Raw genomic sequence first — 288358 nt, forward strand, 5'->3', positions numbered from 1 at the left:
ACCAGACTTCCTGCTCCCGCAGCCTGCTCTGCTGTTCAGTGGGTCACCTTGCTGCTTTACTTATCGAGTTACGATAACTTTATAGTACTGTATTAAAAACCCCAACTAATGTCTAACACTTTCTTCTGTCCAAGTGATGCACAGCATTTTGGTTGCATGGTGGGGAAACAGCAATTGAGAATCATCTGGCTTGAAACCTCCAGCTGCCATTTTATGGATTACTTAGGATGTGTCTTCACTGCAGTTAGCCAGGGCTCCTAGCTGGGTGTTGATACTAGCCCTCTTCTCATGAGTTTGATGCTGCTTTCAATCTGGGCTGGTTGTCCAGGCTGGGGGTGTGGTTTAGAGCTCAGGTCCCACTCCCACCCAGGCTAGTAACCCACCCACTTTGCAGTTAGGATACAGACTCAATCACTTGAGTGCTGATAGTCCTCCAAATGCCTGCCCAGAAGGACAGATGGATTCTCCCACAATTCACTGGGAAAGAATCCTAGCAGCAGAACCATGGGATGTGCCCCCAGAGTCCAAGCATGGGGTGGCTGCAGCAAAACTTAGGTGGGGCTTTGCAGTGGCTGCTCACACCTGGGTGGAGCTAGGCTAACCTGGGTGCTGATCACCAAGACTAAAAGCAGGAAAGGTGCTTTTCACCTTAAAGGTGAATCGTTGCAAGGCATTGTACCCAAGATATACTGGCAAACTTTGCCCTCATTTCCACAGTATTCCCAAACGTGTTTGCTTCTCTTTATTTCAGCCAACCCCTCTTCCCCGGAGGGAGGGACAAACCATACCTTGAGATACTCAACAAACCACCACCATCCATCTAGCATCTCGTTAAAGTACTGTCCCCTCCTATGCCTCTGTCAAGGAAGAGGGTGGATTGATGTCAGATGGCGCATGTCGGAGTTATTCCGGGGTGGAGTATCGGGGTAGCGGTGTTCGGGGTGGAGTAGGGCTACATAGGATCTGGATCCACCCCAACTGCAGAGCTATCATTTTAATAGTAACCAGCCCTACTGGCCCACAGATCAGCCCTGCTGAGCTGAAAATGTTTGCTCTGCCCAGGCAGGCTCATGTGGGGCATCCAGGAAGCACAGAGCCTGGATCCCAGGGAGATTCGGGTAGATGGTTACTTCTGTCCCTTACCACACAGCTTCTTCCTTCTTTTGAGCCATCCTTTAGAAATCAGGTGCTGCCCTTGAATACAAAATGGTGTACAAATGGGTATTGGCAAAACCACTTCTAAGGGGGAGAGCGAAGTTCTGGAAGATGCTGCGGCCTGAGTGAGAACTTAATTAAAAACGGGAGTACTTGTGGCACCTTAGAGACTCACAAATTTATTTGAGCATAAGCTTTCGTGGGCTACAGCCCACTTCTTCGGATGCATAGAATGGAACATATATTGAGGAGATATATTTATACACATACAGAGAGCATGAAAAGGTGGGAGTTGTCTTACCAACTCTGAGAGGCCAAGTAAGGAAAAAAAAACTTCTGAAGTGATAATCAAGATAGCCCAGTACAGACAGTTTGATAAGAAGTGTGAGAATACTTACATGGGGAGATAGATTCAATGTTTGTAATGGCTCAGCCATTCCCAGTCTCTATTCAAGCCTAAGTTGATTGTATCTAGTTTGCATATCAACTAGATATACTTAATTGGTTCTATGCATCCGAAGAAGTGGGCTGTAGCCCACGAAAGCTTATGCTCAAATAAATTTGTTAGTCTCTAAGGTGCCACAAGTACTCCTGTTCTTTTTGCGGATACAGACTAACACGGCTGCTACTCTGAAACCTTAATTAAAAACGGTAGGAATTGCTCTAAAGGACACGAACAAGATTAATGGCCCGAAATGTGATGCCATCAGCCCAGTACCTAAGTATCAGGGGGTAGCCGTGTTAGTCTGTATCTACAAAAACAACAAGGAGTCTGGTGGCACCTTAAAGACTAACAGCATAAATGCCCAAATAAATCTGTTAGTCTTTAAGGTGCCACCAGTACCTAAGGCCACTTATCTCTAGAGAAAGAGAAGCCCCCCCTGCAGTAGAAGGAGAAGATTGTTTACTAAGGCCTCATCTGCACTTAAAATCTATATTGACTTCGCTACATCATTAAAAAGGGGATAGAGAATAAGACTGAGAATATAGTATTGCCCTTATATAAATCGATGGTACGCCCTCATCTCGAATACTGCGTACAGATGTGGTCTCCTCATCTCAAAAAAGATATACTGGCACTAGAAAAGGTTCAGAAAAGAGCAACTAAAATGATTAAGGGTTTGGAACGGGTCCCATATGAGGAGAGATTAAAGAGACTAGGACTCTTCAGCTTAGAAAAGAGGAGACTAAGGGGGGATATGATAGAGGTATATAAAATCATGAGTGATGTGGAGAAAGTGGATAAGGAAAAGTTATTTACTTATTCCCATAATACAAGAACTAGGGGTCATCAAATGAAATTAATAGGCAGCAGGTTTAAAAGAAATAAAAGGAAGTTCTTCTTCACGCAGCGCACAGTCAACTTGTGGAACTCCTTACCTGAAAAGGTAGTGAAGGCTAGGACTATAACAGAGTTTAAAAGAGAACTGGATAAATTCATGGTGGTTAAGTCCATTAATGGCTATTAGCCAGGACGGGTAAGGAATGGTGTCCTTAGCCTCTGTCTGTCAGAGGGTGGAGATGGATGGCAGGAGAGAGATCACTTGATCATTGCCTGTTAGGTTCACTCCCTCTGGGGCACCTGGCATTGGCCACTGTCGGTAGACAGGATACTGGGCTAGATGGACCTTTGGTCTGACCCGGTATGGCCTTTCTTATGTTCTTATCCCTCAGGGGTGTGAAAAGTTCACCACGGTGGTTAAGCCAATCTAGCCCCCGTGTAGACATGGCTAGGTCAATGGAAGAATTCTAGCTACCAACGCTTGGGGAGGTGGGTTACCTACACCGACAGAAAAACCTTTTCCATTGATTGTAAGGAGTGTCTATGCTAGAGGGGCGCGACTCCAACAGTACAGCGGTAGCGCCCGTAGTGTGGACGTGCCCTAAGGCAGCAGACTTGTTTTTAAAGCTTTCATGGGGTTACAGTCCCCAGACTTCACATAAGATGTTAAACTGAAGAAGAAAGTTGCTACACAACAAGGTTTGGGAGCTGAACAATCTTAGCCCCTGCCTCCTGCTAACACACGCTCACGAACACGCGCTGGCATAATAGATTGAGCCGGGTACCCCTCCCTGCCTTCAATATTTTAACATTTTTTCTGTCAGTCTGTAGTGTTTGACCTCCGGTAAGGTGTCTGAGGTGTATAGCCATCCCATCCAATCTCCCACACTGCACAGCAGGAGACTGGGGCAGGTCTTGGATGAGACCCGGCAGAAGGACAACAGCGGGCTGGCAATGCAGAAGACGAGTCAGTACTGGATTTGTGACCCTGTAGAGGAGCAGTGCTGCTGGAGCTCCTGATGATTCGTAACTGAAGATCCAGTAAGTGACACTCTTCATGAGAATAGGGGTATGGCCGGTGTTCTACAGGAGGGCAGACTAGATGATCACAATGGTCCCTTCTGGCCTTAGAATCTGAATCTATGTTCTGGCCAAATTCAGCAACTGAATTTTCTCTGCCGATGTTCCCACCTGCAGCTTCAGTTGGAAAAAGTACGCTTCCCTTTCTTGCCCGTGCGGTTCATTGTGGCTTCATGCTGCTAAACCCCTGATAAAGGAGGCTCCAATGTAAAAGGTACATTGGGTTCCTATAGCAGAGCCTAATGATGAGTTGGTAGGTCCTGTTCGGCTTGACAAGCCCAGAGGCAACTGGTGGGCCAGTGTGTAGGAGGGCCATTGTAAGTGTCACTAGCTCGCTGCTTCCTTTGCAACCGCTTATTTAGGCACCTGATTTCTGAGCACCCATTTTTCAAAATCTTGACACCTTTTTGTTTCAGTAGCTGCCGCCCTCGTCTCTTGCTTTTTAGATGCCCTGCTTTGCATAGAAGTTTCTTTAGCCACAACGAAGGTGGGAACTTACCATATTCACCTCTAGGAGGGGGGGGAACATCCAAGTCTAGGTGGTAGGAAATATCATGCAGAGGTAACTTGCATCTTCTCTTTCTAAACTTCCAGTCCGACAAGCTAAAGCTTTGGCTGAATGAAAATGGCATCTAAGAATGGAGATGCTTGCCAGTGTAGTGACAGCTGTTTCTGTTATTCCAGTGCTGCTATGTTAACGTGGGGACCTTCGAAGGAGAGCGCTAGTTCATTCCTTATCCATAAAGGCACATGAATGTGATGGAAACCAAGACAGTGGCTTCAATTTCATACCTCAGTTGAGTCTAAAAATGAATGTTTTCTGCTGCTGTTGAAAGGGGTGAATGAACTCGTTCTTCTGAAGGAAAGAGTCAAATAATCCGAACTGCGGCTGCTAATTGCAAAACTGTGTAGGTGCGTTATGTGTCGAGGACTCTGTCTAGTGGGAGCACTTCAGCATCTGGTTTTACATCTTGGGGAGGGCATAGAGGATCTTTGTGCTTCTTGAGCGTTTTGCAGAAGAGGCCAGAGGGCAGCATGTTTTGTGACAACCGGCCTCCCTATAAGGGGAGGAAAGGGAAATTGCGATGGCGATTCAAAAGCCCTTTTGGAAAACAGATATTGTCAAATACTCTTTAACCTGCCATCATTATCAGCATTAAGTCTGTGTTTGAGCTGAGGTCAGGGTTCAGTGTAAACACGGATGCCGGCACACCTGTGAAAACAGAGGAATACTGGAAAGGGGGAGGATCTATTTCCAGCCATCCTGCAATGAGCAGAATTTACCAAACAAAGAGGGCATTAGAGGTCTGAGGGGGGGTTGTCCTGTAACGCTTTGAGTGACACCCAAGTGTGTTTTGGCATCCCGGGTCTGACTGTGAATTAAAGCCCTAATACCATTATTCCACTAAAAGACCTAGATTGCACTGGGCCTCCGCTTTGCACAGGACCAGTCCCCAGTTGAGCTTTTGCCTCTACACGAGAGCTTCCAGCTTCTCTCTTCTAATCTCCTCCACCTGTTATTTTATCAATCCTTTGTTTTCTTTTCAAGGCCCAGGTTTCTATTCATGACTTTCCTCATCCCTTTAGATTTTTTTTTTAAATTCCCTTTAAGCTTTGGTAGATGACTTTGCTGCTCAAACAGAGGTGTTTAGTTATCCATAATCCTAGTTTGTTTTTCATCCAGCGGGATCATTTTCTATTCTCTAGCTTGGCACCTGTTTAGATGTATCGTGTTAGCACTGATAGCAGAGACCGGTTTGGGAGGAAATGTGCAGCACGTTATTGTGCGGGGTCAGGAATGGCAGAACACTGACCCCCAGAAGACCACACTAAGTAAAGAGAGCCTGAAATTACTTGGGGAGGTTGTGTCTGCTGCACGAGCAATCAAAGTTGTTGGGTGTGGAGCAAAAGTCATTAAGAAGCTGGAAGCAAATTAGGATCCTTCAAGTTGGAGAGAAAAGACATTTTTGGCTTAATCCCTGTCAGGGATGGTCTAGTTTTACTTGGTCCTGCCTCAGCTCGGGGGACTGGACATGATAGCTTCTTGAGGTCCCTTCCAGCCTTTCATTTCTATGATGCCAGGAAACTGGATGATTTTAGGATAGGAGAGGTGGATTGTGCCAGGAGCACTAGTTGGGAGCTGGGGAAGGGTTTTGCTAGGGAGAAGATTGGGTGGAGTAGGTCTGGGCCGACCTGTCTGGAGGAGCGTCCCAACCTGCCATACCTCTAGGGTGGCCAGGTGCCCGTTTTTTTACCAGAAAGACCAGTCGCAAAGGGGACCTGGCAGTGTCCAGTCAGATCTACTGACCAGACCCCCAAAGTCCGGTTACTGCGGGCGGGGGAGGCGCCAGGTCATTAACCTGCCTTGGGCAGCTGAAGCTCCTGGCTCCACAGGCGAGTCCCTCCCGACCCAGATGAGGAGAGTCAGGGGGAAGAAGAGCAAATGGGGGGCGAGACCTCAGGGGGAAGAGGCGGGGCAGGGACAGGGCCTCGAGGGGAAGAGGAGGGGCGGGGGGAAGTTCCAGCACTCCTGCAGGAGTGTCCAGTTTTTAAATATTACAAAGTTGGCAACCCTACATACCTCCCATCTGCTACACATGCTGTCCAATTATCTGGTATAGACATTTTGTGTGTTTGTGTTTTGTTTGTATGTTTGCTTGTTTAACAGTAAATTAGGTTTTTGAGCAAAGAATTTTTCAGAAAAACTCTCTGCTTTCTGTGCAAAATTTCAAATTTTCATTTAAAAAAGGTTCAAAACCCAAAATATTTTGACTGAAAATTGACACATTTTGATTCAGATATGCTGCCACGGTGCTTTGTGGGAGTTGTAGTTCAGTTTCCTCACGTCCACATTGTTGTCTAGAGGTTGGATTCTGCAGCCAGACTATAGATTCCATGATGCAACTACTGCCCCTCACCATGAGAAAAAACCATGGTGCATCATGGGAGTTACAGTCCAACTAGGGACTTTAGCCTGCAGAGGAGAATGGCAGCATGAGACACCCCGGCAACATTTCTGACTCAAGATATTTTGATTGAAAAGTCAAACTTTTCTATTGAAACTTTGACCAAACACGCCCCCCGCATATTCTCCCCCCCCCCCATTTTCATTTAAATATTCCATTGGGGGAAAGCCCATTTTCTGACCAAGTTCTCTTTCCCACTCAGCTCTCCAAGTCTTCCTTGCTCTCCCACCTGTATTCCCCACTTGATCTTTGTCTCCAGCATAGTTCTTGGCCTGTTACTATTCTGCACATAATTGATTCCTGTCCTCTTAAGTTTCTTCAGCTATTTGTAGATTGCTATATTCCCTCTGGTGCTTTTTGCTCTATAAACTAGCGAGTGCCTCATGTAGACCCAAATTTGTCCCTCCCACCCAAACCTTGGTGTTGTCTGTCTATTATTCTGAATTGTGAAACTGAGGTGCTAGATCAAGTAACCTGTGTTCATTTGCATTTTCAAGCTTCCTGCTCTATCGCCCATTTTAAAGGTCAATGTCAGCTGATGGGCTTCCAGTGTTCTGCATGCTATAAAGTCCCAAAGAGAACTGATGAATCTTCAGTTTGTTTTTTGCTCCGCAAGCTGGTCTAGCACCTCCCTATGTATTTGCATTTGCTCAACCAGTGCCTTTAAAGTTAATGCAAACGCCTGTCAATCAGTAGTAGATTCCCTGGTGCTGTGGCATCGATGTCTCACTGTGCTTACTCTGCCTGTCACATCTGTGTCACTGAGAATTGGACAGTCAGCATTTGGATACAACCGATCACACAGCATGGAGAATGAGCCTTAAATGGTGCAAATGAGTTTGCCAAAACTGTGTTTGCTCCAGGAAGCAGAGCTACTCCCAGTGCACTGGGTTCTCTGATCACCTTGGTGGCCCATTGCCGTTGGAGCCCCGTTGGTAACTAAACTCATTGGGCCTTTTGTTTTAAGAAAAGAAAACAATGGAGAGGGTGAGAAGAGGTAACTTCATGAGGAAGGGGCAAGAGTGGTCTCTCCTACAGGTGATTCTTGAAAGTCCTCTGAAAAATAGGTCAGGGGCTCTGCTGTGAAGGGTTTCTGCTATAATAATCACTTTGCATGCTGGGTGTGTTAGTTGTTGTGTTGTACCAGAGACTTGTATCTGTTCTGGTCCAATTCACTGACTGTGCTGTATGACATCAAGTAAACTCAGAGTGCTATGAACATCATAGTAGGTAGCAGAACCACGATTGTAACAGGCTTATCCCATGGAAAGCTCCTAGGTCCCATGCTCCTTTCCAAAGCCTATGGCGTTGTAATGGGGCAAATGCTGTCCCTCTCTGTTGTGATGCAGTAGTGTAAGACTGGTTGCAACAGAGCATGACCAGCACAACGTTCTTCATTGCTTTTAAAGAAAATCTTTGGGCAAGGTGCGGCCTCCTAGATTCCGGATGGTTGGATGTGTGACTCCATAGCGATCGATGAGTAGGGTTGTGCTCTAGCCTCTCTTGGTCTAGGGTTTTCTCCTTCAGTGAAGGAGCTACAACCCTCCTCTTTACCTAAAAGGAAATCCTGTATTTCCCACAATGCCTTTCTTCATTCTGTATAGGTTCTTATACCATGCTCATCACCATAGTATATGAGTGCCTTCCACTGACGCTTTAAGTAGAGTGCTGCTCTACTCAGCAGGGGTGAGTTCTTACCTGGAGTACTGTGACTGTTTTTGGCTCCACTCTTTAAGAAAGATGAGGCTAAATTAGAGAGACCAGAAGAGAGTGACACACATAAGAGGTTTAGAAAATAAGAGCTTTAAGGAAAGGTTTGGTCTAGAAAAATGAAGGGGAGATGTACCGTATATACTCGTTCACTGGCTCGTTCATTTATAAGCCGACCCCCCAAGATGGTTAGGTAAAAATAGCAACAACTGTATGACCCTTTCATAAGCCGACCCTATATTTCAGGGATTGGCAAACTTTGGCTCCCGGCCTGTTAGAGTAAGCCTCTAGCGGGCCTGGACGTTTTGTTTACCTGGAGCGTTCACAGGCATGGAGTCCCTCAGCTCCCTATGGCCGCAATTAGCCGCCACTTCCCGCAGCTCCCATTGGCTGGGAATGGTGAACTGCCGCCACAGGGAGCTGTGGGGTTCCATGCCTGCAAACGCTCCAGGTAAACAAAATGACAATGTATTAGATATTGAATTCAATTATTCCATAGAGTTTAAAATCATCAAATTTTGGTGTAGACCCGTTTATAAGCCAATCCCCGCTCTTTGATGTCACTTTTTTACCAAAAATATTCAGCTTATGAACAAGTATATACGGTATTTTATCAAATACGTAAAAGGTGGTTATAAAGAGGGCCCTGATCACTTGTTCTCCACTGAGAGTAGGAGAAGAAGCCATCCGCTTAATTTGCAGCAAGGGTGATTTGAGCTAAATATTAGGGGAAATTTTACAGCTGTAAAGATAGTTAAGTGCTGGCACATGTTACCTACGGAGGTTGTGGAATCCCTGTCCTAGGAGGTTTTTGAGAAGAGGTTAGACAAACACCTCTCAGGGATAGTCTACGTATACTTAATCCTGCCTCAGTGTGGGGGAGATGGACTGGATGATCTCAAGGCTTCTTCCAGCCCTACATTTCTATGACTAAGCAGTGTAACTAACAGCTGTTAGGTGGTGTTTGGTCTTTTGTCCTCTCCCTAGAGACAGCAATGTGTGCAGTGAAATGTCTTGTTAGGGATAGAGTGTTTTTTTTTTGTTTGCTTGTTTTTAAATATGCATGTTTATATGTATTTATTAAAGAAGGCAGGCCAAAGCACTGGGCCACGCAGTTGGAGCAGAAGGGGGTGAGGTTTGTGAATCTGGGGGGAGGGATAGCTCAGTGGTTTGAGCATTGGCCTGCTAAACCTAGGGTTGTGAGTTCAATCTTTGAGGGGGCCACTTAGGGATCTAGGGCAAAAATCAGTACTTGGTCCTGCTAGTGATGGCAGAGGGCTGGACTCAATGACCTTTCAAGGTCCCTTCCAGTTCTAGGAGATGGGATATCTCCATTAATAATTATTATTTTTAATCTCAGGGATTCCTTTTTTTTTTAATTTAAATTCCTAAGATGTCCCTGCTCTCCCCTGACCCCAAAACCATTTTTGCAAAGCCCTTGAGTTGGCAGGACGGTCCTGGTTTAACTCTCTTCCCCCGCCCACTGTCCTGCTTGAAATAAACATTTTCTGCATGCAGGGCTGCCCAGTGGGGCAAGGGGCAGATTTCAAACACAGGACCCAAGGCAAAGGCCTGAGGGTCATAGGACCAGTCAGCTTTGGTTTGGCCAGGTCTTTATCTTCATCTATGGGCAGGTCAACCCTGTGTGGTGCTGCATCCTGCTTTGATCACTTGAAACGGGGGTGGGAGGGATAGGTCTCTGAATAGAGGTGCCCCTGCCTCAATTTCCCAAACTGCATTCCCCATGATGCATTAGTTCTAAAGTACATTTCCCATCATGCCTCACCAGGCTGCGACTACATTTCCCATGAGGCCTTGCTCCCCGCCCGCTAAAACTACATTTCCCATCATGCCTCTCGTCTGGGGGAAAAAACTCCATCCCCCAGCATGCCCCGCGGGGGCTGCGGTTGGCCGCGTCCAATAGCAGCGCCGGCGAGGCGAGGGGCCGGACCCGGCGGCGGAGGAGGCCGTTTAAAGTGGTGGCGCTTGCGGGGCGTGAGGGGAATGGCGGAGCCGGCGGAGTATCCCCCTTTCCAGCTGGGGAAGCCCCGCTTCGAGCAGGTACGGCCGCCATTTTGCGCGCGTGAGGGGCGGGGGGCGGGGCCGTGTCGGGGTGTCCCGAGCCGAGGCGGGTGGGGGGAAGGGTTGTCAGGGGCGCCCCGTGCCGGGACGGGGAGCTGCCGGCGGGAACGGCCGCCTCCCTCTGCCGGCTTCACCCCGTCCCGCGCGCTGATTGGTGGGTGACCTCCACTCCTATTGGCTCTCCGCGCTGTCACTGCCTCTGCGCCCCGCCCCCTCGTGGCTCGGTAGCGGGGTTTGTGGCTGCGGCGCGTGCGGGGGTTCGAGCCCCCGGGTGGGCTGGGGGGACACGCGGACGGGGCTGCGTGGCCATGTACGCCCCGGGGCGGTTGCTGGAAGAGGTGCGTGGGAAGCAGAATCGCCACCTGCCTCTCCGCGACGCTGGGGCAGGGGACTAGCTGCCTGCAGAGATAACAGGCGCCCCGTGTTCCGGAGTGCGTGGGGCAGCACGTTCACACCCCCTTGGCACTGGGTGTGGGTGCCAACACGGGCTTGTCAGGGGCCAGAGGAGAATCAGGCTCTCCCCTGGGCCATGCTCTGCATACCTGTGCGTTTCTCCTCCAGTGAAATCCGGCAGTGGCTGCCCCCGGGTGTGTGAGGTTTGCCCTACTGAGCCCCGCTGCCCTGGGGCTGCTCATAATTTCATTATCCACAAAGGAGCTTTTGAGTCCCATATAGGGGAGAACAACTTTGAGATGTATCCGACGTCTCTTTTGCATCAGAGACAAGAATCAGGTTATTTTGAAAGGTGGAAACACATTTCATAGCTTAGCGTACTTTTTCTTTTTTTTTAAATATGGAGGAAGTTCAGAAAAGTAAATATGGGATGTAATAAAAATCCGCTTTTGCACAAATCTCTATATAAGGCCGTTAATTACACAATAGTGAGGCTTTTCCTTTAAGGTGCGGATTATTATAGAATGCGATTAGGTTTTATTTCTCCCACATGAGTTTAAAACACACTCCTTTGCTAGAATGTTTGCCAGTGTTTCCGTGTGATCGGTCCGTTGATTTCTTTATTTTTATATTGCATGGGTTGAAGTTCAACACAGCTGTGCAATGGGCTGTGTATGCAGAGGGAGGTTAGTTGGGAAATCGCCAGCCAGTGCGCTAGCACTGACCCAGCTGCAGTGGTGGGAGCAGTAGGGTCGATAGATAGGGCACAGGCATCTTCATCATCATGTCCGCTATCTCTGCCCAGAGCAGGTCTAGAAAACGTGATAAAATTGCTGACAACTTGTCTGCACTAGCTGTTCCACCTGCAGCTGCATCAGCATAAAAGAGAGGAAACTTCCTTAGGGAGCCTAGTGAAGGCAAGTCCTGATAGGATGAACATTCTGCAGAGTTTTCTGGATTCTCTCCAGGAAGGGTAGGGAAGAATTTTGCTCTCACCTAAAATAACTACTTGTAACTGCTCTGAAGTAGCTTCTCTTGTCCATTGACTCAAATGGCCATTTAACAGTCTAATTACTTACTTGCATGATCCCTGTTATGGTTTGTCAAATAAAGGATTTATGTCTAAAAATGCTTTCTTTCCGCATGTGTGTGATATTGTAACTGCTCCAGAGACTACACGAGTTAGGTAAATACTGGTAGTTAGGAAACTTGTAGATGTGCACAGTAGACTTTGGTTTGGTCAACATGCCCTTCCTTTTGAAATGTTCATATCTAAGCAGAGAGAGTGAGTTAGGTCTAATGCTGACAGAGATCGTGGCCTGAAATGAAATGTAGAGTCATGAAAACCGAGTGCAAGTTTTGGAGCTGTTAGGCCCCCAATTCCGTTCTAACTTGTGGCTGCTCCTGCATTAAGAGATTGTGGGGATTTTGTTGCTTGGACCATTCTTGGCCATGGCTTGGCCCACAAAGACCTTGCCCAAATCTTGTCCAGTGAAATATAACCACATACTCTAGTTCTTTGGGATGGTGGCAGTTTATGTAATCTGGTTTCTTTCACTAAGTGAACGTGAGAGCACTGGACCGAGATGACAGAACTGGTTTTCAATTCATGTGCTTCTAGCTAACAATCAAAAAGTTAATCACAAGAGTTTGCTTGTTAATGTGATTCCTCCATCCCTCCTCCCTTCCCACACCAGATTATTGGGAATTTGTCATAAAGGCCATAAGGCTTCCAAGGAGACGTTTTCACTATCCTGCTGAGATCTGGACAGGATCATAGTGTGACAGCAAAGTTGCCAGCCAGTTGACTTGCTAATTGTAGATGGCAGCTTCCCTGGAACTAAGGCAGCCTATCTGCTTTTGGAGTAGCAGCCGTGTTAGTCTGTATCCGCAAAAAGAAGAACAGGAGTACTTGATGCATCCGAAGAAGTGGGCTGTAGTCCACGAAAGCTTATGCTCTAATAAATTTGTTAGTCTCTAAGGTGCCACAAGTACTCCTGTTCTTCTATCTGCTTTTGGGGACTCAGAGACATAATGTAAAGTTAAGTTGTTTGGTGCCAAAATTTGGGAAGCAAACCTACCTTACTACTTACCTGTCTATCTACTGAAGGAAGAGTGGGCTTGTGGTTAAGGCACTGGACAGGGAGTCAGGAGACTTGGGGAGGTACAGTGAGAAATAATGTGCAGCGAGGGGCTATTTCATTGTGCTAATAACCTGCCTGTCTCAATAAATCAAGGGATGTTCAAATTGACCAGATAGAGCTTTTTAGCTGGACAGAAGGAGGAGACACTATACAGTCAACACAGATGATATTAGCCAGTCTTGGCAGGGCTTCAGGCACAGATCCAGGAGCACTTTGTTCATTATGGAGTGATCATCATTTGTAACAATGTTTAACGAAAGGACATAAATCTGGAATGGGTAGGGCAGGACGTTAACAATCACATACACATTTTAACATGTCTGTCCAGGTTGTGGGTCTCATCCATGTCCCAGTGGACAAGCTATTATATCAGCAAAAGTTCTGTGACAACTAGACAGAGACCAAGCTTTGAATAGGAATGTAGACTTCTCTCATTGCTAAGTGACTAGACCTTTTCCCCAGTATTTTCTATTCATGTTGCTAACCAGTGGAGTTCCATGGATTGGAACAACAGTAAGAGCACGAATGCAGACCAGATGCTATTGCTTTAACCACCATGTTGAATAATCCTGCTTAGAGTGGATCTAGATAGATGACATGAAGGTTAAAAATGCTGGCAGCATGTCTACATTAGTGCTTCCATTGCATCAGCAAGGGGAAATTCTAGGGGGAAAGGAAAGGTCTAGTATAGACAAGGCCTGTGTTGGAGTTCCCTCCAGTTCAGCATCAGCTGGTGGGGCTGCTGCTGCTCATGTTATCCCCTGTTGTGAAGTTAAAGGACTAAAACTGAAGTTGACCTAGCTACTTTGTTCAGGGGTGTAGTTAAGCTGACCTAAGCCCCAGTGTAGACAACACTAGGTTGACGGAAGAATTCTTCCGTCAACCTAGCAACCACCTCTTGGGGGGTGGATTTACTATAGCAACGGAAAAACCCCTTCTGTCGCTGTAGCAAGTGTCTACACTATAGTGGCAAAGCTGCAGTGCTGCCACTGTGTGCTTGTAGTGTAGACATACTCTGCGTTTCCAGGGCAATCATTCTGGCACTTTTCACCAGGACTAAATTAACATGATAACGTAGGGGGGGAAAGTAATGTATCTTAAAAAGCAAACAATCTTTTTATATCAACTGTTCAATGAAATCCCCTCTCCTTCCCCCTGCTTTCCCCTCAGCCCCCTGGTACTTGACCAAAGGAGTGTGTGTTCTCAAATTCTTTGTTTATTGTCATCCACTGCTGTGTTACATTTGGACTGGTCTAGAAGATCCTTGGTATAGGGATCTGATTGATAAGGCACTTTTATCTTTACTTGTTTTATAACACACCAGGGAGACTTATGGTGCTATCTAAATTCTAATAATAATACTTTCGGATCACATTGTTTTGTTTCTTCACGGAAATGATGGCTAGAAACAATCCTGTGGCCCTTTAAGAGGAGATCTGAGTCAAACAAGGGCTGTGAAAAATTCAGTCGCGCTATATTAAGAATCTTTGTCCTTGAGGAGAAAAGCAAGGAAAAGCTGCCTGCTAGGAACAAAACCTTGGAGAGAAAAACTTGCATTTCGTGGGGATTGGTTTATGCAAAGTAAGATGGTTTCACTCTCCCCGTTGTTTCCCAGAACCTGGAGAAAGTGATTTAACACAACATTTAGAACTTCTTATTGAAAATATCCGTGCCCACTGGTACAATTATAAATGATGAAATCTGTCCCATTTCCCCTGAATCACTTACTGTACACTTCAGCTGCTTTCCTCAGGATCGTGAATGTTTCTCAGCCGAGTCTCTCACTGGGATGGTTTCCGGGGTACCCAGGACTTGAATCACCTTGTTACCCCTCTGCATTCAAAATGAAGGAGACTTGCTTGTTCTTAACTGGTTATCAGCTCCCCCACGCCTCCAACCTGTTAGCCGAGAGCAGAGTGCTTGGGTGGCTATGCCAGCCCTTACCTTGCTTTGCAGGGTAAAAATAATGCACCTGAGTCCCCTTGAAGCGTTCCCCTGTAGCGTCCAGCCCCTTCGGTCCGCTCACGCCAAGGGAACAGTGCACACGTCGGTTTGTATGATTCAACACAGGATCAGCTCCTTGCTTAATACCACAGCGTGGAGATGTATTTATAGTGAAAACAATAAGAAGTTCATTGTCAAAGATTCAAGAGATAATGAGTAAGTGTAATGGAAACAAAAGGTTACATATAAAACAGAATCATACTATGCTTTCTAGAGACTAAACTTAACTATTAGGTTAACTTCCTGTCTAATGAAGTGTCTCACCCAAAGCCTTTGCCAGCATTTTCAGCCCAGGCTGGATGAGATCCCGTTTTCATGAATGTAAATGCACTGCCCATTTACTTCCTAGATGCAAGAGGAAGGGGTGTCTTCTTTGTTCCCCAAATAGAGTCCAGCAAACCTTTGAAGTGTATCTCCTGAGAAGTGTATCTCTTTCCACGCTGTGGAGGTCATCTAGTCCAACCCCCTGCTCAAAGCAGGACCAATCCCCAACTAAATCATCCCAGCCAGGGCTTTGTCAAGCCTGACCTTAAAAACCTCTAAGGAAGGAGATTCCACCACCTCCCTTGTGTTAGTTTACAGTGCTTAATTTATATTGCGACAGAGAGGCTGGTGAATAAACAACTTTTATCTGTCATGATGTCTGTTTGTCCACCTCTGCTGGAATACAGAATCTAAGAACATACATAACTCCTTACATAGTATCTGTACATACCTTTCACCACAATATTAATGACCAGTGTGAGCCCGGCTTTCGTCTGAAACTCCACGTGACGTTCTTTGGTGAACCGGAATGTACATACCAGGATCAGGATATTCTTGTAACCCCTTGCGAGATGGCATTGAAAGCGTCTGGGGTTACACACACATTTTTGCTTTCTTAGTTGCCTTCAAACCAAGGTTATTTGGCCTCTTTGGCAAAAGAAGCCCCTTTTTAAGATAAATGAAGCAATACAGAAGTTACAGAATCTTGAGAGGAAGAGACTCTCTGCATGATCTAGAATCATCTCCTAAGTTGTTAGGGAAACCCACAATGAATTGAAGCCACATCCGGGCTTCCCCGGTGCTAGAGATTTCCCCTTTCTCTTTGCAGGATTGAAGCACAGTAAGTGATAGACCTGAAACATTAGGGGCAGACAAGCTTATCCTGATTTTACATGGTTTCTCAGTTGCTGATCTTTGCAAAGTGAATTAATTAGCCCCTATCAAAACAGATGTGGCGACGTGCTTGGCAAGATTTTAGATAAGGCGTAGAACTTTCGCCAAGCAGAAGTAACTGGGGGCTGTCAAACACATTATGTGAAAGGTCAGTTCCTATTCAGGCTGCCTAAATTAACACTTTCCATTTTGAAAGTGTTCAGCGAATGAGGACCTTCTGCCTCCTCTAGGGCTCCTTAAGAGCCATTGAGGGAAGAGGTCTTCATCAAGGACCACCTTGACTTGTTTTAAAAGCCTCTGCTATGAAATGTGTTTGGCTGTCAAACTGCTTTGCTTTGTGTGCACCTGAGGCCCCATCTTCACTGGCCAAAGGACCACGCTTAAAACCATGTTTAAACACAGTTCAAACCTGAGTGGAGCAAAATCGGTATCTGAGTAGCTGCTGCGTGTGTGTGTGTACAGGGCCAAAGGATGTTAATCCCATGTTTAAAACCTACTAACTTGGGCTGGATTTATACCAGGGAGCAAGAGATGAAAGGCTATCTGGCCTTGTCTTACACCATTTTAGTTAAATTAGTTCAGCTTCCCACATGGACACTCTTATTTTGGGTTGATGGCATAATTTGTTTTATCTCAAACTTCTTCCTAATCTATTTAAACTAAACTGAAATAAGTCTTGCTGAAACCAGAATAAACATGTCCACTCAGCCTTCTGCACTGTTTTAATTAAATCACTTTAAAATGATACCTTACGTTAAACTGGTACAACTCTGCAGGTAGGCAAGCCCTGTCTTCCATTACCAGTCCTCCGAGCTGTCCAGTTCCCCACAAGTCCGTTTACAGTGTATATAGTTTAAGAAATGTCAGTCTTCACTTTCATTTAAATTTAAGGTGACAGTCAAATGTTACAGTTGCCTGTTAACCTCCTTTCCTCTTCCTGAATTTCCTGAGCCTGTAATAAGTATTTTCATTCTTGTACTTATCTTGAAGTCAGCTGGATCTCGCATGGCCTACAGCACAGTGATTTAATTGAAATGGAGCTATAATGTACTCTCTTGCTCCCTAGGAACTGCTGTGCTATATAGAGGACTTAATATTCCTAGCCACTTTTCAGAACTAAACCCTGCTTTCAGGCTGGTGAGAACTGGTACCAAAATAGCCTCGATTAATCACAGCAAATTTGTGTTGTTCAGTTTTCTTCCAGTGAACTGTTTACTACAACAGCTGTTAAAAGACTCAGATGGGAAACAGAGGCTGTATGCCCACTTTTATGGTACCTGATGCCAGCTGAAGGTCAAGTAAATTTCTAAGTGTCTTGCTTTTTAAACTCTACTCCTTATGTAGAAATATGGGAGAAATATCTAGGCAGTCATTTCCTAAGGAATCTGCCAGCCAGAACTTTAGGCCCGTGGAAATAATCCTATTAATAAAAGAAACCTCTTGTATTTTTGGTTAAAGATATTTTCTAGCAGACTGTGGAGTGTTCGGGAGAGCAGTCAGAATGGAGAAGGACACCAAACCCCTATCATTCTGTTGCAGCAGACTCCATTAGATAAAATGTCTAATTCTGCACTATCCCTCCCTCCCTCCCTGCAGAATATGCAGATGGACTCTGCAAGATTGGCAGAGGAGGTTCACGCCTGTGCTTCCACAGGCAGTTCATCCCTAGCAGAGCTGGCAGGAACAGAGTGAAACAGACAAGGATTGTCCTCATCAGTTTCACTCTGCTCCTTTGAGGTGCCACTGGGGGTGTCTCCTATCTGCAGGTGGTGCAATATACTCCAGACCTCTTGAGCTTCAGGAGTTGCTCTGTAGGAATTGGGAAAAACATAAAATACAAGGGGAAGTTGTCTCTATTGTCTAGTCAGCACATCAGAGTTCAAACTTGAGCCTGCACTTTCATCTGAGTTTTGAGATGTTGGGATTGCAGCAGAAAGAGGCTAGAAGTACCATGCATCCTCATTTCTGGTTGACTGTAGGCACAACATCTTATCACCCAAATGCAACCCCTGGAGGATCGGAGAAGTAGGGGAGAGAATCTTGAATTAAAAGGGGGGAAGAGAGAGTAAAAAATAGGGAGACGTGGAGGAAGCAATAAATGCACACGATCTAGCGGTGAAGAGGTGAAAAAGTAGAGTCAAGCGGAGGACACAGTGGAGCTGTGAATAGTGTATGGTTAATGGGGAGATTCCGTTAATGAGTTTTCATAACTAGAGTTAATTGGATGGGTATCTGAAAGAAACACAAAAATCAAACCACCTCTTATAAGTTTTGGAATCTGTCAAAATAGTGAGGAAGAGAGTGTGTTTGCAGAGAGCCGGTGGAGAGGCAATAATGAGTGAGGCCCGAATAACACTGTTGCACAAGCAATGTCTCCTGCTTAGAACATGTAGGGTCTGAGGCCATGTCTACACTACAGAGCCTATGCCGACAGAGCCCTCTAGTGTAGAAGCAATATAAACCCCCAAGAGTCATTCTGCTGGAAAACATCTCCTCCCCAAAGGACACTAGCTATGCCAGCAAAAGCACTCTTCTGTTGACATAATTGCGTCTACACTGGGGGTTTTGAAGGCACAGCTATGTTTGCTGGGGGAGGTGATTTTTTCCCCTACCACACTCCTGACCTACGTAGCTAGGCTGTCATAATTTTGTAGCATAGATCAGGCCTGAGGCTTCTCTCTCCTTTAATGTGGCAGCAGGAGCCCCTTATTTTGGGCCATGTTGTGTGCTAGCATTTTCACACTGTATAACTTTAAAAGTGTTGTTAGGATTTGCTCTTGGCTTTTCCTGCTGTTCCTTGGTTGCCACGAGGGCAGTTGCATATTTCCATAAGGGGCCTTTCACTTTCCCAAGGACTCTGCGTCGAAGCTACGAGAGTAACTGTTTAGCTCATTAGCAACACTGATTAATCAACAACCCCCATTATTATTATAATTATAATTATTTTATTATTTATATATTATTTCATCAAAGTTCCCAGAGGCCTAGTCTTCTTACTGGTAAAAATGGTGTCACAGCTTGAATGACCAATCCCAAATTACTAGTAGGTTTTTAGTTAATGTGGCAGGAAGAATAAGGGAAATCTTGTTGAAAAATATGTCTGTGCTTTTGTCTCAAGTAAATGTGTTAAAAAGATTTGCTTTATTTATGTCAATGTTTGAAGAGTCTGATAGGAAGATTAAGAGGAACAGTATTAGATTGTTTACATACTTTAGGCTCAAACTGAAAAACTGATCACAATAAAACCAGCAATATATTTTAAAAGTACTGTTGTTGGAACTAATTTGACCATTGAACCTATTTACAGATACAAAACTAAACAGATACAACAACCAATTGTGGCCTATGTCTATGGGTCCGATCAAATTAATACCACACTTGCCATCTGAATGCAGCCAAAAGTCTCTTTGACTTAAGCGGGAGCTTTGGCTGCTCAAAAGCTGCAGCATTGAGGCCTTAATAAATGACTGAAAAAAGGCATTGTTTTCTTTATGAGATGCAGTGTCTTGTTTAATTGTGAATAAAAGTGATGGCAAAGTGTTGCATCATTCAGTGAACGCTGTATGGCAAGTAAGCAGTGTTAAATGTCAATGTATAATTAAAAGTAAAGGTGTTTAGGAACTCTTTGGTTGGAATCTTCATAACTCTGTTAGAAATTGTGGCTCGGAACCTTTTCTATTTCCAAAAATGCCTGAGACTCTCTTTGACTACCACAGATCAACAAAACTGGTTTTTAATCTTCGAAATGCCCTACAACTTCTCGGCTACTTATCCCTTAGCTTTTCATGCAGTGTTCCAGGGGCCATGGAAGGGAGCTCAGGGCAATAGGGGGAAGGAAGTAGTGGGGCCTGTGGGCATGATGGGAAGATTAGGGGAATGGGTGGAGGCATCAGGGGGCGGGGGGGGGGGGATTTGTGGAGGACGGGGGAGGCAGCAGGGCCGGGGCACAACATACAACTGTACATTATTTTTATTGGTTTCAGAGTAGCAGCCGTGTTAGTCTCTATCCGCAAAAAGAACAGGAGTCCTTGTGGCACCTTAGAGACTGTGGCCAGGTCTACACTAACCCCCTAATTCGAACTAAGGTACGGAACTTCAGCTACGTGAATAACGTAGCTGAAGTTCGAAGTACCTTAGTTCGAACTTACCTTGGTCCACACTCGGCAGGCAGGCTCCCCCGTCGACTCCGCGGTACTCCTCGCGGCGAGCTGGAGTACCGCAGTCGACGGCGAGCACTTCCGGGTTCGACTTATCGCGTCCAGACTAGACGTGATAAGTCGAACCCAGAAGTTCGATTGCCAGCCGCCGAACTAGCGGGTAAGTGTAGCCAAGGCCTAACAAATTTATTTGAGCATAAGCTTTCGTGGACTACAGCCCACTTCTTCCGATGCATATTTTTATTTTTATTATTGACTCTGCAAAAACCCTCTACATAAATCAATTACAATGATTTGGACATGTATATGTGCATATTTATTTGTTTTTCCTAAAGTCAGTTAAGTATTGTAGGAAAATATGTCAGAGTGGCCACCAGCAAGAATTGGTGGCCGCATTCTGAGGCCACCAAAATTTTTGTTGTGAGAACCCCTGGTTTAAAGTGTGGGGGCACTTTAAGTGCTGTCATAGCAAAGTTGCTGCTCCCAGATTGATAGACCTCTGACTTTTTTTCAGACCACTGTCAGCACTGTGTAGCAACACCATCCATACGGTTTTCCAATATAACTGAATTAAGCCTCAGAACGGTCTGTGTAGTAGAAAAGGACTATCTTCATATTAAACATGGGGAAACTGAGGCATGGAGAAATAAAGTGATTTTTCCCAAAGCCTTTGGCCATAGAACTTGGGCCTAGGAGTTTGAATTCCTGTCCTCTAACCTGACCAACACCATGCTTCTTCTCATGTTGCTTCTCTGTCCAAAGCCAAGTTTTATTTTTATGAAAAAAATATAATTTTTTGAAGCATTTTGGTGGTTTGTGAGAGAGCCAAGCTCGCGTGTGTGTGAGAGGGAGAGAATCAGGAGAGAGGAGGAAGTGTTTTTCACCAATTACAATTTTTTTTTTTTCAGATGCCTGATTAACAAAGCTGCTCTTTAAAAACTTGGCCTGGACGTGGGAGTGAATGAGGTTTAGTGCTGTTGTCTTGTTTGAAGAAATGTGGTTTAGAGACAGCAGAGTGAAATGTTTGCTAATAACATAGCTTGTACTTGCAGTACATGACTATCCCTAGCTTTAACAAGGCATTGACGTGGGATGTGATTGAAATTAACGTCTGTGTGCAAACCAGGCAGTAGCCATAGATCCCATGTTACTTTATTAGGAAAGATTAATTGCCACAAAACTGTGGCTGATCCTATTTGTTGGAAACCCACCTCCTCAAATAATAGGAAATTCATGAGAATTAGGGCTTGTCTACATGATGGGTTACGTCGGTATTACCGATGTCGCTCAGGGGTGTGAATAAGCCACCCTCTGGAATGACGTAAGTTACACCGATTTAAGCGCCGGTGTGGACAGCGCTGTGTTGGTAGGAGAGCTGCTCCTGCCGACATAGCTACTGCCTCTCGTGGAGGTGGTTTTATTATGCCGCCGGGAGAGCTCTCTCCATCGGCATAGAGTGTCTTCACCAGAGGCATTAGAGCTGTGCCACTGTAGCGTTTCCGGTGTAGGCTAACCTTAGTCACCGTTTCGGGCCTTAGCCCAGGACAGCAGAGCCGTTGCCCTCTCATTGCCTTTGGTCAGGGGAGACATGGACTGGATTATCCCCCTCAGATCGTTCAGAAGAGGGAATGAAAGGCACAGGAAAAACCACTCAAATGACCAGCCATCTGTCAGAGGGAGAGCATCTGATTTCAGGAAGCGTGCGCGCATTTTGGGGGTGGGGCTCTACGTAGCCTCATCCCCTGGCAAGCCCCGAGGCAATGCCTCCAGGAATCAATGATGTTTGTGTCAGCATTAATTCTAACTGGTTCCCAGTCCAGACCTTTCGAGTCTCTTCAGGATTGTGGGTGTGTGTGGCACAGGAGCAGGTCGGAAGGCAGGGGCAGCCTGACTCTGGAGAGGCAGGAAGAGCAGCAGACTTTCCCTATAGATCTTGGGAATTTCATGAAGTTGGAGAGCCTCCCTCCCCTCCCCCCTTCAAGGGCTGCAGAAATTTCTGCTTAACGTTGGCTCCCCAGCCCCCCTCCTCTCTAAATAATGTAGGAAGGCACAATTCTTTAACACTTAGTACAATAGAAGGGATTGCCTGCAGCTCTGCTCTGATGCATTTTCATTCCTTATTTTAAATATAGATTAGGAATCATTCAGGTTGGGATACTCTGACCGGAATTAGCTACAAACAGATGGGCCTAAAGCCTCCAGAATCTGAGGATTTGACCATTAGGATGTTTGCTGCTTACATGAACGAAATGGAGATGATGACCCCAGGCCAATGGGTCCATTTTGGAGCAAGGGAAACAAATCTACCAGAGACTATTCTGTCCTCTTTCTGTAGACACAGGATTTTTGTCTCTTGTAGTTTATTATACAATAAAACCATATGTTTCACAACAATGCTCAGTATAGGATGATACAAATGTTAACCAACAATCACGGAAGGGCTTGATTCTCCCCTGTCTTGCAGGTTGTATCCTCGTTACAACTTCACAACGTGGGTGTAAAACACTACCAGTCTGATCTGATAGCATTTCACTTCACACTTACTTTGCACAGGTGTAAATAACAACACAAACTGCAAGGCGAAGGAGAGGTCAGGTCCAGATACCTCCCCTGTTCGTGTTTGAATCTTGAGGCTCTTCTGAATGTCTCCATTGCTTGTTAAAGTTTTGTTTGACAAAACCAAAAGGAGGAGCAGTGGGGAAAAACTAGGAGACAGAGTGAGATCCTTCAGGGTAAGATCATGTGTGTGAGATAGAGAGCCACATGATAGATGTTAGTCGTGTTAGTTAATCCACTAATTCAAAGCACTCATACTATGGTGATGAAAGTGTCTAAGAACCTATATAGACTTTAAAATAAAGTTAACGTTGTAAAGTCTAAGCACTCTACAATTAGGAAATGCTAGAATTAATGTTGCCTCTGCAACCTTAATATGCCCCTCTCGTGCGTATGTCTTACAATACTCTTTAATTACATGATCATAATCTATTTTTCCACAGTACTCTGGCCTCATTCAGTGCACAGGATGGGTGGTGCTTCCTTAACAAGCAGCTATTCAATATTGTGTTTTATCCTAAATGGTCAGTGTGTGGCCCCAGGCCTTATCTATTCAAACTGCACACTATTCAAACCCTGCTCTGAAAATAGAAATATTAACTTCATCATGGGCTCTTATATGGTGCTCATCATGGTAGCCTCCAAGTGCTTCATAAACAATGAATTTATCTTCAAACCACCCTTCTGAGGTGAGGTGGCATTATTATTTGTTTTACAGATGGGGAACTGAGGCACAGAGAGATTAAGGTCAAACGTGCCCATTAATTTTGGGTGCCCAATTTGTGATATCTATGACCTGATTTTTTTTCCCCCTAGAGAGTTTAGCATTTTGTAGCAATTTGTGTTAAGAGCACAGCTCTCCTTGACTTAGGTAGGGTATTAAGAGCACAGAAGAGACAGCTTCCCTGCTTTCCGTTTTTGTGCTTAGCACTACAGCAGCCCATAGCCGATGGGGCGTGCAATTACATGAGAAAGTCTTAGTCAGCCCTTGTGGCCCCGGGCTGGAGCAGGCCCAGGGCAGATGGACTGTTTGGAGACTTTATCTGTCAATTTGTAACAACTTTCTACTGAGTATGGGTGAACTGCGATTTTGAGAGGCTTATAGCTTGGCTACATGTGGCAGACTTTCATGGGGTTGTCAAAAAGCACATCCCTGCCATCAGGGCAAGCTCCCTGCCATATTTCAAGACCCTGCTCCAAAGCCTGGCGGTGCTAGAGCTTCTCATCGAAACCGCTGTAAGAATTTTTTAACATGGAATAAACAACCTGTTTTTCCCCTAACCTCATTCTGAAAAAACTGCTGAATTGTTCATCAGTCTGAGGCATACCCCTGCCATGGAAAACGTCCATCCAAATGGTTAAAGGTTGGCAAAGTTATGAACAACTGAACACGGGGTTTTACAATAAAGTGTCAGGTAATCTGAGCTATAGGCAACAGCACTAACAGCCCTGCCTCAAATAGAATAGAAAGTGGAGACCAAGCTCAGGAGCCAACTTAGCCCTTATCCTTCTTTTTCCTCTTTCTTTGGATTCCTTGACTAAGAGCAGGGGGTGGGGTGGACGGCTGGGAGTTGTCAGTCTGTCTGTCTGCCTGGGGTGAACTTTGGTGAGTAGTTGACTATCTCCTTTAAAGCAAAGGATGTTTCACAGCATACAAACAGAGAAGTGAGATAAAACATAAAATACTCTTGCTAGAAAGTTGCAACATGACACTACTTTATTTCTTAGAATAACACACAAGAACCCAAAACAGAGAGAGAGAGAATGCACTCTGCTCCCTGAACAGAGAGGTACAACTCATCCCCCTTATACTTAGGGTTGTCAACCCCCCCAGATTGGCAGGGAGTCTCCCGGAATTGGCTTCAATCTCCCGGTGACTGTTAAAGGCAATCCAGGAGATTTTAATAGGCCAAAGTCCGGTTGGTGGCACAGCAGGGCTAAGGCAGGCTCCCTACCTGCCCTGGGTCTGCGCGGCTCCTGGAAGTGACCAGCACGTCTCTCTGGCTCCTAGGCACAGGGACAGGGCAAGGGTGTTTGGGTTTGTGTGATTAGTCAGTTGGCAACCCTATTTACACTAGGCTGTCTGTCTGCAAACTGCTGAAGACACAAATTGCACACTTCCCTACAGAACTCCCTACCCTGCAAGCAGGACCAGACAACCCCTTAGGGCAGGGGTCTCAAACTCAATTTACATTAGGGCCAGTGCCAGTCCTCAAATTCTCCCAGCGGGCCAATGTCACTCATACTGCCCAGAACCTGCCCCCCAAAAACTCTGCCCTCCAAAAAACTCCACCCCCCACCTGCCTAAGGCTCTGGGATAGAGTTTGGGTCTGGGAGGAGGTCTGGGGTAGGGGATTGGGGTGTAGGCTCTGGGAGGGCGTTTGGGTGCAGAAGGGGTGAGAAGTTGGGCTCTGGGAGGGAGTTTGGGTGTGGGAGGGGGTTTGGGGTGCAGGCTCTGGGATGGAGTTTGGGGGCTGGGGTGTCTGTGGGGAGGGGGTGCAGGCTCTGGGAGGGAGTTTGGGGGCTGGGGTGGGTGTGGGGAGGGGCTGCAGGCTCTGGGAGGGGGGTTGGGGTGTGGGGAGGGGCTGCAGGCTCTGGGAGGGATTTTAGGGGCTGGGGGTGTGGGGTTGGGGTGCAGGCTCAGGGAGGGAGTTTGGGGGCGGGAGGGGGTGTGGGGACCTGGGGCAGGCTCTGGGAGGGAGTTTGGGGATGGGAGGGGGATGTGGGGGAAGGGGGTGCAGGCTCTGGGAGGGAGTTTGTGGGTGGGAGGGGGTATGTGGGGATGGGGTGGGGGTGCAGGCTCTGGGAGGGGGGAGGGGGTGCGGCGCTTACCTGGGGCTCCAAGGTGGGGCGGGCCGGGGGGCCTCCACGCGCTTCTGCCCCCAGGCACCATCCCCGCATGTCCCATTGGCCGCAGGGGCGCTCGGGACGGGGGCAGCGCGTGGAGGCACAGCCCCGCCCCACCCTGCCCTGCCCTGCTCTGCCCCTGGGCTACAGGGAGGGGCCGGCAGCCACTGGAGCGAGCAGGCAGACGCCGCTCAGCTCCACTGCGCTGCCGGGGCCCCTGAGGGGGGAGCACCCGGGGCCAGCAGGTGGGAGAGACCCGGCCCCAAAACTGCTGGAGCCCCACGGGCCACCTTGGGGAGGCTCGTGGGCTGCAGATGGCCCGCCGGTCAGGAGTTTGAGACCCCTACCTTAGGGTTTAAAGTGACAGCTCATAATTTTAATGCAGTTTTCAATATACCATAATCATGACAACTACCAGCATCAGGAGCTGCTGAATCATTCAACAAGTGCTGTGTCCTTTGGATACAAGTGCTTCTCAGTGTACTCCTGGGGAATACTGTGCCCCACATATTTCTTTGTGTCCCTACAGAAAAATAGCTTTCTGATGGGGAAGCAAAGGGAAGCCACAAGAGCGGTCATATGACCCTCCCCAGCAGTTTGTTTCGGGTGCCCAGGGTAGCCAGCAGAGAGGTAAATCACTGTGGGGCAGGAGGTGAGACTGGGGAAGATGCAGCTGGTGACTCCTACCATGTGATGGGCTCAGCTGCTAGTCCCAGCTGGTCTGAGGAGGACAGGACTTCTTCTTCCCCTACATGGCATCCTGGGGTGGGTGAGACCCACCCCCAGGTTTCTCCCCGAACTGCAGGAAGCTCTGCAAACAACCCCCCAACTTCCTGCACCCATCGCTCCTTCAGCTTCAGAGGGAGGGATCCCTGTACAGGGAGCTGCTCCTGCATCCGCCCAACCCGCAGGCATCCAGACCCCCTCATATCGAGACCCTTCACTGAGCCTCAAGAATTTTGCAAAAATTTTAATTTTGGGGTGTAGAATGCCCTCAGGAGTATCAGTGACACCTGCTGCAGAGTGCAAGTGACTAGTAATGAGTGTTCAAAGTCCAATTCACTCTGTAATCTGTGCCCCTGGAAAATAGGTTTATTTTTCTGCAGAGGCGAGCAGAATTAGTGGAGTTCCTCCGCACTGGAGTGAGTCAGAAGAGATGCAGAGGGAATTCCAATATATGTAATCACCAAAGCTGTGCCAATTCTTCACCATCTTCATTTGTTTGAATGTTGTATCCACATTCTTGAGATTTTTCTGTTTGTCATTTAGATTATAAATGCTTTGTGTTTGTGTAGCACAAGGGCCTCTAATCCTGATTGGGGCCTTTGAGTACTACCGTAATATAAATATTTACTGCTAATAATTCATGGTCCAGGAGTGTGTGATAATGAAAAATGTAAGTTAATGGCCAGTTAAAACTTGCCTGCAGTCATCTAAAATAGCACGGTACCAAAATGGCAATTGGTTAGGAAAAGCTTTTACATCCTGACCTTCATTAATCAAGTTTAGAGACCTGAAAAAACATTTCAGTCCTTGCATGTACTGATCAGGCTCTTTGAATTAGCAAAATCACTATAGACTGCTTCATACAGCATAAGATCTCCCAGGCAAGGGCCGTGTGTGTGTTCTGTAAAGCACCCAGTACTATTAGGTTAAAACTTATTTTAGAAAAAACAACAAGAAGCCCTTAACTCTGTTTCTGATTCACCTGAGATTACTAAAAATTAGAGAATTTAATTTAATTTACACCTGGCAGCTTGGATGATGAAAATGGGCACAATCATTTCACTTCCAGGTTCTCATGTGCTAGCACAGGGGTCGGCAACCTTTCAGAAGTGCTGTGCCGAGTCTTCATTTATTCACTCTAATTTAAGGTTTCGCGTGCCGGTAATACATTTTAACGTTTTTAGAAGGTCTCTTTCTATAAGTCTATAATATATAACTAAAGTATTGTTTTATGTAAAGTAAATAAGGTTTTTAAAATGTTGAAGAAGCTTCATTTAAAATTAAATTAAAATGCAGAGCCCCCCGGACCGGTGGCCAGGACCCAGGCAGTGTGAGTGCCACTGAAAATCAGCTTGCGTGCCGCATTCGGCACACGTGCCATAGGTTACCTACCCCTGTGCTAGCATGACTCTTCAGTATGCTAGGCCCCGATCTTGCAAAGGACTCTGCAGGTGCAGCAGTGGCAGTGCCCCCACATCTGGTCCTTTGCAGGATTGGGAGCTCTGGTTGCAAACTTTAGGGGGATGTTTAAAAATATCTTTTCCTCCTTAAATTGTGAAAAATATTTCTGTTGTTCGGTTGTGGAAATAAACTGCATTTTGATGACAGTGTCCTTTAATCTGGCGTCCATGTACTGGTTCAGAGTCTCAAAGCTTAGATTGGATGATCTCCTTGTCCACTATAGAGAGCTTATAAAGAAGAGACATCTTGTCAGCTTTTTAGTAAATAGCGTTCCTAGTTACTAACTAGTTCTCCAGAGGAAATAACAATAAAATGCCTTTCTGCTTTACAAAGGAACGTCTTGTCTACCTCTCTTTCTTTCTGTCCTCCAGACTTCGTTTTATGGCCGATTCAGGCACTTCTTGGACATCGTTGACCCCCGCACTCTCTTTGTTACAGAGGTAATGTATTTACATTGTTTAATCTCTGAGATACTGCTTATTTGATAGATTTGATTTAAAAGAGAGAAGGAGAGAGAAATGCTTAAGTGTAAGAGAGTCCACTGATATAACATTAGCATTGTTTTGAGGGGCCAATTCTGTCAAGTGCAAAGCATGCTCAGTTCTTTTTGACTTCAATGAGAGTTGAAGATGCTTTCTACCATTCAGGGTGAGGCTGTAATTGCACAAAAAACATGAAATTCAGAGCCAATTTCCTTTGTCCTTTCAGTTAAAGTAGAAGAGCTCACAATAAACATCTCCAAGACCTCCCAGAGATTCTTTAGCAAAAAAAGACCAGACTTGATATTCCTTGTATTTCTAAGTGGAACAACTCCCTCAAACTAACAAAAAACCTTTTCAAGCCTTTACACATCAGAGGAGCAGTAAAGGGCACAAGTCCAAATTAAAAAAATAATAAAATAAAATCTGTTAGAGGTCATTTTCAAGGTTGCTGTGGAAACCTAAAAGTGTGTCTGTACTCTGAGAAGTGACCCTTGAACAAATGGCACTATGAAGTTCCTTGTTGATCATCTCTGTGTATTCAGATGACACTTATTTAGTTTACAGGTAAAAACCTTTTCCTATTTTGTAACTGACAGTTCCACAAATTCATCCAGGATCTGAAAGTCAACCTGGGTCTTTCCTAGCTTGTGCAGTTTCACCTGAAATAAAGATTCTGCAATTGGAGGTTAGTTAACAGTTCTACTGATGCAGCAAGAGCCAGAATAGAAATAGCTCACTCCCCACTGTACCAGCAGTGTTTGGCTTGTGATGCTCACCGGAGTCATAAAATGTTGTAAAAAGATATTATGCTGTTAAAGTTAGAAGATAGAATTCTGATGCCTGGTCTACACTGGAGGGGTGGGGGGAGGGGGGAGAGAGATCAATCTAAGTTACGCAACTTCAGCTACGTGAGTAACATAGCTGAAGTCTCAGAGGGGTAGCCGTGTTAGTCTGAATCTGTAAAAAGCAACAGAGGGTCCTGTGGCACCTTTGAGACTAACAGAAGTATTGGGAGCATAAGCTTTTGTGGATAAGAAGCTCACTTCTTCAGATGCAAGTAATGGAAATCTCCAGAGGCAGGTATAAATCAGTGTGGAGATAACGAGGTTAGTTCAATCAGGGAGGGTGAGGTGCTCTGCTAGCAGTTGAGGTGTGAATACCAAGGGAGGAGAAACTGCTTCTGTAGTTGGATAGCCATTCACAGTCTATATTATGTTATATATGCCAGCAATGCCCCTCTGCTATGTACATTGGCCAAACTGGACAGTCACTACGCAAGAGGATAAATGGACACAAGTCAGATATCAGGAATGGCAATATACAAAAACCTGTAGGAGAACACTTCAACCTCCCTGGCCACACAATAGCAGATGTAAAGGTAGCCATCTTACAGCAAAAAAACTTCAGGACCAGACTCCAAAGAGAAACTGCTGAGCTTCAGTTCATTTGCAAATTTGACACCATCAGATCAGGATTAAACAAAGACTGTGAATGGCTATCCAACTACAGAAGCAGTTTCTCCTCCCTTGGTATTCACACCTCAACTGCTAGCAGAGCACCTCACCCTCCCTGATTGAACTAACCTCGTTATCTCCACACTGATTTATACCTGCCTCTGGAGATTTCCATTACTTGCATCTGAAGAAGTGAGGTTCTTACCCACGAAAGCTTATGCTCCCAATACTTCTGTTAGTCTCAAAGGTGCCACAGGATCCTCTGTTGCTTTATAGCTGAAGTCGACATACTTAGATAGAGTTACCGTGGTGTCTTCACGGTGAGTCAACTGCTGCCGCTCCCCCGTCAACTCCGCCTGCACCTCTCACAGTGGTGGAGTACAGGAGTTGACGGGAGAGCGCTCAGGGATTGATTTATCGCGTCTAGACTAGATGCGATAAATCGACCCCCGCTGGATCAATTGCTGCCCGCCGATCCGGCGGGTAGAGTAGACATACCCTGGGTAAGCACAGGGCAGCAAGCACATCTTCTGAGTAAGAAGTTGGCATTTTTACATAGTAACTTTCCTGGTTATAAAAACACTCTAATTTTCCTGATTTATGTGCATTAAATTTTTCATTGAGATTGACATTAAAATTTTTTTGCATTTAATATTTAATAGAATTATTGACCTTAAAGATTATTTTCCCCAAAAGATATATTTCAGTTGGTGGATCTTAAACAATGCTGCATACTCCTGTCTAGGGGTGACACGATAGAAAATTCACACTTTTTGTGTGGCAAATGCAGCCATGGATGTAAATTGAATTTCAGCGCATTATGCAGAGCACTGGCAGCTGAACTGTCCGTTAAAGTCAGTGGCAGTCTGGATCCAGTTCTTTGCACACCATACTGAAAACGTGCCCAGCAGCGTTTTAAATGTCTGTCTTTTTTCCAGAATCGATCAGTTTCATTCAAAGACGTAAAGCTATTGGATAGTTCACCTGTGTTCTCTTTAGATTCCTGTCCAAGAGAACCGCAGAGAATAAAACTGCTGTTCTCATGCCATAAAATCGAAGTTTATAGCTTCACTTATAAAAACACAAGTTTGGATGAAATATGAAATCCAATTTTCAAAAGGCAGTGTCCTTGATGTGGAACACAGTCTGGAGAAATAACCTACTAGCAAGAGAGAGGTTTACAGTCTCATGAGGATGCCTGTGAGCCAGCAAACTGGCAAGATAAAGCAGGTTGAAAGAGATGCTGTTACTTGTGAATTCAATGGCTTTCACTAACACTTAAATTGGTATATAAAGAGAACATGACCATGCATCTGGAAATAGAAAAATTACTACAAATTAAGGCTTGATGCTGTTGTTATTTAACATTAAATTCACTGTTGATAAATGTGAAGTAATGCATACTGGGGGGAAATAAATTTCCACTGTGCATTACTGTGTATTCTCTGCAACACTCAAATTGGGAGTGACTCGATTGAACTAAACGGAGTGACACAAACGTGAATCAATTTTTTATAAGATCAGAACTGGGCCCAAGAGGTGCAGCAAAAAAGTTTTTTTTTTTCAACTGTACAGAGAAATTTCATAGTTTAATTTCCTTTATGTTATCAACCTTATGCAGAAGTTCTTAGTAGGAACTTTTTTCTTTGTTAGTAGGGATGTGAGAAAACAAAGACTCTCAGTAGAAACCCACCCTGTCCTCCCCATCATTAAGGTTTCCTCCTACCTCCTCAGGATTAGAGATGGGCTTGAACCCTGAAGCACCAAAGCTCTCTTTTAAAGCATTAACTGTTATAAATCTGGATAGTCTTATCTATAGAAATATCCAATCCCCCTTTGAATCAGTCTAAGTTCTTGGCCTCACTGACATCCTGTGGCAGTGAGTTCCACTGTGTAAATATGCTCTATCTGAAAAAAATATTTTATTTTATCATTTGTGAGTTTATTGCCTAGCATTTTTTTAATGTCCCTTTGTTCTTGCGTCATGAGACTGTGGAAGCAGAATCTGTGCTACCTTCTTAAGACCCTTCATTATTTTGTATATTTTATTGAGTCTTCTGTTGTTCTTCTCTTTTCTAAGATAATCCATCCCAATCTATTTTTAAAATCTTCATTTGAGAGCTTTTCCATGCCTCTAATAATTCTCATTACATATTTCTGAAACCCCTCTAATTCTGCAAAGTCCTTTTTTGAGATATGGTGAGCAATACTGCACACAGTGTGGAAGTGCATCACTGATTTATATAATGGCATTAGAATAGTCTCTGTATTATTCTCCACCCCATTCCTTATCCATCCTAACATCTTTCTGGCTTTTTTTTGACTGCAGCTGTGCATTGAGCAGAGGTCATCACTGACCTGTACATAACGACACCTAAGTCCTTTTCCAACGTGGATACTATTAATTTAGAATCCTGGAAGGTGTATGAGGAGCTCAGATTTTTCCTTCCAATGTGATTACTTTTCATGTGTCAAGATTGAATTTCATCTGCCATCTTGTTGCCCAGTCACCTGGCTTGGTGAAGGCCCTTTGAAGTTTCTTAGGGCATATTTACGGGTACCACGCTGCAGCGGCGCAGTTTGTCTGGTAAAGATGCTCTATGCCGACAGGAGAGCGCTCTCCTGTTGACTTAGCGCTAGGCACATGAGCACGTATATCGGTGTAACTTATGTTGCTCAGGGGGGTGGTTTATTCATACCCCTGAGCGACGTAAGTTATGCCAACATAGGCTGTAGTGTAGACATAGCCTTAGTCTTCTCTGTACTTGACTAACATAGTAGTTGTGTCAGCTACCAAGTTTTTTTTTTCCCCTTGCTACTCTCCCCTTTTTTCCAGATTGTTTATAAATATATTGAACATTGGACTTAATATGGAACCATTAACCTTCTGCGCCCCCCCCCCCCGAGGGGGGGGGGCTGCTAACCTTTTTTCATGATTAAAATTAACCATTCATTCCTTCTCTTTGTTTTCTGCTGTCTAGCCAGCTTTGCTCCATGATAAACTTGACCCATCCCACCCCACCCCATGATTACTTACCTTCTTTAGTAGACTCTTATGAGGGACCTTGTCAAAGGCCTTTAGGAACTTTAAATAAATTATGTCAACTGGTTCTCCTTTATCCACCACATTACTGACACCTTCAAAGAATTCCAATAAGTTAATAAGACATTATTTCTCACTGCAGAAACCATGCTAGTTAAACCTTATCATATCATGATGATCTCTCAGGGATAGTTTAGCAGATTCCCAGAAAGTGAAACTGATCATCACTCTTGTTTTGTGGATGGAATTACTGGAGTATACTGAAGCTCCCACAAACCCTCTGCAGCACATCATAGAGCAACATTAACTCTTTTCTCTTGGTTAATCTCTTTCTCAGTAAAACAGATATTAATATCTAGGATCACGTAAAGAACCCCGAAGCATGTACAATCTGCTTTGTTTGTCTACGCAGTTGCTGCACTATTGGTGTCTGACTCACTGCTCTGAAATATTTAGAGTGTAAATATAAAAAGCCATTCTGTTCTGTTTTATACTCTAAATGGGGAATGAAATCTAGAAATGGCTGGAAAAGTAAAAGATAGAACACAGCCATATGTAGAAAGCCCTTTCCTGCTGACAGATGGCTACACCTTTCGGGCCTGGAGTTCTTCTCAAGGAACAAAAGGATTGTTGTTTGTCTTGGAGGAGCCCAGTATCAGAGGAAAGAAATGGACAAATGAGTTTTCTAATGAGAACGGCAAAGATTATTATTAATTCCACAGCAGTTTCAGATGGATATTTTCCATTTTCTTTTCTAAACTGTATCGTATTGCTCGGCAGTTGCAGCATTCCCTCCCAGAGGTGGCTGTATTTTGATGTTCAGCAAAGTGATTCCTCTGCATGGGAAAGCCAAATGGAATTTGCTTCGTGGATGAGCTTAACCTATAGTTTTGTATAGTCCATTGGTAAAGTTTATGAAGAGTTTGGGGCTTTGTTAAAATGAAAGGTGCTAAGAAGATGATTATTGCAGCGTTGACACTTATGCATTACAAAATTATGAGATTAAATCTGACTCTGCTGATGTAGGTTCTTAATATTTATTGAGTACCTTGCATTTTTGAGGGCCTCAAATATTTACCTACCTCACGGTGAGGATGAGTTATCGGTATTGCGTTATGATATAATTACTTTTAAAATGAGTAAACTGTGATGGAAAGCAAGTGGCAGAACTGGGATTAGAACTCAGGATTTCCACACTCTGCATGTCTCTGTTCAAGTCCACTAGGCCATGCTGCCTTGTGGTGATCTATCCAAAATCTACTAATTTTACATACTTTTAATGCATCTGTCACACTGAAATCTAGGCTTCAACCCTTAGTTAACATTGCACATAAGCCTTAAAGACAAAGGAATTCTTATGTACTAATCCATGTGACTTCTGACTTTCTGACAAAATAATTTTCCCGGCAACAAATTTCAAACTTTCCTAATAAGCAGAAAACATTGCACTGCTGAGGTCGGGCCCAGCTATTCTTGTAGTTGAGACTATGCGAAACCTCTTGGTAGGCGACATGCCTATTTTCTGAAAAGTGTGAGATTAAAATGATTGGAATAATACTTTAAATTGCTATGTAATTAAGCCCCATCAGAGGAAGCAATGGGGATCGGCAGATATTTTTATAAGCCTAATTTATTCCATGTGACATTTACCTAGACAGACTGTTAACACACTGCAGGAGAGGCCCTTCATTTAAGAAAGCTTATAATAAAGCAAAAGTTAAATAAGAATTAAGAGTCAAGTTGCATTCAGAAGGACCATGTTTTATCTGTCTTCCCTTATGCTCTGTCTGAACAAAGAAGTTCTGTCTCTCTCTACATCAGTATTAAGGGTTCAACCCTCCATGATTCTGAGTATCTTCAGCCCCCATACTTAGGTCCAAAGTGGGATCATGATCACATATATGAACGATACCTTCTTACTCAGCAGATCTGCTGTCTGTGATTATTCACTGTCACGTCTGCTGGTTTTACGCTGACAAAAAGTTTCTTGTTCCTGTTATCTCTCACTGGAGATTGAATACAGTAGCGTAGGCTGGATTCTAGTCTGCCCTGCGTATCATCAGCAGAATCGTCAGTTATAATAATTTCTGTTTTTTATCAGTGATTGCATAAGTGGCAGAAAGAGGATCTGGAAATCCAGCTCTGCTAGGTTGAGTTTGTGGTGCTGTCAGCTAGAAGAACCACCTTTTTGTACTCTTAGCAGATCGGATCTGAACCCTGCTGTGCAGTGTGTCAGCACAGGACGCATGCTCCACTTCAGATCAGGGATTGTGCTGTTGAAGTGGGATGTAAGTGGTGCCTGCTGCTTGTGTTGGTTCTCTGCACAGAGGTGAAATTCACCGACTCTTCATTAGAAATGCTGCAGCGGCACAGTTCCAGTTGCGCCACTGTAGCGCTTCAGTGTAGACGCTCGCTACTGCGATGGGAGGGGTTCTCCTGTTGCTGTAGTTATGATTTGCCTTTCTGAGAGGCAGTAGCTAGGTCAACGGAGGAATTCTTCAGTCAGTCTAATGCTGGCTACAATGATTGGCTTAACTACGTCACTCAGGGCTAGAGTTTGCCCATCCCATGGGCTGTAGTTTGCCCACCCCTGATTTATATATGGACTGTAGTTGCAATTTAAATATGCCTGCATGGTTTTCTGGAGGGGAACGCATACAGGGCAGCACCTTACTACAGTGTCCTCTTTCTATATCCTTGGATGGATAAATAAGGGAATCTTGAGTAGGAGTAGAGAGGTTATTTTACCTCTGTATTTGGCACTGGTGCCATTGCTGCTGGAACAATGTTTCCAGTTCTGGTGCCCACAATTTAAGAAGAATGTTGATAAATTGGAGAGGGTTGAGAGAAGAATCACGAGACTGATTAAAGGATTAGAAACACGCCGGATCGTGATAGAGTCAAGGAGCTCAATTGATGTAGTTTAACAAAGAGAAGGTTAAGGGACGACTTGATTACAGGCTATAAGTACCTACGTAGGGAACAAATATTTAATAATGGGCTTTTCAGTCTAGCAGAGAAAGATAAAAAATGCTCCAGTAGCAGGAAGTTGAAGCTCAACAAATTTGGACTGGAAATAAAGCGTGCATTTTTAACAGTGAGGGTAATTAACCATTGGAACAATTTACCAAAGATTGTGGTGGATTCTCCATCACTGACAATTTTTAAATCAAGATTGGATGTTTCTCACTCTAAAAGATCTGCTCCAGGAATTATTTTGGGGAAGTTCTATGGCCTGTATTATACAGGAGGTCAGACTAGGTGATCAGAATGGTCCTTTCTGTCCTTGGAATCTATGACCCATAAAACTGGGCCCCTGATCACCTTCAAAAATCCCATGATAAATTCTGCTGTCAGTTACACCCGTGTAAACCTGGAGTTGCTCCACTGACCTATAAGTGCCTTCCAAAGGCATTTTTAAAAGAGCAACTTCAAAAGAAGACATTCTTAGTCATGATCCATCGCTCTTCACTAGGGCAGGAGAACCCTCTGCATCCTGTAGGGCCAAATCCTATTGCAAAACTCCGATGGGCTTCAGTGGATCAGGAGGTGGCCCACAAGTGTCTTTATGTAATAATATTCAGCATGATGCAAAAACTGAGCAGCTGTTCAGAGGTGTTTGCCTCATAAAAAGCTAAGAAAAAGGCTGTTGAGCCTCTGACAACTGAATTCTCTGTGAATGTTTTTTCAGGATTTTAATCCTTCGCTGGTCCATTGACTTGCCACTAAGTTAACATGAGCAAATGATTCATGAACATGCTTTCTATAAAGTCAGCATGAAGTTCAGTGAAGCAAACTTCTTTTTGTGAGGTCAAAACCATTGCTCGCTCAGGAAGAACATGACCTATGAGGGAAGATTGAAAAAATTGGGTTTGTTTAGTCTGGAAAAGAGAGAACTGAGAGGGCACACAACAGTTTTCAAGTACATAAAAGGTTGTTACAAGGAGGAGTGAGAAAAATTATTCTCCTTAACCTCTGAGGATAGGACAAGAAGTATTGGGTTTAAATTGCAGCAAGGGCGGTTTAGGTTGGACATTAGGAAAAACTTAAGCACTGGAATAAATTGCTCAAGGATGTTGTGGAATGTCCATCATTGGAGATTTTTAAGAGCAGGTTAGACAAACTCCTGTCAGAGATGGTCTAGATAATCCTTAGTCCTGCCATGAGTGAAGGGGACTGCACTAGGTGATGTCTCGAGGTCCCTTCCAGTCCTATGATTCTATGACTCTTGAGTCTAATTAGCTCTGTCATTAAATGCTGGAGAGACATAGGTCAAAAAGCATCTAGAACCCTTTAAGCAGAGTCCACACCCTTCCAATCCTATGATTCAATGAAAAGGTACCAGTCTGATAATCCTGCCGTTTTCTGAGTATCCTCAGAATAGATATCTCACAGACAGTGCCAATGCACTTGGTCCCTGGCATACCCCACTGCCACTGTTTCTCAACCTGGATCTGGTGGTACCACCTCTAGTTCAGATTCCATGACCCGTTGAGCCCTCAACCTTTCTGCTGAGACAGACATCAAGAAAGTCCATTTATAAGGTGGACATTTGCCAGCTAGGAATTGGATTAAGACTGCCAAATAGCCTTCAGTCACTATTGGACTGTAGTGAATCTGAACCAGGCATCTGAAGGCTTCATATCCCATGATCAATCCCCTGAGCTGTTCAATCCCCAGTGAATCATTCTAGTGGTGCAGTAGCCCCACTATAGTTACAGATGAGACTAGCTTAATGTTTAATACCTGATTTTTCCAAGTTATATAAAATCCACATTTGATTGGATTGTCATGAAAATTGCAGTGCCTTCTGGACATCCATGGTAGACTTACTGGTCCAAATTTGAGGTCACTTGAACAAGGAGCTCTCTAGATATGGCCCCTTCCCTTCCAAATAATATAAGAATCATATCGTTTTGATATTACAACTTTTTTTGGTTTTTTTTGCACACAACTGAGGATCAATTTAGGGACTGATCCTCCCCAAACTGATATAACCTACTCAAGATTGATCTCAGCACCTACTGCCCCTCGGAGGAAGCAATATTTTAAAAGTTATTCGGGTTAAAAGTTGTCTCTACACCGTGGCTCAATCCAAGTTGACGAGCCAGAGAAAGTAAATGTGCGTATTTGCAGCAGGTCTGGGGCTCTGTTACAAGCCAGTGTTTTCAGGCAGACAAATAATTGGATAGCTCAAGGTGCTACGCTGTGGCTATTGAACGTGAGCAGCGGCCATATGCTGAGAGTTAAGAGTCCTGATTTCCACAGCTTTCTGAGAATTTGTGTGGTGCACATTGGGTGCTCTCTGTCTCCATTCCGTGGGGGCTGCTTCTGGAAGTTTTGCTCTGAGAGCACAGGTTCTGGTTTAAAGAACAGGCGCACTCAGCATTCTGGAATTACATGAGGCATTGCTGGTTAATCTTAACTCTGTATTAGAAAAGTTTTGGGGCAGTTAATATTTTATTAAAACAATCTGAACAGTTCTAGACCAAGTGCCTTTCATATTCTTAGTATGATCACTGTGTTTTACATTATTGTTTGTTATAGGACACTCATAAATTCTTTTTAAGCCTTTTGTAATCGTTCACAACCCTCACCTATTTTGTTTGGAGGCTCTTTCCTTTCATAAAGCCTTATTTATTTTTTGCCTGCTGAGCCAAAAGGAGACTTTTAAGGAGACTGCAAGTTTAAAAGCAAAACTTGGGCTTTTTTGTTTCTGTTTGTTGCTGTACTAAACAAGATGAGATCCAGCCAGGGTTGTTATAGTAACTACTAAGATTTCCTCAAGAGAAGAGGAAAAAAATAGAACACAGATCCATTCATTTAGTTACTTTAGACTTTCATTCAAAGTTACACGCTGTTCTGTGTAGATAATTTGCAAGGCACACAGTGTAGGTAATTTCAGTGGAAAACCCTGCCCCCCAAACCCGGTACTAATAATGAGCATGAATGTTCTCCCATATATTGAGCTGGCAATACTGGTTTATTGTGGAGCTTTGTAGGGAAAATTGGTTATTTTCCCTGGGTCCTTTACTTATTATTCATTCAGTTGTCTTTGACTTTTCACCTCTGGATCCAGCATTGCCTTATCAGATTCTCCTATTCTTTAGTTTCATTTTAATATTCCTTTCCTTTATGAGTATCAGAATTGTGTTGCCTGGGGTGGGGATGAATTGGAAAAAAATCAATTTTTGTCATGACAAAAAATGCAAAAGTCATAATTTTATCTCAGTTGCTCTCTCCCCACTTCGTTCCCAAAAGGGGCTGCATATGTTTTCATATACATGAGGTACCTTTTTATCTTAAAAAAAAAAAAAAAAAAAATCAAACTCATTCAGGTAGGATAAACCCTTACTATGCACATGATATTGATAAAATTCTTATACTTGGTGGTGTTTTGATAGAGTTTGTTATAATTCCTAAATTATAGGGTTTTATATCTTTCCTGTCATTTCTAAGCACTTTATCTAAAAGGAGGAATGCTCTACAGAAGCACTGTCTACTCTACTGGAAGGATTAGGAAGATGGCACTTCCCTTTAGGAAGATTATGCTGAGAACCATAAGGGCTAAAAAGCTCACTTTTCTTGTTGTTTATTTAAGCGAAAGTACAAATAATTTCGCACAGTCCTTTTTTTATTTGTAAAAAATTGTGGGATCTGTGACTGGCATTGACCACAGGACATATGACTAGCCGTACTCGTAAGCATTTAAGGTGCCCATCGTTGTCATATCTAGACACTATTATGTATATTTTGTAAAGTAAATCAGTGCCTGCTAGGAAAGGACCCAAACTCTCCTCCCCTCGCTCACACATCAAAGCTGCTTGACTGTGAAAAGTTAAATCTCTGGATGATTAATTCCAGGAGGATCGTTTCATTATTTTTTAAATACCTTGTGGTGTGTTCCAGTTGTGTGTCTGCAGTTTTCCAGAGCCTGGATACTGACGTAATCCCTAGTCTTTGGAGCAGGGTGTGGTGTTTCTCTCCAGTACTTCTGCCTGTCCCAAAGCATCCCAGTCCCACCCAATGAACGGAGTGAACACACTGCTAGTTTAGGGTGACTTCATATTGCTGGAGTCTATCTTCATTAAGTCAGCAAACTAAACCAAGATCAAATATAAGTCCAGAGTGATTCTAGAACCTCCCAGAGAAAGTGGGCGGGGGGCAAGGAGGTTTCAGATGAGGCTAGTGCTTTCTGAAAAGAGACTTGAGTTTACCAGGTAATGTGACTGATAAAACTTGCCTTAAATGAATATATATGGATAACAAAACATTTGAGTGACAGTGGAGGACACGAAGGCTGCTCTGTATTAACTTACAAATGCCCTGAATGCTCTGTGATTGTCCGACTGCTGTAAGGGCTGTGATCTGCCTCCTGGAGCTGAGTCAAAAGGGACTGTTCCATAAAACAAAGACTAGAAATAAAATATCTCTAGGGCAAATACTTCAAGGGCCATTGCAAGAACAATGGCTGGGCTAATAATTAGGAAGGGACTTCCTGCTGTGGCTCCAGCAAATTTGAAAGGCTTATTCTGCCAGGGCTGGGGGGCTTAAGATCAAAAGGATACTAAATAGAGACCTCTCTTGAGAGAAAGCAGGGTCAGTTGATGGGGGCTATTCAAGGAACAGGCTGAGACAGAGACAGTCTCTGTGGCAGGAGTCTGAAGAAGTTGGGGTACCTGGCTAACACTGTGGGGGGAGGGATACAGGAGTGGTAAGTGCTATGTAGATATGCCTGTGTTTAAGCTATTTAATTGTTTTCAAATCCTTGCTGTCTCGTGCTGTTTGGTGTTCCGACTGTTAAGAATAAACAATACTTTGTTTTGACAAGGCTGCGTGGTCACTGTCACAATTCCCGAGGGGCAAAACTGCAGGTGCCTATCTGAAGTCCGACCTGCTGAGGTAATCCTGGTGAGCACAGGAGTCTGCAACCCAGGCTCTGGTCTAAGAGTTGGAGAATCGGGTGATTCCACCCCACGAGAAGCAGCTTGTCACCGGTGGAGATGCTCTCAGGCAAATCCAGAGCAGGGACAGCAGTGCAGGTAGCCCGGTAACCGTGACTGACCTCCACGGCAGAGCTTAAAGAGAAGAAGCTTGATCTAGGGTTCACATTTCCTGAATTCTTTCTTTCTTCATGTCTCCTGAAATTAAACCTCATTAGGTGTCTTTGCAAAGACTACTCACTTTTACACTTGTGTTGAATCACTGCTGATAAATGTAAGCCAATGCGAAATGTAATACCAAGGCCAAAAATATGTGGCTATATATGGAATTAGGTTAGTGTATGCAAAAATGGGCATTAATCCATCCACAACACATTTGCTCTGTAGAATGCTGGGATTGCCACTTTTTCATTAATGCATTTATGTACTGAACGCTTGAAAAGCACTAGTCATTCATTTATTGCCCGTTTCGGGTTGGCCTAGCTGCTGGCATTTCCAAGAAAACAACAAAGTATTCTTTGATGTTTGCAACAAAAAGGCACTAATAATCTGCCAGCAATTAGCCCAGCCTATAGAAGAACAAGATTTGCTGTAATGATACTTGCCTAATTTTTGGAAGGACAAGCTTATTAATGTTTGTGAGGATCTATGATACAATGGGAAGGGCCATAAGTACCTAGGTAGGTTATAATCAGATTTCATCATGTTCAAAAAAAATCTTTATTTATAAAGCATCCCTATCTAGAAATAATCATTGTAACAGCTAGTGCAGGGATGTTCAACTAAACAAGCCTGACAGTAACATTTAAAAACATGAAGGTTCCTGCAGGGAATCCATCATCCAGGCAAATAATATGAATTGTCTTTGTTTTTAAATAAATGAGAAATATTTCCCTAGTCCGTTGACATTTTCTGCAGCCTCACTGCAGGTTTGGCAGGGCACTGGAAAAGCAGTGGCCTCCGCTGAAGCCAGCCTTTACAGCCTGACTTGTTGTTCTGCATTTTGGATTAATTGAGTGGATATTACTTTCCCCTTTTTATTACCAGACATCAAAAGAATTGGCCTGTGAGTCAGTCCAGTGCTTAATTGCAAGCTCATCCTTCCCCTTTAAATATGGGTATATATTCTGGAACCAATGGGACTTTTTGATTCAGCAATACATGAATATCAATACTTGTGATAATTTGAGTGCATGAGATATTTAAAAACTGCCTTTTAGTGCAACATGAGGAAGTTGCTTATTTCTGTATGTGTTTATGTGTGCATAATGGGTGGGATTTTCAAAAGGCCTCGGCTCTTGCCTAATTCTGATCTCGTTAACTTCAGCAATCAATCTCTCATTAACTTCAGTGGAAGCAGAAAGATGCCAACACTGATTCTGAAAATCTGGCCCAAATATATATATAGACAATATAGTGGTCATCATTAAAATACCAACATTTGCCAACAGCTACCACATGTTGGTACCCAAGATAGCACAGTTAAATCAGTTCTGAAGTATATGAAAATATTATTGTATCTCAGATATATGGGGCCTGATTCTGATCTCCTTTATGTTGGTGTCAAGCAGGATAACTGCCTTGATTTCAGTGAAGGTACACCCATTTGAGAGCAGAAACAGCATTGACTTCAGTGGAGTTATCCTGCTGCACACTGATGTAGCTGAGATCAGAATCAAACGTGCTGTTTAATAATTGTTGGTAGATGTTGAATTTTTAAGGGTGACCACTCTGTGTGTGTGTGTGTGTGTGTGTGTATATATATATATATATATATATGTGTGTGTGTGTGTGTGTTTTGTTTTAATAATACAGATTAATTATATGGGCTAGTGTCTCTTACTGCAGTTCTTGAGGGCTTGAATTTACTTTACCATATTTTTCAGTCCTTTAGTCCTTATGTAGGCAAAACTCCTTTTCACTTCAGTGGGTGTTTTGAAGGTGTCTGGAGTTCAGAGTTTGGTGCAAGGTATGAATTGATTCCTCATAAATGCACTGTCCATTGCACCTGAGTAGGTCATTTTATCTTCAAAAAAGTATTTCCCTAGCTGCATCATAAATCCAGCCTCCTTCATGAGATGTAAATCGGATTTATCACGCTAATTAAGAAGACTTCAGCTGAACAGACTTTCTGATACCGTTTGTGCCAGCATTCCTTGTTCTTTTGTGTATCCCACATAATTATTAGACACTTGTACAAACAAAGAGGAAAATGCAGTCCCTGTCTCAAGAAGCTGATAATATTAATCAGATACAGATACATGTGCTAAATGTGTATGTGTATATATAAAAAATACACCTATCCTGAGGCTTGCATAAAGAAGTGTGTTTTAAGACTTGCACGTGGTCCTGTAACCTAGATTCAGAGCCTTCAGTCTAACGTGGTCAGTGCAGAACAAATGTTACTGATCATGCTTTATTGTTTTATGTATTTGCAGAGTCGTCTTAAAGAAGCTGTGCAGTTGCTGGAGGATTATAAACATGGGACTTTACCCCCTGGAGTCACCAACAAAGAGGTAATACATCTGAGCAGTTGTTTACTGGGTTCCTACTTGTGCATGGACAACTACTTTACTGAAGGAAAAACAAATTTCATGTATGTCTTTGTAGCCAATCACCAGTTTGGTACTTTCCTGGGTTTGTACTGTCATGATTACCACAAGTTATCATCTGTTGCTGATCTGTTTTTAGTAAGTGTTACTTTTTTTTAAATAAGTCCTTAATGATGGTACAGCTGATGACTGTCGCAGTGCTGGGATCTCATCTGGCATTAGTTGTAATGCCAGTATATGCTACTTCTGGAAGGAACTGGATGTCTTACATTAGCTATTCCATGTTCTTTTTGGCATTGGGCATCGTAACTTGGTGTGTGTCACATTAATACTAATAATTTAATAGAAATCATAGAAATGTAGGACTGGAAGGGACCTTGAGAGGTCATCTGGGCCTTTCCCCCACACTGAGGCAGGACCAAGAATACCTAGACCATCCCTGGCAGGTGGGTTTTTTTTTTTAGGCATTTTAAAAAGTTTTGCTGAGCAAAATTTCACAAGGGGTGGTTTAAGAACCTGTAAACATGTTAAATAAAAATTGTTATTAAAAGTAAGCATAACATTTGAGTTTAAAGAATTGTGTCGATTAAGAATAACATTCACCACCAGCACCATCAATACCCTTCCCAGCTCTCACAAAATGTGTATTTTGCTAGTTCTAGAGCCTAAAAAATATGTTGCTTTCTTCACTAAGCTGAAGTGTCTCACCAGGCACATCACTATGTCCATGTATTGGCAGCCAGAGTTGTCTATAAACCCTGCTTCTCTGAGGGGTCACATTAATTGCTGATGTAGCCTCACTGAAATAAATGCACTTACATTGTACGGCTCCTCCACCTATCTTGTCCTGGTTTATGATCTCACTGGGGCTTAGGTATGAGGTAGGTGTCTGGACACCTAAGTGAGGCTGCAGTGTGTGTGGTTTTCTTCTTTGACATGGTTACTGGCCTAGTAGAAGGGGGATGCACTTTTGTCTTTTGACACAGTCCCAAATGACATTCTCATAAGTAAACTAGGGATGTGAGGTCTAGATGAAATTCTAGACGGTGGGTGCAAAACTGGTTGAAAGAGTAGATATCTCTGGCTTGCTGAAGTCCTACAAGATAAACTAATACTTCTGTGAAACCCTTATCAGCTGTTCAAACGTCCCAGCAAAAACCTACTATCAAGTCTTAGTCCAGAAAACATCTTGTTTTGAGGGAGCCGTTAAATTAATATCCCACCTGACTTTTTCTAGCTAGTGTTCAGTTTTGTGTTACGCTAACCCTGCCAGTATCCAAAACTGCCTTCTTTCCATTCAGTGGCTATTGCCAAGGATTCCCCGGCTGCAGCCAAAGGCATAATAACTGTGCTTAGTTTGTTTTCATTGCTTGGTGAAACAATTCCAGTACACGAAAAATGTAAGTGTAAAAGACAATCAGAAACTCTGTAACATCAAATATTTTCTCAATACATTTATTACCTCTTGGCAGGGCTTTTAAAGAGAGATTTCTCCTTCTACGTAGATTCAGCCTTCTGAAATGGAACAGTCATGGACTGTTCCATCCAGAACTGACTTTCCTTAGCCCCTTACCTGCACTCTGCCCCTGCTTGCCATGACCCTCCTTACGAGGCAGATGCTGGAGTAAACACTCTTCATGCCCAGTTATCCTCAGGGGAAAGGTTCACAGCCTTGCAGCACAGCCTTTGTTGGGTTCAGAAGAAATTATTTTAGAAAGCTCAGCTGTTGCTCAATAGCATGAAACCAGGGTAATCTTAATCTAGAAATCCTCTAGAAAATGCAAGAAAACCAGCCAGAATTTTGCACAAAATCAGCCCTCTTACAGGCAGAGCAAATAGCCAGAGCTGATCCAGGAACAAAATAAGAAATGCTCAGGTGTTGTTTGTTTTTGTTTTTTTATGTAGAACAATCTGTGTAAAAAATATTACAGCTGCAAATTGAAGTGCTCAAAAGCTGGTGAAATGCCACAGTTCCAGTCCATGTCCAGCCTTAACTCTGCCTCTGGGCATATACATTATGATACAGTCTTTGGTTCCATTATTTATTCTATTGCTCTTGTCTGCATTAGCTGAGCATGTGCTCCTGTCAACCCCATAGGCTGCTCTTTCCTAACCATGTTCTGCCACTACTCCCTCTTCGCTCTCTTGATACCTGTCTTTTGTGTTGTCATCCCTTCCTCCCACCGCTTCCCTTCCCCACTCCTCAGTTGCATCCACCATCTCCATGCTTCTCCCTTTTTGTTCTCCCCTTCCCTTTGCCCATTCCTCACCCCCTCTCACCACCACAAATTCCACCTCCACTTCCTCCTCTGTGCAATATTTGACCCAGCCTCCATCCCCTCCAGTCCCATTTCCTGCACCCTGTCCCATCACCACCTCCAGCCCTTCCCTTTCAAGCCTTCTCCCTGTCCTCCTCTTCTCTTGCTCCCTCTGAAATACCCAGTGGTTGCACACACTGCATCTCAAAGATCACCATCATCCATGTTTTTTTGGTCTCCTTCTCCTTCTATCTCCTGGCACTTACAGGGACCTTGGATCCCCTCTCCTGACACTGTCGCTGCAGCTGCACTCTCACAGTGACCTCTTCTCCTCTCACATGCTCCACCTCAAGTAGTCCGCAAAGGAGTGAGGTGAGGCGTAGAGCTTCTCTTCTGCTGCTTCCAACCCTTACCACTCTTTCTTTCTCTTCAAACAACACTCCGCCTGCCTCTTATCTCCACTCCCCCTCCATGTAGCCACCGCTTACTGCCCCTGAGTCCTCCCCATCCATCTTCCTCTCTGACTCCTTTGCGCTCCCTTTTTCCTCACAGCACAACCTCATCCTCGTTGTCTTCAACTTCACGTTGACTTCACTTACTCCTCCTACCCTCTTTGTTTGATCCAGAACGATAGATCTGCTCACCAAAATGATCATTAATTTAAGATTGTAACCTTTCCCCAGGGGCTTCCTGGGGAAAATGGACACACTCAAACAGGGGAAAAATGCATCTCATCTCCTAGTAGCTGCTAGTAACCTCTCATGGGAAAAGAAAAACAGCCAAAAATTAGAGGAATGGTTCCAAAACATATGGGAGATTGTTGTTATGGAAAAACTCAATGCATCAATTAGGTACCCAGCAAAATTGACAGAGGACAGATAGATACTTAGATATTTAGGTACTGTTTATTCAGTACTAAAAGTACTTTGATACTGCCAACCCCCCATTCCCCCAGCACACCTGTCCAATTATTTTGAATGTTAACATTCGACAGGCATGCAAGGTTTGATAAATATGAGTAGAGTCAGTCGTTTCACTCAGTTTAATCCCCAGAAATAACTCAGCTTGGGTGGCAGAAAGAGGCTCACTCTGTAATATGATAATACTCTGTTAAACAGAGAGATCTGATGATTATATTACTGCATAATGTTTCTCTAAGCAAAAAGATCAGCTCAATGTTGTAATGATTAACACTTTAGATATTTACATCGCAATGATTTGTAAACCTGTTAAAACTTCCTAAATAATTACATTACAAAAATTTATCTTTTTCTTTCTGGGGAAAAAAAATTTAGTGGGTGGTTTGGGGTTTGCCTGGTATGTTGTTGTTGGGGTTTGTTTGTTTTTTTGAACTCTGCCGTGAAGTAGATACATGAACATAATATATCTGAAAATGTTTTGATGCAAGAGGCATCAATTTGGGAATGAAAACTGTATTCTGAAAAGTTAAAAAGGGAAGCAATTAGAGAATCAGACTTCCTGACGTGTCTCTTAGGCCTGTTAGGAATGAACAGTAGAGAGTTATAGACCTGTCTAGTAGCTTAGAGAGACAGTGGTGTGATCCTTGCTGATGGGACATCTGTTCCATCTTTCTCTGTGTACAGAGATACCTTTGTGTCTCTGAGAGCCCTACCAGATTTTTGTCCCACCTGAGTGTTCCTTGGCACCTGTCAGCTTTTCCTCAGCTCCTAGTTTAAACAGTCCCATTCGTGAGTTGGCAAAATCTTTTTCATTTGCATTCATTTCAAGCTTCTATGCAGTGAGAGAGAGGCAACATGTTACATGTAAAGTGCCCAATCCTGTGAACTCTTTGTTTGCAGATTTCCCCCTGGCTTCTTGGAGGGCCACTGGTGGGATCGGGATTTTAGCATGAAACTCTGGTGGCTAGTGATATTTGAAAGGCAATCGATGAAAATGACACACACACTTGCACTCGGAGCCAATTTGCAGCAGAAGGTACAGACCGTAACGCATCCAATTTTAAACAGAGCGGCCATTCCCAGACTGCCTCCTGTGGGGAGCCTCCATTGGAACAAAAGCATTTTCGTTTGAAGGAATAAATACTTCTCTGAAGAAGAACGGCCGTCACAAAAATATTGGTGGACTGAATAAAGCTGCATACTACTTAAAAGTGGCTTTTTCTGCAGCCCATGAACATTGCTGCTCAGACATCCTCAAACCAAAAAGCTTCACCAATTGCAGACATTATGATGTGGCTTTTGTCCTTTTTTCCCAGGCTTCTTTGCATCATTTGTCTTATTTGTAGAACTGCATCTGTGTCCTCTATTTGCAAGAGTCCCTTTTCCAACCTGACCAACCGACCAGCACAGATTGGAAGAACAGATTGATGCTGGCATGTCAGCAGTGGTAAAAGTTGAAAGAAGCCATACTTGATGGCTACCAGCTACACAGGAGAGATTTAAAGAATCCTTGTTTGACAACACAGCTGCTTTACTATTTTTATTATTGTGCTCCGTGCCGCACAAAAATGCAATGCAGGAAAAACAAGTGCTTGTCCCAAGGAACTTACAGTGTTTACTGGACATGGACAGTATTGCTCAGGCACTGTAAAACGTAGGGTGAAGGTCTCCTGTTGAAGGACTAAATTAGGGAATCAATGCTGTGAATGCTTTTTCGCAAATTAATTTAAAGAACTGCAGCATTCTTTCAACCCACCTCCCCATGATGCTAGACTTTATGTTACTGAAATGGCCCATGTCTTCATCTTTCTGTGCTAAAAGCTATCAAACTGTAACAACAAACCAGTAGAATCACTTCCCCCAAACAACCTACCTGGTATGTTCATCAAAACACATCCATCCCATTGCGCCTTTTTGTCCTGGTGTCCCTTTCCTTTGAATAAATCTCTGTGAGAATGTCTGCATGCTCTGGCATCAGCCAGGAACGTAAATTATTGCTATTTAATATTTGTATGACAGCCACATCCAGAGGTCCCAGTCAGGATCAATGCAGCGCCCAGCACAACAAACACCTAGTTACAGACTAAATAACAAGACAGACAGAAAACAGACCATGAAAGTATTTGCAGCAATTTTATATTCCTCCTGAACATCCTTCCTCTCACTCTTGCCCTCAGTCGGTGTGCCACAGCTTCTACTTGTGGTCTCTCCACTAGGAGAGAACAAAGAGCCACAGTGTTAGTGTAAGTTACGGTGCTGTACGACAGTTGTACATGGCTCACCGTGCATCACACAAGGACCTGCAAGATAAAGGCCGAAATACACCTTAATTTTGCAAAGTTTTTTTGGTACCAAGTTATGTTGGTGCAACCTCCTAGTATGGATGCGTTATACTGGCATAAAAAGATGCTTATGTTGCTTAACTTATTTCCATAAATTCACCTCCATGCTTGGCATTGCACCAATTTAACTATATTGGTTTCTGAACTGAGTTAAGTAAACCAGTACAAAAAATGGTGTGTAGACCTGCCCTAAGTGACTTTTCCAAGATCACAGAGGGTGTCTGTGGTCGAGCAGTGCAATAAACCCAGGTTTCCAAAGTCCCAGGCCAGTGCCCTTATCACTGGACCATCTTTCTTCTCAAATTAAGCATGTGTGTGTCTGTGGAAACAGAACCCTAGATTGGGAGCTTGGTGCTCCCATAAAAAAGAGAAAAATCGTTCTCTCTTGCCACAGAGGGTAGGACAAGAAGCAATGGGTTCAAACTACAGCATAGCAGATTTAGATTAAATCTCAGGACAAACTTCCTACCTGTAAGAACAGAAGGACAATGGAACTGACTGCCTAAGGAAGTTGTGGAAGCTCCTTCACTGGAGGTTTTCAAATAGAGGCTGGATAGCCATCTGTCTTGGATGGTTTAGACACAACACATCCTGCATCTTGGCAGGGGGTTAGACTAAACGACCCTTGTGGTCCCTTCTAACTCTATGGTTCTATGATTCTAGGTTCTGTGTTTTCTATATGTTTGTAGGAAACTGAGCACACTGTGGGAGCTCTGGCAATATAAATTGAAAAGAAATGTCTATGTATTTCTCATGCACCCATCATTGCAGTGTCTTGACATTGAGATAACAAAGAAACAGCCTTTCCCCTCACCTTTTTATTTTATTTTTTTTATTTTTCATTCCACCACCCTCCGGACATCGAACCGGAAATCTTCACCCCTTTAAACAAGCGTGTCACTGAAAGAAATTGAATGCGCCCCAGCAAGAGAGAAATGTGAGCTTTTGAAATGCATCCTCCTGGGTCTGGGAGAGAGACACCGTCCCGTGATCATTGGCTGAGCATGCACTCTGGCCTGTCCCTTGTCGCGTCTCACGCCTGAGCCTTTCCAAATGCAGTTTTGGCAACTTGTTGTTTTGAAACTGTTTCATTCCTTCCCTATTAGGCTCAGTGAGGTGAAAAGAGACTCACCAGTATAATGGGCATGTATTTATTACTGTGCTCTTCCTTCAATCATGCTAGCAGCAGGCAGAGCCGCTCATGCTGTCCCAGACACAGCAGAGAACAATGACTCTATTGAAGGCTAAACCGCATCCCTTTTGGAGAATAATAACTTTTCTTACCACTGTGGATGAAGAGCGAAGAGGTCCATTTGCAGTAAACTGTACTCTTCCCCACTCCAATCCGCTATTTCTGACCTACATTTTATCAGAAGGCTGTATACTGGGTCTCCCATTGCTTCCCTTTCTTTTTGAGGGATGTTTTCTAACGGTCTGAGGACAGAACTGGGAGCGCCTCTCTCCTGCATTTTAATCTTAACTATGACACTCTGGCCCTGTCCGTACTGGGTGGCGAACAGAACCTGGAAGCAATGCCTAAAATCAGTTCCACCAAAACAGGATCCCAGACAGGAAAATTAGTTCCCAACAGCCACCGTTCTATGTGTGTAAACACCCCACTCCCAACCCCGATGCTCCATGTGTGACTCTTCCCTCTAATGGAGAAGGGGCACAGCTCCTTCTGGGCATCTTCCGCCATCCAGAGCAAGTGTGGCTTCCTTGATGGGGGAGGGGGCAAAGACTGAGCAGGCTTGGGAGAGGAATGGGCAGGCTGCCGTCTTTCACATGTGCGCACACACCCAGCTTCATCACACGTAGGCAGGAAAGATAACACAGTCCCCAAGACGGTATTATGTCTTCTGCAGAGAATCACTGGCTGGCAGGAGTTTCTGGGGGCAGGGTCAGAGCAGGGCTGGGTAGCACTTCCTCCCCACCCCACCTTCCTGCGGGGCTGTCCCGGGCCATGCTGCACCCCTCTGAACGTTCCTCTGCACCCCCCTAGGTGTTGTGCCCCACAGTTTGGGGACCAGTCTCGTAGACTCTCTGGTGTGCAGTCAGTGTTCCCTAGTGCACTTTCACCTAGTACTGTTTTAAAGAACACTACGTTAAAGCACACTGGGGAACTTTTAGTTCACATCAGCAGGGTCTACATGGACCAGTTAGTGCGCAACACCGTAGTGCACATTAGAAATCACACCCCTAGTGCACATTACCCCACTGGGTAGATAAGTCCTGAGAGACAAGTACTGACACATGGAAAGTAGTACTCCCTCTGCCTTTCTAAGATGGGGTTTGTTGCTTTGATGCACATGAAAGCACCTGAAAACATACAGCCCTGTAGGAACCACTGCTCCATTGGCTAGTGGGAAGGGAAAGGACTATAAGGCTGTCCAGTCCATATCTCCCTTTTTGATTTAAGACCGAGAAAAAAAATTCAGGAGCATGGTGAACCAGTTGTGACGTGGTAACAAAATAGAGGTTGTGACAGAATACGCCCCATATTCACACCCTGCACACTATTGTAATAATCTTTGTACAAGGTATGCTTTGTAAGGTATCATTGGAAAACTCATAATTTGCTGGTCAGTATTGTCCTGATAAGATACATGTGGCAACATTGTATGTGAAATTATAAGATTCCCCTGTAAAATGTTATTAACAGATGTTCCAAACCCCACAGCCCTGCCTATTCAGAAGACAGGTCTGTCCTAAACGAAGAAATGTGTGCTTGCCTTAATGTGCATTTAAGGAGTAAACCGAGTAATCAAACAGGAAGGGAAAACCAAGGAAGTTCAAACAGGTGGAAAAAAACAGCAAGGAATTCCACATAGACTCTCAGTCTTCTGGTTCTCAGCTGAGAATGTTTTTCAAGAGGGGGACTGAAACTATAAAAAGGAGGGACAAACACCCCAAAGCACGCGTCTCTCTCTCTCTCTCTCCTTGCTCATCACATTCTCTGTACCTGAGAAGCCAAAAGGAAACAGCCATTGGACTTTGGGGGAAGGGGTCCTGACCTGAAGATTTTGGTCAGTAATCTTACTGGAAGTATTTGGTGGGAAATTTTGCTTGAATCTAATATAGTTTGTTAAATTAGGCACTAGTAAGCGTTTGATCTTTATTTTTCTTATAACCATTTCTAACTTCTATGCATCTTTACTTATACTCACTTAATATCTCTCTCTATATAGTTAATAAACTTGCTTTGCTATTTTATCTAATCCAGTGTGTTTAAGTTGAAGAATCTGGGAAACTGTTTAAGGTAATAAGCTGTCATATTATTCCTTTAAAGGAATAACGAACTTAATATATTTGTCCAGGAGAGGGCTGGGCAGTACAGGACAGACATTTCTGGAGGAAGATCCAGGACTGGGATTGTGTTCGGATCACCCTACTGCATAACCAAGACTGGTAAGAGCCAGGGTGTAGCTGGCAGGGTGCGGTTACACACAGACACTCAGTGTGTGGCTTTGCTGCTGGAAAGCTGTTTGTGAGCGGCCCAGGTGGGAGCTACTGCAGCAAGGCATTGTAAGGAACCAGAGGTTGCAGGGTGAGGGTGACACAGCCCCCCACTGATCTGGATTGTGCCCTGTTATGTCACACAGATGCCCCTTGAAAATTGAAGTCCACCTTTGACAGCTGCTGACTGCCACCGACAATAATGACCATAACCAAAGCTTTCCATTCCTGCGTTACCTTCCATTTGAGGATGTCTATAACAGCTTTATAAAAGATCATCCGTGAAGCCTGTCGCAATCCCCAGAAGGGCCATTTTATAAATGGATAACTCAAGAGCAAAGAGCTTAAGGCCCAAATTTTCAAACTTGGGTGCTATGACACTTAGGCCCAGATCCACAAAGCTATTTAGCACCTAACTCCCATTGACTTCAGTGGGAGCTGGACACCAAAATACCTTAGGAATCTTTGAAAATCCCAGCCTAAGTAAGTCAGGCACCCAACTCCCATGAATTTCCTTGTAATTCGGTGGGTCCTAAGCACTTGCAACCCACATGGAAGTCCATGGGAGTTGCAGGTGCTAACCATCTCTGGGTATTAAGCCCTACATCTCTCAAGTTGGGCACCCCCTTGCCCCATTTTGAATGTTTGGGCCATAGTGACTCTCTAGCAGAGCTGGGGCACCTTTTGACCCCTTGACTCTAGCCACTTGACAACACTGATGTCCTGTTTGATTCGTTAATGTATGTACTAGCACTAAACAGAACCACTTCTTAGCAGGTCCTTGCTGTCGGCTTGAAATATTTCTCAGTGAACTTTCAAAGCAAAGTGAGCAGCACCCTGTAGGGACAATATTTCTCCTGCTGGGAGTTAAACAGTTTTTTTAAGGGGTTGGGAAAAAGAACAATGACAGGAGATGCTCTTGTACATAAAGCAAGCCCTGATGTATCACACATTCCAGTCGCTGTGCTGAAACACTCGGAATTCAGTGTGGGATAGATAATCTGAGCTTTGCTTTAGTAAATCTTTTGCAGTTTCCAGAGTGAGAAACAACTGGCACTTGCTGACTGGGTGCAAACTCCAGACTGCTATCTCGTTAGCATCGAAGTTTTGTGGGTGCAGGCAGGATCTTGCGAAAGGATGAGAAAACCTCCTGTTAGAGCAAGAAAGAGGGTAGCAGGGTTCCAAATGAGACTTTTATGTCATTGTCCAGAGAAGCAGAGACAATTACTTAAAAATTATTCACTTCTTTCTAGTGATTCACTCTTAAGCCTTGTCTATACTAGGGACATTTTTGCAAAAAATTATCACTGTTGCCAATTCCAGTGTAGATGGACTGCTTGCAGCATTTAAAGCATGTATCCTCTGAGCCTACGTAGGGTGGGTCTTTCCTTGCTTATGCAGGCTGGCAGTTCATCTACAGTCGGTCTCCAGTGTTACTAACTCTGATTTGAGCAACAATGAGAAATTTTTGCCGAAGTTTCCTATAGTAGACAAGTCTTCAGCATGTGAACAGAAAATAATCCACTCTCAGATCCATGGACTCTACATGTTACTGCAGTTAGTGAAAGGAGAATTATTCCCTTCAAATTGCACAATTAACACTCATATTTTTACAATCAGATCTGTTAACAGATAGGTTTGGGGTTGAAGCATCCTTTATATTTTTTAATTGAAGAATTACTTTCAAGTGTTCTCTTATACAGTGGAACTTGTATTAATTTAGGTGGAATATATGGGCTAAAGATATAAACATAATTCAGTTACTGTCCCACATTAAACAATGTTAAACAAGGTTTGGGGTTTGGTATAGAGACTTCAGCTTGCTTAGTGCCATGGTAAATACACCATTCAAACTCCTTTTAACTTTTTTTTTTATTAAAGATAAAGAAAGGAAAGAAAAACAGTTAAAAAGAAAAAAAATGGAAAGTATTGAGGCTTTCATTTTTTGAACAGCATCCCTTGTTCCCTTTCCCTTTAGCCGGAGAGAATTTTAGAAGGAACCCCTCTCCCACCCCCCTTTGTCAGACAGTCTCTTAGATGGTATCAAAGACGGTAATAATGGTCCTGCCGGGGAAGAGAGAAGAAGTGAGTTGAGATGGGCTGGAGCTACTGTTTTTAAAGTCGGATCCTGTTTCATCCCAGGTGGTGGTTGGGATTCAGCTGGAGCTGGTAGAGGTGGTGATGTCATCTGGGACCCTCTCTCTGTCCCAGTCTGGTCAGGACATGTCTCAGGATCAGGATGACGAAGGCCTGGGGTCCCAGGAGGTGATGGGGGTGGCAACCATGATGGTGAAGCTTGCTCTAGTAGTCAATTTTTCTCCTTAAAGTCTCTTACTTTAAGGTCTCGCAAAGGGAATGGTGGGTGGAATAGCCCATCCCCTCGTTATTTTGTCCACCAATTAGGCCATTTCTGATACATGAATTTTGGTTCGCTGATTTTTTTTCTTCCCACTTTTTTTGTTTATCAAGCATGATTTTTAACACAGTCCATTAGTTACTTTAGTTAGTAGGCCTTTATGTTTGGACTAATTTTAATTATTTTGTCTCCTTTTCATACCTTTGCCCATCAGCATTTGTCGTTCTAGGTTATTGTGACATTTTGTGAACTTTTATGTACTTTACCCAGTTGGGCTCACAATTAGGGCAAATGTGTCGGCCCAATTATTACAACGAACCCCAAGTGAGTTATGCTCCTGTTTAACCAAAGATCAGTTACCATTCCCCTGGGGTTACTTGGGTTTGCGTCTCCTCACTGTGCTCTGGGTCTTCCAAGCCTGTGATAAAGCCTTGCTGCCAGAGACATCCAGCCTTAAGGAAGTCAGTAGGCAGGAGAGCTGCGTGGTTGCACTCCGGGGTTCGTGGAGCTTTGTGGCACTGCTAGAGAGGATGCATCCAGCCGGCTTCGTTATCTGCTACTAAGCTCTGTAGGACCACAGCTGCAGAGCAGCTCTCTGCAACTTCAGATCCTTTTCTCCAAGTCTCCAGGGAGCCCAATTATCTGATGGGTTTGGATGTTATCCCCTCCAACTTTTGAATAATCATAGTAGAAACTCCTGGGGATGTCTTACGTTCACATGTTCCTGTTCTTAACACAAATCGCTGGTGCGTCCGTCACAAAGTAGTAGGGTCCCTGCTCTTGGAACTGAAGGGAAAATAGAAACTTGGAAATCATGGATTAAAAAGTACTAATTTGTCATCAACTGGTTGGCGAGCGATTCGACTATAATCTTGGAGCACTTGCAAATGGCCCCTGGAGCCAGTTCCTTCGCAGCGGTGAAGCGTGTGTCAGTGAAACAGGAGGCAGACCTGTCATCCTAAAAAGTTGCAATGGCCATAGGTTGAGCTCCTTGTCTGCCACTGCCCGTTTGGGTTGCTGCACAGAAAGTGAAGTCTTTTAAAACCGGTTGGGTTTGCTCTGGTTTTGTTTTGTTTCTTACTTGATGTTTCTTTTGTGTAAATCCAAGTTTGAGCAAATTTGCTACTAATACCAAAACTGGAGGGGTAGCAAACACTTGGAGGGGACACAAACTGCAAAGTGGCTAGTGTGACAGGTATGGCAATTTCCTGCAATATTCTGGGTAAACCTGAATGGATTAAGTTTAAGTACTTTGGGAGTACATTGTATTAAAAATGCAGATGGTTATGTATTATTTTGGGATTGCACATAATGTCTCTAGGGGGCAGTCATGACTAATGTAAACCCTGGGAAGTGTTAAGAGCTTCAAAGAACTATTTGAAACAATGGCCAGACAAGAATGAACTTTTAAAGTGAAGTGGGTTTTCCAGGAAATCTCCAGGGGGAAGTGTATGCAAATGTAAACTCCTCCATTTGTGCAAAAATTCAGCTTTTAGAAGCTTCGCCCTGAGGAGGGAACCTTTGTCTGCTCGTCACCTGTTACATGAGGGCAAGATCAGAGGCCCAAACGATATAAAGGAGAGACTCACAGATTCATGGGTGTTCTTGTTCTGAACAAAAGGTGTTACGAACTTGTAGCCACAGTAGAGCCCCTGGGTTTGAAGGATTGACACCTGCCAGAGCTCTTGTTGGAGTTGGGGTGATCTCTGGTAAGCTTATTAGCCTGTGTGTAGGTTCTTCTATTGTTTCAATATGTTTTCTCTGTCGTGCTTTCCCCTTAAGAATAAATGTGCTTGCTTAGAAAGAGTGGTGTGATAACTGTGGGCAATTACTCTGTTTATAGCCTCTGTGGAGAAAGCGAAGCAGGCCTGCTTAGGCAGTCTGACTTTCTGGGGAACTCTCAGTGTAAGCAGGGAACTGTGCAGCCTGGAAAAACCCTGGTCAGGAGGGAGAGAAATGTGGGTCTCCGCTCAAGAGAGAGGACAGCTGAGGATCTGGGAGCCTAGAGTGGGTGACCTTGCTGAACCAGGAAAGGGAAATTCAGGTGCGGTTGCTCTGAATGGTGACACATAGAATTATATACTATGTTATTAATGTACAGTAACTCCTGTGGGAAATAGGAACACCTGTGGTAGGAGACTGCCCAAAAGTAGCCCCTTATTTAGAAACCATGGGCTGATTCAGACAAGCATAAATCTGGGATAACTCTACTTACTTCAGTGCAGCTGCTTTGGATTCACAGTAGGGTAAATGAGATCAGAATTTGGCCCTCCATCTCTAACACGGCCAGAGAAAGTGTGAATGGAATCCCTAGCTAAAACAGAGACCTGCTGTCAGCAGCCAGCCACTGGCTGGCAAAACCAACTACTCCCAGGGTTGAATCTATTGGGAAAATGTTGTAGACTTGCTGAAAACAGAAAATGAATTAGAGGATAAAAAAAGTGAAAATGAGCTGGCAGAATCTTTAGGTGACTCATCAGGTGCATCTTGTAAAGTCTGTTTCTGGGAAGCGATGGGATAATCCAGCGTTCTGACAATATTTGCTCTGCAGCAAGGAAATGCAGAAATATTGGGACCAGTTAGTGAAATTAGATACCTTGACCAAAATGCCCATGGAACCTGCTCAGAAACTGTCCTTCCTTCTCATAGACTGTTTTTTCACTAGTGCATTTGAAAACAGAGTCAGCTGAACAGGGATGCTAAAGGCCAGTTCTCTGCACCCATGCCTAAGGTCATGCCAGGAAATACATTGTCTTTGCTGTATAATGCATCTAGAAGAGGTAGAAAACAGTAGAATTCCTCTTTGATTGACGGTGTTTTTTGTTTAATATTCTGAAGGTCAGTTATACCATTCTGTATATGCTGTATTAAAGAGGCTGCGTGGTCCAGTGCGTAGGGCGCTAGCCTGGGATTTGTATTCATCTTGGTTTAATTCCTTTCTTTGCCACACACTCCCTGTGTGACCTTGGACAAACCACTTTCTCTGTGCCTCAGTTTCCCCTCTGTACAATGGGGATAATAGAACTGCCCTACCTCGCTGTGGTGTAGTGAGGATAAATACACTAAAAATTGTGAGGGGCTCAAATACTGCAGTAACGGACATCAATAGTTATTCCAGATTTACACCTTTGTGAATGAGATTGGGATCTGGATGTAAATAATTACTAGGTAATAGGGACTGCTGATAGCTATGGGCCAATTTCTACTATGCTTCCTCACCTGGAGGTAGTACCTTACTCCATGAATATTCCCATTGAAACATACTCCTCAAGGGCCTTGATCCTGCACCAAGTCAATGCGAATTTTTCCGTTGACTTGAGTGGGAACAGGACCAAGCCCAACGTGAGAGAGGGTGGCAAAATCCTATATCTTACATTAAAAAATTCCATACCTTAAATGACTGAACCACCAAATTCTGCACAAAACAAGTCTATGTTGAATATTCTTTTCTCTCTCTTACTCTCATCCTCCTTCCCCATTCCTTTCAATTATTTGTTACATCCTCTTGGTTCATTTTGTCAGAAAGTGGATTGTACGCTGTTTGGGACAGGGACTGAGACTTTTGCAATGTGGCCCTGCCTCTGATTTGGGGCCTTTGTGTGCTACAATCAATAATAAAAACATGTATTTAATGAATATTCATGGCATTTTCCTTTACAGTGAGCATTCTTCAATGAAGAAGATTTTCCTTGCACAATTGTTTGTGGAAAAGTGAAAACTGGGCCCCTCATCCTGTTGAGGCTAATGCACCGATTGTATTTGAATGAATGTTTGCAAATACCTCACTGCAGTGTTTATTCACCTTAGAGTGGCATGCCCTCCAATGACCACTGACTTCAGTGGGAGTCTTGGAAGCTCATTCAAGGTATTATTGTGCTAATCATATGCTCAGATGTGTACACAAAAGAGTAAAGAGGGCAGTGTTCCTCATCTCAGAAGCTTATAATATAAGGTCTGAATTCTGCCATCCTGTCTTACGTTGAGCAGTGTCTTCCTCTTCTGGTGGTGTCATTGATTTCAGTAGAACTACTGGCTCTGATAAGGTACTATTCAATGTGGGTAAAGGTGACAGAATAGGGCCCTAAATAACAGTCTCTGACATCCAGAGGAAAGTTCTTAGAGCGATTCTCCCTGTTCCTTTAATGTAACAGATCAGAGGATTAATGTGGGTTCTTCTGTGCTGATTTTTTAAAAACTACTTTTTTTTTATTTTTCTAGCTTTGGGGAGCTCAAAAAATAAAGCAGGTAACAACCTTTTAAATATTTTATTCCTCTTAAAATATCACTATTCCCTTCTGTTTTTCCTGAATGGGAAAAAAGGTGGTGCTCCTTTCTCTGTCACGGTTTTTCAGTTACATTTTCTCTGACAAGATAAAATAGCATGTGCAAATAACTCCTCCCACCCCCCCAAGAGTTTTAATTTTATTTTAGTGTTCATATATAATTTTATGTGTTCGTTTTCTTCCACTTATCTAGCCTAGAGTTTTCCTGGTCTCCACATTCCCATTAACTGGTTTGGCAGTTCTTCCATAAGAATAAAAACTCTGTCATATCTTTCCCCTGGACAATCCCAAAACACTAGCAGACTGATTCTCACCCCTGTTTACACCAATTTTTACACTGGTGCATCCTCACTGGCTTCATATGGAGATCTGGTCCTTATCTGCCTAAGGTGAGAAAGACCATGGGCGGCTGTAGAATAGAATAAGTTGGTGGTCTCAGTCCAGTTCTTAATGAACAGGTGTCCATAGCAAAAACTACCACAGTTGGCTCCTTTGTAAGTAGTCTCTACAGTTTGGCTAAGAACTGGATGGACATGAAGGTTGAACTTCTCCTGTGCCCAAAAAGTAGTGCAATGAATCATTATGATAGCCGATAGGATTTTACTGGAGAATTCTTTGTTTCAGTAACACCAGATGACCATACTATCATGTTTTCAATTGGCAACAACATGGTCAGGCTCTGCTGGATTTCCATGCAAATGTCCATGCTTGCCTCGACCTGGTTTACAAGCTGGTGTATGCATACGTGTGAATGGAGAGAACTTTCATTATTTTTCTAGATTATTGAGAGAATCTTCACCCTTATATACATGTCGGTTTAGTGGGAGTGGGGGCTCTGAGTAGAACCCATCGTGTATAAAGTCAGGAAGAGTTAAATAAAACCTGTCATTTCAGAAAATATGCTTTTAATTTTATAATCACAGGAATTTTTGAACAACTCAATTTACTGCAGGAGAGCTGAGTAACACTTCTGAATAATTTGAATTTAAAATCTGTCCTGAACATTTGCTTAGAACTGATTTTTTTTTTTTTTTTAATCTTCAAAAACTTTACTGTGTCAAAACTTCAAACCTACACACAGGACAGGAGGGCTACATTGCACTGATTTAGGTTGCTGCTTCCCATTTAGTCCACTTGACAAAGACTTATTACTATCTAATGGCTGTTAGTGTCTTGTGTACAGTGAATTTAGTCTGAGTGTCCAGATTACAAAACCACCAACAAAGCTGGCCTCATTGTTAGCGATCTTGGTAGAGACACCAAGGATAGAGTGGGCCATGGAGACTAAATTCTGTTCTTGTCCCTAGAGGTAGTACCTCCCAGGTCAGGGTTAAGGCACATTGATGTGTGTTCTTTGTGGACATTGCTACTGCTCATTATGTACCTGTTCTATACTTCTGTCTCCAGTGTTGTCAGCCTGTCACTTCTCACTAGCACTCAGTTATGTCAAGAATTTTTAAAGGAGCAGAAAACCAATAAGCAGGAGGAGGCTTTTGTGAAGACTACTGAATGGTCATGGGCCACTGATCTGTGCTGCAAAAGCCACGTGCAGCATGCTGCTTATGCTGCTGTAGAGACACGTACGTGTGTCTCTCTGCTCTCCGATTAAACAGATTGTACATAATGGGAAGGGTCAGGCTCTTTGGTGCTTGCCAGCCACTTCCATGCTTTCACCATGTCTATTTGCTGATTGTTTTGTAGGCCATCATACATCCTGATACCAATGAGAAGATCTTCATGCCTTTCAGAATGTCAGGTAGAGTATATCCTCTAATCAGTGTACCGATCTGTTTACTAATCTTACTGAACACAGATAGTAAATGTTATTATCCCAGTTTTGTCCCAGTTTTTTCTCTGAATCTTTTAAATATTTAGTGTCTGCCTCATTCTTCTCCGTACCTCCTGGACATCTGAATGTGAACTTTAGCTTATCTCATCTCTGGCCTCTCTAAAGTGCCCGTCCCTGTGGTATCCAGGCTCTCTGTTTACGTGTTGGCATTCATTTTAACCTTGGATCAAGGAAAGAAAGCTGCCACATAAACAAACACTCTGGTGCTTTCTTCCACTAAGGAGAGTGAGTTGGGCCACGTACCACGGTGATGGGCATAGTATAAGAACCTAACTCAAACAGAATTCTTGGAAGGCACCTTCCACGCCGCCAACCCATGTTCTTTCTCCCTCAGAGACAGAGTGCTTTTCTTTTGTGCCATACCACATCCAGCTTTGGTGTGAGACAGCTGCCGTTGTATCATTAAACCAGCTGCTTCTTCCCCCTCTTTTTAGTAGAGTTCCATCCCGTGAGGCAAGAGAGCACTACCTGCCTTTACTGTGGATCAAGCTGTGGCTGTGTTTGTGGGGCAATCACTGCACAGAAGTGTTCCTTTGGTACCTTCTCGGGAGAGCCACCGGCAGGGAGAGTCTGTATCCCCCTTTAGAAGGGACCTTTATCTGGTTTCTAATGTGCCGTGCTGGGAAATGAGCTCACGCGGTGGGACAGTCTGGTGTGAGCGTGGGAGAAATGGCAGGATTGGTGCTTCATTCTCAAAAAACTTTTTGGAGAGGAAGGGTAACCTCCTGGCTAAAGTACAGCACAGGTGAGCCAGGACTCTTGGGTTCTCTCCCCCGTTCTGCCACTGACTTGCTGTGTAACTTTGGGCAAATCATTCCACCTCCCTGGGCTTTGGCATCCCTGTCTGTCAACTGGGGTTGTGAGGCTTACTCAATGCATTAATGTTTGTAACGTGCTGTTAGACTCTCTGGTGGGAGGCGCTGTAGCACAGCAAAGTGTGGTAACTGGCAGCTCTTGCTGGGGGAGCTGACGTGTGGAGTATGTGATTTTTGTAGCTGGCCATTGATATTTCGGGTAAGAAGGGCTTGCCCACGCTAGAGTGTGTTTCCGTTTTAACTATACAGTTGTAGCTAAAGCAGCACTGCCCACATCCTCCTTCCTCCAATGTGGATGCAGCTATAGCTGTATCATTTATTCTGGTTTGGGAAGAGAAATAAGATGTACCAGTATAAGTCTCCTTTATATTGTTATAACTACATCCATGCTAGGGTTTATATACCAGGATATCGGTAAAAATATCACATCCCTAACCAACGTAGTTATGCCAGTGTAACTTTTCTAGTGTAGGCCAAGCCTAAAAAAACCCCTTGGGAAACTCTTAAAACACCCAAGAGCGGAGAAGGGAAAGTGACGTAAGAACTGTGAGTCCATTTTTCTCTCACTCCTGATTGTCAGGCTGTAGCTCCACTAAAGTCACTGGAGTTACACTAAAAGAACAGGAGTACTTGTGGCACCTTAGAGACTAACAAATTTATTAGAGCATAAGCCATTCTATATGCATCCGAAGAAGTGGGCTGTAGTCCACGAAAGCTTATGCTCTAATAAATTTGTTAGTCTCTAAGGTGCCACAAGTACTCCTGTTCTTTTTGCGGATACAGACTAACACGGCTGCTACTCTGAAACCTGGAGTTACACTGGTGCAAACCAGACTCATGCCCTATGTGTTTCCTATTCTACATTCATAGCAGCACCAGGTTTCTCAGGTGTGATACCTCCTTAATCTCTGTGTATTAAAATGTGTGTATCTTTCTTTTCTTTTTTTCTTTTTTTTGTATAGGTTACATTCCTTTTGGAACACCCATCGTAAGTATTTTAGCATCTCTCCCCACCCGGCCTGAGTGTAACAGGAAATGCATTTTTTAGCACTCACATAGAATCCTCCAAATTCCACACTACATTGGTGTGACATTCACAAAATGTTCACACCTTTCCCATGGCGCGTTAGCGAGGGTTTCATTGTGCAAAATGTGCCCTGATGGATTTAGATTGTCATGTTTGAGGTGGTTTGCCTGTTACACATTATTCACCTCCTTCCCTGCACATAGCATCCTGCTATTTTTGTAATATCTTCTCCTTCTTGGTTAACCTTCTACCTGGCTCTTTCTCCAGAAAGATAATCGGTCTGTCTACACGGCAATTAAAGCCCCCCGGCTGGCCCAGGCTCATGGAGGCTCAGGCTAAGCCAGTGGTTCTCAAACTTTTGTCCTGGTGACCCCTTTCCCACAGCAAGCCTCTGAGTGCGACCCCCCTTATAAATTAAAAACACTTCTTTATATGTTTAACACCATTATAAATGCTGGAGGCAAAGCGGGGTTTGGAGTGGAGGCTGACAGCTCGCGACCCCCCCATGTAATAACCTCGTGACCCCCTGAGGGGTCCCGACCCCCCGTTTGAGAACCCCGGGGCTAAGGGGTTGTTTAATTGTGGTGTAGACATTTGGATTCAGGCTGGAGCCTGGGCTCTAGGACCCTCCAGCCTAAGCCTGAAAGTCTACAGTGCAATTAAACAGCCCCTTAGCCCAAGCCCACAAGCCTGAGTCAGCTAGCATGTGCCAATACCCCATGGTGCACTGATCACCTGTAAAATGTAACTTCTGCATTGGTCTTCAGATCCTTCCTTCTCTGTACATTTGACAAGTTGCTTCCAGAATGTGACAAACCCAGTGAGAGCCCTGCAAACTCAAGCGCTACGTCACAGTACCCAGGATTATTTGATTTATCCCCTCTTCCCCCCCACACCCTCCGGATAACTTTATCCTTTCCCCCAATGAAAATCAAAGTCCTCTCTGTCTAATGAACAGTTGAAAAGTCATTAGTTATGGGTTATTGCTAAGTGTGCATCTCTCAGTTCATGTTTGTTATTTTCAGTTGACTATATTAACATTTGGGGACAGTATCTCGAGTGAAGGCCAGGATAGAGGTCTCCCTGACTGCATTTATAATGTTTAAACTTCAATTCATCTTCACCCTCTGCCTGTGGCGTAGCTAAGTATTACCCCCATTTTACAGATTGGGAAACTGAGGAACAGCAATTTTAAGTGACTTGCCCCAGGCAACACAGCAAGTTGACATCAGAACCATGTTGAAAAATTCATGTACTTTTGGATTCCAGCTTTTTTTTTTTTTTAATCCTCTGAACATGCTGCCTCAACTATTGTAAAGCTTGAAATCCGCAGGTTGAAACCTCATAAACCAAGTGCATTGAGGCATATAACACGCAGATTCATAGATGCCAAGGCCAGAAGGGGCCATTGTGATCATCTAGTCTGACCTCCTGTATGGCAAAGGCCGTAAAACTTTCCCAAAATAATTCCTAGAGCATTTCGTTTAGAAAAAAGCATCCAGTCTTGATTTAAAAATTGCCAGTGATGGAGAATCCACTAGGGCTCTTGGTAAATTGTTCCAATGGTTAATTACCCTCACTGTTAAAAATTGACACCTTATTTCCAGTCTGAATTTGTCTAGCTCCCAGGCATTGGCTCATATTATACCTTTGTCTAGTAGACTGAAGGGCCCATTTATGAATTATTTGTTCCATAAGCAGATACATATAAACCGCGATCAAATCACCCCTTCTCTTTGTTAAGCTAAGCAGTTTGAGCTCTTGAGTCTATAAGACATAAGAGTAATGATCCTGCCCAAGGAAGGTGATAACGTGATTACCAAAATCTAGAGGTTAAAATTATTATTAATAATAATTTGTTGTATCTAACATTTTGGTGGCAACTTGTGGTGGGGCATTATTTAAAAAAAAAAAATTAGGTTAAACAGAAATGAGTTAACGATCAAATTGACAATGAAATCGGCCCAAATCCAGATCTGTCAGCGGAGCTGAGAGCTGTCAGATGAGTCCAATTTCACTAGCTGTAAAGGATAAACTGGAACCTCTTGTCATTTTTTTTTTAAAAGAAGCATTTTCAAATGTTAAAATTAAAATGTAACATTTATGCCAATCTATCTGTGAAATTTAGTGACAAAATTGGCAGCCAGCTCTAGCATAAAAACAGTGTGAATCTTACATTGAACATAGGGGGATGGGATTTCCTCGAGCAAAATGATTGTGCAGCAGTCTTATGGTTCTAGCCTAGGACAAGACACCAACTTAGGAAGAGGCTTCTTCTGAGCTTACTTAACTCAGCAGCATAGCCTAGTGGGTAAGACACTGGAGTTGGAGTCAGAGTCAAGAGACCATGGTTCCATGCCTGGCTGTGCTACTGGCCTGCTGCGTCACCTTGGGCAAGTCACTTCTACCACCCTGTGCCCTTTGTAAAAGAGGGAAATACTTGCTTCCCTTTGTAAAGTACTTGGGGATGAAAAGCAGTCCGCAGTGTTGCCAACTCCTGCAATTTTAGTGTGAGTCTTATTATATTTGGCAATTGTCTTAAAGCCTCAGCTCCTGGATTTGTGTGATTATTTGGGAATCTCAGTTTTTTCTTTCTTTCTTGGAGTCTGATTCATGGTTTTTGACTGCTTGGGACTGGCAATACCGCAGTAATAAGAGCTGAGTGCTATTATTAATATGGACTCACAGATCAATCCACTTTCCTTAACCAATAGGAAAGGACTTCGGTTTTGTAAACACAAAGATCCCTCTCGCTAATTCCTCCCACTTGACCTCTTTCAACGAGTCTTGTCAGACTCGGCAAATCTTTATGGAAAGCATCTCTATCCCTTGGCTTCAAAGCCACGATGACCATCACATCAGTCAGGCAATTAGAATTTGGTGGTTGATCTATTTCTGGTGTTTAGGATTTTTTATTTTGTTTTCCTTTTTAGCTGTTTTTTTCCCCCTGACAGTAATTAAAAATGAAGCTGTACATTCCTTGGCAGACTCTTGCACATATGGAGAGTTTGCATTAAATGTGCCTCTTTCAGTCATGCAGATTTTGGGTGTTCTTTTTCTTTTCATTTAGTCTCTTTCTTGTTTTCTTCCACTGAGGTTAAGATTGTAAATGACTAACGTTTTGGGCTGCCTCATCTTCCCCAGTCTCTTTAACCCATTGGCTCTTGGGGCCAAATTCTGACTTGTTGGAACGAGGTGCAACTTCTATAGAAATATCTGGGCCAAGTTCGTTGATAATGTAAATCCTGGTGTTAGTTGCATGCTGGGTGCAAATGGTAACTTAGTGTAACTCACTGATTTGGCATTCAGCAGGCATGCAAAGTAGGTGTAACTTATATTTCAAGAAAGAGCGTAGGAGGAAAAACCAACTTAACAGGAAGGTGTAAACTAAACCAGCCCGTCCAACCTTTTTTACACCCTCTTGTGAGTTGTTGTTTCTCTCTTCTGGATCCTTAGCCTGTGAGTTGTACCCCAAAACTGATGCAGCTGCAAATGAGTGGTGATCGTAGGCTCACCTCCCTTCCTTTTGACAGACTATTTTGGCTGTTATATCAGGTTTTACCCGCCCCTCATCCTCAGCGTAAATAAAATCAGAGAGGATGTCCGGGCCCAAAGTCCGAGAGCGTGGTTGAATCCACAGCCTTCTAGCCCCGAGGTCAGAGTGCTACCATGAGGAGCATTCTTTCTCCTGGTAGCATGGGGTCCTGTGAAAAATATACACACTCAGGAATAAAGGAAAATTTCATTGGTGGGTTCTGAAATAGACAGTCTTCACATTACAGATCCATGCTTGTCTCTCCACTCTAATTCCCAGAGAATTAGGTAGCTGGAGGGGAAAAAAGATAAAAATGTGAAAGCGTATCCCATTATATCTACCCATTAGTTGACAATTCATGTCACTGGGAGCTTGCTTTGTGGATGAACCTCAGGAGTTTCTTCCCTTTATACTTCCTTCCCCATCCCTCTTCAGTTCCCTGCATTGTGGCAACTTTTTCTCTTGTGGAATGGGACACAGCCTTTCTGTGCTGCTTCCTATTTACCCATGTGAGGCCCAATATCCCCACCCCTATTGGCCGAGTGAACCTGGGACTGAATACCTGGCCCAAATTTGGACCTCTAGGGTCTTTGTAACTGTGGGTGCGAGGTATCTAAACTCATGATCATTAAAACAATTGGTCCCAACTAAGAGCACTTGAACTTCCAGGTGGTAGTTCCCTGTTTTCCAACATTAAAATCTGATCTCTTTTCGACATTTGCTAGAGGAGCTGCATTTCCAAAAGTTGAAACAATAAACGTATCAAAGAAAAATCAAAACCTTTCCACCCCCTGGCCAACCAATGAGAAATGATTTGTGAATTCCTCTGAAACATAACATTTAAGTCCTATTCCAGAGGGTACTTGTGTAAAATAGTTGATTAGCAAACCGTGGAAGTCCCGATAGAGTATTAGTCCTCAGAATAATACAGCTTCTAATACTTTGCTCTTCTGTACCAAGTTCCATCCAAGGATCTCAAAGCATGTTGCAAAAATAATTAAGGCTCATCCATGTGAGGGAGGGCAGCACAACCCATCCCCATTTTACAGATGGAGAAACTGAGTTACAGAGAGGTTAAGGGGGAAGGTCAGTGACAGAGTTGGAAAGAGAATCCCGCTTTCTAGATTTCCATCCCCTTTCTTAATCCTGCTCCTTTTTATGATACTGGGCTACGTCGTAAACCCTGACGGAGCAGATATATTCTCCACCTGTTGCCCCTCATCCACACATGAATAGGTGAGTAGAAAGCATCTCAGTGTGCTTAATACATGGGAAGACGCCACGAACAGACTGACAGTTTATTCATTATGCTATTTTTTTTTTTAAATTGTTCCTCTCTCTTGTAGGTTGTTGGTCTTCTCCTACCAAACCAGACGCTGGCGTCCACGGTTTTTTGGCAGGTAACAATCTTCTGCCATGGCACATTGAGTCTATGGACTTGTGTGACAAAAAAAAAAGCATCATCGAATTACATCTCCAGCATAGACCCAAAAAATGACAGTGTGACTAAGGCATATTTACCTTTCTGCATCAAGAGCATCTTAGTTCATGAGAAGACAGTATGGCTGGATCTCATTGGAAATTTTTGGTAGGACTGGAGTATGCTGCAAATAAACCCAAGGGGCTGATTCTCCATTGCCCCGCACATTGTGTGATCATTTAGACCTGTGTAAAGGAGGTGTAAAATGGTGCTAAATCCAAATGGTATTACACCTGAGCAAAGTGGGTGTATAGGAAATGATGACACAAGGTGCAAAGCCATGGAGAATTAGGCCCTTGATGCTCACCCCTCTGCTGTTTTGAAGACATTCTGTCAAGTCGTTTAGGTTTCAGCCTTTACATACCTTGAAAAGGGCATATTCTGTTAGAGAGACAAGGGAGGATGAGGTAATATCCTTTTTTGGACCAACTTCTGTGGTGAGAGGGACAAACTTTCAAGCTCCTCAGAGCTCTTAGAAAAAAAGAGCTATGTGTGGATTAAAAACTTGTCTCTCTCACCAACAAAAGTTGGTCCAATAAAAGATATTACCTCACCCGCCCCTTGTCTTTCTAATGCCCTGGGACCGACACAGCTACAACAACACTGCATATTCTCTTAGTGAAATTCATCCACAGGGCTCTGCAGCTTCAGAAGGTCCCCAAGACAGCAGAACTTCAGTGGTAGCAGCAGAGCATATATGCAGAAGACTCCACATTTGCTGCATGGGCATCAGCTGACAGCTGGGCTCCGTGCCAGTTCTGCGTTCTGAATGGGGGCTTGGGTAATGTTTCTGCGATTACCCCAATGTTGTTTCTTTGTACAAAGCTATTTAAGAGGGGTGTGTGTGTGTGTGTGTGTGTGTGTGAATTTGAGCCATAGTAACTGTTATCCCAAATAAACAAGTCTGAATAATTGAAATAATAAGACTTATTCAAACTGTTCTTAAAAATCTTTGTTTATTGCCTTCAAAGTAAATAGTGCTATAAAATGGCATGCCAGCCATGGAAGATCAAGGCATAGTGCAGACTATCTAGGACTTTGGAAAGGTGCAGTCAGCAGAAAACATAAGCATATCCTAGTAACTTGTGGCTGTGTTTAAATTCAACAAGGTAAGTTATGGCCACATAGTTCAAACGCTGAAGCTGCATCTTGTGCAGTATACAACTTTAAGAGGCATTGTGGCTGGAAATTTCTAGAGTTGTTCACCTCTTCCACTGTCATGATGCTGAAGAACTCAGAGTTCAATCCGGTGCCTGCTGAAGTCAGTGACAAAACTCCCATTGATTTCAGTGGTGCAGGATCAGACACTTGATTATGCTACTCTTACTCATGTGCGTAGCCCCACTGACGTCAATGAGACTCTTGGCATGTGCAAAGACTACTCATGTGAGTAAGGGTAGCAGGGTAAGACCCTAAAGAGTCCCCGTTCACAGTGAGAGGTGAACCTTGTGTTCTGTACTTAGAGAAAGTTGAAGGGGTAAACTGAAGGGTCTGTTCTTAAATAGGACTCCAGCTATGAGCACAGCACAAAACCTGTTTAATTGTGAAATTCTTCAAGGACCAGATTGTTACTCACCGTGAGTAGTACCTTACTGTGCAATAAGTCTCACTGAAATCAATGAGACTACAGTGCAGTTACTGGCGACCATGGATCAGCGCTCACGTCGCACTCCCCATCCGTACCCGGCCCAGGCTGGGGAAGCTAATGATCCAACCAGTGGACTAAATTCAGTGATGAATCCTGGTCACGTGGCACCTGAGGCACATTGCGCATATGCTAAGAAGAATGCATTTACTCAGTAAATAAGGGTGTCGGAATCCTTATTTGGAACTGGAAAGAGTATTCTAAAAAAAAAAAAATCAACAACCCACAAGAGCATAACCCAAGAGAAATTCGTTAACAGAATATGCACCTCTACCCCGATATAACGCAACCCGATATAACGCGAATTCGAATTTAACGTGGTAAAGCAGTGCTCCGGGGGGGGGGGGGGCTGCGCACTCCAGCGGATCGAAACAAGTTCGATATAACGCGGTAAGATTTTTTTGGCTCCCGAGGACAGCGTTCTATGGGGGTAGAGGTGTACAAATTTCAAGTCCCAGACCAATAGTAGAACAGCATTGACTTCACTGGGAGTTACATGTGCTTATGTAGAGGTAGAATTTGACATGCGAAATGTAGGATTCTAACTGCTTGACAAACTGTGATCAGATGCAAACCCAGCCCGCAGCAAAGAAAAGGAACATAGCCTTCAACTTGACTAACTCGGAGCACGCTTGGAAGGCTGCTTCAGTGGTTCTCAAACTTTTTCTGGTTCTGACGGCCTGCTGGACCCATTGTCAGACCAAATTGCCCCAGATCACAGAGTTAACAGGAGAGGTTCATTTTGGGAGTGCTTCTCTCAAACTTCAGATGCCAACTTAATTTGTGGTGCAAAAAATATGGGGGTTACCATACTTCCCAGGGAGAGAACGTTTTTGCCCCTCCATCTGTGTTCCCTCCCTCCCTTCTTCCTCTGACCCCATTCCCCTCCATCTTTCCAATTCTCTTTTCCCTCTCCTTTCCTCCTTTTCTGACTCCTTTCTGTTTCTTTCCCTTCTTCTCTCCTTTCAGTATCATTTCTCAGGTTCTGACCAGCAGCTGGAGGAGAGCAGCCCCGTGCGCCTGCACTGACATACTTTAACCACAGCACCTTGAGTACGCATGTTGCAGTCCAGGGCATGTCAGGCCCCAGACTGAGGTAAGCAGTCATTGGAGCAGCATGAGTGGGACCCTCTGAGCCTCTGGAGTCCCATTTTTGCTGAATTGAGGGAGTGTTCAGAACGCCCTCCCTCCAGTAGATCTTTCCTGGATGTGGGGGGAGTGGCCCTACTACCATTGCCACCCCCTCTGAACTCTGCAGACAGGGGGAGTGGGCCAGCCAGCCACCTCCTGAAGAGTCCAGAAGTGTATCAGCCGGCCACCCCAGAAGACAGCAGAGCCAGGGAGTGGATAGCAGGGCACTGATCCATCCCCACTCTAAAGACTGCTTAAGGTAGGAAGGGAATGGGGCAAAACTTGTCCCAGTTTTATATTTCTGAGCTGAGATTCTGGTCGGTAACTGGGGTGGAGATGTGGGATGGTGACCAAGCAGGGGTGAGTATTGGGTTCTCAATGAAACCCAATTCCACCTGGTTGAGGGTCTGTTAGAGAAGTTTCTCTAGCTCTGCTCGATGGACCACATCAGTTGAGTTTGATTAGTGGCGCTTTATAAAGGCTCACTTGGAAACCAGGACAAATTCCCAGCACCTATTGCCAAACAAAATTCTCACAAATCATTTTTTTTTTTTAGCATAAAAGGCAAATTTTGGTGGCCCCATGTATTCCTTTTTGCAAAAGTTCTGAGTTCAATAGGAAGAACATGCTTGTGGGCCATCACTACTGCTTTTACCTAATTTGGTCTTTCTGTGCCTATGCCCTTCCCACATTTAACCACTCGGTGACTCTGTCTCTCCCCTTTCTTCTTTCTCTCCTCTCAGGTTCTGGCCATTAGCTGGAGAAGAACCAGTAGTATCCTACTCTTACATTGAAGCACATTACGTGTGGCACCTGCTTTGGGAGTGGGGTGGGGAACCGTAGTTCTTTTCATTCACAACTGCTGTGGACAAAGCACTTCAGTTCAAAAGCACGGCGCTACTCTTCTCCAGTTGCCAGTACTGTTGCTGACACACTTCCATTGGAGTAAATGCTATCCTAGAAGTCAGAGATGGAAATACCAGTTAGATCATCCAGCCCCTATCCCCGAAATGGTACAGTAGATTCTTTCATGATCCCCAGACCAGCCTCCCATGAACCCCCAGTTTGAGAACCACTGAGTTTAATGAAGGTCTAAAAGACTGGCTGCTAGGGCCTATAATATCCTGCAACTTTCTCTAAGGGACGTCATGGACCAGAGCAGGAAGAAGAATGTTTAATGTTAAAATTGCCATGTTCTGGAACCCTTCAATGGTGCTATCATTTATGACAAGAATTTTAAAGAAGGTTTGATCTTTCCAGCTTTAGATCAGTTTTTATCACAACTGTGCTGTTTTAATGTAGGGTGTGCGTTTATTTTCTAGTTTTAGTGTGTGTCCGTGTCTGTGTGGATTTAATGCTGGTAAAAAGGGGTGGGTCAAAGACACTGGGATGTCAGGGGTGGGGTGCAATATAACAAAATGGTGACAGTGGAGGATACCAAGTAGAGATTCTTCCCCCGCTCCCCTCCAGACAAGTGGGAGAGACCAGCCTATTTGTCTTTCTTTTGGGAACAGCCCCTAAAGGGATCAAACAGCCACTCTTCAACAAAACACCAATTGGGGAGACTATCTCACTATATGTATGTACCGCACCTAGCACAATGGGACCCTGATCTCTGTTGGAACCTCTAGGGGCTACTGTAGTACCAATAATAAATAATAGGAATAGCACAAGGCTGTTGTTCTGGGATAGCTGTAATAGGACATTTAAGTCTGAGCAAACCCACTGTTTTTACTGGGTTTTCTTAAGTATCATGAAAATATTCCTGTTAATATTTTGTAAAACTTTTATTAAAAGAAACCCTAAATATAGGGTCTAAACTATCTGACGGTGTCCCTTTTAAACTTTACTGTAGCTAGTACTGTAGTCAGAGGACCAGATTCATTGTCCAGTGATGTCAATTAAAAGACTCCCTTGGCTTAAAAGGGGAGCAGATTGAACTCCAAGTGTGCACAAAGCCTTAGAAATGTGCAGGGGTCACGGTTGTTTGTGTGAGTGTGTATGTGTGTGTAGAGTGGATAACGCACATTTCTGCATTTAGTTTTCCTCTCTGTTACCCCTGTACTTTCACAGACATATAACAGTATTCTCCTTGATATCACAAAGCTTCCATGACCCAGTGGGAGGTATAATTGGATAAAGTGGACTTTTCTGTATCATGTTTGGGGAGGGGGAAGGAGTTTTGTTTTTTGCAGCAGCAGTAGTGGCATAGATACATTCTCTTTTTTAAAACAGTTTGTATCTCTTATTTCCTTTTTAGTGGTTGAATCAGAGCCACAACGCATGTGTCAACTATGCAAACCGAAATGCAACTAAGGTGAGGAGATGTTACATAGGCAGTAACTACAGTAAGTCTGATCTTTTTTTACACTGAAAGCGTAATTCCTGAATCTTGGACTTTAACAGAAACTGCAGGGTAGGTGCCACAGCAGGTTTATGGATTGGCCTTTCTCCTATGGAGCCTTCATTATTAAATTGTCTTAGATAATAGGTGGACTGAGTTTGTGTTTTCAGTCTAGTCCCTGGTTCAAATCTAGTTCCTTTTGTTCAAATCCTTAAAGTACCAAAACCAGGGGTATTGTTCCAGAATAGCAGGGCTGTTGCCGGTCTGGGTTTAGGTGATATAAGCAGGTGTACTTCCTATTCTGCTTGGTAGAATATATGCATGCTGTATGTAATCCTAATTTAGCTCCTTCCTACGGGTTTGACTTTATTGGTAACTCAAATAACCTCAACCAGATGTAAAACCATTCCCCATGGCAGGACCTCTCAGCTCTAGAGTCTGGTTCCTTCTGGTACTTGCTGGTTAGTGCTAATAAGAACCATCTGCTAGTGTGATTCCTCAGTATTCAGTCTACACCTTCAGACAGGTTTCAAGCATTTGAAATCAGGGTGACTGCATAGAGGAGTTCTGCAGGGTCCTAGAGTCCATCCCCCTCTTTACAGGTGGACTGGTAGAACTTGTTAGATAAAGCTAGCACAGGAGCTGTACGGGCATGCCCTCTATATCCAATGCTCTCATTTTCAAGAGCATTTAAAAGTGGGGATTCTGGGCCTCTTTCCAGACAACAAGCTTCTCTCTTCTCCAGTACACTTGGCACCCACTAATTTGGGGAGATGAGTCAGTTTCTCTTCCAGATCTTGGTCTCCTACATGGCAGACAACATGCTGCCGCAACTGCAATTTGCCCAGTTGATAATCTTGATTGGTAAGAACTGACATAATTTAACGTAGTAAAGAGAAAATATGATCGGTATTTGGCTTGTCTGATGACAAAAGAAGACTCCACGATTAAATATACAATCCCTGGTGGGAGGCGGGGGACAAGTTCTTCCCACATTTTGTTACTATCCCAGGGGTGTTCCTCTCAATGCAGTTGCAGAACTAAAGTGTTCTTACTCCAAGTCTTTCTTTTGCCCCTCGTCCCCCAAAACTTTTATGTTGTTATATCACTTCTCATAATGTCTGAGAACTCAAGCTATGAAGCTGAATTAGAAGCCATCGGATTTGCATGCAATAGATTTTCATTAAAAGCTAAAAGAAGTTGTCAGGTCAAGATAACCTTTGGGTACGTCCAGACTACCCACCGTATCGGCATGTAGCGATCGATTTATCGGGGATCGATATATCGCATCTCGTCGAGACGTGATATATCGATCCCCGAACGCGCTCCCCATCGACTCCGGAACTCCACCGGAGCGAGCGACGGTAGCGGAGTCGACGGGGGAGCCGCAGCCGTTGATCCCGCGCCGTGAGGACGAGAGGTAAGTCGGAATAAGATACGGTGACTTCAGCTACGGTATTCCCGTAGCTGAAGTTGCGTATTTTACATCGACACCCTCCCCCCCCAGTGTAGACCAGGCCGAAGAGCTATAGTTAAATCAGAAAGCTTTGGGTTCATAATGTACGTGTGTGTGTGTATGAATAGTTCTGCCACATCGCACTTATATATAATATTTCCAGGACAAATAGTAAATTTCTGGTGCTAAATAAATAATTTTCCAAGTCATAGAATATCAGGGTTGGAAGGGACCTCAGGAGGTCATCTAGTCCAGCCCCCTGCTCAAAGCAGGACCAATTCCCAACTAAATCATCCCAGCCAGGGCTTTGTCAAGCCTGACCTTAAAAACCTCTAAGGAAGGAGATTCCACCACCTCCCTAGGTAACCCATTCCAGTGCTTCACCACCCTCCTAGTGAAAAAGTTTTTTCTAATATCCAATCTAAACCTCCCCCACTGTAACTTGAGACCATTACTCCTTGTTCTGTCATCAGGTATCACTGAGAACAGTCTAGATCCATCCTCTTTGGAACCCCCTTTTGGGTAGTTGAAAGCAGCTATCAAATCCCCCCTCATTCTTCTCTTCTGCAGACTAAACAATCCCAGTTCCCTCAGTCTCTCCTCGTAAGTCATGTGCTCCAGCCCCCTAATCATTTTTGTTGCCCTCTGCTGGACTCTTTCCAGTTTTTCCACATCCTTCTTGTAGTGTGGGGCCCAAAACTGGACACAGTACTCCAGATGAGGCCTCACCAATGTCGAATAGAGGGGAATGATCACGTCCCTCGATCTGCTGGCAATGCCCCTACTTATACAGCCCAAAATGCCATTAGCCTTCTTGACAACAAGGGCACACTGTTGACTCATATCCAGCTTCTCGTCCACTGTAACCCATAGGTCCTTTTCTGCAGAACTGCTTCCTAGCCATTCGGTCCCTAGTCTGTAGCAGTGTATAGGATTCTTCCGTCCTAAGTGCAGGACTCTGCACTTGTCCTTGTTGAACCCCATCAGGTTTCTTTTAGCCCAATCCTCTAATTTGTCTAGGTCCCTCTGTATCCGATCCCTACCCTCCAGCGTATCTACCACTCCTCCCAGTTTAGTATAAGTCCTTTAAGTCAGTGGCTCTCAACCTTTCCAGGCTACTATATCCCTTTAAGAAGTCTGATTTTTTTCTTGCATACCCCAAGTTTCACCTCACTTAAAAACGACTTGCTTACAAAATGAGACATAAAAATACAAAAGTGTCACAGCCACACTCTTACTGAATATTGCTGACTTTCTCATTTTTACCATATAGTTATAAAATAAACCAATTTGGAATATAAATATTGTACTTACATTTCAGTGTATAGTCTATAGAGCAGTATAAACAAGTCATTGTCAGTCTGAAATTTAAGTTTGTACTGACTTCGCTAAGGCTTTTTCTGTAGCCTGTTGTAAAACTAGGCAAATATCTAGATGAGTTGATGTGCCCCCTAAAGACATCTGTGCACCCTTAGGGGTACGCTTACCCCTGGTTGCGAACCACTGCTTTAACCCACTGGTTTTCAACCTTTCCAGAATACTCTACCCCTTTCAGGAGTCTGATTTGTTCTGCGTATCCCAAGTTTCACCTCACTTAAAAACCACAGGGGGCAAAGGTAAGTTACGTGCTTCAGCCCCTGCAACCCAGTGGGGCTCAGGCTGAAGGATCTAACTTAGCTTTGCAGGGCCCACTGTGGCACTGCCTGCTTGCCACCCCAAACACCAGCCCTGCCCTTGTGACCCTCCTAAACACATCCCATGACCCCCAGGTTGAAAAACACTGATCTAGATGAGTTGACGTATCCTCTGGAAGACCTCCACGTACTCCCGGGAGTATGTGTATCCCTGGTTGAGAGCCACTGCTTTAACCTACTCCATCAGGCTGTAACTCCTGTTGTTTTGGCAATCCCACTAGCTAACAGGGCCACGTATAACCCAGCAGCTGTGACAAAACCAAACATTTTACAAATAGTAGTAGTAATAATAATAATAATTCAGAATTATTTTCATAACCAGAATTCTGTGTTGAAATTGTTTTCTTTTTCTTTCCTTTCCAAAGCCTTCTCCAACATCCAAGTTCATCCAGGGCTACTTGGGAGCTGTCATAAGTGCTGTCTCAATTGCAGTGGGTAACACTTTATATTTCTCTCCTCTAAAGAAATAACTTCTCCTCCATATTAATTTTGTATTTTTTGAGAGATGGTTTGTTTGAAATGGCAAAGGGCTTTACTTTAATAGACATAACCTAGATTGAATATCAAGAAAAGATTGTTAACACTTAGGGCTCTCTGTCCATAGGCACCCAGACTTTCCACCACCAAGGCATTACGCTCTACTTAAGGCTATGAATACATTACCACTTATGCCACGCAGGGGTGTGAAAAACATACCCCTGAGTGACATAAGTTTTGCTGGCATAAGTGGTAGTATGCACAGCTCTATGTCAGTGGGAGAGCGTCTCCCGCTGACATAGCTACTGCTTGCTCGTTGAGGCAGTTTTATTATGTTGACGGGGGAAGCTCTCTCCCATCAGCATAGAGCGGCTACACGAGCGATCTCACAGTGGCGCCGCTGCATCGGTACAGCTGTGCCGCTGTAAGCTTGCTGGTGTAGACGTGGCCTTAGCTCTGTGTAGTAGAAGTCAAGGTTATGTCTTCACTGAAAAGTTAAATAGAGTTATTTACACGCAAATTAATTCCCCCACTGTATAATAGCACTTGAGCTGCATAGAATGATTGTATTAGCTGCACAGATTGGTTGTGTTAGTAGCTGACGAGTTCTGCTAACTTGAGGTTAGCCCAGGGGTGGGCAAACTACGGCCCCTCATGACGCCACGGGCCCTGCGCCACTCTCAGCAGCAGCCAGCCCAAAATCCCTGCGGCCCCCGGGCCCTAGCCTCCAGGCACCGCCCCCCGCAGCTCCCATTGGTCAGGAACAGGGAACCACGGCCAGTGGGAGCTTTGGGGGAGGTACCTGGAGGCGCGGCAAGGCCAGCGCACACGGAACCCTCTGCCCCCCTCCCCCAGGGGCCGCAGCGCTTCCTGGAGTGGCACGGGGCCGGGGACAGGGCAGGTATGCAGGGAGCCTGCCCTGGCCCCGGTGCATGCCGCTGCCACCCCGGAGCCCGAACCCCTCCTGCACCCCACCCCCCAACCCCCTGCCCTGAGCCCCCCCCTGCACTCCGCACCCCTCCTGCACTTCAACCCCCTTCCCTCAGCCCCCTCATGCACCCCAATCCCTTGCCCTGAGCCCCTTCCTGCACCCCATACTCCCTCCCACACCCTGCACTCCACTCCCCCAACCCCCTGCTCTGGCCCTGCATGCAATTTCCCCATCCAGATGTGGCCCTCGGCCCAAAATGTTTGCCCATTCCTGGGTTAGCCTCGATGGGTGGGCCAACTCAGATTAAAAGCACCACTGCACTTGAGTTAAGGGTTTTTGTGTGTGGGCAGGATTTTTGTTATGGGCATTATTCAAGTTGTAATTTAGGTTAACTCAGCAGTGAGGACAAGCCCTTACAAGTTTACATCCCTAAGTTTATGGCTTAGTGGTAACAATCAGGTTTATAATTCTTAGACTTCCTAGAAGCTCAAGTTCAACTCAGCTATTCATCATCTGTGTAGAGTAGATACATTTCCAGAGTTGACTCAGCCATTCTTCTTTTCAAGGTGGGCTTTCAAATATGGCCTTAAAAACTAAGGTGTTCTGTTTGCTCTGCTTGGACATTAAAGATCCCCTGGCAACTTTTATAAGAGCAGGGATTTGCCCTGTTATCTTGGCCAAAACATCCCCCATTTCTCACTTTCCTGCAGTTGCCAGTAAGCTACTGCCCTTCACAGGAGCAGTGGGTGTTTCTGTGGTGTTGTCTATAAATAAAAAGCAACGGAGGGTCCTGTGGCACCTTTAAGACTAACAGAAGTATTAGGAGCATAAGCTTTCGAGGGTAAGAACCTCACTTCTTCAGATGCAAGTAATAGAAATTTCCAGAGGCAGGTATAAATAAATAAAATGCTCGGACCTATGAAGTCAACAATGTTACCTGAGTAAGGACAGCAAGATTGAGCATAGAGTTTGTCGAATGTTTTGAGATTGTTTGGACTGAAAGTATATATCTTTATCTGACACCCTTGTGTTAGGGCAAGTCTACACTACAAAATTAAGTCGTCTTAAGTTACATCAACTTACAGCCTCTGCAGTAATTCAACTGCTTTTGCATGTCCACACTACGCTCCTTGTGTTGGCGCACATCCGAACCAGGAGCGCTTACACCAATTTCACTGTAAGTGTGGCCATTGTGGGACGGCTTCTAAAAGGCAGCAACAGTCGATGTAAGTAACGCAGTGTCTACATGGGACCTAACTACATCAATTTAAGCGCCATACCTCTTGTGGAGGTGGAGTTATTAAGTCGGTGTAGTGGGCGAGTTACATCAGTGGGAGCTCCATTTTAGTGTGGACACTTACAGAGTTAGGTTGATGTAAGTGGCCTTACAACACCCTAACTCTGTAGTGTAGACTAGGGCTTAGTCGTTTTTCTTCTTGCGTGTAAATTTCCACCTCTGAGTGTAAATTACACTCATTTTGCACAATTACTGATTGTCACGTTACTCTGCTTTACCACTTACATTCTACATACAACTTCCACCACAATTTATGTAACTGCTGAATTTGTCCTAGTTTCTTCAATGTTTCCTCAAGCAGTTACCTCCCACCCCAGATCTCCCCCCCCCCCCCAACACATACCACCTATTAGCCCCCCAGGCGCGCACACAGAGCAGGCAAAAGCCTGGGAGAAGAGATGAGCCTTTCACCATTTCCTGACTGTCAGTAGCTCTCATATTGGCAGAAAAAGTGGATTCCAGATGAGGGACCCTCCACTGACCAAGCTCAGCGCTAGCCCGTAACAGTCACATCTGTGGATTGTTAGCAGGGGCATCCTGGCTGAGCTCATTTGTCATAATGATACATCACAAGGCGCTGTGGCCTCTCACCTAGATTTGTACTGGAAGTATAAATGTAACATTCATATTTATTATTAATCCTAAATCATTTCAGTCCAGTTAGCCCGTCCTGTTGGAATTATAATCTGAACAACACATCTTTCAGGCCAGTTTTTACTTTGTTTGCTTATATAGTGTCATTGTTATACAGTGCCTGGCCCTATCAGTTTGAGTAAAAGTAGTCTCATTCCCTTGGAGCTCCCTTCCTTTTAGGGCAGTTTTGAACTGAGTGAGATCCTCCTGCTGTGCGGAGATGAGACTTTTTACAGATGCAGTGATTTTACCTGGTAAGCGGCTAGGTTAGTAACCAAAGTAAAGTTTCTGAAACAGGTATTCCACATCTATCTGTTAAACAAAAAATGATTTAGAAAGAGCCTTAATTTTTGTTCCCTGGGATTCTAAGGCCTTAGACCTCATTAACTGATCTCTGCTGTCAATTAGCAGCAAATCACCTCCCAGTGTGAGCCTATTAAGACTAGATGACCTGAAAACAAGTGCCATTATCTCCAGTGGTCTGCAGAGACCTTGTATTAATTAAAGTGAGTCCCTTCCATGTTTGCAGCGTGCAAGTGACAGAAGGAGGAGAGCTAGTGTGTGTGTGTGAGGGGGAGATCGGTACAGAAAGGTCATGACAAGTCAGTTATTTGAGGTCATATTTTCCATAGTTTAAATACCCTTTGTCTTTATCTAACCACGGTGGGCTAGGTTCTGCTCTCAGTGACGCCTGTATGACCAAATCAGGTTACAGGGGTGTAATTTACAACAGAATTTGGCCCTGTGTTTGTAGCAATTAACCAGAAAGCTCTACAAACAAGCGTTTCCCCATTACCGCAAAAGTGGCATTTACTGCTTTGCGCTGCCTTGTTCATTCTTATAAATCTAGTTCCTTTCTGCTTGACTCATTTATTGGTCCTGTGACTTTCGTTTACACATCCAGTGCCATAGGTGGTAACTTTTTTTGTTTGTTTTTGAGCTCTGTTTCAATCTGGCCTCCTTGCTGTGCATTTCTTTAGGAGGCTGTCATCTTTTCCGGGGATCAGTTAAACATTTTTTCGTAGGGAAAAGGGGTTTATTTGGCTCTTGCTTATCCTGTTGCACTCAGGTGATGTCAGTGGAGTTACTCCTGCTTTTCATCAGGAGACATGAGAGGAGAATCAGGCCTGATGGTGTTTGTCAGCTTTCGTGAACAAATTCGTGACTATAAACAAGATTTTCATTCAGAGCCAATACTGGTCCAATGGCTTGAGATTGCGACCGGGAAGGATGGCTACGTGGTTAGAGCGGTAGCCTGGGGTCTGAGATCACTTCCTTCCTCTACCACAGACTTCCTCTGGGACAAGTCACTTTGGCCCAGCTTTGCAAAGGTATTTAGGCTTCTACCTTCCGGAAGTTAGGGGCCTAAATGCCTTTGAGGAGCTGAGCCTTTGTCTCTCTATACCTCAGTTCGCCATCCACACAATGGGGAAGCTCGCATTTCTCTACCTCACAGAGAAAGTGAGGATAAGGACATTTAAGACTGCGATGCACTCAGCTACCATGAAAAGAAGAACAGGAGTACTTGTGGCACCTTAGAGACTAACAAATTTATTAGAGCATAAGCTTTCGTGGACTACAGCCCACTTCTTCGGATGCATATAGAATATATGCATCCGAAGAAGTGGGCTGTAGTCCACGAAAGCTTATGCTCTAATAAATTTGTTAGTCTCTAAGGTGCCACAAGTACTCCTGTTCTTCTTTTTGCGGATACAGACTAACACGGCTGTTACTCTGAAACCTGTCAGCTACCATGGTAAGGGAGGCCAAATGAGCACCTAGGAGTCAGACAGGAGATGTAGGTCAAAATGTTCAAATTGGGTGACTGAAGTTAGGTGTCTAAAGAAGTGGCCTGATTTTCAGATGTGCTGGACACCTGCAGCTCCCAAATGAGGTCAGCGGGAGCTGCCACTTCTCAGCATCCCTGAAAATCAGGCCGCTTATTTAAGTGCCTCAATGTAGATTAATTAGATTAACTATAGGGACCCATGTCTAAAGCTTTTGGCCCTGGAACCTGTTCCCTCTCCATCCACTGATGCACAATGTAACTTTGGGCAAGGAAAACTATACCAGGTCCAGGAATTTATTGCTTCACCCACCCAATCTCCAGATAAATTAGCCATTTAAAAACAAACTAGAGAATATACTTTAGGCAATAATCCTGCATTGCCTGAGGAAGAAGGGGATGAAGTAGCAGATTTGACAGGTCTCTTCCGTCACTGATTTACGTAGTTTTTCTAGGATATTCTGCAAATATATTGCCTCCACAGACAGACACTTGCTTCCTGTGTTCTGGACAAGAATAGAAGGGGGAGGGTAAACATGACTCTTTAGATAGAGGTGGTCTTTACCCCCATTGAGCACATATGTAGAGCTAAGCTAACTATTGTAAAGACTGTTGGATCGATGCAGCACAGCATACAACTTCCAAGAGTGTGGTTCTGAGGAAGCAATATGTTTAAAGGATTCTAGTTACTGGTAAGTAACCTAGATTTATTTTTTTTATCCCTCTGTGATTTTGGTTTATTTTTATCTTGTTCTCAGTATACTTGCCAAAGCAAGCCTTCTTTCTGCCTTTTATTTTGATTGCTATACGCTTAACTGGTCTTCTGAACGCTAAGCAAGAATTGTTCTTTTTCAACAATCGGAGTCCTGTTGTTAGAGCTTATTTACCCAGTATGGATATCTGGCCGCTGTTCACTGTGGTAATATGTGAAGTACAATTAGTATCAGCTGGTTTTCCTAAACAAGACAGACAAAGCCAGGGGACATTGATAGGAATTGAGAGAAACCAGGTATATTTTAAAATATTTTTTTTCCAATAGGTCAGAGGGGTTTATAATGATCTGAAAACCCTTTACTTGCAATCATACACCCATACCTGTAATTTGTCAAGCTTTGGGAAGATGAAAAATGCTATGTAAGCGAAAAGCACATTATTATTCCCGTTAATAATTTTTGCAAGCATCGTAATTGGACATGGTTCTTAGGTTCCAGATCCAAACATGACAAAAGTGTAGGTGTTTGTACCCAGAGCTTTGCTTTGAACCCATCACTAATCCCAGTACTGAACTGCGAACCCTTCCAGCTTCAGAGTCAGCTATCCAGTACACTTCCGCTGTGATAACAGCCTCCATTTGGGGGTCAGAAATGCCCCTTTAAAGCTGTGTTGTTTCTTTGACATAAACAGCTCAGTACAAGAATCGCAGGCAGCTGTGGAAATGTCACCAAAACAATCAGCCCAATGCACAGCATGGTGATCAAATGGTTCTACGGTAGGTTGTTGAACCAGAGGTTCGTGCAACTCCTGTGCTATCAAAGGGGTGTGTGTTCCGTCAATCAAGCAGTTGTACTTGTGTTCAGTTGTATTACATTTTGGTGGCAACACCAGATTACCAGAAAGACACTGATAATTTGGCAGGAATTCAAAGAACAAAACGAGGGATCAGGACTGGAGGGACTGAGTTACTAGGACAGATTAAAAGCGCTACATATGTATATAAATTGTCTAAAGAATGCCTAAGGGGGTACATAACAGCCAGTAAAGATAAAAAGAAATGGAAGATTTAGATTGAATATGGAGAAACTTCCTGACAGTGAGATGTATGGGGCTGTGGAATAGTTTCCTTAGAGAAGTAGTGCCTGCCCCGTTCTTTTGGGCTTTTAAAGCTAGATTGTACAAAAGCACTGTAGGGGGCAATCTCATATTGGACTGGATGATCCAATAGGTCTTTTCCATTGATGACTTCTGTAAGTCATACTAGGAGGAGGAAAAATGGGCAATAGAGGGACTGATCTAAAAGTGATTTAGAAACATTGGCTGGGGGGAAGAATCAAATGATCCTGGAATGAAGCTTAAAAGAGTGTTTAAAACAAATAAATCCAAAGAGTGGAAGACGGGGAGGTGGGGAACTATGTGCAATAGAAGCAAGTGTTCTTACCACTGATTGGTTTTCTGTGGCTTGACAAGCAGTGTGGATGATGAATGGTGGTTCTCTTGGTGTCTAGGCAAGAGATCTGGCATCAAGCCCTCCCCCCCCTCCTTTTAGACACTCTGGACCTGATTCTCCTTGCACTTATGCCGTTGTAGCTTCAGTGGTTTAAGTAGAGTTACTCCCAACTTACTCCAGTGTTAGTGAGCAGAAAATCAGGCTCTCTGTCCCTAGGCTCCCCTGTGAATGATTTCCAAAGCTGGCAACTAAACCTGCTTAGCCTACACCATGCTCCCGGCAGTATCCATTAGTCCAAAGGGCTGCCTGGGTCGGGGGTCTTCACTGGCTCAGCAAGCCACGGAAAACCAATTAGCAGGTAAGAAAATTTTTGTTTTTCTGTGGCTTGGCTTCCCAGTATGGATGATGGGTCTGGTTAGCAACACCCACCCAGGGAGGAGAATGGGAAATTAACAGCCAGCTAACTGAACGGGCTAAAGTGACAGGAGAAGAAAGTTGGGCAGTCTGGGAAGAGAAGGGAAGGAAGAGAGCTCCTTGAGGAAAGCCACCTTAGGGGCAGTAATAAATTATTGTCTTGGAGCACTCTATATGCCCATGCTTCATCTGCTGGCAAAGGCAGGTCCGGTCAGTAGTGATTGGTGAAGGTGCAGATGACGCTCCAGAGTTCATCAAAGGGAGGCCTCTCTTCTCTCTACCCAAGAAGTGGCTCTGACAGAATGGGCTTGTAGTTGAATCAGGGAGGGGAGGTTCGCAGAGGTATAGGTGATCAGGATGGATACAGCAAGGGAGTATGGTCAGACGTGCTTTAATCCTCTTGCAGGAACCCTTGAGGATGAAGAAGGAATAGGGCTTTCCCCCCTCCTTTGTTCATGACAAGTAGGTCTTCAAGGCTCTACAGACGTCCTCCGGCATTTGGATTTCCAACTGCATCTGGGGTTTCCTTCTGCAATTGGGGTCACAGCAAACATTGGGGTGGGAAGTCTCCTGTTTAAAATGAAAAGAAGCTGGGACAAGTGTGAAATGCTGCTTTTCCCTTAGGTAAAATGAGGTGAGCGATTGCAGGCCACTGCTGTGAGCCCCCCTTACCCTTCAGGTGGAGGTGACGCTAGTCTGAGCGCTGTCATCCAGGAGAGCAGAGTAGGGGCACAAAGGGCCTGGAGCAGCCTGTTGGGGTTCCAGGGAGGGAGCATGGACATCACTGGAAGCCTAAGGTAGTACATGGCCTTTAGGAATCTAGTCATACTAGGGTTGAATTTCCCACAGATACCCCTAGTGGAGCCCCTCGGGCTTTCGAGGTCTGAAGTTTGGATCCCTTTGGAGCTAGTTGAGATACCCTCATGTTAGAGAGACTCCAGGATGTCTGAGTGAGGGGGGTTTCTTAGATAGACTCCAGTGGAACCAACACCAGGCTGAGACGATGGCCCAAGTTTTGTAGTAAGCAACGCTGGGGACTTTTTTTTTTTTATGAGAACATGACAGAGTGTGGGGGACTGTCAGAAATAGCTGCCTTTTAATTAGGAAGCTTCTTCTATGAGCAGCCTGAATGTTAAGACTTTCTGCTTCTACCTCAGGGGACACGTGGAAGGGCTGGTCCGGAGGGTATCCCTCTCTCCTGTCATCATAACCCTTGGGTGTTGTGCTCACACCTCGATTGGCTGGGGGGAACTCTGAAATGAAGTGAGGACATCCAGTTTGGAGCTGCTCAGACTAGCAGGTGTTTGGGGCACTGCTCAGCTGGCATTTCAGACACACAGGCCCTGTAATAAAACACTGGAGGGTACCCAATTAGGGCACTTCATGGAAGCCTGATTTGGCTGTGCAGTCTTCATGGCTCCTGTCTCTAAAATGGCCCCTCGCTATGAGACACCTGCTGCCTTCCTCCCCAAGGGTACGTCTACACAGCACTTTGGAGACCGCAGGAGTGAGTATCCCAGCGGGGCGTGACAAACTTGGGCTAGTGGGGCTCAAACTAGTGCTCTAAAAATAGTTGTGTAGACAGTGCTTTGAAGCCGCTGCAGAGCGGGGACGCCAGCCCAAGCCACAACTTCGAAGCACTGTCTGTACAGCTGGTTGTAGAGCGTACGTGCGAGCCCCACTGGGCCAAGCCTATAGATCCAGGCTTGGAGCTCCTGTGGGCTCCAAAATGCATGTGGACACACCCCAAGAGACCAGTGAGCTTGGAGCCAGAGGGCCTGAAAGGAGAGGGCCTTGGCTCCAAATCTTTGGCTTCTGGTTGGTCCTTTGCTGCCTGACTGACATCGGAGGAGAGAAACCACCCACTGACTTCTCTGGGGAGCCAAGACACATCATAATAGTTAATGTTATATGGGGCCTTACATTTGTAGGTCTCAAAGCACTTTACAACGGAGGAACGCTATTATTATGATCTGCATTACACAGAGAGGGTCACTGAGACCCAGAGAGCTTAAAGGACTTGCCCAAGGTCACCCAGAGAGTCAGAGCTAGGAATAGAACAGCGGTTCTCAAACTGCGGGTCGGGACCCCAAAGTGGGTTGCGACCCCATTAAAATGGGGCTGGTGTTAGACTTTTGGGGGCCAAAACTAAAGACTGAGCCCCACTGCCCAGGACAGAATCACAGGGGCTTCAGCTCTGGGTGACAGGCTCAGGCTTTGACTTCACCCCTAGGCGGCAGGGCTCAGGCTACAGGCACCCTCCCCCGGGGCTGAAGCCCTTGAGGTTTGGCTTTGGCCTTCCTGCCACCTGGGGCTCGGGCAGACTCAGGCTTCAGTTCCTCCTCCTGGGGTCTTGTAGTAATTTTTGTTGTCAGAAGGGGGTTGTGGTGCAATGAAGTTTGAGAAACCCTGGAATAGAACCCAGAAGTTCTGGCTCCCAGTCCTGTGTGCAATCCACTAAACCAAAGGAGCCTTGTAGGGTACAATGGACTAATAGGCTTTACCCCTTCCAGCCTGTCATGGGCAAGAGTTCCCAAAAGAAAACATTGGGCTGTCTAGGAGGCGTAAGGGGAACTTGGCATAAGAAAAAGACATCACTGAAATAATACTTAAATTAACTCTTTGCTTCGGTGTTCTCAGAGCAGGAACGGGGACTGGCGCTGCAATGAGACATACATTTTCTAGAGGAGGAAATCAGATGCATGTCAGATCAGGTGAGCAAGGAATCCAATGACTATCAGGAGAATGGGGAAGCTAGAGTCAGCCTCAATCCGGCCTGGAACCGCCGGCAGATCTCTAGCCGATACATTTTGAAAACACCAGTCCTATAAATTTTGACTTTGTTCCAACATAGAACAAAAATATTCATAATTTCCTGCGGAAGGAAAGTGTCTGACCAGCTTCTGTGGGAAGATTGAAAAAGAATAAGAAGTGAGCAGACGGCCTTGGTAACTCAGTGTGGAGAAATGTAAGGTAATGAGGCTGAGGACAATAAACAAGAAAAGAAATTATCTGCAGGGATGTTACATTGCGTGTAAGCTCTCTGTTCAGTAGAAGGATCAGAGGTGGTGTGGGAAAACACTATCATACCTAGCTTGCATCAATTATTAGCAGTAAAATAAAGGGTAACAAAAATCTGCTGTATAGAAATAAATTCGGAGAGGGTTAGCTTAACAATCTGAAGTGCACTGAAGTCAGTAGGACTCTTTTTATTGATTTCAGCCGATTTAGGTTCTGGCCTTTAAGCATCCAATTTGAAACACTTAAGTTCCTCAGAACCAAAGGTTCAAAGCCTTTCAGGATCATCCAACGTAGATAAACAGAGTTCCATTCAGTACGGTGCGTAGGAGGATCTTTTGGACAAGCCTTCAAAACCAAGGTCCTGCCTGCTTTGTGTAAAGATCCTGTGGGATTTCTCAGACGAGGAAGGGCTTTTTCCAGTGTCCTTTGGCTAAATTTCTGACCTCTCCCAACTGTGCAATGTGCTGTTAGCTTATTGCTCAGCTGGTTAGTTGGCTACCGGTTGCCCTCCGCCCCACAGGGGCTGTGTGATATTGTTGGCATCATTCTGACCTCACACCAGGATGGTCAGGAAGTTATACCGGTGAGAACGTGGTGTAAGTGAGATCAGAATTAAGCCCTGTATGATGATGATGATGATGTGTGTGTGTGGGGTATATGTAATTCCACATGAAGACAACAGTGGTGACTCCATAGCTAAGACTGCATTCAGATTTCCAGTTATAGTTGGGATTAAATCCCTTGTTGGGCATGGAAAATAATGTCTGTCTGGTTGCTATTAACCATGCTTTCCCATGGGTACAGACTGAATTTCCAAGAAAAGCTGGAAGTAAATCCAGTCATCAGCTAGGAATCATGGGACTGAGCATATGTTTGTATGAGCATGTTGCCCTCTGTTGACTGCAGGGTTGTTTTGAATTTCTCCATCTTAAAAACTGAAGGGGAAAAAAATCCATATGCTTTTGTTTGTATTGTATAAGGCTAATGTGTGTCTTTGTTGTGTGGGCAGCATAAGATCTGTGTTGTCTGTAACTGTTCATTTATATTCTTTTAAGTGCTTGGGTTTTGTAAATTAAGTGACAGCTAACAATGCATTGATTGCTTAGCAACCTTAACTGGATGTTGGAAGAAAAAAAAGGGGGGGAAGGGCAGAGAGGGTGTGTTGGTGTTTGGACTATAATAAATAAAATTGCATATAAATGTAATCCATGCTTACTTGTTGTAGCAGTCTGTCTCCTCCTGTCAGGGCCTGTAACATGGGCTATCTGAGCTAGTGGTTGTTGGAGCCAGGAGTCGAGTCAGGATCAGGTCACATACCAATGGTCAAAGCCAGAGTCAGCAATGAAGCAAATTCAGCAAGCAGGAGTAATGCAGCCCAGGGAGGGTCATCCAAAATATTGGCAAATGCTTGTAAGAAAGAGTCCCACTTGGTCAGTGCTGAGTGATTCTGTTCTAGAAAGGGAGAGGCCCACACCAGGGCCTCCCCAGTAAGCAGGCTCCGTACTAGCCCCACATTAACTTGATATCCGGCATCCTCCTGGGACTAAAGCATAAACAGGAGTCTGCATTGTGTACCGAACCCACGAAACTTACTGCCAGTACCATCATCTCTCTGGGACCGGTGTCGTAAGAGAAGCCGAATGGTTACCCACAGCCATTCAGAGCGCTGCAGCTTGCTCCTGCAAGAAACGATTTCCTGTCTGCAACTGTTGTACTTGGTCTCTCGGTTTCTGGTTTTCTGCCTGACGGGCAGCAAGCTGCTCCTGTGAACGCTCAGAACCCTGGGGTGATGCGAGGCGGGACCCCCAGCAGTGTCCACCCCAAGTCCAGGGGTCAACAATGAGTCCTGGACGAGATTGAGGTTGGTCTGAGCAAGCTGTCAGGGCTGTAACGTGGACTGTCTGACCTAATGGTTGGAGCAGGAGTAAAGTCAGGGTTGTGGTCACACCAAGGGTAAAACTGGAGTCAGGGTGTGGAAGCAGGAACAAGGCATGGTAGGTAGCAGGAAGGGGCAAGGCATGATAGCAGGAAAAGGGATGAGGCATGGTAGGTGGGAAAGGAAGCAGGAACTTGGCCTCCAGAGTCTGGGCAGCAACAGGGCTCGCAGTTACTTGCTCAGATGGGACTGGAACACCCAGTGGTGTCCGATCAGCAGTCTGCTATTAGTCAGTGGGTGTAGCTTCTGGTGGAGGGGTATTAGAAGCAGTTTCCTCCTCACCCCTTGCAGCTTGGTGGCACAGAGGATAAGGCTCCCATTCAGCGGGCCTGGGTGTAAGACCTGTGGTACCTGATTCCTCCAGTGGCTGGATCACATAGAGGTTTGACAGGTTTCAGAGTAGCAGCCGAGTTAGTCTGTATCCGCAAAAAGAACAGGAGTACTTTGTTAGTCTCTAAGGTGCCACGAGTACTCCTGTTCTTTTTATAGAGGTTTGAGTCTGCTACAGCCTTTTATAGATGCCAAGGCCAGAAGGGACTACTGTGATCATCCAGTCTGTATAGTACAGGCCAGAGAACTTCCCCAAAGTAGTTCCTAGAGCAGATCTTTTAGAAAAACATCTGATCTTGATTTTAAAATTGTCAGATATAGAGAATCCACTATGACCCTTGGTAAATTGTTCCAGTGGTTAATTGCCCTCACTGTTAAAAATGTACACCTTATTTCCAGTCTGAATTTGTCGAGCTTCAACTTCCAGCTATTGGAGCGTGTTATATCTTTCTCTGCAAGATTGAAAGGCCCATTATTAAATATCTGTTCCCCATGTAGATACTTATATATTGTGATCAAGTCGTCCCTTAACCTTCTCTTTGGCCTGGTCCACACTAACCCCCCACTTCGAACTAAGATACGCAACTTCAGCTACGTGAATAACATAGCTGAAGTCAAAGTACCTTAGTTCGAACTTACCGCGGGTCCAGACGCGGCAGGCAGGCTCCCCCGTCGACTCCGCGTACTCCTCTCGTGGAGCAGGAGTACCGGCGTCAACGGCGAGCACTTCCGGGATCGATTTATCGCGTCTAGACAAGACGCGATAAATCGATCCCAGAAGATCAATTGCTTACCGCCGGACCTGGAGGTAAGTATAGACCTACCCTTAGTTAAGTTAAATAGATTGAGCTCTTTGAGTCTATCACTATAAGGCAAGTTTTCTAAGCCTTTAATTATTCTCGTGGCTCTTCTCTGACCCCTCTCCAATTTATCAACCTCCTTCTTGAATTGTGGGCACCAGAACTGGACACAGTATTCCAGTTGCAGTAACACCTGTGCCAAATACAGAAGTAAAATAACCTCTCTACTCCTGCTTGAGAGTCCCCTGTTTATGCATCCCAGGATCACATTAGCCCTTTTGGCCACAGAATCACACTGGGAGCTCATGTTCAGCTGATTATCCACCTTAGCCCCAAAACTTTTTCAGAGTCACTGCTTCCCAGGGTAGAGTCCTCTCCCATTATGTATGTATGGTCTATGTTCTTTGTTCCAAATGTATACATTTACATTTAGCCATATTAAAATTCATAATTTGCTTGCACCTAGTGCATGACGCAATCCAGATTGCTCTGTATCAGTGACCTGTCCTTTTCATTATTTACCACTTCCCCAATTTTTGTGTCATCTGCAAACTCTATCAGTGATAATTTTATGATGTCTTCAAGGTCATTGATAAAAATCTTAAATAGTCTAGGACCAAGAACTGATTCTTGCAGGACCCACTGGAAACACACCCACTCGATGATGATTCCCCACTTATAATTACATTTTGAGACCTATTGGTTAGCCAGTTTTTAATCCATTTAATGTGCCCCATGTTAAGGTTACATTTTTCTAGTTGTTTGATCAAAATGTCACATGGTACATAAGAATGGCCATACTGTCTGTACTAAGTCAAAAGCTGTAGAGAAGTCTAAATATACACCTCTACCCCAATATAACGCTGTCCTCGGGAGCCAAAAAATCTTACCGCGTTATAGGTGAAACCGCGTTGTATTGAACTTGCTTTGATCTGTCGGAGCGCGCAGCCCCGCCCCCCCGGAGCGCTGCTTTACCGTGTTATATCTGAATTCGTGTTATATCGGGTCGCATTATATTAGGGTAGAGGTGTACTATGTCAATGCCATTACCTTTATCAACGAAACTTGTAATCTCATCAAAAAAAGATATCAAGTTAGTCTGACAGGATCTCTTTTCCAAAAATCCATTTTGATTTGGCATTAATTACATTACACACCTTTGCATTTTTATTAATCGAGTCCCATATCAGCTGCTCCAGTATCTTGCCTGGGATTGATGTCCGGCTGATAAGGCCTATAATTACCCAGGTCTTCCCGCTTACCCTTTTTAATAATTGGCACAGTATGAGCATTCTTCCAGTCTTCTGGAACTTCCCCAGTGCTCCACGACTTATTGAAAAACAGCATTAACAGTTCAGCAAGCTCCTCAGCCAGCTCTTTTAAAACTCTTGAATGTAATTTTTTTGGACATGCTAATTTAAAAATGTGTAACGTTAGTAGTTTCTGTTTAACATCCTCCAAAGGTACTAGGGGAATGGAAAGTGTTATCATCACCCTCTGATGAGGCTAGGTCATCTGTTTTTCCCCCAAATACAGAACAGAAGTATTTATTGAACACTTCTGCCTTTTATGCACTATTACCTCATGCATCCGACGAAGTGGGTATTCACCCACGAAAGCTCATGCTCCAATATATCTGTTAGTCTATAAGGTGCCACCGGACTCTTTGCTGCTATTATTGATAAGTCTATCATTTCCATTTAGTAATTGACCAATACCATTGTCAGGATTCTTTTCTGTTCCTTATATATTTTAAAAACTCTTTCTTCTTAATGCTGCTGGTCATAGATTTTGCCTTGTGTTCCTTTGCTTCCCTTATCAAATGTCTACAATTCCTAATTTATGGTTTATGTTAATTACTATCAATTTCCCCTGTCTTCCATTTGTTAGATATTATTTTTTTATAGCTGCCTTCACTTCCCCTGTAAAGCAGGTTATTTTTTTAACCAGCACCGTCTTCTCTCTCAGTTGTGGGATTGTGGCATTTTAGTCATCTACTAAGGTGTTCTTAAATGCTTCCCAATTATCATTCACATTTTCTGATTAAATTCTTCCTCCCAGCTTATTTAGCTTATAATTGTTTTCAGCTTTGTGAAATTGGCCCTATTAAAGCACCAAGTATATATATATATATATATATATATATATATATATATATATATATATATATATATATATATATATATATATATATATATATATATATATATATATATATATATATATTACTGATCTGGACTTTATTCTGCTTGCACATTATAAGTGTGATCAAGTCATGATCTCCTGTACCTAAGCACCCATTAATTTTTAGTTCTGTGATCAGTTCCTCTTTATCCCTTAGGGGAAGGTCTAATAAAGAATTCCCCCTTGTTGGTGGCAATACTTTTGGAATGTGTTAGGAAATTGACATCTATAATGTTTAGAAATTCCAAGAATGTTTTAGTCCAGGCAGCATGAGACCTCCAGCATATGTCACTCTCAAATTGAAGTCCCCCATGATGAAGCAGTTCTTTTTCCTCCATGTTGGAGATAGGTGCGTAAGAAGGCAGTCATCTTGTTCCCTAGCGACAGCTTTGACAGCTGAGTCTTTTAGCTCATGCAGTAGAGGCTTATGCTTTTAGATCCAGAGGACCTAGGTTCAGTCCCTGCTGCCGATGACCCACCAAGGGGCATCGTGTTACATAAACATTTTAATGTGCCAGTCACTGTTCACATGGAGACATTTGTCTTTTAACAACACTGTAATTTTACGGTGATATGACTGCTACTTTTTCCTCCCTTCCCCCCAAATGCTGACTTTTAATATGCACGGTGGAGGCTGGCCAACTTGATTTTGCTGCTGATGAGCACCCTGGTGTTCTAGGGATCAGTGAAACTAAAGAGAGGTGAGGAAAATAATGGAGAATTTAGTGTAACAACAGTCTGGGTATAATACAGAAGAAAAACATAATCTCTTAATTACCTTGTCTAGTTGGCCGAGGCATCAGATGTCATACGTTTTCCCTTGGAAACAATGTAATGAAACTAATTACTCTTTATTTAGCACATGTGCAAAGGTGAGCTACAGTTTTAGGGATGCTCAGACCCTGTGCTTAGCATAACTCTCATCCACTTTTATGTACAGTGACACCTGCACTAAGGACTGACTCTCTAATAGGCACCCCACTATTTTAAACAATCACTTTAAAGCATCCGAGGTTTTGTACATAATCAATTAAAGGACCAGCTCTCACAGGCAGCCTGTTTTTGTGAGGCTTAGGGCAGCTGCATTGCTTAAGATGGATTTCATTATGTGTAATGGATTTTTGAGAAGGTTGTACCAGTATAATTTAAGTTGTGAATTTAAGCTGATCTAGTTAAACCAGTGCAAGAGGCTTTGTGGATGCTTATTTCGGTATGTCAGACTTATTTCAATTTAGTCTAAGTCAACTGGGAACAGGGTTAACGGTATTGAAATAAGCCACTCTTAAACTGAAATTTAGTGTGTCCACAAACCCTTTTGCACCAGTTTAACGCTATCTATTCTGGGTATTGAGATCGTCTGAAATATCGGAGCTCTCAGATAATGGATTTAGCCTCGCAACACCCCTGAGAGGCAGCTCAGTGTCATCATCCCCATTGTACAGAGGGCAAACTGAGGTTTGGAGAGACCAAATGATTTGACCAAAACCTTACAGGAAGTCTGTGGCAGAGCAGGGCTTGAACCCAGGTCCTGCAAGTTGTAGGTTAGTGCCCTAATTCCACTTTGTTTTAAACACTTGTTTAAAGTTATACCAGTGCAAATTTCTCATGTAGCTAGCCCTTAGTGATGCTACTTCCAGAAAGATGTAACTTACACCTTTAAAAAACAAACAGAAAAGAATACTACGGTAATTGTTTTGGACAGTCTTGAGGTAGCTTATATCTGAGCTACAACCAGAGCTATTTAGCTTATGTTACTTGCTACACCCAAAGAAATCCACTAAGTTTCTTAACTCCTTGAGCCAGAACAGTTTGGCTTCCAGAGCTTCCAAATTCCACTGAGGCTTCTGTACAGGTGCTAAGCTGCTTGAATCAGAGCTTATTTGGTTTAAGATTTTTTTTCTGTTTGTTTCTACAAAGATGGTAAATGGTGTGAAGAAGTTTGTAAATTGTGCTGGGAGCTGGAGCTCTGAGGCTATAATTTCCATGCAACTCCCAACTTTTGTATCTAGCATCATCAAAAATAGTTTTGTGCAATTAGAATAATAGACGATCAGGGTTGGAAAGAACTTCAGGAGGTCATCTAGTCCCACCCCGTGCTCAAAGCAGGACCAACACCAACTAAATCATAAGGAACCAATCCAAAACCCACTGAAGTCAAATGGGAATCTTTCCATTGACTTCACTGGGCATTGAAATAGGCCCTAGTTCACCACCGGCACTAATGGAATACAATAAAGTGAAGTTTGCTGACCATGCTATTTTTTGAGATCTGGCACTGCAGAAAAATGTTAGACGTTTGCAAAACCAAAAAATGCCTTATCTCAAAAATGCCCTGCTCGACTAACCTAAAACTCTCCCATAAAGTTTTCATGTAGGCTAGAGACCACACAGTGCAGAATTCTGACAGAAGGATCTGACCGAATTGGAAGCGGTTTCAAAAAATATCAGGCTTACAGGGGACATCAGGTTACAACATTATGCAATCACTACTGTGATTTCGTAACGTAAGATCTTTGAGGAGCCGTGCATGACGTGACGCTGCAGCCTGTAGATCGGGAGCACTCTGCAGTAGATGATGTTCGTCAGCAGAGATGGTATTTTACTGCCCTGGTTTTTCCAAACTGTGCAGGCATTCCCCAAATCTTTGACCCTGAATGGTGGGAGTAATAGTAACTTACATTTGACTCGTAGGATACCAAGTACTTGAGAAATTTAGGCCAAATTTTTCAAAAATACCCACTAAATTTAGACTTCTCAGTTTGATCCTGGCCCATCACAAGTGCTCTTAGGCGCTCTGGTAATACAAATAGTTAATAATAAGATGACAGTGTGTGAATTTCAGAGGTACTGAGCAGTCCCAGCTCCCCCCGTCTTAAGTTGAAAATATGGATCTATACAAACCATATAAGGAAGAGCAGCCACTTGCGAGATGGTTCTTTAACAGCACACCGCAGCACGGCACCCCAGTTTAGTACAGGGAGTGGAGAGCAGAATATTTAATTGAAACTTGAGGGAGAATTTAGGGCCACAGAATGTAATTAGATTAATTAAAATTTGGCCAGGAAATTAGGTTTAGAGATGCCCTGAGTAGTTTAGCAAATGGGAACACAAAATGTCAAGACTTTAATGTGATGCCTCATCTGAAAGATAGCCTTCCTGCTGTGAACTCAGCACGTCAACAGCAGGAGTAGGAGTAGTATCTGCTGAATTACTAACACCATTACCCTGGGTTTTCTCTGAGGTACTTCAAGGTACACTTCTACCCCGATATAACACGAATTTGGATATAACGCAGTAAAGCAATGCTCCGAGGTGGGGCGGGGCTGCGCACTCCCGTGGATCAAAGCAAGTTCGATATAACGCGGTTTCTCCTATAACGCGGTAAGATTTTTTGGCTCCTGAGGACAGCATTATATCGGGGTAGAGGTGTATGCTGTTTAGTGAATGGGTATCACTGAAGTCTTAGTATCTCAGTCTAGAGAGAATATTTCTATAAATGGTGTCCCAGCATTATAGCTAGTGGAAAGCAATATTCATTTCTTTACTTTGGTACTCTGCTAGTACTCGTCAGAACTTTGATTCAGACTGGTATTAGCAGGATGCCTGCTGTTTGTCCATGCCCATTCGATGCTAGAACCTGTCTGTGTAATAGAGATGCTAGAGCCGGTCTGTGCAATAAGAACAGAGAGGGAGGAGCAAATGGTTTTCACAAATGGCACTTGAATAGGAATGAATTGATCATTCAGTAGGAAGGCCTGTGACTCCCTCTTATGCACTGCCACAAGATCAAGTGTCTCTTCTTTGTCTTCAAGGCCCTACATAACCCCACCACCGTCTACATCTCTGATCTAGTCACTAAGGGTACGTCAGCACTGCTTCTGGGAGTCAACCTCCCAGCCTGGGTACACAGACTTGTGCGAGTGAGGCTCATGCTAGCTCCCTAAAATAGCTGGAGAGCCTGAACCGTGACCTCAGATGTGGTGTAACGTACCCCAGTACAACACACACACACCCCGCTTCATCAGTGCTGGGGCCTTGTTGCCACATTCATCCACTGCTCCTGCAAACGTGTCTCTGTTTTCCTCCCAAGCTTCCGTCCTGTGAATGGAACGCCTTCCCGATCACCTCCCTCTCTTCATTTACTCCCTCCTAAAGACTCCCTGCCTCCATGATGGCCACAAGAAGAGAGTCAATAATATACCACAAGGACAAAGCTAAAGAAATCACCATGCTAGTGATTTCCTTCTCTGGGCTTCCAGGAACCGCCTGTCTACGCTGTGTTTGGCTCGTTGGGAGTGTAAGCACGACAGGGCAGGAACTGTCTTTTGTGCACTCTGCTTAAATGCTAAAGCACAGAGCGATCGAGTAGCCACCTTTACTCACCATCTCCTCTGTTATCTCCAGCAAGGTAGTCTTCTTCCCTGTCTCCTTCCCCACCGCCATCCCCCATCATACACCAACTCACACACGCACACAATTTTTCACTCTCCTGTCTAGGCGAAGGTGCCCCTGTGGCGTTTTCTAATCCCAGCTCCCTCTTCCTGATAATTGTTTGTGAGCAGTGTGGAGTGGCTGCATTGACAGCCTGTGAATTTGGTGTTATAGCCCATAATCAGTTTGTGAGAGGGAGCAGGCGGCCACCCACTGTCCTCAGGACTTTCTACCACTTAGTGCAGTAAAGAAACATTTAGAACTAGGAGGAGGTCAGTTCAAAATAGGGCGAGGGAGGGGAGGGAGAGTGGCCCCATGCCTCCTTAGAGATTAGCAGGAACCTGGATTCTGTCACTCGGTGATTTTTCCTCCTGCTCCTGATTCTAAGAGCAAGTGATGAACTTTCTTTGCCTGTTTGACTTCTATTGTACGTTTGTATGTGGCTCTGAGTCCTGGATCCCTGCCCTGAGCAAACTCCCAAAGGCTCCTGCTCCTATTTCTTTGCTTCTCTCCTTCCATAACTTCTTCATAGATTTTAAGGCCAGAAAGGACCATTATTCACAGATTCAGGAATTCCAAGGCCAGAGCGGGGCTGTCCTGGGGCTCACTACTCACCGCTGAGAGGCCTCTTTGTGGCTCGTCTGGGGATTAGCTCTCGACCAGTCTGACACCCCCTCTCTCAGCTGCTCTCTCTCTCTCTCTGGAGTCAGGTTTCTCCCTCTTCATGACTCAGCCCTCCAGCCAGGTCACTATAGTCCTCTCCTTCCGCAGTAACAAAGTCTCTCCATACAAACTGTCTCAGGTGCTCTTCCGCTCTTCTGCCCAGCCCGTGGCTGTTAGGGGGACCCGGGCCTGCCCACTGCTCCATGTTCCAGCTCAGGCACCCTGTGTTTGGCAACCACGGTCTGCTTGCTCCCAAACTCCTTCTTAACTTTCTTCACCCAGCCCACCCTGGGTCACTACCGGAATCTTCTCTGTTCCCTCTGGCTACTTCAGCCTCTCTCGGGTTCTTGCTGGAGTCAGAAGATCTCGCTCAAGATCGTTCTACCTGGTGAAGTCTGATCCATACTGGAGCTACAGTCTATGAGCAGAGGAGAACTACTGAGGGAGAGCAGAAGCGCCAGCAGCGTAAATCTCACAACAGCAGCATCTCCGCTCTTAATCAACTAACCCATAGCGGCATCTCTTGTTCAATGTGCCAGAGACAGTTCAAAGCTAAAATGTGCTTGATCAGCCATTCACATATTCACAGAATCCAAATCAATCAGTGATGTCACGGTCATCTTCGAACTCAAAGGACGAACAACAACATTCCCAGGCAGAATCTGAGGCCTCACTCCTCCTTGTCTATTGCCAACTCCCCTCCTCTCTAGGGCTTGACTGCAGGGTGCCTTCCTGCTGCCCTTTCATACCACCAACTTCCTCTCTTTCTGCCTAGCCCAGCTCCTCCCCCAGCTAGGCTTCATCACCCCTCTCTCCCCCGACTCTCCTCCAGTGCAGCCTTGTCATAGGGCTAGTTGGCTTTTTGGACCACTGTGAGTTCAGCTAGTCCGACCTCCTATACTACACAGGCCATAGAACTTCCCCAAAATAATTCCTCAAGCAGATCTTTCAGAAAACCATCCAATCTTGATTTTAAAATTGTCAGTGACGGAGAATCATGTAGTCTGGCCTCCTGCATAACATAGGCCGGAGAATCTCACCCAGTAGTTTCTTCATCAAACCAGGGGTGAAAGTAATATTAAATTCTTACTGGTACAGGGGCCTGGCCTCATGCGGAAGGGGTGGGGCTGGGGGTCAGCCTTCCCCAGCCAGCCCATCCGCGCTACCTGGGCCATGCCGCCCAGGGCTCCGGCGATGATTTAAAAGGGCCAGGGGCTCCAGCCGCTGCCGCATTAGCAGCGGTGGTGGTCGCAGTCGGGAGCCCCAGGCCCTTTTAAATCGCCGGCCCCAGGGCAGTTGCCCCTCCACTCCCCAGTTGGCAGCCCTGCCAGTAGCGTCCCTACTGGCAGGGCCGCCGATAGAGGGGACAAAAGGGGCAGCGACGGGGTACAGGCCGGTACCGGTTTCTTACCGGTACGCCGTACTGCCCAACTTTCTCCCCTGCATCAAACCCATAACTTCTGTTGGAGCTGTGACATATCTTTCAGAAGGACAGCCAGACTTGTCTGAGGACGTGTCTACAAACTGGTGTTGCTCCAGTTTAAGATTTGTTGATACAGTTCAGCCAATAAAACACTATAGTGGAGTGTGTTCGTACCGTGCCAGCACATACTCCGGTGCTTGTGTCCACACAGCAGTGTGCTGTATCACTACAAGCCTGGGGCACTGTGGATCGGTATCTCAATGTCCTCCATACCACCTTATGGGAACTCCAGGATCTCTGCCTGCTGCCTTTTCCCTCCAAGCACCTCTTTCTTCTCTACAGCATTTCCCCTTGTTGCTGCAGTGGCTTCTCTTTCCCCGCTGCCAGAGCAGCTTTCCGCCCCACTCCTACAGCCTGCTGCATCTCATTGCCCGTGGGCATGCCGTTGCCTCTGTGAAGGGCAATATCCATTTGCATGGATTGCTGTGTGTTTAATGTTGATGTGCATTCGTAAGTAAAGCCCCTCCCCTCTTCCCCTTCTGTGCCACATGGCTGTTTATCTTTAGTTTACTTATAGGGACATAGACCAGGTTGTGCATGGACCATGTTGCTCCCCTTTTTGAGTCCCTCCACTGGATCTTCGTCTCCTACCAAATGAAGTTTAAGATTCTTGTCCTTCAACGCCCTGCGTGACTCCCTTGCGTCTGCGTTTCTGTCCTGCTTTCTCACCATATCCCACCTTGCCTCCTGTGCCCCTGCCCCACCTCTTCCTTTTCTGCTCAAGACCTTGCTATTTTCTTCAATAGAAACATCTGTCCCTCTGCCCCAAACCAGCCTCTCTCTTTCACTCTCCTTCCACAGTCTCCTCTAATGCTGGCTCTGGTTCCATGGTTTCCCTTCTCTTGTCTTCCTCTCATCCCATACCCCTTTGATCCCAACTCCTTCCTTTTCCCTCTTTGCTCCAACCCACACTCCTCCTCTCTCTCTTGTCCTCTCTTCTCTTCTCCTTCCCTCTCCCCACCTTCGTCTCTGCCTGCTTCCCAATCTCCTTCCTCCTTTGCATCTGACCTCAAGCGGGTGTTCTGCTTCTTCTACCTTGACCTGCCCTTTTTATTAGCTATGTTTTGTGCCCTCTGTTGGCCCCTTTTATGCTGCACCCTCTGAAGCTTTGTGCTGGTGACTTTGAGGCTGAAGGACAGGCGAGCCTCGTTTAGTTCCCTTTCCGTAGGTCTGAATCTCCTTCCGTGGACACTGGCAGGTTGATAGTTCAAATGCCAGCATTAAGCTCAGCCTTTCATAGGCGCTGGCTTCCTCCGGGACCGGGGGGTGCTTAACCCCCCGCTCTGCCATAGGCCCCCACCCAACCCCTTCCCCCAAGCCTCGACCCCCGTCCCGCCTCTTCCCACCCCTGCTCCGCCCCTCCCCCCAGCGTGCCCTATCCCCACTCCTTCCCCTCCCTCCCAGAGCCTCCTGCATGCCGCAAAACAACTGATCAGGGAGGGAGAAGCGCTGATCAGCAGGAGGGCGGGAGGCACTGGGGGGGGGGGAGCTGGCTGCCAGTGGGTACTAAGCACCTGGAGCACCCACGGAGTCGGCGCCTGTGCAGCCTTTACATTGCTGGAACATTGGAATTGCCAGACTGAATCAAACCCATGGTCCATCTAGCCCAGGCTCCTTGTCTCCACCAGTGGCTAGCACCAGATGCTTCAAAGGAAGGTGCAAGGAGCCATGCAACAGGCAGATGTTGGGTAATCTGTCTCCGATGTAAGTCTCCTCCTAGCCCTTCGTAGTTAGAAGGGAAGAGCTGTTGTGGTCAGATCGGCAGTGTTCTCTGGGTTCTCAGTATCTATTTCTTTGTAAAAATCCACCACTGAAAAATAAATAAAAACACCTCTTGGTAGGTGACCCACTAATATTGTTACTCCACTTCAGAAACAGATATCAGAGCGAGCACAAATCCCAGTTCTGGCCCTCACTGGGAGCTTTCCCATGGATTTGAGGGGGAGAAGGATTGGGCCTTTATTGAACAAACTCAGCATTGCCAATCCCCAAAACCATTCATCAGGTATCAGAAGAATCACAATTGGCTGAAAAATAGAGAGATTTAAAAAATAATAATTTGGGGAGATTTTTTTTTTAATTTGTCTTTTGGCTTCTGAGACTTTAGATTACACTAGGGTCGTGCTTTCAAGCCTGGCTCTGCAACCAGAAAGGCAAGAATTTTTTTTATGTGAGAGCTGAGGTTCTTACATAATCCCTTGACTCCAGGAGCTGGGGCTTTAAAAAAAAACACCAAATGTTGTGGCACTCATGGTAAAATCCAGAGTTCTGGCAACACTGCAAACTCTGCTCTCAGCACTGAGCTGACCGCATTGTTGATGTTGACAATAGGGAAGTGGGACAAAGACCCTCCATAAAAAAATTGGAGGGGAAAATAAAGTTTGCGGGAGGCAAATGTAGACTCAAGAGAGAAAGCAAGGTTATTTTCAAGCTGCTAAGCAATCATTACACACTATGGTACAGGGACTGTCTCTTTGTTATGCCTTTGCAGAAGGGGGCCTGATCTTAGATGGCAATACAAATAAATAACAATAATTAACTATACTCACCCCTGGAGTAACTCCATTAGCATTGAGTTACCTTAGTGATGCATTTGGCCCACTGGACATAATACCTCTGGCCAGCCCCTTGTAATTAAAACCTATTAACAAGTCTTTGCTGGTGCCCCTTTTATTTGCAATGATCTGAGATCAAAAATACCAGTGTGTTGCAGGGCATTCTCCTTTCCCAATTTAGGTGGTCCCACTTTGCAACCTGCGGGAAAGAGTTCACAGATTGGGTAAAATAATTTCAAAACTGTAAAAACAAACCCTCATTAGTTTCTTAAATCTAGACCTTGTGTCGAGAATTTGGGGAGATTGGATTTAAATCTATATCAACATTTAATTTCATAGTCACAGCAGGGTGGGTGTTACAGACAGAAAAGTGAGTTCATCTGTGGCACCAAATTGAATCTGAAAGTAAAATGGTTTTTATTACTAGTAACTTCACAGCAGTGGCTCAGGTCAACCTTTTCTCTTTTCAAAAGCTGCTGCTCCTGCATTTTGCATTCAAATCCTGAAAAACTCCAAGCAGAGGAGTTCGGTAGCGAAACAAAATATGATATCTCTGCAGATTCAGTGAATTAAATTTATGAATACTGTAGCTGTAGTATAGGTATAGTGGGACCAGGAACCATGGTTAGGATTGTTTGAGGGGGGGGAGGGATAGCACAGTAGTTTGAGCATTGGCCTGCTAAACCCAGCATTGTGAGTTCAATTCTTGAGGCGGCCACTTAGGGATCTGGGGCAAAAATCTGTCTGGGGATTCGTCTTGCTTTGAGCAGGGGGTTGGACTAGATGATCTCCTGAGGTCCCTTCTAACTCAGATATTCTATGATTCCCTTTCTAAACCCCCATTTTTCCAGTAGCTTACAACTTAGCTTTCACATTTTGGGCTTACATTTTCCAGGCCTTGGAATGTTTGAGCAAATGCTTCTCAGCCATTTTTGAGAATGAAGAAGGGGAGGGGAAAAAACACTTTTCTGATTATTTAAAAATATATATAGTATGACTCTTTTTGAATGCCCCTAATGCCAAAGTGTGGGTGGGGTTGGGAGTGAAAGCAGAAAGGGACGATTTGGCAGGGAAATACCCCATAGGAGGAGAAATGTCATTCAGTGTCCCAGTGGAAACCTGCTTGGATTTGGAAGGGTACTGAGGGTGTGAAAATCCTAATTGTGCTCACGCAGTGTTTAAACTGTAATAGTGTTTTTCAGCATCTTCCCAAAGAAAGACAGCGACACTGCATGTGCAAGTGTAACTGACATGGTCAGAAAATGTTGTTGTTTTTTTCACCACAGACAATTTTGATTTTTTTAAATTTATTATTATGTATGTATTTATTTGGTAAGAAAATTGAAAGCCCTGAAAACCAAAAAAATTTCAGACATTTTGGGCTGAAAATTTTTTGTATTGCAGTTTTTCGGGTGAAGACATTCGGTCAGAAACTGTCAAAAACATTTGGGTCACAGCCAACACTTTTGGTTTGGGGCCTTTTAGGCCTCTCTGATGAAAAATAGAAAGTTTTTGAGGAAAGAAGGTGCTTTCTGCAATAAAATTGTGTTTAGATGAGAACCCAATTTTCTGTCGGGGAGAAAAAAGTTTTGATGGAAAATTTTTGACCAGCCTTAATCTGTAACCCAAATTGTTAGACTGTAGGGTTTTGTCCCCCTCTAGCAGCTGGGCAAAGACCCACATTGTTGCTTTGGGTTACACATGTGCAGCTACTTTGGGATTGTAGTAAAAATGCAGTGCACCGTGCCTCATTCAAATGCTGGAGGAAATGGGTGAAAAAGTATAGTTATGGAACCCAGGCCTGCTTGGTGTGGCACTCTGTCCCCCTGTAGTGGCACCTAGACCAGCTAAACATTGATGAGTCTGCTACAGCCTTGGCTAAAAGACTTGTGTTTTAGCTCATGCAGTAGAGAGAGGCTCATGCATTAAGCTTCAGAAGTCCCAGGTTTGATCCCAGCCGACGACAACCGAGGTCTGTTGGCATTACAGTTATACGATACCCTCTACATGGCTAGACCATAATCCAATCCAAACTCTGCTGGAGGGCAGGGCTGCCCAGGGCGGGGGCAAGTGGGGCAATTTGCCCCGGACTCCACAGGGGCCCCAACGAGAGTTTTTCGGGGCCCCTGGAGCAGAGTCCTTCACTCGCTCCAGGGGCCCTGGAAAACTCTCGTGGTGCCCGGGCCCCCGGAGCTTCTTCCGCTCCAGGTCTTTGGTGGCAATTCAGCGGCGGGGGGGTCCTTCTGCTCCGGGACCCACCGTCGAAGTGCCCTGAAGACCCGCGGCGGAGGGTCCTTCCGCTGGGTCTTCGGCAGCAAGGGCCCCCTGCCGCCAAAGACCCCAGGCTCCCTCAATCCTCTGGGTGGCCCTGCTGGAGGGGTGAGATTGGCTGGGAAAATACCATCGAATGGATAAAAAATGCCATATAGGGACATCTCCATTAAAGGCAATGATGAAGAAACAACCCAGAAGAGTAACGCTATAATGGAGCCCATCCTTCCGTTGGGGGTAGCGGTGGAGGGCTGGAATTGTGGGCCGATGGGGGGGAAGCGTGGAAGCAATGGAAGGGCTACACATAAGGTTACCTGAATGGATTTAGCTTTGGAATGATTTCAGAAGCAAAGGTCTCTCCCTCTCTCATCTCAGTTAAGAGCTCTACTCCTTAGTCGCTGCAGGGCATAGAGCGTGCACCATTATTTGGAACTAAATGCTTTTACCTTTCTTCGATTTCTCTGTCTAAAGGTGGGCCTTAATGTTCTGGTTCAGAGAGCAAACAAGTTTACGCCAGCTACCCGCCTCCTGATCCAGAGGTTTGTGCCATTCCCTGCTGTAGGTAAGACATGATCTACTTCTACATGCTCTGTGTGTGTGATATAGCCCTAAGTATGGATTTAATGCTGTTGAGACATACAGGTTGCGTCTGCCTCTGTGATTTATACTGTGGCCTGAACACCAAGCTGGCAGCACTGCAAGATGGAACCCAGGGCTGAGATGTTGTTGTTCTAAATAAAATATAGGATTGAAATTCACGGTTTCAGTGGGAATAACCTGTGTGGGCCACTCAGACTGTCAGCGAGAGGACTGGCCAGTGCAGAATGAGTTCTGACTCTTCTAATCTTCACTCTTTAGATGACTGTTCATTCCTTGGGTAGTAACCATAGCCTGGGCTGAATTAACTCCTAGGCACTGGCGTTGGATTTGGCTATATCCAAGTTAACAAGAAGTACTCAGCAGAGTACTGCGTCTCTGAAACCTCACAAGAAGTTATTATCCTGAAATGTTTTAGTCACTATCTTGGAGACATAACAGAAACCATTAGCAGGATGAAATGGGCATATTTGTAGTCACACGGGAAGTGAGTTTTGAGGACCATGGCTGGAGGGCAGGAATTTGCATGCTGTGCAGTTATTGAAAGCAGTGACTGCGGTACTCCGGTACTCTGCTAGGCTAAGAGCGGCCTATTCCAGTATATAACAGAGTAGCTGTTGGCCTCTCCCATTAGACATCAGTGTTCAGTCTGAATGAAGGTAGTAAGACCTTGGTGTTAACACAGTAGCTACCTGCTTCTGGAGATCTGGGTTCAAACGTGGTGTAGAACCCAAGTGAAATGAGTCTGGTGGTCTTAAGCTACTCCCTGGTGGTTTCAGAATCACATTAAACTATCCACTACACACAATGTGCCATTCTTCAACCTCGAGAGGCTCTGAATCAGAAGTGCCGGAACATTGGAGTTTAAATCTGAGGTGCACTGACAAATATTATGTGAAGAGACTATCTGGTTTGCTGACTGTCTGTCAGTGCCACCAGCTTCTTGCTTTTGAGAACACTAAAATTTACTCCAAAAGCAGAGGGGGGAAAATGTGTGCATGCAAGGACTAATGTAGTCTGTTTGCAGCATGATCTGGTTATCGTAAGTTCAGTAAAAGGGGCTGCTGCACAAAATCCCAGGCTGCAAGGTCAGATTATGGCCAGATTTACAAAAGTATTTAAGCACCTAAAGATGCAGATAGCTGCCAAGATGTACAAGAGCACCTGAGCCAATTAGGGACCTAACTCCCCTGAAAGTCAATGGGATTTAGACACCTTCACTTAGGGACTCAATAGGTTCAATAAATAAAAAAGACGGTTACTCACCGTTGTAACTGTTGTTCTTCGAGATGTGTTGCTCATATCCATTCCATTAGGTGTGTGCGCGCCGCGTGCACGATCGTCGGAAGATTTTTACCCTAGCAACACCGGCGGGTCGGCTGTGGAGCCCCCTAGAGTGGCGCCTTCATGGCGCTGAATATATACCCCAGCCGACCCGGCGCCCCCTCAGTTCCTTCTTGCCGGCTACTCCGACAGTGGGGACGGGGGGCGGGTTTGGAATGGATATGAGCAACACATCTCGAAGAACAACAGTTACAACGGTGAGTAACCGTCTTTTCTTCTTCGAGTGCTTGCTCATATCCATTCCATTAGGTGACTCCCAAGCCCAACTTAGGTGGTGGGGTCGGAGTGAGACATTGCTGTGTGCAAAACCGCTGATCCGAAGGCAGCATCGTCCCTGGACTGCTGCACTAGAGCATAGTGAGCCGTAAACGTGTGGACTGATGACCAAACCGCCGCTCTACAAATGTCCTGGATGGGAACTTGCGCCAGGAAAGCCGTCGAGGAAGCTTGGGCCCTCGTGGAGTGAGCGGTGAGGTGCGGTGCTGAGACACCTGCCAGGTCATAGCAAGTCCGGATGCAAGACGTAATCCAGGAGGATAGGCGTTGTGAGGAGACCGGTGAGCCTTTCATTCGGTCGGCCACTGCAACAAAGAGTTGCGTCGTCTTTCTAAAGTGCCTTGTGCGGTCAATATAGAAGGCCAGGGCCCTGCGTACGTCCAGAGAATGCAAACGTTGATCCTGGTGAGTGGCATGTGGTTTAGGATGAAAGACCGGGAGAAATATATCCTGGTTGATATGAAAAGGAGAAACCACCTTAGGGAGAAAGGCAGGATGTGGACGAAGCTGCACTTTATCCTTATGAAAAACTGTGTAAGGGGGCTCAGATGTAAGCGCCCTGAGTTCAGAAACGCGCCTTGCTGAGGTGATGGCTACGAGGAAGGCTGTCTTCCAGGATAGGTACAGATGTGAACAGGTGGCCAGTGGCTCGAATGGAGGACCTGTGAGCTTGGAGAGAACCAGGTTGAGGTCCCACGTCGGAACGGGCTGACGTTGCTGTGGGTACATCCGGTCTAAGCCCTTGAGGAATCTAACGACCATCGGGTTAGAGAATACCGAAGACGCGAGTTCCCCTGGGTGAAAGGCCGATATAGCGGCCAGGTGAACTCTAATTGAAGATATCGCCAACCCTTGCTGTTTTAGGGAGAGGAGATATTCCAATATGAGAGGAATAGGTGCCTGTAACGGGGACGTGGCTCGTTGTTCGCACCAACAGGAGAACCGCTTCCACTTGGCCAAGTATGTGGTCCGTGTTGAGGGCTTCCTACTGCTCAGCAGAATCTGTTGGACAGAGTGCGAGCATTGCTGCTCTGCCTGGGTGAACCATGGAGCAGCCACGCCGTGAGGTGGAGTGATTGCAGGTCGGGGTGACGCAGGCGACCGTGGTCCTGAGAGATGAGATCTGGGCATAATGGAAGCGGGATCGGTGTCTGAACCGAGAGCTCCAACAGCGTGGTGTACCAATGTTGTCTTGGCCACGCTGGGGCGATCAGAATCACCTGTGCCTGGTCTCTGCGCAATTTGAGCAGTACCTTGTGGACCAGAGGAAACGGAGGGAAGGCATAAAACAGGTGGTCTTTCCAGGGAAGGAGAAACGCATCCGAGAGGGAGCCCGGAGCTCGACCTTGCAGGGAGCAGAACACGTGGCACTTCCTGTTGTCTCGAGATGCAAACAGGTCTATCTGGGGAAACCCCCACTTCTGGAAAACGGAATGTATGATGTCCGGACGGATAGACCACTCGTGTGTTTGAAAGGACCTGCTGAGTCGGTCCGCCAGAGTGTTCTGGACTCCAGGGAGGAACGATGCCGTGAGATGGATTGAGTGGGCGATGCAGAAGTCCCACAGGCGAATGGCCTCTTGGCATAGAATTGACGAACGTGCTCCTCCTTGCTTGTTGATGTAAAACATGGCCGTGGTGTTGTCGATGAGAACTAACACACAGCGGCCACGTAGGAGATTGAGAAATGCCTGGCACGCCAGGCGCACCGCCATCAGTTCCCGAACATTGATGTGCAGGGCTAGCTGAGGTGCAGTCCACAGGCCCTGGGTATGGTGCTCGTTGAGATGGGCGCCCCAACCCAGAGATGAAGCGTCTGTGACCAGGTGCAGAGAGGGTTGTGGGGCGTGAAACGGCATCCCCTCGCAAACCACGCTGTGATCTAGCCACCAGGTGAGGGAGGTCAGGACCGAGTTCGGGACCGTGACCACCATGTTCAGGCTGTCCCGATGTGGGCGGTATATTGATGACACCCAGGTCTGGAGTGGGCGAAGCCGAAGTCTGGCATGCCTGGTTACGTACGTGCAGGAAGCCATGTGACCCAGCAGGGTAAGGCACGACCTCACCGTGGTAGTTGGGAAGGCCTTGAGCCCTTGAATGAGGCTCGTGATGGTGCAAAAGCGGTTGTCTGGCAGGATGGCTTGTGCACGCCTGGAGTCTAGAACTGCGCCGATGAATTCTATTCTCTGGGTAGGTTCTAGAGTGGATTTGTCCTTGTTGAGTAGGATGCCCAACTTGTTGAATGTGTGCACTATTATGTGGACGTGAGCTCGAACTTGCTCTTTGGTGCGACCGCGTACCAGCCAGTCGTCTAGGTACGGGAACACCTGTATCCCTTGCCGACGAAGGTACGCTGCCACGACAGCCATACATTTCGTGAATACCCTTGGGGCCGAGGATAGGCCGAAGGGAAGGACTGCAAATTGGTAGTGCACCTTGCTTACCACGAACCGCAGGAAGCGTCTGTGAGGCGGGTAAATTGCGATGTGAAAGTATGCATCTTTCATGTCGAGGGCGGCGAACCAGTCTCCAGGATCGAGGGAAGGGATAATGGTCCCCAAAGAGACCATGCGGAACTTCAACTTTACTACGAATTTGTTGAGTCCGCGCAAGTCCAAGATGGGTCGCAGACCTCCTTTGGACTTGGGAATGAGGAAGTAACGGGAATAGAATCCCCTGCCCCTTAACTCCACTGGAACCTCCTCTATGGCCCCCATAGCAAGGAGCGTGGAAACTTCCTGTATAAGAAGTTGCTCGTGAGAAGGGTCCCTGAAGAGGGACGGGGAAGGGGGGGAGGAGGGGGGAATTGAAGAAAACTGGATAGCATATCCCCTGTCCACCGTGCAAAGGACCCAACGGTCCGAGGTTATAAGGGACCAGGCACGGTGGAAATGGGAAAGGCGATCCCGAAAGGAGGGGGCTGGATCCTGGGGGATGACTGGGGCGCCGTCCTCGACCGCACCTTCAAAAGTTCTGCCTGGGGCCTGAAGGTGGTCTAGGTGGCCCCTGGTTCTGACCGGGTTGAGGGCCGGTCCACCTTCGTCTACCACCTCGCCCTCGCCTCCGGGCCGAGTCCTGTCTCTGAAGAGGCGGGGGGGGGGTAGAAGCGCTGTGGCTGCGGTCTGAATGGCCTGCGCTGAGGGCCCACAACATGCATCCCCAGGGAACGCATGATCGTCCTGGAGTCCTTGAGGCTCTGCAAGCGAGAGTCCGTCTTTTCTGAAAACAACCCTTGTCCTTCGAAGGGTAGATCCTGCAGGGTTTGCTGCAGTTCCTGAGGCAGACCCGAAACCTGGAGCCAGGAGATCCTCCGCATAGCGATACCTGAGGCCAGGGTTCTCGCAGCAGAGTCCGCTATGTCTAAGGAGGCCTGTAAGGAGGTCCGAGCCACCTTCTTACCCTCCTCTACCAGGGCTCCAAACTCCTCCCTGGACTCTTGGGGAACCAACTCCTTGAACTTCCCCATAGAGTTCCAGGAGTTAAAGCTATAGCGGCTCAAGAGCGCCTGTTGGTTAGCCGCCCTAAGTTGCAGCCCTCCGGCTGAGTAAACTTTACGGCCGAATAAATCGAGGCACTTAGCCTCCTTTGATTTGGGCGCTGCGGCCTGCTGACCGTGGCGCTCCCTTGCGTTCACTGATGCCACCACCAGTGAACACGGCTGGGGGTGGGTATACAAGTACCCGTAGTCTTTAGACGGGACAAAGTATTTCCTTTCCACCCCTCTCGCTGTGGGTGGGATAGAGGCAGGAGTCTGCCATATCGTAGATACATTGGCTTGTATCGTGCGGATAAGGGGTAACGCCACCCTCGATGGGGCATCCGCTCCGAGGATATTCACGATGGGGTCGTGCACCTCCACTATCTCCTCCGCCTGCAGGTCCATATTACGGGCCATCCTACGCAGAAGATCCTGGTGAGCCCGAAGATCTATTGGAGGTGGACCTGTGCACGATGTGCCCGCCACTGCCTCATCCGGAGAGGAGGAGGAAGATGCCTCCGGTGGAACAGGATCCAAGGGAGGGTCCTGGTCTCCCTGCTCCTGGGCCGGAGCATCACCTGCGCTTGAGTCCAGGGCGTCAGGTGGTGCGGACACGGAAGCCTCCATGCCCCCTGGCGGAGGCCGAGAGATGGTGGACTCTGGGGCCCTTCTAGCAGAGTGACCGGAGCGAGAGGTCGAAGCAACTGGAGCCCCTTGCGCCTGATGGTACGCCCACGGGGTCCAAAACGACCAGTGAGATGGGCCATGAGAATGGTCATCTGTTATGTTCTGCCAATGGCCCAAGTCCTGTTCCTCGGCTTGCCCCTGAGGGGGGTATGCCGATCTCGAGAGGTCCTCCGAGGAGCGAGACCCCGATCTCGATGGCCATGGCGGTGCCGAGAGCGTCGAGACGATTCCCGTGGGCTGCGGTGCCGGTCTGGAGATGATCTATCTCCACGCGGTGCCGGCGATCGGTGCCGGGACCGCGACCGGTGCCGATGACCTCGTCGGTGCCGGGAGTCGGATCTGGACCTCGACGAGGACCTGGAGTATGCCCGGTACCGGGAGCGGCCTCTCGACGTCGAGCGGCGACCGTAGCGGTGCCGAGAACTACGTCTCGACGTTGATCGGTGCCGACGATCATAGCGGTGCCGAGACGTAGAGCGGTGCCGCGAAGAAGATCTTGGCCGCGAGTACGACCGGTGCCGAGGTGATATTCGGTGCCGGGACTGCGAGCGGCGTGGGGACCTGCTTCGGGACCTGGATCGGTGCCGAGGTTCCAGCCCTTGCGATGGAGGGCGCATCAAGGCAGGTTTCCCCCTCGACTGGACCGGGCGAGGCAACGGTGCCGTCGGTGCCGGTGGTTGAGGCGGTGCCGGCTCCGTGAGAGCTATTAAGTCTCTCGCCGCCGCGAAGGTCTCTGGCGTCGACGGGAGGCACTGTATCACCGCCGGCCTCGGTGAAGACGCCGTCTGCACCGGACTCAACGGCCTCGGCGCCGGAGTCGACGGTGCTGGAGGCACCTGTTTCCGGTGCTCCACCGGCGTACGCGGCTCTACCCCCGGCACTGGGGGAGCCAGCGTCTTCGGCACGGAGGTCCCCGTCTTATGGGCTTTCTTATGCCCTGGGGATAATGACCGGCGCCGAGGCACTTGCTGTGCTTGCGGTGCCGACGAGGTCCGGTGCCGGGAAGGCTCATCTGACGCCACTCGCGTGGTCGTCATGGCCGGTGCCGCCGGGGCACTGCGCACCGAGGCGCTAGGTGCCGGGGCCTGACTTGTAGATGGAGCGTCCGGACTAAGTGCCGCCTCCATCAGGAGTTGCCGGAGCCGAAAGTCCCGCTCCTTCTTGGTCCTTGGTCTGAAGGCCTTACAGATCTTGCACTTATCTGTTTGATGGGACTCTCCCAGGCACTTCAGACAGGAGTCGTGCGGGTCGCTCGTGGGCATAGGCTTAGCGCAGGAGGCGCACAGCTTGAAGCCGGGAGCGTTGGGCATGAGCCCGGCCCCGCGGCCGGGGGAGAAAGGGGGGAGACGACCCCCTTAATCCCCTGAACTATTATAACAACTAGAACAACTTTTAAAACTATTGAACTATTTAACTATAAACACTAGGACTATAACTATAACTATAACTGCGAATAACGAACTAAGCTAGGGAGAGTGGAGAACAGCTAAGCAGCGCTCCACAGTTCCAACGACCGTCAGGGGCGGTAAGAAGGAACTGAGGGGGCGCCGGGTCGGCTGGGGTATATATTCAGCGCCATGAAGGCGCCACTCTAGGGGGCTCCACAGCCGACCCGCCGGTGTTGCTAGGGTAAAAATCTTCCGACGATCGTGCACGCGGCGCGCACACACCTAATGGAATGGATATGAGCAAGCACTCGAAGAAGAAGGTTAAATTGTTGTTTTTTTTTTTTAACTATTTGAAGAACTAATATCACAGATATGGGGTTGTTCTGTTTGGTTACATTGGAGAGAGAGGTCAGCCAGCCATAGCCCATAAAATCCAGCATCACCTCTGGAGCGAGGGGTAAGGTGGTGAGATGTTCTAGTTTATGCATGTGACTGGGAGCAAGGAACTCTTAAGTTAGAATCCTGGCTCTGACCGATTCCCTGTGTGATATTGGGCAAATCACTTACATTCTAATTTTCAAGTGGCCTCTACTTTTGGATGTCTGGTTTTTTGCATGCCCCACTTGGGCCTGCTTTTCAGAGGTGCTGAACATCTGCAGCTCCCCCTGACTCCAGCTGGAGTTGAGCGTGATCTGTGCTTCTGAAAATCACGCCCCTGGGGTCTCAAGCTGGGTGCCCAAAAAGTCAGGCCCCCAAAATCGAGGGCCAGTTTTGGAAATGATGTCCTTTACCTTTCTGGGCCTTAGCTTCCTAGTCTGTAAATTGGGAATATAGAAAGTAACCTCTTCAGGGCAGGGACGCTGTCAATTTGGTCTATGAGGTGCCTCGTACACGCTGATTGCTGCAAAAAATAATAAATAATAAGTATACTTGCCTCCCTCTCAGGGGTATTCTGAAGATTAATGTTCATAGTGCACTTTAAACCCGAAAAGCTCTGTGTAAACTGTTACAAAGGACACAAGTTCTTGTTTTTCTCCATATAGACTGAGTAGCCAAACTTACTGGCTTTCCGAGCTGCATACGGTAATCTTCAGAAGTCCGAGAGTCGCCAGACATGCACAATCTTGACACGCATTTTTTAAAATATTAACATCCTACTTACTGTATCGCGGCTAATTAGTGCTAGAGCTGGAGGCCTGGTGGGTCCCCATCCTGGTTGTAAGTCTTTGGAAAACCAGTTGATGTGTTGTCAAGGCAGTATGGAGGAGCTCAGGGGATTGGGGCTTCTGCTCTGCAGCGGGGGGAGGGTGGGGCTAGGGGTTTCTGCCCATGGGGCACATCTGCCAGGGCTTGGGGCTGAAGCGCCATTCCTGGTGCACCTTGCAGGGCTGAAGCCCCGAGCCCCACCTCCTCACCACAGGGCAGAAGCCCCAAGCTCCCCCCCAAGTCTGGTTGGCGGGGGGAGGGGCAGGAGGGGCTCTGTGAGCTGCACTTTAACTGTAAAAAAGCCACATGTGGTTCGTGAGCTGCAGTATCACCGTCCCTGCCATATGGCTTCCCTTTTTTTTTTTTTTTTTAGTCATTTTTCCCTTTTCATCCATGGCAAGGGTGACTAATTTCAGACCCTCAAAAGGCAAAAACAATTATGGATGTCTGTATTGGTGGGTATTTTTAACTGATTGTTTGTCTTATTGAGTGATAGGAATGATGCATATGGGGGTGGTGTGTATCTGCCACAAACATTTTAACTGTTTATCAAATCCCTCATCATGCATCATTACTTAAGCAGCCTTCAAAAAGCCATTTGCAGCGTATCCCCCTCTGCCATCTCTCTACTCTCATCTAAGCTAGTCTGTCTAGGAATTTGTGCTGCAGCTAGTGGTGGCGCATCTCACCAACACTGAAAGGAGTACGCCACCTTCTTTGTACCTCTCCAAGGAGAGTTTCATGGCTTTGATGTATTGAAGTTTGTTATTTGGAGAAGTGGGTTCTGCAGTTCGTTATGGAGGCTCTGAGATTCGTGGTCATTGTGATCTTTCCTGGAAACGGGTCCCACAGCTGTGGGCCCGCTGAAGAGAAAGCTGCTGTTCACCAGTCTTGCTCTTGGGTGAACTGGGAATCAACTAACGAGCAGTAACACCCTTTTGTAGACAAGTCTCCTGAAGCCGACAGTGTAATTATTCCAGTGGCACGTAGCTGTTGTAGGAGGTCATGATATTGGAGAGTAAGACGCTCCATCGGGTGGGTTGGACCAATCCTGTGGAAGGCATTGAAAGTAAAGACCATGAATATTAGTCTTTAAACATCCACATGTAAGGATTCAATCCTGTGAGCTCCCTCCATGAAGTGCTGGGGGTCATCATCTTCTGTTGGAAGTTAACGGGAGTTCAAGTCACTCAGCACCTTGCAGAATCAGGCCCAGTGTAACCATTCTGCTTTAATTACAGATACACCCTTTTTACAGCTCCTTTATACTGCCAGAGAATCCGGCCCTCTGAGTGGCTGACCCTCTGCATAGGAATAACTTTCACCCTGGAGACTAGAGCTGAGCAAATTATTCATTATAAAGTATCTGATGTTTTTTGTATATTACTCAAATTATTTTAGAGAGACCAGGTGGGTGAGGTAATATCTTTTAATGGACCAACTTCTGTTGTTGAGAGAGACAAGCTTTCGAGCTACACAGAGCTGCTCTTCAGGTCTGGGAAAGGTACTCCAAGTGTCACAGCTAAATGCAAGGTGGAATAGATTGTTTAGCATAAGGAGTTAGCACATATTCTGGATCATTCAAGGGGAAGTGCCCTGTGAACACGTCTGCAGTCATAGGACAAAAAGGGTTGTTAGTGGGTTACAGGTTGTTGTAATAAGCCATAAATCCAATGTCTCTGTTCAGGTCATGATTTTTAGTGTCCAGCAAAGTTATGAATTTAAGCTCCCAGGGTCATCTTATAAAGGTGTTGTGCAGGTTTCTTCTGAGGCTGAGGACTGAGAGGCCAGATATGGAGTGATTGCTTTGTGAAAAATTTCCACCCACAGGTGACAGTGTTTTTGCCTTTTATCATTTTCCTGTGTGAGTTCATTGGAGACTGTCTGATTTCACCCATGTAGTTGTTATTGGGGCTTTTAAGTGCACTGAATGAGGTACACCACATGTTGGGATAGGCATGTGTAGGAGCCATGGATCTTGAAAGGTGGCGGGGGCGGGTGTTGATCATTGTAGCAGTGGAGATATGTCTGCAGGTTCTGCATCTGTTGTTCTGGCAGGGTCTGGTGCTGCTTTGATTTGGTGTGTCCTGGACTGTGGGGAGCTTGCTTCTGATGATGAGCTTGGAGAGGTTGGGGGGTTGTTTGAAGGTCCAATAAAATATATTACCTCTCCCACCTTGTCTCGCTAATATCCACGGCTACAATAACACTGCATACAACACTAAAACAGTTTCATGTATTCATTATTCAAAACCTACTGATTTCTTTAGTGAATGATTCTTGGTCAGCAGCTCAGTCAGGAATTGCACATTTTGAAATCAAATATCCAATTCACACTTAGCTACCAGCTGCCATTTGAGTATGCAGTCTCAATGTTCACTTCCACAAGTGATCCTGCTAGTGAAGCTTGAATGTTTGTGGAAAGTGAACACACCGGGGTTATGAATACAGTTGGCTGAATTACTCTACATAGCCTTACCCACAACTTACTGAGCAATACTTGAGTCAGATCGTTCTCTTGCATCACAGATTTCCAGATCAGTAATGCTCCTCCTGCACTGGCGAATGAGAAGAATAGAGTTCCCCCTAGTGCACTATTGCTAGAGAAGGCAGAGGGACGTCTTCTATGAATCACTGAGACTTGCCACAGGAAGTGACAAAGCAGCATTCCAGCACAGGAATTCATAGCACAGCTGTTTACAAGAGCTACATTGAAACTGGACAGTCATTTGTCTAAGTGCGGTTTCCATTGTAAGGCAGTTGAAATAATAATAAATATCGACTGAACATAGAAATTCTGAAGCCCAAAGCATTTGATTTTTAAGATACTTAATGAAGCACGGTTTGAATCAGAAACAGAATCAAGTCCTTAAACCAGCAATAGAACCATTTGTTTACAATAAAAATGGATGAAAATATTTTTCCTGCAAAAATGCAGACTTATAAGAGCTGCTTTTGAAGAAGCCCAGAACTGTGCGAATAATTGTTACAATTCTACCCCTAGCTGTGAGTTTTTGGGGTGCAAATTGAAACCATTGTACAGTAGATGTTTAAATATTCTATGCTCTAAGAGGAGACGCCTCCCCCCCTCCCCTCCCCAACCGTAGGACAGTGTTGAATGTATGGTATCGTTCCTCAGCAGGGCTGGCTCCAGGCACCAGCTTGTCAAGCAGGTGCTTAGGGCGGCCGCTCCGGAGAGCAGCGGCACGTCCAGGTATTCGGCGGCAATTCGGCAGATGGTCCCTCATTCCCGCTGGGAACGAAGGACCTCCCGCCGAATTGCCGCCGCAGATCGCGATCACGACTTTTTTTTTTTTTTTGGCTGCTTGGGGCGGCCAAAACCCTGGAGCCGGCCCTGTTCCTCAGATCAGTCTTACATGGCCACGTTTTCTAGATCGCTCGGGTAAAAAATTATGCCTGAGTATTTTAAAGGACTAATCACCAGTCATAAGCCTTTGCTGACTCGGATAATGATTATTAAAGCGATTCCACACATTTAATGAACCTTTTTCTATTTCTGTAGTGGAACATTAAAGTGCTAACTCTTCAGGGCTCAGTTCATTTTAAAAAATTTTTGCCCAAGCTTGATTCTGCTGCTGACTGATTCAAAGAATTTTCATCACTCCTTCAGACCACTACCAAGTAAGCACAGCAGCCCAGATCCTTAAAGGTATTTAAGTTTCTAACGCCCATTGATTTCAATGTGAGTTAGGTGCCTAAATATCTTTTAGGATCTGGGCCATAGTGATTTCACGTTTGCCTTTGCCTAGGTTGCACCGTGTGAAACACACAAAGCCATACTTCTAAAGGGCAGTCAGCCCAGCCCGGGCTCGATTTGTGTACACCAGCTTTGTATATGCAAGTTACTTGCACACACCGCTTTTGTGCACAGTCACTTCTTTGTGCAAACGATAGGACTTGCATGCGCAAGATATGGAATTGGATTGTTCGCTAATGCAGCGCACAAAGCAACGATCTTATACACCTCTACCCTGATAGAACGCTGTCCTTGGGAACCAAAAAATCTTACTGTGTTATAGGTGAAACTGTGTTATATCGAACTTGCTTTGATCAACCGGAGAGTGCAGTGCCCCCCCCCCGCCCTCCCGAGCGCTGCTTTACCGCGTTATATCTGAATTTGTGTTATATCGGGTCGCGTTTTATCGGGGTAGTGGTGTACACTCTTGTCTGTCTGCTCCATATAAAAAGATAGTGGTCTATGTGTTGGATCACATGCAATTTTCAGGTGTCCTCTTTGGTCCCTTGAGGGCAGAACATGTTGCAGTAATCTAGTTTGATGTGACAAAGCATGAATAGCTATGTCTGTGTCTGAGAGATAAGGTCATAGCCTCCTGGCCAGCCAAAGAAGTCCTTTCTGGCCACTTTGGTATCTGGGTGTGCATAAGTCCATTGTATCCACGTGTGATGAATCCAGTAGAACTCTACGCTTGTACAGGACACCTGAAGTAGGCAAGATGATTTCTGTGCAGGTTGTGATCACGCTTCCTGTGAGTTCTCGTTAAATGATAAGAGAAGAAAGCGCTGTTGTACCTGGACTGGCTGCAGCTTCATCAGGCTGTGGTGTCCACCAGGATGAGGGTGGAGGTAAATACTGCACAGTATTGCACAAGGTATGTGATCTTTTACTCACTGACATCGAGATGAGTTGGAACATCCCAGACGAGTGCTTTCACCATCAGGCCCTTGGCTCTTCTGGGGAGGGGGCTGTCTCTCTCTCAATGACATTTTCATCAAAACTGATAATGATTCCACAAAACGTTTCGGTTCTGATGAAAAAAGTTTCATCTAAAAATTCCTGATCAGCTCTAGTTATGATCCAGAGAACATATTAACTTGCCTCCTCTGACATCAGCCAGCATGTCTTGTTTGACCGGGCTGCCCAAAGGGAAGTGTTATGTTAGACTAACACATATTACACTCCTTATTAATGTTTAGTACAGATGCATCATCTTTCTCCAAAGATCTCAAAGCTTTTTACAAAAGTGATCATGATCCTTGTTTTACAGGTGGGGAAACTGAGTCACGGAGAGGTCACACAGTGGGTCAGTGGCAGCAGAAGCTTGGTCTTCTGCCTCAAAGTTCTCTGATCTAATCAGCAGACAATGCTGCTTTCCTCTGGCACTGTAGTGTCATCCTCCCAAACCGTGTGTGTGTGTGTCTCCATGCAAATACATGATCACGTGAACAGGATGTCCAAGTTGGAAAGTGAAGCACTCGGTGCTCATTGAGTGTGCAGGTCGGATGGTGTGCAGTGAATGAGGAAGCTGTTCAATAGTTAGTTAGTTCAATAGTTGTTATCTTGACTGTGCAGTGTGTGCTCCCTTCTTCATCCATGGCACACTGGCCAGCTCCAAGCCCTAATGGATTCACCAGCCAGCCTGTACTGTGAGTGAGGCAGAGGTCCTGCAGGAAAAATAGCGTGTAACCATGTAATTAGATTGTATCGTACAGCACACTCCAAAGGGGCAGAGTTAAGTTTGTAGGGCTAATCTCAACTTTGGCATTTCCTGGCTTCGAGTGCTCCGTTCTTTATTTGCTTTAACGTCGTTATTTGGAGTGTGTCCTAGGTTTATTTTAAATATATATAAAAATTAAAAACAAAAGCAATATGATCTCCTGGAATTATTTGGTAGACAGCAGTTAAACACTGTGTCCTGCATAATCTTTTCATTCAGAGCCTCATTCAAAGCCCATTGAAGTCAGTTAGGCCCAGATCCTCAAGGGTATTTCGGTGCCTAACTCCCACTGAAGTCAAATACCTTTGAGGATGTGAGCCTAACCACCATTGATTTCAGTGGGAGTTAGACACCGAAATATCTTTGAGGATCTGAGCTCCAGAACTTTTCCATTAACTTCAATGGCCTTTGGGTCAGTCCCTAAACAAAACAGGGTCTGCAGAGGTCTGCTTCATTCAGTGTGCACATAAATAGATCCTATACAATCTCCTTCACCTCTTGCATTGGCCCCCATGTGCAGAGCCCACATAATGCTGGGAGATGGCATAGTGAATTGTAATTTCCATTCACAAGCACAGTGCTAATGGGAACACTGGGAAACTGTTGTTACAAAGTCTGTTGTCCACCACTGACTCCCTGTGTAATCTTGGACAGGCCACTTGACTGCTTTAGGTCTCAGTTTTCCCCATCTGCAAAATGGGGGTGATGATACTCCCTTGCTCTTAAAAGGCACTTTGAGATCTAGGGGTGAAAAATGCTATAGAAGCGTTACATAATTATTTATCATGAAAATCCTTACCATGATGGTCATGCGGTTCTTTCTGTTTCGGATATGTATTTAGTGGGAAATTTTATTTTAACCATCCTTTTTTGTTTGGCTTCAAAATGGCATTAAAGATTGTGAGTAGATTTCAGAGCTACGTCTCAGACCAGGTTTGGATCAGAGTTGCATGCTACAAAATCTCTGCCACCAGGTGGTTCTATTTTTACACAGAGGTGTTAGGAAAAAAGAGGTTAAGCTGGCGTCAGAATTGATTGGGGACCCTAATTAATTTGTTTAGCCCTTAATTAATTCTCTAGTTCTTATTTTATTTGTGTACTGTCATGCTTAATTGTGTGCCAGGACATCAGGAAGCCTCCCACTAATTGCTGTTTGGTTGTTTTGAGAGCTGGAAGTTATTGGTTTGGAGACCTGGGTAAACTGTTTAATTAAAGATCTGTCTTCGTATTAACTTTCACTACCAGCCTCCAGAAATGAGCTAGATTTAACCTTGTGAAGACATGGGGCCAGATGCTGAGCCGATGTAAATTGGCCTAGATCCACTCATGTCAATAGGGCTGCGCCATCTTACACCAGCTGGGGGTCTGGCCCATTGACTCCAATGGAAATACTCTGATTTTTGCCAGCTGGGGATCTGGTCCTTTGATTTCACTGGGGCTGTGCTGACTTACACCCGCCAGGCATCTGAACCATGTTGTGTTTCTCAGGGTGTTTATGTGGAAATTCTCTTGTCATAACGATGAATTACTCTTGCTACCATCCTCAGCCTCTTTCAAAAGTGATGGAACTTCAGTAAAATGCACCCACCTCTGGGGTGGAAGGCAGCCACTATCCTGTGCAGAATAGTACACTTCACACCCTAGGTCGAGGAATTCAGATTTTGGCCAGAGTCACTGGGTATGTCTTCACTGCAGTTTACCTGGTTCCAGGTAACCAGGTATGGGAATTATAGCAGTCTAAGAGTGTGAGCGTCCAGCAGTTAAGCCACACTCAAATCACACCTGTGTAATCATGTCCACGCTGGTTCTGCAGTAACTCAGGTTAGGCACTGGAATTGCTGGGGGGATATCCCCTGTGTTTTAGCACTCCACTAAACGATGTCATTCTATGAATCGTTTTGCAGCGTATTGTGGGAGAACTTACCTGTCTTTCCTGGGTCCCTATGCAGAAGTCTGAGCTCAACCACACAGTAAATATAAGCACTTCCAGATAGGCACACTCCACACTGCTGTTCACAGCCTGCGTTCCAACTGTTCGCAAGCATGGAGCCAGCCCAGGATGCCGATGGCCTGTTCTAGCTATCGGCATTAACGCAGCTCTCGTTTCTGGGACACTAGACCCAAGGCAGAGCATGAGATGTAGTGGAGGAAATTTAGGCAGTGGTTTGTTGCCTTGAGAAGGCGGTGGCAGGCCTTGCTAAGGAGATCATGCAGGAGGCATGCAGAGAAGGAGCAGTGGAAACAGCTGAGACAGGTTTTAATAGCTGTGGCATCTCACTGTGCTGACTGGCAGTTCTGGAACAGGATCACAAATATCAAGCGGTGAAACTACATCGTCCTGCAGACCTGGGGTGATCAGCTGTGATTCTAAATTTTCCGCAAGAGACAGGCCTCCTTCATGGAGCTGTGTGAGGAGTTTGCCCTGGCCCTTCAGCCCCAGATCATGCGTATGAGGCTGTCCGTACCATTCCAGAAGCAGGTTGTTATTGCCATCTGGAAGCTGTCTATTCTTAGACTGCTGCAGATCAGTGGCTAACCAGTTTGGTGTTGGCAAATCAGCTGTCAGTGCTGTGGTGATGGAGACTTGTGACCCAGTTATTGTCGGGGTTTGTCCATAAGTGGTAAGGATTACTAACGTCCCCAAAATAATTATTGGCTGTGGAAGAAAGGGGCTCCAAGACTGTCCCGGAGCCATGGATGGCACACATGTCCATGTCCATTGTCTGCCCCCCACAAGGTTCACATGAATACATCAACTGGAAAGGATACTACTTATTCATTTTGCAGACCTTGGTTGACCACAGAAGGAGATTCATGTACATCAACACGGGATGTACTATAGGGTGCATGACACCAGGGTATTCCAGAGAAAAATTCCAGGGTGTTTTCAAATTTGGACAAGGAAGGACTTTCTTCCCTCCCAACAACATGGTTATCAGCGAGGTATCTCTAGTCACTGTTACTTTAGGGGACCTGTGTTATCCTCCACTGCCTGGCTTATGAAGCTGTACCCTGATGTGAGAGCATCTGGCAGAAGAAGGTTTAATTACACACTGAACACTTGCAGGAAGGTGGTGGAATATGACTTTGACTGACTAAAAGCAAGTTGGCGCTGCCTACAAGCCATTTGGATGTCAATGCATGTAATGCCATTTGTGTTGTCAGGGCGTGCTGTGCACTGCACAGCAGATGTGAGGATAGGGGGAGTACTTTCACCAGGAGTGAGTTGAAGACCATACTGGTTCACAAACCCGGTACAGTCAACCAGAAAGTCACAGGGGTTGGGTCCAGGGAAGCGAGGGAAGTAAGTGATGCCCTGTGTGCCCACATTCTCGCTAGACGGGGGAAATGCTCTTATGTGGAGTTGTGATTCACCTGTTCTATACATATCAATTTATCTCTTGTCAGTCTGACTTGATAAAAGCTTTGATTTGAATTTTCTGTGTCTTTGTTTCCCAACACACCATTTGATTGTGCAAACAGATACTTTGTTTGAAAACAACACAAGCACCCCAGCTACCACTGCGTTAGGAAAAGGGCAAAATCTGTACTGAGCTGTAAGCAACTGACAATATAGACAATCAGGGCAATGTCACAGGAAATGGAATTTCACATTCTACTCCTTGGATGCATAGGGATAGAATGAACAAATACATCTGCCCATGTACACTGCCACTCTAGGAGTGCATTGATTGGCTCATGCCCCAGCCAGAACTCTTCATTGTCTGCATGACATGAAATAGAGTCCATTATCCTCATTTTACAAATGGGGAAGCTGTGTCACAGAGAGGTTAAGTGACTTGCTCAAGGTCAGGCAGAGAACCTGTATTAGAGCTGAGAAGGAAACCCCAGTCTCCTTACTCCAGCTCTCCACTGCACTGTGCTGGTGGATTGACTGCATGCTACATTTATTGATAGAATCACTGTCTCCAAGAGATGGGTCTGGTTAGGAAATCGGCTTGCAATAAAACTTGGCATGAGTGAAATAAATAACAAACCAGGAAACCCTGTTGGATTCCTAGCAGGATCATATTGTTTGATCCTGGAGGGATCTGTTGCCCTCAGGGAGTTCCCAGACTCTTGTCTCCTCATGTGAGCAGCTGATTGCAAATTTAATCCACTTGTTATTACAGGAAAAACATGCCCCTGAGGTTACAAAAGACCGATCATCCTTGTGGAGATCTCTGCTAGTGCATATCACAGTGTATTTTGTGTCCCCGACAGAAGCAATTTTGAACTTCCACTCTCCCTTCCTCCCCCAGCCCTGCAATGCATGTATCAGGTTGTTCTTTCGATAGCCATTTACAGCCCCAGTCTTCTTCCTCTCTCTTGCAAAAGTTGAATGGGAAGTTCTTGAATCTCACTGTTTCCAATTTAGCATTTTCAAGAGAGAACTGGAACAGGTCACTGGGCCATAGAGTGGTGCTGAAAAGAAACCCAACCCAATGGTCCAAAATCATCCCAGGTGTAACTTCATCGGGCTATGGAACGTGGGAAGAGAGATCTGGGTTCCAGAGACTCCAGGAACCTTTTATTAAAAGAAACAAAAATAATGTTATAAACAGCTTTGCAGAATGGTCACGAAAATGTACCAGCCCAGCCAAAAACTCTGCTTTCCTGCCCTTTACCTTGATGATAATGAAATAACTAGCGATATATTACATGCATGTCTCGCCTCAGGTGAATGTGTGAGGTAGAATTTTGGGATGTGTGGGTCATAAGGCATTTATTTAAAAATAGAGAAAAGAACTCAAATTCAGCTCTGAAGTAAGTGGCTGTGACTCCACCATAGTCTGCAGAGCTGCTCGCATTTACACCAAGTCTGAATTTGAGCCCTTTTTGTAGCCTTTTCCATGTTTTGCTCTCTCCGTTTCCTTCTCCGAAGTATCGTCATAGTGGAACGAAATGTTGCCTATAAAATCCATCTGGGTTTGGTGTTTAAGTGGGCGAAGAAATGCAATCTGAAAAGGAAAGTAGCAACTGGCCTGAGACGTGGAGTCTGGGTTAGCTCGGATTTGAATTCAAACTCCCCCAAAATTTGGGTCCGTTCCACAGATGAGCTTGATCTGTGAAGATGAGAACTGTGACCTACACGGATCAGCCATACGTGGTTACTACAGCGACAAATGTAAGCGGTTAAAGCTTTTTGTTCCTGTGTAGCCTGCGGAGTCAGCACAGCTAAGGGAGAGGGAGTGGGATTCTATTCCTTCTTGTGCTTCATCAGCAGAATTGTCTACTAAGGCCCCAAATTAAGCACACGTTTAAATGTTTAGCTGAGTTCAGGCCTAGGTGCCAATCGCTTATACAGGGGCAGTGAGGTTGCCTCACTGTTGCTGGGGGCATAATGTAAAGCTGGGGGGTGGCACAGGTGTCACTAGAGGCAGAATTTGACTTTTATTACTGGGGATGATGTGCAAAAAGGATAGAAACCAGTTTGGCCTCTGAAGGCCTGATCCAAAGCCCACTAAAGACTCCCATATGCCATCCCCCCAGACCCCAGGGTGAGTTTGCAGGGCTGGCAGTTAGCAAAAAATGTCTTTTTATTTATTTTTAATTGATGGATTTGATCTAGATCTGGGTCTTATCTGAACTTCATACCGGAGGGCACCCACCCAGAGCTCTGAGATTTGATAGAGAAATTACTATGAGACAGTGAGCCCCCACAATGCCATTGTTTACTTAGTCGCCTTTCAGAGTAGAACAGCACTTTAATGCTGCTGGCGTGTATTGTAAGTCGGCTCAGGAATTTTATTTCTGCTCGCTGAAGTGGCACTAATGCAGTGCAGGATTTTTTCACCTAAAAAGAAGCCTTTAAAGTTTCAAGATTTATGGCCAAGTTGGGTGTTTTGTTTTTTTTTGTGGGGGGGGGGGTTTGTTAACCCAAATAGGAATTCCCCGAGGGTGTTTTTCTGTTTTTATTTAATCTCTTTAAACAACTCCATTTAGGCAGAACAAAAGGATATATTCACCATGTATAAAGACTACCAACTCATAGGTAAATGTGAAATACATATAAAATCAGAGAGGCATAGTAGGTGAAGTAATATCTTTTATTGGACCAACTTTCTGTTGGGGAGAGAGACAAGCCACACAGAATTCTTTTTCAGGTCTGGGAAAGGTACACCGAGTGTCACAGCAAAATTCAAGGTGGAACAGATTGTTTAGTGTAAGTATTAGGACATATTGCAAGGGACAAGGCATTTGATGGATGATCATCTTAGATCTTTCATATTTGACCAGTACTTTGAACATATAAAGTTATTACGAAAGATTGTCAACAAAGTAATTGACAGATAGGAACTAGTTTAGAATTTGGGAAAATCCTGTCACATCAGACTCTCTGTTTGAATCTAGTCCAGATTCCCTAAATACTGTAAAGATGATTGAGGGGTTCATATACTACAGGGGCCATAGAAATACCTTAGATCGATCTCATAGCAATAAGGCAGATTTGGTTTGCTTTTACAGAACAAGCAGTTTGCCCACCTTTGCTTCTTCCACTGTGTACCTGGTAATCCACAAACGTTGGATTTTCACTTTTAAAATACTTTCATATACATTTAGTGCTGGTGAAGGGTGCTCAAATTTATCACCCTGGAGACTGTGCCTCTTTTTAGCCACAGAGCCAGTACAACACAGGCAGCCACCCTACCTCACCTGTGTATGTCAAGCCTGATCGTAAAGCACTTTACGAAACTGGGAGAGTATCAGCGTCTCTGTTTCACGGAGCGGGAAACTAAGGTATACAGAAGCGATGTCACTTGCCCAAAGTCATACGGCAAGTCAGTGGCAGAACCAGGAACAGAGCCCAAGGTGCCTTTCATCTATTCTGGTGCCCTGCCCAGTGGAACAGGCTAACTCCATTCAAGTTAATGGGAGTGTTGCCCAACCGAGGACTTCAGGGGTGGGCTGAGCATGGTTATGTTTAGAATCTCGCCAGCACATAACAGTGGCTTGTTTGTAACATATGTAGCAGATAGGGTGACCAGATGTCCCGATTTTATAGGGACAGTCCCGATATTCAGGGGTTTTTCTCATATGGGCGCCTATTACCCTCAACCCTTTGTCCTGATTTTTCCCACCTGCTATCTGGTCACCCTAGTAGCAGAAAGAAAGTAAAACTTATTCTAAGTCTCTCTTCTTTCCTACTATGACATGGGATGGTTAGCCACAGTTGGCATTATGGCTCCCCGTGCCTGGAAACAAAGAGGGAGAAAATTTATGAGCAAAGCTCTATGTCTAGAAACTGCTTTCCACCCCCTCTTCTTCCACTTCTCCTTCCAGTTGACCTGGAAGCATGAGGCCCTGGCCTCAGTCCTCCTGTCATGCCTCCTCCTTCCTAGATGAGTCTCAAAGCTGAAAACCAAGTTAAATAGCATAATTGCAAATGGTCCTAAAAACCCTGAGACACATAGATACACAGGGTAGAAGGGGAACTCCTGACCTAAGAAGTTGCAGAATGCTTAGCGCTTGGAAGTAGCTAGCAGAGTGTGTGTGTGTGTGTTGTGGCAGGGAGGGAAGGAGAGATTTGGTTCTCTCTGGCGGTCCACTTCCCCATAATAACTAACCATCCTAAGGTGAGAGATTCCCTGGTGCCTTCATTGTGTTGCCTTACACAACATGAGTGTTCTCAGGCTTCCTGCCACATGACTGTGCATTGTAATCCCAACCAGTACTCCAGCTCCTTAAATGTGTGCACCCACATGCCGTTTCCCTCCTGCTCTGGAGTGTAAGCAGTGTGTGTTGACACAAACCAGTTTTCATTGCAGAGAGCTGCATTACACCAGGGCATGCCCACCTGCCACTGGAAAAAAAAAAAAAAGTTGGTTACACTAAATGAATTGACTTTAGTTAGTAAACATTATAACCCTTCGAGAGCTGCCGAAACACGCCTTTGGAAGGAGCTCATCAAATGAATAGTATTGCAAAACCAGACTGTTTTGCTGTCCTTTGCCTGATCCCATTCACTTAGCTATGATCAGATTGACTAGTTGTTTCTATTTGTTAGTAGAGTCCAGGGGTACCCATCAGGGCCTCACTGCTGTGTGTTATACAGAAATTGGGGGGGAGGGGGGCAGATCCTCACCAAGGGAGCTTAGCTCCCTTGAAGTCAGTGGAGTTCTGCTGATTGACCCCAGCGGAAGATCTGGCCCATGTAATAAAAAGACCGGCCCAGATCCTCAAAGGTATTTAGGCTCCTAACTTTCTTTGAAATCAGTGAAGCCTAAATACCTTTGAAGATCTGGGCCATAGTTCCCATCCCAGAGAGCTCTCTACAGGTGAATGAGAGAGACAAGTCAGGACAAGGCAATAGTAAAACAGGCATATTGGTATAAGTAATAAACTCTGCTACCTAGTCAATGTCCGCAGGGCGGGTTTTGTAGGCGTCATGACGGAGGTGAGTGAAGGAGGGGTTTGCAAGAGGATAAGATGGGGGAACTTTTCCACTGCATGAGGCCTGGGGTGGGAGATAGCATGAAGGTGCTTGGGGAGAAATGGACTAACAGATGGGGAAAGCCAGCATTGCAAAGCAAAGTTGACAACTTGCTAAGATAAAGTTGCTGGCCTATTGAGCAGGGTTGTATAGTGAAGGGCCTTATTGGCAAAAATGTGAAGTTTGTGTTTGACGCACTGGAAAAGGGACTCCACGAAGGGGTGATGTGGCCAGAGCCACAAGCCAGTCGGCTGAGGCTAGCAGCAGCATTCGGAGTGGAACTGAGAACAGGGCAAGGTGACAATAGTCAAGGCTAATGAGGGAGGAGGTTATTTCAAAAGAATTCTAGCGCCGGAGACCTAATCAGCCATGAATCTCAGCAGAGGGCAGCTCTCTGAGGCCAGGTGTGAGCCGCACAACTGGAGTGGACGTGGATGTGGAGGCTAAATGTTGATTGAAAATCGAGGGAACCCACTAAGGCACTGGTGGTGCATAGTCTAGTTTGGAAAGATACCTAATTAAAGTGTCAAGCAAGTAGCTCGCTTTAAGAAAGAAAGAAAACCAAATCTAAGCAGCTATTTTCCCCTTAATGTTGCCACCCCATGATGGAAGTTCAACAGGAACAGGGTTTACAACAGCATGTGTTAATGAAGCTGCTTCTAATTAGATTCTACAAAACTTTGTATGCACTGTTAAGAGCTGAATGCAGCGCTGATCTAAAACATCTGGATTTTGTTCCCACGGCTCAATGAAATCATTTTCAACAGGTTTCTGTCATGCCTGCAAACGTTTATTGGTACCAGAAGAATCTGTGTCTGTCAGGCTGTCCTTGGGGTAGATTTAAGGGAGACTCCTTGGGATCTTGGGTCTGCGGTCAAAAGGACCCGTCATGGAGCACTGACTCACCCATAGAGTAGCAAGCAGTGGTGCACCATCCCGGGGTGAGCTGCTCTGGGAGGTTGGTCAGGGTGTAGGAGGTAGGATGAGAAGAGGGATTTCAATAGGGGGGATTTAACGGCATTTGGGGCTGTATAAGTAGGAGCATTGCCAGCAGATCGAGGGACGTGATCATTCCCCTCTATTCGACATTGGTGAGGCCTCACCTGGAGTACTGTGTCCAGTTTTGGGCCCCACACTACAAGAAGGATGTGGAAAAATTGGAAAAAGTCCAGCGGAGGGCAACAAAAATGATTAGGGGGCTGGAGCACATGACTTCTGAGGAGAGGCTGAGGGAACTGGGATTGTTTAGTCTGCAGAAGAGACGAGTGAGGGGGGATTTGATAACAGCCATCAACTATCTGAAAGGGGGTTCCAAAGAGGATGGATCTAGACTGTTCTCAGTGGTACCGGATGACAGAACAATGAGTAATGGTCTCAAGTTGCAGTGTGGGAGGTTTAGGTTGGATATTAGAAAAACCTTTTTCACTAGGAGGGTGGTGAAGCACTGGAATGGGTTACCTAGGGAGGTGGTGGAATCTCCATCCTTTGAGGTTTTTAAGGTCAGGCTTGACAAAGCCCTGGCTGGGATGATTTAGTTGGGAATTGGTCCTGCTTTGAGCAGGGGGTTGGGCTAGATGACCTCCTGAGGTCCCTTCCAACCCTGATATTCTATGATTCTATGAATAGAGATGGGGCAGTCATCATACGAAAGAGAGTTTTGGGGAGGCTGAAAATTTGGGGGTTTCCAAGCCCCATTTTGCCTCAATCCACCTCTGACTGTGACAACCAATTGCCTGGGCAGTCAAAGCACATGATCTCGATGTATTAACCTCCTCTACAAAATCATGTATAACTCTCATTACAAGTATCAGCCCTCCACCCTCCAAAATCCCTTTGGGGCCCAATTCTACTCTCCGTTACAGCGGAGCAAAAGCAGAGTGGAATGGAGGTTACCGAGAGCAGAAGGTGGCTGTTGGATTTTTAAATGGGGGTGCAGCCTGCCTCAGTGTCCTGTGAAATTGGAATGAGGGATTACTGACCACTGTGCTTTTCTCACCCTCAGCTAGTGCCAATATCTGCAATGTTGTCCTGATGAGGCACACAGAGCTGGAAGAAGGGATTGACGTCCTGGACAGTAACGGAAACATTGTCGGATCTTCCAGAATTGCTGCCAAACATGTATGTACCTGCGGGGTTCCCTGAAGAGCACACATACACAGCTGCCTTTAGGCCCCAGGAAGCCCAGGACCCTGGATTGGGTGAGCTAGAAACAAAGGAGAATCTCAGCTGTCATTTAGAAAACTGGGACAGTCTAGTCCTTATCCATCATCCAAGATAAATCAGGCTATGGTGGTTAATTACCTGCTTTGCTCAGAAATCTGGGGGCTTTGGTGCGCACAAAAATGTACAGGTGACAGATCCGTGGTACAGTTGGGGTAGAAGCTGCTTTTGAGTATTTGGCCCAGAATACCTGGTATAGTCAGTCAAGATTAATCGTGGAGTAAGAGTAGAAACTCTCATTTAAAATGTTAGCTACGATTCTGGTTACTGTGTGGCCAGTCTAGCAGCAAAAGGCAGAATGAGATCCAGTGGATGAAGCTAGACAAATTCAGATAAGAATGTATGGAGCAGATTTTTAACAGTGGTCACTGGATCAACTTCACTGGGTCTGTGGTTGATTCTCCAGCACTTGAAGTCTTAAATCAAGACTGGTCGTTTTTCTAAAAGAGATGATATAGCTCCACCAGAAGTTATGGGCTTGATGAAGGAATGGGCATGTTATGCAGAAGGTTAGATCTGATGATCATAATGGTCCCTTCTGGTCTCAAAAATCTATGAATTCTTTTAAGTGAGAACCTATTGTTCTTCCCCCGTCCCCCACTCTTCCACTGTCAGTCTGAAGATTTCACTGTGGAAGCTGTAAGCAGTTGACGTTGAGTATGAGGCAGAGATAACATACACCTTTTTACAAATGAGAAAAACTTCGTTTGCCAGCTGAATAGCTCTTTAACCCGCCCTGTGCCAAATGACATTAACAACCATCAACCAAACCTTTCTAAGGAGACCCCAGCTGTTTTTATTCTCTTGCTAACACCTGGTTTGTTCCTGCTCCCGCCCCCCAACCTTCTGAATTCTGCCATATGCTCATGACTACATTATGACTTTCCTGGTTTTTCTGTTCTTGAGTAGCTTTGTCTCCAGAGCTTTGTCTGATTGTCTAATTGAACCGGGTGGTTTTCTAGTGGGCTTTGATCTGAAAGGTAAAGTGTGCAGAGGCACAAATCCAGGCAGTGGAGCTCATAATACAATCCTTGGCACTTCTATCGCTCCTTCTGTCCAAGGCTCTTAAAACAGTTACAGAGAGTAACTAATTTAGCCTCTCAGCTGCCTGCAAGGAATGGTGAGTCACTGTTAATATCGCCATGTTACTGAAGGGGAAACTGAGGCACAGAGCTGTTAAGCAGTTTGCCGAAGGGCTCAGAGGCAGTTGGTATCAGAGCTGAACCAGATTTCCTGACCTGCCCTCACCCCATCCCTAGTCCAAGACTTCTCCGTGTCCTAATGTCTGGCCAAATGGCTCAGGCCCAGATCCTGAAAGGTAGCTAGGTTCCTAACTTCCATTGATTCAATGGGAGTGAAGCATGTAAAAATCATTGAGAACCTGGGCTTAAATGGTTACCTAGCAGCACATTTTGAGTGACGCGTGAGTGGCATTTTTATCTGTGCAGGAAGGTGACAATCAGTGGAAAACCTTGTTGTGGGGGTTACCTGTGCTGCCCTATGCTGCTGCTGCTCTGTGTCTCTGGGCGAGGTTCTGCACTCCCACTGCTATGGGTGTCACCTCACACATCTTGCCAGGTAGCTGTACTGTCCCTCTGTCCTCCTTCCAGTCAGCAGCAGCCACTGGGCTCTGCTCTTACTGGGCAGCTTAGCCACACTCCCCACACCTCCAGTGTTTAGATCCGGGGTTCTCAAACTGGGGGTCGGGACCCCTCAGGGGGTCACGAGGTTATTACATGCGGGGTCGCGAGCTGTCAGCCTCCACCCCAAACCCCGCTTTGCCTCCAGCATTTATAATGGTGTTAAACATATAAAAAAGTGTTTTTAATTTATAAGGGGGTTGCACTCAGAGGCTTGCTATGTGAAAGGGGTTACCAGTACAAAAGTTTGAGAACTACTGGTTTAGATTTCTCAGTTACCCTCCTCGCAGCTCTGCATAAGCAACTTGCTTCCTCCGCCAGTCTGTTCCTGTCAGCACCTGATTGTCTCCCCCACCTCCTGTGCACCCCTCCCAGCACCCCATCTCTCAGCATTAGCCCCATGTCGTCCTCCTTGATTCACCACCCAACCTCCAGAGTCACACCGGTTCACCCCCCAAGCTTAGCTTCCCATCAATTCACCTCATCCCCCTCCCTTCTTTCAGCACGAGCTGTGTCATCCCCTGTCCCTCAGCCAGTGAACGCAGACACTGCCTCATCCTCTCCAGCTCTGCTCCCCTCATCCCTTTGAGAGACAGTTCGGAGTAAGGGAGAGAGGAGCGTCCACATTCCCTCTCCCACCAACAGCTCTGCTTCTCTGGGTTGGTGTGGAGAACACATCCTGAGCTCTGAGCCCTTGGCTACCAAACAGCAGTTTAGGACCTCAGGAGTTTATTGCTAAAATCATATACAGTAAATGTTAGAGCCTGATTCAGTGGCACACTGCATTGGAGGCGGGCCGGTCTTATGGTTGAGGCATTGGACTAGGACTCAAGAGAACTAGGTTTAATTCCTAGCTCTGCTGCATGCTCCTTGTGTGACTTTGGGCAAATCATGTTATCTCCGTGTGCCTCAGTTCCCCCATCTGTAAAGTGGGGATGATCGTACTTCCTGACCTCCCGGGTTCATGTGAGGATACAATGATCAATGTTTGTGAGGGGCTCAAATGCTCTATGATGAGATAGATCATAAGAATGTAGGGCTGGAACAGACCTTGAGAGGTGATCTAGGCTAGCCCACTGCTCCGATGCAGGATGAAGCAAACCTAGGCCGTCCCCAAAAGGTGTTTGGCCAAATTGCTCTTAAAATCCTCCAGTGACGGGGATTCTGCAGCCTCCCTTGGAAGCTTGTTCCAGAACTACCCTTAGAGTTGGAGAGTTTTTCTTAATATTTAACCTAAATTTCCTTTGCTGCAGATGAAACCCATGACTTCTTCTTGTCCTACCTTCAGTGGGCGTGGAGAATAATTGATCACTGTCCTCTTTATAAGAGCCCTTAACATATTTGAAAATGTCAGGTCCCCCTCAGTCTTCTTTGCTCAAGACTAAACATACCCAGTTTTTTTAATCTGTCCTCATAGGTCAAGTTTTCTAAACCTGTTATCATTTTTTGTTGCTCTTCTCTGGACTCTCTCTGGTTTATCCACGTCTTTCCTAAAGTGTGGTGCCCAGAACTGGACACAGTACTCCAGCTGAGGCCTCATCTGTGCTGAATAGCACGGGGTAGTTACCTCCCGTGTCTTACCGGTGGCACTCCTCTGAATACACCCCAGAATATTAGCCCTTTTCGCAATGCATCACATTGCTGACACACATTCATAGATCGAATGTTACGTTATTTATTACATGCATAGGGCCATTCCCCGCTCTCGTTTATGTCAGAGTTACTGTGGGTTTACACTGGCATAACTGAGCACAGACTCTGGCCCATAATTTGTACAGTAACAACAGAATATAGGTAAAGACAGCAAGGCAGGAATTTTTGAGCAAATATATTTTTTAATGAAAAAGGCTGATTTATCAAAACCAAAACTGCTCGCCAAATCTCCCAAATTGAAACATTTTTGCAAAAAGACCTTTTGAAATTGTCAAAATGTTCCTTTTTGACGTTTTCTGAAAGGGAAGTTGGGGTCTGAGTCAAAATGACATTTTGTATACATGTTTTAGTAAATTTAATTTAAAAAAAGTTTGTTTTTTAATGTTTGGGTTTTGTTTTGTTTTTAAAGTCACTATTGAAACAAAACGTTTCAGTTTCCCCAAATTGAATTATTTTTTCAATTTGTCAATGTGTGAAAAATTTCCAGGTTTTGATTTCCCTTCCTGATTCAGAATGGGAAAAATTTTCAAAATCTAGAAAACTCTCCTGGGCTGGGAGAACCACTTACTGCCCAGCCCTATGTTGATAAATTGGGGAGGGTTGAGAGAAGAGCCACGGGAATGATTAGCAGTTTGGAAAAAAATAACTCAGGCCATGTCTACACTATCACTTATGTTGGCAAAACTTATGTCACTCAGCGGAGTGAAAAAAACAGAGCATGGGTGGTAGGTGGAGCCCCCATTCCGGGAGGCTAGCCCCCCTTGCTCCACCCTTTCCACCTGAGGCCCCCCCTGCAGCCAGAGCCCCCAGCCCCCTCTCCCTCCACAGCTGGAGCTCTAAGCCCCCCTGCCCCCGGAGGAGTCCCGGGCTGGCTGGAGCTCCCCCAGCCGCTCCGCACCTCCCCTCCTGAGACCCCCAAGCCACCCTGCGGGAATAGCTCACGTCACTTCCGAATAACCTGAGCTTTTTATATGCGCCATGGAGTCCAGGGAGATTACTGATGAACCAAGGAAGTTGAGTAGCACATACCGCCTCCTCAGCTGCCCCAGAACTTGCTTAGCCTTCCCTAGCCTATTATACTCTGCCTATGCGGAAGAACGTCTCCCGCCAACAGATCGGCTCTAGCTCAAATAGGAATTAATTGAGGGAAGTTCTCTGGCCCGGGTTATACAGGAGGTCAGACCAGATAGTCACAGTGGTCCCTTCCAGGCTAATAATCTATGACTCTATATGCAAGTGACTGATATCAACCTTGTTATCAATCTTTGTTGTTACATTCCAACCCCATACATACCATTAAAAATGCTAGGGAAAGGATTTCCGTCCCAGTGGGTTGTTTGATCAATAAAGGCATATGCAGGGAGCAGTTTTAAGTGTCTGTTTTCTATTTCTTTTTTCATTTTTTTTCAGGCACTGATAGAGACAGCCCTGACTAGAGTGGTCCTGCCAATGCCTATACTGGTTCTACCTCCAATGATTATGTCTATACTGGAAAAGTAAGTGTTGGGTGATGTGGGGCAGGGGGGAATTTCCAGGGAAAGTGAGGAACAGCCCTCATGGGTAAAGATGTGCAATTTAGGGTATGTCTGCACTGGAGCTGGAAGGCGTCATTTTCTGCTCGGGGAGACATACCTGTGCTAGCTCAGGCTAGTGTGCTAAAAATAGCAATGTAGCCACAGCAGTGCAAGCAGCAGGAGGGGACTAGCCACCCTGAGTCCAATCCCATCTAAGACCCTAAGTATGTTCTCAGGTCAGCAAGCCCACTCGTGCCCCTATGGCTACTCTTTTGTTTTTAGACTGCTAGTTTGATCAGCACTGACACGGGTATGTTACCGGAGGTTACACCTTCAAGCTCCAGTGTGGACATTAACTGTGATTTCAGAAGAAATATCCTCGTCAAACTGGCCAAGGACAAAAGTATACTCCAGTAGATAGCAGTAATTGTATTGTTACACATTGTATTGTTATTTCAGCATCTTTGGCCATCGGTGTAGAATACTGTAGCATTAATATCGGTATTATGGCTTCTCTTTAAAAGGAAGAAGAAGAAATCTTCTGTCTGAATTGCTGCAGTTGCTTGATTACCTTTACTCTTTAGGGGCCTGAAAACCCACTGTATTCAGTGGAAAGATTCCCATTGATTTCAGTGAACTTTGGATCAGGCCATAAGCATGTAATTTCATGCAGGTCTCGGGCCTCTTTCTGAAAAACTGGGCCTAATTGTATGGAAGCATGGGTAGAATACTAGCCTCAAATGCTGTCTGTTGCATGCTCTGTGAAACTTGGCTTCCTGTGATTAAGATTGGCTCCCTCATGATGTATGGCTCCATGGTATTTCATTGCACTTTTGAGAAATGCCACATTTTTGGTAGCACTTTAGGGTGCGTGTGGTATGGGGCAGTATTATCATAGTATGTCTAATTATCAGTGTCACCGCATTGTAACAAAATATCTGCTACATCCCCTGTGTTCCAGTGTGTCTTTTCTTTTCTGCTAAGAACATAGTGCGGTGAGTTCTTTTTGTTCTGGATGTTTACTCTTTCCTGGCTTTTTTTAAAAAAAATTCTCTGCCAGAGAAGAGGCCATCATACTGTCATCTGTACACCTCATTCTGTTTCAATGGGCTTCAATGGGGCGTGTGTCACCTGTGAACCTTCAGAGACTGATTACTGCATTGCAGGATAGTGTCTCTAAAGAGCAGCTACCTTTGTTCTGACGCTAAACTGGAAGCACTTTTTAAGCAAATGTTAATGATGGGAGCTCTAAAACACTCCACAGACAAAGTAAAGAATAATTAGCACGACTGGGTATTGAACCTCAGCTTTGGGTAGCAACAGCTTTGTCCTTGGTCCATAAATGCCATTGGGCTGTGTGAAATTCTCTCTGCTTGTTAACAGGGATCAAGCCTTTTTTTTCTGTAAGCGTTAATGGCTGATGTGTTTCTGGGCATCTTGCATTTGTTCATTTGTATTACTGTCGCCTCTCGAGACCCTCTCCGAGACCAGGGCCCCAGAGTGCTAGGTGCTGTTCAAACACATAGTGTCCCTACCCTGGACTCTCTTAAATAGACACAACAGACAAAGGGTGTCAAGAATCACAGTATTATTAGCCCCGTTTTACAGATTAGATAATGAGGCAGAGCGAAATTAAGGCCCTGTCTGCATGGGGATGTTGACTGGAATAATTCCAATTTGGATTAAGCTAAAAAAGAGTGTCCACACAGCTATTCCAGAATAGCTGTTATGCTTTAAAATCGCACCCTACCTTATTGTGGAATAATTTCCTTGTGTAAACAAACCTTAAGTGGCTTGCCCAATATCACAAAGAGAGTCCCAGCCCATAGCTTTAACAAGACCATCCTCCCTCTCTGCTATTCATTATTTCTGTAGCACCAACCCTGTGCTTGGTACTTTCCAAACGGACATGCTGTGAATACTGATGAGACTTACTTTTCATCGGTAGCGCTCAAAGCGCTTTACAAAGAAGCTTGGTATGATTATCTCTATTTTACCCATGGGGAAACTGAGGCAAGGGGAGCAGAAGTGACTTGCCCAGTGTCACCCAGGAGGTCAGTGGCAGAGCTAGGAATTGAACCCAGGACTCCTGAGACCCACGTGGCTCGTGCCAAATAAACAGTTTGATGAGATATAAAACTAGCATGTTGTGTGGCATGTGCAAGGTGGTTTAAAGCTCTTATGGAACTTTTGATTCCCTTTGCCCAAAGATCAGGCTGTGAACCCAGGTGTCCAGGCCAAATTCCAGCCTGGGGAATTAAAATACCTCACTCCGTTCCAGTGGTAGTCACCTTCCTCCCCTTTCCCCCCATGACCTTCTTGGGCCTTGCCTTGCCTTGCTCCAGCATCTCCTTTTCCCATTAAGTCCCCTAGGCACTAAGTACTGCCTTCTCCAGCCTGCATTTCCTGAGATGTAGTGATCTTCTCCCACCACCTGTGTTTGCTTTCCTACTCTAAATCTGTGGCTCTTTCCTGCTGCATGGACCTCGCTGTGGTTGCTCTGTTCATCCACGTTTGCTCAAGGTTTTTCTCAGGCCAGTCATTATAGTATGAGGCTCCTTTCTTGCAGTAAGGAGCTGTCTGTCCCTAAAAGTAGGAGATTGACAGCTTTTGGGATGCCAGCAGAGGGTGCCCAAAGACAGGAGTCTCCCAGGGGAGCCAGAAGACTTCACAGGCATGTACCTGTGCAGTTCCACATTTTTTTTGCAGGGTTTTTTGTTTTCAGTGGTCAGTGAAATAAACATTTTCAGTCCAATTTCATGACAACTCTCTGAGGAAAAGACTAAAGAGGAAGGCCCTTTTTGGAAGAAGTGAGTTTTCAGTTCAGGTCAGTACAGGAAGGTGGAGGCATAACAGACTGGGTCAGCAAAGAAGGAAAGTTGATTTATAAGGCCAGGTTTTGAGCTGGCCAGTGAAGCTACACAGGTTTACTCCAGGAGAGGATCTGGCCCATAAAGACTCCATTGGGTATTGACTGGGATTATACATTTTTATATTCATACAATAGTAGTCTATTTGTCATTTTTCTTGAAATCCCAGCTCCTGGAGTCAAACGCTTAGGTGAGAATCTCAAGTTTCAGTTTTTTAAAAAAGTAATTTTTTAGCCCTTGTGGATGCAAAGAAGAGCTTGAAAATGTGACCTGAGTGCCCCCTAAAGGCTCAGAAATCACCAAACCAACAATATTATTTATTATTTTTTAAAAAATCATATTATTTTTAAGGCAATTTCATGGTTTTGGACCCTGACTTTTGATTTCTGAATGCTTTGGGTTGGCAATACTGTGCTTATATAATGAGGACTAGCAGAAATATAATTTCTCTACTTATTTATAATATTTACAGACAATGCAGTAGATTTTCAAAGGCACAAATGGCGTATAGGCACCCAACTCCCATTGACTTTCAGTGAGAGATAGGTACTTCGCTGCCATTTGTGGCTTTGATGATCTCTCCCATTATAATATCTAGTTTTGGAAAGCTATGATACATTATTCTGATTGCTGCCTTACTTTCCTCCCTCTTCAGTTCCAACACGAACTTATCTGCTGCTGTCTTGAGAACTGTTAGTGCTTTAAAAAAATGGTTCCATACCATCTGAAAGCATGGTACCAGTTTTCAAGTGCTGCGAAGCTCTATCCTTTATTTATCTATAGCAATTGGTGAATTATCAGCTGCCAAAATCATTTAGTATTGACGTGGGGAAAATCCCAAAATTGTAATCACGATTATGTGATTTTTAAGATCTTCTATTTCAAGTCAGTTCAACATTAAACTGCATCTCCCAGTGGTGCTGCATTGCCTCATAGAAGTTGTAATTCAGATGCCTGACCAGACTACATCTTCCATGATGCATCGTACAGCCTGGTCAGAGGAGAGGCTGCATTGCATCATGGGAGACATAGTCAAGCCAGGGAACCTGGCCCATAGGAGAAAATGGTGGCCTGAGACTCCTGAACTACAACTCCCATGAGGCAATACAGTACCATGAAGAGATTCAGTTTAATTTTGAATTGGCTTGAAACAAAATGTTTTGGATCAGTTCAACAAACCGAAATATTTCAATATGTGTGTAACCAACCTGAAATGAAGTATTTTGATTTGGTATTCCCGATGGAAAATTGAAAATTTTTGGCAAAATCAGTGAAAATTTTCAATTTTGCAGAAGCTGCCTTTTCTGTCAAAAAATCATTTAAGTGGAAAATTGCCAGGCAGCTCTTTTTCCTGTCTGTCTATCTGAGACACAAGGTGTGTAAGCTTGAAAATTTGTCTCTTTCACCAACAGAAGTTGCTCCAATAAAAAATATGACCTCACCCACATTATCTTCTAATATCCTGGGACCAACAAGGCTATAGCAACACTGCAAACGCTGTCTGTCTGACAGACAGCTGTCTGTCATATCCTGGTTACAGTGGGAAAGTTTTATTGCAGTTATAGCAAGAGACATATGAGATGTATTACACATAGCTTTAATTATTAAAAAAATCTCATATTACTTTAAAAATGGTGAGGAGAATGATGATTTATTATTTTTAAGTAGGGTTACCATACGTCCGGTTTTTCCCGGACATGTCCGGCTTTTTGGTAAAATCAAACCCCCGTCTGGGGGAAATTGCCAAAAAGCCGAACATGTCCGGGGAAAAATACCGCCGGCCAGGCACTTCCCCTCCCGCGGCTGCTGTGCTCCCTACCTTGACTCTTCTGTTCTGTTTAAAGCCGAGCTGCCCGAGCGCTACGTGCTTCGGGCAGCCCCCATGCTTCCAGACCCTGAGCCGCCGGCCGGGCACTTCCCCTCCCGGGGTCCGGGGGCGCAGGGTCCAGAGGCATGGGGGCTGCCCGAAGCCGGTAGCGCTCGGGCAGCTCGGCTCTTAAACACAGCCGAAGAGTCGGGAGGAGCACAGCAGCCGGAGCCTGGGAAGGGAAGTGCCCGGCCGGGGGCGCAGGGTCCGGAGGCATGGGGGCTATCCGAAGCCCGAGCGCTACCGGCTTCACGGTTAGCCGGGCAGCCTCCAGACCCTGCGCTGCTGGCTGGGCGCTTCCCCTCCCAAGCTCCAGCTGCACTGGGGAAGCACCAGCTGGGGGCGCAGGGTCTGGGGACTGCCCGGCAAACCATGAAGCCAGTAGCGCTCGGGCAGCCCTTTTTGTGTGGCTGGGAGGGAGGAGGGGGAATGCTCAGGTGAGGGGGCGGAGTTAGGGCGGGGACTTTGGGGAAGGGGTGGGGAATGAGCAGAGTTGGGGCGGGGAAGGGGCGGAGTTGGGGCGGGGCCGGGGGTGGGGAAAGGGCGGGGCAGGGCCCCATGGAGTGTCCTCTTTTTTTATTTTTTAAATATGGTAACCCTATTTTAAGGCTGAAGGTGATTTTAATTAAACCTAGGCCTGAGTCACAAAGTTCCATCTGGATCTTCCTCACAGTTCTGCTGTGTTTGAATCTGAGGTTGTGGTTAGTGAGAAAAGTGACTCTTACAAATGCCACTCTGATTCCTCGTGTATGGGGCCAGGGGTAAATTGGTGTAATTTCCTTGACTTAAGTGGAGCTGTGTTCCATCAGCTGAGGATCTGCCCATAGTCCCCATCAATGGTTTTTAGCTTAAAACAAGACTAATACAGTGTTGTTGGGGGGTTTTGTCCCAATATTTTAAAAGTTTATTTTAGTGGCCAGTTCCTGGTCGTCGTCTTTCCACTTGGATCCAGGTCTTTCATCTCTCCCAGCCATATCTCGCATCTCTCCATCTGCATGTTTTAACTCCCCCAGCTGCCTCTCTCATCTCTCATGCCATTTTTTTCAGCTCTCTTGGCGTCTCTAGTCTCTGCCTGCTGCGTATTTTAACTCCCTGGCCTTCGTTCTTTGCTCTGTTACTTCCCACTGCTCAGCTCCCTGGTGTTCCGTTCTTTCACCATGTCTCATGCATCTCCTGCTGCTTGGACACGGTGTGGCATCATCCAACCTATAGAATCAACATTTATTTCGGGAAGGCGTGCGCTGTGTGATCAGCATAATGCCAGTTATTTTCCACAGATATATTCTTATTTCAGTTGTATAATTAACAATAGCTATGTTAAGACAATAAAATATTGTCTTATTATTGTCTTATTAGTTAATAAAATATAAATATGGTTTAGCTGCATCCATGAAAGTAAGAAAATTCTAAGTATGGCACATAAATAATCTTAAAGCAGAAGGAAGTAGAATAACTCATCATGTGCCTTCTCTGGTGTAGACTCACTGGACCCCTCGCATAACTCTGACTTCAATGGAGTTACACCAGGAATGAATTTATCCTGCATGCGTCTGACGAAGTGGGTATTCACCCATGAAAGCTCATGCTCCAATACGTCTGTTAGTCTATAAGGTGCCTCTTGGTCGCTTTATCCTACTTGTATCTCACAATGTTGTCATCATTCAGATACTTGTATGTATCCTATTGTGCAAGGGTTCTAAAAGATGAGGAAGAAACGGCGCAAGGAGTCTCCAACTAAGTATCTGTTACCACAGCCGTGTTCCCAGCATCCTCCCATTTCCCTCACCCAGCTTCCGTCTTCTCTCACAGAAACCGAATTAGAACCTGTTCATTGTATGGATTATAACCGCGTTCTCAGACACAATTGCAGCCTAGCATGGCTGGCCTAACATGGTTATAAACTACAGCCCTTGCTGGATGCTCCCATTGAATTAATTGGGAACAGGACTGGGCCTCATCTTCGGAAGTGGTTCTGTGTGTTACCTAATGGGGTTTTTGGGGCTAGCTTAAGTCTTAAAATCCCCAGTCCGCACTGGGCAAAGAAACCAGATTAGCAGTAGCCATGCTGGAAAACACACAAGAATTATTGCTAGCATGATTCAAGCCATAATGTAGACAGGTCCCAATGACTTTTTTCAGCCACCAAGGTAAGGTCGGCTAAGCCAGTTACAGTGGTGAGCCTATCAGAGGCCGCTGTACTCTTAGAAAGTTAGTTTGGTATAAATGAAGTAGGGCTGTTGATTAATCACAGTTAACTCACGCGATTAATACAAGAAAATTAATCGTGATTAAAAATTAATCCTGATTAATCACAGTTTTAATTGCACTGTTAAACAATACAATACCAATTGAAATTTATGAAATATTTTGGATGTTTTTCTACATTTTCATATATATTGTATTCAGGGCCGGCTCCAGGCACCAGCTTCTCAAGCAGGTGCTTGGGGCGGCCGCTCCGGAGGGGGGCGGCAGGTCCAGGTATTCAGCGGCAATTCGGCGGACGGTCCCTCACTCCGCCTGCGAGTGAAGGACCTCCCGCCGAATTGCCACCGCAGATCGCGATCGCGGCTTTTTTTAGATCACGATCCCGGCTTTTTTGTTTTGTTTTTGTTTTGGCTGCTTGGGGCGGCCAAAACCCTGGAGCCGGCCCTGATTGCATTCTGTGTTGTAATTGAAATCAAAGTGTATATTATTTTTATTACAAATATTTGCACTGTAAAACAGAAATAGTATTTTTCAATTCACCTCATACAAGTGCTGTAGCGCAATCTCTTTGCCATGAAAGTGCAACTTACAAATGTAGATTTTTTTTGTTACATAACTGCACTCAAAAACAAAACAATGTAAAACTTCAGAGCCTACAAGTCCACTCAGTCCTACTTCTTGTTCAGCCAGTCATGAAGACAAACAAATTTTTTTGCATTTATAGAAGATAAAGCTGCCCTCTTCTTATTTACAATGTCACCAGAAAGTGAGAACAGGCATTTGCATGGCACTTTTGTAGCTGGCATTGCAAGGTATTTATGTGCCAGATATGCTAAACATTTGTATGCCCCTTCATGCTTCAGCCACTATTCCAGAGGACATGCTTCCGTTCTGATGAGACTCGTTAAAAAAATAATGCATTAATTAAATTTGTGACTGAATTTGTGACTCTCCTTGGGAGAGAATTGTATGTCCCCTTCTCTGTTTTACCCACATTCTGCCATATATTTCATGTTATAGCAATCTCGGATGATGAGCCAGCACTTGTTCATTTTAAGGACACTTTCACTGCAGTTTTGACAAAACGCAAAGAAGGTACCAATGTGAGATTTCTAAACATAGGTACAGCACTCACCTAAGGTTTAAGAATCTGAAGTGCCGGCAAAATCTGAAAGGGACGAGGTGTGGAGCATGCTTTCAGAAGTATTAAAAGAGCAACACTCCAATGTGGAAACTGCAGAACTCAAACCACCAAAAAAGAAAATCAACCTTCTGCTGGTGGCATCTGACTCAGATAATGAAAATGAACATGTGTCGTTCCGCACTGCTTTGGATTGTTATTGAGCAAAACCCATCATCAGCATGGACGCATGTTCCCTGGAATGGTGGTTAAAGCATGAAGGGACATATGAATCTTTAGCACATCTGGCACAGAAATATCTTGCGATGCCGGCTACAACAGTGCCATGAGAATGCCTGTTCTCACTTTCAGATGACATTGTATACAAGAAGCGGGCAGCATTATCTCCTGCAAATGTAAACAAACTTGTTTGTCTGAGCGATTGGCTGAACAAGAAGTAGGACTGAGTGGACTTGCAGGCTCTAAAACTTTACATTGTTTTATTTTTGAATGCAGTTATTTTTGTACATAATTCTACATTTGTAAGTTCAACTTTCATGATAAAGAGATTGCATTACAGTACTTGTATTGGGTGAATTGAAAAATACTACCACTTTTGTGTTTTTACAGCGCAGATACTTGTAATCAAAAATAAATATAAAGTGAGCACTGTACATTTTGCATTCTGTGTTGTAATTGAAATCAATATATTTGAAAATGTAGAAAACATCCAAAAATATTTAAATAAATGGTATTCTATCATTGTTTAACAGTGCGATTAATCCTGCAATTAATTTTTTTAATCGCTTGACAGCCCTAAAATTAAATATTTGGGGACATACATAGGTATCCACTTGGAATTTCAGTTTTATCCAGACTCCTGTCCAGGAGAAAATAAGCTATGTTGTTATTTTATCTTTTTATATGGCATGACCAGTGTGCATAGAGCTTATAAAGACATGGGATCAAATACTCTGCTGAGTGTAAGTTGGCACATCTTCAGTGGAGTCCGTGGAACTGCTCCAGTTTACACCAGTAGAGTTTTTGGCCCGGTGCCTCTACTCCAGAGAGCTTACACCCTAAATCAGGTATGTCAGACATACAGCCCGGGTGCCAGACCCAGCCTGCTGGATGTATCTACGTGGCCTATATGATATTTGGATTGTGAAGAATCTCAGTTTTCATTTAAAAAAAATAGTTTCTACCCCTCGCAGTTGTCAAAAAAACCCCAACCTTTCCAAACCCAAACTGAGCGAAGACAGTGCTATGTTTTCTTGAGTATGTGGAGAGCCTGAAACAGTAGCCTAGAGGGGTGAACTCTCTGCCCTCTGTTGATCCAACCACTGTGTCAGCACTACAGCTCATGGTGGCCCATTAACCATTTCGTTGGTGATCACTTCAATGGAGAGAACTGAGAATGGGTTTCAGGTGCAGGGGCCACCATGTGTGGAAGAAGGCACAAAGATGAGCGGAGAGCAGCGAGGCAGAGGGGAAGGAGGACATGTTGGCAGAGCAGAGAGAGCAAGGGCTGTGAAGTGAGAACAGAGATGTAGGCAGGAGGGAGTCTCGGAGCTGTGCAAGGCCTAAAAGGCAAGGCTGAGAAGCTGGAACTCGATGCAGAAGGTGGGATGAGGCAAGAGGAGGGATTTGAGGAGAGGAGAGGAGTGAAAGGAGAGGAGGCTGAGGTTGGCTGCTTCATTCTGAGTGGTCTGGAGGGGCGCAAGCAGCAGTTGTGGCAGAAGGCCAGGGAGCATGAAGCTGCAGCTTAGGTTCCTTGGGGTATGTTTATAATACCACACTGCACTTTTCAGCAGTGAATCTGATGATACAAAGGTGAAAATGGTCTCCTCACACCCTGCGTGTTGCCCTATGAAATTCTATTCGAGCAGTCTCCGTCCTTTCCCTACAAGACAAGTTTGCCCATTGCAAAACACACCCCCACAGCTGATACCCGGGGGTCCCCGGTGGGCGGTCTCAGAGAAATGGACATGGGGTTGGAGACTGAGCTCCCTCCTTGAGGAACAAGTGAAGGCATGTTAGCTGGATGGCATTTCAGCTGCCCGTGCTGTGCCCATTCTGTAGATACCAAGTGAAATCCAGTCTCCAGCGCATCTGTCACCAGCACAAAATTCCCTTAAAAACATCTGGGAAGTGGGAACGTTGCAGTCACTTTGTTAATTCTGTTCTAGTCAGCAGAATTATTTTCTGTCCAACCCCAGGAGCGCAGTTAGACCTTTCAGCAGCATTTGTAGAGTGGAGAGGTGGTGTCAAGATTTTAACAGGAACAACGAGGAGTACAGTGGCACCTTAAAGACTAACAGATTTAGTTGGGCATAAGCTTTCGTGGGTAAAAAACATCTGAAGAAGTGGGGTTTTTTACCCACGAAAGCTTATGCCCAACTAAATCTGTTAGTCTTTAAGGTGCCACCAAACTCCTCGTTGTTTTTGTGGATACAGACTAACACAGCTACCCCTCTGATACTAAGATTTTAACAGGGACTCACACAATAATTTCTTCCTCCCTCTCCCTTAACCTGTGACCCCAGTGTCTTGGGGTTTGTGTGCTGTGTTGGAGAGGAGAACTGGGAATCAATTAATTTGTTTTTCAAGTTAAATGAAAAGGGTTTCTCATAACCAGAGCCAAAGAAGGTGGCAGAACCTTTTGGCAAACAGACTTGTACTACAGACCCTTGGCTGGAAATCTTTATACTATGGAGTGGATAAGTGGGGCTACTGGTTTGATTTGTTCATGGGGAGGATTCTGTTCTATTCTATTCTATATAGGTCCTTATACCACACTCATTGCTGGAGTATCTTAGCGCCTTTCAGTAGAGAATTAAGCAATGTGACTGCACATCTGTCACATTTTTTGTTCTCTCATCCTCTTCACAGTGTGTGTGCAGTGGAGTGTTTTCTTTTGGAGGGCTTATATACCCACATGTACGTACATTATACACCCAAACGTACATATGCTGCTATGTGTTTATATTAGAGACGACAAGGTCAAAGATGTGTCCCTAGCACTTAGAATGGAAAGTGGTGAGGTTCGTGGTGGTCCTTAGTTCCTGAGGGATATCATTTCGCCGTCTCCAACCGGCCCCTGAAAAACCTCTGTCTCCTGCACAGACAAGCTCTACTCTTATTTCAGAGAGTTCCTGTGACGGGTTGGATCACAGAAACCCCCTTGGTAGTTGCCATCCAATGTGCCAAGACTACTTTTATTCCTGTTTTCCCTGCCAGCTCAGGACTCCAGCACCCTGTCTTGCTGAGCCAGACACTCCTGTCTGCTCCAACACAGACCGAGGGTCTGAATTACTTGCCCCAAAGCTGCAAGTTTACCTGAAAACAGCTCACAGAAGTGTGCTTGTCTTTAGCACTCAGATGCCCAACTCCCAATGAGGTCTAAACCCAAATAAATCCATTTTACCCTGTATAAAGTTTATGCAGGGCAAACTCATAAATTGTTTGCCCTCTATAACACTGATAGAGAGAGATGCACAGTGGTTTGCTCCCCCAGTTATTAATACATACTCTGAGTTAATTACTAAGTAGAAAGTGATTTTATTAAATACAGAAAGTAGGATTTAAGTGGTTCCAAGTAGTAACAGACAGAACAAAATAAGTCACCAGGCAAAATAAAATAAAATGCGCCATTCTATGTCTAATCAAACTGAATACAGATAATCTCACCCTCAGAGATGCTTCAGTAAGTTTTTCTCAGACTGGACCCCTTCCAGGCCTGGGCACAATTCTTTCCCCCGGTACAGCTCTTATTCCAGCTCAGCGGATAGCTAGCGGATTCTTCATGATGGCTTCTCCCCCGCACTGTTCTCTTCCACCCCTTTATATATCTTTTGCATAAGGCGGGAACCCTTTGTCCCTCTGGGTTTCCACACACCCCCCCCACCCCCACTGGAAAAGCACCCATGTTAAAGATGGATTCCAGGTCAGGTGCCATGATCACATGTCACTGCAAGACTTCATTACCCACTTGCCAGCACACACATAGGCTACGTCCTCACTACGGGGGGGGGGGTTCGATTTAAGATACGCAAATTCAGCTACGCGAATAGCATAGCTGAATTTGACGTATCGGAGCCGACTTACCCCGCTGTGAGGACGGTGGCAAATCGACCTCCGCGGCTCCCCCGTCGACGGCACTTACTCCTACCTCCGCTGGTGGAGTAGAAGCGTCGATTCGGGGATCAATTGTTGCATCCCGACGAGACACGATAATTTGATCCCCGAGAGATCGATTTCTACCCGCCGATTCAGGCGGGTAGTGTAGACCTGCCCATATACAGGAAGACTTACAGGTGAAACAGAGCCATCTGCAGACAATGGCCCTGGTTAATGGGAGTCATCAAGATTCCAAACCACTATTAATGGCCCACACTTTGCATAATTACAGTAGGCCCTCAGAGTTATATTTCGTATTTCTAGTTTTAGATACAAGAGTGGTACATTTATACAACTAGGATGATCACACTCAGTAGATTATAAGCTTTGTAATGATACCTTACAAGAGACCTTTTGCATGAAGCATATTCCAGTTTACATTATATTCACTTATCATATTTTTATAAAACTATTCCAGTTACATTATATTCACTCCTTATTATATTTTTATAAAACCATATAGCCTGCACAACGTCACAGTTCCATTGTGCCAGAGAAGAAAGATCATTGACAACAGTCCCCATCCCAAAGATGTAGGCTCTTTAGGTAACCTCGACCCAGGCTGTTGAGTGCTTTGAAGATAAGGATTGAGACCTTGAACTTGGTTTGGTACTGCAGGGAGTGGAGGACAGGTGCGATGTGCTCACGTTGCTCTGGAGATGTGCTGCCGTGTTCTGTACCAGTTGGAGTTTGCTAAGGGCTGAAGGTTTCATGCCCAGGTATGTCACTTTGCTGTAGTCCAGAAGGCAAAGGACATAAAGTTCAAGACACTGGTTATATTGTTTTAATCAAAATATCCTTAATTCTGCAATGAAGACAGTTGAGCACCATTTTATGCATAGTTTAAAATCCTCTCAAGCCACTGACTGGGCAAGGCACCAGCAGAGTGTCTTTACAATCATTTATTTTTGGTAGTGCCCAGCGTGTACCCAGAGCTTTCCAAACACTTTGCAAGGTTGGTCCCTGTCCCAAGGAGCTCCCAGCTGAAGGACAATCAGACACGTAGATAGAGGTGAGGGAAAGGGGGAACAACAACAACAGGCAATTTATGTACAAGACCGCTCAGTTCACAGTAGGTTGCCCAGCAGAAGTGGGTCTTCAAGAGGGACTTACGTGCAGGCAGGGTTGAGACCCTGTGGTAATCTCCGGGAGGTCGTACTGTGCACAGTGGGCCACATGGAAGAAGGCACGGGGTCATGGGGTGCGGAACTGGCCAGTCGTCCGATGAGGCAGGTAATGTCGGCAGAGTGTGGGGACTAAGGGGAATCCGTAGAGAGCGTCAAAGTTTTACCGCCTAAAGATGAGAGTTTCTTCTCTCTCTTAACCTCCCTTCTAGCCCAGATTTTAACGTGATAGGTCTCCAGGTGTGCGGTGAAATGGCTCAGCTGACAGCCTCTCAGCCACGTGCACCCATGCCATGCTGAGGCTCCCACATGTCCTAAGTCGAAGCTGTTTTTCCTTTTAAAAGGAAAATCCTGGAGTCCCTGGCTCTCCTGACAGCTGCCTTACGCAACCAAAGCACAGCATTCTCTTGGGTGACCCTCAACGGAGGGGTGGGGATGGCTTGTAGGACATCTGGGGGAAGCTTCCCCAGGGAACTGATTTTAAAAATAGAGGCCATCCAGCTGGCAAAATAAATGTGCTCATCAGGTAGATTTTTCTGATCCCTAGGGATAAGTTGCTTGTGGCAGGGGTGGATTAGCAGGATCCAGATACGGGACAGTTCCCTCAAGGACAGGAAAATCACCCCATACATTCCTTTATTTTGGAAGTGCAGCTTTAACAAGGGGCTCTGAGTAGCCCCCTCCTGCCTGGGCTGTGTCTCAGGATACTCAGGGCTTTGACCCACAAGAAATCAACATAATGTTCCTGTCCCATTGTAATTCCTAGTCTCTCATAATGTACGTATTAGCTATGATCCTGTTTATATTAAACGCGACAAAACCCACAGAATCTGTCAGGCGGGAGATTTCAGTTAACTCCTGTCATATTTAGTTTAGCATCTAACACCTTCTTCTAGGCAAATACAGCTCTGGTTCACTGAACCTGATAACTCCTTTTTAGTATACCAAGTGACTTCCATATGGAATAAATTACAGTACCTCCTGAAAAACACCAGAGGCAGCTGCCAAATTATGCAAAATTTAAATCACTAATGAACAATGTGATGAAAGTTGAATGAAGGTGTATTTACAAGATCTACAACACACTGTGTCTGTGGAGCAGATGTACTGTCTGCATAAGTTGATACACACACACACACACACACACACACACACACTATATATATATATATATGGGATCTTTAAGGTCTTTCTGTTTTAAATACATCTATCTCAGAATAATAATTTATACCTGAGCTCAATGAGCCAGAAGCTCCTCATGATGTCATTGGCTTGCTTGTATCCGCTGTGCGTCAGCAGCAAGATGCCAAAAAAGTAGGCACCAGGGAATTTTGAGGGGGAGTAGACAGACAAAGCTTAAAAAGAGAGGGAGAGAGACAGACAGAAGGAGAAAAGTGGTGGCAGTGGCAGGAGGAGAAATACTTTGCACATACATAGTGTCTTTCATCCAAAGATCAATTTGCAAATGTTAATTGTGCTTCGCAGCCGAGCGTGCAGCAGGCAGCGCTGCTCTGTGTGCCTCAGAAATGGGAAGAATGGGATGTAAATATGATCATTTTGCAGGCAGAGGAACAGAAGAGGCAAGGCCCACATTTTCAAAGGTGGCTTCTAATTCTAGGGACTTTGTGTTTGGGTGCCCAGCTTTAGGAACGCTGGGTCTGATTCACCATAGAATTGCCTTGAGAATTGTTTGCCCCGCTGCAAAGTGGGTATAAAACCCTACTGTTCTGATTTGCTAGTGTGTGGCACTCGTTTTCTACTGGTGTAAAGGACAACACAAGATGCAGGCAGCAATGTATTGGGCTCAATGCATCCCAAGCTGAGCACCCAAAAATTGGAGCAACTCAGAATTAGAGGCCACTTTGGAAAATTTGTGCTGATCTGATATATTTTGAATCACAGAGGGTTCAAGTGGGATATCCCTACTTGCACTGAGTCGTATCAGATTCCACAAGTAGCCTTGTTGATTTTAATGGAACTCCTGATAGTGCAAGGTACTGTTCGTTCCCTGGGAGTATGATCATCGCAATCTGGCCCGAAGCACGTCAGGGCTGGTCTACACTGAAAAATTACAATGGCTTTGGTACGTCTCTCTGGGGTGTAGTTAGAGGCCGATCTAACCCCCAGTGTAGATAGTGCTAGGTGAACAGAAGAATTCTCCTGTCGATCTAGCCAGTGGTACTGGAACAAATTTTATAGTGGGGGTGCTGAAGGCAGAAACCACGTATTTGGGTTATTACTACTTCAAACCAGGGGGTGCGGCAACACCCCCCCACACACACCCCTAGTTCCAGCACCTTTGGCCCTCACTACTGCCTCTTGGGGAGGTGGATTAACTACAGCAGCGGGGGAACCCCTCTTGTTGCTGTAGCGTCTATGCTGACGCGGTGCAGCAGTGCCGCTGTATCATTTTAAGTGTAGACATAGGGTACGTCTACACTACCTGCCGGATCGGCGGGTAGTGATCGATCTATCGGGGATCGATTTATCGCGTCTACTGTAGACGTGATATATCGATCCCCGATCGCTCTGCCGTCGACTCCTGTACTCCACCACGGCAAGAGGTGGAAGCAGAGTTGACGGGGGAGCGGCGGCAGTCAACCCCGCGCCGTGAGGACGCGAGGTAAGTCGACCTAAGATACATCGACTTCAGCTATGCTATTATCATATTCTTAGCATATCTTAGTTCAGTTTCTTCCCCCCATGTAGACCAGGCCATAATTTCAGTGACAAAGCTGTTAATAGGACCTAGGAGTCTTGACTTCCAGTTCTGTACTCTAACAGCTGAGCAAGACTCACAATTTATTTACCGGGAAATAAACTAGTTCACTATTTAACAAACAGTGAATTCATTCTTTTGTCTGGTATGCGATGATTGCTTTGCAAACAGGAGGTTGTGGAACATCTAGCAATTGAAGTCAGATGTAGATTTTAGTGGGGAGGGGGCCAGTTGTTGGGATATTAGACAGCATTCCGATTCCCTCTCTGCAAAATGCAGAAGACAATATTGAGCTAAATGTTATTTTGAAAACTGATTTGAGGACAAAGATCCTAAGGGCAGAAGAAAAGTGATCCTTCTCCACTAATTATGAATCATTTATCCTGAACTTCACAAATTTTAGAATCCGAGTCCCAATTAAGACATTACACTTCATGTGTTAATTAGTTTTTTTTTTCTTTAAATCAAGCCATAACTCTTCTTAATTAGGAGGTTATAGCCATTGTAATTTGAACTGGCCTGAGTTTAAACACTCCTGGAAGTCACACCTGGGAGCTGTACCAGTGATCATTTTAAATTGGTTTAGTTTTGACTTGGGTGATTATAAGGACCCCAACCGGGCAGTAATTAAAAAGGGGGCAGCTTCCAAATTAAAGTGCCAGGATGGTTTTAAGCAATGATGTCTGGGTTCTAAACTGTACTCCAGGGAAGCCAGAAAGAGACCAGTCTCTACAAGTTTCTCAGTGAGGGCTCGAATGGATCATGACATTTTAAGCACAAGTTGAATGCATCAGTTCCAGCAATCTCCTCTCTCCCAGCGAGAGGGGACCAGTTATCCCCTTTTCATTGCTGGCAGTTCTTGAAGGCTTGTTTTCCTGTAGAGTGATCTTAGAACTTTGTTATAATATAATTAAGGGCCTGATCCTGAACCTCTTATGCAAACACAACTGCTGTTGCCTGCAGCAGGAATTCTGCCTGAGCATAGGCTACAAGGATTGCACTTAAATCCTTTTCCAGGCTACTGATCACAGGACGGATGAATATTGGATAATACGGGCCCAGCTTGCGGAGTGCACACTTAATGTAGAGCAGTGTTGTCTCCACTCACCATTAGTGCGGCGTTATGACTCTGGAGGAGAAAGGAGTTATGGTTGATTTACGCCAGCTCAGGGTCTGGCCCTATTTTTATTCCCAAGCTTTACTCAAAGGAAAAATAAAAATGCAGCTCTCAGCCGCCAGCATTGGTGAGACTGAGAGAGCCTCAGGTGCTCGGCTGGCCACTTCTCTCGATGTAGAGAGTTGCTTCGCTTCCTGCCGTTTGTGACCTTACAATGCTGTCTTGTGCACTGTCAGGCTGATCAGAGAGACAAAGGGAAAGAAGAAATGTGAAAAGCCCTGAGTGATGATTTAAATGAAGGGTAGGAAAGGCACTCAGGAGAACAGGGTTCTGTTCCCTACACAGCTACTGATCTGCTGGGTGTGCTGGGGCAAGTCCCTTCCCTTCTCCAGGCCTTCATTTCCCCTCCCACCCTCGGTCTGTCTTGCAGTTAAGATTGTAAGTTCTTTGGGGCAGGGTCCGTCTTCACTGCAGAGTTCACTCAGGCTCGTACTCGGGTCTTGTCCCTAACCCCCATCCTGTCCACATACAAAGCCCTCTCACCTGAGTTTGGCGGTGCTTCAAACCCAGGCTAGCTGGCCCGCCTGGGTCTGAGAGCTAGAGCCTGAGTTCTGCTTTCACTCGTGCCGGTGACCCACCCGCTTTGGAGTGAGGATGCAGGCTTGAGTGCTGATTGTCCTCCGGTGCCTTCCCACAGTTCCCCCCCGTGTGCTCAGAAGGACTGACAAGTTCTCCCACAACTCATAGGGAAAGAATTATAGAGTGGCTCAGCTTACTGCAGCGCGAAGAACCATGGGTTATGTCCCCAGAAGTCCTAGTGACACACACCAGGGAGCACAGTACCAGTGAGGATACAGTAACTCAGGTATTACGGCTTGGCAAGGTGGCAGCTCACACCCAGGCTAAGCTAACCCAGGTGCTCAGATGCAGGTGCTGATCACCCGAGTTAATTCTGCAGTGAAGGTAGGACATGGGCCTCTAGCACCTGCTGTAATACAAATAGTCAATAATAGCTTGAGGGTAGGAAAAGCGACTGTATTTGGCCCTCTAAGTTGGTGTATCTTGCACAGAGCAGTAAGAAAAGCAACCAACAAGAGGGTCTACATCAAAGTAGCCCCACCATACTTCAACTTGCACATTTTTTTCAGCTGCTATGTGCATAAGTTACACATTGGTAAGTGCATATAAGGAACTTTCAGTTGGCATAAGCGGGAGGGACTCACCCTTGTGTTGATTTCCCTTAGCTGGCTACAGGAGAATTGCCTGGTGCAGGCACTGTGTAAGGCAGCCGCAAACACCCCCCTGTGGAGGGCATGCCAAGCTGGGGCTGGGACCACGGGGGGCATGGTACGGCTGGGGTTGTAGCAGATGGCACTATGGCTATTTTGAGCAGCTCCAAATTATGAGTTGCAAGTCTGCATCAACTTACAGAAATTCCTTCAGTTATGGGGCCACAGCAACCCTCTGCTAGCCCAGACAGGGCTACAGCTTTGTGTGCTGGGTCCCCAAGGGGCTTGGTATGCAATTGCATCCAGGGAGTCCAGCCTACACCAGCCTCAGCACATCACCTCTGAGTTTGGCCAGTTCACTTTAATGGAACTACACAGGCCTGCAGGACTGGCCCATCGTGTGTGCGTAACTCCCCGTGGGACAGATTATGGTGCTCGTACTTACCAGGAGTAGCATTGTCCTCTGTGAGTTGGTCCCACTGATCTCATTAGCACCACTCGCAGAGCAGGGTACCGCTTAACATGAGGAAGGGCCAGAGACCTGGTCCTGTCTCATGAATGTTTTGCCAGGGAGTCCTGAGCCAGGGAGACGGTCGGATCTCGAGGTGGGATTTGGAGTCAGTCACAGACAGGGAGACTGCTCCACTGCTCCTTGTGCATCACTAACGGAGCAGCAGAGCTTGTTTGGATGATGGCGCGGGGTCACCAGGTGTGTCCGCCGAACTAACAAAGCCTCGTTCCTCTTTACAGAACGTCTCTCCTGCGATCCCGGCCCCGGATGGTTCTCCCAGTGCAAGGCATTGTGTGCCTCGCGGCCTTTGGCCTGGCGCTTCCCTTGGCCATCAGTCTCTTTCCACAGATGTCGGAGGTCAGTGCACGTCTAGTCTGTATTCCTCTGCTTTGCGCGGCACAGTGTAGTAGCTCCACTGAAGTCACCGCAACGTGGCAGCTTGTTTGCCTCCCCCAGCTAATGGTGGGCGAGATTTTATCAGGTGATCACAACCACAGCAGCCAACAGGATCTAAAACCTCACGCAGTCTAAGGCTTTTGGAGACGCCCCCAGCCAGAAGAGTCATTGGGAAGGTTGGCTGTTTCTAACCTACGCGTACAGGGGGCATGTTGACTTGGCAGTTTAGAGAGAGAGGGCATGTGTGCAGGTGTGGGTTTGGTATGTGGACAACACAGTGAATCACAAAAATGGATTGCTCTGTTGAATGTTTGATTGCTACCAGGCCTTCCTGTTCTTTGGGAGTCAGCTGTTGTCTCCTTGACTTAAATATGTGCTTGGTCTTGTTATATATATGGCCTCTGGCATGCACATCACAACTTGCTCAGCACGGCAGTGCTTACATTGTCAGTAACAATGGCTGGATGCATACAGAGAGCCATGTTCATCTTTTATTATCATGTGGGTTTTCCTTTCCTTTAGCTGGTGATTGGATCATACAACAATACCTGCCCTGGGTGATCAAAAAAAGGGGTTGTGATTTTGTTATATTTATTACAAAGGATTTGATTCCTGAGGTTTGGATCAAATTAAGTGAAGGCTGAAGTTAACCAGTGATGAACTGAGTAGAAAGTCCTATGTTCCATGCAAGAAATATACGGTTTAAATACAACACACAGCACCATTCCTGCTTGGCCTCCCTTCCCCTCCCATCCTTTTTTTCTCCCCTAGGAGTTAGTTGGTTCACCCACTTCTGTCTTGAGGATTCTTAGGCTGTGCAGTAATCAGTTTTAACACATATTAATTGCAGGGAGGAGCGGGGACACAAAACGTTTAAATGAGGCATTTAAAAAAATGTACCTGGAAAGAATCCTCTCTGCTTGCACTTAAAGGGTAGCAGCTTGTAGTCAAGAGTAACGCTTTAAAGACGACATTGTGGCCCTCCATAGTTATTCTCTTTCAGTGATTCTAGGTCAAATGTGCTCCGTTCACAAGTCAAATGATGTTTGTGTTTCTACCTGAGGGCCCTGACAGCTCACCCTGGGCTCTGAGAGTCAAGCTGGGTACATTCTCTTTCATTAGCATCCATAGTAAAGATTACGCGGTCAGAACTGAGCTGCCTCTTTTGTTTCTGGTGCATGAGGAAGAACACAGTCCTGCTCACCCTCCCAGGTCTGTGTTGTCTCCGGAGTGTTCATGTAGTGAACATTTGTTTTTGTCTATAAAGCAAGCCTCTATGACAGGAAGACACACAAGGAGCAGATACGTGTTCTTGCAGCTTCTCAGAGTATTCCACCTTCTCCATTTCATCTCTAGATTGTATCTTCAGGGCAGGGACTGCCTTTGCTCTGTGTCTTGTGCAGCACAGTGCACATTGTTGGTGCCGAACAACAAGAATATGTTAGGTTGTGTCAGATTTCACTTTTTGGCCAAAAGCCACACTTCAAAGCCAGTTTGAAGTTCTCTTGCTTACGGGGTCACCAAAATGCCAGTCAAAAGAAGATGGGATACTTAACTGTTTTGTAGCGGAAACCATTCAAGTAAAACCGGAACTGGGGTCCAATCACAACTGCCACTGAAATTCCTTGGGCCTAAATTCCTTGGGATAGTCATTAAGGCTTAAATTTTCAAAAATGTCCACTAATTTGGGGTGACTCATTGTTTGGGTCTCCATCTTAAGGCACCTAGGGCCTGATTTCCAACGGCGATGAGCACCCAGTCAAGCCACAGGTATCTAAAATTTGTTATGCAAAAGTTGAAGCATCCAAAATTATTTGCCCTCTGTGAAGGTTTGGGCCTTAAAAAAAGAAAAAAAAGTCCATGCCTTAGTTTTCCGATCTGAAAAATGAGTCTAACAGTGCTTACGGACATCTGTAAGGTACTGTGAGCTCTTTGGGTGAAAAGTGCTATTATTGATATTTTGGTCTGACAGGATATATTGATGTTAATGGCCATATCAATCCCAGCTCTCTTTAAATTACAGAGAAAAATTAATGTCTATCTTGCATCAAAGACTATTACAATTGCAAACAATGGGGACTTTTAAAATGGTACAAAGATTAATTGAAAGTGACCTTCTAAAAGCAAAAAAAGTGTTATCTACAGTGTAAACATGAATCAGAGCTGATTAGCCGCTAAAACAGACTGATGTGCTCTCTGCCCACGCATCGTGTCAGCGAAGGGAAGCCATTACAGCCTGTGGTGTATTGCTCATTATCCACTGGGTTCTCAGCTCTGCTCCCTCAGGCTCAGCTTCAAGAGAATTGAGGTCCTGCTGTGGGAACTTGAGGTATCAAGCATTTTTATGTTCAGTCTTATCAGACTCCCAGTCTTTTAAAAAGTGTTTCCATTTACTGAAGGGTGTGTGTAATCTCCAGTCCTGCAGAATCTGATTCCGGTCTGTTTAATGGCTGGTGAGCTTTGGAGACATTCAGCACCCAGGAAGTGAATGGAGTAGGTCAGTTCTCTAAAACCATAATCTCTTCAGAGCCAGTTCTTCACAGGCTTGGCTAGGGGTCCTGTCACAGCCCATCAGTCCTGAGTCTCTCAATTCAGGATCTGAGCATGTGATGTGTTTGGCTTATGTGTGTGCACTAGTGGCCCACAAAATCTGCCAGACCTGCTTCCTCTCCTTGCTATGCTAGCAGACCTTCCTGTGTGTCTGGATATGGACTCTGCGCCCAGTGCTGCAAGTATTTGTTTTGTTTGTGGATGTAGTAGGTGTAAAGCATCTATAGATAGGACATTAGAGGCAGTCCACTTGTAACAAGCTATGTCCATGGAGCAAATGATTGGCAACAGGAGTGTAACCAGGGGATTCGGCTCCAAAGAGGGACCATTTAAAATAACAGTAAATGAGCCAAATTTGACTGTTATGCATGTACTTGACGTCCGTGATTAAATGAGCCTAGCAGCTGATTCACTATTAAGCTCTCTCTTAGCTTAGGAGCTTCAGTGGCTTTTTGTTCTCAGTTTAGTTTAGGGGACCGAAGTGGGGAGCCTAGTTCGTTTAATGTATTTATGTTGATTGTATTGAGCTCCCATTGTTGACTCTGAGCACTTTACAAAACGTACAAGAAACAGTATTGCACAGAGTTAAAGCCCTGTAACAGATTTAAAGGGGTGCCCCAGCAACCTATGCAAAAGCCAGAGACCTTAATAGCAATTCCTATCACCAAACCTCTACTTTCCCATCCTGTCTAACTGCTTGCTCCCCATAGGCCTGAGAAAAATGGTGAGTTTTGCCACATTCTGAAGCTTAATGAAGCAGGCCATTTGGCTGGGTTTTTTAAGCCGTAAGATTTGATTCTGCTTTCATTTACACCAACGTAGGTCAGAAATAGCTGCCTCAGAGTCAGTGGAGTTACACCAGTTTAAAGCCAGTGTAAGTGAAATCCGAATCTGGCCTTAAAACTGTCTACATAGACATAAGAATAGTAACCCTTGAGTTGATGAACCAAGCTTTGGGAAAGTTAGTGCATCAAAACTGTCTTGGACCCATATCTAGTCAAGAGCAGAGCCCCAGGTGTTCTCTGATTCACTTCAGACTGCAGGCCTGTGCTCCAGACGCTCAATTTTCTTTTCTTTTCTTTTCTTTTCTTTTCTTTTCTTTTCTTTTCTAGCCCTTATGGTTGTGAAGCTAACCCTGAAAACAGAAACCAAGTGTAAACCAATGCAGTGATGTCTCCTTGGGTCTGCAGCAAGTCTAAAACATTATGGGAATACGGTGGGAATTATCCCATTATTCTCAAGAGGGTGTTGACTCTGAAACCTAATTGCAGCATTAAGTATTTCACTGCAGATCGCTTTAGCAGAAATACCCAGTTAATATTCTTAGCTCACAATCTCAAACTGCTTTTTAAATAAATAAATTAATGGCGATATCCCATCTCCTAGAACTGGAAGGGACCTTGAAAGGACATGGAGTCCAGCCCCCTGCCTTCACTAGCAGGACCAAGTACTGATTTTGCCCCGGCTCCCTAAGTGGCCCCCTCAAGGATTGAACTCACAACCCTGGGTTTAACAGGCCAATGCTCAAACCACTGAGCTATCCCTCCCCCCATGCTTCCTCTGCCTCTCGCAGCATCTCCTGCCCAGCTGCTGTAACCTACAGCATACTCACTGACTGTCCCTCCAGTGCAGTTATGCATTGCCTGTACAAACATCTGCAACATGTCCAACACTGCAAATGGGAATTGCATAAAATCAATTGAATTCAGCATCCCAATAAATAAGCCAGGGGCTGCCCGACTGAGTTCATTGTTCACGTACCTATTTAATTACCTCAGACCCTTCATTTTCTATTTAAAAGAAACTGCTGCACAATTTCCGTCTGCTGCACCTGCAGAGTCCAGGAATCTTGCTGCCGAACCCAGGTCCAGCATGCTGTGTAGTGCACGGGGCTTTGGTTACAAGGGCTGAAGCATCTGGAAGAGGAGTCAGTGACAGAGAGACACAGGCCCAGTTTAAAGACTTCTAGTAGCTGACTAGATGTAGGACAAACCTACAAGAATGAGGCTGATTGTAATTGAAATTCTTTTCTTAAAAATAATCTTCCCTTCGGCTCTCCAGGGCAAGAGGAAAAACATCTAAAATACAAGACTGAGCTATTGTTTTCCAATCTGTTTCAGCCTTCATCTTGTTGGCAGGCTGCATTAGAAAAGCAAAAGGTTAATGAGCCAATGTGCAGTGGGATTATTGCAGTAAAGATGACAGTGAACCAGTAATTACTAATTAGATGCAGTTTAACAGGAGGAACAAGTGAAATCTCCTCTTCACCAACTGTCAATAATTAGCAGATTTGGTGAGGTTGAAATGTGTCCACAGTTAAAAGGCTGATTTTTTAATGAAATGGCACTTGACAAAAAGAGCTGTATGGAGGTCACAGCCGTAGCCCTCCAGAAGCATCCTTATATCATACTTAGGAGTGAAATCAGATGCAAGGCAACAGGGGTTCTCCAAGCAACCATCTCTCCCTTAGGACTGCCTTGCTTGAGGGGATTCTCTACTGGAGTTTAGTCCAGCTTGGAGAGGAGTGGGGGAAAGGATTTGCCAGCTGCTGGGGCTGGAGAGTTGTTTCAGAAGTGAGACGTATAGTGGCTTGTCTTTAGTCCCAGGTATGAGGGACGGTGTCCTTAGATGCTGATGGCTTTAGGCAGCGTAAAAGCTCATTGGCCGAAACTGACATTTATGGTCAAGGTTGGCCTTGAAAACTGCCCTTCTTGTGACAAGTGTCCTGAGGTCTTGAATGTCCACAAGTGTCAGAAGCTCAGTTTTATATGCCAGCTGAAAGGCTATGATGGACGCTCCAGCAGATCCAACTCCAGCAGCCAACGCTCTCCTGGGTCATAGGTTCAGTACCACTCCTAGGGAAAAGCAATCACCTACAGAAATTCCAGCACTTCTTCCTGCAGCCTTAAGAGGTTCCTGGGAGAGCTCCTTTCTATGCACTGACCTAGCCCAGTGTAGGACTCTGACGGGATCTCAGTGCAAGGCAGCACTATTGCAAACCAACAGAATAACTCATAGACAAGTTTTTAATGCTGATTCAAGTTTAAATTGTAATTCGTGAACCCAGTTAACCTCCGATGTAACTCCTTTGTCTTCCCCGGTGGTCCATCAGGGTTGAATAAGACCCTGTATCTCAGCTGCTCCCGTTGCTGTTATGATCTGTGGTGGGCTGGAGATAAAAGCTGTGGTATTTGGAGCTGTATCAGGTTCAGCTATGGGTGACTAGTGGAGGATGGTGGGTGTTCATGTCTGGAGTAGGTGGGGTGGACTAACTCCTGTCTAAGGCTGGAGTTTGAATGAGTGGTCCCTGTCCAGTGAAGGACAGGGGGAAGTGAGGGTGGGATGTAGCCTCTGCTTGGGGTATAGCAGAGTGACCCACACACTGAGAAAAAAGGGCTGCGAGTGATTTTATAGGACTGAAGTGTAGGTTACCTGCTCATCCTTTCAGTAGATGGGATAATGGAAATCCAGATACCCTGCTGTGATCGGATATTGGACAACACACACAGGTCTGTCCTTGGGAAATGTGAAACTCACATTTTTTGGTAGCAGGCTCATGACTTTATGGTTTTATCTGGCTTGGGCTTCACTTGAGTTGAAATAATATTTGACAGGTGCGAGGCTGAACCAACAACCTTTATTATTCATCATATAGCAGCAGAGTTAGGATCATGCCCTTGCTATTAGCCAGGATGGGCAGGGATGGTGTCCCCAGCCTCTGTTTGCCAGAAGCCAGGAATGGGCGACAGAGGATGGATTACTTGATGACTCCCTGTTCTGTTCATTCCCTCTGCGGCACCTGGCACTGGCCACTGTCGGAAGACAGGAGACTGGGCTAGATGGACCTTTGTCTGACCCACTATGGCTGTTCTTATGAGCTATGGGTAGGATCTTGTTCTCTCATTGGGCCATTCTTTACCTTTTATTTTGGCATCTGGGACTGTTTAATTTAGATGGAAGGATACATCTGCTCTACTGGAACCCACCCCAGTAACCAAAGGGAGGGAGCATGGTCTACTGGTTAAAGCATGGGACTGGGAGTCAGAAGACCAGGGTTTTAGTCCCAGCTCTGATTCTCTGTGTGACCCTGAGCAAATCACTTCGTTGTCTGTACCTCAGTTTCCCCATCTGTAAAGTGGGACTAATACTGACCTACCTCCCAGGCCTGTTGTGAGGCTTAACTGTTTTTTCACCAGAGCAGCTGGAAGCTCTTTATAGAGTGCTCTAGACTGACAAAGTGCTACTAGTCCTAAATGCTGATGTCTTTCACATTTTTAGTCCTTTACTGAGTGGCTAATTGGGTTAATAGGCTCAGAGAGGGTCCCACAGCACAGCAGAAATACTGGAATATGTAACTCAGAAAGGAGATTGCACACTAAAAACTATAGTTCCTGCTATTGGCCCGAGGCGGCAAAGTGTATCAGCTCAAAACGGCAGACTAGACCCTCTCTCTGTTGGAACAGTACAGCCTGCTTTCAGAAAGGTTTTGATCAGCCTTGATTTAAAGCAGAAGGTCTTTTACCCATTTGTTTCTTTGAGGTTTCAATTCCCACCCATCCCTTCCTTTCTCCCTCCCGTCAACCTTTTCCAAATAAGATGACAAAGCAAGAAGAGATTTGAGAAAACGACTTGCCTCGTTGAGGCAATCTCTCTTCTCTCCAACTCACTTACTCGCTCTTTCTCATCTCTTGTTTTCTTTCACCTGCACCAGCTGTTCCTCTGTCTGAGGGCAGGGTTCACAGGCCTGGCGTGCGTTTCCTGAGGAGCCAGATTTCACAGGCTGTTTTTCCTTTGGCCTTGCCCTTTGGCCTTCCCTTCACACCTCCATTCCACTCCCCCATCCCACCTTGACAGCCTGGCATCTGCAGAACACCTTTGCTGCAAAAACAACCAGGGCAAAAAAAAAAAAATCACAGTCACTCGCTTCCTGTAGAGCAGATTCCTCCAACGAGTACACCCTTTCATTTCCCTCTAATTGTGATGCTCTCGGGGGCTGCTGTCTGGGAGATCATTAGTACAGCTAGGTGCCATGCGTTCTGAAGGCATTAAGAAACACCCAGAGCCTGTGTGAGTACTGGAGCATGTAAAAAGCACCAGCAGAGAGCATGATTGCTCAAACTGAAAGGTTCTTTTTTTAATTCTGCAAGGAAATAAGATGAAATGAAATGTTGGCAATAGGAATCAGAAAACATTTTCCATGTCAGTTCTGTGTGTTGCAAATACCCCGCAACTGTTCCTCTCCCACCTGGCTCCGACCCTTGCGTCCACTCCTACGTTCTCCCCTCCTATCATGTGGAACTGCCCTGTCTATCCCAACTCTCCCCATCTCCAGCAGTGACTCCACTGTCATGCAGACTGGGAAGAAGCTACTCTGAGCTAAGCAACTGCTAAGCCAAGTGACTGCAACTATTTGGTTCCTTCCTGCTTCCAGCCTGCCCTCTGCTCCAGACTACCCCAGAGTTGGCTGCATTTTAATGGGGAAGCTGTGTGCAGAGAGTTTGTAAAGGGAGATGGCATATCATCAGAACAGTATTTATAGTGAAGGAACCACTGTGGTCATCTAGTTTGACCTCCTGTACAACACAGCCCCGAGGACTTCCCCAAAATAATACCTGTTTGAACTAGAGCATATCCTTTTAGAAGAGCATCCAATCTTGATTTTAAAATTTGCCAGTGATGGAGAATCCATCACAGCCCATGGTAAATCGTTCCAGTGCTTAATTACCCTCACTGTATCATTCCTTCTAGTTATAAAAAGCCCAAGGCACCGATGATCACAATTATCTGACAGAATCCCTTGGCGTTATTTGAAACTCTGTTTTTGAGAACGTGGCTGGGGCGAAAGAGGGGAATACATTGGTGAGGTGTCGGATTGCCTCACTGCACCAGCCCACTCCTCCTCCTCGCCTCAGTTGGACAACATCCACACATTCCAGGTGCCACCTATTGGCAATGATCTCCCAGAAGCAGCATCTGCCTCCACAGCAGACTCCTGGGAGTTTTTCTTGTGGGCAGCCTGTGGAATCTCTTTAGAGCTTTGTTACTATTAAAGGAACGCGGGAAACCCCATGCTTCCAGCATAAATCTGTGCAGTGTCCTTCTGAGTCATGCTTCAGCAGGAGAGAAACATGCATTGCCCCTTCAATATGGAAAGAAACTAAACTTTATAAAATGAAGAGGCCTTAGTAGCTACGGAGATGTATATAGCTGTCTATCTAATCCCTCCATCTATCCGTTTTATACTGCTGCCCATCTCCGTAGCATCTCTGAGCACCTTCCATGTAAACTCCATAGCAATAGCAAAGTCCCTAGTGAAGTCACGGCCACTTCTCCCTTTGTGGGGTACGTGGTAGGTTGCCAATTTAAATCTAACCCAGACTGATAGCAGATGGAAGATATTTCCTGGTGGCAGCTTGGAGACTTGTGTAAAACGAGTTGGATGGTCAGAATCCAGGTTCTAGTGAACAGGCATCCGAGTCACAGTTGGCACCTGAATTGTCATCAGTTGGGGTTGAATTGATTAGTGGCTGACCTGCCTTGTTCTCAAGTGACCAGCTTGGGGGAAGCATACCTCCCTTCTGCCCAGGTTGTGCCTGCGTTGCAGAGAAATAGATGGAAATTCTGTATTCAGAGGTTCCTGTTCCCAGCACGAGTCGCTCTTCGGAAGTTATTGAAAATGAGGCAGCGGTTGAACAAGACGGTTTGAGTTCGAAATGCCTCTTTGCACCCAAGTGTAATTACGAGACACACTGGCATTTCTCATCCCTTGAATGTCACAAGTGAGCAATATTCAGGTTTATTCAGCGCCCAGATTTCTGTTCCCATGCCCCTGTCAAAACAACTTTGATGTGTGAGTAGGTTGATCTGTGTTTTGAAGTCTGTTTACAATAGTGGCAATTTGTTACCTGACCCAGTCACCACATTTTTGCCCTTTCAATGTGGTGCCTCTGAAGCTCGAAAGCTCGTCCTTTCCACCAACAGAAGCTGGCCCAATCAAAGATATTACCTCACCCACCTTGTCTCTGTGCCTAATACAGGCATGTCACCGCTGCTTCCAAAGGAGCTATTAGGAGATGAGTCTTTCTCCCATTGAAATCAAGTCCAGGTGAAGTTTGTGAGAGGAAAGAGTGCTCAGCACCTCACAGGATCAGGCCCTAAACCTGTAGCCTTGATCCCTAGAGCAGTAGTTTGAAGAATTGCCTTGAAGTGAACAGTTATTTGTGGTCATTTAATGTGGGTGGGGAGAGAAAGAGCCCCTTTGTACTGCAGAAGGCTTCAATAACAATGCAGAAAGGGATCTGGTTTCATGTTTATATCTCTGTCCCTGGGATACAGGTTCAAGTATGTAAACTATCCATCCTGCAAGCACAAACTCCTGCAGGTGTGTGGGTGCTGGTGGGCATAAAAAACATTCCTGACACCATCTCTTTTAAGGACTCTTCACCTCCTGATAGCTATAAGCCATTAAGAGTCAAAAGAAAAAGTTGACATCCCACAACTCTAGGTAAACAGCTAAACATTAACCCTTAAAGAGGCTTGAAAGCCATACTTACAAGGCACTTTATGGAAAGAAACCATTTTTCCAGGGCCTGCTAATTGCCTTCTTTCTTCAGGACATTTCTCAGCAGTGCCTTACTGAGAGAGATGGCTGCTGTGCCTCTCCCCATACGTGCAGTGGCCACACTCCAAGGGAGGTGTTAAGGACACATGGCTGCTTAGCAAGCAGAACTGTTCCAGATTTGCTTGCCATAAGAAGAATTAGTTAATGTATAGAAGTTCCAACTAACAGATCAAATTCCCCAAAGGCCAGCGATTATAGTCACTTTCTAACTGTTTGAGGTTTGTGGTATATTCCTGATCGTCCCCTTCATTGTCCCGTCCAAGAGAAGGAGACACATTGAAAGCGTGAGATTCTCAAGCAGATTGTTTGGCGTCTCAGAAGCTACAGCGGCTTCCCTAAATCCTGTAACATCCATCACGCTGTCCTTGACGTTCCCTCTTAGTATATCATATACCTGCAGAGATTGTATATTCACCCCCCAAACAGCCGGGAGTGTTTTCTCCTGCTATGCGATCTGTGTGAGGGATTCTCCTTAAAATGGACTTAATCTGGTTTTATTGCTCATTTTCACCCAAAGAGAAAAATTGCCACCGTCAGAACTCTGTGCGGCTGATGCTGAAGAGTGAGAGAGAAAGGAGGCTTATGCAGTGTTTTTTTAGCCATGTTGGTCCCAGGAGAGTAGAAAGACAAGGTGGGTGAGGTAATGCCTTTTATTGGGCCAACCCACACACCTGCAGGAGTTCGCGCTTGCAGGATGGATAGTTTACATATTTGAACCTGTGTCCCAGCGACAGAGATAAAAACATGAAACCAAATCCCTTTCTGACATTGTTATTGAATGAGAATAAAATCCTAATGAGAATACAAGATATTTTATTCCGATAAAAAGATATTACCTCACCCACCTTGTCTCTCTAGAGAAGGGAGTTGGTATTCACTCTTCCGTCTTTCAACACTTCAAGAGACAATGGCACTTGCTTGAAACACTGTGACTTCATGTGTCATCAAGGTACGCATCCATTATACCGCTCTAGGTCTGGCTAATATAAAAATACCAGTTTCATTTCTCTTAACACTTGTTACTCCACAGCACACTCACTAATCACATCATTGATATGCAGCTCCCTTTGGAGTGTAATGTAGCCTTGTTTAGCAACACTACGAGAGCTGAGGACAGGAAGTGAAGAAGCATACTGTGTCCACTTGAAACCACTGGGAATGCGGGAGTTAGGTAAGCAGAATTTGATCCTTACCAATGTCCTTGTTTCTTCAACAGGGATTCACAGGGAGAAAGTGCCACCTATTGAACCACCAGTGCCACTTTCTGTAGCACCCTGCATGTTCCTTGGTGGTCTCCCATACAAGGGCTGGTCTAGGCTGACCCTGCTTAGCTTGTCTAATCTTGGCAGAGATGTTGAAAAGCTTGTATGCTTTGGACCACATTTTGACACGCATGTGCCTGAAGTTAGTGATTTCACTGGGAGTTGTGGGTGATCAGCACCTCTGAAAATCAGGCCACTTTGATTTTTGGTGCCTAAATGCAGATGTAGATGCCTACTCTGTGCATCCAGATGTGAAAGTCTGGGCCTTTATATCCAGCAAAAGAGGACAAAAGTCAAACGTATCTGTATGTGCTGGGGCTTGTATAGCCCATTTCATTAAACAAAGATGGGCTGCTTCAGAACCCAAGTTCTGCTGCTTTGGTTGCAGACTGTCTGTGGACATCCCCAGGTCATCTTCTAGGTAGGCTAGTCCTGATCTTTCCGTACCTGCTTTAGCTGGCATGGACCCCACCCCACCAGAATGCAATCTACAGCATAAACTTCCTGATCTCCTGACTAGTGAGTAAGGAATCTCTCCCCCTACTTGCTATGTTAAATGCCCCCATACAGCTGACTTCAGAAGGACTTCCTCTTGTGGGGGAGAGTTCTCAGCCCACTGCAACTGCTGACTTTAAGATCAAACATAAATGGTTCTGCCTTGTGCTTGCCTCTGATCTTAAGAGACTTTTTATAGGACCAGGACTGTGGCAATCTCTAGTTGTTGGCTAGCAAACAGTTGTCTTGATGTGCTCTTACCTTCCGCCAGACATGCCACACACATAATCAGGACTTCCATGCAGAATGAACAAACTTCTTTTTTTGTTCCATGTGAAAGGGCATCAGAAGCCCTGCCCTTGACCAGTCGTCATTCTGCCCCTTCATCTGGTTCTCCGCTGCACGGGAGGAAGTGCCCTGCCTTTGCCTTGGAGTCACCTGTTTTCTGTCTGCAGTGATGAACTTTGTTATTTGATTCAGTCACGTGCGTGGGAATTACCACTATGTGAGTGCTTGTAGGCAGTAACTTCACGTTACACATGTGTTAACCTCTGAGCTTCTGTCCTGCTCACGTCTAATGCGCTAAAGGCTGCAGTATCTGCGTGCCAAACACAGGGCATCGTTGCTCTTCTAAAGGACTATCCTTTCCACTCCCTCCTTAATTTCACGCCACTGTCTTAGGGTCAGAGTGTTGCCAACTCTCACGATTTCACTGCAAGCTTTGCAATATTTGATATTCTTCTTAAAACCCCAGCTCCTGAAGATAAGTGATTAGGTATGAATCTTGGCTTTCGTTAACAAAAACCAATCTTTTTAGTCCTTACGATTGTGGAGAAAAACTTCAAAGCATGTCCAGAATGGCCCCAATGGTTCAGAAACCACTAGGCAAAAAAAAATATATATATTTTTGTAAATCTCATGGTTTTTAAGCCAACCTCATGATGTTTTGGAGCCTGGCTAATGATGCTCAAATGCCTGGGGCTGTCAGTACTGAGGCTGACACTGCAAATTTGGAGAAGACTCCTCGAAGCTATTTCCAGGGATTCTGAGAAGGTTTTGTGCAGCAAACTGAGCCTGTGTCACATTCTAAAGGTTGCGAGACTCGAGTGTGTTCAGATTTCTGGCTTTGTGGGTCCCACGGCAGAGGGGAGAGTCTGAGAGTTCCACCCTGTCCGTCTCAGCTGTCATTGTGAGACACTCATAGACTTTAAGGTCAGAAGGGACCATCATGACCTTCTAGTCTGACCTCCTGCACAACGCAGGCCACAGAATCTCACCCACCCACTCTTGTAACAAACCCCTGACCTATGTCTGAGCTATCGAAGTCCTCAACTTGTGGTTTAAAGACTTCAAGGTGCAGAGAATCCTCCAGAAAGTGACCCGTGCCCCACGCTGCAGAGAAAGGTGAAAAACCCCCAGGGCCTCTGCCAATCTGCCCTGGAGGAAAATTCCTTCCCGGCCCCAAATCTGGCGATCAGCTAAACCCTGAGCATGTGGGCAAGACTCACCAGCCAGACACCCAGGAAAGAATTCTCTGTAGTAACTCAGATCCCACCCATCTAACATCCCATCACGGGCCATTGGGCATATTTACCACTAATAGTCAAAGATCAATTAATTGCCCAAATTAGGCTATCCCATCATACCATCCCCTACATAAACTTATCAAGCTTAGTCTTGAAGCCAGATAGGTCTTTTGCCTCCACTGCTCCCCTGGGAAGGCTATTCCAGAACTTCACTCCTTGGATGGTTAGAAACCTTCATCTAATTTCAAGTCTAAATTTCCTGATGGCCAGTTTATATCTGTTTGTTCTTGTACTTCCTGATGGCTGAGGGAGTCCATTATGGAAATAACTGGGCCAAGGGCTTAAAGATTAAACCCGGCAGTGGAAAGCCAAACAAAACACAGAATTGTTCTCTGCTCCAAATGGCCTCAGACGTAGAGGGTAAACTATGTAATCTCCTTGGGTGGTAGCTGTAAGCACCAGGTCTCCTTTCTGATCACGGTCTTCTCTTGATGCAGAAGCACAGGAGCTATACTGCACTGATCTGCAGCTCACACTCGTTGATCTGGGGAGTATTTCCACTCGCTGTCATACACACACCTGATATCACCCGTGTCGCTGCCTCCAGCTCGCACCTGGTGCTCTGTCACAGGCAGTGACGCTTTCTAGGTCCTGCGCAGAAGACTCAGCAGATGTGAGAGAGCATAAATAAGCATGTGGCACTCATGTCGTCACGGAGACGTTTTCTACAAAGCAGATTTCACCAGCGGCTTTATGCAGGTTGCCCACATTAAAACTCTTCCGCTCCTGGCGCTTCTGCTTTGTACCGTCCGACCCACCACGTTAGCAAGCATCATATCCTCCAGACAGCTGGAGATGAGTGCTGGTGGCCAAAAGCCCCCACCTAAGGCGTGTGCATCAAACATGGATACCAAGCACAGAGAGAGCATCTGACACGGGCACACCACTAGAGCCTGAATGTCCACAATAATCTTGCTGCTGCTGCTTTTTTTCAGTAGAAAAAACTGAATATAAAATTCACTTCCCGGGGTGACTTTTTTTTAATGCCAATCTGAGAGTAAGCGTCCACAGCCACATGGTAAATCCCTGAACAGAGACATTGGGTAGAAGCAGCCCTAAATTCCCCCACTCCCCCCCCCCACACACACATATCATTTGCAGGTAAATTACACTAGTGAGATTTAAAGCATGTTATTCTCTAAGTAGACATCGATCATCGTGCAAACCCGATCTGCAGTGAAATGGGTCACCCCTTAGCAGTCCAGATGGAACGTTTGATAACCCCCACAACACAGACACACACTCTATGAATTATACAGAAATCAGCTCCCAGGTCGCAATGGCCTTGGGGGGGAGGTATAAATCAAACACATCCATAAGTCGTTAGCTATTGACTTAAGTTATGCCTCTGTACCAGCTCACGGCTCTGTTTTACTTCAAAACGTGAAAACCACAGCAGGCTTGGCACGCCGAGTGTGTTTGTCTGTGGGCTGGGTAGGCCAAGCCTGGAGGTATTTCATTTTGATTGCTCAGTTGTGGATTTCACTATAACCCATTGGATGCACCCTCATCATGTAGATCCTAGTGTATCGTGTCTGCATTGGAAACATTGGTCTCTTTGCAGCATGTGGCACAGGTATATTAGGAACGTGATAGATAATAAGACAGACGATATCCTAGTGTCCCTATATAAATCCATGGTACGCCCACACCTTGAATATTGCGTGCAGATCTGGTTGCTCCATTTCAAAAAATATATATTGGAATTGAAAAAGGTACAGAAAGGGGCAACAAAAATGGTTAGGGGTAGGGAACCGCTTCCATATGTGAAGAGATTAATAAGACTGGGACTGGAAAAGAAATGACTAAGGGGGAATATGATTGAGGTCTTTAAAATCATGACTGGTGTGAAGAATGTAAATAAGGAAGTGTTATTTACTCCTTCTCATAACACAAGAACTAGGGTCACCAAAGGAAATTAATAGGCAGCAGGTTTAAAACAAACAAATAAATAAGTATTTATTCACACAACGCACAGTCAACCTGTGGAACTCTTTGCCAGAGGATGTTGTGAAGGCCAAGACTATAACTGGGTTCAAAAAGGAACTAGACACTTTCATGGAGGATAGGTCCATCCATGGCTATTAGCCAGGATGGACGGGGATGGTGTCCCTAGCCTCTGTTTGCCACAAGCTGGGAATGGGCAACAGGGGATGGATCACTTGATGATTACCTGTTCTGTTCATTCCCTCTGGGGCACCTGGCACTGGCGACTGTCGGAAGACAAGGAGACTGGGCAAGGTCGACCTTTGGTCTGACCCAGTGTGGCTGTTCTTATGTTCCTTAGTGCAGAGGAAGGGGACATAAAGTTTTCACTTCTTGCCAACAGGTGAACTGAGAGGAAGGGGCAACATTATTACACTTTGCCCAGGGCAACAGAAAGGGTTAATCTGTCGGTGCTTCTCACTGGCTGCCTCCTGCTTTTGCAACAGCTTCTAACACAAAAGACCCCAGCACCTACCTGGTGGTCCTTCAAAACCCACAAAGCCTCTCCTGTGGCTCTCCTCACCTCTGCTCTCTCCACCCTCTCTTGTGCCTGAGCCCTTGTCCACGCGTCACATTTGAGTAGACTCCAGAGTGTGGGGTTTGTCTTGTGTGTGATATGCAAAGTGCTGCGTGCTCTTAAGGGAGGGGCTCTGGAAATAATCTCAGGGAAGACCATGCAATCATTGTATGAAAGGGTACGAAACATTTAAAGAAAGCCAGGTGACTGCTACCGGAGGGAGGCGTATCCCACAGAGGGCTGAGTCCGCCTCTGCTCCTTGCTGATCTCATCCGTGTGAATTCACTGCCCGTGCTCATGAAGGGCTAACAGCACTAGTGGGAGCTAGGCAAGATTGTGCCGAAAGCGTCCCTTCGCATCCCTCTGCCAGTGCTGCTCATGCCCCACCTGGAGCACTTCCCACCATCCCAACCCTGCAGTGGCGGATTAGCCACCGGGCCAACAGGGCCCGTGCCCAGATGGCCCCGGCTAATTGTGGGGGCCCTGAAAAATGGGCACGCCTCAACCCACTCCGCCCATCCGGCGCTCCTGCCAGTGAGCAAGGTCAGGGCATGGGTGCTTGCCTCGTTCTGCCCACCCGGCGCTCCTGCAGAGGGGCGGTGCAAGCCTCCTTACCCGGACTCAGCGCCTCAGGAGTGCCAGGCAGGCAGAGTGGGGCAAGCCACCATGAACTAACCCCATAACGCTGGGGGGGAGGGGGCAGAGCAGACTGCAGGTGGAAGGGGTGGGGAGGGGTCCCCACTTGCTCTGGCCCGGGGTCTCCCTGTACCTATGATGAATGTGACCAACTCTGCCCACTGGGTCCCCCTTTAACCTTCACAGCTTCGGCTCTGCCTACGGCTCAGACTTTGTCTCCTATTGTGTCTCTGCACACCACTAGTGAGGCCCCTCTCAATTCCCTGTCCCTTTCCTTCTCCTCCATTTGTGGGCATTTCTCCACAGGGCACAGGGCATCCTTTCAATCCTAGAGGTCCACGACCCCACCCGTCAAGCTTCCATGAGGGTCACAAGAAATAAGCTTGTATTTAAAAAAAAAAAAATCAAAATGGAAAAATAATGAGTGTTTTTTAAACAATTTCCGCCTCTGGCTCTCTGGTGCAACCTGACTTCTTGCGTTCTTTTGGGCTGTAAGTTCTCCGGGGCAGAGGCCGTATCTCTGCGTATGGAGCACTTTGCCAGCTCTAGCCTCGCTAGCCAGGTTGCATGATGGGTGTGTGATGCAGATTAAGGTTCCTCCCGGACGAGGATGAAAGCACAATGTAACAGCCTATTCCTGGTGCTCTCCCCCAACCCCCCAGCCCTCAAGCTGTCTCCTTTAACACTTTGAACTGGGGGGGGCTGTTTTCTAGCCACTAATGCAAAAGAAAAAAAAGCTCCTTGGCAATTCTTGACTTTCCCTTCATCACCAGACAGTATTGAAAGCTCTTAGGGAATGTCATTCCTCCATTTCAAATTCCATACTTTAAAGTGCCAAACAAAAGGCCATGATCAAAGCAGAGACGGAAAGAAATGAGTTACTAAAGCCCTCGATAGCACAAGTAATCACTGGCTAAATGGCTTGGCACCCAGCAGCTGTGCAAGTATCTTTGATCCCTGCATTTCTCGTGTATCCAGCCTCACTTCTCACAGTTTATGCTGTTGTTCGGTTACGTACATCGTGCCAAATCCATGCACCATTGTTATTAACTATGCTGCACACCACAGCCACTCAGAACTTCCTGGTGACAGCAGGGATAGAATCCAGATCCTCCTCCTCCAACAGCCTTTGAACTACAGGGGAATCTCTGTTTGGTATGAGCAGTATAGGGCCGATGACACACATTCAAGCAGTTTTGATTCCTTCCAGCAGAGGGCATTGATGAACACACAAGCCTGTTCATTATGACACTAGTAAGTGAGAGCATTAAAGAATAATCCACCTGAGCTTTCTAAGCTACATGGAGAAAATTCAGTATGAAAATATGTTGGGGTCTTTTCCACTCCTTCATTCTACAGACTGGGCATCGTTGATGGGGATTTGTGGAACGACCCAGTTTGCTGATCCACATAACGGGGAGAGAGAGTTGACTTAGTTGTGAGAGATAACACCTCAGATAGGGAATGTGTCTATCCGGGAGGTGAAGAGACCCCATGGTACAGAAGTGGCTTGGAGAGCATATTTCTAGTTGGTGCCTGGGGCTGAGAGGGTTAGCAAGCTTAGCACATCCCCTTAGTTCTTCTTCCCCTGTTGGGGCTACGGATTCTCCTGGCATAAGTGCCATCCACAGGTGGCTCGGCAGGGGTTGAGCGCCCACTCCTGGATGGGACACTGATGTGCCTCTGTATTCATGCAGGTGTTGCTGCGAGTGAATTTGGCCCCAGATATTTAGAGGAAAGCAGTCGTGAAAAGCCTGCCTCCTGTCAGAGCAGCAAAAAACTTAGCTGCCTGGTAAACGTGGTTTGAAATAGTTAAACAAACCCGTACTGGGGAGCCTGGAATCAGAGATATTTCCAAATCTTGCAGAGTGACTCTGTGAAAATAACCTCTTGAGGTTCTGGGTCTGTTGTTTCTTACCACTGCATATAAAATACCTTTGTGTCTACCAGTGCTACAAACTCATCCTGGGATCTGAATCAAGCCAGGCACTTTCTAGCTCTCCCAGTGTTGTCACTGTAACACTTCCTGGGGCTACCCAGGGTTGGGAGGCACCTCACTACCACCTGCCTTTAGTGCCAGGAAGCCTTGTTTGTGCCTGCTGTGGGTCTGCTCCCAACTCCACCTGCCACCAGGAACACAAGCACTCCTCTCAGGAACCTGCTCTCTTTCTGCGGGTTAGGGATAGGCTCACCCCACCTCCGAGCATCTCCCTGGAGGGTCCAGCCCCATTCCACTGGACACTCATGACATTTCCAGATTCTCTGCTCCCAAAGGAATAGTACACCTCAGCTTACCAGTCCCACCTGAGATCAATGCTCTGCTTAGCACACAGAACGTCGCTATGCTTATAGTGAAAACAAGCCAAACTTTAGTTAACAGAGAATAGAGATTCGAGTGATAGCAAGTAGAAGTATTGGAAACAGGGTTACCTATAAAATAAAATCATCACTGGCATTCTAGAGCCTAGACTTATTTAGCTAAATGCTTCCATGTCTTATAGAGCAATGCTCACCCCAAAGTCCTTCCAGCAGTTTTCATCCAGGCCTGGCTGGGATCCTCTTCTCATGAGGCGAAAAACGCTGCCAGCTTGTCCCCTAGGTAAAGAATCCAGGGTGTACCTCTGTACACCCAGTTATACCCCCTCAAGTTCATTGTCTTTACTCATAAACAGCAAACCCCTCTGTTGGTTTTGTTTTTTCCTGTAGATTTTCTCTCGTATAGATTTTCCACGCTCTTGTTGAAGATCTGGCTCAGTATGCAAATAGCCGCCCATGGTAGGACATACAACGCACAGTACACACATGAGCAGAGAGAGAGAGAGAAGGGTCTGCTACCCCCTTGCCTGAAGGGAACCTGTCCCAGACCTGTCACCACCTCGGGACCTGCCTTTAACTTCAAGGCTTTAAGAACATAATTCCCAGGAGAGACACTTAACTCCTTCAGTATTATCTGTCTGTACGTTTTTGAAATGATTATCGTGAGCAGTGAGCTACTGCCTCTCGGCAGAGACGTCACCTGCCACCCTTTGTATACAGGGAATCCCTGTAAAACCCTATGCATCCCTCACGCCATCTGTCAGTTGACACCAAAGGGTCCTTGGGCCACAGTCCCCAGCAATAAAGATTCTGCAGGCCACATTGTCACATCCGTGCCATCTCATTGTCTCCACGTTCTGTCTGTTGACTTCAGTAGGATTGCCTGGGTAAAATTTGGCACTGCACATTGGAATTCAGTTAGCAGTTCTATTGATGATGCATGACACCAAGTAGATTCAGGCTCTTGTTCCCTGGGTTGGCTTTGCAGGGGTCGCAGTAGTAAAATGTAGGAAAACCTTATTCTGCCAGCAGATCTGACTCTGGACACACCCAGGCATCAGGTCTGGTTAGCGAAAGGGGCCATTTGTACGGTGTCGCGTTTCGATGCAGCCCACGCTCATTGCAGACTAGCACAATGTGTTTTTATACAGCCAAATACACGGTCGTGCATCGTGGGACCAGGCAAAGGCCCTGTTTGTAAAACAGGGCTACAGTCTGGAATGCAGTGACTCTGGAAAGGACTGGAGCTGAATGTGAGCTCCCAGGGCGACACAATCCTTGGATCCATAAACGGGGGGATATTGAGTCGAAGTAGGGAGGCGTTATTACCACTATATATGGCAGTAGTGAGACCAGGGCATATTTTTAAAAGGATGCTGAAAAATTGGAAAGGGGTCGGTAAAGCGTTATAAGAATGATTCAAAGTCTTGTAAACATGCCATACGTTGAGATCCTTGAGCATCTCGGTCTATTCGAAGAGACAATTAAGAGGCTGTTTAATAATAGTTGGTAAGTACCTACAGAGGGAGAAGATTTCTGAAAGCAGAGGGCTCTTTAATCTAGCAGATAGAGGCACAACAAGATTTGGTGACTGGAAGTTTGAAGTTAGAAAAATTCAAACTGGAAATATGATGCAAATTTTTAACAGCGACGGTAAATAACCATGGACCAGGTATGGTAAGATCACTGGGAGTCTTTAAATTGAGGCTGGATGTCTTTCTAAATTATCTGCTCTAATTCAGTCACAAGTAGTTGGGCCAGATGGAAAAATCACTGGTCAATGTTCTTTGGCCTGTGCTTTGCAGGAAATCGGACTAGATTATCCTAATATTCCCTGGCCCCATAGTAGATGTTATCAGTCTCTGCCCCAGGCCTTATAATCTAATGAAAAGTAACACGGGATGCAGTTATGGCTGACTTCCCTGCATCCAGCACTGGCAGGAAGCTATTAATCAGATGGAATCATGATAAACACATGGAGACGATGGGGGAATTAAAGGCATGCAAGGTTTTGTGCACCCGGACCCTGCCATCTCCATTCAGGCAACGTCAGAGCTTTGAGCGCAAGATTGGACCATTTATTTCCAGATCTTGCTCTTCCTTTCACTGCAACAGCTTGGTGTCAGTGGGGCTGCGCAGATGCCACAAGGAGAATTCTGCCCAGTAGTTTTGTGGAAGGGGAACTCTCCAAGCTGCTCTCACATTAGCAAATCCCACTTTCCTTCCTGATTCTGCCTTTTAATGAGAGAGAAAGAGAGAGAGAGAGAGAGAGAGAGTGATTCAATTTTTGGGAGCTAGGGGAACTTTATGGAAGTTCTCTTTGATCTGAAGAGAAGAGAGCAGGGTTTGCTGTCTTTTTAAATGCATTTTCAATTGTTTTTCTTTTTTTGGAGAGCAGTCCTCAGCCTTATAAAAAATAAACATGGCACCGCAGGGTTCTGGTTCCATTTTTGAATTTTATCCTTATTAACAACATGGTTTCATTTACTGTCAGTAAAAAAAACGGAATTCTGAAATAACGTGGGAGCGCTGTAGAAGCCAGTTACAGTCTGCATAGGCGATCTTACTGCAGGAACGAAAGAGGATAAAAACCTACTCGATTGCTTGTCCATCCCCTGCAGGGTAGGCTGTGACTTCTTTGATTGTACAGCACCAGGGACCCCAGGTCCTGTTTGGCCTCTCTAGATGCTGCTGTAATACACAGAATAATCAGTGAGCGACAGCTACACTGGATTTTAGCCCCATTTGTTTGAAAATGCCATGTGGTAGGTGCTCTGGGTTCCACCATCCCACTCCGGGTAGATTCATAGATTATGAGGCCAGAACGGACCATTATGATCAATTAGTCTGACCTACATAACATTGGCCATGGATCCTCACCCAGCAAGTTCTGCATCAAACTTCTGTTTGAACTCTACCACCGTCATCTCTCTTTTTACTCCTGCCCCATAGAACAAGAGAACCAAGCCCAGATCCCCTTCCCCCACCTCCTCATGATGGAGCCTCAGTCAATACATGTTGACCCTCCCCTCTAGAAAACTGTTTTTTGTGGTGGTGTTTTTTGGCGGCGCGATTAGCTGTATGCCAAATCCATCTGGTCCTGTCTCCCCTAGCTGCCTTCCATATCATTACAGGATCCCTGGCAGAAAGCCTAGACCTGTCTCCCTCCTTACACCCTTAGGAGCACATTCCTTTCTACACCTTTTCCCGAGCCGGGAGAGAAATGATTATCAATCCTCAACAAAAAGCATCTGCTTTCTGCCTGCTTCTGCTTCACCGGACGCGCGTGTACGTTACACCCATGTCAGCAGCGAATGCAAAACACACACAACCCCCCACCTCGCAGACCCGCACGCAACATGGGCTGATTAAACTTTCAGCTCCCGGAGCCTGTATCACACGCTTTCTCTCTGTCTCCACAGTCCCAGCTGTGACCACCGCACCATTTGTTCTGCCAGCCCACGCCAGCTCTCGGAGCCAGTTCTTTATCACCCCAATTAGCCTTGTCTGTACTGATTAGAGGAGAGAGGCTTCCACGGCAGGGGACAGACGGGGGAATGGAACTCACTCACAGCGGCCACCGACAAGAGGCTTTCCCATTAAAGCGCCTTTGTTCCCCTCAAGGGATACATTTCACTGGGTCAAGAGCATGGCTGGAAAGCCGGCTTTGCCATGCTGGGTTATGCTCATTCATAAACAGATGCTTGAGGAGGGACATAGGGTGGATTTGTTTTAAATGCACCTGGTAATATGCTGGAGGGAGGATGCAGGCTTGTCAGAACTGCATCGAATCCCAGAACGTAACTGGTGGGGGGGATAATATTTAGTCCTAGGGCTAGTCCCGGGCAAACCGGCCAGCTCGACTTGACAAGAACAGGAATAGCATAGCTTGTTCCCTGCTGTGAAAAGCACCTTTTCTGCCTTGCTGTGCGTCCAGGTCATTTCCCAGGACCGAGCCAGCTCCTGCTGACGTCGACGGTAAAGGTTTCTTTGGCAGGCGCAGGGTAGCTTTGCTCCTCCTTGGTTTGGCATTTCACATTACCGAGTGGGTCTCCCACTCTTGAGGCTACCACGTTCTCTCCCTGACCCTTTTCAGCACTCTTGGGGGACAGGGATTGTAAACTCCGGTTCCTTTCCGTGGGTTCTTGAGCCGTTCTCCCACTCCCGACCCATCCTCTCCCACTGCCAAAACTCAAGTCCCTTTTCTCCCAGGCCTCCCAGCAACTATTATCCCTGATTTAGCGGGGGATTGTCTCCCTCCCCCCCAAGTCTGCTGTGTAGCGCTGACCTCCCACGTGGAAAGGAGAACCGGCACCATTTTAACCACACCTCACAAAGGATGCTCCTTGGGGAGGGACAGAGATTAGTCACCCCATATGGATTGGTTTGGGGCCCAGCAGACACACATCTCCCCCACTTGCCCAGTGAAGTGGGGCTTTACTCCCTGTTCCTTGGAGCACCCTTTCTGGTGGACCTATCTCTTTAAAGGGGACTCATGGGTTGGCCATGACCAAGGAAGGGCCTGGTAGCAGGACTTCAATGGAACTGCGCTACCAGGGAGTGAGATGGGGGTGGCCACCAGGGCCCAGAGCAGCTGGGGAGGTACAGGGCCTCTACATCAATTATCGTGACCTTCTGCAGATCCCCCAGAGTTTGGGGCTGGGTGCTAGATCCTATTCCGAAGCCTGGAGGCATACCCTGCTCTCCCCCAACAGATCTCTGTAGGACTTCCTCCCCCTGAGCCACCCCTTGTGGGTGAGGAGAGGGGGGGTGATGTAACGCTTGGTCTCCAAATCGAGTCCATGACGCTGCAGTCAGGGGTGAGCCAGTTCAGAGGGTGGAGGGCCAGGGACATGTGTTCCTGGCCATCTGAGTTGCCAAGCAGGGGGATGTTTCCTTTGCACCCCGAAGCATTTTCAGGGTATGGGGCTTCATTCCTCGTTATAACGAGCTGCAAGAGCCAAACCTGGAGATCACGAATATGCAGATCACGGTCGCCAGGCTAGTGTTTGATTGGCTGGGCTGCGGTCTTCTGGCCAGTCAAAGAGGGAAGTTGGAGCTTTTCTCCCTCCAGGACTGTTTTGGCACCTCGTAGCACTTAGGAGTCCAGAAGGACCCCGGGCTGTGGACTCACTTAACATGAGGGCAAATGCCCTTAAAAGAGAGGAAGTCGGTTCTCCGGAGCATTTCCCTCTTCCCACCAGCATCACCACAGTCATTTAGCTTTAGCTGGCCCTCTTTCTCCAGGAGCTGATTTTGGCCAGGCACCGAGGGAGCTGGGTGAAGATGCCGTTTGCGTTTGGTGTGAAGTAGCTGTACAGCTGGATATCATCTCCGTGCCACAGGCACTCCGGCCCCTGTTGACTCACCAACACTTCCAACAGCTTCATGGAGTGTGGAAGAGGATTGAGCCTGGTAATGCACTGCAAGTGAGAGGTATGGAGGCACATACACCAATGCCCATAGCAGCCCTCCGAGTTATCTGGGAGGAAGTCCCTGATTAGGTCATTTCCATTCACTCTAGACCTTCTTGGAGATGAGGCAGAAGTATTTGCTGATCATTGGTATCAAATGCTACAGCGGCCCAGCAGGATGAGTACGGATGGACTTCCCTTTTCGCTGGACAGTGGGTGGGCATCTGTCAGAACCAAGAGTCTCAGTACCATTCCCTGGCCCAAAGCCAGGCCGAGCGGATTCCAGGATACCGGCAGCTGACCTAACAACATACCTGTTTAACATCCTTTTAACACCAAAACGGGGCTGGAAAGTACTACGCATGGGTATGTGGACGTAGCCAAGCTAATGCTGCCGCCGAGACTTTAACTACTGCCTTCCCTGACTTGTGACTCTACTGCCTTAAAGTATCATCACCTTATTTTTTTCCATTTGATTTCCAAACGAAGGGAATAGTCCCCTGGGTGCGTTTCTCATCGATGCATTGCTGGTGCCTCGGCAAAGTACTTTGTTCCTTTATCTGCGTCGGAAACACATCCGCACTTCTGGGAGTGCACACGGAACTGAAGTTCCGGGGCAGTGCTTATAGCATCTATACTGTTGCCTTTATTGGAGTCATGCAGGGCTGCGCTGGCCTCAGGGCTCCCCGTCCCCCAGTGCCAGAGATCCCCAGTCAGTTATTTCCAGTCTCCCAAGGTCTAACCAGGGAAGAGTGGGCCCAACAGTACATGGCAATAAAATGTACCCAGGGCTTCACTTCTCCACTGGCTCCTCGGCTCCCACACCAGCAATACTAGCCACCTCTTTGCCATCCTTAATCCACTCCTACTGCCTTCCCTCTCCCACCCCAGTGCCTGCCTGCCTCGCCTCGCAGGTGGGACTGGTCGGCTGTGTAGGGGGGAGTATGCTGTAGCCCTTACAGGGGTGTCAAACTGTTCTTCCTCAGTGGCGGCAGGGAGCCCCAGGAGACCTGAGTGCCCCCTGGAGGTCCCCTGGGGCAATGCAGGTCCACACTTACTGCAGGGCTGTGCGTGCAATGCACAATTTAGCCCAGTGGTTCTCAACCAGGGGTATGCATATCCCTGGGGTAGGCAGAGGTCTTCCAGGGGGCACATCAACTCATCTAGAGATTTGCCTAGTTTTACAACAGGCTACAGAAAAAGCACTAGCCAAGTCAGTACAAACTACAATTTCATACAGACAATGACTTGTTTATACTGCTCCATATACGATACACTGAAATGCAAGTACAATATTTACATTCCAATTGATTTATTTGATAACTAGATGGTAAAAATGAGAAAGTCAGCAATTGTTCAGTACGAGTGCGGCTGGGACACTTTTGTATTGTTATGTCTGATTTTGTAAGCAAGTCGTTTTTAAGTGAGGTGAAACCTGGGGTATGCAAGACAGATCAGACTCCTGAAAGGGGGTACAGTCGTCTGGAAAGGTTGAGAGCCACTGATCTAACCCATAAATTGCTGTCCCTAGAAATCCCCCTCTGTGTAGAGGGTGAAATTCATCCTTCCCGCATAAAGCCCATTGTCTGGGGCATTGTGCAGAGAGCTAAATGGCGCTATGAATTCACACCCCAAGCCCACGTAAGCGGAAACCACGGCTCCTCCCGACTCACTGTTCCATCCACCAGGTTCGGCTAGCAGCTGCTGCCACTCTGTGCATCTTCTGCGGGCAGAGCCATTTGACCCGGGTAGGCCAGGATCCTGGCCGGTTGCGCCGTCTTCAGCAACTACCTCTGCACTGGTCTGAATCGGCTGCAGCACACTCCCTGCCATGCCTGTTCCACCGATTCACCCAGCTCTGCATCCTCACCCTGGGGTTGAAGTGGTGCATTTAGCTTTACACAAGGTGAATTTCCCTTCCTGTGCCACCCTGACCTAACTGTGGGGGGGTGTTAACAGAGCAGAGAATTAGGTCATGTGGGTGAGTCTATGACAATCTCTAGGTATATACCTCCCTTACCTATGTCTTTTAGCGAGGTAATTCTCAGGCCCCTCTGGCTGTGATATTTAATACTGATCTGTGAAACTGCACTACATGGATGTGTAGAAAACTTTTCATTCCGTATCAGAGGGGGAAAAATAGAAAGAAAAGCTCTAGCCGAACCAGCCAGATCAGAGTTAATCCTGGTATCAAAATGGCGGCTGTCACTTCTCCTGTACAATGAGAGGAAAGGCTATTCTATCCTTGTGGAGTAGCTTCCCCCTGTTATAATGCTCTACTTTGTGTTTCAGTGAAAGAAGAAATGGTGAAGTTGCTAATAATGGCACTAAAAGAAAATATGCTACATCTGTTATGGATAGCAGTACAAACTTAGCTGATCACACCTCTGACACCCAAGATGTCTTCACTTAAAATACTCGCTGGCTTACTTTACATAATTTGCTGATTATATTTAAAAGAAATACAATTTTGCAATTACTGTTCTTTCTGGTGTGCTATCTATGCATCATTTTCTTTTTATGTTTATATATTTCTCCTTCATTAGTGCAGTCTGAAGGGTGATTAGATCCCTTCAAACATTTTACAGAGGTTAAACGTTGATTAAGATTTAATTATTACTGTAAATAGCTTGGAATGACATATGGTGCAAAAACCTGACATATGTGCATTTGAATAAATGAAGTGCTATTTCCCATGATGCCTCAGTAGCTGTTTAACAGCTTTGCTGAAGGGTTATGTTGCACCTCATGTTAAGATTGCTTTGATGTTATATTTTGTTGGGTTTTTGCAGCTGAAAGCTAAGAACAGTTTTTCCAGTTTTTAAAAACATTGAATATTTTAAATACCTAAATTGTTTTGCACAAATTTTTGCTAATTTGTCTAACTAGGTTAAACATTTTCAAAAGCATTTAGATTTTAACGTGGGTTCCTAGCATTGTCAGCTTCAGCTCTGATTAAATGTATAGGATTTTTTAAAATATGATATTGTCAGGTGCAGGGTCCTGTTTCTGGGGGGATCCTGGTCTGGATTGGACAATAAGAATTCCTCCCACCCCAGTCTCGTCCTCCAAATACAGAGGTGCCGACTATTTTTGGATCACAGAAAAGCTTTTTTGTAAGTCTGATTGGAAAAAGTAAAGGAGATTTCACATAGAGAAAAAGTGCAGTGGGGAATGGAACAATGCTGCCTTTAAAATATACAGCATAGAAGATCCACTGATGAACTTTTCAAAGATTTATATAGTATATCATTTCGTCTGTTATATAGTGTATTATGTTATTTAACACGTCTTTATAGTGCCATAGGTGTGCATAGTGCTTTACAGAGAGAAGGAATCATAGAATCGTAGGACTGGAAGAGACCTCCAGAGGTTATCTAGTCCAGTCCCCTGCACTCATGGCAGGACTAAGGAAGACATGGGGTGAAATCCTGGTCTTACTGAAATCAACTGGACTTTTGCCACCAACTTCAGCAAGGCCAACTTCACCGCTAGTCCCCCTCCTGAGACTTTAGGGCCCTGATCCTGGAATTGGATCTGAACATGCAGACTCTTGGTCCCACAAGGAGCGCCCCATTGACTTCACTGGGTCGTGGCACAGTCAAAAGGGTGGTGGTAGGCTGCTCTATACCTTTGTGAATCCCACCCAAAGCATCCATCCATGTGGATCCAATTGCAGGATTGGGGACTAGATTGGATCTGACAGGAAGGAAAGAGAGGTGGCATCAGGCAAGGGAAAGGGAAATGTATGTAAAATAAGACAATAGAGTTTCTTTTTAAAAAAAAATGTGTTGTTTGGCTGTTTAAATTAATATAGAATTTCAAAGGTTGGAAAGGGAGGGAATATGAGTCATTTCACATAACATAATTCAATATAAGCTGGCGTGATATGAGCACAATCATGGGAAAGCAATTTGAGATGACAGGTGAAAGGCATTACTGAATTGCCAAGCACTGTTATTACTGCTTGTTACTACAGCCGCACTCCTGCAGTTCACAGCAGAGGAACTCCATTGGGCCTTCTATAACTCTCCACTGAGTCCTGCAGCGGTTACACCAGATTTGCATAGTTAGGAGACCAGAGTCGGGCTCATTGACTTCAATGGAGTTACCCCTGATTTACACCAGCATATGTAAAATCAGAAAAGTCAGCTAAAGTCTTGCTTCTGTTTATTTATGTTATTGATGTATCATGCTCCCGTTGCTGTCAGACAATATTAGCCCAATTCTAATCTTACCTCCTCTTTGATTTGGCAGATTGAGACATCTCGACTGGAGCCAGAAATTGCAATGGCCACTACCGGTAAGGCTGTTGTCTACAATAAAGGATTGTAAGTGGAAGAGGATCCTCTGAGCACAGAAGATTGGGGGAGGAAAAGGGGAAGCTCACAATTACTTCTGGGGGGGAAAAACAAACGCTAGAACTCAGAGATAGTAACATACCACTCTCAGGAGCTGGGAGTGAATTAACACTTTCAGAATACTGACACCTCACATCAGTCAAAAAGATTACTAGTAAAAGTTTTAAATTAGCAACAAGAACAAAAACAAATGACTTTCAAGCACGTTAGAGAACTAGCTACAATATAATGTCCTGAATTAGAAACAGCTCTGCATGGAAAGGAGTTTAATGATCTGTTGACATGGGTATGCCTAACTCTCCGTGAAAGTAGACTACGCAAGACAATTTTGTTTTTTTAATAAGAATGAAATCTCAACACTTGGATGCTGCACAGAAATAATTCTGTAGAAATCGATTGGTGCATGAGTTAGAAGCGCTAGACAGGGCATTTGATAAGTGTACAGTATTGATTAAATGTCAATCTTGCGCCAGTAATCATGCACAAAAACAATGTTCCTTGGTTAGGTTTGTGACACTTTGATTCTAAACAAATAACACACTGAAGGTCATAGCCTGTGTGCCCTCCCTCCCTCCCTCTCCAACAAACAACCAGGGTGGTATCCTGGCATTCATTGGTCTTACAAGATATTCTGTGTGATTGGAGCCTAATGCACTAGCATATTTGCAGGTTTTGCCCAGGCTAGCAAGCTAACGAAAAGTCAACCTGCCAAGTTACAGTGCACAGAATGGGAAGAGATCTGCTAGTATAAACAGATCTGTCCTTTAACTTTGCATAATGGACCAAATTCTGTTCTCATGTACATTGACATACCCCTAGAGTAAATTCACTGGCTTCTGTTAAATTACACGGCTATAAATGAGAGCAGAATTAGCCTAATGGTGAAGGGCCAGATCCTCGGCAGGTGTAAACCCTCAGACTCCATCTATTTCAGTGGAACTCTGTTGATTGACACTGTCAGAGAATCTGACTTGTCATATAGACCACATTCTAATCGCTCACACCAGAGTAATTCCGCTGCAGCCAGTGGCGTTACTGCCGATTTAGGCTGGTGTTACAGAGCTTAGAATTTGTCCCATTGCTGCATTTCACCAATGAATACAATGAGAATGAAAGGATCTTTCTCCAGGTACGATGGTAATGGGTACTATAGAAATACACATATTATAATGATTAAAATGCCAGGTTGGATTTGGGGCTTTTGGGGGGTGCATGGGAAACCAAACTGCCTCTGCTGTAGAATGTATACAAATGGGTTCTTGCAATGGTTCATGGGTAGCAGGCCGATGTCACCAATGTGTTACTCCAGTTTTATGCTCGTCTGACTCCTCGCTGGAGTTACACAGTAGTGGATCAAACCAAAGGGGGCTGATTCTGCTCCCATGCTGGTATAAATCAGGAGTAACTGCGCGGAAGTCAGTGGAGTTACACCAGTGTCTAAAACCAGCCTAAGTGAGAGGAGAATCCGTCTCAAAGCATTGTAGCCATACTTAGCTTAGTGGGCCAAATCATGTTCTCAGTTACGCTGGTGTAAATCCGGCGTATTTTCACTTAAGTCTACGGCCCTATTCTGGATTTACCCCAGGTGTAACAGACAGCAGAATTTAACCCAATATAGTTCTTCTAATGCACTAGATCACATGACTGTACATGAGCGAGGCAGCCAGTGTCTGCTGAGCAATAGCCAAGCAGAAGGAGTTTAGAAGGAGACAGACGGGAATAAATGTGCTGTACCAAGGCACAGAAGTATAAGAAATAGCAAGAATGGACTCTGACGGGTGCAGGAAACGATGGGGGAAGTGTATATTCTGAAGCACGTTCCACCAATGCACAGATGGAACGTGGAAATGTTGGGCTGGTGCGCCTCTTACACAATTGTTTTACCCCAAAGCGACTCCATCCTCAGCAACGGAGCTGCCCCTTGTGCTCACCTACATGGGAGGAGATTCGAGCCCAGGGGCATTAGAATGGTGTATCCTGGGTGCGAGGGAGTCAGGCCTGCAAAGTCCCGTTCTGCCAGCCACATGCTGCAGGGACACACAGGGCCAGATCCTCAGCCGGTGTAAATTGAGATCAGTGGCATTATCTTGATTTATACCATATGAGGACCAGAAGAACTGATCCTTCACTGTCTTGTGCCTTGTGTCGGTCACACCTGCACTTGCACTGGGGGTCTGAGCCAGAGACCATTCAGGTCAATGCCGTACTTTTCACTGGCTCCAGCAGGCTTTGGACCAGGCCCAAAGCGAGTGCCAGAGCCCTACCTTTTTAGTGCGGTAACATTGTACATCCACTTTGCACCGGTATCTAAAATGACACAAAGGGCAATCCAGCACAGAATCAGGCCCATTGATTCCAAGCAGTGTGTAGGTGGGTTATGTGGCTCACACCAGCAATGAAACCAAAAAGCCAGGCCTACCACTGCAGCTAGGTAAGAAATGGAGCACACAAAGAGGTGAAGCATAAAAATGCCACTGAGAAACGCACACCGCTTTGGACAAAAACACAGATCACAGAATTAGCAAAAGAAAACCAGGACTTTTCATTGCTGCGCTGGTTGGGTGAAAGATAAAAGCCAAATTAAAATAAACCTGAACCCCACTACTGATGGAGACACACATACACGTATATATGTGGTGGAGAAAAACTAGTATTAAAAATGTGCCAAATGTGTAACAGCTAAACTGGGTTTAAAGTGAAGGTGAATAATCTCATGTTCCTAATGAATGCAGAAACCAATTGGATCTCCTTGTATACAGCACAACCTGTGTGCTGTATTGTTCGGAACTGAAATCCAAGTGGTGAACAAAATCAACTGCTCGTATTAACAATGAGCAATGTCCTGGCTCTGTTTTCTATCAGCATCGCTCCATTTTCCGTGTCATGGTGTTTTGTCACCCTTCGAAGCACTCTGTTGAAATCCTGCCAAACTCTTAAGGGAGGGGTTGACTGAGTCATTTGAGGGTGTGGAGGAGGTAGAAGTGAGTAGCGATGTCACTGCTGGGGAGGGGGGATGATTTGGTTTTACATCATAATTACTGATCAAAGATTCCACTAGCTGTGAACTCTAGCTACCTGCCGGGGCTACAGATGGAGTGAGTAATTTTCAACATGCAGAGCTAATTACAATGGCTGGTTAAAAAAAAAAAAAAAAAAAAAATTCAAGGATTTGCTCACTGCATTTTTTTGACAGAGATACCTGGGGGGGGGGGGGGGGGGGGGAGAAACAAGCTTTGCAAATGTTTAAAAAAAAAATCAAACTAGTTATTTTTTCCCAAGGAGGAGGAGAGACTGCAAATTGTTTCACTCCACTCATAAACTTTGACTGCAGAGAGTTTAAGACAGTGCTTTGCAGGTCATTAATTAGCAGGGGAACTAATCCATAGATTTATTATAAGGGTTGGATGTTTTAGAAGAGAGTGGAGTGGGGGAGTTAACAGGCCCTAATCTTAAATTGCAACTAGAGGGCCTGCTTCTTATTTCACACTTGCATGAATAAGGCGTAGCTCTGTTGAAATCAAAAGAGTCCCATGGTAGGACTGGTATAAAAGGGATCAAAATTAGGTGCATCACAAGGTTCCAGTTTTGTTTTCTTCTAATGAAGCCATATCAAATGTGCTCACTTTATATGTCAAAATATGGGGCCACATTGGGGTCATTGTTGCTGTCCTGGTTTATACCAGCTGGAGATCTGGCCTGTGATTTTTCTGTCTTTCATTTCTGCAACTTTGGCCTGAGATCGAAAAGGCAAAGCTGGGGGCAGAGGGTTGTTCTAGGTGTTATGTCAGTGGACAGTGCCCCTAGCACAATGTGTCCTGGTCCATGACTAGGCTCCTAGATGCTGCAATAATAAGATTTAAGATTAGGACCTGTTAACTCCCCCACTCCACTCTCGTCTAAAACATCCAACCCTTATAATACATCTGTGGATTAGTTCCCCTGCTAATTAATGACCTGCAAAGCACAGATCTTAAAAATGATACAAATAATAATAATAATTAATAAAAATTCTGCAGTCAGGACCTACAAACTCTCTGTTAATGGCGCATGACCCTGGAGGGAGTCCATCTTACTCTCCCATAACTGCAGTGCTAAGAGGAGCAAACAATTGGACAGTGTCCCTTTAGCAGGGGTTAGGCACTAACAATGATCCCCCTTTTCCTCACCTTACTAAAATCAAACTCAGAAATGTCTTCTTTTGTCCTCATCACGCCGAGCACCTGCAGCTCCCATTACCTTTAACTGGAGCTACAGGTGCCCAGCACCTCTCTGAGCATGGCCCGCAATAGATACCTTTTGGTTTCAGAAGAAAGAGGTAACAATTTGAGACTAGCCTGAACCAAAATCTCGGATCCAAACGTCCCTGAATTTTGTAACTGTAGTCATGTAACTGGTATGTCTTGTTTTCTATGTACACGATAAGAACAAAAGAACGGCCATACTAGGTCAGACCAAAGGTTCATCTAGCCCAGTAGCCTGTGTTTTGACAGTGGCCAATGCCAGGTGCCCCAGAGGGAATGAACAAAACAGGGCAATCAAGTGATCCATCCTCTGCTGTCCACTCCCAGCTTCTGGCAGTCAGAGATTTAGGGACACCCAGAGCATGGGGTTGCATCAATGACCATCTTGGCTAGTAGCCATTGCTGGACCTACCCTCCATGAAATGATCTAATTCTTTTTTTACCCCTGTTATAATTTTGGCCTTCACAACATCCCCTGGCAATGAGTTCCACAGGTTGACTGTGCATTGTCTGAAGAAGTACTTCCTTATGTTAGTTTTAAACCAGTTGTCTATTAATTTCATTGGGTGACCCCTGGTTCTTGTGTTATGTGAAGGGGTAAATAACACTTCCCTAGTCACTTTCTCAGCATAACTTGTGATTTTACAGTCCTTTATCATACCACCTTCTTACTTTTTTCTCTTCTAAGATGAATAGTCCCAGTCATAGAATCATAGAATCATAGACTATTCAGTCTTTTTAATCTCTCCTCATATGAAAGCTGTTCCATTCCCCTGATCATTTTTGTTGCATTTCTCTGTACCTTTTCAGATGTCTTGCATCTGAAGAAGTGAGGTTCTTACCCACGAAAGCTTATGCTCCCAATACTTCTGTTAGTCTCTAAGGTGCCACAGGACCCTCTGTTGCTTTTTACAGATTCAGACTAACACGGCTCCCCCTCTGATACTCTGTACCTTTTCTAATTCCAATAGATCTTTTTTGAGATGGGTGACCAGAACTGCACACAGTATTCAAGGTGTAGGTGTACAGGGATTTATAAAGTGACATTATGATATTTTCTGTCTTATTATCTATCCCTTTCCTGATGGTTTCTAACATTCTGTTCGCTTTTATGACTGTCCTTGCATTACTTTGTGCTTATCAACATTGAACTTCATCTGCTGTTTTGTTGCCCAGTTTCGTGAGATCCCTCTGTCACTCTTGGCAGTCAGGTGTGTGGTCTTAACCATCTTGAGTAATTCCCTATCGTTTGCAAATTTTGCAGATCGTTTATGAATATATTGAACAGCACACGTTCCAGTACAGATCTTTGGGGGACCCTGCCGTTTACTGCTCTCCATTGTGAAAACTGTCCATTTATTCCTACCCTTTGTTTCCTGTTTTAACCAGTTACTGATCCATGAGGGGACCTTCCCTCTTATCTCATGACTGCTTACTTTGCTTAAGAGTCATTGATGTGGGACCTTGTCAAAATCTTTCTGGAAGTCCAAGTACACTGTATAAACTGGATCACCCTTGTCCACATGCTTGTTGACACCCTCAGAGAATTCTAATAGATTGGTGGGGCATGATTTCTCAGCTGTGTTGACTCGTCCCAACATATCGTGTTCATTTATGTGTCATCTTTAAATGGCTAATGCATTTACCTCACTCTCTGCTGTAAAGCCGTCCATTTTGTGATGTGTGGGGGATGACGCATGTGAGGGAGGACACACACACACACACTGTGCTGTCTTTGAGAGAATTTAATTTTGTTTTCTTGTTTCCTTGTCTTACCCCATCACCAGATTCTTGTTCTGTGTTTTTCCTACACAAAGATCAATCGTGCACTTTCATTCTGAACGACAATTATTATATATTAAGGGAAATAACTGAATAAGAAAGAACAAAAGTAAAGGCTCAATGAGAGAGCAAAGTGTGTGCATGTCCTATGTAATACATTATGTGCACCCTGCTTCATGAAACAAACAGCTGCACAGGAGGTAGACTCCTTAACATTTTAAAGGTCCAGGTCCCTGAAAACCATCCTAATAGAACATGAGGCTACCTGGAGTAGCTGCCGTCCTTGAAGTTCCGGTGAAGTATTCACAGTTTTCCACAAAGCACAGAAGTGGATCATCTCAGTTCTGCCCTTGAGCCATTCTCCTTTTATCCAGTTGAGGTAGCAGCAGAATCCAAGAATGCTTTCTGCTGGCATCAAAACAATCGTGTTACCCCTTTGCACACTCAGTGGTGGAGATTAAAAAAAAAAGAGTGGGGGAGACATTAGATCATCACAGGAACAATTTCTCCCTGGTTTTTGGGGGTGGGTGCAGGGAGGAATTCTTCTCCAATCTTGTGGACAAAGCGTCGGTGGCTGCTGGCCACGTTTCTAGATTTAGAGTCCCATTGTCTGTTAGAAATGTAGCAGCACAGGTCTTCTATTCATAGATCCCAGGCCAGAAGGGACCATTGTGATCATATAGTCTGACCTCCTGCATAACGTAGTCCAGAGACCTGTCCCATACTAATTCCTAGAACGGATCTTTTAGAAAAACATCCAATCTTGATTTAAAAATTGTCAGTGATGGAGAATCCACCATGAACCTTGGTAAATTGTTTCAATGCTCACCTGATGTACCATGTTCCAAAGGTCAACTGTTGTACAGGTGACATAGGCAGGTGATTCTAGAAATCATCCTAAGGGGCTAGCAGGAAGTGCGCCTGCGAAAGTAACTGCATCCTTTTCTGCCATGGACCTCTTGCTTCCCAAAGATGGAGGGCAAGTTTTACTGGCTCGCTCCAGCTGTTCTGCATCGCTTGTGCCACTCAAAGCAACCAGTGTATCTGGCCTGGAATATTTAGGGCTTTATTTTGCCCTTGATACGCATGTGTAACCTCCACGGACATGGTCAGGAGATCCACCTCGGATTGAGAGTGCTACATGGTGATAACCCATAGTGAAAACAGGAGGTGGAACATACTCGACTCCCCTTTATCACTTGGAATGATAGTAGTATAGAAGAGGGCAGGGAGTGAAGAAAATAGGTGTCTCTCTCTTACCAGACTCCTTTTTAGCACTGTTTTGCATGCTGAATCCTTTTCAGTCCCCTTCCTGTCATCCATCTGTCTCCTCTCGCCTTTGTATTTCTTCCCCACCCACCTGGTCATCTCCCCGCTCCATTTCTTCTTGTTGGGCCATTCTCACTTCTCCCCCTTTTAATCCCTATAAGTGCTTCCCTGGTTTCTCCTCTGTCTCTGATCAGCCTTTCCCTGAATGGTTTGGAGCAGATGCTATGGGAAAGCAGAATCAGAGACGGGAATGACCTATTGGCTTGTCATGTCCATCCTGTTTCCAATACAAGATTAGTCTTTGTGATATCTTCTACTGGCAATGATTGCTGATCCAGGAACTTCTCACCCTGTTGTCAATTGGGAATAGCACCGTTTACATTAGTGGCATTCCACCAGCGTAGAACTGGCATTAGGTGGGAAAGGGATCTACACAAAGACTCTGCCCATGGGGGACAGAAACCAAGAGGACACAGGAGATGGGTTGGAGTAATGAGGGACAACATTTTTGAACATAAAGTGGAGCAGGCGATGTCTTCAGTAGACCACGGCTTTGGCTCAGTTTGACATCTGCCACGAAAGGCGTGGTTCCTTCTTTAATACATGTAGCAAACTGGGCTGGAGAAATCCAGCACTCAGAATGGTTCCTCCTCCTGGTGTACAATAGCACAGGGTTTGGGCCTTCCAAGAAGAAATCCAGGCAAACTTGGAGATCATTTGCCAGCGATCCTTTCGACATTGCCGCTCCCCAGGGCCTGTGCTCAGAGATTCCTTGGAAAATTATGGCCCAAATCCTGACCCGGGGAGTGAGAGCGGTCAGTGAGACGCTACTCAAGTGTCTGAGGGCAGGAGTTGGACACGCTCCCAGAGCAGTTGGGGAGCACCCAAAACAGCCACCATGTGCCGGGTAAATGACCGGGTACGTGCACAATTCCCTCCCTGAAGCCAATCGGGGGGAAAAGGTAAATATTGCTGGAGAGTGCCTTCTACTGAGCACTCTTCCAGCCGCCTGAGGCCTGAGAAACTAGTGCCTTTAGGGGTAGGTGCTACACATACTGACCCAGGGCAGTGCCCTTCCTCCAGCAGGCCTTGCTCCCTCGAGCCCCTCCTCCGATCTCCCTGGGTTGGCTGGCCATCGCCTTGGCTATCAGTATAATATAGGAAGCGTTCTAATATATATACACTGATTTCGTGGCTCACCTTTTCCCAGCCTTCTCTTTCTTCCCGCTGGTCATTGTCTAACTCGGGACCATATTGGCCGACGCAGTGGCAAGTGTAAGAGACATGTCTCCACTCGCCTTTCACTTATACTGGTGTAAATCAGGCGTAACCCCACTGAAAGCAATAGTGTGAGAGGACACTCAAGCCTTTGGGGATTTTCACGCTTTTTGGGGCAGGGGCTGTCTATAAAGCATCGTGTATATAACATCAGTCCCAGGTAGGGACCAGGACCCCATTGTGCGAGGTGCTGCACAAATCCAGACCAGTAATAATGGGCCAGACTCACCATGGCGTTGCATGACTCCGGCTTTAGGCTGTTCTACCGCCACTGAAATCTGTGGAGTTAACCCAGTTTAAATCTGGGGTGCTGCCGTGTTGAATCAGACCTGATTTATTTATTCTTTAAGTCACCGACACATATTTTTAGAAGGATTTGCAATGGATTTGAGTGGCAGCGAAAGCAGCAGAGTGGTTCAGCAAAGACAAACCTGGTGGTTGATGCTCAGGCATTCGCTTGCCTTAGGCCTAGTCTTCACTTACCGGCTGGTCCGGCGGCACGCCATCGATGTTCTGGGATCGATTTATCGCGTCTGGTTAAGACGCGATAAATCGATCCCGGATCGATCCCGGAAGTGCTCACAGTCGGCGCCGGTACTCCAGCTCGCCGAGAGGAGTACGCGGCGTCGACGGGGGGAGACTTCCGGCCGCGTCTGGACCGCGGTAAGTTCGGACTAAGGTACTTCGAATTCAGCTACGTTATTAACGTAGCTGAATTTGCGTACCTTAGTCCGATTTGGGGACTTAGTGGGGACCAGGCCTAAGGAACAATTAGTCTTAAAAAGCCTGTTTCACTTGCAGTTGTGTACGCAACGTCTGCATTCCCCATAGAATACTTGAAACTTGTCCTGCAGACTTGCTGCTCACGTTTAGATGGTGGATAAATCTCACCTTGCTGGTTTTGCGCTGTATTCCCTGTAAAATGGGTTTAGCGCGAGCTTGGTACTGATTGTAAGGAATGACGAATCTCTTCGTTTAGGCTTCTGATATTGTTTACTTATTCCCCAAATGATGTGACATGGTAATGTGAAAATACGATCTATTCCAGAACAGGCTCAGAATGGCCAAACTTACTGGACCACTAAGTACAACGAGCTCCGAAATCTTTAACTCAGATTTTCAAGGATGACTAGTGATTTTTGGAGATCCAGCCTGAAACACTTGGAAAAGGAGCCTGATTTTTAGAGGGCGGTAGCTCACCGTTTCCTAAAAAGTGGGCCCCATTAGGGTTTCAGCTTGCTCCCCGGCAGTCCCCCCCAAAAATGGAAGCACCCCAAATCACTAATCACTTTTTCAAAATGTTGGATCTCTGTTTACTTGTAAAAGTCCAAAAAAGAATGGCCCAAATTCTGTTTCTCAAGTGGACCTGTAGTGAATCCGGAGTAACCGCACTCACTGACTTCAGTGGAGTTATCCCGGGTGTAGACCAGGAGTAAATGAGATCAGAATCTGGCCCAGGTAATAATCTAACCTGATTGCTAACGTGCATTTTCAGAGAACAGACACACACACTTTGCTATTTGTGCAATATTAGAAATGAAAGGCATGGCACTGGGAGAGTGAGAGCACATTAGTACTGTTTATTAGGACAGCAAATTGTGCCAAAAACAATACACACAACAGCTAATGATAACATTATGCACATTCACTTAATAGCTAATTAATCTCTCCGACTTTCCTAATGTACAAAAGGAGTTTGGAATCTGTGAGAACAGCACCGTCATTTGCATTTATTATTTCCCATAATTGGGGAAGTGGGAGAAATGGCAAATAAACCACATCGAGTTGTTCACCTCAGCAGATAATAATAATGAGATGATCATCTCCCGTAGTATTTAATTAGAAATGGAGCAGTTAATTGATTTCTTGGGTATGTTAATTAAGAAATAACGAGGCCCAGTTTGCAGCAAAAGGAGCCAGCAAGAAGTTTGAGTCCCTTGTGGGAGATGTGTTTGCAGCGGCTGCTCCCAGGGCAGGCTAGCATGGTGACTGAAGTTCAAGAACACTGCAGGGTTGTCGGAGTATGACCCAGGCAGGAATCAGCTTGATCACCTTCTCCTGTGGGAGATCCAAGTGGAAGGGGGTGGTGGGACAGGAAAACTCACCTCACGCACTATCTTGAACAAGCACTTTCTGGGACCTGCCGCTCCTGGGGGAGCTGCCAAAGGCTAGGGCTGTCCATGCAGCAGCTCCGCTCTTCAACATCAGCTCCAGGGCCACCTGCATGGCTGCTGGGGATTCCAAGCTCATAGGAAGGCCCTAGGCGATGTTAACTTCGGAGCAGATTCCCCACCAACAGGAGGGCAATATATATGCCTCACAAGAGCCTCCTGCTCCGTTCCCCACATGCAGATTCCGGGTGCCCTGTGGGGTCATGGGGCTGGTGCCACAGAGGCAGCCGCTCTGCACGTTCATGCAGGAGTGGGGAGAGCCATGACGTTACAGCCATAGGTCCAGGCTAGACGCAGGCTGGGCAGCCCTGAGGAAACCTGGTCTAAGGAAACTGCTGCCGCTTCACTTCAACCCTTAGCCAAGGGGCTGTTTCCCCACTTTGTTTAAGGGCTTGGCTACACTTAAAACACGACAGCGGCACCGCTACAGGAGCGCTGGTGCAGTGCCTCCGTGTAGACGCTACCTACGCCGACAGGAGGGAGGGATTCGCCCGTCAGCGTCAGCCATCCACCTCCCCCAGAGGCGGTAGCTAGGGTGGTGGAAGAATTCTTCCATCGCCCTAGAACTGGCTACACAGAGACTTGGGTCAGCTTAACTCCACTGCTCACACCCCTGAGCGACGTAGTTATGCCAACCTTATTTTCTAGTGTAGACCAGGCCTTATTCACATGCTCAGGGCAGCAGGGGTAGCGGCTGGGCTATATTATAGTCTCTACAGAGGGGAAAAGCCTATTGGATCATCCAGGCCATCTTTCTCCAGCTAGCCACAGCCAGAGGTTACAAAGATGCCCAAGCCACAATGAGTCTCCTCACCAGTACACAGAAGGTAACAGAGAGAAAAGGGAGCTACGTCAGCCAGAGGACAAATGGCGCCACAGGGCCAGATCCTCCTCTGACATGAATCAGTCTAGCTCCATTAACGTCCATGGGACTGTACCATCTGAGGCGCTGGGCCGCAGAGTGCTCATTACAGGCACATCACAACTTAGATCTGCTGTATTCACTTGCAAGCAATAACGTAAACCTGTAATGGGACGCAAAAATCTTAAGAATGAAAGCCGGCACTGCTAAGCGAGAACGTGTTGTGTATTTCTTCGTTGCTAGAGCAGCTGGCAAAGTAGTCATGAAAATGTACCAGCCCAGGCAGAAAATCGGCTTGCCTATCCTTTCAGTCCAACCGTGACACTTCCCTCACCAAGGCTGGGATAGGTAGTAGTCTCCTAGCATTCAGCACAGCAATAGCTACGTTTGTTCAATACTCTTTGTAAAACAAATCTTACAATATAGCACAGTTCTTGTAGATTGCAATAGAGATATCGAATGTCTTCTGCCTTTTTCATGTCTGCTTCATGCATGTTTTTAGAGTCAACGCTGGGTTCCTTGAGCGTCATCAGCTATTTCCTCTCTTTGTTTATGGCTTGTTTTGTTTGTTAACGAAAGCCCAATCCTGCAACTTAGGCCAAACTCCTCTTACTCGGTGTTTACATGTTACTAATTGCCCACATTTAGAGTGTAAGCTCTCCGGGGCAGGGACATATGGGCCAGATCCCCAGCGGCTCTACATCGGCATAGCACTGCTGACATCCGTGGAGCTATTCCAAATTGCACTAGCTGAGGATCCGGCTCCATAATTGTCTTTATAGCATGTTTATTGTGCTATATGAATAGCACTAATAGTGAAGCCAATGGGAGTTTTGCCTAAGTGAGGAGTACAGGAGATGGCTTCTGGTCGCTAAGTCTCCCTGACCTGGTGAATCCAGTAGGCTGCCCAGCACAATGTCGGCTGTGTGTACTATGTGTGATTCCCCTGCCCATGTACACATAGCCACACCATGGTAGCACAAACTCACCTGAAACCAGCTCCGCTGTGCCTCCAACACCACTGTCCATGCTACCACGGCTATTCTGCGATTTATCCTTGCACTGGCTCGATGAGAGTGTGTGTACGTGCGCTGGGGAGGCACACACCCCTCTCACCGTGGCAACATAACAGTAGACATCGAAGTAGCTTTGTACAGTAGTAGAGCAGGAAGGGGGCATGCCTAGTCTCTGGTTTTATGTCTGAAATATGAAATAAACATGTGACACTGAAACAATTGGCTAACACTGACTGTGTAGATCTCAGGGTTACATTGATGCCACATATCAAGAGAGCTGTAGCCGTCTCTTCCTTTTAAAAGCTTATGACTCAGAACACAGGCCACCCAGATGCATTTGGGACGTTTCTTGGTGCTGTTAGGCATATTACAGCAGAGACGGAAGCTGTGCACAAAACATCCGTAAGCTACAAAGAAACTAGTGAAATGGGGCAGCTATGCTGAAGAACTCGCTTAGAGTTACGGATGTCACATGTGCAAAATATGTGGGCTCAAACCAGTCCTGACAACATTGGTTATTTACAGACCTTGAAATCTGCCTGGTTCCCTTTAAGAAACGTCCTTTTTTAAAAATGTTTTGTAAACGACATTCTCATGTGCCCTTAACCTGTCTAAAGAAATCACTCTTCAGAAAACAAGCCACTCCAATGTGAAAGCACCTTATAATTGTATTGAATGGCAAACTGTAAATCCTGAGAAAAAAACAGGGGTATTATCTTTCTGAAATGTCTTGTCTTCCAGCAGTTATTATAATGTAACTTTACAAGCACATATACCTCTGTCAATTTCAATCAACTCCGAAACGCGCACAGAGTCTTTTTAACCTTCTCAATAGATTTATCAATCACAACACTTTATGTAACACTTCTAAATGTCTGGAATAAAAGCAGATGCATTTAAAAAAATTGATTGTAGCTTGGTTAGTATACGTATAATGTGTATGATAGATACATGTCTGTTTTCATTCAGCAGGGATTAGTGGGGCACAGAAATATACCTATTCTGTTCGTTATCATATGCTAACCACATTAGATTCTAAAATGTACTGTCCACGTGTGTGTGTTCTCTTTTGCCCCTGCTGGATGAAATAAGACTCTCTCTCTCTCTCTCTCTCTGTATGTGACGTGCACCATATCAGCACCCGCTGAATGTCCCAGGCAAGAAAGCAACATTTTTCACAGGTGCATCCAAAAATGTTTGCAGAGTTTACTAATGTGGAAAAAATAAAACAATAGTGCCTTTATTGATTCTTATGGGAATTTAGTCTTTCCTGCCTAGTCCTGTAAAAAGCACTGGCTGCCTATTGATGCATTCAGTAATGCAGCCAACCAAGTTCAGAAATTAATTCAGATGACTGTTTACGTGTCATTTAACTCTAATTATTTGAGAAGGTTTGAGTTAATCTTTTAAAAACCCTTTAACCTGATGGCTCAGTTAGTAAAATAATAACATTCACGCCCTAAACAATTACTTTGAATGTGATTTTTTCCCAGCACTTATGAGGTGAATCATTACCTAGATTTTCAGGGGTGTAGATTCTTTCTCAATTTGTGTTGACAAGAGACAGTAACTTGGGGTGGAATTCACCCCTGTATAGGGTCAGTGCAAGGCCCACTTGAGCCCCTTGTTTTGGGACTTACATGGTGTCTGGGCCTAGTAATTTCCTCTTACAGATTAGTAGCCAAAATCTCCTCTCCTACAGGGAATAGAGAACAATGTATACAAAATCAGTGCCCCCCCAGTGGCTCATAAGGTGTGTTTGTGGAATCAGACACAGCCCATAACAAAGTCTATCTTGTTACATGCCACACAAAGAAGCTAAACCCACCTCTCTCGCTTTAAACTGTGTAAGGAAAAGAATTGGAGATGAGACCGTGGTTACTGTGCGTGACCGTGCTGCTCATGCCATGGGACACGGAGGCTTCCGTCTGCATGTAGGATCTTATATAACCTTTGGGTGGGCTAGAGTTTATTTCATTGCCCTTTTCCTAGTACCTAAAAACCAACTCCCCTAGAAAAGCACATGGAGACCTGGAATTCAGTCATAGAGGATTTTCAGCAAGGATTGCACAGGGTCAATGCCCCACAATCAAGTCCAAAAAGAACAAAAGGAATTAACTTAATTCTTAGGTACCAACTTTATAAAATCTTATGATAAAGAAACATAAATAATCATAATAGTCACAACTACGACTTAATTTCTACACCCTAACATGGCTACTTTATAATCCACGTACATTATCCTCACAGTTGTCCATAAACATAAATAAAGAAAACAAGTTAAATCGAAACAGGTCAGTCCCCACAGACACACCGTGAGAAGAAGCTCAGAGTTCCCAAAAGCTTAGGTGGAGTTCACTTGAGTCTCATTTATTGGCTTTGATCACCAAGCGCGCTAGCAGCGATACTCAGCCTGTGATACTTAAACCGCTGCGTGATTTCATTATTAACCAGTCTAAGTTATTACCCAATCAGGACGCTTTTACTAGGTCATTAACCAATTGTAGTTGATAAAACAGTGATACTTGGTCAGTCCTTGTTAAAGGCCACAATGAATTCACACGACTGTGGCTCTTTGGGGTAACGCTGAGCGCTGTTTGGCTCCGGAACCACTGAGGTCTGAGTATCACTGATCTATACAGGCGGCAGAGTCAAATGCAACATCTTCCCCCCACGTGCTTGTAAAACTCTTCAGTTGGAATCCACGCAGACCTTTCCTCCTTCCCTACTGACATCACTCAGTTAGCCAGTCAGCTAACTAATTAACCAACCACTCAGTAAAGTATATACACCTCTACCCCAATATAACGCATGGCCTTGGGAGCCAAAAAATCTTACCGCGTTATAGGTGAAACCGCGTGATATCGAACTTGCGTTGATCCGCCGGAGCGCACCGCCCACCGCCACCACCCCGGAGCCGCTGCTTTACCGCGTTATATCCGAATTCGTGTTATATCGGGTTGCGTTATATCGGGGTCGAGGTGTCGCTTTTTTAAAAACAAGCCCTGCTGCAAAATGGCCTTTTGTAAAGCAGCTGCCCTGACTAGTTGTCCTCGTGGCGTCTGTCTGAGTTCAGCAACAGGGAACCTACTGAGCATGCCCAAGTCTGCCTCACCCAATTCCAGAACCTTCTGCATGTGGAGTGCTGATTGTGCATCTGCCTAGCAACAGTGAACCAGCTCCAACTCATTCCTCCCCCCTTTCTCTATAGATCTCCTAAACAAATATTCCCTATTAGGCACATGGGATACACTTACACCTTCACTATACACAAACGTTGTACCATTTTAGCCATGCTGGTAGAGTTAGTGTGGTACAACCTACCTAGCGTGGCTGGAGTTATGCCAATATAGCTTATTACCATAGAGGAATAAACGAATCCCTCCATGCTGCCTGGTTCCTCTATTTCTAAGTGCTGATTTGTCTGCCTGGTGATCACGCTGGCTGCTGCCACCATGTTTCATGTACTGTGTGCTGGGCAGTAACACGCGAGGGCGCCATGCTTGTAAAACTAAAGTGGTTCTTTATTAAGAGAATTATTAGAAGATGTAACATCACCAAGCACTCAAGCCATGTGCACACAGACTAACTTCCTGGTGTCTCCTTCAAACTGTTCCCTCCTGCAACCTGGGTACCTCCCTTTAAGTTCCATGCAGGTTGCTACATGTATCTAAAGCACCTGTCTGTAGGTATGTGCTGATCGGACTAGTTTGGGTAAAAAAAAAAACCTCACACCCTAATAGGGTGACCAGATGTCCCAATTTTATAGGGACAGTCCCAATTTTTGGATCTTTTTCTTATATATGCTCCTATTTCTCCCCTCCCGATTTTTCACACTTGCTGTCTGGTCACCTTACACCCTAACCAGCGTAGGTATACTGGTACAAACACTGTGTGCAGACCAGGCCTTAGATATCAGAGGTGAAAAAGACCAATTAGCCTTTGGCTGGGGCAGGGCACGGTTTGCAGATGGTCCAATGCTGCATTCTGATTGGCTGGTCAGGCCTTTTTGATGATGACACAGCCATGCACCAACCCCAGTGGAGATCTCATCCCATAAAGACCCTGGCACACAAAAAATCCCTATGTCCTTTATTGTCAGTGAAGGAGGAGAGGAAAAGTTCATGAGGGAGGGGGAAGGACAAAGACAAGGCAGCCTATGAGGTGAATGGCAGGGGGGTGGGGACAGCAGTTGAGGTGAGGGGCTGAAGACACACATGTGACCACTTAAGATGCCCTTTTCCCACCGTGCCAAGCTGCCCTAACAGACACAGTCTGAGGCCCTTTGGGCCACTTTTAACCCACACTCTAGTGTCGGAGCTAAACTGGGAGCTGCTAGTCTCCTAGGCCCTAATCTATGCCTAGCAGAGCAGCAGGGTTGCTGGGCTCAAAAAGGCTGAGGGCTGGGTAGAGAGAGTCCAAAGAATGTTAAAGAAAGGCACCAACATCTTCACAAAAAACCAAAGTGGTTGAGAAAAGGGCTTTGTTGCCATTTCGCTGCTGTTTTCTGTCAGCCTGGTGGTTGGGCCTTCGTTTCCTAGTGGAAGGACACAGAACAATAAGCGCCGACCAGGATGCACATCAGAAGGCCCATGGTGCACTTCTCACGTGGTTAAGGGCCCCAGGCTCACCCAACACCTGTACTTGTAACCAATTAACGCCGCTCCCAAGGAGCTTGCCTATCAGCCCATCCCCTGACAATGCAGGGTTAGCCCCCATTTGTATCTTTACAAACGCTTTGCCCACTGCATTTTTAAGCAGCTCAAGCCACCACTTCTCCTGGGCGACATCATTCCACAGTCCTGGCATCCTTAACTGTCAGTCACAGGCAGAGGGGAATTTAGTTGAACAGCTCAGCTACTGGACAACACCTCTCTCAATGCAGTACCCCCTAGTGCCACACGGCAAGCTCAGCATCTGGCCTGTGTGCGTGGCTCAGAGACAAGGGGGCTACGCACCCTGACACCTAGACCAGGGGTCTCAAACTCAAATGACCACGAGGGCCACATGAGGACTAGTACATTGGCCCTAGGGCCGCATTTACTGACACCTCCCCCCCGCCACCCTCGGCCCCGCCCCCACTTCACCCCTTCCATGAGGCCCTGCCCCTGCCCTGCCTCTTCCCACCCCTTCCCTGCCCCCATTCCAACCCCTTCCCTGAAATCCCCACCCCAACTCCACCCCCCTCCCTGCCCCCAGGGGGGGCAGGAGGGGTGTGGGGTGTGGCAGGGGCTCAGGGCAGGGAGTTGGGTATGGGGTGCAGGAGGGGTGAGGGGTGCGGCAGGGGGTCAGGGCAGGGGGTTGGGGTGCAGCAGGGGTGCGGGGTGCAGCAGGGGGCTCAGGGCAGGGTGTCGGGGTGCAGCAGAGGTCTTAGGGCAGGGGGTCAGGGTGCAGGAGGGGGCTCAGGGCAGTGGGTTGAGGTTCAGGAGGGGTGTGGGGTGCAGCAGGGGGTCGGGGCAGGGGGTTGGGGTGCAGCAGGGGTGCGGGGTGCAGCAGGGGGCTCAGGGCAGGGGGTTGAGGTTCAGGAGGGGTGCGGGGTGCAGCAGGGGGTCAGGGTGCATGCTGGGTGCAGCAGGGGGTTCAGCTGCAGGAGGGATTCGGGGAGTGGGCTCCACGGCTAATGGGAGCTGCTGGGGGCGGTGCCTGAAGCAACAGCCACACACACCCCTGCGCCTCTCCTTCCCCAGGTTCTGTCCGCTTCCCGGAGCGGCGCGGGGGCAGGGCAGGCAGACAGGGAACCTGCCCTGCTCCCGGTGCACGTCCAGCCGGAGCCGCTCTAGGTAAACGCTGGGGGAGGGCGGAGACGCCGCGAGGAGCTCACGGGCCGCAGAAAATAACCCCGCGGGCCGCGTGTTTGAGACCCCTGACCTAGACATATTCTTAGCTGAAAGGAAGAAAGACCAGGGGGGGAAAAACCCAAACAAAACAAACCACCCTGCATCCCATATTGATGGAGAGTGTTAATAGCTAAATAAAGCATCACTGGCATTTAAAAAAACAACAACAATTCAGGAGAACGTTTCTACTGCTAGCCGGTTTCTTTTAAAATCCTCTTATCTGTGCACAGCCAAAATGGTGGGCCTAAGCAAAGCTGACAGTGTCCCTATAAAGAAAAGAAAACAATAGCGTGTTTTAATGAATTACTAAAAAATAAATCTAATGAAATAATAGACACTGGGGAATTTAAAAAGCTATTCTCACAAAAAGCCCCTGCATGTTTTTAATGGCCCTGGGAGAAAAGGTTGTGTTGCACTTCTTTGAATCCAGCCCCTCTCGTCTCAGTTATATGGTTGCAGTGTAACCCCACTGACCTGTCTCCTGCTTTACACCGATATAGCTTAGATCAGCATCTGCCCTCCTCCCCAGTGCCTTTCTAAAGCCAAGTTTCTATAGGAATTTGTGATAATTAGGTGATCTGCTGTGAGATAAACCCAGCTAGATCCAAAACAACCCTAACCTACGGCAGCAGTCAAAGACGCTAACAATGTTAAGCCCGATTAGGAAAGGAATAAATAATAAGACAGTAAATAGCACAATGCCACTATATAAATCCATGGTACGCCCACACCTCAAACACTGTTGGCAGTTCTGGTTGCCCCAGCTCGGATCTGATATATAAGAATTGGAAATGATACAGAGAAGGGCAACAAAAATGACGAAGGGTATGGAACATCTTCCATAGGAGAAGAGATGAAAAAGAATGGGCCTTTTTCAGCTTGGAAGGAGACGACTAAGGGAGACTGTGATAGAAGTCTATAAAATCATGAATGGCGCAGAGAAAGTGAATAAGGAAGTGTGATTTACCCCGTCACATAACACAAGAACTAGGGGTCACCCAATGAAATTAGTAGGCAGCAGGTTAAATGTACAGTCAACCTCTCTGGAGTCCATCCTTTCCTCCCACTTACACCCCACTAACACCCCCCCCCAAGCAACCCCCCTGTTTAGCCCCTGCAGCACCTTGTAGAGGGCTGTCCCTCCCTGGTCCAGGCACAGGGCTGCAGGATCAGCAGGCAGTGGCCCTGTCTGTGCTGGGAGAGAGCCATGCTGGTGGTTCCTGGGCTATCTCTAACTTGGGGGGTGGGGGGGAAGGGGAATTCACTTCCCTATCTCTGGCCTGAGCTCAGGTGTCATCCCATTCCCCGTGTGTTGCCAGCCCTGTTTGTTTGTTTAGCGCTGTTGAGCCTTGTTGATTACATGGCTCATTCTGGGAGCCTCTGGGAAGACACCTGTCCGAGCCCTAAGCAGACAGCGCTCAGGCCCCTGGGCTGAGTCCCTAGGTCAGTCAGACAGATCGAAAGCTTTGGTGGGGGAGTGGGGGGAGAAGGGAGGGCACAGGAGGTCACTGGTGTGTGAACACTCACACAGACAGAGAGAGGTGTTTAGTAATCTGATCTCAGAGCAAATTCCGCTGTCCCTGCTCAAAGCAAAACAGGGCCTGTGAAGGGGGAGGGATGGGGGGGGAGGGCTTTCTGTCTCTCCAGGGCAAGACACCCTAAGGAGAGGCAACCTACGGCAGGTAAATACAAAACCAGGCCTAGTGGTGCCACGCTCACCAGAGCCGCCCCGTGGCCCAAAGCCCAGGAAGGTCCAGCTACACTTCAGGGACAGCAAAGCTGCAGGATTCAGTCAAGCCAATCAAACTCAGGGCAGGGAATCCCATTCAACCCCCTCCTCAAGGCAACAGGCAGTAGTCAGGGACTTGGACTCTGGCAAGAGTTGCACTGCCAAGGACCTGTGTGTTTTCAGCAGGCCCAAGCAGCAAAGTTCAGAGCCAAAGTTTCCCAGAGTTTTAGGGCATTGAGGGCTGGGCGTTTGGGTCACTCTGTTGTAGAACTAGGGGCCAGCTGCAAAAGGTGGCTCCAAACTTTCCCAGAGTTCAGGTGTGCTTGGCTCAGGGCTTTAGCCACCGTGGCCCAGAGTCTCAAAGAACTTTAGGCGCCCAACTCCCATCGGCCTGTGTCTCCCCCACTTTTCTGGCCCAGGAGAATAAAACCACTTCCTTCCTAGGTGTCATTGTTTGGAAATCTAACCTGAGATGGCACAAATTCCTCCCGCTTCAGCATTCTCAGCAACAGCTCCTAACCCCTCCTCCCTGGGTAGAAATATCACACGGACCTATTTGGGGAGCTGAGCGTAACTGACCCTACAGGGCTTTTAATGATGTGATGAAGGGGCCGTTCCTGCTAAGTAAAAAGCTCTGTTAACACAGCAGCTTTCACCCTGCGATTCCCCAGGCCTAGAGCAACTCCCTTTTATCAGCCATTCAAGGGTACTTACAAGGCAAATGGAAGGCTCTCCCTCGACATTCAATACCTGGCACAGGTGTGAAGAGTCGCTAAACCATAAACCCCCCTCGCATACCTGCCATACCTGTTCTGTCTGCCCTGAGACACACAACGGGCGGACACCAGCTGTTTCTCAGGCCCTGTCCTCGCTAAGTGGGTTTCCGTTGCTGCGTGATGAGTGTCAATAACATGAATATGTTAGGGCTTAAAAACAGAGGAGACCAAAAGGTCTGGCTAAGGCCCTCTTTGCGGTGTAACCCTACAAAGGGGCACTTGTTTCATGAGATGGCTATCGCACTAATAGCTTCTTTCTTTGCCGGAGAGACAAAGGAAAGGATATGGCTGAAAACACCACCAGAAAGGAGCTAAAGGAGCCACTATACAGCGAACCGCGTTTCCAGCTTCATGCCTACCACAGGCAGGCGGATCTGGCTGCACGTCACATCTCAGCTGCTCTGATTATTTTCCAATAGCCTTGGGACCAATTCAGCCACCTAAAACTTGGGGGTGAGCTCTGGGCTACCAGAGGCACCACCCAGATACTGCAGGGAGGGACACCCCAGAAGTGCCATAAGTAAATAAAATTGCCACTCGCAACTTCAAGGCAGGAGCGGGCATAGACCCCAGCGTGCAGGAAGCACAGGGCCTTTTCAATCGCCTTTAGGGCTTGTTACCGGTAGTATGGGGTCTAGTGCTGAACCGGTTCGAGCCCAGCTACTAGGACAGGGGTACATCAACTCACTAGCCATTTCAATGGGCCAGTGCTTCAGTTGCCTTCCATGGCGTGGGGCCCCATTACACCATCTGAGGTATAGTTATGGTACAGACATGTGAAAGGTGGTCTTGTCAGGCAGGAGTTTTGCTGTGGTGCGTGCACACACACACACACACACACACACACACACACACACACAGGTTTAACTACAATCAGTGTTTAAATCTATTTAGTTGAACTGGTGCAAACTCCCTTGTGGACACACTGTAATCCGTTTACTGGGGTTTTGTCAAGCTAGTTTACATTGGCAAGGAACCAGTTTAAAAACACACTTTTAATTAAACTGATGTAACTTTGTGTGTAGACCGAGCCTGTGTGTGCGCGAGAGCGAGAGAGAGATGCAGGAAAGGCGAGCATTATTACTTAGATTGTAGGCTTTTTAGGGCAGTTTCTTTGGTATGTGTTTGTACATCACCTAGCACACTGAAGTTCTAATTTTGGATGAGGCCTCTAGCTGCTAACGCAAAACACTTTAATTTAATAATAATAATAGGGGCCATGAGCAGAGCTATGACATTTTTCCAAACAAAAGCACTAAAAACAGATTTAATTTCCTCCTCTCCGATTATAACAGTTTAGTCACTGGAGCCTTCACATTTAAGGAGAGGGTGGACGTGTTTGTCATTTTTGACCGACTGTGGAAAAGATGGAAAGTCAATAGCTCGGGCACAAAGGAAAAAGCTTGGGCCCAGATGTGCGTCTTTGAGACCTAAAAGTCCGCCTGGAAAGTATTTTTCTTTGCAATCGTTTTCCCCTCTAATTTTTGACATTAGAAATTTGGGCCTTTTCTACCTTGTTTTTCCTGGATGACATTACAGGTGAGTCAGGACCTACTAGAGCGGTGACACTGCAAGTACTATGGAAGTGAAACCTGAGGATCTGGGAGAAGGGACGAATTTAAAACACTCGGCTGAGTCTTTGTGTTAATACCTGTTTAACTCAAATGCCCGAGCAACTGTTGGGAGAAATGGCATCTTTGTAAAAAATTCTACACTTGCTGCCCTTTCAGTTAGGCCAGTGAGTCTCAGACTTTTGTGCTGGTGACCCCTGTCACATAGCAAGCCTCTGAGTGCCCCCCCCCTTATAAATTAAAAACACTTGTTTATATATTTAACACCATTATAAATGCTGGATGCAAAGTGGGGTTTGGGGTGGAGGCTGACAGCTTGTGACCCCATGTAATAACCTTGCGACCCCCTGAGCGAACCCCTGAGTTAGGCCTAAGAAAGCTCACAGGCTACATCACTGTGATTTCCAAGGCAACCACTAGGAAAAAAGGCATCTACCTACTGTTCCTTTGCCTCGGCAGTTAAAAAAGGCTCACCAAAAAAATGACTGACCCGTCATGAATGTGCTGCTCTCCCAACGAAAGCCAGCCTGTCTAGTCTACTGTGAGCTGGGCCGGTACCACAAGCAGGATTTAGCGTGAGGAGGTGTCAGCAGCGCTATAGACACTCAGAGCACAATTGTCTCTGACTGGTGTATGTAGGACCTACTCTAGTAAGAGAGCCTGGTCTCACAGGTCCCACTGCAACAGCTGTTTGCATGTTTTGTACGCACACACACACACAGACACACACACATGCACTTGCACACACACACACACACACATACATGCACGCACACACACACATATGCACACACACACGGTCCCAGATCCAAAGAGCTTACAACAAAAACAGACAAGAGAAGCGTAATTATCTCCACTGTACAGACCCAGAGAGACTAACGTCCAGCTCCACACAGGTATTTAGGCACCCAACTCCCACCGATTTTCAAGGCGTCTGTGGCAATGTCAGGAATTGAATTCAGATCTTCTGAGTTCCGCTCCAGTGCATTCACCGCAAGATCATCCTTCCTTCCCAGCTGGTTTTAAAATGGTTCAGATAAAGGCTACACCTGTTCTCCAGGCCTAGTGCCAGCTCACTCTCAATTAGAACTGATTTGTGTTACACAGGCCTTAAGTTACACCAGCTTGTAACAGCCACAATGTGCCAAAGCGCTAGCTCAGGACTGGTACAGCACAGTTCTGTCCTGAGCCCATCTCCCGCCCGCTTTTGGGTAGCCCCGACCCTCTTCCCTCCTCGCTGACAGCAAGGGACTATAAGGCATAGTAGACACCGTGTAAGCTGTGCAGGATCACACTTCGCTGGAGTGGGCCGTACTAGGGCACTTAATGAGCTTATGCAGCCAAAGTACGCCAGTGGGCACCAGTCTCAGTTGGGTCCTCTAGTCTCCACCGTAATGGATGTGAAAGGGCTGCCTCTCAGCAGTAACCTACAAAGGAAGAAAGCAGGGACAAGAACAATCTCTCCTGGATTTGGCTACACCCAATAGATCATGGTCTTCAGCTTTCAGTCAGCTTCTATGGGCCCCTCAGTCCTTGGCCTGGCAATTGGGCCTGCCAAAAAGGTGGCCAGCTACTGCCAGTTGTGGTGATGGGGTTTGATGCAAGCCATGGATTGCAGCCACCAAGCAGTCATGTCAGTTCCTGTCAACCAGGGACACCGTCCAGCCACTGACCGAGAGGTGAAAGCCTCTGTCACCCATTACCAAGCCTCTGAGTCTGTCCCAGGGACATGGTGCTTTAGGGCTGAACACAACCCGCAATCTGCTTGCTGCTGAGTCAGCGTCTTGGCCGTTAGCCATTAACCCAGCTACTCTCACTACCTGGGAAGCTCCCACTGGCTGCTTTGCAGTGACTTGGTGCCTGTGCAAAGAAAACCAGAGGCTGGGAACAGTGTCCCAGCCTCCCGAAGCTCCATGATTCCCAACAGGCTGAGAAAACATACAGGGAAACAGCATGGGGGGGTGGGGTGTTGGAGGGAGAGAAACATAGACGTGGTTAATTGTTAATTGTATTTAACAATGCATGACAGCGCAGGATAACTTAAACCACCTTCCAAGTGAGTTCCCCCTGCCTCCCAAGGGGCAGGTCAAGGGTCCCGTGTAAACCTGATTCGAATTTGGTGTTTCTCCAAATTCTCAGGTCCTAAATCTTCATTGAGTGGCTCCCAAGCATCCCTCTATCCGAACTTCCATGGCACCCAGGACCCTAATCTGTCTCTCCAAATTCCCCAGTGGGGGTCTCACCTCTGGGAGCTCACCACTTAGTCTTGCAACTCGAACTTTGGCATTGCCTGACCTCTGAGGGCTTAGTCATTGCAAACTTTACGTCAGCATCGCCTGACCGCTGAGTACTTCATCGCCCATCCTTAACTTTGGCATCACCTGATCGCTGAGCACTTAGTCATTGCAACCTTCATGTTCGCTTGCAGCATGTTTTTAATGGACTATTCAGAGGCGATGGGGAGAGGGACTGACTAGTCATGGCCCACGACCCTTTAGCCTTGGAACTTGCCTTCGCAATGGCTTCTAAGAAGCGTGTTCCCTGTCCTTGCCAGTGCTGGCCCAGTCACCTCACCCAGTAGAACAGGATCAGGCAGCGCGTGGCGGGCCCAGCTAAATTGGGGCCCACCCCACTGAGTCGGGCAGAACGAAAAGGGCAGCCTGGCCTCGCCCGGCCTTGAATTTAATGCTGGCATCTGCAGCTGTGGAAAGTGAGTGTGAAATGCTCCACCACCAGCAGGTTGCACTCACGGCCCAGCCCGTTGTGTGTCACCCCGCCCACTCTGCACAGGTGCAAATGCCAGTTTAAGTTACAAACATGGGGCAAGCCAGCCCCACTGTGTACGTACCGCATTCTTCACAGGGCTCACTGACGTTACTTATACATTATATGCACCTTCCCAGCAAAGGTGCCATTTTCCAGTGGTTCTTTTCCCTCCCTTGGCCCTCCAGGTGTACGCCATGCAAAAGTGATGGCAGCATAACTTATGGGGCCAGTTCCTGAGCTGGTATCACTCAGCGGAGTGCCACGGAACGCCGCTGTTTGGCACCAGCGGAAGATCTGGGAGGTTAGGATCATTGGGCCGGAAGAGGCGGTAATGTAAACCCGGCTTCAGCGAGGGGGTGAAACAGGCCCCGGGGCACTCAAATCTCAAGCCAGTTTCGTGAAACTCAGCTCAGGAGAGCTAGCTAGCTAGAGATACCATCATCTCCCTGGAGTTTACTGAGGTGGGGGGGGTCTCATCCATCCCTGATGCCACAGAGCAGTTTTCCAGGTTATTCAGTGCAGTGGAGGGATGGGGAAAGGAGAAAGGATGGGGGAATCCAGGGCTGATGATCCAGTGTCCCCTGGAGCTACCAGGGCTTGTTCCAACCAGCCGGGCTGCCTGGTGAGAATTCTGCACACATACACACCCCGCCCCACTCACTGTCACACAGAGGAGCTGTTAGTTGCCCTGTCTCACACAGTAGCTGCTAACCACCGTGCTGTCACTCACGCTGGCATTGCCAGGATAAACAGCATTCAGCTCTGAGCCGCAGCGCGGTCAGCTACAGTTTTGCTGCTCTTCCACGGCATCGCAAACATCGCTGCATGGCTGTGACGCCAGGGACAGGACCGAAACCCCGGGCTCAGAACCAGCAGGATGCGAGGGCCCTTCGCCTCTCAGCACCGCTACCCCAAGAAGAGTCACTTTACGTTTTAATCCTGAGCGCCCGCACCAGTGCGGGCTCATCCCTGTTACACTCAACAAGACTTCCCCATACAGTGGGCCCTACGCGGTGTCTCGGGCCTGTTTCAACCCTAGGGTGTCTCAGCCTCCATTGCTCATTCAGCCCTCGTCCTCTGGTGACAGAACGATGGGGCGCTGTGACCCAGACTCCTGCCCACTACAAATGTGACTGAAACCGCCAACTCCTTTCGCTGAGCAGGTGTCACCGGCAATGGCAGGTGGTCACTCTTCATAGGGAACCTCACTGTTCCCAGTACCAGCAAGGCCCGGGCGCAGAGATTCCTGTCAAACCAAGGCCACGTCAACTGGTCTACAACCTCCCTGCATGCGGGGAAGAAAGGCAGCCAGTGGGAGCAGCGGTCAGCAAACCAGAGGGCTAGGGGCCTGAGGGCAGGTGCAGAAGCATGGGCAAGAACCTCTGCAATCCTTGTGAGGTAGCAAACCTGGAATGTCCCTTTAAGAGTTAGCTTCCTAACAGCAGAAGGGAATCACCCCTTTTTCTGCCTGCAAACCAACCCCAATTCCTCCCGCGTGGTTGTTGTCTGCAAGGATTCCCCCATTCTTGTCAGACTCTGGGCTGTTCGCATCAACGATTTGCTGCGCTAGGTCACTTCGTATTGGTTCTGCTCTCTGATTGGACAATTACAACTTTTTGAGACTGGGAGAATAACAAATAGCAAATTAGGCGTATCTGCTAGCGCTCCTTAGGCGGATCATTCGCTGGTAAAAGCCTCCAGCTCCACAGATTTTCACAACTGACCGAGACCAAGAGTTTAGCAGGATTTACTTTTTAAAAGACCTCGATAGCAAAGCTGGCCAAAATTTTTCATTAAAAAAAATTGTTTCTCGAAAAGTGCGGGGTCAGCCAAATTGAGACTGTCAAGGCAACTTGGTTTTGACCAAATTTTCGATGTTTTAACAATAATAACTGGAATGAAAGGAAACAATCGTTTTGGCTGGTAGTTGAAAACTAAAATGAAAGGAAACAGCCATTTGAAATGAGCTAAAACTTTCCATTTCACCCCCAGAAATCTAAATCTGCCCCAGACATTTTGGAATGAAATCATTTCGTCTGGACTCTTTCAAGGAAAACATTAAATTGGATTTTTCAATCAGCTTTAATTTACCTCACACCTAGACTATCCAGCGTCATAATGAAAATTACTAAAAAATAACCAAGCATTTTAGAAGAGATATAAACCCCCCATGCTTCAGGGCACGATAGAACCACTATCCAGGGCTAATTAAAAATATCCCCACAGGCATAGTATTCCACAACTGTGAGGTACTTACACCTTTCTCTGAAGCATCTGGTTCCGGCATTGTTAGAGACAGGCCACTTGACTAGACGGCCCTTGGGTCTGATCCTGTCTGACAATTCCTTATATCCAGCCAGCATCCAAGCATGAATAACAAGGACCCACAAATAGCATTACAGTTTATCAACCTGGTCACAAACAACAGTGAATCAGGCATTTCCCTGCTCTCCCATGAATGATTTCATTCCCATTCAAATGAAACTTGGTTTTAAACTATGCTGGTGAAGGCTCTGGGGTTGGATGGGAAAAGTGGAGCTCTTGATTTGACCAGTGCCCACGAACCCCCGTGTCCTTTGAGCAGCAGTGTCCTGTCCCCCCCCAACGCCCCCTGTCCCACGTCCTCCTGCCAAGGTAATCAGATATGCGTTAAGCCCATTTTGCTTTTATTACCATACAGTAACGCACACTACAGCTGTTAACTACCTACGACAGGGAACACACGCACAAAATAAAATAATAAATTAAAATAAAAATTGTGTAAAAAAAGAAAAGGATTGTGTACATTGAGTTTCTCGGTTGACATTTTTATTTGATCTTGTGGCTGACCGACAGCTTCAGGCTGCGAGGACGGGCAGCTCGGTTCAGTTCTCAGGAGCGCAGGGTGGCTGCGGGGGTGTTTCCTCTGTTGTCTGGGAGCTTTCATTTCCAAAGCGCCGCTGAAGGCCACCCAGTGGGCAGAACTGAGTGCCGAGGGAGGAACTGGTCCGTAGGCCTCTCGTTTGGCCCACGCACCGCGGTTGCTTTGTCTTTGTGAAATCTCTCCGGTTTTTGTTTTGTGTTGTTTGCCCCGTATTTTCCCCTCCTCCCCCTCGTTCCTCTCATTGGTTTATTTGCCAGCAGCCTGCCCCCTTTCTAGTCATTAGACGTGACATCAATGTCTTCCCCGTTGGACTGTTTGGTGGCAATCCGCCATCTATTGATGTGATGGGAACCTTTCTTCTTCTGGTCTGATTCGGGGCCTTCCTCTTCCAGCTTCTGCCTCTTGTATTTCGTCCTTCTGTTTTGGAACCACACTTTCACCTGGGCGAGACAGAAAGAGGAGGGGGAGTCACGCATCGAGAGGGGCCCTCTAGCTTTTCCTATGCGGGGGACCACTTTGTAAGAAAGAACTCCGCTCCTTCCCCAACTCCCCAACCCACCGCAGCCTGACTTGCCAGACAGTCCAGGACTTGGTCTTCCCTGGCACATTGTACATCAAGTGTATTGACTGTAATATATATGTATGACATATGTATATGCTTTTAGCAGGGAGTTGGACTAGACGACCTCCTGAGGTGTCTTCCAACCCTAATCTTCTATGATATGTACTGTAGTGCAGTGTAGTGTAGTGATTGTAACATACAGGTATGGTTGTGTATTGCATTGCTGTGTAGCGTAATGAATGTGTAGTATAGTGCAGTGATTTTGTTTGTGTGGTGCAGTGATTGATTGTAATGTAGATGTATTATAGGATAGTGTAGTGTAGCAGAGTGATTGTAATCTATAAGTGTTGTAATGTAGTGACTGTCATGTATGTGTAGTGAAGTGATTGATTGTAATGTAGATGTATTGTAGTGTCATGTAATAATTGTAATGTATTTTTACGTTGATGTAGCAAGTTAATCAAGGTCAACCCTCTATCCCACACCAGGAGTTTACCTTGACTAGCTACAGCTATATAAAAACTACAACGCCTTGTCTCCACTAGGATTTGACATGGAGATAGCCATCGGGATGCAAAAAACACACCTTTGGTGCAGTGAAGCCGTAGCTTATAGCTTATCCAATGCTGATCCCTAGGTGAAACTACAAACATTTGTAGCCTGATAAACATCTGGAGAATCTCCACATAGGCCTTTTCAAACATGTTAACTACCTTGAGATAACTGGCAATGAATTACAGGAGGTTAAAAACGCAAGGGGCTGGGCTACACTAGGATCTTCCATCGGTATAGCTGCATGGGGGGGGGGGGTGTAAAATCCCATGGGGTGTGAAAAATCCACCCCCCTAAGTGATGTAGTTAAGCCAACCTAACCCCCAGTGTAGACAGCACTAGGTCGCCAGAAGAATTTTTCCATCAACCTAGCTTCCGCCTCGGGTATAGGGGTTACCTACGTCAACGGGAGAACCCCTCCTGTCAGAGTTGGTCATGTCTACACTGAAGCACTACAGCAATGCTGCTGTAGCATTTCACGTGTAGACATACCCTCTGTTTGTGGGCCGCCAGGAAGGGCTGTGCGGGCTTCTGCTGGGTCACGGACTGAGAGTCGCTGGCTGTTTTCATTTTCATTTCATTTATGCAGTGCCCAGTGGGCACCCGGAGTAGAATGAGAAGGGATGAAATACCAGAAGGGAGAGATTGGTCTTGGCTTATTTCTGGCCATACCCGAAGCCTACCAGATCTCCATCCCTGCTCTTCAGACCCAAGCTGGCGGGTGAGTTTAGAAGCAGCTACACTTTGTAGGTGCTTATGTGAGCCTTCGGCAGCTCTCCTGTTGCTAGTTTCAGCTTCCACAGTTTCAAATAGGGACCGCAAGGAAAGAGCGAAGAGGAACTGGGATGGCAACCCGGAGAAAGGTGCCCCAGTTTTGCTCAGCACAGAGCAGCCCAAGAGGTGACAAAGGGACAAGCATTGCTCAGCAGCTGTAAACTGCAAATTGTGTTGCTTGCGAACAAAATGTTTAAAAAAAAATTGTTTTTGACGTGAGAGCAGCGTCTGTGAAAGGTGTGAAATTGAAAGCCAGGGACAGCAAAGCCCTCCGTGTATCACCTTCAAACATATATACGCTGGTGGGATAAGTATCTCCACCCTGCTCCCTGCTGGAGGAACCATCTGTAGGAGGCAAGAGGAAAGTGCCGGCCAAATGTCCCTTCATAACCCGGGGGGAGGGATAGCTCAGTGGTTTGAGCATTGGCCTGCTAAATCCAGGGTTGTGAGTTCAATCCTTGAGGGGGCCACTTCGGGACCTGGGGCAAAATCAGTACTTGGTCCTGCTAGTGAAGGCAGGGGGCTGGACTCAATGATCTTTCAAGGTCCCTTCCAGTTCTAGGAGATGGGATATCTCCATTTATTTATTCTCTGCTCAGGAAGAATGTCCCTCTAGCTAAAACCCTTCAATTGTGGCTCACCAGACCTGGATTCTCTACTCTCAATTCTGCCATAGGCAAGTCACGTCAGTCGCTCCGTGCCTTAGTTTCCCCATGTGCACAATGGGGATGATGCTACTTCCCTACCAGGTGAGGGGTGGGGCGGGCGTTTATCCGCTGTCCTGATTTTCACAGGAGCTGAGCACCCAGCAGCTCCCAGACCAGCTAGTCTTGATGAGGCGCTCAGATCCTCCGGGATGAGCCTCGCTAGCGATACCACCACTTGTAACGTCGACCAGATAAAAAGACAAATGCCAGCAGCCACCTAGGGCAGGATTCAAACCAGCGACTGCAAGGTGAAAGGGCCCCTGCAGCTGCATGACAGAGTTACCAGGAGGGTGCTAGACATATGGCTGTGCTAGGAACGGCTCAGAGCTCCTGCAATGACACTGCTCAATTTCTCCCTTGTCTTCGCCTTCCTGTGGCGCCTTCGGTTCTATATCTATATTGATCTCTAGTGTGACTCTGCAGCGGTGCCAGGGAACCCCACCAAGCGTTCTGGGGACATGCTTTGCACAGCAGCTGCTAGAGAGAATAAAGTTCCGTTGTGTCATGTAGGCGCAAAGGGCTTTGCCTAGAACAGTGGCTCTCAATCAGAGGTCTGGGGGCCTGCGAGCAGGTTTCGGGGCAGGGGGAGCATTACACTCGCTGGGGCCCAGGGTAGAAAGCTGAAGCCCCACTGCATGGGGCTGAAGACTGGGGCCCTGAGCCCCGCCACCTGGGGCTGAAGCCGAAGCCTGAGCAATGTAGTTTCACGGGGGCACCTGTGGCATGGGGCCTCGGGCAACTGTCCCGCTTGCTGCCCCCTAACGCCGGCCCTGGCTTTTATACGCAGAAAACCTGTTGTGGTAGCACAGGTGGGCCATGGAGTTTTTATAGCCTGTTGCGGGGGCCTCAGAAAGAAAAAGGGTTGAGAACCCTTGGCCGAGAACCCAGCAGAGCAGCTGGTACAAAGAGCGCGGGGTGTACAGTGGCTTGGAATAAACATTCACCGCACATTACAAGCCATCCCCCAACACCCATTCAATTAACAGTCGAAGGTTTAAGACTAAGCCCTGGTCCCAGTGAAGTCAACGGCAAAACTCCATCGATTTCCATTGGACCTGAGCGTGGCCCGTATAGGCGGAGAGGAGGGATGATCCCCTGGGAGATGGGAGACCTGACTCGTTTCCTGCTCTGCCACAGACTTCCTGCATGGCTGGAACACTTAGTCTCTCTGGCCCAGACTCTCAAAGGCATTTAGGCACCTAACGCCCATTGAATAAATGAAGTTAGGAGCCTAAATACCTTTGTGGGCCTGGGCCTCCCTAAAATGGGGATCATCTCTGTCTCACATGCATGTTGTGAGGATAAATAAGCTCGTGACCCAGCTCCATGCTAGACAGAGCCAATTCCCTCCCATTTGCTTTCACGTTTCAAGGGCTGATTAAGATACAGCTATAAAATCTGTGTCCCGGCCGTACCATTACTACACTGCTAGGCACTGCAGCGCCTAAGTCCCTTTGTCAAGCTAACCATGTGTGCCTCAGTTTCCCGATCTGTGCAATGGGGGTAATAGCAACGCTCTACATCACCGGGGTGGTGGGAAGATAAGCGTATCAAAGATTGAGGTGCTCAGATACTATGGTGACGAGGCCACGTGAGTACCTACATCTTCTACGTCGATGCAGAGTTTATCTGAAGCTGTCTGAGGAGGTTCTGTGGGTGGATGTGACTGGAAGAAGGTGAGTGGGTGGCTCTACACGGGGCCTGGACCGGGAGGGTGCTGAGGAGATGAGATGCCTGTGGCGCTGAGATGTGTGGGAATGCATTTGGGCGGCCTGATGTCCGGGGGGGATGAGGTGTGAGTTTAAGTTGGTGGGAACATTGCCTTAACTGGTGACTTCCTGGATTTTTAGTGAAATAATTTAGCAACTGTCATTGACAGTTAAAGGTTGTTGTGGGGGACTTTTCTGCTTTTCTTGGGCAGGGGGTGGGAGAGAGACATTTAGCAGTGCTGCTTATCAGAAGTTGAGAGAGACAGAGGGCAAAAACTGGGCAGGCCGGGCAGGCCGAGTGGCACACAAAGACAGATAAGAAGAGGGAGGCTGGTTAACTCCGGGAAAGCGGCCACATTTAACAACGGTGCTTAGAGCGCACTTCCACTCCGGAATGTGACTCTGGACAAATTGTGTCTAGATCTAATTTGCTCCGTCTATAAGCACAAAGATGAGCTTTTTTAATAGCCGGGCCGTACACTTGCCCTGGGAATCAATCAGGGTCCTTCTGGCTCACACACTTCACCAGCAGTTATCGCAGGAGTACAGTGTGTCGCCTTTTTTCCAAACCCCCGTTATCCAAATCCCTTCTTTGTCCCCCATATCCCAAGCTGGGGGACAGGGAAGGGATTCGGATAACGTGGTGGTTCAGACACCAGAGCAGAGACCCCCCCCCCCCCCCGCCCCTCCCCGGCCAGGACTGTGAGGAGGACGGGGAGATGGAGCCCCTAGGCTGCCTCACTGCAGAATGGCAGAACGGCTCCTGCCTTCTCGATTATCCAAACTCCCGATTAGCCACATAAAACCTTGTCATTTTCGGATATTGACCGAGCTGTTTGCTTCCTCGTTAGGCACTATTTAATCTTCATCCTATTTATGTCCCCCATTGCTGGAGGATCTGAGCACTTCCCAATTTTTAATATATTTATCCTTACAAGAGGTAGGGAAGTGTCATTTTACACATGGGGAACCAAGACACAGAGATGCTAAGTGACTTGCCCAAGGTCACACAGGAAGTCAGTGGCAGTGAATGCCGCTCTGCTAACACTTTATCCACAAGACCACTCCTCTTTTTCACCAAGGTGTATGTCTGCATGCCACCCCCTGCTCTCTGGAGAGTCATGCATAACTACCTTTACCTTCTGCATAAAGAGTACGAAGAGATGGAAAAAATGATCAAGGAACAAAATTTCAAGTGTCGGGATTTTCCAGCGTTAACCTATGTTACGGGGAGAGGTCTGAGAAGCTGCAAAGCAAACAGGTGAGTAACCGGCTTCAGAACAGAACTGCTGGCAGCGCAAAGCATGTACCCAACCTGAGTTCCTAGTGTGATCTCATCAGAGCGCATAGGCCTAGACTGAGTCAACACCTGGCTGAGGGGCCTCTGGGAAATAAACAACACCCAGCGTTCTGCTTTGATGGTGATTCAGTCGATGGCCTTATTCCCTCCCAGTATTACTGAGTCTAGGCCCCAGCAAGACACTAGGGGGCACTGTGCTGCTTCACTGTCCTGACCGCTCCCGGCCGTTAAGATGCCTATGGCACATTTCCACAGGAGCAGTGGATGGGCCTGGCTGGATTCCCATTCGGGTAGTTACATTCTGCTTCTCTACTGCCGCATCGATTGGACACAATATTATTTACTTTCTGTCTTGAAGTACTATGCACCATGGTTGGACAACGGCCATTGTCCACATCACAACTGGCTGCATTTCAGTTGTGGGCAAAATAATCCTTGTCCATAGTTTATCAGCGATTTAGAATCCTTCACCTTGAACTATAAGAACTGGTTATTTTATTAATACAGATGTTATGCGATACTGGTGGATCCCAGGGAAATCAAAGAACATGGAATCAGCTCATTTGCTTTCTTAGCTTTAGGGTATTTTTAAAACAATACTTATAGCTGCCTTTCATTCAACAGCTCCAAAGCACTTTACAAACTTCAGTCCAACCTCACAGACACAGAGGATCTTGGGAAGTATCATTATCCCCAATGTATAGACAGGGAAACTGAGGCACAGAGCTATTAAATCAATAGCTACGGTCATGCACAAATCAGAGCCCATCCTGACAGCCAAAGTGCTCTAAGCACTAGAGAGCACTTCTTTCTGAACTGTACACCGCTTGGAGGAATCCATTCTAACATTGCAGGGGCCTAAGACCTGAAAGCCACGTTGCAAAGGTAAACCACCCCTCCCTCACACCATAGGAATTCCCAGGCTGGATCAGTCCTGTGATCCATCTAGCCCTGTCTGACAGTGGTCACAAGCCAGATGCTGCTGAAAAAGCACAAGAACCCCACATAGGGTGACCAGGGAGCAACTGTGAAAAAATGGGACAGGGGGTGAGGGGTAATAGGCGCCTATATGAGAAAAAGTCCCCAAAAATGGGAATGTCCCTTTAAAAATGGGACATCTGGTCACCCTAACCCCACAATAGGCAGAGGTAGGAGAATCTGCTCCCTGATCCCTAATAGAAATTGGCTTAAATGAAGTTATTATCCCTTCCAAAACTCTTTTAGCATTAGCTATGATAATGCGGGATATTCTCATCCATATAAATGTCCATCCAGTCCCTCTGAAGCGTACTAAATTCTTGGCCTCAGTGACATGCTGTGGCAGTGAGTTCCACAGTCTAATCACACCCTGAATGGAAAAGGTATTTCTTTTTACCAGTTTGCAATTTGCTGCCTTTCAGTTTCATTGACCATCCCTCTTGTTGTGTTATGAAGCAGGGAGAACAGATACTCCCAAGCTACCTTCTCTATCCCTTTCATTGTTTTATAAACTTTTTATCTGCTGCCCTATATACACACGCAAAGTTTTGGACATTATCCTCCTCTTGGGAATTACTCTAGGTTAAACTCTTCCTTGGGTTTTCCTCCCAGCTGTGTTAATGCAGGGCCAGCAATGCACGGGAAAGTAACTCCGCTTGAAATTTTATGCTAATGCAACCAGGTTGCCTGAAATTAAAATGCCAAAGAGAGTAGGCAAATCCAAACTCCTGGATGCTTAAACCTGAACCAAATAGGGAACTAGTTACTCTGTCTCCCTCTAGTGGCCAGTTCATATACAGAATAAAAGCCTCATGCAGGGAGCGGTTAGCGAAGTTACTTCTTTTGCTCAAGTGGACGAGACCCATACTTCTAATGCTGAACCTCCTGGCTTCAAACCCTGCTGATGACCCAGGAAATTTGTTATACAATGATAATCAACTGCCATGGAGAACTCTAGGGTTGCGGAACAAAGTCGTGTAGTGAATGGACATTAATCGACTATCATCACGGTTATGTACGCATTTTAGTCTTCATATTGACCGTACATGAGCCAGCCATCCGAGCTATTCAGTGTTTTCTTTCCACGATGAAACATTCTCCATAGAAGTGTATTAATTAACCCTTGTTTCTCTCCACTGCAAGCATAGGAATAAGATACCTTGTCAGCCATTCTCAACCTGGCTCATTCCTCTCGGTGTTGTTATGGCAGGGGGTGGGTGAGTGGTGCCTTTGTGTTTGGAGGGGGGCCTGTGTGAAGCACGCAGGAGTAGCTGAGCAAGGAATAAATAGCACATGGAAACACTGGTTTAACAGCATTGCTGCCCTGTTACTCAGCACAGCACTTGATCCTTTCTGGGTTCTTTCCAGTAGCTTGATCACAGTGGTCCCCTGTGGCCTTAGAATCTCGGAAGTGCCCTGCATTGCAAACTCGCACCGTTCCCTACTGCACCGTATCCTTAGAGTTCAGAGCCTGCCGTGTCCATCACGGCAGAAATGAGATAGGACCGAGGTATAATCAGTATGAAGGAGATTCATTATGGAGACTGCTGGACACAGGAGTTCTCTCGGGCTCGCTAGCTGCCAGGCTTAGGGTGAGCAGATGTCCCGATTTTATAGGGACAGTCCCGATTTTGGGGTCTTTTTCTTATATAGGATCCTATTACCCCCCACCTCCTGTCCCGATTTTTCACACTTGGTGTCTGGTCACCCTAGCCAGGCTGGATAACCCAGCTTGTGCTGTATTGACACCACATAGGGTCGCTCTTTAGTCCTGACTGGGACTAAACTGTCCTGGAGTGACCAGAGTCCAACTGCTTTCTGAATACACGACCCAGGCACAGGTCGCCATTGGCCGAAGCAGCTGAGCTCATGAAATCAGCGTCTCCATTTTGTAAACTCCTCACCCCTAACAGTTCCGGAGTTTGTCTTTTCAAAACCCCAGCGAAATTCAATTACAAGAATTTACGTTCAACGGAACATGAAGGTTACACATATAAATGTGCAAAAGCCAGGGAATGAAAGAGTTAAGCAGTGATTATGGTCAGAAAGTGACTGTGTAACCATGACACCTTCTTACTCAACAGACATGCCCCCATCCGAGTCTCTGAGTCAAAGCTGCCCGACAAAGGAAGTTTTCACTCCTTTTTGCCCTGCAGGGGCCAACACAGCTACAAGAGAGGACGCAGATTCTGTTCCGGCTCATGCATAGTTAACCAAGTTGTTAACCAGATTCCAGTCACAGATCTTTATTGTTTGTGTCAAGGCAGAATTCGGAAAGAACCCAGCTTGTCTTTCTGATGCCCAGGCTGAGTTTGCTGGGCTGGCAGTTAGAAGAAAACATCTTTGGGATTGTCGTCGGAGCAAACTGGATCTGGAGCCACTAAATAAATAAAACCCCACCGTGTCTGTTCTACAGTCACTTTATAGCCCACGAAATGCCCAAATCAATGTGTTAGTCTCTAAGATGCCACAAGGACGCCTCGTTGTTTTTACTGATGCAGACTAACACGGCCGCCCCTCTGATACCTGTCACTTTCCAGAGTCTAATGGCACTTTAAGGGGGAAATTCTGATCTCAGTTACACCTGTGTAAATCCACCAGAACCAGTGGAGATATTCCAGATTTATACCGCTGTAACTGAGAGCAGAATCTAGTCCCACCTTTAGCCTCAGAATGTTGCCTCAGTCCCAGTGAATACGTTTATATCCCTGTTATTCTGTTTAAACGTGCACTTTAATACAGTAATGGTAAGTGTAGTAGATACAGGATTAGCAAACTAACATTCATTTGAGGCACTGAACTCTTTCCTTCCTTAACTTTTGTGCATTTATTTTCAGACCTAGACTAGAGGAGATGACCCTTGCGGTCCCTTCTAACCCCATGATTCTATGATTTCTGTTACCTTAACCATCACTGAACAGCAGCCTGTGGCTTGTTTAAGAGGCAATATAGTCACGTTGGAACCCAAATAGCTTTGCTACAATAAAGCTAGGCCTTGATTGTTAGTGCTGTTATTGTTATTAACAGAATGCTTTGTATGTTAATACGAGGCACACCTCTCCTGGGTGCTAGACGCAGGACAGATTGATTTTCCTCTCTGCCCTGCACGCCATTGGATCTATTGTCCATGCGTCCCGCGACCATTGTCAATGGGACCCTGCAGCTCCTAACATAATCCGCACCTGCTGGCCTGGCCCCACCTCTCGGTCCTAGGTGTCACATCAAATCAGTAGCCGCTCTGGAGCTGCCACCTGTGAAAGTGGGAGCTAGGTCAGATACGACGCCGTTCGTTCCCCACCCCGCAACCCCCCAGGCACAGCCAAAAGCAGTGGCAAGAAGAAATAACATAGGAGGCCTTTCCCCTTGAGATTGCACAGCACAGTTCGTCTTCCAAGCCCAAATGTTCATCAGGAATCCATGCAGCATTCTTTTCAGGGGGCGGGGAAGGTTATTCCCTGCCCCCCCCACATCATAGACAGGGAAACTGAGGCAGAGGTACTGTGACTTGCCTGTGGTCGCTGATTCAAGCTCAAGACGGCATGGCTCCCAGAGGCCACTAGCACCTCTCCCTTCTATGGGGGTGTCTAGTCCTCCAGGGTAGGGCCCCACACTTCCCTATGGGGGTCTCGACTGATGGAATTTCACCTGTTTGGAGGGGGAGGAATTTCCCCCATGGAACAACGAGCGGTTCTGCCTCCGAAACCAGATCAGCAGGGCAAGGGGCATCCACTCGGAGACCCCTGCCATTCTCACTGCCAACCCGGCTCCCGCGTAGCGAGCAGCCATTCTACCCTCACTGCACCTGTAGGATTTTAGCAGTATACGTTCACCCTCTTCCCCCGCCCGGTTTCACAGCTTGGTCATGCAGGTGCACCTCCATCTCTGCTTTCCTGGACTGCCAACTGGGGTGGGCTGGCTTTTCCCATTGGGGGTGGATGACAGAAGGAACCCAACAAAGCATCCCAACTGAGCCCAAGTTTTTCCTGGGGGTAACTGGGCCTTTGAATGAGGGTTTTGAATGATGGGATAATAAATGCTAGGCCCAGCCTTGCTCTCAGGTCAATGGCAAAGCTACCCCTGACTTTGCCAGGAGCACCACCGAGCCCTCGCCTGGTGATGGAGTGTTTTGGAACAGAACCACCCAGCCATGGTCTTCCTCCTGCTTTGCAGCTGGAGTTTAGAGGAGTCACCTCCGAGACCTGCCTCTAGCAGAACAGGGTGGTTTTCATTGGCCAAAAAGCTTCACAAAAAGTCAAGCAGCATTTTGTCAATTTCATCTGGCAAAATTATTCCAAAACCACACACACACAAACACACACTCGATAGCCAACACAACCCCTCCATCTGCACCTCTAACACAGAGCCACAGCTCCTCCTAAACAAACCAACACACAGCACATGGACTACATATGCATCCTGGCATCAGCACGTCACAATGAACCCATAACCCTCCAACACAAATCAACACACTCACATCGTGCACAAACGACACGCGCATTCCAGTTCAGCATGTCGCACCAAACCCTCTGACACCAATCGACACATATGTAGCACACAAGCTACGGACACTTCCCCGCATCAGCACTTCACATCAACTCCTCCAACACAAATCAACATGCACACCGCACACAAACTACACACGCATCCCAACATCAGTGCGTCACAACAAACCCACAACCCCTCTGACACAAATTGACACACACAAATTACACCTGCATCCCACATCAGCATGTCACACCAAGCCCACAAGCCTTCTGACACAAATTGACCCATAGAATCATAGAAACATAGGGCTAAGGTTGGACCAAGTATAGATCACAGTACACAGACAACGCCCCCTGTCCCCCAGCATCAGCACTGGAGTTGTGAGTGTGTGTGTCTTTGGGGGCCGGTTAGGCAATTTGCACTTCTCTCATCTGAAATTAAAAATATCTGTGTGTGTGATTGTGCATGAATGGGATGAGAGAAGGTGCATGTATTATACAAGAAGGATGCTATCACGGATGCTAGACTTAGGACCAATGTATTGTCCTGTCTGCCCCACGTACTATGGATCTGTTCTCCACAGGCTGGACACAGACTACGCACACATCACAGCATCAGCACATCACACCAAACCCTAAACCCCTCCTTCTCAAATCCCCATATAAAGAGAACACAAACTACACATACATGCCAGCATTATCAGCACAGCACCCACAAGCCCCCACTCCCCAAACAAATTAACACACAGCACACAAACTACACACATCACACCCCAACAGCTGCACAGCACACACAAACTCACCACCCCTCCTAACCAAATCAACACACAGCACACAAACTATGCACACCCCACCCCAATGGCAACACAGCACCCACAAACCCACCATCCCTCCTGTTAGGGGTATGGTCTGGGCTGGATCCCCTGTGGACACACCCCAGACTGACCCCCATTAGTAGGTGTGTTATAGCCCTGTTGAATCTATTTCAGCCCCCCTCTCTGGTTCCCACACCCCAGCCTCAGTCTCTGTTAACTCCATAGGACAGGAGATTAGTCTCCCTTCTATACACCTCATACCCTATATCCAAAGGCAATGTCTGGGCAATACCCAGCTCTTTCCTGGGCTGGGACCCAAAAGGATGGACAGGTGTGGGTGGGTCTCTTCAGACCCCTCTCTACCTTCTTTCCGGGCTGCTCCAGATGTTGCTCTCTGGTCCCAGTTGTGCCTCACTCCAGCTGTGACACTGCAGCTGCCTCTTCTCAGGAGCGGAGGCAGGTGCTTCCAAGCATCCCAGAAAGTCTTAGCTGAGACTGGGACGAAGTTCGGAAATCAAGTGCCAGAAGAAGAACTGCTCAGAGATGGGGCAAGGTCCCGCCTTGAGCGCCACACCTCTGCAGGCGAGAGTAGGCCCGGGAGTCAAGCTACTGATTTGGGGGGACATTTAGGTAATTTGCATATCTCATCTAAAATCAAAAATATGTACGGGCATGTTTATATGTGAGGCTCTGTGTGGGTGCGATAGGACAGACGGTGCCTATGTTACGTAAGAAGGGTGTTTGTGTGAGAATCTTACCTATCCCATGGTGCGTGTGTCATGCATGACACACCATGTGTGTCTTATATATGATGAAGTGTATGCCATATACTGGCAGTGTGTGAGGTGTGTGCATGTATATTTTACACATCATATACCCACACTGTAGTAATATATGTGGTGGCTATAAATGTGTGTTACAATCTGAGCTACACTTTTTAATTGCTCTTTTCAGAAGAGTGGCTGGGATAGATTGAGTCCAGCGACCAGTCGGGGTCTCTGTCAGTACTTTGATGCCCATTCGTACAGTAATACATATGTTTCAGGTACAGCATTTGTGTATTTCTCATGGAAAATTGGTTCTTCCCACACACACACTTTACATGATCAAATATAAATTTTAAAAAGCCACCAAGCTAAATGAAAAAATAAATTAATAACACTACGCATCTGGGCTGAAATCGAAAAGTTCCCTTTGGAAATAGCGCTGTTGCTGCATTTATGAGCTAAATTACTTTGGTGATATTTCAGGGCCAGGTCTGATCCTCCTCCTCCAATTTAGCATCTTACTCCGAATGATTTCTGTGGGACGCTTTGTGGAGTGAGGTCACACTGAAATGCTATTAAAGGCTCAGAATCTGGCCGTAGGTTAGTGGCGATTCCAAAGAGAAGTCTCCCCGTGCAAGCCGCCGACCTGTGTTCACCGAGTGAATGCAGATGATAAATAACCCTGTACTAGAAAGCTACAAAAATGCATCCACAGGATTTCTAGAACTATAAATATACAATATTACTGAACAGAGACTAAAACGTGAGATTCGACCCTCTTTCTGTCTATACACATGCACGTCCGCCCAGATTTAGAGATACACGTCTTTCAATTCTCTGAACAAATTGCAATTAGGCTTGGGGCAAAATAGCACAATCCCAAGAACTCCTTGACCCCCTGGGGCAATATTTGACGGCTGTTGCCTTCAAAACTAATTGGCATTTGTTTCATTACCCTTTGGGGGGTTTTCTGAGAGCTGGCTTCATACGTGAGGCATGACAGAAGAAGCAAAGAAGAACACAGGACCGCAGAGCATGGGTGATGATGGTGGATGGCAAAAGGCATCCCAGCGATTGACCTGTCTCATTGGATTTGGGGTGAACACATTTAAAATGATCCCCCGGGGTTCAAAAATTTCCAAACGGGGATAAGCAGAACCAAAGCACTGGGGAGACTGGATCTGGATCCAGGTCTGAATTCTGTGGCTCAGCCTCATCTATCTATGAAACCAGTTTTTCCAAAGGTTTAAAGCGGTTCCTGAAATTATGCCCGATAACCCAAACTCAGAAACCTTTTTTAATCCCGGGGCAACTTTTTGCTGCTGATTTCTTCCAAGAACCTGTGTGCGCATGCATGCATGTGTGTGTGTGTGTATACATACGTGTACATTTAGTTATATATTTATACCGTATAATATATACTAACACAGAATTTAGCAAGATTCAAAAACAGATTGGCCACTGAGGTGGATAATGAGAACATCCACGGCTACATTAGATTGGATAACAACATTGAAGGAATATAAACCCTCCTAATTCAGGGAATAAGACAACCACTGACTGAGGGGAGTAAGAAGAAACTTTGCTGATGGGCAGCTCATTCCATACTTGTCCACTGTGGGGAATTTAGCACCTTCCTCTGAAGAAGCTGATGTTGTTGGAAACAGCATACTGAACTAGATAGACCTCTGGTCTGATCCAGTCTGGGTATATTCCTTGGTTCCTTCACCTCTGCATCTTTTCTCTCTATGGTATATTTTTACATCCACATTCCTATCTATACAATTTCTGGATTTCAGTTTTTCTTAACACTGTAAGGAAAAATGCCCTTGTAAAATCTTGTCCAAGATGGGGGAAAGTTTCGATTAAAATGAATCTCCATTCCTCTTTAATTTACAGCAACTCCTGACTTCTATTTCTTATCTGGCTCGACTTCTACAAATTGTAACGTTTGTCTATATTAACAAACAAGTGCAATAAGGTTCCTTTTTTGCAGTGTTACACGCAATGGAATAATGCTACAGGTCGTGGGTTTTAGAGCAACGCATTTTGTAATGATTGTTATTAGCAGGAATAGTTATCCCATAATTATGTATAAGTTAAAAATTAATCCACAGAGTATCGTTCCATTAGCCCAGGACTTCGGGGGAAATGATCTTACAAACATTTGTACTGCCGGGTCTCAAGGCCTTGATATACTGAATAATAATAATCACAGTAAGTTGATTGAGCAAAGTAGGGGAAAGTCTTTTATCACCTACAGATAGCAGGGAGTCAGCCTGGGAGTTAAGCTAGTCAGATTTGTTGCCTTTACGGTTGTATAGTGTAATAAGATTGCATCTTTGAAGTCCTGAGGAATTTCCTCCCCTTCCCAGATATCCTTACTCCTTACTGATTTCTTGTAGACTGTTGACAGTTTTTTGATTCGACAGATACGAGGGACAGCCAGACCGTAATAATAGTAACCTATTTTGCTAAAGGAAAAGGATTCTGTGCTCCATGACTATCAGTCCCTTGGCCTGCAAATACCATTTGCGCTAAGAGGCGCTAGTCCTTGCAGTATCTTGTCTGAGTACCCACCCACCCTAACTCCTGCGTCCGCCCAGCTTGGGCAGCCAGAGGAAAGTTGTTTGCACAGCAGAATGGGAGCCGCTTCAGGGAATTGGCTGCACAGCTGTGCTGAGACCCGGGATGACGAATCTGGGAGCCTGCTGCACTGCCTGGGGCCTGATGCCTTCCCACTTCTCCCCAGTTACAGATGTTTTAGGGTCCCCTTTGAGTTCAGGCCCTGATTGTTCCCCTCTGTGCACCCCCTCCCCCATGAAACATGTGGCAGCTACTGCACCCCCGCAGCCAAGCAAAGGGTGACCTATCCATTTCTGCCTGGCACATAGCACCACAATGAAAGGAGGAAGAGAGGCTCTGGAAGGAGGGAGGGAGGGATAGAGGGAGGATGGGTGGATCCCTCCCCCTGTACTTACCTGGGTCTCGGAGAGGCTGAGACTGCTGGCCAGCTGTTTGCGCTCAGCCCCCACCACGTAGTGGTTCTTCTCGAAGGCCCTCTCGAGCCGCAGGAGCTGGGACGGGGAGAAGGCCGTGCGGATCCGCTTGGGCTTCCTGGCAAAGGGCCCGTGCAGTAGCAAACCCTCCTGGGACACCTCGCTCCCTGCAGACAAAGCACCGAGAGTCAGAGACGTGCCAGGCCAGGACTCACTCCCCAGGGCGCCCCCCGCTTCTTAGTCTGCCCAGCCCCCTCCCTGCCTCACCAGTGGCCTGTCCCGCCGGGAAAGGGGTGAGTGTGTCCTGGGGGTGACTTGCCCCTTTCTCAGGGATGGGTATTTGCAGGCTGCTCCTTTTCCTCTCCCCCCCATCCCAAGGGGTTGCCCTTCCCCCCACCCTGATCTTCATGCCTGGGAATGAAAGTCCCCTGAGCAGCCTCAGGATTGGGGAGCTCTAGGGAACAGAAAGAAAGAAAGAAAGAAAGAAAGAAAGAAAGAAAGAAAGAAAGAAAGAAAGAAAGAAAGAAAACGAAAGTGAATAAAGAAAAACAGGAAAAGAAAAAGAAAGTGAAGAAAGAATCAAGAAAAGGGACAAGAAAGCAAGTGAAGAATAAATCAAGAGAAAGGAGGAATGCCAGAGAAAGAAAGTGAAGAAAGAAAGAATAAATCAAGAAAAAGGAGGACAGGAAGAAAGAAAGAAAGAAAGAAAGAAAGAAAGGATAAAGAAATAGGAGGACTGAAAAGAAAGAAAGTGAAGAAAGAATCAAGAAAAAGGACAAGAAAACAAGTGAAGGAAGAAAGAAAGAAAAAGGAGGACAGGAAGGAAGAATAAAGAGAAAGGAGGACTGAAAAGAAAGAAAGTATCAAGAAAGAAAGAAAGAAAAAGGAGGACAGGAAGGAAGGAAGGAAGAATAAAGAGAAAGGACAAGAAAGCAAGTGAAGAATGAATCAAGAAAAAGGAGGAAAGCCAGAGAAAGAAAGTGAAGAAAGAAAGAATCAAGAAAAAGAAGGACAGGAAGGAAGGAAGAATAACGAGAAAGGACAAGAAAGCAAGTGAAGAACGAATCAAACGCAGGAAAGCGAAAAGCGCACACAGGAGGGACGTGGCGGTGGGTGATTTCTATGAGTTTGCGGTGGCTCGATCCGGCCTCCTGCGTCCCCACTTCCCGAGCGGGACCGCCCAGAGCAGGGAGACGCCCCAGCCCCCGCGAGCGGCCCCGGCCCGCAAGGTGAGCACCGCACCGCGCCGCGCAGGGACCTGCCCTGTAATTAAAGGACTGGCGGAGTCACGAGGCCGCGCTTATTGGGGCCCATAAATCACCGGGAGGCCCCCTTTGAAACGGGCCGTATCTCTGCCCCCGTCCCGCGCGGGGTCAGCCGCGGGCAGAGCGCGGTGCTGCGGGGACCGCCGAGAGCCCCCCGACAAACGACCTGGTGGCGGCTGTCAGGACCCTGCACTGAAGCCATTGCAACGCGCGCGGGGCTTTTAATGAACTGCTCGGGCCGGGACAGGGACGGCGGGGCGGGGAAAGCCGGGGAGCCCCGGCCAGGGGCCCTGCAGCGCCTCGGAAAGGGCCCGGCCTAGCGAGAGTCCCAGGGGCTGCAGTCACCGCCCGCCCTCGTCCCGCTGCGGCCCTGGCTGGGGAAAGGAGCCGCAAAACCCAGCGGCATTACATCCAAAGTCATGGGAGTGACTCCCGGCTCCAGCGGGGTCGGGACACTGGGGCGACAGCCGGGAAAGCAACAGATAGATGGATAGATAGAGGGGGTGTGGGGGGGGATAGATAGATAGAGGGGGTGTGTGGGGATAGATAGACAGAGAGATAGAGGGGGGTGTATGGGGATAGATAGAGGGGGTGTATGGGGATAGATAGATGGATAGATAGAAGGGGTGTATGGGGATAGATAGACAGATAGATAGAGGGGGTGTATGGGGATAGATAGCTGGATAGATAGGGGGGTGTACGGGGATAGATAGATAGAGGCGGTGGATGGGGATAGATAGCTAGATAAAACAGAAAGAAAAAAGAGAGTAGAAGAAGTAGAAATAGATACATGTGGTAGGTAGAAAGAAAGAAAGTAGAAGAAGTGGAAATGGGTAAGTTAAGTATAGTAAGTAGAAAGAAAGAGAAATAGATACATAAGAGAAAGAAAGAAAGAGTAGAAGAAGTGGAAATAGATAAGTTAAGTGCAGAAAGAAAGTTAGTTAGTTATTGGCTAGAGGCGAAGAAGTGGATCAGAGATCTCTGGTAAAACGACAGAAGTGGAGCTAGGTACATTAGCTCGGGATGGGAAAGACCGAGCACTTCTTACACACATCTCCCTTTGTCTGAGTGACCCAGAGGAAAGTCGGGTGGGAATCGGGGAGACCCCTCGCCCCTTTCCGGAGGAGAAACTCCGCTCTGGGCAAACCGGGCCGTCTGGAGAAGCGGCTCCTCGCGCTGGCGCTGGCCAGGCGGCCAGGGAAAACAGGAGGCTGGGTTAGGGCACGGGCCGGCGGGCGGGCACCCTTTGGCCGTTGCACACTGAGGCTGAGCCCGACCCAGACAGACCCAGCCAGGTCTACACTGGAGCCCAGCGCGCCCTGACTCTACAGCTGGGGGCCCGTTTCTCCCCCATCCCCAGGCCCCCGGGGGTTTCCACCTCCTATCTGCTCCCCGCTGCGCCTCCAGCCAAGTAACCGGGCAAGAAATCCCAGCCGCGCCCTCCGGGAGCAGTGCGAAGTTGGTGACCAACGTCCCAGCGAAGCGGCTCCGCTGGGGAATGGCTGAGAACCGGGCTGGCCTGGCCCCAGCAGCGATCCGGGAACGGGCTACCCGCGAACCCGGCCGCATCCCCACTCGGCTGCAGCCCAGGCGGTGCGGAGGGAGAGACAGGCCGGGCTGCGATCCTTTAGGGCCAGGGACCTTTCCCTCGGGCAGGTTTGTACAGCGCCGAGCGCCGGATCCTTGACTCGGGGAGGCTCTGGGCGCTGACACAAATCAATCGTCAATAAAGCAGCGAATACATGTCAGGTGGGGGGATCCCACCCAAACTGGGGGATGGCGGGACACTCCCTCCCCGCAGCCGCTCTCCGCTGAAATGCCCTAGAGCAGGAGGAGGCAGGAGGCCCCCCGGTGCTAGCCATTCAGAAGGGATCTCCAAGCGCAAAGCGGCCCTACGGTGACTTTTACACTTCCCCTTGTAGCCCACTTCCCTGCTCCGCCTCCCCGCGAAACAGCAGCATCGCCGAGCCTAGGATGGGCAGAAACGATTTGTTTTGGGGGTGTTTGGTTTGTACATTGGGCGGGGGGAGGCGGGTGCCACATGGGATCCGGGGATCTTTTTGCCCCTGCGGTTCCCGGCCCAGAAGCAGGGCGGGCAGCGGCGGGGATGTCCGGCCGATCCCCTCCCGCGAGCAGGAAAAAGGGATTTTGCCCAAAGAGGGAACTTGCTCTGACCCCCTGGATTTTTTTTTATCTGTCAGGCTAATCAGTGCTGCTGACACATAACAATTTCAGCAATCTCGCGAGCGGCAATTTATTGCTTAAGCAGGCATAGCCAGGAGCCAGGCGAGAGAATTTGCTGCTGAGGAGATAACCTAATCTTTCCCTTCCCGCCCAGAACAAAGCCAGCCTTTGATGATCCCCTGCTCTCTTTTTACTCGGTTTAGTGTATGGAGTGAAAAGCCTAATGTGGATTTGCATTTATAACTCGGTAATGAGGACTGGGGAGAGGGGGTGGGTGGGGAGAAACACCCGAGTATCTCAGCAGCTTTGCAATCCCAGCCCGGGTCAAACTCCTTACACAGGCTGTTTTCTTTACCAAAAAAGAAAAAAGAAAAAAAAGAAAAAGAAAAAAGTCTCCTTTTGGAGATTAGGTGCAAGCGAAACCTTTCCCTTGGTTTTAGAGACTAGAAGAGAAATTTAGAGACTAGAAGAGAAATTGAATATATCTATATACACACACACAAGTGCAGGAGATATCATATAATAATTGCTAAGTAGAAATCTTCAGGAGTTTGTGGGTATGGACGGACGAAACATTCCCAATATATTATGCATTTCAAAGAAATAATTCTCTGAGACATACACCCACGTGTATGGGGATTATTTTTTGCCTAGGATTCAAATTGGATCTGATACACAAACACACACCTAGCCACAGGCATGCGCTTTTTTACGCGTGTCAATTACTCGATCTATTTCTATTTTTCATATACTTCCAGTTGTACATCAGCTATCAAAATGACGTCTGTAGGTTACATGTTTTGTTATAAATCGAAAGAAGTAACAGCCAGCCACGTGCATACACATCACATCCAGGGTTCAATTATATCCCAGCTTGGACAAAGTAAATGCGTGCGTGTGTGTATATACACAGGGAGAGATCGCCACCCCGGCCACATAAAAGTATGTAAAATGATATATAAAGAGATGGGTATATTTGTAAAATAGAATCCAATCTCTCTATACTGTGTGTATAATACGAACTTTATACGCTACGTTATATCTGTCACATACCATGGAGGCGCAGAGATATATAACTAATTATATATATCTAAGCAAATATAATTATATGTAATTTTCCCACGTGCCTGGCCTCTAAACACTGGGGCTGATCCTTGCTTTTACAATCAATGGCAAAACTCCCCCTGACTTATTGAGTTCAAAGGCACCCGGGGTCGGATCCCTTATTCGATCATTGTACTTCTCTGCCCCCAGACCCGCTCAGATCTATTATTAAAAATACCCCAGCGCAGGGGGCGAGGTTTCTCCCACTCCCAACGCGCCCTGGGAAATGCGAGCGCATTTCTTGCTCCAGGTTTTTCTATTTCTTCTGGGAAACTAGATTCCCAATTACCCAGGGGTTGTGTCCACCAGCGCCCAGCCAGCAGCGCCGAACGCTGAGAGCCGATGTCCCGGGAGAGGACAAGAAAACTTGAGCTGAGTTTACGAACAAGGCTGGGGAAGCAACAGTTTTAACGCCGCAGACCTTTCCCGTGGATTTATTCCGTAACCTGCCTCCCTGACGTGAGATTGGGCCATGAACAGCGCATGGACAGGGAGGACGAGTTTTGTTGACGTGAAAACAAAAACGAGCACGCAAAAAAAAAAAGAAAAAAAGAAAGAAAAGAAATTAAAATAATAATAAAAAAACCAAAATCAAAACCCAGAGAGCTTGAAAACAACAGCCAATAATTCCTTTAAAAGGAAACATTCGATTTACGACAGACCCGTGTTTTCTATCTACACACGCTCCTTAATTCGTTCATATTTGTTCCTTAAAATATAAATACGCTCGTATACTTTTCAACAGCTCAACTACCGCGTTCGTATATTATAAATATCGCTATAAACGAGATCTTAGTAATCCAATGTTTGCTTTTCCCTTGAAACAGCGATGCATTGTTTTCAAGTCTCATGGTTCTTTATCTATACGTACACAAATCGGCACATATACAGATACAGGGCTACACACATTCATGGTTGCAATTGTATTGCATGCATACGTAGATTGATGCACTGGAAATATATTCGTGTATTAAAGTGTCAGAGAGTCCTATGGAGAGAGAAAGAATACATAGAGCTATACACACCTATATCTGAGCATGCAATAGAAACGCAAGCTCACAAGAAGATAGACAGACAGACAGACAGACAGATAGATAGATAGATAGATAGATAGATAGATAGATAGATAGATAGAAGGTGGGTGAGGTAATATATATTTTAATGGACTAACTACTGTTGATGGATGAGAGCTACACGGAGCTCTTCTTCAGAATATACACGACAATACACAAGCAGTATATGCATGCAATACAATTATATATATACACACACACACATATATATATATGTATGCATTTGTGTAGACGTGCATATGTGTGCAAGCTGCTTCAGAAGAAGTCTGTAGCTTGAAAGCTTGTCTCTGCCACCAACAGAAGTTGGTCTTTTAAAAGACAAGTCTCAGAGGGGTAGCGGTGTTAGTCTGTATCCACAAAAACAAGGAGGAGTCCGGTGGCACCTTAAAGACTCACAGATTTATTTGGGCATAAGCTTTCGTGGGTAAAAACCCCACTTCTTCAGACGCATGGAGTGAAAATTACAGATACAGGCATTATTATACTGACACATGAAGAGAAGGGAGTTACCTCACAAGTGGAGAACCAGTGTTGACAAGGCCAATTCAGTCAGGGTGGATGTGGTCCACTCCCAATAATAGATGAGGAGATGTCAATACCAAGAGAGGGAACATTGCTTTTGTAGCAATTGCTTTTTACTCCATGCATCTGAAGAAGTGGGGGTTTTACCCACAAAAGCTTATTCCCAAATAAATCTGTTAGTCAGCCGGACTCCTCCTTGTTTCTTTAAAAGACATTACCTCACCCACGGTGGTTCTCTTATATCTTGGGACCAAGAGGGCTACAACATTGCAAAGAGGATAGATAGATAGATAGATAGATAGATAGATAGATAGATAGATAGATAGATAGATAGATAGATAGATAGATAGATGATGGGGTGGATGGGGATAGATAGATAGATAGATAGATAAATATAGCATGCTGAATGCAAGAAGAAAGCAACAGCAAGAAATTGTTCAATGCACTAAAACTCTTCCCTTGCATTTCGCATGTGTGGGAATACGCCTGGATCTACACATGTCCAGCACACACCTGCATGGCCCCACTATTTCTTGGACCCAAGCTAAGGGAAGTGGCTGGCTGGTTTGCCCGGTAGAGCTGTCGATGCGTTTTGAAGGGGAAGGGACAAGGCAAAGGACAGGGGCAGCGACAAGCCAGGGAAATCCCCTCCCTTCCCGAGGCTGGCGATTCCTGATTTACCTTGAAAGCGGTGCCCGAAGAACCTGTTCCTCAGCACCCAGGGGTAGAAGTTGAGGGGGTCTCTGTGCTGGGGGGCGAAGAAGGAGTGCGGGTGCTGGAGCTGGGACGCGCCCAGCTGGTGCGGGTGAACGCTCAAGGAGGGGTGGCTCACGGCCTCTGGGAAGACCAGCTCCGGGCTGCTGTACAGGGACCTGCCGGCTGCCGCGCTGTGAAAGCCATTAACAAACGCCTCGGCCGCGGAAGGGTTGGGGTAGTTGAGGGCTGTAGGTCGGATGGGATCCTCTGAAGCCAAGTGATTGTCCTTCGCCACCAGCGACTCGATGGTGAAGCACCGCTTAGCTGCTGGCTGGAACATGGTTTGGTCTGGAGTGAGCTCTTTGGAGGCGGTTGTGCCTCGTGTGTGTGTGTGTGCAAAAGACCCCCCCCCCGAAACACACACACAACTCTGCCCCCCACCCCCCCACCCCCCAGCCCAGAAGAAGTGCAAGCAGGTAAGCGCGTCTTTCCCAGCGAGGTGAGAGCAGCCAGGGAGCTGCGATCCAGGCAAACTTGTCCCTTGCAGAGAGGAGAGCAGAGTCCTGCAGGCAGGCTGGGTTGCTTTGGAGGCGGGGGGGCTCCCGCAAGACGTACACTCACACCCCGGTACACAAATCCAGGCTGGCTCGCCGGAGAGCAGTACAAATAAGACTGGTACCTGGCAAGGACCATCTGATTGGACAACTCACCTGCCCTAAGGTTGGGGAGGGCAGATGGGGAGAGAGATCTCCTGAAAAAACTGGACTGGAGCCTTTGCAGAAGAAGCAACGCAAACTTGGCAGGGCTGCGGCCACAGGGGCTCCCGACTCCTCCATTGGTTAAGCCACCTTCCCCAACACACACACACACACACACACACACACACACACACACACACACACACACACACACACACACGTGGGTTCTTTGGGTTCGAAATCCACTCAGCTGCTTAAAGGGAGAGGGGGTCGATTTTAACCCCCCTCCTCTTTTCGATCAGGTGTGTTTGTTGTTTAACTCCTCGGAGAGAAATCGCTCGATCCACTTTGAACCCAACGCGCAGTGGATCAAAACCACAGGGCAGCGCAGCCCCCGGGAGAGCAACAGGAGGTTTTTAATCTGCGTCCACATTATTTCGAACAGAGTTAATTCCTTAAAAACAACACGCAGGAGCCCTAATGTTACCCACCGACAGCCTGCCAGCTCTGGGCTCCCTGATTTCCTTCAGAGATTTCAGATTCACCTTCCCAGCCGGCAGACAGCAAACCCAGGCGCTTTCTCCCCGTGTAAATTTGATTTATTTCTTCTCTGGCAAGAAAGGACCTGGTGTGGAAAGGATGTTGGTTTCAGAAGCGGTGATGTGTCTTTTTGTGGGTCTTTTTTGTTTGTTTGATTGATTTGCTTTTAAATAGACTATTTCAGCGCTTCTGTTCCAAATACGTGTAGTATTGATTATTGTTGATTGGGTTGAGCTCCATGTTTAAAAGCAACCCCTGGCATATCACTCCACACATACATTATGTGTGTGTGTGTATTGCACACACAGAGGTCCTGCAATGTGCTCATTTAGGAAGAAGATCAACGCTGTGCAGATAGATGAGTAGATATGCCTGACTTTCTTACAGAGGTGGACAATTTCTGACGGGTTCTTTTCAGATGAAAATGTGAATCTCTCACCCCCAAGGACACTCGGGACAGTAAGATCTCGGGGTACACTCATGCTTTGTGGTCGGGCTGATTATTCTTGACTTTCTGAGCTAGTTGCTGACCCCGTTAACTCAAAGATGGGGTCGCTTTGGCTTTGTGACATCTCCCCACCGGCCAACTCAAGCCCCCCTCCCCTTGCACCTGATGTTTTTAATTAGGGAGAAAACTGGGAAAGGGGCGTGTGGAAAAAAAATCCATGTGGATTCCCAGCCGCTGGTGCAAACTCCCCGAGCCGTGGTTACCCCGCTCCCCTGTGCTGTAAGATCTCCACCCCTTCTCTCGCAGAGTTCACCCCAGGTTTTGGGTCTGGCTCCCTGTTGGAGAAGTCCAGTGTCCGCACATTGATTTAGTTTTGTTAACCCTGTGAAGGAGGGGGCCGCTTCGGAGCGTCCGCTACAATGAGGGTGTAAAGTCTATTTTCCACTCCAGTGAGCTGAAATGCGCCAGGCAGGCAACCTACGATCTCTTCCTTCTGCTGGAAATTAAGACTATTTAAGGAGGGGGGAACTAAGTGGGGGAGAGGAGACCCCTCTCCCTTTCTATTCTCCTTGCTTTCCTGTCCTGAGATCCCTATGGCCCTCAGGAAGGACGATCGAGGCACCACACAGCCGCGAACACAGATCCTTCCCCAACAAGATCTCTGCCCAGTCACCTAGGGTTTTTCCCCCCTCTTTTTGCTCTGGGCATCTTCGGCCGAAGTGGGGCTGGGAGGGGAACACACACGTAAAAACACCGCTCCAAACTAATAGCGCAAAACCGCTGCCCTGGCAAACCCATCCATGCGGCTGCAGGTGAGACGAAGGATGACACGCAATAGCGGGGGCTGGGGTAGGGCCGGGCCGGTCGAATTGGCTTTGGGGACAGGAAGAAGGTTCAAAGAAAGAGAAATAAACACAGAGTGAAAAATAAAGAAAGACCGAGACGCTGTAATGGGGAGACACCAGCAACGGTCCCCGCATGGTGCGAGCGGGTTTAATCGCGCACGGGCGGCCAGCAAACACCTGTCTCCTTTATTCCGAGGGGGGGTTATTTATGGACGCCCAAGAAATCACAGAGCGTTTTACGCTGGAGTCCGCTGGCTACCAAAGGGATCGGGCCCCTAGATTAATAGAAGGGAGCACCAGAGCCTTTTGTTCCGTTGCCTTTGGGGGGCTGGAGGTGTGGGGGAGACTAGGGTCGATTGGATTTTAAGACCCGAGAAAGGGCTTCGAGCTGAATGCGAAGGGGAGTGAAAATTGCTCTGCCCGAGATTTGGTTCGAATCAAACCTCTGTGTAGGACCAGGCCCTGCGCACACGCAGAAACCCGCAGATCTTTCCAATATTGATTTGAAACGACTCATCGGGACCGATAGATGGATGTGAGCAGGCTATCGAAATAAGAACGGAGATTATTTTATTCAAGCTCAAAGCCTCCCGAGCACTGGGACAAATCTCCATGGGGAAACACAATTCTTTTCTACTTTGGCAGAGTAAAATTAGACACTTTAGAAATCAGGGAATTGCGGTTTCAGATCCACAGTGATCCACTGGGAAGGTAAAAACAAAGAATTCTTCTTCCCGGTGTAAAAAAAAACCAGTTCTTTAAAAATATTTTTTGAAGGCAGGGCTCTGTGTGTTGGATTTGGGGATTTCGGGGTGGGTTTTTGTTTTGTTTTTGCAAACACACTCGGTGGGTAAAAGAAGAAAATCTAAAAATAAAAGATTGTCTGTATTTGATGTGCACAGAGGTAACCCCCAGAAGGTTCAGCCTACGTGTCAAAACCTGTCATTCTTAATAGCGGCCTGGTTTTCCAGAGCCTTTTGAACGGGGCTTCCCAACACCCGTTTTGTTGTTGAGCAAATAATTTGGTCCTTATTCCTAAATCATCGATCTTCCGTTTCTGCCAGCCAGACACGCCCAGCCGGCTTTTCTCTTTTAACATAATAATTCGGATTAATTTCTGTTTTGAAATCGACTTCACCAGGATCAAGTTCGGCCTGGCGACGCCGTTCCACTCCTGCAGCGTTCACACGGCTCCTTTTCCGTTGGAACAAATTTCCTGCCGCTGCAGCAGTTCATATCCACCATCTCGCGTGGGAGCCGGGGGGGGGGGGGAGGCGGGATCCTTTGCACACAGGGTAAAGTTTAGGCTTTTCAAGAGAAATCCCAATTTGCGGATGGCAGAAAACGGGAGGTAATTTTTTTTTAAAGGCTAGCAAAACCATTAAAGAACCAGGCTAACAGGAGCCATTAAAACAGAGGGAAAGGCGTCATTTCTGCAGGATACATCGCTGTTTAACGGAGTGTTTCTTCGCACAGAAGATCCGAAGTGGGTTCTGGCTCCAATGTGCCCTGAGACGATTCGGGTCGCCGAAAGCTAACAGCGAGTCGCTCAGATCGTGTTTATTATTTCTGTCATTCCGAGATAGCCACCTTCTCCGGAGGGGGGAAAACCCCTGAGCAGTCACGGCTATGTCAATTTCAGTTCGCTCAGTGCCCTGATGCAGCGGACTTGACACCGTTTAAGAGGCGCTGCTGTTTAAACCCAGTACTAAATCACTTCACTTTCCTTTTGCAAACAGGGGGTTATTACCCGGCGCGATTAAAAACCAATCAATCCATAAACCCCTCGCAGGGCGGCTTGCCTGTGTGGTGGAAGTTTCCCCGGCTACCGAGGAGGGAAAACAACTGCAAATAAAATAAATCATCAACATCATCTCTGCTCTGCTTGGGATTTTCTGATGGATTCTTATTCAAGTCACCTGCCTCGGAATCAGATCTGCCACCTTTTCTGGCGTAACCAATGAAAGGACCATTATTTCACGCGGAATTTCTACTGCCAGAGAGAGCCGCTCTTTAGAAAATCAGAGACAGGCTAGAAAGTCTACGGGACCCATTTTTATTAAAGAAAGAAAGGGGCCCCTTTTCTCCTCCCCGGTTGCATTTCTCCAGGGTGAAGTCGGAACTAGTTTTGATCTGTCTTGACTGAGCGAAATGAGTGTTTCTTTGGGGGGAACCCGTTAGTTAGACGAGAAAATAAAAATAAAAATAAAAAAGGACCGATCGGCTTCAAATCTAATGAAAGTTACCAGTGAAAACAATTCGGGATTGATTCGATTTTAACAGCAACGGCAAAACTCTGGAGACGGTGTGAAATGAGGCGGGCTCCGGATTGGTAACGGAGAGGTTGGAGGGGGCATATCCTGAAGGCGGAAGGGGTTAGAACTCCAGCGGGAATTTGATGCGCCTTGGGTAAATAATTATTGTGTTTTCCAGCCAGGCAACAAAAGCGAAATGGAAGGAGCAGAGATGGGCACAGGAGAGAAATGCCGGGTCTGGGATTGGGAGTACATTCAATGTGCACTGCAGGTGTTTTTCTGTCTTTCCCCACCCGCTCCCTACGTCTTTCTTCCTTAGCTCTATCATCTCTCTTCTAACTCTACAGGAAAGTGATTCCCCATCTCCCTTGCCCTCTCTCTGCAGTTCCCCGTGTAGACAAGCCCCGAGAAAGGAAAGTGGTTCCTGGGATCAGACCTGTAGCTGTTTCCGAGGACTGGAGGCGCTCCCCCTCCCCGCCCTCCTGTTAATCTGTAACACATCAGCCTCCATCATCAAAGGGCAAAATGTGGAAAATCAAGACTCAGACACTAAAGGGCAACCATGGGTTAGGAGCCTGATGGGACATTAAAAGTTGATCAGACTTCAAAGTGCTGCATCATTTCCTTTTAAACTCGCCTAATTATTATTTCGGTGGGGTTATTAACTTGCTTTTGCTGGAATTTTATCTCCATCATTTATCTCTCTCCCACCAGGGCTGATTTGATCCTGGCTACATGAAGTTTGGGAACTCTCAAAAGTCAGCTGGAGGGCATGATTTAACCGCAGGTTATTACTTGAGCACACCTTTGGGTTACTGATTGCAGAATCCTGTACCCAGACCCAGTAAAACGCCTCCCCCTAATGCCAGTGAGGAGTTACCCATAGACTCAGCCTATTCTGTGCCTCTTTTCACTCATCCTTCTAGATTTTGGTCAGCTCAGTTCAGAAATATTTAAAACAAGGCATTCTACACCCAATCCTCAACGCCAATTGCTAGGTTATTTCTCTGATCTCCCTGGCTTTCTCCTTTGTAAAGGGTTAAGGATAGACAAATATCTCCCCAGCTCGAGAACGTAGATAGGCAGGCAAATAGACGGAGCGGGATGGCATTGTCCTTAAGGCACCAGAATAAGAGTCAGGGAACCTGTGGTCTGTTACTGTCTCTCCTACTGCTGCTTTGGACAAGTCACTTTGCTTCCCAGCATAGGCCTTGCATGAACAATGAAAGAAAACAGAAGTAAGGGAAACAAAGGTTCACAGTGGACAAAGCATGAATTCCTTGTGAATAATATGTGGCTAGTAAATAAAGAAGTAGCAAGGAGAAGAGTAATATGGGGTAAGTTTGCAGCTTTGCTCACCAGTACACCGGGTAGTGGGTGGACAGCTTATCTTCTATTCAGGGATTGGTTCCCGTAATTAGTAAACCTACCATAAAGCGTGTAATATAATGTAGGCTGTAATCTGCATCTGTTTTCAAATATGTATATAATCTGATTTATAATTATGTAGGTTGATCAGCTCAGATGTAGCTTTATGAACTGCCAGTAGAGAAAACTCAGTGACAAGTCTGGATTCAAACTGTGGTTTTGGATTCCAGAGAACTGGCTGAAGTGTTCTCCCAGAACAGAACAAGGTGTTCTCTAGCCAAGTAGAAAAGGTCCCGGAAGGAATCCCAACACCTTGATCCCCAGTTTCCCCATCTGTTTGAAGGGATAATAATCCTGAGTTGATTTGCCTACTGGGGGCTGTGGAGGACAGGACCTATAACGCACCAAGGGAACTTGACATGAAAGGAGCTACAGAAGCAAAAAGCATTTGACCCCTTCTCCTGGGGCAAGTCACTTCAACTGACTGATTCTTTAGGCCCTGTCTACACTACACAAATAACCCCATTGAAACGGAACCCAGGGCCAACCAGCCCCTGTGTGTTAAAACAGGGCTTCTCACTGAGCTCCGCTTAAAAACGGATGGCACGTGACCCCCACCTTAGCTCATAATTTATTGGTGGTTCTCCGGTTTGGACTGGCTCTACACGGGACTTTTCTGGGAAAGAGCATTACTTTATGAGTTTCATTAGAACCTGGAGACCACAGCTGAAATCAGAGGCCCATTGGGCTGGTATAAGAGACAGTCCTTATCTGAGTGCTTACAATTTAAACAGACAAGGAGCGGGAGGGGAAACTGAGGCACAGCAAGGGTCAGTGACAGAGTGTGGTCTAGAACCCTGTCTGCTTTAGGGCTCCTACTCTTGACGGAGCTGCAATGGTGGGAGGTTCCCCCAAAAGGCCTTATCTATTACATGGCAGTTTCTGTCCACACAGGAAAGAACAAATCATTCAATGACGTACTTTGGCTACAGCCTTGTTACCCAGGTGTGTTTAATGATGGTAGGGCAGACAGGCCCTGTCTCTGACCAAGGTTTTAGCCTGGTTCTGACACAGGCTCTCTGCTACAAGATTGATCCATGTGTGCAACTGAGTTAGGGGAAAACCATGTTCCCTGATTAGCTTGTATTTGTTAGGTAGTTAAAGCTGCTTCCAGGGGACTATAGGCCCGGAATCCAGATGTGAGGGAGAAGAGAGACAATCCCCATCCCCGATAAAGGGAAAGCTTGGTCAGCTGTGGCATCCTGGGGTTCTCATATAGTTCCCATAACCCCTAAATTCTCTCCCTGCATCCCATCTTCTGAAATTCATCCCGGTCTCAGACTCAATAGCAACCCAGGAACCGGAAACCTCTAAAGTTACCTGGGGAGTAACAGGAAAGGTTTGGATGGCATTTTTCTCTCTTCAGCTCAGGCATTAGGATGGTGGGACAGCCTGAAGCTCCGAGCACCATCCACTCCCAGTAAAGTTATTCCTAGACTTTAAGGCCAGATGGGACCAGTGTGATCATCTACTCGGACCTTCTGCATCACACCGGCCAGAGAACCTCACCTAGTGATTCCTGCATGAAGCCCAGAACTCTTGTTTGAGCTAGAGCAGATCTCTTAGATGCCCAGTGTTGGAATGGAGGAGCAGGACTGGACTCCCCTGAAGTTAGACTTGGGCTCCCCATAAACCTAATCCCGGAACGTTTACGGGTTGGTGTCCTGATGTGATGTCAGTGCATGAGGGTGCGGCGACATCATGCATTGGAGTGTGACACCTGGGATAAAATTCAAGACTCTTACATTGCCCCATGACGTCGTGCCCATGGAAGTGATGGGCAGTGTCCCCTAATGGGGGGATCTAATAGGACTTAGGGCTGGTGGTCTAGTCCCAGCTCAGTCACTAACCTGTTGTGCAACCTTGGCCAAGTCACTTTCACCGGCACTGCCTCAGTTTCCCCATCTGTAAAATGAGCATGGCAGGACTGACCTGATTTCCCGCAGCCCTGGGGGGCTCAGTCCCTTGTGGTTGTAGCGTGCTTGGAGAGCTTCAGGTGCGAGCTGCTGGAGAAACACAACTATTCAAATGAGGCCTGTCAGGAGCACTGATCATTCCAGCCCCATAGCCAGGACATTCACTTACAACCCGGAAACGCAGCGACTGCTGCTGGAGGGAGGGGGGCTGGTGAGAAAGGCCAGACCATCTCACAAGACTATAGGGGGGTGCAGTCTGTAGGGGCCCACCCAGGCAGTGGTTCAAAAGTGAAACAGGAGGGGGAGGTCTCACTGCACCTGACAAGGGGGCGGGGTGCCGCTCCCTCAAGCCAGGCAGAAAAAGGGGAAATCCCCACTGCTTTTAGCTCCCCCTTACCTTAACCTCTGGGCCCAGATGCCCAAGTTGGCTCGTCCCCTTCCCCCCAACTAATTCTGCAACTGATGTGCAATCAAATCTCTTTCTAAGCACATGGATGGGGTGCAAGAAGAACACAGGACCGGGCCAGTGGTGGTCGAATATATTCCGGACCTAATGACAAACTACACGGGGCTGCCCCTTTAAAGAAGATGCACTAATAACATTAGCTCTTGCACCTCTCACATTCACAGCAAGTAGCAGCCACTCACCAGTGTGTGCACATGGTGTCAGCTCATCAACGGCTGTACTGACTGTCCAGGTCTGGGATGCCCCTTGTGCACTCTTTCCCCACGGAGCACTTAAGAAGCCCGAGTGGAAAAGGAGCATCTCCTGGGTTTGGTACCTGATCAGACATGCTATGCCCAGCAGGTGTCAGCGCCCACTGGGTCCTGCTCTGAATTGAAGTTAAGGGCAGAAGCAGAGGTAAGATGAGAACCCCTGGATATTTCTCCATTTCCCGCCCCTTGCTTTTCAATAGCCCCGTCCCATAGGGGCCCTCCTCAACCACCCTGAGCTGAGAGAACCTTGTAGAAGGGAAGAAACGTCTGTTTCTTCACTGAGCTTTCAGGGTGCTCCTCAAGGCCGGGCGTTTATTTGTTTCACAGGAAGTACGCACATAGGGTGACCAGACAGCAAGTGTGAAAAATCAGGACGGGGTGGGGGGGATAATAGGAGCTTATATAAGAAAAAGACCCCGAAATCGGGACTGTCCCTATAAAATCGGGACATCTGGTCACCCTATATGTACAGAGGGTCCCTAGATGGGGTGTTGGCAAATAAATCAGCACAGTGCAAAGTCAGACCCTTAATTTGTGCAGTCAAGTCACCCCCTGGCTACAAGCTGGGGCTGTGTCTCGCTCCAGCAGCAGCCTGTGGAAGCTCTGAGTGAGCATGGGCCCTTAGAAACACCCAGTTCCATGCTTCCTGAATGTAGGAAAATCTTCCACCAACCTCTGCCAGCGGTTCCTTTGAGCCAGGAGCGCTGAAGGATCCTGTGGGAGTTTAACCCTAACCAATCACATTCCCTTTAACTGGATTCAGGTCAGCATGGGGAGCCCAGATCCTGAACCGTCCAAAGGGGCCTGCAAAGCATTGGTGAAGGTGCAGAGAGGAGGTCTGACTCCCCACTCATAGAATCCCAGGGTTGGAAGGGACCTCAGGAGGTCATCTAATCCAACCCCCTGCTCAAAGCAGGACCAATCCCCAGACAGATTTTTGTCCCAGATCCCTAAATGGCCCCCTCAAGGATTGAACTCACAACCCTGGGTTTAGCAGGCCAATGCTCAAACCACTGAGCTATCCCTCCCCAAAGGGGAGATCATCAGGACAGCCGGGAAGCACAGAGGGCTTTTCTTCTAATCCCTGGAAACGTTGATTGTGTGTCTGAACGGCAAAGTGCCCCACGCAGCCTGGTGGAGCCCGTGGGGTGATAAATGCAGTTAATGGGCTACATCACACCACTGTTTTTTATGCAACTTCCCACCTGATGGAGATCAATGGAAAGTCCTGCTTGGAGACCAGTAGCGTGTGGTTATTATTGTCAACCCTTAGACTTCTCATACTGAACTGATGGGTCAGTCTTATCTCCAGGAAGGATGGGCCAGTGGGTAAAGCACTGAACTGCTCTAGTCTTACTTCTGCCTTATGGGACCTGTTGCCCGTCACTTGACTTCCCTTTATGCCTCAGCAACTCTTCTGTAAAACAGGCACACTAAATAGTGACTGGCTACTTCCTTCCCAGGATTCATTAGTTCATTGGGCACAATAAATTGCAGAGGATCATTACTCAGTGGCACCTTTGCTTAACATCCTGTCTTCGGGAAAGTGTTTTCTTCTAGAAACAAGATGCACATTTTGAACAGGGAGGGTGGTTCGCCATCGGAACCCATCTCGTAGAGACATGTTGAGTTCTCAGTCACCTGACGTCTTTAAGATTGGCTGGTTTTCTAAAAGAGATGCTGTAGTTACGGGCTTGATGAAGAAATTACTGGGTGAAATTCTCTGGAAGTCAGACTAGATGATCATAATGGTCCTTTCAGGCCTTTGAATCTATGAATCTTCCTCCTGGAAAGATTTATTTGGAAATGGTCTGTGGGACCTTAGATGATTCATATATTTATTTTCCCCGTTGCCGTACGAAAGGCAAACCAAGTGTGTTTCCATCCGAGACTGCTAGGTGCTTACAACACTGACATTCTCAATGAGAAAAATAGGCAGGGAGGCATCTTAGCAGCAGTTTTATTGTGTTAATAAGTTTGGCGTCTATAAGCAACATATGTAAATGGCTGATATACTGTCTTGATGCCATTTAACATTATGTTGCTGAGGTGACTGGGAGCCAAGTCTGCAGCTTTTTGACTAATATGCCGGGAGCTGCCAATTTTTTTAAGTTGGGATTTTTTTTTTAATTTAAACAAGTTAGCAATCTGCCCATGCCAAAACAATGACTTGGGCCCTCGCGTCTCCATTGAGATTTCCTGGGAGCGTGGATAAATATTGTGTGTGTTTATTCCTCTTTTCAGCTCAAGTGCCCAAAGTGAAATCTCTGAGAGGAACCAGAGGAGGCTTCTCAACTGATGGTTTTCTCCACCACTCCTTTTGGTACAAATCAATCACTTAGGGATACATTCCTCCACCCTCAGAGCAAGGTACTTACTCAGCTGGGAGTAAGAGGATCTGAATCAGGTCCTAAGTTGCAAACAAAGCATCTTCATCCTTGGTGTATTTTCTGAGCCAGTCCTGTTGTCCCTGAAGTTTGGCTACTGATTTCGGGGGTGGGAGGCTCAAATCTTGCACCGATTCCTGCAGTGTTTCCGTGTCAGGGATTAATCTGCAGACTGGTTTTCAGCAAACCTCAATTGTTCTCTGAAAAAGAGCAAGGGAAGAGGGGCAACAGAAAGCTCTGATGGCCTTCAGCTGTGATCGTTTCTCATCTTCCCTCTGCAGAGGCTCAAGACGCTAATCTTGGTTGCAAATGCACAAAAGAGATGGCATAGAACGTTTGGCGAAAACTCTGCAAGCTTGCCAAGTAGAGCCATCCTTGTCAGTAGCATAGATGCCAATGTCTCTGTGCTTCCCCCTTCTCAGGCTAGGGGGCGGGGGGAGAAGGAAAAAAATAGTTAGTTTCCATCTCTTGTAATTTTCAGTTAATTTATGTTGAATTGATGGTTTCTTGCAGTCATATGGATGGCAAACTCCCAGCCATTATTAGTGTAAACAGATTTCTGCACAGTATATTTAGCCATTCCATATTGCTTTCAGGAAGTGTGCATATTTTAATGGCATATACTTACAGAGGGCCATACCCTGCCATTGCTCTGTAGGAAGGTGCCAAATGGGAATTGTGCATAAAACAAACACTGGGGGGCATGCTCTGGCTCCAAGACAATTTGGGGGTCGTGAAGGAAGCCTTTTGCGGAGAGTCCGAGGGATTAGACTTGGTTGTCACCTTCTTTCGAAGCAGGCATCAGTCAGATAATAATACGTCCCATTTATTCACCCGCAGGTCTCACAGCGCTTTGCAAGGATGTGTGAATATCACTCGCCTCCTTTTACGAATGGGGCAAATTAGGTAAAGGGAGTGACTAGAATTGCCCAAGGAATGAGTTAGTGGATATAGAGTCGGGGTCTCCTGATTCCTCTCTTCTGAGCCAACAACCAAAGTTGGCTTCGTTGTTGTCATTTCTTTCTTAGCGTATAGGCCAGTAAATCAGCAACTCCAGCTTCTCATGTCTCCTGGGTGCCCGATGCTGGAGGTTTAAAGCATAAGAACATGAGAACGGCCACACTGGGTCAGACCAAAAGGTCCATCTAGCCCAGTCTCCTGTCTTCCGACAGGTTTCAGGGTAGCAGCCGTGTTAGTCTGTATCCTCAAAAAGAACAGGAGTACTTGTGGCACCTTAGAGACTAACAAATTTATTAGAGCATAAGCTTTCGTGGACTACAGATCCGAAGAAGTGGGCTGTAGTCCACGAAAGCTTATGCTCTAATAAATTTGTTAGTCTCTAAGGTGCCACAAGTACTCCTGTTCTTTTTGTCTTCCGACAGTGGTTCATTCCCCCAGAGGGAATGAACAAAACAGGCAATCATCAAGTGATCCACCCCCTGTCGCCCATTCCCAGTTTCTGCCAAACAAGCTAGGGACACCATCCCTGCCCATCCTGGCTAACAGCCATTGATGAACCTATCCTCCATGAATTTATCTAGATCTTTTTTGAACCCTGTTATAGTTGACGATATAGCAGGGACTTTTAGAAGCATCCTGGGTGACATATTCTGCCATGTGGAAATCACTTCACTGAGGTCAGTTCCAAGGCAGAAGTGGAGTAACTCCGTCCTTGTCCATGCAGCAGGATGGTGCACTGGTGCAGTTACACTGGTGGAATTGTACCAGTGCAAACCTCTTGTGCAGATGCACTGTGCTGGTATAAAACATGCCTTGTCCCCGTGCAGCTTGATACAATACAAGCCACTTTTACACTGGTGGGGTTTGCACTAGTGAAACCACATCCATGCAACCCTGCCCCACTCCATGCACAAGGCCTTGCTCTTAGCAGCCTCTAGGGATAGGGCAGGTACTTGGATTTTTACATGTACACCGGCTATTATTGAAAGGGCTGCAAGGTGCATTCAGTGTTCAAGCTGTGCCGCTGTAACGCTGCAGTGGAGACACTACCTATGTTGACATTGGCGCAGGTAATCCAGGTGGTAGCTAAACGGATGGAAGAACTCTTCTGTCAACCTAGTGCTGTCTACATGGGGACTTAGGTTGACTTACGCCGCTCAGGGGTGTGGATTAGTTATCAGGTAGTTATGTGATCTACAATACAGCATTTCTCTCGCCGATGTAAGCGGCCCATGCCACCCACCCACCTAACAACTCCACCCCTGCGAGAGGTGTAGCGCTTAGGTTGACATAGTTAGGGTGATGAAGTGTCTGTGTAACCACCGCATTACTTACATTGCTTGACAGCTTGGCTCCCTATCGGCCCCCGTTCGTGGGGACTCTAGGTGTCAGCGTCCCACAATACCCCACACAGTTAAGTCGGTGGAAATGTCCCTGGTGAGGACGTGCACCACTGACAGAGGGGGGCATAGCATGGACACAAACTACCTCAGCAATTACTGCGGTGATTGTACATCGACCTAACTTAGGTCGACTTAATTTTGTGGTGGAGACAAGGCCTAGTGTAGACCTGGCCTCAGTCAGAGAATCATCAAGTTTAAGGCCAGAAGGGACCACCGGGGATCATCTAGATTGGCCGCCTGTGCCTTGCATCTTATAGCTATGGGACAAGCCCCGCAGTATGTTAGGGGAGGGGAGTGGGTGTCAGGAGAGATGGGTTCTATTCCTTGGACAAGTCACATAGAATCAGATGGAAAATAAACCATCATCATCCTCATCCTCATTTCATCCCGTAAATGTAAATGTCTTGGCACCTTCTGAGATGTAACCGACATTTCATGCTGTTCAAAGGGAAACTATAGTATTATTCAGCATAATTTTTATTGAGTATTAGTATTGACACCAAGGAGCCCCAGGTGCTAGGTGCTGTACAAACACAGAACAAAAACATGGTCCCTGCCCCACAGAACTTACAGTCCAGGTATGAGACAAGCGAGACCCAATGGAGTCCGATTAATGGGGGAGTACAAGGGAACAATGAGACAATACTGGTCTCTGCACAGCAGCGGCCTAACCCCGCTCACATTTTTTTTGTAGGCATCGCTGCCCAGGAGAGTTTTAAGGAGGGTTTTGAAAGTGGGTGCAGATGTTTACGGAGAGCTCCTCCCAAGCGTGAGGGGCAGCGTTGGAGGAAGCATGAAGGTGCGTGTATGAAAATATAACAAGTGAGTGATGGGAGCTGGTATCGTGGGCTGATCAGACGTGAGCATCGACAGCTCGGTAGCGAATGAGAGTTGATAGGTAGGGTGGGAATAGGCCATGAAGTGCCTTGAAAGTGAAGACAAGTAGCTAATGTTTGAGGTGACAGAGAAAGGGGAATTAAGGAAAGGGATGCAAAGAAAGGGGTGAGATTGTCAGTGCAACAAGCGAGAAAAACCCGCTTTGCAGCTGCATTCGGAATGGATCTGAGCCGGGCAAGAGAGCATTTGGCAAGGCCAGAGAGATGGATGGTGCAGTGATGGAGATGCAAGATGATGCACAGAGTTGCAGTGATGGAGATGCAAGATGATGAGAGCCTGGGAGAGTGTTTCAGTTGTGGGGATGGAGAGGAAAGGCTATAGCTTAGAGATGTCACACGGAAAGAAACTGCATGTGTTCCCCTCAGATCTGATCTGGAAATACTTAAAAAGAAGAAGTGCTTTTCAGCATGAATAAGTTCAGAGAGATATGTACATGTGCAATACACAAACCATTTGGTGTGAACTTCCAAGATTTCGGTCTCTGGACTGAGCCAAACAGGTACAATTGCTGTTATAAATATTTTACAAAACTACAAAGGAGGGTATGTCAGCGGATTGCAGTTCGCTTATCCAGAATGTGTGTTGGGGTGGGTGTGTGCCAGCATTTTATATTAAGAATTGACACTATTATTCAAAACAGATTTGCTGTTTGGCCAGTCCCTAGGGGGCTGGACACCATAGGCCTTATGCAAAGGAATGTCCCACTGGTGTGAAGCCAAAGTTTACCTGCAGAAGGATTCGGTCCAACCATTAATTTCTTTTCTTGTATGTTTCCTTTTTTGTCCCGGTTTTGTCAGTGATATTTGCTGGCAGTCGGGTTGCCCCGCCCCCCTCCCGCTATTATTATCATTATTATTTATTAATAACAACACTAAGCAGGACTCACCTACATTCGCCAGGGGAATTTCTTGCTGCTTTTTGCAGCACTCAGCAACTCCCAATCTGGTTGTACAGAGATGAGAACAGAAGGGATGTCCCTTGTAATAAGGGACTGTTCGCAACCCTAGCTGGCAGTCCCTGGTAGAAACAGGGCCGCTCAGAGGATTCAGGGGGCCTGGGGCAAAGCAATTTTGGGGGCCCCTTCCATAAAAAAAAAAGTTGCAATACTATAGAATACGATATTCTCGGGGGGGCCCGGGGCCTGGGGCAAATTGCCCCACTTGCCCCCCCCTCTGGGTGGCCCTGGGTAGAAATGACCTGCAGCCCCCTATGAAACTTTCCCTTGTACTCAGGTTACGACGGTCCCTTCTTAGAAGGGACTTGCTGATTTCAGCTATCCTGTCCCATTTCAAAGTGCTCCTAGTCCAATGTAGCTCAATGGAATTTAAAGGGACACCATCAATTAAAAAACCCCACTGTTGCACCTGCTATTTTCTTGCCGACTCCTGCTACAAGTTACCCCTACGATTAGTAGAACCGGAAGTGTTTTAAGAGGAAATATATCTGAGTTTGTTTACTCTGAGCCTTTGACAGCACTTTGCACGTTGTCAGTTTCGCTGCTTTCCCCACCCTCATCAGTCAGGCCCCTGCAATCAGTCCTTTACGGATGCACTCCTGTATCTATGTAGAGTCTCATTGACTTCACTGTGGCTCTGCAGGGGTTTATCTGAACAGAGCGAATTGCCAGATTCGGGCCTTAGTTAGGCTGTCAGTTTCCTTTGTTAGTGTGGGTCCTTCACACAGCAACTGGGGAAAATAAAAAAGGGTAATGGGAAAATGTGATTGTACAACCATAAAAATTGGCAAGGAGACTTGGAGAACCTGGAATTCATTGGGTGACATTTTCTATAGAGTTTCTGTACTTTCAGATCCTCACATGGTTACATCGGTGAAACACCACGTACTTCAATGTGGCCATGCTGGATCACACCAGCTGAGGAGCTGGGCCTTGATTTCTGGCTGAGGGTGTCCTTTCTTTTCCTGTAATGTTTCTAGCTGTCCATTGCTGGTATGTATCAGTTCCACATCAGGTTTCAGAGTAGCAGCTTTGTTAGTCTGTATCCGCAAAAAGAACAGGAGTCCTTGTGGCACCTTAGAGACTAACAAATTTATTTGAGCATAAGTTTTCATGGGCTACAGCTCACTTCATCAGATGCATAGACTGGAACATATAGTAAGAAGATATATCTATATTCCACATCAGAGATATATCTATATTTCACATCAGAGATATATCTATATTCTGCTTGCCAGATATCTGTAACTATCTGAGTTGAGACTGGCGTAACTGAGAGCAGAATCTGGCCCTCATTTACAACACACAGATCAGTGTTTCAATTGATGGGCCAGATCCTCAACTCGCCTAAGTCAGCACAGCTCCACTGAAGCCAATGGAACGATGCCAATTTATGCCTGGCTCAGAGTTTTCAAGACAAGTTGATCTGGCGCAAAATTGCACAAAAGTAACAATTTTAGGAAGTTTAGACCCCAAGTTTAAGCTTGTTAATTCCCCCCATCCCAAAATTTCGACGTAACAGTGGTCAGTGCAGTTACACCAGGATAGAACTGGTACAGTTGAGGCAAGATTCAAGCCCTGAGATTGCCAGGGGTCCGAGCCTGCCATCCTTATGCTATTTGGAATCAATGGACCTACTTCCCCAAGGAGGAACAGGCCCCTGTTGGCCGTTCGGAAAAATTTAGATCTTCTCTGCTAAAGGACTAAATGCCTCTTTGGAGACAAAAGTGGGCCATCAATTATAATTTGTCATGAACTGAGGATCCGATTCTGCAAAGCTCCCACAGGATGAAATCACCATGAGTGAGGACATGCGATGCAGCATGGGTGAGGGCGGCAGAATCAGGCCCTCAATGAGTTATTCTTTTCATTTTCTGTCTGCCTGCGTAAATAGACATCCAGAAAGAGAGTGTTCCGAAGATAGGGAAAGGCAGCAAAACAGCTGCAGCGGGCCCGTTAGTAACATTCATATATTGAGTGAAAGGGAGTTTTAGGCTGAGCCAGTCTCTGATCCAAACTGCAGAGGGGAAGGGTTTGGGAACTGTCTCACCATGGCTACCCAGGGCTGAGAAAAGTATGCCAGCTCTTGGGGGGTGGAGTCTAGCATTTCAGGCTCTTTTCAGGGACGGAGAAAGCCAGAACATCAGGGCTCTGTTATTGGATGTCATAATCCCCCTCCCGAGAGTGTGAAAAATCAATTAGAACGAATTAGTGATGTGCCGAAGCTGGAAGTGGGTATTGTGCAGGGGGAATTACAGGCCCCGTCCTGCAGAGTCTGACTCACGTAAGTCATCCTGACTCAGGCGAGCAATCCCACTGCCCACAATGCAGCGCCTGCCCTGGCGTGGGTCGCTCTCAGGATGGGGCCCTTTAGCTGACATTGCTAGCCAGATGAATTTGTAACTCAGCTTCAAATGCACTTTAGACAGCTAGGAATGTACCCCTTTCATGTCCTTAGCTGTGGACGGGGTCCAAATGTGCTTCTCCTTGGGCCCATTCCACACCCATCTACCTACACAGACCTCAGTGGTGTTACTCCTGATTTACACCAATAGAACTTAACCAGAAGAAACCGACGAGCCACAACACTAGCACACAATTATTTGCGGCTCAGTACAAGTTCCAGGATCAATTAGTAAATCATTGCGCTGGTATAGAAGACAAATTATTGCTTATTAACGGTTTTACATCAGTTTTGTTTCTTCATGATAACTAAGGCTAGGGTGACCAGATAGCAAGTGTGAAAAATCGGAACAGGGGGTGGGGGGTAATAGGTGCCTATATAAAGCAAAGCCCCAAATATCGGGACTGTCCCTATAAAATCAGAACACCTGATCACCCTAACTAAGGGCCACATCTTAAAAGGGATTTAGTCGTCTAACTCCCTTTGAGAGCTGCTCCTGACAGCTGTGGCTGCCTAGTGCCTTCAGCTTCCCAAAGCGCTTTTCGAGCAGTGGACTACGCTACACATAAAGCCCTGGTTTTGTACAAAAACTAGGCGACGAGAGATTACCGACCTCCTTCTCACTTGCTGACAGGGTTACGTTTCTCTCCCATGTAGAAATGATAGGGCGCCTGGTCGTCAGGCGTGTTATTGTGTGTCGGTGTGTTGGCGTGCATCTGTGTGGCAGGGGAGTTGTGTTGAGAATGCACTGAGAAAAGGAGAATTTAGGGGAAACGTCCTATTAGATTGCAAAATCCTTTCCCAAGGGACCCGGTGGAAGCTTAAAACATTTAAAGCCAGAGTGGACAAAGCAAACAGGCCCTGATTCAGGAAAGCACTTAAGCCCACAGCTAAATAGATTGAATTCTTAAGTCAATTCCTATGCAGGACAGCACTTAAGTATGTTGTTAAATCCCTTAAACTTCAGTGGGACTAGGGAGGTTGGAGAATATACTGTAGGGAACAATACCCAAGAACTATGGGCTAGCATATGTTCTAACAGAATTTTGTCACTTCAGATCTAAGCCAGCTTCCACTGAAGACGGTAGGATCGAGCCCTTTATTTCTAGGATTCTTCCAGCCAGTGCACACATTTATGTGCATGTGTGTATGATATAGGTTGTGTGTATTTGCATGTCGTCTGTGTGTGTGTTTGCAGATGCGAATCTACAGGAAACCAAAGCCCTGGGTTGTTGTAACACAGGTACCATACCAGCGGTGCTGTGGGGTGCGCTGGCTGACCTAAGATATGCGACATCTCCAACCAGCCTACAGGAGAACCAAGGAAATTAGAAGATGACAAAAATGATCTGTCTCCAGGTAAATCCAGGTGGGTTTATCAGCTCTTTTGGAAAGACTCACCAGATCACAGATTCCAAGGCCAGAAGGGATCATTGTGATCATCTAGTCTGACCCCCTGTATAACACCGGCCTGAGACCTGCCCCACAATAATTCTTACAGCAGAGCTTTTAGAAAACCAACCAGTCTTGATTTAAAACTTGCCAGCGATGGAGAATCCATCCCGACCCTTGGCACATTGTTCCAATGGTTCATTACTCTCACTGTCCATTACTCACACCTTATTTCCAGTCAGAATTTGTCTAGCTTCAACTTCCAGTCATTGGATTATGTTAGACCTTCCTCTGCTCGATTGAAGAGTCCATTATTAAATATTTGTTCCCCACATAGCTACTTATAGACTGTAATCAAGTCACCCCGTAGACATCTCTTAGTTAAGCTAAATAGATTGAATTATTTGAGTCTATCACTATAAGGCAGGTTTTCTAACCCTTTCCTCATTTTCATGGTTCTTCTCTGACCCCTCTCCAATGTATCATCATTCTTCTTGAACTGTGGACACCAGAACTGGACGCAGGATTCCAGCAGTGGCCACACCAGTGCCAAATACAGAGGTAAAATAACCTCTCTACTCCTACTCGAGATTCCCCTGTTTATGCATCCCAGGATCACATTAGCTTTTTTGCCCATAGAATCATACTGGGAGCTCATATTCTGATTATACACCACGACCACCAAGTCTTTTTCAGAGTTACTGCTTCCCAGGATGGAGTCGCTCCCACCCTGTAAGTATGGCCTCCATTCTTAGTTCCTAGGCCAGAGGTGGGCAAACTACAGCCCGCGGGCCACATCCGGCCCACAGGACCATCCTGCCTGGCCCCCGCACTCCTGGCCCGGGAGGCTAGCCCCGGCCCCTCCCCCGCGGACTAAGCTCGCTCGCTCCGCCGCCGGCGCAATGCTCTAGGCGGCGGGGCTGTGAGCTCCTGGGGCAGCGCAGCTGCAGATCCCAGCCTGACCCGGTGCTCTGTGCTGCGTGGTGGTGGCGACGGCGGCTGCATGGCCCAGCTCCAGCCGGGTGGCACGGCTGGAGCGCCGCCAGCCACTGGTGCTCTAGGCAGAACGGTAAGGGGGCAGGGAGCACGGGGGGTTGGATAGAGGGCAGGGGAGTTCAGGGTGGTGATCAGGGGCCGGGGGGTAGGTAGGGGTCAGGGTGGTCGGGGGGGACAGGGGATCGAATGGGGGCAGGGGTCCCGGGGGACAGTCAGGAAGGAGGGGGGTTGGATGGGGTCGCAGGGGGCAGTCAGGGGCAGAGGTTCTGGGGACAGTCAGGGGACAGGGAGAAGGGGTGTGTGGATGGGGCAGGCGTCCCAGCGGGGCTGTCAGGGAACGGGGGCATTGGATGGGGCAGGAGTCCCGGGGCGGGGCAGATAGGAGGTGGGGACCGGGCCACAATCCCCTCCCCTAACCGGCCCGCCATACAATTTACAAAACCCGATGCGGCCCTCAGGCCAAAAAGTTTGCCCACTCCTGTCCTAGGCGCATACATTCACATGTAGCCATATTAAGAAGTATATTGTTTGCTTGTGCCCAACTTACCAAGCTATCCCGATCGCTCTGTATCAGTGAGCTGCTCTCATTTCCCATTTGTACAATTTTTTGCCATCTGAAAACTTTATCAGTCACGATTTTATGTTTTCTTCCAGGTCATTAATAAAAATGTTGAAAAGCTTAGGGCCAAGAACCAATCCTTATAGGACTCTGCTAGAAATACACCCACTCTATGACGATTCCCTGTTTATGATTACATTTTGAGACTTATCGGTTAGGAGCTATTAAGCCATTTAATGTGGGCCATTATATTAATTCTATATCTTTCTAGTTTTTTAATCAAAATGTCCTGCAGTATGAAGTCAAATGCCTTGCCAAAGTCTAAGTATAGTACATCAACACTATTACCTTTATCAACCAATAAAAAATATCACATTACATTTACAGGATCTATTTTCCATAAACCCATGTTGATTGGCATAAATTATATTACCACCCTTTAATTCTTTATTCATTGAGTCCCATATCAGCCACTCCATTATTTTGCCTGGAATCAATGTCAGACTGACAGGCCTGTAATTACCCAGGTCATCCTGTTTTCCCTTTTTAAATATTGCCACAACATTAACTTTCTTCCAGTCTTCTGGAACTTCTCTGGTGTGCCAAGATTTATTGAAAATCAACAATAACATTCCATTGAGTTCCTCAGCCAGCTCTTGTAAAACTCTTGGATGCAAGTTATCTGAACCTACTGATTTAAAAATGTCTAATTTTAGTAGCTGTTGTTTAACATCCTTATGAAATACTAGTGGAACAGAAATAATGTTATCATATGATATGACTGCATTATCTGTTTTCTTCCCCAAATACAGAAGGAAATATTTATTGAACACTTTTGCTTTTTCTGCCTTATTATTGATAATTCTATCATTTCCATTTAGCAATGAACCAACATACTTGTCAGGATTGTTTTTGTTCCTAATACACTTTTAAAAACTCCTCCCTATTATCCTTCATTCTTCTGGCCATATATTTTGCCTTGTGTCCCTTTGCTTCCCTTATCAATTTTCTACAATTCCCTGAGGCAGCAAAATAGTATGATGCTACACAACGGTGTAAACTAAGTCTTGCCCCCTAACACACCTCATTCAGAGGGAACATGATCTTGTAATTAAGGCACAAGAGTCAGGAAATCTGGGTTCAGTTTTTGGAGCTGTCACTGACTCCCTGGGTGACCAGGGGCAGGTTATTTTATCTCTCTCTGCCCTCACAGCCCCCATCTATAACATACCTACCTAGATCACAGGAAATTTGTTAGGTTGAGTTCAATTAATATATATAAAGTGCTTTGAGATCCTCAGATGGAAAGTACTATGGAGGTGCAAAACATCATTATTATTTGAACTGAAAGGTTACATAGTTTCACAGTCTGTTCTGGATGTGGTTTAATACCACTAGTTCAGTAGGTACCAGCCAGGAACAGCCAGCCCTTCCGTTATGTGCCTTTCAAACTAGACCTCCGGAGATGTAACGGATGTTCCCAAATCCCTCAGGAATCAGTTGTCCATCCGGTTTTACTCTTCCTTTGCTCCTCCCAAGCTTCAGCTAAGGTCTCACCAGCTCCAGATTAAGAGGCTCAATTAGCATTTAATTGGGGCACCAGCGATTGGCTTTAGGGTCCAATGATAGCAACAGTGAGAGTAAGCGGGTTCGGGTCTTCTGTTCAAGCACATTGCCTTCACTCCAGGACTGTAAGTGATTCAATCAGGAGGGTAAATGCTTTCCTTCGCTTCTCTTTTATGGTACAAAAACGAAAACCCAAACTCTGATTAAAAACCTTTTTTTTTAAATTCACCTGCCCATCTTTCCTCTGTCTCTGTCTCCCTTTCTATCCAAACTCATAATTAATCGCTCAAGGCAAAAGTAATGAATGTTAATTGGCCATCTGTACAAAGACTAATTAAAATCTACCATGCTGGGGATTAAAACATACCTATAGCAACTGACTGAATTGAGAATGAGACAGAGGAGAGATTGAGAAAACAGCTGAAAGGCTTGTGCAAAACACAATTTCGCTTAGGTGTGAGATGAGTTGCAACTTAGAGATCTGAGATGCTTTATTTAAAAAAAAAAATAAAAGGGAAAGAAAGAAACTTCTCCACTGTGAGCCAATATGGGAGGATTTGATTAATGGAAGTAAAACCCACCAGAGATTTCAAAGGAGGCAAAATTTACTTTAGGCCCTAACATTTCAGTTTTTGTTTTGATTAAAAAAAAAAAAAGAATAGACATCACCACAAAAACCTCAGAAAGGGAGAGAAAATGTTTCATGATCATTCCCTGAAAGGCTCAGTGAGAATGGGGGTGGGGGGGAAACAGGAGTTGGATTTGAACAATCTCCTGAGGTACTGAGAATCCGAAAGCAACAGGATTGGGTTTAAGACCCAGAGAGTGAAACTGACTAACATGTCAAAGTAGAAATAACCAGTCTAATATCACCCATCTCATTTAGGACCTGATCTAAAACCCATTGACAATAATGGAAAGACGCCCACTTTATAAAGTGCAAAATACAAACATAGGAATTGCCAGACTGGGCCAGACTTGAGGTCCATCTAGTTCAGTATCCTGTTTCTGACCCTGGCTAGCAACGGCTGCTTCAGAGGAAAGTGCAAGGAACCCCATAGTGGACAGTTACGGGCTGTTGGGTCCAGAGTTATTTTAAGTTGCTTCCTGATCCCCAAAGCTAGAGACCGATTTATGCCCTGAAGCATGAATTGAAACAAGTAAATCACATTTGTAACATTATTGCAGTTTTAATAAGAAACCTCTGGTGCCTGCTGCTTATCAGGTTGATCACGATCAGCTCGCTGTTTTCCTGTGCTATTGGTAGCCACTTGTTACTGCTTGTCTTATACTTAGATGGTAACCTCTTTGGGGGAGGGACTGTCTCTTTGCTATATGTGGGGCTCGGGCTTTTAAGAGTTCTAAGTCATAGTAAATAATAATACTAATAAGAAGGCATTTATTCTAACTTATCTGTATCCGTTTTATCTTGAGAGCTGCAGTACTTAAAGTTGCAGTGAAGTCCCAGACAGAGGGTTTTTTTCTTAGTAGCATGTAACAGGCCAGCAATGTTTGCCTGAACGTCTCCTGCCTGATAGGCGCTGATCCTGTTGGGAAAGGGTTAAGTGGGATCTGCTGGACTTAGGGACAGATCCTACAAGAGGCTCGTCTCGTGAGGACCCCTGAAACCACATGTGAATCAGTGTCTCACAAGGCAGGTGACTCATTACTCTATCTGGAGTTAAAAGAAATGGGAGTGGCTATGTGGGGAAAGAAGACCTAGGGTATGGGCAGAGCTGTTCTGAGGGAGGAGCCTCGGGAGCAGCGAGGACTTGGGGACACATCTGAAGGTGAATTTTAAGATGTCTGATTGTTAATTTCTTTATTAACAAAGACAAACCTCAGATAGGGGCCACAGCCTGTGGACTTTGATTTGGAGTAGGTTGGGAAAGGCCCCTGTTCACACAGTGATAGTTTACAAAACTAACTTGGTAATTAACTGAAGCAAATATAATACTAAAAATCCTTCCCTCCCCTTTAACAGCACAAAATCCCGTATAAACTAAGGGGCCACTAACAACTTCAATGTGGCTCAGAAGGTACATTCTCTGGAAACAAACTTTTATAAAACACCCCTGGAAAATAGGTGATTATTACTGGTACCCCCATCCCCGAAATGGGGATACTATGTCCCAGCTGGGGTTATTAATATCCTCAGTCTCCGTAACTTTGGATCATCTCTTGAAGTTTCTCTGAACGCCCAAACATATGTGAAGTGGGGGAGGGGAAGGAGAGGAATTTCAAATGGGCACAATATCTGTTAGCCAAATGAGTGTGACATTTCATACAACACTCTACATGCCAAATTCTGCCCACCCGTGCAGCCACACTGAGTACAATACTGAGGGCAGATACCATGGTGATGAGCAGAGATCTGTCTTTAGATAGAAAGAAAGAGAGAAAAATAAATTTGTCCCCTACGTATCTCCAGCAATAAGACCGAGAGGACACCAGGGACAGATATTTGCATGATCTCTCTCTTTCTCTCACCCCCTCCCCCCTGAGTAACGCTAATAAGCCATGGTGCAGTGTCTAACACAATGGCCTGGGAACCGGTAGACTCACTTCTACACTTGGTTCTGCTGCTGACTTGCTGTGTGAGGCCTGCAAGTTGCTTAATCTCTCTGAACCCCTTTTATAAGGGGGAGATGGGATAATCCTTGTCATTGGAGCTTTTAAGGACAGGTAAGAACAGCCATACTGGGTCAGACCAATGGTCCGTCTAGCCTAGTATCCTGTCTTCTAACACTGGCCAGTGCTGCTGAGGGAATGAACAAAACAGGACAATTATTGAGTGATCCATCCTCTAGGAACTTATCTAACTCTTTTTTAACCCCGTTATGCTTTTGGCCTTCTCCCAACATCCCCTGGCAATGAGTTCCACAGGTTGGCCGTTCTTTGTGTGAAGAAGTACTTCTTTTTGATGGTTTTAAACCTGCTGCCTATTAATTTCATTGTGTGATCCCTGGTTCGACAATCACCTGTCAGGGACGACCTAGGTTTACGTGGTCCTGCCTCAGCGCTACGGGGCTGGAGTAGGTGCCCTCTTGAGATCCCTTCCAGCCCTACCTTTCTATGATTCTATTATAGTTTGACTTGCCCACCTTTCAGAGGAGCTCTGAGATCTGTGGATGAGAACTATAGTCCTTAAATATCCCCAACCCAAGGAGTTGTCTCAGAGGAGGAAGACTTTCCCCACCTATTTTTAGCTCTGCAGGGTGGCCCCCAGCTGCCCTGTCTAAGCAGTGTTCGTTTGCCAGAGAGAACCCACAAGCCACACTTCATAAGAGAGATCCAGGTGGCCAAAGCTGCTGTGGTCTCAAGGCTGTCCGGTGGCCTGTGTCAAGCGCGTTGGTGGCCTCAGCCCAGGCGACTATCACAACTAGTGTTGGTCAGTGCCCCATTGCTGGCAGCCTCCGCAGCATGGCCAAGGGCTGAGTAGGCCAAAGAAATGGAGCTCCCCTCTAATCCCACAGGTGGTCCTGCCTATCGTCAGTGTTCAGCCCTTCAGCTGAGCATTTGTAAACCTCCATTGACTTCAGTGGGGGATGCGGGGACTCAGCACCTCTCAGGAGTGGCTTGTCTCCATGCTGGACCGGAGCCCCCTAGTCCGTAAAGCACTTTGGGATGAAAGGCACAACATTAAGGCCAAACGCCGTGACAAATCTGTGGCTACCTCAGATCTCCCAGCAGCCACTGTGCTGCGCCAGGTCCTTGCTTGTATCTCCATGGCAGCAACAGGGAAAGAATCGCCATCTCCATAAGCACAGGCCTCCTACCACGCCAGCCCCTATGGGCAACCTAGATACATACTTTTAATGGGACGTATTAGGCAGCCCCAGACTCCCAGTCTGTCTCCTCCCTACCCCACCTCTAGTCCCAGTCTCGCTACCCCACAGGCTCCGTGTCCCTCCCAGTCAACTCACCCCATCACGCCCAGATCTGGCTCTTTCCCCCTTGGCATTCAAATTCCTCCACCACAGTGCCTGGGCCCAGCAGCGGGTCATGGAGAGTGCAGGAGAGACAGGCCCCATCACCCGTGCTGCAAATGCAGAGGAAGTCCTGCTCAGCCCTGGGCTTGAGAATGTCCAGCATGGATGGAATCTGTGGGGCATTTATCTGTGACGCTCTAGCAAAGCTCTACTGAGCATGTGCAAAGTGCAATTTTGAAAAGGCTTATAAATTGGCCAAATTTGGGCCGATTTCCAGGGGGAGAGTAAAGGGCACGTCCCTGACTCAAAGGCCACTCCCCCACTGCCAGATTTCAAGCTCCAGCTCCAAAGCATGGGGATGCTAGAGCTTCTCAAGGAAAAGGTTGTCAGAATCTTTTTACATGGGCAAAACAATGTATTTATCCATAACCTCTTTCTTGGAAATAGCTGAGCAATTTAGGCTCAACATTTTCTAGAAAAATTGAGCCTGAGGCAGACACATGAGGAGGAAAACGATTAAAGTTTGGCTAAGTTATAAGTATCTGAAAGCAGGGGCTTAGAATGGGAAGTGTTGGGCAACCTTAACGCTAAAGGGTGCTACCAATTCCACCTATAAGAGGCAGTGTGATGTAATGGAGAGAACACTGGGGTGGGAGTCAGGAGGCCTCTGGTCTATTCCCAGTTCTGCCACTGATATGCTATGTGAATTTAGGCAAGTGACTTCCCCTCTCTGCGCCTGCTTCCCTTCCCACTCTTTGTCCCGTCTGGCTAGACTGTTAGCTCTTTGGGGGCAGGGACTGTCTTTTACTGTTTTGAACACACCCAGCAGAAGGGGCCCCTGATCTCAGCTGGTGCTTATAGGCCAGTGGTTCTCAACCTATTTATCATTTATCAGAGGGGTAGCCGTGTTAGTCTGAATCTGTAAAAAGCAACAGAGGGTCCTGTGGCACCTTTGAGACTAACAGAAGTATTGGGAGCATAAGCTTTCGTGGATAAGAACCTCACTTCTTCAGATGCAAGAAGTGAGGTTCTTACCCACGAAAGCTTATGCTCCCAATACTTCTGTTAGTCTCAAAGGTGCCACAGGACCCTCTGTTGCTATTTATCATTGTGGGCCGCATATGTGGCCCCCAAAGTGTTACCGGGACTGCAGGTTGAGAACCACAGGGCCCCCTACCTAACCTTCTGCCCACAAACCCAGTGTCCTCCGCCCCCCCCCCCCCAGAATGGGGCCAGGAGCGGAGAGCTGGGCGTGGGGCAGGGATCCCGACCCCGGACCCCGCTGGGACCCTGCAGTGCGGGGCAGGCAGCAGTCAGCTGCCTGGACCCCGTGGTGTAGGGCTGGGTGGAAGCTTGCTGCCCGGACCCCGGACGCTGCGGAGGTCGGGGGGTAGCAAGGACCTTGACCTTGGACACTGCCGTAACCCCGGAGCCCACTGCTCAGCAGGGCGGCAGCTGGTATCCTGGATCCCACCACACGGGAGGGCAAGTGGGAGCTCAAAGCCCGCAGCCTTTAGCACACAGCTGAGCTGGGACATAGTTGTGCACTAATTGAACCACATGTGGGCCGCAGGTTAAGAATCACTATGCTAGGCACTAGTAAAATCATTACAATCTGGAATATAAAGCCGCACCGGCAGAACCAATTGGGTTCGTTTGTCTGGGTTCACCCAGAGGATGCAAAGTATCATTTTTGCAGGGATGTCACTATGGCCAATGCAGTTCTTGAAAACCACATTTACATTTCTACCCCGATATAACGTGACCCGATATAACACGAATTCGGATATAACGCGGTAAAGCAGCGCTCCAGGGGGGCGGGGCTGCGCGCTCCGGCGGATCAAAGCAAGTTCGATATAACGCGGTTTCACCTATAACGCGGTAAGATTTTTTGGCTCTTGAGGACAGCGTTATATCGGGGTAGAGGTGTATTGCCTGCAATTACCAAAGCATATTGTGCAACACCCCTGCCCCTCCCCCCGCCAACCAGCAGACCCTGGAAAGTAACCGGAGAGCAGAGCAGCTGTAAATTGTCCTTGTCACAGGCACTGTCGTCGGTGTTTAAAATATTGTTGCTGTGAACTGGGAGTGGGGGAGGAGGAGGAGGGTGTTGGCGCTGCTCTCTTGCTCGCTCGGTGCTCAGAACTCGCTGTCGGCGCTTGGTTCCTGTTTTCGCAGATGACGCTGGGTTTACTCGCGGCAGAAATGACCAATGTGGCTCTGTTGCCGGTGTTATTTACAGCTCCCACTGACACACTCACTTGCATCAGCCCTTTGAAGGAGGCAGAATATTTCCCTTCCCTTTTGGCCTGATCACTGCAGGCCTATGGGAAGGTTTGTTCGTGTGGGATGGTGGGGGACCACAGAGAGGCACAACCAACACCATGCTCATGGGTGGCTTGAGGTACACAGATGCCCCCAAGAAGCCGTTGTCTAATGCGCCGCTGAACTTCGGCCAACGAGGGACACGGGAAGTTTCTGTGACTCTAAGGACTCATAACAATAATGTATCACTGCACAGAGCAGTCGATTCCTGCACACTCTCTTTCCTCCAGCCCCCCCCTCCCCAAACATGCTGAGCCAGGATTGGAGCCCCCAGCATCGGTCACCAGCTGGGGATCAAACCAAGACATTCTGCACCAAAGCTCAGGCAATCTGAGCTAACGGAGGAACTCTGTTGGCAGGCAGCAGGAGTAGGTTGTTATCTGCTATATGGACTAGCCCCTGGAGGGAGGGGGGAAGAGGGAATGCGACGCACAATTCACTAGGGTGTTACCTGAAGATGCTGTATATTAGTAAGGGACATCTAGGGGGACAGCACCCAAGTTCTGAGTTGGTCACCCAGCTAGGTGAGTTTGGCCCATTTCCCCCCTTCACCAACAAAGCACCTGCCCAGCTTAGCCCATTTCCTGTCTGAACAACCCCTGTGGAGTTCTTCCCTTCAGCAAGCTCATCTACCAGGGGCCAGGCTGCCTGTTAGCCCTGAGGGGGGCAGGGAACCAAGAGGGAGAGGCATAGATCTGGCTGCCAGCTATTAACTGCAATGTTTTGTAATGTGGGTTCTGATTAACAGGAAGCAGGTGAGAGTGGAAAGTCCAGAGCAGTGAAGACCAAATGCATGATCCACATGCACAGGCTGGCTCGTTAGTGATTTCTTCCCACCGCCCCCATAATGTGCTTTTTCCGCTTGGCTCCGTTTTTGCAGCTACCCTTCTCCTTTATTTATTGTTTGGCTGGTTACACAGTGACGGGCAAATGTCAGAGACCTGGTGCGGAAAGTTCAGATCCTCACTCGATCCTTTGGCTCTGAAAGACGGGGCTGGGAGGAGGAACAGGAGAACAGACTCTTTAAGCGGCAACCTGTCCCCCTGAGGCCTGCCGAAGCCCACGCCATTCAGAGGGGCGTGATATGGAATAAGTTAACCGCACATATTTGAGCCACATACAAGGTGCCAGATCCTCAGCTGGTATAAATCAACATAGCTCCAATGACTTCATGCTGGGATCTGGCCCAAGTTTCGGTGATGTGATGCGGTTCAGGTTCTGGGCAATGCTTTGGTTGCTTTTAACTGGCTCTTTGTGTGAGTGTAGTGATGGCCAAAGGCATAAAATGTGTGTCACATCCTCCTCCAGTAGCATGCAGAAGACGACAGCCTACTACTGCTAGCAGCGAGTGGATTTATTCCTTTTTCTTAAGTGGTAACAGTCCAGGTTTTGGTGCTTAATGCCCTGGGTTCAAGCACTGCTGATGACCCAAGGTGAGGGGTTCTTACAAAAGGTGTTGGCTTGACTGCCCTGGAAACTGATGGCATCTGTCCATCCATAGCACAGACAATAGCAGGGCAATCTTCATCTGCACAGCCCCCAGCTGGAAGGAACCAGGCCTCATACATCCAACCCTGCCCTCTGTCTCTGTGCTGAGTCTGCCAGCAGTGGGGGCCAGTTAGCTGCGGCATGTTCTATGAGGTAATCAGTGGATGGGTGGAGACTGGGAACTAGACTGAAAAGCTTCACATGGGCGACCAAGCAGCCACTGGCTGGTAATAAGCAACAGAGCGTCCTGTGGCACCTTTAAGACTAACAGAAGTATTGGGAGCATAAGCTTTCGTGGGTAAGAACCTCACTTCTTCAGATGCAAGACTGGTAATAGCTTTCACTCATCACTTGGAGTCCTTGGGACCATCTCTTTGTTATATGTTTGTGCACTGCCTAGCACAACAGGGAGGGGACCCAGACTGGGTCCGATCAACGGTTCATCTAGACTCATATCTTGTCTCTGACAGTGGCCAATGCCAGATGCTTCATAGGAAATGAACAGATCAGGGCAACTATCGAGCAATCCATCCCCTGTTGCCCACTCCCAGCCTCTGGCTGTCAGAGGTTTGCGGACGCCTGGAGCTCTGGACGTGCTGTGGCAATGCAGAATAAATAAATAAAATGGATTCAGGCTGTATTCATAGATTTTTAAGGCCAGAAGGGACCACTGTGATCATCTAGTCTGACCTCCTGCATGGCACGGGCCAGAGAACCTCTCCCAGTGATTCCTGCACCGAACCCCAGAACTCCTAGTGGAGCTAGAGCTATTCAAGCTGGAAAGAAGGATCAAAAATACAAACAAAAGGGAGAATCAAAACAAATACAGTTTGTACAATGGCAACCTCATCTTTCCTTCCTGTCTGAAGTCCACCCTCCAGTATCTTTCCATACTAAGCGATGTGAATCAACCCAATTCAGCCTGGAAGAAGAACTTGGTAGCTTTGCCCTGGGATGGTTTAATTAATAACAGATCATTTCTGAAATGTCCCTCCATTAACCACAATATAGCCTACTAAATAATAACTCATTAAAGGCACTTGAAGCCCTGGGGAACAGCACAGTTTACCAGCTAACTGATTGCTCCATCGCTCTAAACTGGGTTAATCTGTTATCTGTCTCCGCTTTACTGACCAACGAAATGCTACGTGTTAGAGGGCAGAATCTCCTGGGGGCAAAGCTGATGTGCAGCGTTTTATTTAATGCTGAGACACTGACAAATGGATCAAGGGAATGTGGGGAGGAAAAAGAGAGTTCAGGATCCGGGCCGAGAAAAACTCAGAGGGTATGCTTACACCGCAGTGGGGAGCACGCTTCCCGCCTGAGTAGACAGACCCGTGTGAGCTGGCTTGCACTAGTGCACTACCAATAGCTGTGTGGATGTCGCAGCACCAGACCCAGGGAGGCCTTTCTTTCTGGTCTCTCTTGTTGCTGGGCTGGTTGCTGCATCCGTGCAAACCCCTTGTGCAGATGCATTGCCGTGTGTAAAAAATTACTTGCACCCATGTGACTTACCCCATTTTGAAACCCTTTCTTATACTGAGGCAATGTGTCTACATTAGGGGGTCTGATTCTCTGCTTCCCAGCCCCTCGTGCAGTTACTTACACCAGGGCAGACAACAAAATGCTACTGACTCAGAAGGGTCATATTTTTATGGCAGGTGTCACCAGCTGGTGCTGTTTACAGAGAGTCTTCCAAGTTCTTAGGGTGCAAACTAGTGTTCAGTCTTGGAAAGACACAGTTAGTCGTTAGTTTGGGGCTATGCAGGGTTCTGTGTAGAGACAGCTTCTAGTGAAGGAGCTGCAGGTGCAGCAGGGGTCTGGGAACTAGGTGTTGGTGTTGGGTTGTGATTCCTGCAAGAAGGGATTGCCCTGCACACAGTGTGACCACCTCTGGTCCAGGACTGGTGCATCCATGCAAATAAAACAAGTTGCACTTAAAATATACCCAGACACCCCATCATCGATTCCTCTTCCACTGGGAAGCCAGCCTTGGATACCTGCCACTGCTCGGCAGAGGGCCGATGCTGATGTCAACAGTGGGACGCTGGTATTGGGAGAAGGGGCCTGGTATTAAACACACACTTTGCAGGACTATCAGGATCTAATGGCTGGAAATTGTTGGTTGGGATCATTGAGTAGTGCAGAAAAGAATGTACCAGGTGTCCGGCATCCATTCAGGCACCCCAGGGGAGGAGCTGTGTGAGAGAAGTGTTTGAGATTTACACAGTCCCTGTAAGAGGAAATCTCCAACACAACAGCCTTTAATGAGAACCAGAGAGTGAAACTGACAAGCGACCACAAGTGAAACTGATCAGTCTAGATTCACTGTCGGAGTCCAATAGAATGTAGAAAGCAAAACCACAAATGATGAAAAGTTATGGATTATGTAAGTAACAGATTTAAATAAAATATGTAATCTATATACTTTATATGGGCCATGTTGCCTGAGTCTTCCACAGTCTTCAATATATTTATCTTCACTTTCCCTGCGAGGTCAGGCAGTACTGTTATCCCATTTTACAGTGGGGGAAATGAGACAGCAGCCTAGAGCCACAAAACAGACTTAGGCGTGGTGACACTCAGCATGGTGGTCAGGGGGTCCAGTTTTAAAAGTAGGAGGGCTATGCCCTCCCACTTTTTACCATCCATAAGGACAAGCAACAGGAGGAGGGGTGGGGTCTTGGGGGGAAAGGGCAGAAGCTCAGAAGTGAGGGGTGGAGCCTCAGGGTAAGGGGTGGGGTGGGGGTGGGTCCCGCTGTTAGGAAGCTTCCCCCACCCTTGGTGGTGGTGCCTAAAAGCTAGAAAAAACACAGGAACAACACTGCAATCCACATAGCGTGAGCTAGGCACCTGGGCTCCCTACACAGTGAGTGAGGAGAACTGGGTACCTTAGGTTGTGATCCACAGAAGCCAGTGGGCAAGGCAGGGAGCCGTCTAAGCCAGCCCGGGGGAGATGCTGGTGAGAGGAGTGTGGGCTAATTCCTGGCCCGCTCTCAGAATTTGGCACCGAAGTCCAGGCTGCTGGGAGGCGCATTTCTCCATCAGCAATCCACAACCCAGGGGAAGACAGGCGCCCCTCTGCCTGAGTCACATGTGGGGCCCAATCCCGTAAGTGCACTCAGAGATCACCTAACCCCATGTGGCGGCCCCTTATAACCTTTAGCCCAGCGGTTAGGGTACTCAGCATGTGGGAGAGCCCCCGTTCAAGTCCTCTCGGCCTGCTGAGAAGGGATCTGCACAGGGGTCTGATCTCAGGTGAGCACCCTGCCCACCGGGCTACAGAGTCTATTAAAGTGGAACGGTTTCAGTAGGAGAGATTGGGGGAGACTCCTTCATCATATCCCATAGCCCAGTGGGGAAGCGACTACATTTCAGGTGCCACGCGTGTTTAGGTGCCTACCCGGTTAGTCAGCAGCTAAGGGGGATTTTATGGATTGCAGTGGTGCCTAAAAGCAGGACTCAGGTGCCTATGTACCTTTGTGGTTCCCACTCAGAGAAACTAAGGCCCAAAGGTTCAATTTGAAATCCACAGAAGCTAGGAGCCCACATACCACTGTAGATCTAGGCCTAAGTGACTCACCTAATATCACGCAGGAAGCCCATGGCAAACCAGTGCCTTGAACCTACTGAATCCCAGCCCAGCAACGTAGCCAGTGGGCCATCCATCTTCTTCACCAGGAACCTGAGGCATTATCAGTCCCACTTGTAAAGGGCTCTCATGAGCATAAGAGAGAAGTTTCTCAGCTGGTGTCAATCCCCTGGAGCTCTATCAACTCTCAATGTCAAGGGAAGGACAGCCGTCTACAGCAGCTGAGAACATGGCCTGGGACTTTTCACATGAATTGGGCAATACCTCCTTTGCCGTTGGCCTGATCACCCAGAAGTCACACTGAATGGAATGGGACCTGCACCTGTGAAAAATCAGGTCTTCAAATGAGATTCACTCACCCCACAAAGATGCTCCCAGGACCCAGGTGAAATACCTGAGTACTTAGTGTGAAGGGCAGAGAAAATTCTTCTGGTTTGTTTTTGGTGTGGTGAGATGGCGCTTCAGCGCCTTTCTAAGAAACATTTAATATACTGAGCAGTTGAGGCCCTGGTGACGGACTGACCCCAGAGCAGCATGGGGTCAGCGTCCAAGCTTGGGAAGGTCGCCGCATATGCTCCCTTTTTAATTTGGAAGGTTTTGCATTGTGGTCACAAGGATTTGGCGGGGATTTCTGGCAGAGGCACCAGCCCAGCCTCTAGCAGGGACTCAGGTTCAGAGATCCCAGAAGTGACTTCAATGCCTTTAAAAAACAAACCCTCTGCATGCTTCAGTCTAAAGCTCTTAGAGGGCTGTGTTGTCAGTGTGGGACACATCACTGCATAGGAAGCATAAAAGAAGCTGTGTTTTCTACTGGTTAGAGCAGGGGGGTAGGAGGTCAGGGCACCTGGGCAAGGTGTGTACGTCAAACGGTTTTCAGAAGTGCTGAGTCCTCACTGACCTCAATGGGATTTCTGACGTGACTAAGAGGCAGAATCAAGCCCTTACGTTTGCATCAGCACTGCCAATTAAAATGCGTTCTGCTTGCGCCTGGTTGTCTTCCTCTGTAGCCTGCTCTGCCTCTGCAGTGCCTGTCGTGAATGGCTCCATCTTGTGTTCTTAGTCGGAACTCTGCCCATTGTCATGAGCAGTCCTGCAGTCAAGCTCAATTTTGCCACGAGAGGCAACTGACTGGAGTCCTCAAGCTAAAGTCAAAGAGATGCAGATTGGAAAAGTCTGAGACAGACTCCCCATCCTGGGGCCCAAAGAGAGAGAGTGTGAGAGAAATAACTGGGAGGTACTCCTGGGAGGAGGTGAGTGACTAACATACATGAGGAGAGTTCCCCACTGTGATCATAGATGGGGTCAGATTTCAAACTTCCCACCCTTCAGTTCTGACGTCCCATCTTCCGTTGTGACAGACCACCTCCTTTGAACGCCAGTCTGCGTCACAGTGAGATTCACCCGGGAGCTGGAGCAAAGAGAACATGGAGACCAACAAGGGAAGGAGACCCCAGAGCCAAGTTCTAACACCCCCTAGCAGCGGCTTAACGCATAACTGCCTGCTGCAGGACTTCTTACAACATCCTCCCTGCTGGCTCTTGTCAGAGATGAGATACTGCACTAGATGGACCAGTTTGGCAATTCCTATGTTCATGTGAAAGGCCTAGTGAGCACTTTCATGCTACAGGGAATCAGTCAGCCTTAAACAAGAAAGCAACTACAAACTAGAAACAAACAACAGGCATCCACACAGTTTGAGTTCCAGTTTTGTCTTCACTGTTCACTAGTGACCACACCCCAGCTGGTCCTCTATATGGTACACAGCAACATCTACAGGCTGAATAATACACTGCAAGTAAACAAGCACCACTTCTCCTCCCCACTCAAATCTTCCCCCTGCCTTAGAAGGAACAGTTCTTCATAGCAGCTGTCCAGATAGGAGGAGGGGGAAAATGTGGGGAACGTATGGAAAGAGATAAAGGTTTGGATGGTCACGGTCCAAGGGGAATTCTCCTGGCTTCACTTCAGTCAAACTTCAGGCACCATTTCAACGCAGGCTGTGAGCTGGCTCCCTTCCCTCTCCCAGTCGGGTCTCTTGGAAACCCACGCCTTTGAGAAGGGAATCCAAAGCTGCAGCACAAAGGGAGGAGATTGCTCTGTAATTGGCAATCTCAAGGGCCTGGCGCTGTCCATCTTCTCCAATCCAGTCTATCAGTGATCAGAAGGGAGAGGAGAGAGGAACGGGGGAGGGCATGGGCAGGATGTCAGTTCTGCTGCATTGCCTCAGATATTATATTCATTTGGTTTAGATCCTTTTAAATGATCTTGTCTGGATGGGCTAAATTATATGGGCATGATGGAGTCCCAAGGGGCCTACGGATCCCCAGTGGACAGTCGGGTAGAATCAATGGAGGCGAACTGCCTTAGGCACAGAGAACAGGTCGGAGCAGCTTTTACCCTGCTACTGCAGGCCCAGGGGAAAGAGAGAAACACAAACCATTCCTCTTTATCCTGGCTGCACTGGGTGGAATTGAAGGGGGGATTGGCTGCTGCTGAGGGTCAGGTTAGGCACTGAGTCATCACTCAGTTCAAGTAAAACAATGCAGGGGTGGGGGGTCCTAGGGAAGGGATCCCTCACACATGCTCCTGCGTAGGTTCAGCCCTGGGTGCTTTCTTTAGCAATATTTTATACAAGTGCGCACCCCTTAGGCAGCTCCCGCTCTATCACAGTGGGGAGAAGAGGAAAAGAAAGAAGGGAAAATCAGAAAAGGGAGACAGAGAGAAAACCCAAAGGGCCTGTATTCCCTCTTCCTGGTTTTGCTCTGGTACGGAAGAAGCAGGAGGAAGACAGAGCTGAGAACATAGGGCAGAGGGAGTCAGGGCCACTGCCCAGAGCAGGGGGGGCCTGCGGCTTGCAGCGAATGCACAAGTTGCGTGTTGCGTGCCATGCTGGGCTAGCCCCGCGAGCTGCAGTGAGTTCTCCCTGTGTGCCTGCCCACAGCACAGACCTCGCCTCCTCCTTTGGCCGGTTGACATGACAGTTCTAAAAAAAAACCCACCCCCGAACAAGAGGCTGCTGTTTAATTTGATTGACAGTGTCAGACTATTTAGCATCATTTACATTTGATAATAGCACGATTAGCATGGCAGTAATCCCATCTGACCCGTGAGCGGCATGACCCAACTTTCTGGGTTAAGCGGGGGGGGGGGGGGGGGGCGCACAGGCCCCTCCCTGCAGAGCTCTCATAGGGGAGAGGAGAAACCGAATCTCATAGCCGTGCAAAGAAGCAAAGCCCGAGAGCCAACATGGGGGCCTCCGAAACACAAACAAGAGCAGGGCTTGGACGAGAATTAGAGCCCCTGGCAGATAAGATCGCCTCACTCCGATGGAATGAGAGGCAGGCCTGCGCAGCTCTCTACAATGGACAGCTGATCTCCAGTTGGGCCCAGGCGCTGCTGTGTCCCTAGCGGGTCTCCTACGATAACGGGCTAGGTCTGTGTTCCTCGCAGGAAACCTGACACACTCGCCTAGGCAGCTGAGCAGAGAGTTCAGAGCGAGGCTGGACAAACAACCTCTGAAAGCCGGGTTTGGAAGAGCGGGAGTCAGGGTGGTAGATGGAACAGGAAGTTGGGTCTTTTGCTCTTTATAGGACACATGAACAGTGAGGCCCAAATAACCATGTTCACTAAACATATAGAACATGCCAGGCCTGGCTACCTGTACAAACGGTTGCTCTGGCAGGGCTCTGGTGGCTTCGGAAACATAGGAAATGGTGAGGACCACTAGAGAGCTCACAAACGATTTAAAGGGATACGCCTCAATTCCTAGAAAATACAGCAAGGCACTAGCCCCTCCCAGGACATCCCTAAGATCAGATGCCGGCTAGCTATCATAACTGGGTGGGGACAGACAGACAGAGGGACCCTTTGTCACAAAGTCCTCCCTGCTTTTACTATCTACTGGCTCTGCTTTAGACTTTATTTAACATCCATCCCCAAATCCTCCCGGCGTAGCATGCACATCACCATCGACTAGAGATGGGCCTGAACCTAGCCCAGGATCCAAGCTTTGAGAAAGTGTGGCTCAGGAGGGGAACCTTCTGGCCCACCTCCATTATTCACCCAGGCATAGGATTTACTCCAGCTAAATGCAGCCAGCAATGCTTGGAAAGACCAAGGCTTCATTTTGCCAGGGCTAAGCCTTAGCACCTCTGGGTTTAGCAGTTCATAGCCCCGGCACCGCTGGGCTTGCTGCCTCCGTTATGAATGTAAAAAATTGCTTGAGCCCCAGCACCTCTTTCATGACCAATTAAGGCCTGGGAAAGGCTCTTGGTCAGGCCTTGTGCCTGCATCCTTCCAGCTCCCCCAAGTATCTTCATTCTTGATTCCTTGAGACAGGCTAGCCACGCTCAGCCACCTGCATCCAGCTGTGCCACCTGCGGCTCTGATCCACTGCCGCAGCTGACTGCAAGGCCCAGCCGCCCGCTATCCGGCTTTAATCTGCCCCAGCCGCATGCCTTGCCAATAACCTGCAGAATCCACAGCTGCCAAGGGAAGATTTAGAGAGAGGAATAAGTCTGCCAGGTACCCTGGGGCACAGAAGCCTCTCCAGGCACCGTGGAAGCCTTTGTAACACCCTCGAGCCGTGACATGCGCACTGTGGTTACACTAGACCGTTAGTTACTTGTGCTTTCTTCTGATGCCTGCACTGCACATTTCCTTCTAGCTCCCACCCCACTGGCCACCTTCCTCCCATACCTCCCTCCTGTTTGCACAAAGAGCAAATTCCCCGGCAGACCCATAAGGCGACACTCCATAAGAGACAGTGAAGTGGAGCCAGACCACACCAGCACGCAGACCGTGTCAATGGTGGAGAGCAGGGAAGGAAATTGACCAGTAGGCAGCCTGCATGATCCCTGGACCAGGTGCTGCCTTTCAGTGCAGCCTGCATCCTTTCTCTTGCCAACCCCAAGCATTAAAAAAAATCACAATTTTAAAATCATTTTATTTGCCTTCTGGGTTTTGAGCCTTTAAGGGTAGGGGGTTGTTACATTTTCCACCTTACTATGCAACCAGGAGGCCTAAAAACTCTTTAAAAAAAATACAAGCTGAGATTCTCACATAATCACCTGACTCCAGGAGCTGGCGCTTTAAGAAAAAAATACTGTGAGACTTATGATGAAACTGCAAGGCAAGAGTTGGCAACACTGTTTACAGGTGGTCATAAAAAACAGGAGCATTTTACTTGCTCAGTTTTCCAGCTAAGATGCATGAGGGGGCTCCAATCTCAGGAGGGAATTCTAGGTACTGCAGTAATGCCAATAATAATGGGATGTGATTTGCCCAAGGTAAGTCTGTGATAGAAGCCAGAAGAAAACCCAGATCTCCTGATTCCCAGTCCTGTGCGCTAACCACTAGACAGCAGTTCTTCAGTGAGACAGCAAGTTGGAAAGGCCTGGGCTGAGCTTAGCTGGGCTCTATGAATGCTGACAGTGCGTTTATCTATTTACAGTCTGTCTGAGAAACAGCCATCCACTCTTAGAAAGCTCCATATTTACTGAAGCTGGATCAAGGAACGGCCAGCAACAGCCGTGTATTGGCACCTGCTGCTTGCACAGATTGCAGGTGGGAGTGCAGGTGTGGGGGAACTCGGTGAGAATCAATATAACCCCTAATAACATTTCTATTTCAGTAGCACCCAAGGCCCTGGACAAGGTCAGGGCCCTTTTGTGCTGGCTGCCGTGTAAACACATTGAAGGACAGATATGGTTTACCTACGACCTCTGTGCTCTCACTCAGTGACAGATGGGTAAGGCCCTTACCACAGAGCTGTTCGTGGGCCAGCGTGCCAGGACAGGAGGCTGCCTGAAGCTGATATTTCTATTTGTCTGCCAGGCGCACCCCCCTCTTGCCATACAACAAAGAAGGACTTTAGCGCCCTAGGGGTCCCTGAGGTACATTTCCTCCTGTTCTGTCCAGTGTATCACATTTGTCAGCCACTCGTGGGAGCAGACTGTGAAATTTCCATTGAGACTTGACAGCTGATGTTTCCCAGTCTCGCTGGTCATTATTCTGGGGTTCGCTTTCATTGATGTCGGGCTACTTTTTGAGTCACTCAGAACAGCTGTCACACTTTCCACAGGGCCGCAGCTTCAAACCACAGGGCGGCTGGTGTTGTTACCTGGTCTTGAGGTGCCCTCTACTGGCACGACGTTGAATTGCTGAACAAGGGATGAAAATGCAGTAATACTGTATTTTGCCTTTTCTAATGCACCTTTCAACTCAAAGTTCTTCACAAACATAAGAAGCAGATGCATGAGCTAATGGCTATGATAACCACTCCTTTATCCCAGACAAATAGAGGCTTGGCACCAAAGATATTGATCCCAACCTGGACCATCTGAAATGTTGGTGCAGATGAGTGTTAATGTAGGGGAGTGATCCAGAATTCTCTCCTCTAGACCTTTTCATCCAGAGTGGAGTCAGTGCATAGCTGCAGGGAGGCAGTGCATGTTCTTTGTGATTCTCAACTGGCTACACAGTTGCTGAGGCTTTGCTCAACCCATTTCCATGTAACATCCTGAAATCCATGTCCACAAGAAATCTGTATCTGAAGAGAAGCAAATGAACGTTGGGCTTACGCATTCAGAACCTGCACTGAGGAGATGCTGGCAGCTTCTGCCCGCTCCCTTGCTGATTTTGCTTTATATATTTCAGAGCAGCCGAATACCATGAGACTCATTTCCAAAGCGGGGACACCTACGTCCCATCAGTGGCCAGAAATACCCTTTCCCGCCCATGGCCAACAAAGCTGTTTCTCCCCTCCTCTCTGACACAATCTTAGCACAGTGATCTACTTTGCCTTGGTCACTTCCAGGCTAGGCTATGATCACCTCCATGATTATCTACTGGCCTCTACTGAGGACTGAAGATGAAGGCCAGACAAGAGGCCCAGCCAACCCATCCACTGCCTAACTGGGCCAGGTCAGCAAGAATTCTGTTGAGTGCAGGTCTCTGTTCCACCGCTATCACTACAGTATCTGAGCAACCACGTTAATTGGGTCTAGCCCGGCCACATCTCTGTGAAGCAGAGAAGTATTACTTCCAACAGCTGAGTGCAATCTCCGAACGGCAGCACGGGCTCTGCCTGTCTTCTCAGGACTTCACTGACAAAGATTCAAAACAACCAAGCTCCACAGTCTCACTGCCCCTCGGGTCTGGTTGAGCCCTTGTCTTCAGGGAGTTCACAGCAGAGCCGTAACTAGCTATTTTTGCGCTCGAGGCAAGAATATAAAATTGCGCCCTCCCCCCTCCATATAATTTCATAGTACTGTAGTTACTTTGTAAAAAAAAAAGAAAAATACATAAATAATAAGAATAATAATGATAATAGAACATTTATTTTAATCATAAGATCCACATACAAAATCAACTAATACATATAAGGTGTGCATCATAGTGCATCATGAACTGTGGGGGTCGGGGTCAGGGCCCACAGCCCGGGGTCGGGGCTCGCAGCCACGCACTAGGGTCGAGGCTCACAGCCCGGTGCAAGGATCGGGGTCGGGGCTCGCAGCCACATGTCCCTGTCGGGGTTGGAGCTCACAGCCCGGCACAGGGGTCGGGGCTCGTAGCCCCGCAGCTCCACACAGGGGTCGGGGTCCGCAGCTCACAGCCGCGCGCCTGGGTTGGGGCTCGTAGCCCCGCAGCTCCACACAGGGGTCGGGGCTCGCAGCCATGCGTCGCGGTCGGGGCTCACAGCCCGGTGCAAGGGTCGGGGCTCGCAACTTGCAGCCACGTGCCGGGGTCGGGGCTCGCTACCCCTCACATAACCGGGTCGCGACCCAGAACCAATGCTTTATAATTACTGTAGAGTGTATTCTATTTATTTTCCATTTACATTGTTCATTTGTCATGACTCAATGTGCATATTATGTGATTATAATTTTTCATAAAATAATAAGAATTAAAAAACTTAATTTGTCTTTTTCTGCGCCCCTCAGCTTTGCGTGCCTGAGGCAAGTGTTTCACTCGCCTCGCCCTTGTTACGGCACTGGTTCACAGCCCTCTCCAGGGACAGCTTCCTCTTGGTCTGCGCCCTATGAATGTCTCCCTGTGGCGGGGTCAGACCATCCCGCCTTAACCCGGAAGGAGTTAAGCCCCAGGGACTGGCAGCGGAAGTCCCGCCTCCCTGGGAAGACTGGGCATGCTCCAAGTGCTACAGGAGTATAAAGGGAGGGAGACCAGCTCATTCTGGGCTGGAGTCTGTAGGAGAAGGTTCTGCTGGGGGAGTGCCTGTGGAGGGCTAGCTACAGCTGCTGATTGTATCGGGAAGTGACACCGTCCACGGCCTGCCTGTACCTTGGTGAGTGGAGGAGACCTGGGAGATGACTGGATCCGCAGAGTACTGAGGACCCGATGACTCCTGGGAGATCCCAATGGAGAGCCTGGTAGGAAGTGACCCCGGGAGGGTGACTGAGTGGTACCTTCCCTTCCTCCCCCTGACCTCCCATGGGGAAACTCAACGTGTTTTGGTTGGAACCCCCTGCTGAGTTGGTGGCAAGCCACTATGCCACTGTAAGGGCCCTGGGTCAGGACCCCCCTACTGGGGCTGTCACACCCCAACGATAAAGACTCTGGCTGCTAGGCCATGCTACCCTCCACCAAGGGTTGGGTCCTGGACTCTGGCCAGTAAGCCCCACTGCCCTGTAGCCAAGGGCTGTATTATAGACTCTGGCCGTTAGGCCACATCTCCCTGCATTAAGGGGGATGCCATAGACTCTGGCTGCTAGGCCATGCTACCCTCCACCAAGGGTCATGTCCTGGACTCTGGCCGGTAGGCCCCACTGCCCTGTAGCCAAGGACTGTATTAGAGACTCTGCCCGTGAGGCCACGCCACCCTGCATTAAAGGGGACACCATAAACTCTGGCTGTTAGGCCACACTGCCCTGAACGAAAGGGTATTTTACGGATGGTGGTGGATAGTCCACGCCGTACCTTTGGGGGTGTGGACTGCCACACTCCCCCAAGATCTTCCACCTATCTAGTGCAGAGCACCAAGCCCTTCCAATCTGCATAGGATGCAGGAAACCTTACAGGCAATTGCCTGTAGGGCACATGGCTAGGAGAAAGCATGTGACCTGCAATTACAGCTCCCAGTCTCACTGGGGCATACACAAGCCCTCCAAAGCCTGGTGCCCCGTTACAGCCTCATTTCTCAGGTGTGGGAAGCAGGCAGAGAGAGATGAAGTGACTGGCCCAAGGTCACACGGGAAGTCTGTAGCGGAACTGGGAATTGAACCCAGGTGCCCTGACTCCCATGGCCACTTTTCTTCCCTGAGAACCTGTCACACTGACGCATGCTTGCTCTGGGTACCACACCAAGGGTATAATGATAGACAAGGAAGTTATGCCAACACAGCCCAGGGCGAAACTCTCTGGAGTTGAGGGCAGAGCATTTCTTATGTCTCCCTCCCTAGGCTACATCCCAGTGTCCCTCCCAGATGACTTGCTCAGAAAGTCCCAGTCTCCCCTATACCTCCCAACATCTTGTCCTATCGCCACCACCATCCCACTGGCTCTCAGATCCCTTCCTCTTTCTCCACCCCAGCTCCTAATCCCAGGCTCCCACCTTCCCAGGCTCCTTATCCCACTCAATTCCGCTCTAGCTCCCCATCACCACCAGCAGGTTCTGCTTGTGCCCCCTCTCTCCCCTCCCTCTCCTCCATGCTGCCTGGGCATTAGCTGGGATTTGGGAGATCATTCAGAGCACAAGACAGAGCATCTCTTTGCTCTCAGTTCCTGTGTTTTACACCAGCAGCTGGGGAGGAGCAGTTTCAGGGAAAGTCCTGCTTGGCCTCTACATATCTGAGATGGCGCATGCTCTGTCTGGTCACATGTTAGGGCTGTGTTCACTGAGCATGCTCCAGCCTCAGATAGCATCTTCAGAGACTTTAGCAGCCAAACTCTAACCATTCTCAACTGAGCATGTGCAAATTGAGATTCTCCCCCCCCAAATGCTTATAACTTGGTTACATTTGGGTTTTCCCCCCTGTGAACAGCAAAAGGCACATCCCTGACACAAGGGTGACCCCCCTGCCCCACTCACATACCATATTTCCAGTCCCTGCTGCACAGAATGGGGGCCCTAGAGCTTCTCAAAGTAACAATTGTGATACACTATTTGCTTATGTTTAAAAAAATTATCTCCCCCCCATCTTCTTCTGAGAAAGAGGATCCATTTTTGCTGCAACTTTCCCCCCAAAAGTCAGCCTGAAGCAGACACCTGGCTTAGAAATTTTCAACCTGAATGATTAAAGTTTGGCAAAGTTATAAGCAATGGAAAACAGGGTCTTATAATGGGAAGTGTATCTGACAATGTTAACTGTAGGCGTCACTACCAACTCCACCTATTAAACAACAATGTAGACTAGCATGGCCCACTGGGGCTCATCTGTGTAGCTTTTGAACAGGATGGCAATGGGGGAAAGATTGAGGGAGTGGTAAATAATGAAGAGGACGGGACACTGACAGGACACTGGATTGCTTGGTAAGCAAACCCTAAGCTTTTAAAATATGGCTAAATGTAAATGTGTAAGTATGCAGGCCATACTTACAGGGTTGTGGACTCTACCCTGGGAAGCAGTAACTCTAAAAAAGATTAGAAGGTGGTGGTGGAGAATCAGCTAAACATGAGATCCCAGTGTAACCTGGTGCCAAAAGGGCTAATGAGGTCCTTGGATGCATAAACAGGGGATCTCAAGTAGGAGCAGAGAGGTTATTTTACCTCTGTATTTGGCACTGGTGTGAATGCTGCTGGAATCCTGTGTCTAGTTCTGGTGCCCACAATTCAAGGAGGAGGTTGATAAATTGGAGAGGGTTCAGAGAAGAGCCACGAGAATGATTAAAGGATTAGAAAACATGTCCTATAGATAGTAATAGACTCAAGGAGCTCAATCTAGTCAGCTCAACAAAGAGACAGTTGAAGTGTAACTTGATCACAGTCTAAGTACCTACCTGAGGAACAAATACCTAACCATGGGCTCTTCACTCTGGCAGACAAAGATCTAACATGATCCAATGGCTTGAAGTTGAAGCTAGATAAATTCAGACTGGAAATAAATTGTACATTTTGATGAGGGTAACAAGTGATACAATCTACTAAGGGATGTGGTGGATTCTCCATCATTGACACTTTTTCCATCAAGATTGGATGGTTTCTAAATGATCTACTCTAGGAATTATTTTGGGGAAATAAATCAGCCTATTTTGGCCTGTGTTATTCAGGAAGTCAGACTGGATGATAACTGTGGTCTCTATGTAGCCCTGGCAATGTTATGGGGGTGTGCTATTGAAATCACCACAAGGTGGCAGCACTACTGCACAGAAGACATGCCCTTGGTAAAGGTCGATAGGAGAGCCCTCTCCAGCACTCACATGGCAAAGCACGCAGGAGAATGAATAGAGCAGAAGCCCCAGGCTTTAGAGCAGAGGTGGGCAAACTACGGCCCGGGGGCCACATCCGGCCCTCCAGACATTTTAATCTGGCCCTCAGGCTCTCGCCGGGAAGCGGGGTCTGGGGCTCGCCCACTCCAGTGCTCCAGCTGGGGAGCGGGGTCGGGGTCATGCCCCACTCCACACGGCTCCAGGAAGCAGCTCCTAGGAAGTTTGAGACCCCTGCTAGAAAATAGAGATTCTGCCCGGAATCTGAATGAAAAGTCTTTTTTCCGTTAAAAAGAATTTCTGAAATTTCATTATGGAAATATCAAAACAACATTTTATTTTGATAAAATTGAAGTGCTTTGTTTCAACTTTTCATGTTAACTTTTATATTATATTATAATTTATAACAATATTTTAATGTACATATATTCATGTAATAGACTTTTATTGTATTAATAACTTATACTTTGAATATATATTTTATAAGACTGATACATTATATTATCAGCTATAGTATAATTCATATACAATTTGAAAGGGTAACATCAAAATGAGGCAATTGAAATGAATGGTTCCAATAGTTTATTGAAAAGATTTGTGTTCCCCTCCCATCCACTTTTTCTCTGGTAGTGAAGTCTGGGAATGGATGCCTTTCTTTTTGATAGATCCAACATTTTCAGATCCCTTCCAGTCCGGATTTGAAGTCCTCAAGAGAACCCATCACAACTACCATTTTGGTAGTTTGTTCTAATGCTCAATCAGCCTCACGGTTAAACGTTTGTGCTCATTTCTAATTTCACTTGGCCTGACTAGAACTCATAGACTCATAGACTTTAAGGTCATTATGATCATCTAGTCTGATTGGTTCTTGTTCTGCCTTTATCTGCTAGATTAATGAGCCCTTTAGTACCCGTTTTGTTGTTTTTTTTCTAAGCTTAAACAGATAGAGCTCTTTCAGTCTCTCACTGTACGGCATTTTTCTGCCTCTCAGTTTTCTTCTTTTTTTAATCTCTCTCTTTTCTCTTTCTTCTTCCTCCTCTCCAATATTTCAAAATCCTTTTCAAAATTTGGGTGCCAGAATTCTAGTATTTGTCTCACCATGAACACTGATAACCACCGTGCTTCTCCCCCCACCCCCCTCCCCACATTTCTACATCCACTGCATTCTTTTGTAAGGTGATTTTGGTATATGGTCATATTCTGTTATGAATGTTGTTGCAATTCAAAATAGAGTTTAGAAATTCAAGATGGCGCATATGATAGGAAGGGTTTGACCTCCATCTTGGTACCCTTTCTTCATAGCATTTTCCTGCCAAAACTCTGTTTTCCTCACGGAACCTGAGGGACAGAGTTGGCTGGAACCAGTTGGGAGCAGTGTCTGTCAGTGTGCCTCAGGAATGCGTGCCTTGGAGAGCGTAGAAGGGACTGTTAGAAGGAGCTGGGTGGTAACTTGTATTGCTCACAATACACTGGTCATCGCCCTCGGTGAGAAAGCGAAGCGCAGCTACCAGCCTATTATAGGCAGTCTGTCTTGATGGGGATGTGCCGCTTTCAAATCTCTGGGCAGGAGGTTAAGAGACATGGGTCTGTGCCCAAGAGAGGTGCCAACTGGGAGCCGGAAGACTAAAGTGGGTGCCCTTGTTAGACCATGGAAGGGAAATGCAGGTGCAGTTACCCTGAACCAGTGACACCTGTTAGTGCCCGGTATTTTCTCCCCATGAAGGGAGACACTGATCATTTGAACAGGCATCTCTGAACCCCATTTATTTATGGGGTATCCAGAACTGAGCACACATCAGGAGTGGGGCATTCTTGGGATTTTAAGATGGCATGTTTTCAGTATTCCTTTTTAAAAAACTCTCCTGTAACATCCTTCTGGTCTCCACTAATTGTATAATGGCGTTACACTTCTGGTTTCTTTTCCATCCCATTATGACTGATTCTATGTCCCCTATTTCATTTTTATGAAATGCTGCACATCCTGAGACAGGTATTCTCTGGTCCAGACCAACCTAAACATTAGCCTGCCCCCCCATTTCCCCCCAAACACACACACTTCCCCTTTACCAGATCAATCTATGAAACCTCAGTACTCCTAGGGTACTTTGTGGCACCAACTCGTAACCTCTTGCCAGAATAAAATTCAACCATTTATTCCTAGACTTCATTCACTGCCTCTTAGCCTACATTTCTGAGGTTACATCCTGCCAGCCTGGGAATGAAGCCCTTGGCCTTCCACTTTGGTTTCCCCACCTGGGGTGGTAGGGCTTTGGTTTTCCACCCCTCCGTCCCCCCAGGTGTTAAAATGATTAGAGACCGAGAAATGTCCATATGAAGTACCAGGACTGTGTGTAAGGAAGGAAAACAGATTCAGCAGCGAAACATTAATGTAGGCTACACAAAGGAGAGGGTATGTCTCTTCCACCAAGACCAGTTTGCACTGCATACTGCCCACACCCGATATTTCCAAACCGATGCTTCGCACAAAGACCCCCAGGACACACATGAAGTGTCAAAGTTTATTGACAGCTGGCATTGTTCACATGGTAGCAGGCTCCTTGCATCTTGGGAAGTCATTTTGGGGTGTTCTCATGCAAGGGTTGTTTCATTTGGATGGTGCGCATGTTGTAGAGCAGCATATTGATGATTTGCCCGGGAGAGTGGGATGAAGTCAGGAGCTCAGTATCTTCTCCTCCTCCGTCGACCCCCGCGGCCGCCCCTTCTGTTCTGATTCCGGCTCCAGCTCCTGCTGCCTCTGTATGTTGCCATTCCCTCATAGGCCTTTGGCTTCCAAGCTCTCAGCAGCAGGAGGCAGCCGGGGGGTTTCCTCAAGGACTCTTTGGCTGTCTGCGGCCAATCAGCTGTTTGGCGCAAAGTCCCCGCCTGTCAGCTGTTTCCCCTGCTGCTGCTGAAGCTCCCAGCAGGCTCCACCGCACCATGTGTGAGTCCTTTTAATTTTCAGGGCAGAGGGAGCTGGGCTGGGGGGGACAAGCAGCCAGAGCACAGCAGCTTCTGGGCTAGCGGAGGAGGAGCGGGGGAGATGGGGTGGGCAGCCTCTTGTCAGGGGGTTGCGGGGAGACGGGCAGGCAGCTTCTTGGCTGGCCCCAGAGCGCTACTGGGGGGACTACTCATAGACTCATAGACTTGAAGGTCAGAAGGGACCATTATGATCATCTAGTCTGACCTCCCGCATGATGCAGGCCACAAAGCCGTCCCAACCCTTTCCTTTGACTCTGCTGTTGAAGTCCCCAAATCCTGCGGTTTAGAGACTTAAAGTAGCAGAGAATCCTCCAGCAAGCGACGCCTGCCCCATGCTGCAGAGGAAGGCAAGAAACCTCCAGGGCCTCTGCCAATCTACCCTGGAGGAAAATTCCTTCCCGACCCCAAATATGGCGATCAGTAGAACCCCGAGCATGTAGGCAAGACTCTCCAGCCAGACCCTCATTGGCCATTGATACTATTTACCAGTGATGGCACACTGTTCATTTGACTAAAATCATGTTATCCCATTAAACCATTCCCTCCATAAACTTATCTAGCTTAATCTTAAAACCAGACAGGTCCTTCGCCCCCACCGTTTCCCTCGGAAGGCTGTTCCAATATTTCACCCCTCTGACTGTCAGAAACCTTCGTCTAATTTCAAGCCTAAACTTCCCCACGGCCAGTTTATATCCGTTCGTTCTCGTGTCCACATTAGTACTCAGCTGAAATAATTCCTCTCCCTCCCTGGTATTTATCCCTCTGATATATTTAAAGAGAGCAATCATATCCCCCCTCAGCCTTCGTTTGGTCAGGCTAAACAACCCAAGCTCCTCGAGTCTCCTTTCATACGACAGGTTTTCCATTCCTCTGATCATCCTAGTGGCCCTTCTCTGTACCCGTTCCAGTTTGAGTTCATCTTTTTTGAACATGGGAGACCAGAACTGCACACAGTACTCCAAATGAGGTCTCACCAGTGCCTTGTAAAACGGAAGCAGCACCTCCTTATCACTACTAGATATACCTCACCTAATGCATCCCAAGACCGCATTGGCTTTTTTCACTGCCACGTCACATTGTCGACTCATAGTCATCCTGCGGTCTACCAGGACTCCAAGGTCTTTCTCCTCCTCCATTACTTCTAACTGATGCGTCCCCAGCTTGTAACTAAAATTGTTGTTAGTCATCCCTAAATGCATCACCTTACACTTTTCACTATTAAATTTCATCCTATTTCTGTTACTCCAATTTACAAGGTCATTCAAGTCTCCCTGCAGAATATCCCGATCCTCCTCCGAATTGGCAATACCTCCCAACTTTGTGTCATCCGCAAACTTTATCATCCCACTCCTACAATTGGTTCTGAGGTCAGTAATAAATAGATTAAATAAAATCAGTCCCAAAACCAAACCTTGAGGAACTCCACTGGTGACCTCCCTCCAACCTGACAGTTCACCTTTCAGTACGACCCGCTGCAGTCTCCCCATTAACCAGTTCCTTATCCACCTCTGGATTTTCATATCGATCCCCATCTTTTCCAATTTAACCAATAATTGCTCGTGCGGTACAGTATCAAACGCTTTACTGAAATCAAGGTATATTAGGTCCACCGCATTTCCCTTATCTAATAAGTCTGTTAGTTTCTCAAAGAAGGAGATCAGATTGGTTTGGCACGATCTGCCCTTGGTAAAACCATGTTGTAATTTGTCGCAATTGCCATTGACCTCAAGGTCCTTAACTACTTTCTCCTTCAGAATTTTCTCCAGGACCTTGCACACTACAGATGTTAAACTGACAGGCCTGTAGTTACCCAGGTCACTTTTTTTCCCTTTCTTGAAAATAGGAACCACATTAGCTATTCTCCAGTCCAACGGTACCACCCCCGAGTTTAAAGATTCATTAAAAATTATCGCTAAGGGGCCTGCTATTTCTCGCGCCAGTTCCTTCAATATTCTTGGATGAAGATAATCCGGTCCGCCCGACTTAGTCCCGTTAAGGTGTTCAAGTTTGGTTTCTACCTTGGATATGGTAATCCCCCCTTCTGTATCCCCCTCTGTCACGCTGCCAATATTCCTAATCCCTTCATTGGCCTCATTGAACACCGATGCAAAATATTCGTTTAGATATTGTGCCATGCCTAGATTATCCTTAATCTCCACTCCAGCTATAGTCTTCAGCGGTCCCACTTCTTCTTTCTTTGTTTTCTTCCTATTTATATGGCTATAAAACCTCTTACTATTGCTTTTAATTCCCCTCGCTAGGTCCAACTCTACACAGCTTTTGGCCTTTCTCACTCCATCTCTACATGCTCTGACCTCAATAAGGCAAGTTTCCTTACTGATCCCTCCCCTCTTCCACTCTTTGTACGCTTTCTGTTTTTTCCTAATCGCCCCTTTGAGACGGTCGCTCATCCAGCTCGGTCTAAATCTCTTGCCTACTAACAGTTTTCCCTTTCTCGGGATACAGGCCTCCGACAGCTCCTGCAGCTTTAACTACAGCCTGGGGGGTTTCCTCAGATGGCAGGATAAGCCACTCCTCACTGGCAAGGAGGGTTTGGACCTGCTGCTTTCTCTGCAACACAGTACCTCTATGGGGCTTTGGACAAGGCCCTGCAGCCTGGGGAGTTGCCAGCCTGGAGCTCCCCAGCCCCTCTGGCCTTTCCCCAGCCCTGCCTCACTCTAGCTACCCTGAGCTTCCCAGCAGCCAGGCCCCCCTCTCTCTCGGAAGGCAGAGAGTCTGTTTGGGCTCCTGGCTTGCAGCCTCTTAGACAGGGCCAGCTGAGGCCTGATTGGGGCGTGGCCCAGCTGCGGCTACTTCCCCAATCAGCCTAGTAGCTACTGTCCCCTGCAACAGCCCTCTCCCGGGGCTGTTTTAAGCCCTTCAGGGCAATAGCGGGTGACCACCCGACTACACTCCTCCTCCTCCTGTGTGACCCCTAGGCCCTCGCCTCCTTCTGCCACGTAGTCTTCTCCTCCTCCTCCAACGTTGACCCCCGCGGCCTCCCCTTCATTGTTGCCTGCTCCGGCTGGTTCTCAGGGAAATGTTGTTTCATAGGGGTAGAGCACAAATTATAGATTGGCAGGTCAATGACTTGGACAGGAGGCTGGGATGAATTCAGGAGGTCAATGTTTACCGCTCCTCCTCCTGTGTGACCCCTAGGCCCTCACCTCCTTCTGCCATGTAGTCTCCTCCTCCTCCAACATTGACCCCCCGCGGCCTCCCCTTCGTTGTTGCTTGCTCCGGCTCCTGCTGCGTTGGAATGTGTACTGCTGATCTCTTATGGTGAACGTGAAGCAATCCTGCGAGTCCGGGTCTAAGGGTATCGCAAAGAAGCAGTTAGCAAGTCTCTAACTGAAAAGTACCTGGAGGTGGCTTGTATCTTCTGTATGACCTGAGTCATGTCTGCCACAATGGGAGCCATCGGTAGGCTTCCCTTGTTGATTCTCCTGTAATCAATAGTTAGTCGCCACCGCTGTCCGTCCGCCTTTAGGACTGCCCAAACAGGGGAGTTAAAAGGAAAGTTAGTTTTTCTAACCGCTCCCTGCTCTTCCAGGTCCTGAATGATTTGAACTAGCTGTGTCTCTGCTTCCCTGCGATACCGATATTGCTTCTGCAGGGCCACCAGTTCTCCTACAATTTTAACACAAGCATTAATTCTACCACAATCTGTTTTCTTCTGGGTCCAGACCATGGGAAACTTCGAATGCCACTCCTCCTTTTGCTCTACTGTGAGAGCAGCGATGAGTTGATCACTTCTGTTAGTAACCAAGTTGTTGCGGCTCGCTGTAGGGAGATAAGGGGGAAGGGTTTCCAGTCTCCACAGAGCACTTCTGGGGAGATCAATAATAACGTTGTTTTTTGAACAGCCAGTCTGTACCCAGGATCACGTCATTGGTCATATGTTTGTCTGAATCAGGTTCCTGGCAGTGCAGAATCCTTGTACGGTGAATGGGATCTTCACCCATTTTTGTCTGGTGCTGGGTTTTCCCTGAAATGACTGTAACATCATGGTTTGCCCTCTTATCCCCGCCTGGGGAGCAGTTTTAATTAAAGAGACTGAAGCGCCGGTATCAATTAGTGCCATCATAGGAGCTTGATTTCCCTGTTGGACGTAGATATAGGGTCTTCCTCCTGGGTCCCAGATCAATTCTCCTATAAACCTCCACTGTTGGGCTACTAAGCCAAGTGGGGGTTCTACGACCGGTGGGCTTCCCTAAAAGTATTCCTGATCCTCTAAAGGAAGAGGCGGTGACGGGCCCATCAGGGGGGCACTTGGGGTGGTTACCCCCCGATACATCTCTTCACTGGCCCTGCAGTCTAAGAATCTCTTTCATAATATCAGCCATGGGGGCTCTATCCCATCTCCTCCCAGCTGCAGTAACAGTTTCCATGCCATACGGCGCACATCAGAGACGGGTTTCTCTGACTGTTTACCCCCTTCGGCTGACTGAGATTTTTGGAAGGTCTGGGTACAGCCGACCCCTGGACTGGTTATTCCCCCGGCCTCTTGAATACCCTCCATGGGATCCTGCAAATCCCTTTGTTCCACTCTCATTTGAGTAGGTGACTGTCGGCTCCATTGCCGCTACATACCCAACCCTTTCTTTTTTAATATTAGGCTTTGGTCCAGCATGGGTGGTTATCTGTTGTACCATCCCTTTCAATTCTCTTAAGGTGGTGGGGTGCCCATCCTGCCAAATGGGAAATGTGCCCGAATAGTAGGGGAGTAGCGACGTGGCGCAATCCCCGAGGGACTGCATGGAGAATGGTATTGCATCTAAATCCGTATTGGCGGGTACGGTTGCTATACCGGCCATTATCTGCATCAGGGCCCACTGGGTGAGATAATTTTCAGGGTCCTCGTTGGGATCCTGGGTAGAAGCCACGGTTTGGGCTATGAAGTTTCGCCTCCCTATTTGTTAATAATCCGCTTCTATATGAAAAGCCGGGGCTGCATATAGGGGGAAAAACCAAAGGTGCAGCTGTGATGCATTAATGTAGGCTAGACAAAGGAAAGGGGATGCTGCTTCCTGATTCAGTAAATCTCTAACTGAAGAGCAAAGGTAGAAATTGAACCTGACAAAATACTTTTAGCCTCTAACATATCCAAGAGGAAGGATAATATTGAGACACCTCTGCTCCATTGAGGTCTCTGGTCCATGGCACCAGAGGCGGATTACAGTTTTGTGGGGCCCTGGGCCAGAACAAATGGGGGGCCCTCCCCACCCCTTCCTCCTGCAGTCCCTCCCTGACCTCCCTCCCCAGCCCCCCGGTGCTCCTGCCAGAAAGCAGGGTCAGGGCGCAGGGAATTTCACTTTTTAATGAGATGCTAGAAGCAGGATAATGTTGGTGGGTTTTAAAGGCAAAATTAACAATTTTGGATTAACAATGTACATTGGCAGTTGCACCGTTGTTTTGTTTTTTTAATTATAACCAATTTTCCTAATTAGCATTTCGCTCCTGAGGAAAGGGGGCTTATGTACCCTGAATTCTTGCTTGGTTATAGGTATTTGCTTTGCATTTGATTGTCTGCACTTCTCTTACGTTCATGTTTGAAATGAGTTTCAGAGTAGCAGCCGTGTTAGTCTGTATCCGCAAAAAGAAGAACAGGAGGACTTGTGGCACCTTAGAGACTAACAAATTTATTAGAGCATAAGCTTTCGTGGACTATAGCCCACTTCTTCGGATGCATATAGAATGGAACATATATTGAGGAGATATATATACACACATACAGAGAGCATAAACAGGTGGGAGTTGTCTTACCACCTCTGAGAGGCCAATTAATTAAGAGAAAAAAAACTTTTGAAGTGATAATCAAGCTAGCCTAGTACAGACAGACAGTTAGATAACAAGTGTGAGAATACTAACAAGGGGAGACAGATTCAATGTCTGTAATGGCTCAGCCATTCCCAGTCCTTATTCAAACCGGAGTTGATTGTGTCTAGTTTGCATATCAATTCTAGCTCAGCAGTTTCTCGTTGGAGTCTGTTTTTGAAGTTTTTCTGTTGTAATATAGCCACCCGCAGGTCTGTCACTGAATGACCAGACAGGTTAAAGTGTTCTCCCACTGGTTTTTGAGTATTTTGATTCCTGATGTCAGATTTGTGTCCATTAATTCTTTTGCGTAGAGACTGTCCGATTTGGCCAATGTACATGGCAGAGGGGCATTGCTGGCACATGATGGCATATATCACATTGGTAGATGTGCAGGTGAACGAGCCCCTGATGGTATGGCTGATGTGATTAGGTCCTATGATGATGTCACTGGACACTTTAACCTGTCTGGTCATTCAGTGACAGACCTGCGGGTGGCTATATTACAACAGAAAAACTTCAAAAACAGACTCCAACGAGAAACTGCTGAGCTAGAATTGATATGCAAACTAGACACAATCAACTCCGGTTTGAATAAGGACTGGGAATGGCTGAGCCATTACAGACATTGAATCTGTCTCCCCTTGTTAGTATTCTCACACTTGTTATCTAACTGTCTGTCTGTACTAGGCTAGCTTGATTATCACTTCAAAAGTTTTTTTTTCTCTTAATTAATTGGCCTCTCAGAGGTGGTAAGACAACTCCCACCTGTTTATGCTCTCTGTATGTGTGTATATATATCTCCTCAATATATGTTCCATTCTATATGCATCCGAAGAAGTGGGCTATAGTCCACGAAAGCTTATGCTCTAATAAATTTGTTAGTCTCTAAGGTGCCACAAGTCCTCCTGTTCTTCTTTTTGAAATGAGTGTTGCCATTCCCAGTATGGGATAGTCAGCAACAGGAAGAAACATACCCTCTGAGCATTTCCATGTTGTAACACGGGTCATGCAATGAAATAGCCCTAAAGAGTTCAGTGCTTTCTAGCTCCAGTGTCATCTTGGGTAGCAACAGCATCAGGACTAGTAAATTACCAGGGGTTAATTATTAGATTCAAACTCTTCCTGTTGATTATCTGGCAGCAGCTTCTTTCACATTCCAGTGAGGTCTGATGGCTCCCAAGACGCACCCCACTTTCACGCTGTCTTATGATGTCTCCGTTTGTCACAGAACCTCCTTTACCTAAACCTCTCCTGTCCAATCAGTTTGTCCCACTCTGCCTGCCTGGCACAGGGGCTTGCCACCCTCCCGTGCAGGAGCACCCCAATTGGCACAGACCCCATTGGCCCAATGGCTAATCTGCCACTGATGGCACATTCCATTGCCCATCATTCCTTTCACCAGTTCCATGGCCAGTTTGCACTGCTTGCTGCCTGCACCTCAGGAGGTCATCTAGTCCAACCCCCTGCTCAAAGCAGGACCAACACCAACTAAATCATCCCAGCCAGGGCTTCGTCAAGCCGGGCCTTAAAAACCTCTAAGGAAGGAGATTCCACCATCTCCCTAGGTAACCCATTCCAGTGCTTCACCACCCTCCTAGTGAAATAGGGTTTCCTAATATCCAACCTAAACCTTCCCCACTGCAACTTGAGACCATTGCTCCTTGTTCTGTCATCTGCCACCACTGAGAACAGCCTCTTTGGAACCGCCCTCACACTTCTCTTCTGCAGACTAAATAAGCTCAGTTCCCTCAGCCTCTCCTTGTAAGTCATGTGGCCCAGCCCCCTAATCATTTTAGTTGCCCTCTGTTGGACTCTCTCCAATTTGTCCACATCCCTTCTGTAGTGTGTGGGGGGGAAAACTAGATGCAATTCTCCTGATGTGGCCTCACCAGTGCCGAACAGAGGGAATAATCACTTCGCTTGATCTTCTGGCAATGCCCCTACTAATGCAGCCCAATATGCTGTTTGCCTTCTTGGCAACAAGGGCACACTGCTGACTCATATCCAGATTCTCATCCACTGTAATCCCCAGATCCTTTTCTGCAGAACTGTCGATTAGCGAGTCAGTCCCCAGGCTGTAGCCGTGCATGGGATTCTTCTGTCCTAAGTGCAGGACTCTGCACTTGTCCTTGTTGAACCTCATCAGATTTCTTTTGGTCCAATCCTCCAATTTATCTAGGTCACTCTGGACTCTATCCCTACCCTCCAGCGTATCTGCCGCTCCCCCCAGCTTAGCGTCATCCACAAACTTGCTGAGGGTGCAATCCATCCCATCATCCAGATCATTAATGAAGATGTTGAACAAAACCGGCCCAAGGACAGACCCCAGAGGCACTCCGCTTGACACCGGCTGCCAACTAGACATCGAGCCATTGATCACTACCCGTTGAGCCCAATGATCTAGCCAGCTTTCTATCCACCTTATAGTCCATTCATCCAATCCATACTTCTTTAATTTGCTGGCAAGAATACTGTGGGAGACTGTATCAAAACCTTTGCTAAAGTCAAGTTATATCACGCCCACCACTTTCCCCATCTCCACAGAGCCATTTATCTCATCATAGAAGGCAATCGGGTTGATCGTAACAGTCCCTTACAGTCTTAAAATGTATGAATCAGTGTGATATTGCCATCTTTGCAAGAGCTCCTTGCTCCAGGTGGTTTT

At 46.6% G+C, this 288358-nt stretch overlaps 2 protein-coding genes across 2 annotated transcripts; one reads left to right on the top strand and one right to left on the bottom strand.

Annotated features, from left to right (window-relative positions):
• Nucleotides 1–10042: 10042 nt before the first annotated feature.
• On the top strand, nt 10043–194681 carry SFXN5 (sideroflexin 5). Its single transcript, XM_008169591.4, is given in 15 exon segments — nt 10043–10052; nt 10055–10254; nt 28093–28161; nt 43082–43159; nt 58746–58772; nt 60512–60566; nt 62437–62462; nt 67383–67436; nt 72553–72609; nt 76152–76217; nt 103634–103724; nt 128052–128167; nt 132973–133058; nt 152257–152374; nt 181054–194681. Coding segments are annotated over 15 exon segments (1131 nt in total). The 3' UTR covers nt 181132–194681.
• A 14423-nt stretch (nt 194682–209104) lies between these two features.
• LOC101931856 (homeobox protein EMX1) lies at nt 209105–232721 on the bottom strand. The gene is made up of 3 exons (XM_005291463.4): nt 231795–232721; nt 224948–225132; nt 209105–209758 (listed from the first exon to the last, which is right to left on the bottom strand). The coding sequence occupies exons 1-3, from the start codon at nt 232147–232149 to the stop codon at nt 209591–209593; spliced, it is 708 nt and encodes a 235-aa protein (XP_005291520.1). The 5' UTR covers nt 232150–232721; the 3' UTR covers nt 209105–209590.
• Nucleotides 232722–288358: the final 55637 nt, after the last annotated feature.

This window comes from Chrysemys picta, chromosome 5 (assembly GCF_011386835.1).
Source record: "Chrysemys picta bellii isolate R12L10 chromosome 5, ASM1138683v2, whole genome shotgun sequence".
NCBI lineage: Eukaryota > Metazoa > Chordata > Testudines > Emydidae > Chrysemys > Chrysemys picta.

What these genes read in the sequence shown, in the direction of transcription:
- LOC101931856 (XM_005291463.4), bottom strand. Translation starts at nt 232,149, where the DNA reads ATGTTCCAGCCAGCAGCTAAGCGGTGCTTCACCATCGAGTCGCTGGTG. An exon ending in CTTCGGGCACCGCTTTCAAG is followed by an intron (nt 225,133 to 231,794) that starts GTAAATCAGGAA and finishes CTTTGTCTGCAG; the next exon opens with GGAGCGAGGTGTCCCAGGAG. An exon ending in TCAGCCTCTCCGAGACCCAG is followed by an intron (nt 209,759 to 224,947) that starts GTAAGTACAGGG and finishes TGTCTCGCCCAG; the next exon opens with GTGAAAGTGTGGTTCCAAAA.